This window comes from Ursus maritimus, unplaced genomic scaffold, assembly GCF_017311325.1.
Source record: "Ursus maritimus isolate PB19 unplaced genomic scaffold, ASM1731132v1 scaffold_5, whole genome shotgun sequence".
Classification (NCBI taxonomy): domain Eukaryota; kingdom Metazoa; phylum Chordata; class Mammalia; order Carnivora; family Ursidae; genus Ursus; species Ursus maritimus.
In genome coordinates this window covers 32,628,394-32,898,334 of record NW_024426663.1, presented here as the reverse complement: position 1 = coordinate 32,898,334, position 269,941 = coordinate 32,628,394, and the positions used below count along the sequence as shown (strand labels likewise).

The 269,941-nt window shown below is 41.2% G+C and overlaps 1 protein-coding gene and 1 pseudogene across 1 annotated transcript; one reads left to right on the top strand and one right to left on the bottom strand.

Annotated features, from left to right (window-relative positions):
• Positions 1-10,097: 10,097 nt before the first annotated feature.
• On the bottom strand, positions 10,098-10,563 carry LOC103663572 (annotated as a pseudogene).
• A 24,936-nt stretch (positions 10,564-35,499) lies between these two features.
• Positions 35,500-216,205, top strand: ARHGEF28 (Rho guanine nucleotide exchange factor 28). Its single transcript, XM_040622691.1, has 35 exons — positions 35,500-35,586; positions 45,076-45,223; positions 48,341-48,634; positions 64,124-64,307; positions 66,866-67,046; positions 68,625-68,697; positions 80,165-80,217; positions 80,802-80,862; positions 115,087-115,208; positions 118,800-119,080; positions 121,985-122,192; positions 124,806-124,917; positions 128,469-128,511; positions 133,813-133,936; positions 134,278-134,410; positions 140,441-140,496; positions 141,560-141,608; positions 143,469-143,613; positions 143,692-143,819; positions 145,000-145,140; positions 147,283-147,523; positions 154,282-154,411; positions 155,718-155,835; positions 158,711-158,965; positions 160,728-160,804; positions 166,948-167,126; positions 168,177-168,268; positions 169,646-169,828; positions 174,598-174,729; positions 177,897-177,997; positions 180,957-180,995; positions 181,094-181,141; positions 185,642-186,127; positions 187,164-187,464; positions 215,046-216,205. Exons 1-35 carry the CDS (start codon positions 35,500-35,502, stop codon positions 215,207-215,209), a joined length of 5,169 nt encoding a protein of 1,722 aa, XP_040478625.1. The 3' UTR covers positions 215,210-216,205.
• Positions 216,206-269,941: the final 53,736 nt, after the last annotated feature.

Sequence of the window (269,941 nt, the reverse complement as noted above, 5' to 3'; positions counted from 1 at the left end):
CTAGGTGAAGGAGACCTTTGAAGGTCCTGTATAAGACATGGCTACTTGTAGGAAGTCAAGGTGGTACAGGGGGCTGTGGGGGACGAACTACTTGGTGTGTAAGTAGCCTGTTCCCACCTCTCCCTTTCTTTTCTGCTCCTGTCCTGCTTCTGCCTCTTCAGGTCAACAAATACGATTGAGGATATGTATGAGTAGTATGTGACATTGACCCTTAACTCAAAGGACTGTTATGTAAATAGAGGTATTTTCAGATTGGTAGCCCTGACCTTATCATGCTTGGTCTCTGCAGAGCTAGGAATACTGGAATTTGGATCCTGACCTGGTCACCTGAAACCTGCTGCCTTGTGTTCTTCCTGGGTCTGACTTCTCTGTAGACCCAGGTCCTTTCCCTAGAATGTGTGGTTGCTTACCTCGTTGCCCAGTGGTATACCGTCACATGCCCTACTCTCCATGGAACCTCTGCCAGAGTTGGACCTTAGAGTAAGCGTTTCTCTCAGGCTTGGCCTGTTTTGGTCTCATCCTGTAGCTGCTTAGGATCAGAACAGAGAGGCGAACTGAGAAATTGGAATGCCTAAGGGTGATTTATTCTTGAGGTAAAGTGATAGTGTATGTATATAAAGTGTGTAAGGAAGTAATAGTTGGTAATAGAGTGGCTATGCTTTGGCCACCCAGTGTTGGTGAGGACATTACTTCTGCCTCCATGTAGGAAATGGCATTTCTATTTCAGTCCAGGGATTATTGCTTTTTTAGATCTCCGTTGAGATCCTGCCTAGTTCTGAAGTTCTGACAAACGTCTGGCCCCACCACCTTGTTGAGGGTGTGCTTACTCAAATTCCTAGCAGGGAGTGGGTCTCGTCCAGCTCACGGAATGAGTGGTCACGTTAGAGCGCTCCAATTCTATGTCCTGTGCTTTCCCTCAGCTCTGGGATCTCTTTGGTTTTGTTCTTCATCTGTCAGAGTATTCTAAAACTTAATTCTAAGCATCATGAACTTGTAGTATTATTTATTTTCCATCTTTATTGAGCTATAATCTTAATAAATCAAGATCTTAATAAATATTTTGTAATATATATTAAATAATTATATACATAAAATCTGAGTAAATTGCTTTAATTGACATGTAACCCTGTAAGTTAAGGTGTGCGATCTGCTGATTTGATACACTTACATAGCGCGAAGTGGTTTACTGCCGCGGCACCTCCATCACTTCGCAAAAGTACCAGTTCTTTACGGTGCTGAGAACATTGAAAATAAGATCTAAATACTGTATTATGTGCAAAAGTTGCTAACTATAATCACTGTTCTGTTCATTAGGTCCCTCTAACTTACGTATCTTATAATGACAGTTAGTACCCTTAACCCCAGGTCTCCCCATTTTCCCCATGCCCCAGCCCAGGGTAACTACCATTCTACCCTTTGTTCCTATAAGTTTGGCACTTTTAGATTCCACGTATAATTGAGATCAGACAGTATTTGTCTCTGTCTGACTTATTTCACTGAGCATAATGCCCTGAAGGTCCATCCATGTTGTTGCAAATGGCAGGATTTCCTTTCTTACTGCTGAATAATGGTCCATTGTATATTAACTGTATCTTCTTTATCCATTCATCTGACAGACACTTACATAGTTTCTATATCTTGGATTATTGTAAATTTTTGTAAATAATGCTGCAATGACCAGGTTCATGTACTATTAAACTCTCACATCATTAATGAAAGCTGACTTACCTATGAAAATCACTCATTTTTGCTATATTGAGTCATTGATAGCCATTGAAGTCTGAGCTTACTGGAAATCCTTTCCTCTTCTTAATCTGTCTTAGAGAGCATAGACTGCTATTTTCCTTGCCTTAGGAACTAACATTCTAAAAAATAAAATTTAACATAAAGACCTGGTTATTTTATCTTAGAAGTTCTCTTTTTATATGATAGCCCACTTTTTAAAAAGATTTTATTTATTTGAGAGAGAGACAGACAGAGATAGTGAGAGAGAGCATGAGCAGGGAACAGAGGGAAAAGCAGGCTTCTTGCTGAGCAGGGAGCCCAACGTGGGGCTCGACCCTAGGACCCTGGGATCATGACCTGTGCAGAAGGCAGATGCTTAACCAACTGAGCCAGCCAGAGCTCTCAAGAATCTGCATTTTAGCAAGCCATTTTTACTTTATAAAAACTTTTTATTTGGAAATATTTTTAGACTGAAGAATTGAGTTCTTGTATATACTTCACCATACTTTCTGTCATGTTAACATCATATATAACTGTGGTACAAATATCAAACATTTGAAATGGATTGGGACAATAGCAATAGTTAAACTGCAGAACTTACTTGGATTTTCAGTTTTCCCAGTGTTGTCCTTTTTCTCTTCCAGGACCTCATCCAGGACACCACATTACATTACATAATTGTGAAGAATTAGTGTCTACCAAACTGTGATAGTTTCTCAGTGTTGTTTTTTATGCCCTTGATAGTTGTGAGGAATAATGGTCAGATACTTTGAGAGTGTCCTTCAATTTAGTTTTTTTTTTTTTTTTATGTTTTCTCATGATTAGGCTAAAGTTTTAGATTTTTGAGAAGGATATCACAGAGGCAAAGTATCTTCTCACCGCATGATATCAGGAGGTACCTCACAACAGTATGTCTAATTACAGGTGATATTAATTTAGATCACTTGGTTAGGGCAGTGTCTTCTAGGTTTCTCCACAGTAAAGTTATCATTTTTTTTTCCTAATTCTACACTCTCTTCATTAGAAGTGAGTCACTAGGATCAGCCACAGTCAAAGGGAAGGTGAATTAAGTTCAGAATTTATGGGTACATGTTAAAATCAGTATGGTAATCAAAACATATTTTATGAGCGAGATTTTAGATAATTACAAAACCAACTACATAATTTGTAAGGCCCAAAACAATGAAAATGTGGGGCCCCATGTTCAAAATTATTTAAAAAATTTCAAGATGGAAGCAGCAGAGAAAAAACCAACTGTGAGCCCTTCTGAGCATGGAAGACTGTACAACTGCCCAGATCATACGCCCAAAAGAATGGTCCTGAGATTATTCAATATGCTGTTGGTCCTTAACTTGCCCACTAATTATAACAGTCACTCATGGATCTTCCTGTAGAAATTATTACTGTGGTCTTTGAATGGTGACTTTCTTTTTCTATTGTTCTTTATATATTGATTGGAATCCTTATGTAAGGAAGTCCATATCATATGGACTACTGGATATTTATTCTTTGCGTTATAACCACATACTCTTACTTATTTGCTTAAGTTATTTCAGCTTTGGTCATTGAGAGCTCTTTCACATTGGCTCCTGTGTCTCTTTGAAATGCTTCCATCTGTTTTTGTTGTTGAAAACAACTTCTTTGGTATCACAAGATGCTCCAGGTTGCTCTTGTATTTTCCCTGACTCAGCAATTTCCCCAAGGATCCTTGTTTCCTTTTTACTGGGGGATGGGATATAGAAACCAAGATCTGGGTGCCGGGTATGCTCCTTGCCACTGGAGTGTCACTACTTCTAGGCTTTCTCAGTGGACGGAGCCTGGAAATGTATGTATATACACTAATCTATTATACAAACTTATCTGTGTTTTTATGTTTCCCTGTCTGTATTTATGAAAAGAAACATGAGCTTCTTTGATTCCAGTCTAGCATCACAAAGTTTGCTCTAGTATTCACCCTTGGATTTTAACTCTTGTCTTTCATAGTGAGAAACTTGGGTCTTTTTAACTACACACATTTACTCATTTGTTCTTAGTGCTCTTGTAATTGCTAACCTGTACTCCTGTGAGACTGAATTTACTAGCTATAGTGTTTCTGTCCAACATAGTTTGTTCTTTATCATTGACTAGTTTTTATTGTCAGTGGATGTTGAACTTGGTTAAACCTTATCTCAATAGAGGCACAAAAAGTATTTTTCTTCTGTAGTCTGTCAACATGGTGAATTACATTGATAATTGAATGTTGAGCCAGTCTTGAATTCCTGAGATAAAACCCCCTTGATCGTGGTGTGTTATCCTTTTTATGTGTTGCTGCACTTAATTTCCTAATATTTGTTGGTTTTTTTCCCTATGTTCCTGAGGAACACTGGCCTGTAGTTTTTTCTTGTTAATGCCTTTGTCAGGATTCAGCAGTAATGGAATTCCTTTTTCATCTGAAGAAAGATTCCATATACGTAGACTAGGAATTCTTTCTGTTGATATAAAATGAGGTAATAAAATGATTTTAAAAATACAGTGAAACTATAAGTAATCTACCTTTTTGACTGAAGTGGAAGTGAAGATCCCTTGATCTGTGTTCACCTTTCTCTGTTTCCTGGTGAGGTGGATGCTTTCTTCTCCTCCCATATGTGACTTGATACCTACAGTATACTCCAGGGCCAGTGCCAGTTTCTGTCTTGTTACTGAGGCTGTGCCAAAGGTTTCAGCAAGCCTGGGCTCAATTTGCATAGAATTTTGCATGCATGTTAACCAGTGGAGGGAAATGGGGAAAAAAGTATTTGGAACAGGCACAAAGTTCAGTGAACTTTTCCCTTGAAATTATCAGCATGCTTCTGTTATACACAGAACAATAGAAAAGTCCTCATTAGACTAGCTGAACTGAGGCATATTCCCACTACTTGCATTCCAGTCTCTTAACCTAGTTCATGAATTGCCCTTCTTTCATTCTCTCTTGGAGGAGAAATGGAAGGAAATTGGTTGTAGGATAATATCAACTTTGTTCTGAAATTGGAGTTTACTGCTTCATTGATCTATGAAGTATAATTACTGAAATAGAAATATAGTGAGCATTTGTTGAGAGGGGTCTCTGTAGTCACTATTTATTGTGCTTTCCCCAAGTACCTCATTCCGCTTGTACTTGCAAATGGGGGAGATGCCACAGTCCTAAGAAAATAAAATTACTATATGAAATACAAATTTTTATGCAAATGCCATATATGATGAGGCACAGTTACTGTGAAAAACTTTTTAACCTCCCCACAAAGGCTTTTTTTTAGGTCTGTATGGAAAACTTATTTCCCAGGATCAAGATTGGTGGAACGTATTAGGGGATCGGGCATATTCTCAAATGCATCCAGCCATTCTCCCAGAATGTCTCTTGGTCTTTTTATCTTTGCGTCTTCATAATTGCTTTGTAAAATTCTTTGTTTTCATTCACCCCAGCCCTCCAAGCTGTTGACATAGTGTTGACACAGGGCTAAGTGTCAAATCGTAGATGCTATAGTTTCTTGCTGATATGACTTACCTTTGCCTCTTGAGAAAGGTGAGGGTTGATTTGGGGGCAGGAAGTGGTAGGGCAAGGGCACAGGAAGAGGGAATTGTCACTAGTGTCTTTTTAGGCCTGTTGATTGGATTCTGGAACGGATAGAAGCGTCTAGTAGGACTATTTCAGATGTGATATTGACATGTTTGTGAACACCACCACCTCTCAGAAGTCTGGAGAGGGAACGATGATGGTATTTTGAAGGAGGGGGACAGTCATCCAAGGGTTTGGTCATTTTAAATACTTCTTAGATTTGTAAGATGGACTTTTGTAACTTGGGAATGGCCATAGACATTTTCATGGTACATAAAATATTTTTGGTTCTTAACTTGAATACAGAGTAGTAACATATGCATATTCCAGGTTGATGTATTCTTTTCTCTGTTTGGCATTATTTGTCTTGCCTTGAGTAAGTGCGTGTGCACATGTGCAATGTTTGAAATGACAAATGGATGTCCTTAAGGGGAAATTTATGTCATCATTTCCTCACCAGGGAAAATGAAAGAAAGAACAAAGCTGAGAATAACCTGAATTTTAGATCTAGTAAGTGGCATGAACTGGGAGATACAGGTTGACCCAGTCGTAGCACATTAGCATTTTAATGTCAAGGAAGTAATTTAACTTCCCTGTGTCTTGGTCCTCATTAATAGAGTGAGGGAATGAGGTACTTGGCCTTATAAAGTGCCCGCATCATTGACTAGCACATAGTTCATCATCATCATCATCTCTTGAACCAGATAGAAAATGGAGGCAGGGCTTGAAGAAGGACAAAGTCAGCCTCTGAGTTTGGGAATTGTGATGCAGTGAGGTAGGAATGCAGGACATCAGCTTTCTCACTTGGAACCCAGCGGAGATTTTTGGTTCACATGTTGAAAGTGTGAAGAGAAATGACACCAGAGCTAGACTGTCCATTTCTGGGAGGCACTGAGGAAAATCACTGGGCATTGAAATGTGTCCAGTGGTAATTCTTCCATTGTCATAATAAAATGCCCAGTGAAGTCCAAGGTCAAAGGAGATAGTAAGTACAAAATCATATTTTGAGGACATTCTTTGCTTCATCAGTGTGATGTTAACCTTCATCAGCACAACTTCTGGGCCATATGTTTATCTTTGTGTTTAGGTACTTGTATCATTTAGATAAACTCACATGGAATCACATGCACTAAACTGTTTTTTAAAAAGATTTTAGTTGAGAGAGAGAGTGCAAGCTTAAGCAGGGGGAGGGGCAGAGGGAGAAGCAGACTCCCCACTAAGCAGGGAGCCTGCTGCGGGGCTCCATCCCAGGACCCTGGGATCATGACTCAAGCCAAAGGCAGACACTTAACTGACTGGGCCACCCAGGTGCCCCAATACATGCATAATTCTTAAGAATACACAGGGTAAATTTTTTTTTTTTTTAAAGATTTTATTTATTTATTTGACATGAGATAGAGATAGCCAGCGAGAGAGGGAACACAAGCAGGGGTAGCGGGAGAGGAAGAAGCAGGCTCATAGCAGAGGAGCCTGATGTGGGGCTCGATCCCATTAACACCGGGATCACACCCTGAGCTGAAGGCAGACGCTTAACCGCTGTGCCACCCAGGCGCCCCACACAGGGTAAATTTTTATAAACACTTGTTTCTGTCATCATCACTGAAATCAAGGTAGAGAACACTAGCACTCTTTTGTGCCCCCTCCCAGTTGTTACCTACCCAAAGGTAAATGCTGTTTGGACTATCATCATAGATTGGTTTCATGAAGTAAGAGATTTTAACTGAAGATTTTCTTCCTAACATGTTAGTATTGAGAAACTAAAAACAAGATGCAAAAATGTTTAGCTGAGACAGAGAAGAGTGAGTTCCCCGATTATATTTACTAGCAACTCCCTCCTTATACAAAGTAAATGCTTATTCATAAGGTTAACTCATTTCTTACCACTCCTGTGGAAACACTTCTTCCATTGTGTGGGTCAGTCTACAGTACCCTGATTTAGGCAAAATAGAAAGTAATTGGAAGATGGCTGGAAACCCAAACTCAAAAGAGCAAGGAAGCACAAAGTCTTGTCATGTCGCCAGTGGAATCTGGGTTTGGCGGTGGTGCTGCTGCTGCTGGACTGTGTGGCTCGTTCCCTTTGCAGTCATCCCTGCTCATGCCACGAACAATCTCTCTGACCTCTGGGTCTTTACGTCACACCCCAAATTTAGAATCTGAAATGAGGCATGATGAGCTGACCCTAGGACATATGACTGCCAAAGACCAGCATAGGAAATGTCCATTTTTGTATTGTAAGGTAGGGTCTCGCCTGACATGAAGACCCAAATAATGGATGGTTCACCTAAAAAAAGGGAGAGGTTTGGATGTTATTCAGACAAAAAACAAACTGAGCAGGGGTGCCTGGGTAGCGCAGTCGTTAGGCGGCTGCCTTCGCCTCAGGGCGTGATCCTGGCGTTCGGGGATCGAGCCCCACATCGCGCTCCTCCGCTGGGAACCTGCTTCTTCCTCTCCCACTCCCCCCTGCTTGTGTTTCCTCTCTCGCTGGCTGTCTCTCTGTCACATAAATAAATAAAATCTTTAAAAAAAAAGTCTTTAAAAAAAAAAAAGAAAGAAACTGAGCAAAACCGAAAAGGCAAACTATCTACAATACCTCAAAATTGACTTCTGTTATTTTAAAGCCTTTATTTGCTGCAAAAATAAATTTTATCTAGAGGTCACAGCACATGCAACGTTTTAGGTGTTAAGTAGCAGATTTCTGAAGTGGATGGAGCCCTACTATCTCAGTATGCTATTCACTTCCGTGGGGGAGCTATTAACAGAGCTCCTAATGCTCATCTCCTAGGGGTAATGCCTTGAGTTTTCAGGTAAAATTACCTAGGTGTCACTTGTCTTGCATAGAAATATGCTGGCATTGTAAAGAAATCTTCCCCTGTCCTGTAACTGAGTGGTGGTGACATGTGCTAATCATAGTTGCCTCTTGATGTGTTTGGATGTTATCAGCTAGCAGAGCCCAATAGAGGGGCAAACAAATCTGACATGTTACCAGCCTCATTTATCACAAAGAGGGGGAAGGATAATCTCTTCTGATATAAACTACAGGCTTATTTTGGAATGAAGACTAATAATTTAATTCACTGCCTTTAAGAAGTTAAACACCATCAAGAGGAGGGCTGGTTTTTGTTTTTGCTTTTGTTTTTAATGACAAGCTGTGATGAACCAGGCACCTTTGATCCCTTAACATCCTCACCTAAACAGTTATAGCTCTCAACTGAGAATTGTTGGTTTCCTTGCTTTGGTGGCCAGTCTTGAGAATTCTCTGACAATTCTGAGTGTAGTGGCTATGTCTCTGTACAGTATTTTGAGTGCTGAGGGCCTGTTTTGAGATCCAGTGTTGTTCTTGCTGTTATTTGTGGTAGGAGACTACATGGTTATCTAACCTTTTGTGGTCTGGATTTTGCTTGTGTTTATTTTGGTTGAACCAAGTTGGGGGACAGTAATACCTACTGCTGGTGTAATCAGTTGGGCTACTCAGCAATGGTGTCCCATTCACCCAGTGTTGCTGGACGTCTCTCTGGCCCCAAAGACCACCCTTCCCAGTGATGGTGATCATGGGCCTGCATTTGTTTTAGTTCACTTTGTTATGGAGACACCATTGCTCTTCTAACTGGCCAACCCCAGCAGTTGCAAGTTCTTGGTTCTATTCTTGAGACTTTTCCAGAGTGCGTGTTTTTCAGCCCTGTCCATAGTCCCATCATGGCTTCATTATGAACATAATTTGAAGGACTATTTGATGGCTTTAGAGAAGATGTCTGCTTCAGCTAAGTTAATTCGGCTTAAAATATTAAATGTTTCTTAATACTAGGGGAAAAATCTGAATTCTAATTGTGAATAATTTTAAAGCTGATGTTGAGGATGTAAAGCTTATTACTGAAAGATACTCTATACTTCCTAGGCTCAGAATTTCTAAATGTTTCTCACTATAAAGAGCACACTGCTGCTGTTATGAGTGACCTGTTTACATACTTTAAGTTTATTCTTTATTTGAACAGTTGGTGAATCTAGAGCATTTATTGAGACAGAGGATGCAGAATGAAGTATAAGAAAAAAACCCAAAGCAAACAAGAAAATCCCTGAAAAATTGACCCAAGCAGATAATAAATGAACATAATGGGACTACATATTTTCAAAGTTCGTAGTTCTACTCAACTTTGGAAGTGCAAGCTGATTTTCACATTAACACGAAAACTTATTTGGTGTGCTTGATTTGTCCCCATTCTAGAACCCAGCTGAAGGTGTTTTTTTATTTTTTTGTTTTCTTATAGGATGAGAAGCCCTACTTTATTTATTTAATCCTGGTATAATTAATATATAGTGTTATATTAGTTTCAGGTGTACAATATAGTGATTTGATGGTTCTATACATTACTCAGTGCTCATCACAAATGCCGTCCTTGGGGCGCCTGGGTGGCACAGCGGTTAAGCGCCTGCCTTCGGCTCAGGGCGTGATCCCGGCGTTACGGGATCGAGCCCCACATCAGGCTCCTCTGCTATGAGCCTGCTTCTTCCTCTCCCACTCCCCCTGCTTGTGTTCCCTCTCTCGCTGGCTGTCTCTATCTCTGTCAAATAAATAAATAAAAAAATCTTTAAAAAAAAAAACAAAAAACAAAAAAAAACAAATGCCGTCCTTAATCCCCATCACCTATTTCACCCATTCCCCCACCCACCTCCCCAATGGTAACCACCAGTTCTCTATACTCAAGAGTCTGCTTTTTGTCTTTTTTCTTTGTTCATTGGTTTTGCTTCTTATGGTATTTGTCTTTCTGTGACTCACTTAATTCACTTAGCATTATACCCTCTAGAACCATTCATATTGTTGCAAATGGTAAGTTTTCATTCATTCTGGAAGACCTTCATTCTAAACAGCTTTGTAGTGAAACATTTCATTTAGAAGTTTGGACATTCTTTCTTTAGTTTGCTGTAATCCCCATTCACTGAGTAGAACTTGTATTGATCATTGGGACCTAGTTTGTTCCAGGGTTCTAGGTTATTCTTTCTACCCCAGCTGACATCGGGATTGGACAATGCCAGGTGCAGGACATACAGTGCAGCTCCAGTACCTCCTCCTCCAATAAATATGAATGGGGGGGGGCGGTCAAGCTTGGATGCTTCTTGGCCTGACCAAAGGTGTGGCTTAACATGGTTGTGGTAGAGACCTCAGATCCAGAAGGAGAAAAGATCAAATCTGCAAGGCCCACCACTAAGTAGTCCCTATACTGTGGCTCCATTTCCTTCCTTTTTATGGTTGAGTAAGATTCTGTTGTGTATATATACACCATATCTTTGTTATCCATTCATCTATGGATGGACACTTGGGTTACTTCCATATTTTGGCTATTGTAAATAACGCTGCAATAAACACAGGGGTGTATATATCTTCTTGAGTTAGTGTTTCGTATTCTTTGTGTTAATATCCTATAGTGAGGTTACTGGATCATATGATAATTCTCTTTTTAATTTTTTTGAAGAAGCTCCATGCCGTCTTCCACAGTGGCTGTATCAGTTTGCCTTCCCACCGGCAGTGCATGAGGGTTCTTTTTTTGTTTGTTTGTTTCCCCACATCCTTGTCCACACTTGTTCTTTCTTGTGTTTTTGATTTTAGTCATTTTGACAGGTGAGAGGGGATATCTCATTGTAGTTGTGATTTGCATTTCCCTGATTATTAGTGGTGTTGAGCATCTTTTCAGCCTTGGGTGTTTTGCCCCTTCTTCTCCCCTCCTTTCTTGGTCACCTGACAGATTTTCTGGGAATCTGCCCTGTTAAGCTGTTCATGTCATTTGGATTGTCAGACTTCCTTATTTCCCTGTTGTCTTTAATCTTGTCATCTTCACATTGTGGCTAATCTCCCTGCTCTCTTTCCTGTAGCTGCCTTTCTGTGTTTCTGCCTTTCCCTTTCTGGGAAATCTCTTTATTAGAATATCAGCCTGGTATCTGAGAAAGATGACAATAACTTAGGTGGTGTACAATATAACCACAACACTGAAAAGTAGAAAGTGGTCATGGTCATGTTTTTATTCATCATTGAATGTTTATTCATTACTTCTTTTGGTAATGAAAATAGAAGTTTGAGTGGCAACTGAATGTCAGGTATTGCCCTGAGTGCTAGAAATTCAAAAAGAAGAGAGCTTTTAGCTTTCTGGGTGTGAGATGTGGTAGAAGAAAGACAAACGCTAATTATCATATATCAGCATGTGAAAGAATCCTATTTGTAAGTTTACTGCTGTATTTGTTAGTGCAGCAAAGAACTATTATGGGTTTTGGAAATAATGCTGTTATATATTGGAAATAATGTTAATTAAAATGGAATTTTTCTATATACTAGTTAGGAAGAGTTTAGATCTCCTCAAGCTATATCCCAATATGCAGAAGAAATAGAGTTTCTTCACTTAATTCTAAGAAAGCTTTGTTCTCCCGCCTCCCTGTCCACTGGTCAGGATGAGAGTACAAAATGAATCCATTCCAGTATATGTAGTCTGATGCAATGGTATATACATACACACACACACACACACACACACGCGCGCGCACACACACATACACACACATACATACATACACATATATGTAAATAGTTCCTTTAGGTTTTGTACACTTGGTTATTTAGATAAAATTCTCAATTACTCAGATATGTGGCTTTCTCTGTTCCTTTCCGGGATGCTATCTGCATGTATGGGGAAGGGAGTGGGGATTGGGCATCCCCTGCCTTCATGACGGTTCAGGATGAACTTGTCCATCTTTGGGCATCTGTCTGGAATCTGCAGCTATGTAGGTTGTGGTGTGGTCACTCTGAGCTATGTTCAGCCCGACCTGTGCTCCTCAGCTGACCTAGACCCCATCTTGCTGCTCTTGCTGACACTCTTTTGGACCTCTCCAGATCTATCACATCCTCCGTCTAGTGCATGCCCTACGACATCACTCTTGTAATCGCGGCCTTGGGTTATCTTTTTTCTAGCCAGTCCCCGTTGTGTCTCAACTCTCTTCTGTCTACATCCTCTTTAGGAGTGCACCGGAACTTCTGGCCCCTTCCACACCATACCAGAACTCAAACTGGCTATACTATAGGTCAAATGTTACTTTCACTCTTGGAGTATCCTGTAACTTATCTGACACCCCTTCCCTGTGCTAGGACCAAAAATCAGAAGGGAGATGAGGGCTCAGATATGTCACCACCCACCTCACCTTATAATCCTCTGGTCCCAGAGGGGGTGAATTTAGGCTTTCTGGTCTCATAGGTTCTTTCTCTTTAGGGTACCAAGCACCATCCCTAGCCTTAATAAGAAGCAGCTTTGTCTTCCATAGAAGACACCACAGTCTGGATTTTTCAAGTTCTATTCTTGATAAAGGCAACTTTTCCAGCCCATTGTCCTGATGTAAAAATCATAATTTCAATGTCAGAAGCAGGTAGTTCTTTTTTGTTTCCTGCTGTAACAGTGCTAAAATATCCTTTCTCCTCAGTATAACCTTCCAGAGCCCCAAGGCTTCAGGCTGACAAGAGAAAGATGACAGGCTTAAATTCAGTGCGTGTGTGTTTGTGCGTGTGTGTTGAGTGTGGTGGAGGCGTCACTATTTTCCAAAGGATTACGCTTGTCATACTAGGTATCAGTCACTAAGTGACTCTTCCTTTGCTGGTTGAGAAACACCAGTATCACATCCATAGCGGCTGCATGGTCTGAGAAACAAAGCCCTGTGTTGTACATTTATAATGAAAACCTCAATAACAAGGCACGTTATATTCTTACATAGGAACAAAATATTAACTGGGGATTATATTCCTAAGTACTAGATGTGGCAGTAGGGAAGAAGTACCGGCACAAGAGTGGACAGCTGTAGGCACTCATGTTAATCCTGTCTGTTGGACCATATGCCTCAGGGGCAAATGGGTTAAACGAAGAACGTGTTCTTGTAAAAGACAAATGAGTTAATGTATTTTGAGTCTAGAAGTTGCCTTAAATATTAAGTATGAATATTGAAAATAATGCAAATATGCTTTTTCCGTTGTCCCTTTTGATTATAGAGATCATTAATAATCATGATATTTTACAGGTAAGAGTAAATGACCCCATAAGTAGACATGACAGGTGGTTCCTGGAGGCAGCACATCCTTCTTTTTGTTGGACTTAATCAATGATGAGGGCTTGGAAAACTAAAGTAGTTCAAACAGGATAGAGCAAGTGATGCATTTGGAAAGCAGGGGAGGGGAGAATTTCAAGAAATAAGGGGTCATAAGAGTTAGCAGAGAGGTCACATAAGATGACATTTGGCTGTTAAGATGTCAGTGGGGGCTTTTATCTAGGAGTTGGAGGTGTGGTAGGATGTTGGCTAGATTGTAGTGACTTAGAAAGGGTGATGGGATTGCAGACCTTGATGATCACAAGAAGGAGTGAGGGGATACGAGATGGAGGAAGAAGTTGAACCTAAAATGGCCTTGGACTTGAACATGTTGATCATCTCATTAAGGCGCCAGTTGAAATGCAAGAGGAAGAGGGTGAATGATGTGTGGGATGGTAAAACCTGACGAGTTGGGAGTGAGTGCATAGGTGGAGTTCGAAGAGAGTTGTCTTCCTCGGAGACTTGAAAGTGCCTTAGGGCCACAGGCTGGACCAAGATGCCAGATCCAAATCTTCCAACCCCATTCCTTGTTCTTCCTTCTGACCAGCCTCTTACAAATGGCACATACATATCTCAAAGTGGACATCCAAGAAAACGAAAGTGCCACCTATGCCAGAATGAAGCAAACATGTACTTTGTCACTTTGCTGACCATCTTAGGATCTGAAGAACCTTTGGGGGAACTTGAAAGGCCCATGCCTTTGAAAATAGCAGCTTTATACAAAATGTGGTAGTTCTCCAATTTCCCCAAAACACAAGGCTTGAACTCATATTAACCATTAGCTTTAAAATAGAGATTAGAACATTTCTTTACTTAAATTCTCACTGAGGTGTTCTGAGAACCTGGAGAGCAGGAAACTGCTGAATCTGGACTTCTTTGCTTTTCCTTTTTCCCTTGGGCTGTGAAGGGCAAGGAAAGCCACAGGGGCTGTTCTCCACAGTGTGCAAGGAAAGATGGGGGCCCTGGAGTATGAAATGAGATGGAGTCCCTTGCCTCAGTGTCTATGACGAGTCTATATAATGTGAACTTCAGGGCTTTGTGGATACCTGTTGGCCAAAGACTTCCTTGTCCAACCCTCCAGTGGTATTGACTTACAGAGTCACTGCTTATGCCAACCTATCCTGTCCAATCCAGAAAACTAGTTGATGAAATCCTAGAGAAGTAAAATAAAATCATTACTTAGATCCTGTTGAAGGTACAGAGAGGGACACATCTAAACTGTTCAAAGTGTCTGTGGGTTTGGTCTGTTGGTCAATGACTAGGTTTATTTCCTGCCAGAAGCTACCCCTGCTTGAGTGCTGTGGGGGCCTTTGTTTAAAAAGAGTTTGAATTTGGCTTACTGGCTAGTTCTCATTTGGCTTTTAATTTTGGAATGCCTGTTTTAAAGACTTTATTTATATTTATTAGTGGTGTCTTTTTTTTTTTTTTTTTTTTTAAACCAGGGAGCTAGCAGTTAGTCCTATGCTTTTTGCATGGAAACTATTGAGGAAACTTGGTCCCATCTGTTTGTACACGCCTTGTCTGAGATGTCCGTGCTGTAAAAGGCTTAGGAACAATTCTGTCATGTGTCCCGTGCTGGCCCCATCCTAACCTGGAAAATTTTCAGCAGACCTAGACACATAGTCAGTGTTTAATGGTCCTATCGGAAAGCCTGTCAGTTATGGACTTTACAGCTATTCACTGCTAGTGGAGAAATAATTAGGCAGTAGCCTCCAGATCTGTCCGCATATGTGGACTCAGAGATAGAAAAGCTTGCTTCTCTGCTGCAGTGTTGTGTAGACTAAGCAAAAAGATTCATTGTGAACGTATAACAAAAGCTTTTCAGAAAGGAGAGAGGGCGAGAGATAATTAATATTCTTGAACATCCACTACATACCAGACACTGTGCTCGCTGTTTTGTAAACCTTTTATCTAATTCCCATGACTTACCCAGTGTGCTAAGTATGGTTTTTTCCTCTCAAAGGCTCAGAGAGATTATAAATGATGTGTCCAAAGTTGCACAGCTATTAAATGGATTCCCTGAGACCATCAGACTGGAATGACTCCATAAGTGTGTGAGGGGGTGAATAAAGCACAGGGGCCCAGCTCTCTTGACCTGCAGCCCAAGCACGTTTCCGTGTTACCATTTTGTCTCTTACCTCACCTTATATTTTTCAAAATGTACAATGCTTTATTTTTTAGGAAGACCCACTTTGAGTAGGACGTGAAAGTAATGGATATGAATTTTCTTCCTCTCATTTATTATAGGACATTTGGTTACTAATTTAAACCTGACAGTGCTACTCCTGACAAGTTCCATCCCCAGAAAAGCCCTGATAAGAAACAGACAGGTATTTTATGGTAAATCCTTGTTCAGAGACCATGAACATGATGGTTAATGTGTGTGTGTGTGTGTGTGTGTGTGTGTGTGTGTGTGTGTGTGTACATATATATGTTTATATATAAACAGGCCTGAGTTCTAAAGTAGCAGTTCTTTGGTGGTCTGCTTTAATGAACAGATTAGGATAATCTCACTTGTTTAATGTAGATAACCCATTTAAGGCCTTAAGAATAATTTAATCTCCTAATTAGCCTAAACATTCTCTTTCAAGAACATTAGTTTGCTAGTCTCTGTTTTTTATATATTAGGAGATAGATTTCTTTTTTTTTTTTTTTAAAGATTTATTTATTTATTTATTTGAGAGCAAGGGACAGAGCATGAGCAGGGCGGAGGGGCAGAGGGAGAGGGAGAGGGACAAGGACAAGTAGACCCACCCCGCTGAGCAGGGACCCTGATGCTGGACCCGATCCCAGGACCCCGGGATCATGACCCAAGCCCAAGGCAGACGCTCAACTGACTGAGCACCCAGGTGCCTGATATATTTCACTCCATAGTGTAATTTAAGAAGGTTTTGCATTATTTTCAAAGTGTTCGGGAGAGAGATTAATGTAATTGTTGTCCAGTAATAATTTCCGTACCTGTCCTAGGCCACTTTACTCCCTTATCTTCTCCACGGATAAAAGAATGGGTATTACTCTCTTATATTCTGAGAAAAAGAATATTTCTTAGGAAAAAAAAGAATTCTCTACTTTATAAAAACTGGTTTTCATATCTCTGTTCTAATTAAACTCTTTTAAGCTCATGATAAGCATCAGTTAAGGCTTTTTTGTATGCTCTTCTAAAGGGGGAATGGGGGGGAGGACAGACCAAACAAAACAGAAAACCAGTTCCCTCACTAAGCTCAAGAGAAAGTTCCTTGTTCCCAAATCCGTTTATGAGGATAAGCCATTCTAAATCTCTTCAGACCCCTCTCAGAAGCACTTTTGTAATATCCAGAGGTGTGGAGGGCATTTTAAGCCCTAAATTGAGCAAACCAAACTGGCTTGGCGACTGCCTTAATCTGTCTAGAAATGGTTCTGGCACGGGCGTGAGGGTTAGAAGTGCTCAGTCACAGCCGCATCCCAGCTCTCTGGAGTGCATTTCAGAGTTTGCGTTTGCTTGCCTCCTGAAAGTATTAGACTAGAAAAGTGTACCTGCTGTCCTCACTCCCTTTTAAGCACCCTCTCTCCAGCTCTGGAATCCTTGTATAGTATCCAGTGAGCGGCCACAGAGGTGCCCTTGCCAGAGTCTACAGGGATATTGCAGATAGGCCTGAGTGTCCTGAACATTATTTAATCTCCTCACCCCTATTAAAAATTCTCATTTCTGTGTCCCAGTCCTTCAGAATTCCATGCCTATTAGGTGATGATTATTAAAATACTTAATAAATAATTAAAATTAATAATTAAAAAATTTGAAGAAACATAGGCGCATTTTGGAGAAAGAATCACCCAGAACAGAATACAATCTGGACATGAGTAGGCTTTCAGTTCCAAGTGGTTTTTGTTTTTTGGGGGGCAAGTTTGTTAAGATATAATGTGTTTATGGTAAAATCCATCCTTCTTAGTATATAGTTCTTAGTTTTGAGAGATGCATTTAGTCCTGTATCTGGTGCCGCAATCCAGATACAGAACATTTTTATCACCGCCCAAAATTCCCTGTGCTGCCCCTTGGTTGTAGCCAGTGTCTCTCCTAACCTCAATCTCTGGCAACTGTTGATCTGCCTTTCTCCCTATAATTTTACCTGTCGCAGCATGTCCTGTAAACAGAATCCTAAATCATATAGCCCTTTGAGTCTGGCTTTTGGCATTCAGCATAATGCATTTGAGATTCATCCATTTGTTGCATGTCTCAATAGTTCATTCCTTTGTATTGCGGAATAGTGTTCCACTGGGTGGAGATGCAACAGGCCATTTATTCTGCAACCAAAGGATATTTGAGGTATTGCCACTTTTCGGTGATTAAGAATAGAGCCGCTGTAACCATTCGTACAGTTGTTGTGTGAACGTAAGTTCACAACAATATCTACATAAATACCTACGAGTGGGATAGCTGCATGACAATTTTATCAAAGGGTAATTGTTATATTTACTTGAAATTTTATGATTTTTCTCTTAATTGCAAATACGATGATGCAGGGTCACTGTAGAAATCTTGAAAAACGTAGAAGAGTATCAAGAAGGTTAAAACACAACAACAACAACAAAACCCTAATCTCCTCTATCACTCATTTTATTCTGGGTATATGCATAGTTACTTAAAAATGTTTATTTACATATTTTGTGACCTATTTTTCACTTCACAGGTATTTTTCTGTATCATTAAATATTATCATAATTTTGAAAGACTTCACAAATACCCAAGAAGTAAACTTGATGATAGGTGTATCATAAATCATGGCACACTGATACAGGAGAGGTTTTGGTGCAGAGAACTTAGAATTCCTCAGGTGTAGCCCTTTGCACATACCTAATCCTATTCACACAGCCCTGTATTACATGAATTCATTTAGGAACACTTAGAACTGGTATGACCAATCGCCTCTCTGTGGATATGACTTTTAAGTTTGAGGCTTATGGGTATGAATAGAATTTTGGTCCACCCCATTTAATTTTTTCTCTTGGGTGAACTCAGTAACTATTAGCAATGATTTAAATGGTGACTGTAAGAATATTGTTGTTGTTCATTTTCATAAAGGAATTTTTCTTAAGTGAAATTAAAGTTAGAGACTATCATAGGTTAAATAACCAGCTAATAACTAAAGATCTTTATTGTATTTTTTAAAAATGCTACCTCCAGGGCATCTGGGTGGCTCAGTCAGTTAAGGCTCTGGTTGTGATCTTGGGGTCATGCGATTGAGCCCCATGTTGGGCTCCACACTCAGGGTGGAGTCTGGTTGGGATTCTCTCTCTTCCTTTGCCCCTCCTTCTTGCTTACTTTCTCTCTCAAAATCAATAAAATCTTTAAAAAAAAAAAAGCCACTTCCATTACTGATTGAAGTAAGGTCTCTGTACTGAGATAGTCCATGAGTTTGCTCTTTCTGTTGATATTTTGGAAAACTTGGGAATGTTCTTGGTGGGGAGAAGTGCATCCATGCACATGACTGGCTCGCAGAGCCCTAGGCATGTCCTGTTCTCTAAAGAGTAGCTAACAGCATTTGGTTAGATAACGAAGAACTTGAGTATGGAAAGGATTTGAGGAGTTTAAAGACTTGGCTTCCATTTTGGGTGTCTGGCAACCGTTTTTTTTTCTGCCAGGCCTCAACTTCAAGATGTATATTTCTCAAGAAATCATTAAAAATAGGGGTGCCTGGGTGGCACAGTGGTTAAGTGTCTGCCTTTGGCTCAGGGCGTGATCCTGGCATTATGGGATCGAGCCCCACATCAGGCTCCTCCCCTCTGAGCCTGCTTCTTCCTCTCCCACTCCCCCTGCTTGTGTTCCCTCTCTCGCTGGCTGTCTCTATCTCTGTCGAATAAATAAAATCTTAAAAAAAAAAAAAAGAAATCATTAAAAATAAACAGCCTTCTGGAATCAGTTGTTAATCTAGTAATCAAAGTGACAGACTTGGGCAATGTGAGTTATTCCCCGCACTGGAGCGTGCTTGGTTGCAAAGACCAAATGCTTCCTGGTTGAAACCCTGGGAGAAAGCGTGTGTGTGTGTGTGTGTGTGTGTGTGTGTGTGTGTGCGCGCGCACGCACACCTCTTCATAGAGTGGAAGACTCACTGTCAGAGGAAAGGAGTGTATGGCTTAGTCTTGAGAATGAAAAGGAAGTCCTTCGAAGCTTCTGGGCTCTGAGCTCCTGGTCTCTTCGTATGGCTAGCAAGCTTGTAAACAAAATCCCAGTTAAATAGATACCAGTTCATTGTCTTGTTTATGGGCATACTCTTTCAGAACCCAGCTACGGCAGTAAAAAAAACAATTTCTCTTAAAAGAGTTGCTTGACAGCTTAGCTTTAGTTTTGTTTTTGTTAGGGAAGCATTTTTTGAAAAAAGCTAGAATGTGCTTTCCAGTTAATTGGGAAGTAAGGAGTTTCAGTGGAAAATTGATGGGTTGACTAGTAGGCAAATTAGTTTGTTCCTGAAGTACATCAACCCAGTATGTGATAAATTTACTAAGCACAGAGCAAGCTGCTAGGAATAAGGCCAGTGAGAATTCTGTGCTGAGCGTGGTTTCGAGGCAGCTTTTGTACTTGGTGGCTCTGTCTAGTTCCTAAAGAAATGAGAGAACGACAGGTTTTACTGAATTTGTATTTTGGTGTCTTTTAAACAAACTAGGCATTTTTGAGTACTCAGTGTTGTCACTAACCTTTTAAAGCTGTCCTGTGTTCCTGCCGCTGAAGAGTTGTTTGTCCTCCATTTTGAGTGATTTTAATCTAAACACATTAAGCTTCAGTCCATTCTTCCTTCAGAGATAGAAAGCTGGGTCTGAAAAGAACAGCAGAGCTCTTACACAAGGAGGTCTGTGTTTGCACTCAAAAATGAAGGCATGTAAGCCAGTCTTTTAATGGGTTTTAGAATGGTTCTGAATGACATTTGACATTCAGAGATTGGAAACATTTTAAAATTCATTGCTTCATATTTAGTCTTTGCAAATGTTTCTTTATACGTCCTGTGTCAAATATTATTCTGTTATTACAGAGCTCATTTTGTTACCCATGTTAATTCGTATAATTAGAGCAAGAAGAATTCAGATGAGGCAGGAGAAAAAACTTCCTGAAAAGCTAAGACTGGGGATACTAAGAAGATAGGGAAATCTCTTCTTGGAAACATAAAAGAAAATTTAAAGTGCTCTTTGTGGATCAGGGTGACTGTCTCTCTGCTGAGGACTGGGGGGGGAGGTGCATGAAATGATCTTTTGTGACCACGTCCACATTGTGCTTTTGTGATGCTCTGAATATCAGCAAAAGCAAAAAGCCCTATGTGTTCAGTGCAAGTTCGAACCACTTTTCTCATAGACTCTTACGTGTCAAAATTCTGACAAGAACAGATGGTCATCTGCTCTTATTACCACATTGGAGAGAAAACTCTACGCCATCATGAAGAGAGTCCATATTTGGACAGTTGTAATTATTACACATTTTTAATTGTCTAAAAATCTGTCTCCAGTAGTACTCTCCATTGGTTTTAGTTTTGCCCCTGAGACATTGTGAAGAAACTCTGCTCTTTATTGTACACGATTCTTCAAAAGTTTGAGAACAGCTTTTATGTCTCCCCGGTAAGTGTCCTCTTTGCCAGAGTAAACTCCCAGTTTCAACAGCCTTTCTTTGCTTGATGGAGCTTTGAGAGCGTTATCACCCCGGTGGCTCTAATTAAACAGGAAACCCCGGTGAGGCTTGGCTTCAAGCAGAGGACAATGGAACTATTTTCTTCCTCTTCTGGGTACTGTCCCACAGTCTCAGGTAGTCTTAGCTTGTTACAGGCAGCTGTGTCACACTGTTGACTGTCCTAGGGTCACTGCCTTCTGACATCTCTAGATCCTTTCCACATCAGTGGTGTTCATCTGGTGTCCTTCCATCCTATCTTGTGCTGCTAAGTTTTCTTAAAGTACAATACTTTCATTCATAGTTGGGAAATCCATCTTGTTAGTGTTGGCCCTGTTCATTTCGGGTCTTGATTTGTAATAACTGATCCAGCTTTTGCTCCTGCCGTTTGTGCATTTCACAATGACATCTGTGTCTCTGTTGATAAGCAGGTAGAACAGGATAGAGCCCTCCTTGTCTTTTGGAAAGACGCCTTGTTCTTAATTATTTGTTTTATCAAAATGTAGTACAGGAACAGTTGGGCTAGTGGCTCATTGAATCATGGGTCACAATTTGTGGCTTCCCTTTCGGTGCCTCCACAGCTCTTGAATCAACTCCTTAGCTCTACAAGTTGAAAATTCAATTTTTCTTTAAACTCAGGTGTGATAGATATATCTATTATTGAAGACTTTAGAAAATGGTTTTACGTGATACAATGTTGGAAATAGAACAGTGTGGAAAATAATAAAACAAAGCCCTCTTTGATGTTATCACGTAGAGTTAGGACAAGTTGAAACGTTACTGTTTTTCCCTTTTGTTCTGAATGTTAAAGAATATTCTTTGCCACAGAGAATTAGTGCACACCTAGCAGGGATCATGTGGTACTGAATGTTCTAGCTGAGAAGTATCCTGTTGGGAATCCTGGTGAGATCCATGAGTGAGCTGCCAAGCGGCTCTGGGTTAAGTGTGTTCTGTAAATCATGTTTTCTGTCACAGGCTCTTTCCATCATTTAACTTGTGTTAGGAAGAGTTGTGATGCAGGATGGTTGGCTAAAGGTGTGTGACCTTGCTCCCAGAAACAAAGAGAGTATGGTGCTGGCATTAACATGTTTTGATAGCACCTGAAGGTGCGGTTGAGGAAACAGAGAACAAAGATCAGAAAATTAGGAATTAACTGGGGCGCCTGGGTGGCACAGCGGTTGGGCGTCTGCCTTCGGCTCAGGGCGTGATCCCGGCGTTATGGGATCGAGCCCCACATCAGGCTCCTCCGCTATGAGCCTGCTTCTTCCTCTCCCACTCCCCCTGCTTGTGTTCCCTCTCTCGCTGGCTGTCTCTATCTCTGTCAAATAAATAAATAAAATCTTTAAAAAAAAAAAAAAAAAAAGAAAGAAAATTAGGAATTAACGGAAAGCCCCGGATATTATGCAGGGCCTTGTAGAAGTCACTGTGGTCTGGCAGGATTGACCCACAAGTACATACAGGATGAGGCATGTCTTGGTTTCAAGGAAAGACAATGTAGGGATTGCCAGTGTGCAGTTTCTTTCTTTTTTTCCCCCCCTCAAGATTTTCATTTATTTATGAGAGAGAGAGAGTGTGAGCATGCACAAGCAATGGGGAGGAGCAGACTCCCCACTGAGCAGGGAGCCCAATACGGGGCTTGATCCCAGGACCCTGAGATCATGACCTGAGCCAAAGGCAGACACACTCAACCGACTGAGCCACCCAGACTTCCCGCCAGTATGCAGTTTCTGTAAAGGCTTGGCTATGTGAGGTTGAGGACTGGCTGGCTCAGTCTCCTAACTGGTTCTGTGACCTTGGGTAAATTAGTTAGCTCAGCACTGCCTGCCTCCATCCCTCATTGGTCAGATGGGGATTATAATAGAATACCTACCTTGAAGGATCACTGTGACATTAAATGAGATGATCTATTGAAAGCAGTTAATACTGGGTGTGGCAGATGAAAATGGTAATATATATTGCTCTAATAATGAGGATGACCATGTATAGTGCTGATTCTGTTTTCAGTAACATTCTCCTGGGGTCAAGAGGGCCTGATTGCAAACGCTGCCTTAGGGAGCTCTGTAGTATTCCCTCTAGGTATCTGCTGTCAAAGCAGGCGAAATCCTCAGATGAGCTGGCTAGGTCATCTTGCCTGGAGGTCAACACTGAATAAGTGTTGAAAACTTCTCTCTCCAGGTTTTCTATTTATGAAAGTCATTAAGATTGCCATCTTTTCCTTTGCAGTCTTCATTATAGCATCACCCTTTAGTTCAGGACCCAGTCAGAATGTTAATTTCTCATTTATTTAGTCACTGATCACGTTTTAGGTGGGCTGTTGCTTTCTGATATTCCATTTTTCAGTAAGATGTCCCCATTACAGTAAAGAGCCAGTTACACCCGAATTGTGTAGACCATGTCTTTTAGTTTCAGAGACAGGAACTTTGAGTTGGGGCTTGCCTTTTTGGGGCCTGTAAATACCTACAAATCATTTATACACTTGTATTCCTCATGCTCTGCCTCCTGCTGCTGTGATTTACTCATTCCAGAACTAGAAGCCTGTATCTCCCACTCCCCTTCATCCATTTTGTCCAGCCCCCCACTTTCTCCCCTCTGGCAACCAGGTTTTTTTTTTTTCTGTATTTATCAATCTCATTCTGCTTTTTGTTTATTCATTTGTTTTTTTCTACTAGACTCCACTCATGAGTGAAATCATATTGTAGTTGTCCTCAATGTGACGTAATTCACTTAGTGCCATTTGAGACAACATTGTTGGACGTAGAGGGTATTATACAGGCTCATCCTTTTTTATGACTGCATAATAATCCATTGAATATGTGTACCACAACTTCCTTATCAATTTGTCTAGCCATGGATACTTAGGTTGCCTCCATGTCTTGGCTATTGTATATAATACTGCAATAAACATAGGGTGCTATGTCCTTTTGAATTAGTGTTTTCATTTTCTTTTGGTAAATACCCATATGGTATGTCTCTTACTAATATTTTGAGGAACCTCCGTACTCTTTTTTCACAGTGCCTGGACTAGGTTGCATGCCTATCACCAGTGCACGAGGGTTCCTTTTTCTGTCTGTCCTCACCAACACTTGTTATTTCTTATCTTTTTTGTTTAGCCATTCAGATGGATGTAAGGTGATACCTCATTGTGGTTTTAATTGGCATTTCCATGACGAATTAGTGATGTTGAGCATCTTTTTATGTGTCTGGCCATCATTTTGTCTTCTTCGGAGAAATGTCCTTTCACATCCTCTGCCCATTTTTTAATTGGGTTTATTTGGTATTGAGTTGTTGGTTACTTATACATTTTGGAACTAACCCCTTATCAGATATATCATTTGCAAATGTCTTCTCCCATTCAGTAGGTTGCCTTTTCTTTTTGTTGGTTTCCTTTGTTGTGCAAACACATTTTGTTTTGATGTAGTCCTAGTAGTTTAATTTTGCTTTTGTTTCCCTTGCCTGAGGAGACACTTCTAGAAAAATATTGATATGGCCAATGTCAGAGAAATTACTGCCTGAAAAAATCTGGATAGATTGATTACAAATAATGAAACTGAATTGGTAATCAAAAAACTAAGAAAAAATGAAAGTCCAGGACCAGGTATGTTGAGTTTTTAATCAAACTGTTGAAGACCAATATCTTGGATAATTTTGAAACAGTTCGTATCATTGAACTGGGTTTTTACTGTAATGATCAGTTGAAATTCTATAAATTTTATCCCTTCTCTGCCTTTGACCTTCAAAGCAAAATACCTTCAATCTCTGATCCAGAAATGTAGGAAGCTCTTAATGTTCTCTGTGACAAGAATAATCCATTTTTTTTTTCAGCATGTGTTGCCTTTAAGGAATAATCAATTTTTAGCAACCATGTGCTCCATATGCTCAAAACTTAGTATATTGGGTTTCAGTGGGAATACATCAATTTCTGTAATTATGGAAAACATGTTGACATTGACTCAAGGGAAGTTAGATGTGCTTTACTTATGAACAAACATTTTTGGAGGTGTGTAGTTTGGGAGAAGGGTATAACCAGTTAAAAAAAAAACAAATTAATCTGGCTGTCCTATTAGGAATGAAATAACTCAGGGCTTAAAATAGTTGAGTGATTTCTTCAGCTAGAGGTCTTTAAAAATGAAAATCATTGTAAGTCTTTTGGTTGGATATTAAATAATTTCTTCAGGGAGGAGGGGTCTTGGGTTATGTTGAGTATTCATTTGGGCTTAAGGAAATACTGGGGACACTGTGGCGTGGTCACTAGCTGACAGGCTTTTGTGTTGCCACATACTGCAGGAGGAGACCCGTAGTTAGCACGTGGCCAGCAAACTCTTTTACTTATTTATTTATTTTTTGAATTTTTGGTTCCTGAAGGGACAGGGTAGTAATGGAATGATACTTGTTAGATTTCTGGTAAGTAAATTATAAAATTGTGTACCTTTGGAAAACCTGTACCTTTCATTAGTTGTGCATTACTTTTGGGCTATCTCAAGAGGTTCAGGGTAGACAGGGTACTTTACAGTGTCACAAATATCCTTTATCATTAAGAACAACATTGAAAGTAATGCAGTTTTCCTTGATGATGTGAATAATTCTTTACTAATAATGAAGCTGTTTTCTCCTAACTCCTCTCCTTCTTGAATTAAGGGATATTTGGAAAAATACTACGCTGAGGCCTGGACAGCTGTGCTTGTCTGTAGTCTTTTCTCCTCTTGGCTGGAACAGAGAGGCTAACTTGGGATCTAAGTATGCAGGTGGTGGAGCCACACAGTGGCAGGGAGCTGGGTTCCTGGAAGGCTATTGGGAAGCATTATGTGCATGGGGCTATCATGTGATCAAGAAATGAGCGTTTGCATACTCGGTTACTCCAGCCAGCTTTCAGGTCTCTGTTAAGGTAGTCAGGTTACCTTCCTACCTAGCCTATCCCTAACCTGAGGGCAGTGGGAGCAGCTCCCTTCATTTCATTCCTGTGTTTGGGGACAAACCCCTCAATGGTTTTTGCCAACAGATTTGCTTTCTTGGCTGACCTAGCCTTTTTTGTGTCCTTCGCATTCACTCCATTCTTGTTCCTTTCTCTTCCTTTATAAAACAAAACAAAACAAAAAACTTGCAAATCTTGAAATCTAGCTCTTAGAGCTTCCATGTCCTGCCTTTCCAAGGTCTCTTTGCCCAGTCTGAAGTAACTCCCTGGGCACGTGGCATTATTCTATTTTAAATTCTCTGTATAGCACCCATCATTGTTTGATAATTTTTTATTGTGTCTTCCCAGAGGACTCTAAATGATGAGAGCAGGGATTTGCTCAGTTCACTGCTACATCCCTTATTCCTCAAACAGTGTGTGGAATGTACTGTAATCAGGGCTTGATAAATACTTGATGAATGAAATAGGATACTGTATCTTATTTCGGATAAGAAAAAAGTGGTATTTTAAAGATCATACTGGGAACACAATGAAAAGTGCTTCTTCTGGTTTGCAAAAGTATTCTTTCCTTTTAATTTAACTTTTTATTTATTTATTTATTTATTTATTTATTTATATAGTATTTTTCCATTATATTATGTTAGTCACCATATAGTACATCCCTAGTTTTTGATGTAAAGTTCCATGATTCATTACTTGCATATACACCCAGTGCACCATGCAATACATGCCCTCCTTAATACCCATCACCGGTCTATCCCATTCCCCCACCCCCCTCCCCTCTGAAGCCCTCAGTTTGTTTCCCAGAGTCCACAGTCTCTCATGGTTCATTCAGAAAGGACTCAAAAAGTTAACTCAAACTTAAAAAGTTTTCTGCATGTGAAATAATGTCTAGGTTCCACAGAACCTGGGTTCTGCCAGATACTTAAAGGACATTTGGGAACAAATCATTCATGAACTCTGTGCCTTATTACCTACAAACTGGATGTCGCTTACAAATAAGAAAGAAGACTTACTAACATTTACTGAGCTCTGACTGTGTGGCAGGCCCAGTATCCATCACCTTCAATCCTCACTGACATCTAAAGGAAGAGTATGTGCTGTTAATCCCATTTTCCAGATGAGGAAAGGAATTGAAGTACAGAGAAGTTGAGCCACTTGTTTAAAGGTAAAGTAGTGTTAAGTGGAAGAAATGGGAACGGGATCCAAGGCTCCCTGCCTCCAGACCAGGACCTATATACGTCACCACCATGCTCTCCTGCCCTCAAAATGTGACAGCGTAAAACATAGGGGTGAAAGGAAAATAAATTAGAAAAATGGAGGCTTATATTTTGGGCAGAGGAAAAAGACTCTAAGACAGGAAGAGCTGAGTACTGTAAGGGAGGTTGAGATGAGATGCCCTGAGTTCCGAGGGGTATCCCGGGGACCTGCCGGGAGATCTGCCTTACAGAGTACACGGGGTTGGGATGGGCAGAAGGAGTAGGGGCAGATCTCGCTGGTGACAAGAGGGTGTGAAATGCTGGGAGTTTCACTTCACAGCAAAACATGCTTCTAGGCAATTGCTACTAGAATTTGTACATAAAAGAGAAAGGGAGACTCCAGTGTCTGTGAAAAGGTTCCCTAGAGGTACAGGTGGGTAGTGATGTAGCACAGAGCATAGGTAACAGTGCTCTCATGGCCTGTTGCTCGCACCACTTCTAATTCCAGAAAAGTCACATGAACAACTGAGATAGATTAATATCTTAGGAAATGAACGCTCTCTTAACCGTCTAACAGGCCATAGTAGCATCCAGGTCCCGAAAAACGCAGTCACTGGTACCATGCCAAACTCTGATAGAGTGAACTGTCTTGGAGTTTGTCGTGCGGGTCTTTAGTACATCCGGGGGCTGGCACAGGAAGGCGGCACACCCACCTGCAATGAAGCTGGTAGCAAAATGAGTGAAGATGTCGTCAGACAGGTGCCCGGTGCTGAGGACCACCTGCTGTTCCAGAGGCTTTCCTCGCACACAGAGGACTCACTCAGAGGGGAAGTGTCCAGGCCTCAGGATTTAGTTTTCTCTCCTCCCTGAGTAGACAGTTAACACTTGAGGTGGTAGAGGTGGGCTGTTCAGGCTTTCTAGGGTCTGGGGTCCCCTGCCTCTCCTCCCCTGGCCCCTGAGGCATCTTCCTTTGAGCAGCTCCCCCGGCACCATCTTCTAGCAGTTTCCATCCGAGGACCTGGGTGGCGGGGGGGGAGGGGGGCACACACCCCCAGGATTGCTCACCAAATTATGTGTGTGCACTTGCACTTTTATCTATAGAGAGGGACTAAGTTTTTATGGCATTTTCAAAGGTAGCCGTGTCCCCCAGAGCTCCCAGGCCAGTGGGCTGATGGCACCGTGCAGAATCGGCGTGCCCAAGCAGGAGGGTTAGCACGTGGCCCACAGGCACCAGGTCCAGCCAGCCCCCAGGTGCTTTAGCAAGTAGTTTCACCAAAACTTTGCAGAGCCAGGAGACTGCTGCTACCTGCAGAGAATGTTCAGTGTCCTGCATGCTGTCTGTACCTCCCGGGGCTCCCCAGGCAGAGGTGGGCCGCAAGGTGTCCTCAGGGGCCCTCTCTGTGTGGACTGTGGCTGTTCACAGACCCCCCCCCCCCCACAGCTGAGACCCAAAACACCAGCATCTGTGTTCTGCTGGTAGAGCAGCCTCTCCCTCCATACATGGGCTGGAGGCTGCATCCGTCTGCCTCCTTGGGCCCCTGGGTACAGCATCCCCATCCCAGCAAGGGCTGCTCTGCAGGGATGCTAAGAAGGGACAGTGAAATGCAAAAAAAAAAAAAAAAAAAAAAAAAAAAAAAAAAAAAAAGAAAAGAAAAAAGGAAGTATTTTGAGGATTAAAAATACTTTCGGTTTTTCTGGGTTGCCTGGGTGGCTCAGTCGGTTGAGTATCCCATTTGATTTTGACTCAGGTCATGATCTTAGGGTTGTGAGATGGAGCCAGTGTCGGGCTCTGCGCTGGGCATGCTGCCTTTTTGGGATTCTCTCTCTCCCTTTCCCTCTGCCTCTCCCTGCCGAGTGCTCTCTCTAAAATAAATAAATAGATCTTTAAAAAAAAAACTTGTGTTTTTTTTTTAAGTTATTGTTTCTGTGCTGTTAAAGGAAATTTTGAAGTAGAGAAGGTTTTTATTGATAAAATGGAATATCTTTTTTCATGGGTGTGTGCTTATCTTACCTTTCTACTTACATTTCTATGAATCCTCTTGCTGCCTTAAAGGGAAATTGTGGGTCAGCGTAACTGGGGCCAAAGAATGTGGCCTTTTGGGCACAAACAATATCCTCATCGGCAAAATGAGGTGCTGATACCGTACCACCAATCTCCCTTGAGGTGTTTTCAGTGAAACGAAAGAATGTGCCTGGCACACAGTAACTATTCAAACAATGTTTTTTCAGGGAAGAAAGAATACTAATAGCGATGTTTTTAGTAGGGTGATATTAGCAACTAGCTAAAAAGCACTTAAGTGTCAGGTGCTGATTTGGATGACTCCTACCTGTCTTACCTGCTAGGTGGGTTTGGTTTTTATCACCATTTTATAGTTGAGGTAACTGAGGCTGCTGACATTGGAACTCAGATCTAATTTGATTATAGATGCCGCAGGCTCAACCTTTATGTTCCTTCCACTAATGCATCAGGGTGTGGGTGGAGAGCCAGACTAGCATTTCTTGTCACATTGACCAGGACACATGTGTTCCTACCTTCTGGGGTTATTTTTGGTGTTCTTCAGAAATGACTGAGCAGTAGAGAACTGTGAGAGAGACTGTATCCCAAGAAAGGCCCATAGCATCCTCTCTGGTGTCATCTTTCTGCCCTTTAGATAAATGCAGAGGTGATTGTGCCACTGCCTGGCTCAAAATCCCCCCCACCCCCAGTGACTCTCTGTCCCTCAGGCCCTTCCTGAGTTGGCCTCTGCCTTCACGCCCAGCTTCCCCTCCGGTCTTGCTAACCACCTCAAGTGTTGACAGCCTGGCTACAATCAGCTGTCCTTTCCCAAGGAACCATTCTATAGCCAGTCTTCATGCTTTACTTGGAATTCCCTTTCCTAGATAAAGCCCCTTTTGTCCTCTGGGGGAGGGCTTCCCCAGTGTTCCGAGGTGGACCTGGACCCTCCTGCTTCCAGCTGTGCAGAGTGCCCTGGATTAATGTATGTGTGTCTAAGCTTTTTCCTGCCCGCGAGGCTGTGAACTCGCTGAGAGTAGGATCAGATCTTGTCCTCTTACTATCATCTGTGCCTGGCACAGATTAGGGATTTGTCTAATGAAGGGAGAAAAAAGAATAAAATAAATGTGGTCACAATATTCATGCTCCTTGGACACAGATCTTTTCTTCTAAGTGTTCACAGTATATTGATGAGTAATTGAAGACCCCCTTAAGTTAGATCTAGATCTGGTGAGATCTGAATCTGGTTGGTGTCCCTCAGTGCAGTGAGCCAGACCCTGCAGAGGCCTTGTCTCCAGGCGATAGAATACTGAGCACAATGGCAGGATGTAGCAGGCGTTAGGAGGGAAGCAGAGCCCACCTCGAAGAGATGGCCTTGACTCCTACGTCTGCCCCTGAACTCCCAGATCACTGTGGTCAGAGTACTTGACCTCTGAAAGCCTCAGTTCACTCATCTGTAAACTCTGGATGATGGTTTCTACCTTGAAGGGTGATTTTAAGGCCGTGCACAGTACTATTAATGAAAACACAAAGTGTTCCTTTCATGGCCATTTTTATCGTTATGGGTTACTAAGCAACTTCATTTAATAAATTGGTAAATACTCTTGCTTTCACATTGAACTTCCATGTTGGGAAGTGAGAAATTTTGTCTTCAGTATGAGTTAAAACAAAGTCTGACTTTTTTTTCTTTGAGGTTCCTTTAGTAGTGTCTCTGTGGGGGCTTTGTCAGTAGTGAAGCGTCTGCACATAATAAGGTTTGTAAAGCCTGTTTCTATTTTTAGATTGAAGGTTCATGTTGGGCCTTATAAACAGAAGTTTATGTATTATAGAAGTGGGGGTTCGAGGGTGATCCAAGCTGCTCCATGTTCAAACTGAAAAGCTAGATGACCACCACTGCAGTTTGATCATTTGGTGTAAATTGCTGATAAAGGCCAGTGGAGAGATGAATGAAAGCTCTCTCTCCTTCCCCAGCCATCGTCTATCTATCCATCAATCATTTGTCCATGCATCTGTAAGAAATGGAAGGAAGGGCCCTGAATCACAGGTCCGCTCTTGCACAAGAGTCTGAACGGCTGCCCATTTTCCCCTCACTGAGGAGCGTCCATTTTTGCTCTTGTGGCTTCCAGGTCAGCTCCGTGACACGGGGCTGCTGGAGATGCTGCACTAGAGGAGAAGCAGAGCTGAATGAAGATGTGGTCTCCCGGCAGCCTGCTGTGTCCACTTTCTCTTGGCTGAGAAAATCCTCCCAAGAGCCTCTGTGATGTGGCAGAAAATGCCTGGTAGTTTCTTGCCTGGCTTTTGCGGTGGGCCTCTCTGCTCACCTTTGCCCCATTGTGATCTCTTCTTAACCGAGCAGCCAGAGGGATCCTTTTAGAGTGAAGTTTAGCTCTCGTCACCTTTTTTACACAGGACTCTGCGATGGCTTCCCACTGTAGAGTTGACACCTGTGCCCTTAGGATGAGCTTCACTTGTCCCTGACCTTGCCTCCCATTTCTCTACTCTTCTGCTTCATCCACCAGGTTGCCTGTCTCACATGCTCACCTGAGGGCCTTTGCACTTGCCAGTCTTTCAACATGAGATTCTCTTCCCTATCCACATGGTTCACGTTGTTACGTTATTCAGGTCTCCAACAGAACATCAGCTCATTAGGGACGTTTTCCTACTTTCCTGGCTAAAATATCTCTCTTTACCCCACCTTATTTTTATGAGGTTTTACAAATCCTCACGTATCAGGCTCTTTATTATTTCCTGTCTTTGCCTCCACTAGAATGATAGAGAAGACGTGTAGTTTGGTTTAACCTTAGCACGTAGTAGACACACAGTGTATCTCTGGAATGAATCAGTGGGTTAGTTCTGCCCCCCTGTGGATTGTGGGCCAGTCCCTCACTTGTCTGTGTATCTTTGGGGGTTGTGAGGTCCAAATGGGACAGCATACACGGAAGTGCCTTGTGAACAGTGAAACGCTAAGGAAATGGAAGGTATTATTCTTTAACAAGATTATTTATGCACTTAGGCTTTTGGGATTGGTTCCTTGTGTGGGTTGCTACATATGTTCTTATATTGCTGGGCTTTGTGCTGAATTCAGAAGAAGTAATAGACTCCAGCTAACTTTTGGCCAGATGGTATCTCTGGTGAAGCCAACATTGGGCAGCTCTGCATGTAGGTCCTATCTTTCATTGGTGGAGAGCCCTGAACAGTTGACCTGAAGATGCAGGAAGGTCTAAGTACAGGGCTAAAAAGGACAAGGCCAGAAAAATGGGCTCCTGCATTCTAAAGTCATTGCCAGTTCTAAAGGTGGACTGAGAATGGGAAAGGAATCTCTAAGGGTGCCCTCTTCTCCCAGCACTGTTGGGTAGGACATGGGAGACAGGGACTTCCTAGCTGGGGTGTGGCAATTAGTTGGATGTGAGGAGTTTGGAAAAGCATCCCCTGTGATGTGTCACAAGAAGACACATTCCATGGTGCTTTTTTTTTGCCCTCAGTTCTATTTTTTTCCATTTTTTAAATCTTAATTTTATTTAACATAAAAGGTTATATTAGTTTCAGGTATAGAGTATAATGATTCAACAATACTATACATTACTCAGTGCTCATCAGGATAAGTGTGCTCTTAATCCCCTTCACCTATTTTCCGAATCTCCCCACCCACCTCCGCTCTGGTAACCAGCAGTTCTCTGTATTTAAAAGTCTGCTTCTTTGTTTGTCTCTTTTCTTATTTGCTCATTTGTTTCTTAAATTCCACATGTAAATGAAATATTTAGTATTTGTTTTTCTCTGACTTCACTTAGCCTTATATTTTCTAGATCTGTCCGTATTGTTGCAAGAATTCATTTTTAAAAACGTTAATTCCAGCGTAGTTAACATACAGTGTTACATTAGTTTCGGGTGTGCGGTATAGTGATCAGTTTTGGTCAGATGAGATACTCTTTGTAAGTATCAACATTCAGCTCCTCCCTTCCCCACCCCCTTCCTTTTTTACAAAGGTGTTGCCAGATTGCAGTTCCTGGTAGGGTGGATATTTCTCTTCTCATTGTCATTTATTTTCCATCTTTCTTGCCATTTTCCTGCTTCAACTCAATGCGCATTTGCTTTGTTTTTCTAGTCCTTTCTACTCTTGCCGCTGCCGTCACTCCCTAGCCCATCGCTGCTGCTGTTTTATCCTTGCCCTCCCCACTGAGCTCTCATCCTTGTCTTTTCTTTCCTTGCCTCCCTCAGACTCTTTCGGAGCTAGGGCTGTGTGTAGTTTCTGGGTGCTCTTTCCTCATTGCCCTGTGCCCCTGGTTTCTGTGGTTGCGTGTTTGCCATGCTGTGGCTTGGCTGGATTTTACCTGTGCTTGTTCCCATTTGAGAGGGAGAAGAGCAGCAGGCCCTGAGAGTGTGCTGAAGTTTGACAGAGGGGATGAGAATCGAGGAAGAGAAGAGACAAGAACATGGGGAGAGATGGGTGTTGTGCAGTGAGTATTGGGGAACTTTGACAGCGTTGATTGCCTCTGTTCCAGACTTGTTTCCATACAGGCCTTTCTTTCCCAGGCCCTGGGGTAGGAGTACAGGAGTGAGGTGGTAAATCTTCCAACTGGCAGCTTGGAGCATGGGAAGAGCATTGGACGCCGGGTGAAGACCTGGGCCCTAGCCCTGGGTCTGCTGTATGGTCAGACCCAGAGCAAGTCACCTGTTGGTATGGACCTTCACTTTCCTCATCTGTGAAGTTAGGGATTGATCACATGGGCTCTGAGGCTTCTTACAGCTCTGTGTTTTGTAAGTCTCAGTCCCTGCTTCTCTGAGCAAGCATTCCTGGTTCTTTTTTCCTGCATGGGTCATTAATTGGTAGGCCCTTAGTGCTCTTGTTTAAGAATGGCATGTGTGTGTGTGTGTGTGTGTGTGTGTGTGTGTGTGTGTGTGTGTTGGTGGTAGAGAGTTGAATTTGTGTTCTGGCACAGATGCTGGTCAGATGAGAAGGACAAAGGGCACTGTTCCCTTCTTTTGTGCCCTCATAAGAGGGACTTCTATGGAATGCAGGAGCTCTGTGTTCTACTCCGAAATAAGAATACAGATGATCCTGTCACTGTGATCGTGTCAGTCTTTGCCCAGGACTTACCAATTCATGAAGACTTAGGGTTCTTTGTATTCCTGATAGTCTTGGTTTTGGTTTGGCACATGCAGTGCTGTCAGGGGACCCAGACTGACCTTCACATGACACGTGGTTTGACATATATTTGTAGACCTCAAGCAGTAAATAATAACCAAATGAGATTATTGTCTGTTTGGATTCAACCTGAGTCTGAAGCTGATGAATTGTAGTTTTTACTGTCTTGGAAATGGAAAATTTGTTTGAGATGTGAAGTAGAGGTGAACTTGAGCCTCCAGTACAGACAAGCGAGGGTATCCCAGAGTCAGAGGGGCCTTACAGACACTAAGTAGGTGGGGTTGAAACTTCTTTCCTGAAGGAAACATTCCCCCCACAAAGGAAAACCTTTTTTCTCCCCAAAGGAAAATGCTTTTTTCCCAAAACAAAGTAATATGGGGAACTTTAATATATAAAATGGATAAAACTTCTTTATTGTTAAATATGTTCTTCAAATTTAAATATATTACATTTATTAATTCACTGAACACAGTGACTTAGCCTGGCAGTTCAGGTCCTCACCAGTGTATTAAAACTTGGTAAATGATACATTTAAGTGAATGCAGTCCTTTTAGATTTAAAGATAATTGGAAACCTGTTTTCCAAAGTGAAATTTAAATGGAATGCTTGTGAACTCTCAACATTGTCTCTGTTAGTCTCCATTAGAATCCAGAGTTCCCCTGATCTCAATTTGAAAACTACTAATGCAGAGGATGAAAATGAACTAACCATCCATCCAAGGAGCTAGGAAATTGAAGCAAAAGAATAAGGGAGAGATTAATTTAAATACACACAAAAATACCACTTATCTAGACCCACGTAATACTGAAGCTGTTTTTTTTTTCATACTGCAGCTGTTAATCTAGAATTATATGTCAGGTATCATAGATTCTAGATTTGTAAGACTAGTTAGGTCTATATTTAGCCCCATTCTCTATTATGATACATAAATAAGCAAAACGAACCAAAAAACCAGTGTCTTCTGGTTGTGCTTATTCCTTGTAAGCTCAAGCAATCTTTGTCATCTTTGGACATCTCTGATTCTTAGAAGGCTCTCACTGTAGTGTTGAACTCTGTGCCCTGTCCTTCCCGCCATTGTTCTGGGCTTTCCCCCTTGGGGCCTGCAGAACATGTCAGGGCCCCCGTCTGCCTGAGAGACCCTCAGATATTTGTAACAGTGACTATTTAACCATGATTCTTCCCTTCTTTGGCAAAACAGTCCCAGTTCCTTCCATTGTTCCTCATAGGACAACATGGTTTTTGTGTCCCTTTGGCATCCTTGTCCTTTTCCTCTGAATGTGGTGTCCGTTTTGTTTGTATTGAAATATTCCGTGGCCCAGGTATGTCTCATGGAGAGTAGAGCCAGACCATAGCCATTCTTAATGGACTTACTAGATTTCCACCCGTGCAAGCTAGGGCAGAGTTAGCATTTTTGGGTGGCTGTGTCAGGGACAACTCATGCTTACTTGATTATTGACCCAAATCCTAACTGGCATCCAGTTGTTAAACTTCATTTTGCTTCATTCCTTATTGATGTTCTTGATTATTTGGGAACCATGCCCAGGACCTTTCTTCCTCAAGAACTATTGGGATACTTCAAGAGTACAGATTATAATTGGAATTTTCTTACACTCAAGCCAGTACATTTCCTGCAGTGATGTGATTAAAGCGTCAGATACATTTTCAATTTCTAGGAGATCTATGTTTTCATACATCTGTAAGTTAGTGATTTTATTTATTATTTTTTAGTGATTTTAAAATGAAGCCATCTAAGAAGAAATTTATTTATTTATAATTTTATTTATTTATTTATATTATGTTAGTCATCATACACTACATCATTAGTTTTTGATAAGGAGACTTTTAAAGCCTACTTCTGTTTTTCTTGAGGAATTGGAGTAATTTACTGACCTCTGTCATGAAGTGTTTTTTGCTCACTTCAGGTTTGATACAGAAACGAAGTCTATTTCAGTTATGTAGTGGGGAATCATCCCCTCCAGTGTGGAAGTCATGGAGGATTTTTGATTTCTGCGTTTATGTTATAACTGAATTTATTGCAGAGATATGAAAAGTGGGTGGCTTTTTAATATTAACATTTACATTTAATTTATGGTAATTGCCCCTTTGGGAATATAATTGTGTTAATTATATAATTCAGATTTTTTATATCCTTGTTACTTTTTTTGTCTCCTTCTGTGAGCTACTGAGACAGGCATGTTAAAGTCTAACTTATGAATCTGGATTGGTCTAGCTCTTTGGCTTGTTAATTTTTTAAAAAAAGTCTTTTGAAGCTATGTTATTAGGTGAATACAGATTTAATACGATGATAATCACTTTTTCAACTACGATGCAAAGGTCCTCTTTCTTTACTAACATGTCTTGCTTTAAAATCTACTTTTTCGGATACTGTTTTGGGCATACTTAGTTTCTTTTGGTTGGTAAACTTTTTTCCTTTTAAGCTTTCTGTGTTTTTTTCTTTCATTTTTGAATTGAAAAATTCCATACTGACTATGTTGGTATTGTATTTGGGTCAGTTCATTTACACTTAAGATAATTTGCTGGTATATTTGGATTTATATCCTATCACTGTCTATTTGACATACGTTTTATGTTTTTGTTTCTCTTGTCTTTGTGATTAGTAAAATATTTTCTAATTGGGTTTTTCTTCTGTAACTTGTAAGTTATGTATTTTTCTACTGTTACCCTCAACTTAAAACATATATATTTGACATAAGCATAAGTTATTACTTTTAACATTTTCTGCAAATTGCTAGACACCTGAATCCCATTTGCCTTTTACATTATTGTTGTCATTTTAGACATTTTGATTGTTGTTGTTATAGACATTTTAGTTCTATAAATATTTTCAATGCCATGACATAGTTCCTATTTTGTACATTAGCTATTAATTATATTTATTCCACTATTCAGTTCTCGTCGTGATTGTCTGTTTATGTTGGAGATCATTTGATTTCTGCTTGAATAATTCCCTTTAATGTTTCTTTTAGTGTTGGCCTGCTGGCAATGAATTCCTCAGTATTTGTCTGAAGCATTTTAATTTCAGCATCCTTTTAAAGGATTATCATTATCATTATTATTATTATTATTATTTTTTTTTTGAGAGGGAGAGAGAAGGGCGGGGAAGGGGCAGAGGGATAGGGAGAGGGAAATCTCAATCCAACTTCCCACTGAGTGTGAGCCTGATGCAGGGCTAGATCTCACAGCCCTGAGATCATGACCTGAGCTGAAACCAAGAATTGGACACTTAACTGACTGAGCCACCTGGGTGCCCCAAGGATATTTTTGATAGGCATGGAATTTTAGGACCTCTGTTATTTTATTTCATAACTTTAAAGATAACATTCTGACTTCCATAACTTCTCTGAGTTGTTCTCCCCTTTCTGAAACTTTAATGCATTTTGTTCTTTTTCCCATAGTTCTCTGATGCCTTTGAGAATATGACTTTTACATTTTTTTTAAAAGATTTTATTTATTTATTTGACAGAGATAGAGACAGCCAGAGAGAGGGGGAACACAAGCAGGGGGAGTGGGAGAGGAAAAAACAGGCTTCCAGCGGAGGAGCCTGATGTGGGGCTCGAACCCAGAATGCCGGGATCACGCCCTGAGCCAAAGGCAGACGCTTAACGACTGAGCCACTCAGGCGCCCCTACATTTTTTGTCTTGATTTTCTAGTCATTACCAGCTGGAATGTTGGACTTCTGTGGTCCATTTTATCCTGTCTGGAAATGGAAACCATTCCATTGAAAGGGTCTTTCTGAAGAAATGTCTTAGAAGCCTTTTAAGTGATTTTAGTGTATCTTCCCGAAAGAAAGAAAGAAAGAAAGAAAGAAAGAAAGAAAGAAAGAAAGAAAGAAAGAAAAAGAAAGAAAAGAAAGAAAGAAAAAAAGATTCTGATATTCGCCTTGGATCTAACCAATTTGTATTCACCTGTATTTTTATTTAGTTTTGGTTTGGGACAAGAAATTTGAATGATCTTGATATTTCATACCATGCAAAAAAAGGTGGTTAAAACACTCTTTCAATCAGTGGCTCCTAAACTTTTCAAATCATAAGCTCCTTGTACACTTAGAAGAATCTTTAATTAAAAGACACTTTCTCCCCAGACAAATGCCTGAAATTGTGCATTTATCTTGAAGGGACTAAGGAATATTTCTCTTCCCTCCCCTTTCCACTCTACCCCTACCTGTGGATTTCAGGTTAAGAATCTTTGTATTAAGTATGTAAAATAAAGGTTGAGGTGAATGTAAAGGTGTAGTAAGTCCATAAACACTTGAGCATTGCTGTCTGTACAGTAACATGCTGGTGAGAAAAGTATGCTGGGCCTGGGGCGGGACGATGTGGATTTTATTTGTGGCTCTGCTACTCACTGGACCTGGTAGTACCCGGGTTCTCATTTATGTGATGAGAGTCATGATAATACTTCCTAGGTCTTACTGTGGGAATAAGAGGAGAAAAGACACAATAAAGCACTTTATAATTGTGGAATACCGTACTCATAAAAGATAATATCTGTGTAGAGATATGCATATATCTATAATATATGCACATATAGGAAATAAGTTTTGCATTTTCTCATGTTAGTTTAAGGAAGTACTTAAACATAGTAATTTGGAGTAAAAGACTTAATGCCTGTAGCACTTTGAATTGTGCTTGAAGACTGTAAAGAGGATTATTTGTAGGTTGGGATAGAAATCAAGACACTCAATATTGTCCATCTGGTTCTGGGATCTTGAGCTAGTTAGTATTAACTAGTCCCTGTACTTTTATTTACTTACCTATAAAATGGGATAATGTACTTTAAAAAATCCTCAAGAATCTCACAACACTTAACATGCTGCTCTGCAGTGAAGGTTTTGTGTAGAATTATTATTTTTTGTTGTAAAGACAAGTTTCAGATGTTAAAAACAATCAAATTTGATAATTCACTTAGAGCATCATGTTTATATTAGCATAATGGCTTTCATGGCGTGTTAGTAAACTTGCAATACAATATTTAGCACCTCAGTTAACATGTACTTTTAACGTGCTTCTATCCTAAAAATCACCCCTTATAATGTGCAGAATACTTTGAAAAACAGTAGTACGTGTCTTAGTATCATACAAAAAGGTCACTGTTGTCATTAAATGGCATTTACTATGTTCCCATTATTATTTGTTTCTATAGAAGCTAGAGTTGAATTGTATGGATACCTTTGAGAATACGATGAAACCCATAAACCTTTCCTCAGAAAAATGGACACATACATAGATGAAGAGAGTTTTGCTGACAATTTTAAAAGGTACCCAGACCTCCTGAAACCCATTTATGGATTCTTCCTATGGCCCCAAATTAAGAAACAGCACTATAAAAAGATAGGCACTTTGTTCTCATTGTCATTATTTGAAATGACAGTATTTATTGCCTATTCATGCTGGATATTTTAGAAACTAGATGGTTAAGGTTGTTTAGCAAATGACATTGTTAGTAACCAAGTATAATTGTACATATATACATTGTCTACAGAGGGTGAGAGTGAAGACAGTAGGGAGAATATTAGCACAAGGATATTCAGTGATTATGACAATACAGGCACCAAGTTATTCAAGGTATTTAGAGACCTAGTTTATGGGAAAAAAAATATTTAGAATATGCACATCAGTGCTGACCATTTCTATCTTAAATGTCATCAGAAGAAGGGTAAATAGTTGGATGAAAGAAATAGTTTAATGGGGCAAAAAGATTGAATACCTTTTGGGTTCTTTGAGAAGAAATCCACAGATGTCACAGCATTTCATCAGAAGGCTTGGTCTTTGAAATTATTGATGAATTTTACAAGTAGAATTTCTCAGAGAGGATGCTTTCTTGGTAAAAAATGTTGGTTTAATTAACTTGGTGTGTGTGTGTGTGTGTGTGTGTGTGTGTATTTATATTGAGGTGTATTCAGTGTGGCTATAGTCCAGCTTTCCTACTCAATATTTGTTCCCATTTTCCATGTTGCTGGCCTACAGAGATTTTATAGGAGTATTTGAGTACTTCTTATTTGGCTCAGAGAAAGTAACAGGTGGTACACCTTCAGTATTCAGAGAGGAAAGGGACTGATTGTGATGTTCATCTCAACCGGTTCACTTGAGAAAGTGAAAATTCTGACCTGCTTAAGGCAAACGTGAACACAGATGTGAATAGAAAAGGGAAGACCAGAATTCTTGAAGTGGAAATTTGAACAGGCCACTAACAATGTTGACACTATTTAGCAGTAGTCTTTAGTAAAAGTGGGAAATAATTTGAGGCGTAGGGGAAAAAGATGGATGAAATCAATGAGGAACTGTTCGCTATCCATAAATTAGGAAATAAAAGTTTTGGCAAGGTTGCAATGAAAATGATACTCATGACCAGCACAGGTGGCCATGAAATTTGATAGAACATTACTGGAAAGAGCTTGGCAATTTGTGACAAGCTTTCACATTTTTGGACCCATTTCTGGAATTTTATTCTACAAAAATAAAACAAAATAATGCACATGAAAAAGTTTCTTGTATCATTTATAATGTTAAGCTAGAAAACACTCTTCAAGTATAACAATACAGGGATGACAGAGGAAAATATAGAACATCACATTCGATGGAATGCAATTAAAAATGGTGCCAAAAATCAGAAGATGGAAAAGTACTTTAGATAGAAGAGAGAGGAGCGCCATATGTGTACTTATGCCGTGAGGATAGCTCTGTGAGGATTAGCTGTTCATTGCACAAAGACTGGAAGGCAGGAAAAGAATGAAAACAAGTTGGTACATTGGGGTGGTATCAGGATAGATGGGATTTAGGTTTCTTTAATCGCTATCATTTTGTTTAATACTGAGAAATGTTAGACAGTCTTCTAAACTTAATGTGCTTATGAATTTTTGTGTTAAATATTGAATTAATTGGAAATTGAGATATGTGATATGAGGCTCGTTTTTGCCCCTAGTAGGTAGCTATTGTTGCAAAAAACAATTTGCTGAGTTGACTATTCTCTCCCCACTGTCTTAAAATGTTACCTTTATTACATAACTTCCATGCATCTGCTTCTGGGCTCCATACTCAGTGGTCTGTCTCTGTGCCCATGTCACACTGTTTAAATTGTTATGGTTTTATTGCAAGCTTTGCTTTGTGGTAGGGCAAATTCTGACCCCAGTCTGCACAGCCCAAGCATTATCTTCCTCGAAACTGTTTCTAGTCTTGTGAATCTGTTCTTGCAGATGCCCTTTAAAACAAGTTTCTTTCATTTGAAGATTAAGTTTGGGTTTTGACTAGAGCACATTAAAGTTTTAGATTAATTTGGGGAAATAATTTTGCCCATTATGCCTCTTACTACATCCAGAATTTTCAGTGAAATGAGTGTGTTTTTTTATTTTATTTTTTAAATTTAAATTCAGTTGATTAATGTATAGTGTATTATTAGTTTCAGAGGTCAAGTTCATTGATTCATCGGTTTAATATAACACCCAGTACTCATTACATCATGTGTCCTCCTTAATGCCCATCACCCAGTTACCTGACCCCCCCCATCTCCCCTCCAGTATCCCTCAGTTTGTTTCCTATGATTAAGAGTCTTTTATGGTTTGTCTCCCTCTCTGATTTCATCTTATTTTCCCCTCCCTTCCCCTATAATCCTCTGTTTTGTTTCTTAAATTCCACATATGAGTGACATCATTTGATAATTGTCTTTCTCTGATTGACTTATTTCGCTTAGCATAATACCCTCTAGTTCCATCCACGTCGTTGCAAATGTAAAATTTCATTTTTTTTTGATGGCTGAGTAATATATGGTTGTATATATATATATATCTCCTCTTCTTTTTCCATTCATCTGTTGGTGGACATCTGGGCTCTTTCCATAGTTCGGCTATTGTGGACATTGCGGCTATAAACTTTGGGGTGCAGGTGCCCCTTTGGATCGCTATGTTTGTATCCTTTGGGTGAATACCTAGTACTGCAATTGCGGGTCATAGGGTAGCTTTATTTTTAACTATGCCGTTTTCCAGAGTGGCTGTATCAGTTTGCAAACAGACACATGAAAAAATGCCCACCATCACTTGGCATCAGGGAAATACAAATCAAAACCACAATAGATACCACCTCACACGTGTCAGAATGGCTAAAATTAACAAGTCAGGAAACAAATGTTGGTGAGGATGAGGAGAAAGGGGAACGCTCTTACACTGCTGGTTGAATGTGTGTTTTTTTGAACTTGGGTTATAGTGAATTGATGGAAAGGTGATGAGACATGTTAAGTATTTCTGCATAGAGGCAGAGTGATTCTGATATTGATGCCAGTAAATTCACTTAGGAAAGTTTATAGTTTTAATTGCCTAAAAGTGTGAAATTGATTCCAGGTTGGGAACGGATGGAGGCACACTGGAATTCTGTAGGTTGGAACTTATCTTTGCCATTAATAAAATTAGTGGCCTTTTAAGAAAAAGAGCAGACCTTCAGTGGCCACAGTGGTTAGAAAGACCCCAGTCTGCCCCCTAAAATTGTCACTTGTGGCTGATTATTTATACTGAACTGGATTTTCCGGAACATTTTCAGAAACCCATTTCTCCTGATGTGTGTAGCTTAGACTGAATCTCCTTGGAGCTTTCAGTTCATGTTCTTTCATATTCATATTTTCTTTTTCTGTCATCCTCTCCAGCCCACCCCCCCATCCCGTTCTTTCTCTTTGCATTTCTCTCTTAATTTCTGCATCACCCCCATCCCTCCTTCCATAACGCCTTCCGTGTCTGTCTTATGTCTGCGATTAGCAAATAAGAGGACCCCTTTTATTGCTGACTAGTGTTCATAGTGCTAAGACTGTGGGCATCTCTCTTTAATGGGTAGGTCTTATTTCTGACCTGTTTTTGTTTATCTTCTTTTATCAATGTAGAGCATGGTGTGGGCTCAAAGGGAAGGAACACCTGAATTGTAAAACTGTTCTATGTGGGGTTCTGTTGCTTTTGAAAGTCTTGCAATGAAACTCCTTCATAAGTTGTGGTCCTTGTTCACCCAAACAAAGAAAATAGGGATGTGATTGTTGTTTCGAATAGATACAGATTAGAGATTCTTCTGATCTGTGAAAAGCTTTGATCTGTTGATACAATTTATTTTCTTTAAAAAAAAAAAAAAGGCATGTCAGGTCAGATTCTGTTCATAGACAATTAACAGTCCCTTTAGCCACCAGGAACATGACTAACGTAGGCTGTTCTTCCTTTTTTAGGAAATGGAATTTCATCTAAGTTTCCTCTCTGTCATGTCAGACATTTGTTACTGTTTTTTTTTTTTTTTTTTTTTTTTTTTTTTCAGAGCCTCTTCCTGAACTTTTTTGGAAGCTATCGTATGGTAGATTATTCTTGGCATGCTGCTTTCTATTGATTACATTCGTGCATGTTTGCATGTGCTCACATGCAGAGAAAGGACAATCCAGAATGGTGTAAACTAGTGATTTTTTTCCAGGAAACCATAATTTGTATTTATACCAATTCATAATTTAAGATAGTGTTCTGTGTGTGATAGATTTCAAACAGCCAGGAAAACATAGCCTTTTTATTTTTAAAGTTTAGATGAAATAGCCATGTGATTATTGGAGAAAGGAGTTCTGCAGTGATTTTGTTTCTGGTAAGTGATTGGCCTACTTTGGATATCTTACAGAATATAGTGCTGATGATAGCCATCAGAGGCAAACAGATGTTAAGGAGACTGTGTAGAATTTCCTCTGTTTCCTTTTCTCCCCTATCACAGGGGGAGGAACTTGCCAAGAGAGGGTTTGTTTTTGTTGGGCAAGCACACAAAAGCCCAGATGCTTCTCCATAGTGGGCCAAGCTCTGGAGGCCTTCCAAAGTGGGCGACCCTTTCCACCTCCGAGTTTCCATTTCCCTACCACTCCCACAGGCTGGGTGGAATGTACCATCTCCCTGGAGGACTCTATTTGTATTGCTTTTTTGTTTTTGAGTGGAGGGAGTATCCTGAGTCCTCTGAGTCTTCCAGCATCCCAAGATGGTCTGGCAAGCCTGTCTATCAGTGCTTCTCCCTTGGTTGTAGCAGTGTCAATCCAGCCCTTCCACACAGCCTCTGGGTGAGAATGTTCTGGAGAGCCCTCACCTGCTACCTGCCTTCTTGACATACTTTCCTTCCTTGACATACCTCACCTTCCTCTGTGACCTGGGGGCAGCTCCTCTCCTTGGAACCAGGGCACTTAGCAGGGTTTGTGCCAACTAGAAGCTCTCGAGAGAAAGTGTGAGGCCAGGTCGGATGAAAAAGAGGACTTGGAATTCCCTCAGGGAAGACAAATAGCAATTGGAAACGGCATAGCAAGTGTGGGAGCATGTGGTGCTGTTTATTTGGCACAGTTTGTGAATATTTAAAATTCTTACAACCTACTGGGATCCAGTACAGGGCAAGGCAATAACTAAAAATAATTGTTTTGAAACTTTGTACTATGGTGGTATGTCAGGTATACAAAAAAAATGAATCAGTGATGTTCATCAGGTAGGAATTCAAATGAAATAAAAGACAACAAAGTTCAATCACATTTATATAGCCAGTAAAGTAAAAAAAAATTCTTCCCTATGCTCTGGACTTCTTCAGCCTTAAAAACAGAACAAACCAGCTCTGACACCCATACTTTCAAATGTCAGAAACCATCTCTCTGTCATCCTAAGTGTTTGCTGTTGGAAAGGAGGATCTGTGGCATTTGAGTGTCAGCCACATGAAATCAACATAACAAACAACAGTGTTTGGACCCCAACCCTTATTATTGTGGTTTTTAGAGCCAGGACAAAAAGTGTGATGATGCCTCAACTTACTCATTTTTTTAGGGGCAGATGACCGTCTATGCAAAGTTTGGCAAAAATGTTTATCTTCCTAAAGATGCCGAGTTTTACTTTATTTACAATGGATCTCATCAGAGACACATCGTGATTGCAGAACGCACTGAGGATAATGTTCTCCAGTCCAGCATTCCAGGTGAGGTATAGTCTTTACTCTGCAACTGGGGACTCTGTCTGGAAGCATCTTTCCTCCAGGGACATAGGCTGGAAAGAGGACCAGGAGGAGAAAGTAAATAATCCTCCAAAGTGGGATGGGTATGAGAAAGAGGTGGAGAGGAGATGGGAAGTGGGGAAGGGACAGAGCCTGTGAGAACACTCATACTGGGTTATCTTGCTTCTGACGTTCTTCCAGCTGTGCCAGCCTTGCCCTAGACTAGGCAGGCCTATCCTGTTGATTGCACCCAACTTTCAGAGTTGGCTATGCTTTCGGTGTAGTCCAATGGAGGAGTCACTCTGTCTTAGTATTACGTCTTGTTGTCCCAGGGCCTATGGCCAGGGATGGCTCAGGCAGAACTGAGACACTGGCGACAGGTTTTCATTCTCTGACCTCCCCTCCTTCCCCTGCAGTCAGTCTGGCAGCCCCAGTGTTCACCGCTCTCCTGCTTGCTCCTTTTGGTGGCTGGGGCTCCTTCCTTGGCGCTCTGTGTATCCAGACTCTTCCTTACTAGATCTCAGGCTCCAGAACTTTCTCTTCCCACCACCAAAATGTTCACGTTCAGGAACTTGTCATTCCCCTGCACATTCTTCAATTACCATGGTGACAGATGACACATTAATATTTCATGGTAATGTTTGTTAAGAGCTAATAGTTCTCAGATACAGTTGCATATTTTCACTGGGGTGTGGGCGAAGCTCTACCCCAAACGGGTAATGAAGATGTTATTACTTGCAGGAGGGGAGGGTTTTGTTGTTCTGGTTTGTTGATGGGTTAGTTTTCCTTAATCGTGGGTCTTTGAGGCCCTCTATATGGCATCATGTAGGGGACCTTCAGTATTTTTAAGGGTAGGATTGGCCTCATTTTTAGAGGAAAGATATTTCTCAATGCTTCTGCAGTATAGGTAGATAGTAAACATGCAAACAACACAGACATAATGAGAATTGCAGTGATGTACAAAGGCTTTTCAGCCCTACCTGGGCTTGCTCATCAGATCAGTCTGTTGTCCCATTTCTGAGACCATGAGCATTATTTTTTTAACATGCTGCTATAATTGATGTAATGCTTTCTGTATAAGTTAACGCATTTTACGGATGCAGTTGGGCATGAGTATCGTTAAGCTTTCCTACTTCCTCTTCTTCTTCTTCTTTTTTTTTTTAAAGATTTTATTTATTTGACACAGAGAGAGCACAAGCAGGGAGAGCCAGGGACAGAGGGAGAGGGAGAAGGAGAAGCAGGCTTCCTGCTGAGCAGACAGCCTGAGGCGGGACTCCATCTCATGACCCTGGCATCGTGACCTGAGCAGAAGGCAGACACTTAACCTACTGAGCCGCACAGGAACCCCAGCCGTTCTTTCTTAATACACAAGTAGCCAAGTAATAAATATTAACCAACCATTCTCAGTAAGACTCACTCCTCTCAGTAACCCTCTTTCGTTATGCCTATAGATGTATGTGTATTTTTATTAGTAATCCAGGCATACATCCAGTGCATGGTCAAACATGAATTTACAGACTAGAATGCAATCCATAAAGAGTAATGAGTATAATGTGCAATGAAAACCAAGGCATTCCATGTAATCGGGGGAAAAAAGTGCATTTTTCTGAATTACATCTGTGTTCAAATTCTAAATTAATGTTGAACAACCTTAAACAACTATTTGAGAGTGACAGTGGAAAACCAGACCCAGGTGGTAACATTTAGAGACTGTGAGCAATTTTAAGCACTTCTCTTTCTGGCCTGATAACTGCCATTCTTCTAAGACAAAAAAATAGTCAAACCTTATTAATGGCACAGAGTCACTTCCGCTCTCTTTTGCCTCTGCCTTTCGGCCTCGGCATTTATGTTTATGTCTTTACTGGCTTTTCCTTCCCCCTCCTAGCTTGGTTTTCTTTTACAAAGCCTCTTATGGAGGAAGAATGAAAGTAATAACTGACGTGCCAATCCTAATTTCAAAAATTTTGTCATTTTCTTTGCTTGGATGTAGGGGTGAGCCTCCTCCCCACTCCTCATATATTAAAGAAGATCTGTTTGATGATATTGTGGCCGACTTCAAAGTGAGGGTTCTCACCTTTGTTTTTAACAGATTTATACAGACAGGTGACATTCCCTGTTTCTGAACCTTAGGTTCTCCTGTTAGAGCTTTCCCAGGGTAAACCTTGCCGATTTCTGTACTCTGTCCTGGAAGCGTATAGTCTGGGGATGGAAGGCTGTATTCTGCCTGTACCACTGGCTCATTTTTGAAGAGGTGATGTGAGCATGACAGTAGTTATCACCTAGTGAACTGGGATGCTCTTGTTCCTATAAAGTCTCCTGTTAGCCATTTGCTTGGGGGCCAGTGGCGGCTGAATGTTAACCCTTCTGTCTGGCTATGATTATAATACTCAAAGCAGTTTGGTGGTACTAATTCCTGGGTGTTCTGCCAAGTGCAGCATAAAAATGTACCTGGGTAGTAGTTCACCAAACCTGGCCAAGTGAAAGAAGAGTGTAAGAGGGAAGGATAGAGAGCCGGATTAGATGACCACCCACAACAGAAATGTTAACACCTCCAAGACACAGAAGCCATTCTCAGAAGTGGCAGGAGTGGGAGCAATGAACAACGTATGTAAGTATTTCTGTTGAGTTCTCTTCACCCACCCTAACTCACATTCAAAGGAACTCTTTGGAGCTGCTTTATGAAATTATCATCTAAAAAAATACATGAAATTATAGGACTCAGGAGGAAGTGGCAGAGGAGGAAAGGGCAAAGGCCTTTAAGAGGATGAACTTGAATTCAGGGGTTGGGGTAGAAGGACAAGGTGAAGCTATGCCATGTAATGGTGTTTGATGATGATAGGAGAATAGACATTGAAATGCTCAGAGCTCATAAAAGTTACTTTTAAAATCGGGAGTCATGGAAAGAAGATGGAATCAGCTTTAATTTGGCCCCACAAGCATGGCAGCATTTAAAGATAACTGGCTGCATTTCTCTTTTGGCTTGTTCTCCTGGAGAGTGTGGTCTCCTTACACAGTGCAGTGAGACTGGTGACCCCTGACTTGCACACTGGGCGAGCATCTCCTGTTGACTGTAGGTGAACTGTTTACTGTCTTGTTGTCCAGGCCATGGGCTTCAGGAGACAGTGACGGTGTCTGTGTGCCTCTGCTCAGAAGGTTACTCCCCAGTGACCATGGGCTCCGGCTCAGTGACCTACATGGACAACATGGCTTGCCGGCTGGCCCGTTTGCTGGTCACCCAAGCTGATCGCCTCACAGCCGACAGTCATCAGACCTTGTTGACTCCATTTGCCCTGACGGTGGGAGCACTGCCTACGTTGGACGATGAGCTCGTGCTGGCTCTGACCCATCTGGAGTTGCCTCTTGAGTGGACTCTCTTGGGAAATTCTTCACTTGAAGGTGGGTCTTCACCCGGAAATTCAGATGTCTTTTCTCGTTGTGAAGTTGAGAATGTTCCTTAAGCTTTGTTGTCTCTCTCCGTGGGTTGATTTTCCTGCCCACTTTTTTCCTGAGCCTTATTCTGATATGACTGGGTTCCCTGAGATCCTGAGTCACTCATCCTTGGGCTCTGTTCCAGGTGGTGAAGAGCTTTGCCTCAAGGAGGGAAGGACCATTTCTTGGTGGCAAGCTCTTGAGTCAGCTGCTTTGGACTCTGTCTCTACTTCCATTGGCACATGTTCTAGCTGTGCCATTTCTCCAAGTAGGTGGAGTCAGCAGGCAAGGAATAACAGGCAGCCAGCTCTGTGGGAACACTTAGAACAAACACGGCATGCAGGAAAGCAAACCAGCGTGCTGACATCTTTAAAATGCCAGTGTCACTGAGAGCATTCAAACATTTGTACTAACTTTTGGAGCAACCTGCTTATTAGAAGACTGAATAGAGTCTTTTTTTGTTGTTGTTTTTAAAGATTTTATTTATTTATTTGAAAGAGAGAGAGAATGAGTGAGAGAGAAAGCATAAGCTGGGGGTTGGAGGGAGAGGCAGATGGAGAAACAGACTCCCCTCTGAGCAGGGGGCCCAGTGTGGGCCTTGATCCCAGGACCCTGGGATCATGACCTGAGCTGAAGGCAGACACTTAACTGACTGAGCCACCCAGGCGCCCCAGAAGACTGAAGAGACTGTTAACACCAAACACGTGGAATGTGTGTGTGAACAAAGGTGGATGTTTTATATAAGTCCATGCAAGGCATGAGGCTAAATTGTTCAATAGATCCTTATTATGGTGATTACAAATCACAAAATTTTATTAAAAATAGATGTTGTTTTGTATTTTATTGAACACATATACTTCTGTCTTTCTCTATTATTGTATGACTTAGTGATTGGATGATGCTGTTTCTAAGAGTTTCTACTTTCTGATAAATTCTAATTACAGACTGGTTTAAATTTGATGGTGGATTAGATTAAATGGACTAATCGAGGTAAAGGGATATGCTTTTTGTAAACAGAATCTTAAGGCCATATGCCACAGAGAGGTTCTCCATTTGTTTCTTTCAGTCAGGGTTGAAGTAAAACTCTGTTGGGAAATTAAAGATATTTCTTATTCCTGAAGAACTTGGATGAGACAGGTCGCAATCCTACTTCATTGTTGAGTCATGTCTGACTCTTGTGTGCTATATTGATGTGTGTGAAGGGTGGGTACCATGGGGACTAAGTGGTATCTGTTCTCACCGTTATCTCCAAGGACCTACCAAATGGCTTGGAACATAAGCTTTCAAGAAGTATTTGTGGTATGAATGAAAGTTGTTATTTGGGACCTTCAGAATGAAGTCACACATCCTAGATATCACTATTGTAATTCATATGTATATGAAAAATGTACATGTTTTCTGGCTAAGGAACTTTATTCATGTATATATGAATATATGTACATGTATACACACAAATACACATGCACATATATGCATGAGTATGCTCCTGTATGTTCACACATGCATGAATATACATATATGTTGATATGCATGTACATGCATGTACTGACATTTCTATTGATTTGTGTATATATGTGTTTTCTGACTAAGAAACTTCATTTTCTTAAGCCTTCTGGCTTAAAAAAAAACCCTCTAATATCAGAGGGTGTTTTACTTTTTGGAAGGCAGATTCATTTTGACAAAGGCATAAAGTTTTCATACTTTTTCACCAATCACTGCACTCAAGGCTGCAAGTAAAGTGCCCCCAAGCCTCCAGGAGCAGGAGTTGCAGGTCAGAAGCAAGACTCCTTCCCTCGCCCAGCATCTCCCTCAGCCTAGTAGCTTGGAGTCTGCAGTGGACTAATTTATGCTTCTGCAGCTGACAAATTGTTGAAGGTTTTGGGACTTAATTATTGCACACGAATAACTTAAACGAAGAGCTTTCAAAATGGGATTCACGTTACCCATATGCTGTATTTTCATCCTAAAATTTAGGAATGAATTAAGATTTCTTAACCTTTAATCTGTGGACTGACAATAATACATGCATACGATTTTCTGTGTTGGGGGTATATGTCTGCTCAGTCATTGCTGATAGATATACATAATCAAGTAAGTTGGGTGAACACTAGGCTAACCACCAAGTTGGCAAGGATCACCTAACTGCCATTTTTATTGCTGTTTGGAAATGTATTCGTGTTTTCTAAGCTTCCATTGGTCATGACCTTTGTTTATCCATATACTTAAAGTAGGCAAATTTATGTCACCAAGAGGTTCTTTACTTTGCATGAGATGTATTTTATGGGAGAACAATTCTAGTCATTGAAAATCTATGTTTTGGAGCTGGGTTCAAATCCTGACCCAGTTGCGATGAGGTATCCTGGGCAAGTTACTTCACCTCTTATGTCATAGAGTTTTAATTTCTGAAATGGATTATTGTAGTACCCATCTCATCAGCTTGTTGTAATGATTAAATTAGATAATATATAGTGAATCTTCTATAACAGTCTCTGAATATACTAAGTTCTCAATAAAAGTTGACTTTCATGTGCGCATGTATATATAGAGTATTCTGTATGTACATACATATGTAGAATGCAAATTATACTTGGTCTGGACAAATGAGGCTACAGACAAAGGATAAAATCTTGGTATTGTAAACAATTAATTGAAAATTTCTAGAAACTTTTCTAGACTTTCTCTTAGAACAGCTTACAGTGATGGAGGTAACATTGCCTGCAGCCTACACTTATAATGGAACTTCTCTACAGCATCACTGTTTAGGGTTGGAGTTAACACTCTTTTTTCTTTTGGCTCCTCAGAGTGGATGAATTCCACTGCCTTATCTTCAAGTTTGCTGATCCTTTCTTCTGTTTGATCTAGTCTGCTGTTGAGTCTTTTTTTTTGAATTTTCATTCCATTGATTATATTCTTGAGCTCTGTGATTTCTGGTTGGTGGTTGTTTATATTTTCTACCTTTTTTTGTTGTTGTTGTTGAAATTATCACTTTGTTCACACATTGCGTTCCCAACCTTGGAGAGGATCTTTATGACTGTTATTTTGAACTCTGTATTGGATAAGTCACTTACCTCCTTTAAGACTGATTTTTGGAAATGTATCTTGTTCTTTTGTTGGAACCTGTTCTCCTGTTTTTTCATTTCCTTTGACTCTCTGTGTTGGTTTCTGTACATTAGGTGAAACAGACACCTCTCCCCATCTTCACAGACTGGTCTTTTATAGATGAAACTTGTTGGTCAGCCTAGCCCAAGTTCCTGGTTGCTTCTCAAACTTTAGTGATTGCCCAAGTTGCTGTCTTTGTTCTTAGTGGTACCCAGTAGTTGAGGGTGTGCCAAGGCCCATCAGTGTCCTCTAGGGGAAGATCTCAGTCACCACCTAGATGCAGGCTGATTAGAAGCCCTATGCTCAGGCATAACCTGGGACAGTATGCAGTCAGATCCCTTCCAGGAAAAGAATGAGAGATGAGCATTTTTTGTTTGCTCCCTCTGTGCTGAATCCTGGGCGGGGGGATAGTTGAAGCCAGGGCTTCCATGTGCACCCATTAACAATTACTTCTTTATCCAATACAGTCTTGCGGGACTCACGAATGCAAGCCACATTGGCTATCTATCAGAGCTAAGCAGTCTGGGGTACTGTCCCTTAGGTGGCAGCTGTAAAACCTGGGGTGCCAGATGTATGTACAAGCTGCTTCCAGAGAGATGCTGGTGACCTGGATCTGTTGTTGGAATGAACCAAACCAAGAAGGGGGGGGGGATTGCCCACAGGCTCCTTTGAGGTCCAGGGAGGATCACAGTCAGCTCCTAGATGCATGCCAATGAGAAAGTGGACCCTTAAACAGCAGTTTATAAAGTATGCAGTCAAATCTCTTCCAGGGAAGGACTTCCAGAAGGACAGTGTTTTTCCTCTACGTTGAACCCTGAGGGGATACTTCTGGTGAACGCTTGTCTGCCTGGTAAGAACTACTTCTTTGCTGTAGTCCTGTGGGACTCTCGGATGCAGGCTCCTCTGGCTTTCTCAGCTTGGTGGAGGCTTTCAAAGTTGTGGTGCTAGATGTGATCCAAACGTTTGATTCCTCAGGGAGAAGCTGGGAGTTGGGGTTCCCTCCTGATTGTATGGTGCTGTGCCAGGGGCAGTGTTTGTGGTGAGTGTGTCTCAGCCTTTTGTACCCATTCTCATGTGGGTGCTCCCACATTGACCCTGTGTATGAGAGAAGTCATTCACTTAGTTCCCGGATTTCTCTCCGAGAGATTGGCTGTGTGTGTTGCTGTACATTTGGCACTTCCATGGGAGGACGAGAGTTCAGGAGTCTCCTTTGTCAATAACTTGGTCTCTCTTTTTCAATTTATTAGAGTTTTCATCTGAGCAGTTGAGAATCTTGTTCGTGCTCAATGCATTCTCTCCTAATGAACCTATTTTATTAGTGCTGCTTGTCTTCAAGGTAGCGAAATAACAGCAGACTAAGCAACGCTGGCATATGGCCCCCTGGAGTTTACTGTGTGCTAAGTGATAGTGGCATCCTGAGTGGAAAACAGTGTCTTTCCTAATAATTATTTCTCCTAATACTTAGCCAGAAACAATTTAAAACTTTGCCATTTGTGCTTAAAAATTCTTTGGGTTTATTTATTTATGCTTTTTTGGTGGGATAAATGGAGGTGCTGAATGAGTATTAATTGATGTCTGTAATCACTTTGTCTTGGAAGAGCCTGGTGGGAGCCTTACTGGGAAGCCTGAGTGCGTCTCCTTGCCTTTTGCATTTTATAATTCTTCACTTTTTGCCTTTTCAATCACTGAGCCTTATCAGGAAGGCCCAAGATCCTGGAGAAGGGCCAGGCTGAGCCGAGTGTTGTGTCTCATAAAGAAAAGCAGAGATTTTTCTTGGCCCTGCTTCTTACCCATCATTACTCACGATGCAACTTTATTATATGTTCTAGGGAAGGAAATATCGCTGGCTTTATTTAATTTTGTGCCATAAATAAAATTGGATTTCTGTTTCATAAAATTAAACCCAGTTCTTTGAAATAGCTTTCATGATAAAAAGCTTTTGCAGGATGTCAGGACCCCATATTTGCAGTAAAACTTGGGAATAGAATAATCTATCCAATAAAATGTCACAATTTATCTTTTTTTGTTTTGGGTACTTGTTTTTTTGAACAGAGCGATATTTCTCAGAGATTGTCATAATTTTGACAATCAGATTAAGTGGGATAAGGTATTTTGTTTCATTTCCTTGGTGCTCACATAACTTGTGAGTTAGTCTTCCCTTACTGCTCAACCAAATTACTTCGCGTGTGTTCCCAGAACCCTGACATGGCTGGCAAGCACCATGCTTGCCATCTCCACGACAAGGCTACCATCTGAGTAAATAAATAAATTATTTTACATGTTGTAAGGGCAAGTCCAAGTTGTATCGGTGTGTGCAAAAACAAGTTCCATTGTAATTAATATTGACTTAGAGGAAAAGTAGAAACCTTGTCAGGGACCACGAGTTTAATGGATATATCATGGATATATCATGCTGTTACTAAGAAAGGTGGTTAGCGCGATGCTCTATTTTATTAGTAGGGTTTTCATAAATTAGTTCCCATTGAAGGAGAATCTTTGCTTTTCTACACTTTACAGCTAGTGGGGGGGGGGAGGGAAGAAATGCAGAAGGCCAAAAGAACTTTCGAAGAAATTTTATAAAGTGGGGGTCATTCAGCAACTGTTAAAATGTGTCTTAATTAGATCCCCGGGTTCTTGGATTGAGTCCCTTGTCTGGCTCCCTGCTCAGCAGGGAGTCTGCTCCTCCCTCTCCCTCTGCTGTTTCTCCTGCTTGTGCTCTTTCTCTCTTGCAAATAAATAAGTAAAGTCTTGTTTAGTGTTACCTTAAGGTGTTTAAAGAGCAGTTACATTGGTTTTTATCTTAGGAGAAACTATTAAGTGAGAAATAACAGTTCATAACTAAAGACTAAGTGGGAACCGCCAATTTTCTGTGACATCTACATTGTGCTTCAGGCCACACACCCAAAGTCCTCATCTTCTTTCTAGGCAACAGCAGAAGGAAATGTGTGGGCCAGCAGTGTTTGACAAAGGAAAATATCTGTTGACCTCTCTTTGAATAGAGGAAAGAGAACTGTAACCAGTAAGAAGCAAGATTTGTTTAACACTTGAAATAGAGCTTGGCCGCTGTTTTTATCCTTGAGTGCAGTTTGCTGGCTGTATAAATAGAAAAAAACAGAGCAAGGCTCAGGAGTATGCCTTGTTGGTTGGCCTCAACTTATGTTCTAGGTCTTAATAGCCAGGGGATGGCATACTGAACTGTTAGAATGACTTGCTGTCCCACAGACTGAAATGTCAGCTTTGTTTTTCTGACCCAAAGCTTTGTATTGGACAGCAAGTTTGAAATAACATCAGCTGGTGTCCTACCAGTGGGTAGGAAACCCACAAAAGACAGAGATCATTACAAAATACAGGTTTTCTGTTTAAAAAAGATTGAGGAGTTTTGAAATTAGTGCATGGCAGGTATCAACTAGCTGAGGTTTTAAATGTTTTTCTTGGAAATCTTGACATTTTTCAGTCAGTTACATATACACTCAATATTACTTTCTAGCCTTTTGTTACTTCTGATGGTATCTCATGGAACAAACCTCTCCACACTTCCTTTTTCTGACATTTTAAGCTGGAATTCTCTTCCTTCAGTTGCTAAGGTAACCCAGTGCATGAATGCTAGTGGTGGAGAGAATGTTTTTCAGAATAGGTTCCATGTTAAATTGGTAACATTGTTACACATTACTTAAGCATGTACTCACATATGCATCATTTGTGAAGTTTTAAATCTTTAATTTAAAAATGTTTTCTCTGTCTTCCATTCCATTTTTAGCCATTCATTTTGAAGGAGTGGGTTTTCTGGCAGTAAAGAATTTAACATGGAATTGAGCTCTCAAGGAAAAGGAGCCCCTCATTAAATAATTTGAATTTATTTTTCAGTTTAACTCCTTAACCACATTCTCTGTGTAAGGTATTACATTTTAAAGATGAGAAGGGAGCTTAAAGTTTTCCCTAAAAAATAAGCTTCCTACTTTTATCTGGCACCAATGGGCCTTCGACTAGAATTGAGAATTAAATATTTATTCTCACATCAGAGATAGAGCCTCTGCTCTCTTGTATTCAGGTTACTTTCTCCCTCTCTCATAATTTTCAAGGAAAAATAACGTTAAGTGGAAGCTCTTATTTTTTTCAAACACCCTACTCTAACGTGCTTCCCAAAGGATTCAGGACAGTGGGAGGTCGTGGAATTTACCTCTGGGTAGTATGTCCCACCCCTGCTTCTTTACTCTGGAAACCCTTTAAACGCTGCAGGATGCAAATGACAGTTTCTGATTGCACTCATTACTAAAATTGAATTTGAAAATGACAGTATGCAAGCATTCTGTTAATACTTCAGGTAAAAAAATTTAAATTTTTGCTTTTTTTCTTAGATGTAAGAGTATTTGAATGCTGGCAGCTGTCCTTGTATTAGTTTATCTACAAAATAAATAGTTGGCTTTAAAACTACCCGTGCTTGCAGGTTAAAAGGCTGATGGTTGAAGAGATAGGTGGGAGAGCCTTGGGAAGGAGGTGGGCAGTGAGGCAGATGGAAGGGATGGGATGTTCTTGGGGAAATGACCAACCCGGATCCTTTGGCAGTGCTCTGCTCTGTGGGAGCCAACGAACTGTAAAAGGCTTTGTCTTGACTCTTTAAAACGTGGGCCTTTATGTGAACTTTTGTAGCCGTTGCAGCTTTTATTTTGCAGGTTTGTCATAAGACAGTGGTGTGTGTGTGTGTGTGTGTGTGTGTGTGTGTGTGTGTAGGGTGACTTATCAGGCTGACATGTGCAGAGTCTGGTGAGCCTAGCCCTTAGAATTCGTGTGGCTGGCTTCCTTCTGTTCGGTTTCCTCCTCATTTTGTTGACTTACTCAAGTTCTGTCTTTAGTGCCCTTCTTTGTTTTTGCCATCTTTGCCTGTAAGAATTTGAGTTTTGAAGGTGGAACAATCTGGGTTCAGATCCCTGATGCTCCCTGTGGTACCTGAGTGACCTTGGGCAATTGCATGATGGTGTCAAGGCTCAGTTTCTGCACCTATGAAATGGGGATAATCATGAAATGGGAATAATTATAGGCCTTACCTTGTGCAATGGCTGTCAGGATCAAATAAGATAATACGTGTAAGTTGCTTGATAAATGTTAGATGGACACAAGGAATATAAAGTCCTTATGGTCATTGGCACCTAATAAGAATGAAATAAAAAGGTGGTTGTGGTGGTTCATTTCTTTGCTTTCATTCATATGTGACAGCTGCCCATCTGGACTTCTAGTGAACTTTTTTCAACCTTCCCACCCTCAAATCTCATCCCAGGTGGGGAGCACCTTCAACACCTACTTCCTGTTTGCTTTATCCCATCTCTTCTGTGCTCACCAGAATATCCCTTGCTGGGTGTGCCCCTCGTGCTAGAGGATGGGATGAGACTTACTGGAGTTGTAACTCATCCCCATGGGGTTGAATATTTCTCAGTCTAGCTGTTTGGACTTGGGGCTCTGGCTTCCACTGTAAGGGCAGTGAGTGGATCCTGCCCAGCTATAGATGAGAAGTCGGTTTCCTGATCGAGGTTCAGTTCAGACTCTCAGTGTAGATTTCAAAAGGCCATTGCCAAGATATGAGGAGTCTACACTTGTTCTGTTTGTCAATAATAAAATTAGACTGTGGGGTGCCTGGGTGGCTCAGTCTGTGAAGCATCTGCTTTCGGCTCAGGTCATGATCCCAGGGTCCTGGAATCAAGCCCTGCATCGAGCTCCTTGCTCAGCAGGGAGCCTGCTTCTCCCTCTGCCTGCCGCTCTGCCTACTGTGCTCTGTTAAATAAATAAATAAAATTAAAAAAAAAATTAGACTGCAGTGTATTTTCATTTGTCTCCCAACAAAACAGGGTTCCTGAAGGGTCAGTTGGGAGGATGTGTGGTAATTCCACAGGCTCCCCTGTGGTGTGAGGGGAAAGAATGCTCAGTGCATAGTAGGCTGTCAGCAAACATCTAATGAATGAATAAATGCAAGCATGAACCAGAGCTTGAAGGAATATTAACAAATGATTTTTAAAAATCTAGCGCACAGACTGGAAAGTAAGTATGACATAATTGTTGCTTATGGCGCCTAATGACTGCCTGCTGCCCAGGGCATGAGGCTGTGGCACGTTTGTCTCAATGGCACATCTGGTATCTTACACAGATGCAGTTATAGTTCCTCCTAAGCAGACAGCTGGTTGCCTTCAATTATGCTTTTAAATTACAACCAGAGGAAAACCGTTTGGGAGTATATCATGTCTCTATTTAGTGACAGTTGTACTTTTTGTACGGAGAACATCAGACAAATGTTTATTACTGAGAAGTCCCCCCAATACTGGCTTTCATCGTTCTTGACAACCTTGTCTCATATGGTGTTTTCATTACGTCCCCCTGACACTCCTGGGTATTAAGCTGGGAAGATAACACTCTTCTTCTCCAGATCAAGCACCTTAAAATTTGAGAATTAAGTGGTCTTTCCACAGCTGCGTTTCTGTAAGTGTGAGAATCCACATCTTTCAACTCGTTTGTCTGTTTGCCTTTGCACTGTATGGTATTGTGTCTGGATTCTTAATATATTCTATTAATGCTCACATTGTATCGTTCAGCCTGGACATGTCCCCAGATAGTGAAGGCCAGAAACTGGATTGCCATCTTTGAGTTCTCATAAGGACTTTTTAATATTTCAGTTCAACTAGTTCCACAAGGTAAAGTATAACCACCCTATAAGAGATGCAAACTCCATAAAGTGCATTCCAGCACTGTGTATTGCCATGTTGGTATCGTGCTCCTTCGGGTGTTCTGTTTCCCTATCTTTCCTATGAACTTGTTGATATTTGCAGTTCCTTTTCTGGACTCAACAACCTCTGATCTTCTGGGTGGAGGGGTGATTTTTTTTTTATACACCAAAGCCCTGATTAGACCACTTAAATGAAAGATGCCATATACATGCTCTCTCCTCCCATTCCATTGAGAGTCCTGAAAAAATAGGAGATTGTATGTGATGTTCATGCCACATACTCCCTTCTGCGCTCTGTAAAATTTTTGGCAGTATTTTTTTCATTCTCTTCACTTCTTGCTCATCACTTTGGCATTGTTTAAACGTGTAAATTTTCAAGTTGTGATACATGAGGGAGGTTGTAAGTCCAATACTTATTTCTATTCATAGTCCTTGTGTCTATGACTAGAGCTGTAACTCATGTCACAGTGGTTTCACAGGCCAGATGTTCATTCCAAATGAAAGTGGGCTGGCAGGATGGTGTTCAAAGACAAGAGAAAGACAAGGCAGTATGGTGTTCAAAGACTTGGCATCCACAGGGGCATATAGTACTAGTTTCATCTAGTGTTTGTCTACTGAATGACTTAGATGCAAAGACTGAGACCGCCATAAATATATATATGGTTTGGAAATGAAAGTACAACTTACTTCAATGATTTGGATGTATGTGAGTTAAATATATTTTGTTCATAAACTTACCGTGTTGAATACGTTTCAATGGCTCCACTCAGGTGTTGTGAAACATTAGTAAATCCTACAAAGTAGATGTACTCCTGAATTAAACTGCATTTAAAAGCATTTGCTTCTAGATTATGTCCCTATCACATTTATCTTTAATATTTTGCTTTCAGTGTTTAAGGATATATCTTGGTTTGGGAGCAAGTATTGTAGATGAAAACTAACTTGTGAAAGTCACAGACTTTTTTTGTTATCCATTGGTGGAGTTTTTAGCTAATAGATCTTAAGAGATGATAGGGAAGACAGTGGTATAAAAAGGAAGCATAGATAGGTATTTTGTTAACCACTTACTTAGAGAAAGTAGCAGATCTTAACCCTGGCATTGTATTAAAATCACTTGGGAATCTTTAGAAAAAATTAAGGCTTGGGTCCCACCTCTGGAAATTCTGTTTTAATTGTCCTGGGGAGAGCCTGAAATGCAGCTTCCTGTGTGTGTTTTGTGGGGGGGGGTGAAGACCTATGGGCACCATTGGACCCCAGAAGTAGCTACAGTCTCCTCCATTTATGGTCTTCTCTTTATCCCAGAGAAATGACCCGAACTTGTAGAATAACCTTTTCCTTGCTTTTCCTTAAAGTTCTACTACCTATGTGTTCTTAAATAGTATGCCGTAGTTGTTCACTTTGTAAAATTTCATTTTAATCAGAACATATTCTGTGTACTCTTTTGTGACTTTTCCGCAACAACATTGTATTTCTTAGTTTTTTTTTTTTTTCTGTGTTAGTCTGTGGTTTTTATTGTTGTTAGGATACTAGCGTGATTATACTGCAGGTTATTCTGTCATTGGTGGATGTTGAGATCACTTCTGTTTTTGGACAATGTTACATTTTTATGTATGTTTGCTGCTGCATACAAAGCATGTGCTCACTAGGGTTTATATGTGGGAATGGAAATGCTCAGTCAGTGAAGACTCCAGTTCCTTCAAATTTATTCGATGACGGCAATGTGTTTTCCAAAGCGTTTATGCCAATTTACATTTCCTGTAGCAGTGACTGTGGGTTCCTGAGGGCTTGATAATTTATTTTTCAATCTTCTGCTATCTCTAGACCTCGTGAAGCGATGATGGTCCCAAATTTGGACTGAACACTATATAAAATCACTTTCCTTTAGCAACAGCTGTACCAGCTGTTTCAGCTCCTGTGTTCAAACGCTCTGGGAGGCCCCTTCGTGGGCGCTGTATTTCATGGATCCTTGATCCTCAGTAGGTCAGGGCTGGGATGAATACTCTCAGGACCTTGGGTCTTTGCTGCAACTGCCTTACTTTCTGGGCACAGAAACTGAGATGCGGCGGAATGAGAGGCATGGGCTTTGAGCCTCCTTCCCTGTCTGGGTCAGACGAGCCTCCCTCTGTGCCGTGATGGGAAATGCTGATTGAATGGCCCAGCCTACTCACTTCTTTGTGTCTGGGTGATTTTGCTCCTAGGATGTGACAAGTCATACCTGCTAATGTTTGCCATTAGAACAATTACAAGTAATTCTGTTTTAGTAACATTAGTTCGCATAACTCCTGGCTACACAGGCTGGTTACACAGGAAGAGACATATTTATTTGGTTAAAAATATATTTTAAACACCCCCCCCACTTCTGCCAGATTGTATAACCCCTTTTCACAGCTTGTTTTCCTGACCGCTGTTAAGAATCTGAAACTCTATAACAAGCAGAATTATTTATATATGTCATGGTGTTTCCTATTTCAGGCTGTTTGCCTGATTCTGGGCTCTGAACTTTCATACTGAATGAGAAAGCTCTCTCTTGAAACCTCTTGGTCAGCTTCTTACTTGTTTTCTTCACACATCAGAAGATCCTTTCTCCCCTGCCTTCCCACCTTCCCAGAGAGTGGGTAGATTGGGAGGGAGGGAGGGAGAGAGGAACCGTTTCAGCAGTGACCTGTTCTTTCCCGCAAGTTTGCTGTTCTGCCCTGTGAACTAGATGTGAGATTGGAGCCCAAGGAGGAATTGGGGAGCTGGACTAGCAGAACAGGCCTAGAAAGTATTCCAGAGGCGGAAGCAACTTCTCCTGCCATCCACACTGTCAATCAGGTTGAATAGAGTGAACTCCTCCCCAGGGTCAAGGATATGTGGGCTACTGCCCCAGGCAGTGTAAGGAGTTCCATTTAAATGGTTGACGGCATACCTGCCTTTACCAATAGTTTCATTTTAAAAGGAAGTGCAAAAGGTTTTGATCTTTTTCTTGGAAGAAAATTGTATCCCATAGAACCATGCAGTATTTCTTAGAAGATCGAGATTGGGATTTGTGACTTAGAAATTCCGTTCGAGGGTGGCTGGTTATGATCTCATGCTGACATACATGTTGGGGAGTGTACTTGTGCATTTGTGTTTGTTTTGTTACCTGATCCTAACCAGTCTCCTCCTCGTTATTATTTAAGAAGGAAAAAAAAAAAAAAAAAAGGAAATGTTCTCAAGCATGCCTTGTTGGGAATCTGTTAAGCATGAAAACCCTACCTTCTAATAAAATGAGTTTAAAGGTCAAAAACTTAAAGGGTAAAATAAAGATAAGTTCTTCAATAGCCGTTTGAAGATATCAGGCCTATTAAGCAGCTATCTGGCAGGTGTGCCCTGCTGCGTGTTTAGATGTTTTGGCATTTCAGATGTCATCTGACAGGGGGTGGGGGGCTGTGCTGTGTCACACAGACAGGTGATGGAGCAAATGCATGGTGAAGTTGGTGGTAATTCACTGTGAGGGCTTATTTACATGTTGGAAATATAAGACTTCACTTTCTTGATCTGGATAAAGAAATAATATAAACCACTAAAAATGTGAACTAAGCAGTTTTCTTCTGCATTTGTGCAGTGGGTATTTTCTTCTGATTGTTTCAAATTAGAGTGGTGTGGGATGCTGGCTCCCCAAATAGCATCCCCACAGTCTGCGGGTGAGACAAAGCTGAGCTAACTGCCTAGCGTGGTAAGGGAGACCACCTCCGTGGGGCCTCAGTGGCCTCTTGCAGGGGAAGGGCAGGAGTTTACTGCGTACCTGAAGGTTGGTTTAATGCAGGTCTTCTAATGCAGAAGAGGGGTCATGGGCAAGGCAGGGAGTTGGATTAGGATTGGACAGGGATCATGGTATAATAAATATTGGTGCTGCTGATTCTTTTTACAGGAGATTTGATGGGTCTTGAAGGAATGATGAACATAGAATCATTTGCCCAGGGAAGAGTCTCCTGGAGTAGTAAAGTTACACTAATGAAAACAATGGAAAAGTAAAGTCGTGTTAATGCAGACTGCCAACTGTGTGAAGAAGCAGTTAGTTTTTGTCCTCAGTGTCCAGACTCTGAGAATATGTAGTAGTTTTTGTTCACAGATTTTAGTCGAGGTATCAGAGGTGGAACTAAGAATGATAAATGCTCCAAATAGCAGCTGCAGTCATATCCCAAAAGTTCACTTTCATAGGTACTCATCAGGGGAAGAGCCCCTTGGTCCTGTATTCATTCATGCATTCATTCATGCATGCATGCATTCATTCATTCATTCATTCATTCAATATGCAGATATTTTTAGACACATACATGTGCCGGGCACTATATTGGGGTAGAAGACGGATGGGATCCCTCCCCTTTTCCTGCAGTGCAGTGCAGCGTGCTCTAGACATGTTTGCCATTAAAGCTGCAGCCAGTAACATTATTTAACCTGAGCGTATATGCAATTCACATTCTCATCGCATGCTTATTCCAACAGATCTAGATTGTTAGGATTTGCAGGTTTAGTTTGTGAAGATAAGAGTTGTTTTAAGGTATGTCTTGATGTCTGGGGAGTTCATGGGCCTACCTTTTTTTTTTTAACGTAAGCAAATTTATTCTTTTCCCTATTTCCAGTGTAATATTTATCATGAGCCAGCTGTGTTCCGGGCACTGAGTATTGCAGTAGAAATACAGGTGTACAAACTGTATGCAAATAAGGCAATCTGAACATACACAAAGAATGGAGATTTTAATAGTTGCCCTTCAACGCCACAAATACTGGATGACTTCAGTTGGTCAGTATTATGTTAGGTGTTGAGAATAATAAAACCCCTCGGCCTGTACAGTGATATACTCCATAAGGTAAAAGCTGCAGACAGCACCGTGAAAACTCAGACACACGGATTAACCAAGAGCCCTTTGTCAAGGACCATGTGAAGAGGCACGGGCTGAGTTGTCGAAGCAAAGCACTAGGGGGGTCGCCAGCCCTGAAGTAATCCCAGAAATGTAGTAGATGCACCCGAGCACCTCCGTGAAGTTGGAGAATGACCGTGGTCTCAGGTTTTCTGGACGTGGGAAACCATTTCTGTCCTGGCTTCTCGTTGGGTGGGGGGGGCACCTCTGAGGGTGAAGAGTGGAAGCAGGGACTCCCTCACGGTTGTGGCCTCCGAGAGACTGCCTTCCTGAAGTAACAGCATGCCTGTCCTTCAAGGGCAACTGGGTGTGTTTCTGCAGGATGGTGTGCTCCTCGCGCTTGTTTTCCGGGGCTGACTTTACAGCACATGCGAAAGGCGATGTGCATGTGTGCTGTAGTGAGTGGAAACAGCACTGTACCAGCAATGGGCAGGCCAGGCCCCAGCACCTCCTGGCTACCTACACTGGGACAAATCACTCGGCCTGTCCACAGCAGTAAAATGGGGGCGCCTGGGTGGCTCAGTCGCTTGAGTGTCCAACTCTTGATCTCACTCACTTCAGATCTCAGGGTTGTGAGTTCAAGCCCCATATTGGGCTCCACACTGGGTGTGGAGTCTACTTAAAATATGGTGTTTGGATTAGATGCTTTTAATGGTTCCTTCCAGTTCTGACATTCTTACTATGTCTAAATCTATGGTATAAGAGATAAAACATAAGAGACAAAGTTTTTTAAGTGAAAGAACTAATACCGTTTGTTTTTATTCTCAGTTTCTTTATGCAGAGAGTCTCTTCTACACCTGGCTATGAGATGGGGCCTACCTAAGCTCTCTCATTTCCTCTTGGGCCTCCCTGGGGGAGTTCAGGCTTTGTCTTTACCCAACGAAGAAGGTGCCACACCATTAGACTTAGCCTTACGAGCCGGACACTCCAGGCTGGTGGAAGACATCACAAAGTGAGTTTGGCTACTTGATAGATTTATTCTCTCTTGATTTGTTTCTATAAAGTGTTCCAAGTACCATGGGAGAGTGGAAACAACGAGACCACAAGCTAATGTTGGTTTATAATTTACCATTGGTACTCTATACTTTATATGAGTAGATATACAGATAATATTTGGTATCAACATTTCATGGAGGGGGAGTTAGGGAGAAAAATGTCTTGAAGAGCTTCGTAGGGGACTGCAGTCAAGAAAAAAGTTGGGAGGGGCGCCTGGGTGGCACAGTGGTTAAGCGCCTGCCTTTGGCTCAGGGCGTGATCCCGGCATTATGGGATCGAGCCCCACATCAGGCTCTTCCGCATGAGCCTGCTTCTTCCTCTCCCACTCCCCCTGCTTGTGTTCCCTCTCTCGCTGGCTGTCTCTATCTCTGTCGAATAAATAAATAAAATCTTAAAAAAAAAAAAAAAGTTGGGAAATAATAGCCTAACCCCTACTTATCTTTCAGGTATCACCTTAAATAACACTGCTTCAGAAAGCCATCCGTGTCAGGGTCTTTAATGATTATGATTAATTTACAATATGGTGATTAAAATTATTAATTCACAGTATTAATCATAATTTATCATTTTAAATATAGTCATCGTTTGTTACCTAGGTCTCCATCCTGTATCACCTGAGGGCTGAAAGTATTTGTTTACCCACTGCAGTATTTCTAATACAGATTCAGCCTGTAACACTCATTGAAAGAATATAAATTTTTGTTGAATCGTTAACAGACAAACCCTAAGATACGATGTGGTTATTAGGATCTAGTGAAATAATGTAAAGGAAATAATAAAGCAAAAGAACTCTAAGGTTTGCTGTGTTCGTGATGATTATCAGCATTTTCAGTGAATGAGGAATGTGTGGTTTATTACTTAGAATGGTTTAGATTGGTCATTCTTATGAAAAGGGGATTCGTGTATAGTGATTTCCTTTAAAGGTGTTAAAAAATAAATGGGAAAGTACCTTGAAAATTACAAAGTACTACATAAATATCATCCGAGTATTATTATATGGTATGTCTTGATGGACTGGTTTTTCTTGTTTGGCTCCTGAAACTCAATGTAATTAATTTATGGTTTTATGGTACATAATGGATATTGGAGTACAAGTTAGAACTTTGTTTATTTTTGTTCTACTGTGGTCACATGACCACCAACCAAGGGAAGAGCGCATCAGAAGGAATTGTTCTTTTGTTGGCTCTAACATGACCCCACTTGCTTGGCCCAAAAGGCCAAGGCAGGACTACTTTCTTTGACTTAGTCATTGTGGATGGCTCATTGTTAGATCAAAGTCCTGGCTGACTTCATCTTGGGTAGCTTAGTACCTTTCTACTGTCTCCAGGACTGGAAGATAATATGTTCTTTAAAAGTTTGCACGACTAACAGATCTATTCATGAACGGTATTAGCAGTAGACTGTCAGCTAAATTCTGAGTATATGGTGAAGCTTCCATTTTCTAAATCAATAATGATCTTTTTGCTCAGGCTCAGAGTCTGTTTACTTCGGTGGCATGTTAGCATGGGGAGTTGTTTTCTACAAGATTCTAGTAATTAATATCAGGAGTGTGGGAAGATGCCCCAAATCTTAAGAGTAAAGGATCTCTCTTGATTGTTCCATATGAAGGAGATAACATTTGTTTGATTGGAAGTAGATTAAATATTCGTGAAGTGTACATTCATTAATAAAATGGGGTCATGTAAGAAGAGGAAAGAGGCATAGAGCTAGCTCTGTGAAGTGAGGAACCTGGGAGCAGTCGTGGGGACGTGACAGCATGGTGAGGTGGGCTGCTGTCTGGAAGCACTAACATTTTCCTGCTAATGCTCCTTTACTGTTCCAATTGCATCACCTTGTGAGCCATTCAGAATATTATACTAACCAGGAAGCCTACGTATAGCTAATAAATGTCCAATTGTTGTTGGCCAAAACAGAACAGAAAGTAAGTTTATTTTCAAGAATTTAGTTTGGGAATATTGTTCCTTTGTTTATGGATATTTTCAAGCATACAACAAGATCAAATGTGTGCATGTTTTAATTTGCATGATAAAATGATTTACAACAGTGGACCATTGTGCTATGAATATCCCATTGTTTGTAACATCCAAACCTCACCGTGCTCCCCAGAGATCCTATCTGTTTTCCACTGTAATCACCTAATAAGCTGTCGGCTGCCAGCTAATTTGTTCTACCACATGTGACCCCGTTAAAGCAAGAGGCATCTTTCTGAATTAAAAAGAGAATGAAATATTGAGGTAAAATACTATGTTTAAAAGTCAGTAGTTTCATTAGTTCTGTAAATACCTGTAAAGTATGTAGCGTTTGTGAATAGCTTCTCAACTGGCATCTTTCTAGGTGGAAGACAGTGGCTTTATTAGCATCTGTTTACATGATCTTAAGTACGTATTGTCAGTAGATGGCGTTCATGGATTGTTTTGCCAGTTGGGTTGGTAATACTGGGGGCCATGAGGGTAGTGGGATCTGGGGGTTGATGTCTCCGAAGCTGCCAGTGGGTTTTGATTTGTGACATTTCAGTTTCCAGGGCAGACGATCCCCAGGCTTCTCCCGAGTACAGCTCAGCCAACAAGGCTTCCTGCAGTACATTCACTCATCAGAGACGCTGACCCTGACGTTGAACCACATAGCCGAGCACTTGTTGGAGGCAGATATTAAACTCTTCAGGAAATACTTTTGGGACAGAGCCTTTCTCCTCAAGGTGTGTGTCTCTTCATTCTAGTATATAATAACTCGTCCTCCTTGAGAGTACACACTGCAAACTCATTATTTTGGAAACCATGTTTTGGAGGGTAGCAGTTTTTTTTTTTTTTTTTTTTTTTTAAGATTTTATATATTTTTTGTCAGAGGGGGAGAGAGAGAGAGAGCACAAGCAGGGGAAACGGCAAGCAGAGGGAGAAGCAGGCTCCCTGCTGAACAAGATGCCCGAGGCAGGACTCGACACCAGGACCCCGGGATCATGACCTGAGCCGAAGGCAGACGCTTAACTGACTGAGCCACCCAGGCGTCCCCTTAGCTACAGTTTTCAATCATGTTTTTTAGTTCTCTCCTCATAACACTTTTTCCTGTTAACCAGAATGTTGAGAATTTAGTTCTAGAACTTGGCTAAAATTAATAAGGCAACTTGGAAATTTAAATGTCCTACAATTGCATCCAGATATACTCAAAAGAATAAAAATTGTTTTCATACACCCCATTTACCAAAAAAAAAAAAGTATTTTCCTGTTTCAGTTTTGTTTTGTAATCAGGAAGGCAGCATTCCCTGATGCCCTTATCAGGCAAGCTTGGCAGTTACCCTCACCAAAAGACTAGGGTTTCAGGGTTACGGCTGACCCCAGGACATCACGTGAGCTGCTTGTGTTTGGCCCTGTGCCTATGTGGTGAGACCTCTAAGGACCCTAGGTACTCAGGCTCCCATCTCTTAGTGCCTCCCAGTATGTATGTGGTCTGGTCCACCCTGTAATTCCATGGTGGGTCCTAGAAGAGACAATACTGCATCTTGGGAGTAAGGCTGGTGGGAGTTAACCGCTACAAAGGGTAGGTGAGTGGGCACTTGTTTCCTGCCCCTTTGTGGTTTGGTGAAATGTGTATATTTTCATGGTTTTTTGTTGCTGTTGTTACTCTGGCCTCAGGATGTTGTTCTGAAATGGTCAAGAGCAAGGCACTTGATACGCTGAGTTTAATTAATAACATGCCCATGAAGGTTCAGGGGTCTGGGCTGTTTGTAGGGCTGCCTGCCCAAGTTTGCCCATATGTTCATTTGGGAACAAGTGCGGATGCAGTCTTGGGCTGTTTCACCGTTTGGCACATCAGTATATAATTCTGTGGCTCTTCATAGTTCACTGTCCGTGCAGTAACCATTTGAAAAGAAAATGCAGAGAGCTCCAGGAGGGCACTCTGTCTCTGAGGCCCCCAGCTTGGTCTCAGCCAGGGTGGCTTGCTGGCTTGCAGAGCAAGGCCCGTGCTCGTCCTGGGTCCTCCCTGTGATGGGGGTCCTGCCCTCCCTGGCCCCCTGTGTCTTACGGCATGGGTAGGGGTTGCTCAGGATGGGCACCTGCATAAACAGTGACTCTTCTTTACAGTTTCAAGATTTTCTGTTCTTCTGTTCCCTCTTTGGTTCTGAATGTCCTCCAGGCAGCTTTACCCGCCCTGTCTTTCCAGACCTCCCCAGACTGTCTGGCTTGTCCCAGCTCCCAGACCCACGTTTGTGATTTCCATCTCCTTTGTCACATATCTGAAGCCTCCAACTGTTTTCATTGATTTTTTTTTTCCTTCTTAGGCTCTAGAAGATCAAGAAGCCAGGCCGGAGGAAAGACGAGACATGCCGTCCAGTGCTGCAGAAGGTGAAGAAGGTACACAGGCTCCTTCCCCACACTGAGGAACTGGGAAGGTGCTCAGGACTGACACGTTTGCTGGTGGTTGAAGTGGGTAGTGAAGCACAGCAGGGACCTGGGGACTCAGACAGGATCAGGGATGTAGGACACAGGGACCCTGGCTCCTCTGACAGTGTGGAACAATGTAAAGTGTCTCCACTTTTTATTCAGTTAGCATTTACTGAGTGCTCTTGGCCAGGCCCTGCGCCAGCTTCCCCCACCATCTGGCTCTTAAGGGTGCTCTCCCGACTCAGAGTATGCTCCTCACGTTCACATTTGCTGTGTTCCTTCCAGGCTGTCCTTCATCGGTCTGTGGTCCCTCCGCGTGTTCCACCTTTGTGGAGCCCTGCTCTGCCCTGGGCTAGTCAGTCTTGAAGGGAATGGAGATTGTGTAGGTGTTGTTGTCAAGAGATACGGAGATGACCGCTGGCATGCAGGGCTGAAGGCAGGGGGTGCTGGACGTCCGTCAGGGTGCAGACAGTCATACCCAGGCCGGGTTGTCCTGCACAGTTGTTGACGGTCCTCATGGGGCTTCGGAGACTGAGTGTACATATCTCCTTGTGGGAGTCCACAGCAAGAGGCATATTCTTAATAATGCATTATTGAGGGATGCCTGGGGGGCTCAGTCGGTTAAGGGTCTGCCTTTGGCTCAGGTCAGGATCCCGGGGTTCTGGGAGCAAGTCCCGCGTCAGGCTCCCTGCTCAGCAGGGAATCTGCTTCTCCCTCTGCCTGCTGTTCTCCCTGCTTGTGCACTCTCTCTGACAAGTGAGTAAATTTTAAAAAAATCTTTAAGAAAATAATGCGTTATTGATCCCTCAGTTGTATATAACACCCAGCTCATCTGCAGGAATCCTGTACTCTTCTTTATTTTCTCCAATGTGGCAGTTTATCTGGGCATGCAGTCTACTTCATTTCACGCTTTTTCCCCTTTTCCATATACACATAGGTCTGATCTGTTCACGAGTCTTCGTGATAGACACAAGTTTTGATTCTGGGGAGCATTCTTACCTTTATTCTTAAATAGCTCTGACTCTTGAACAGATTCTGATTTCATGTCTTGTTTTTCATTTTTATCCCAAGTCTTAGTAATTGTAGGAGTCTGACTTCGTCATTATGTCTTATAAGGTAGTTAGGGCAAACGTTTTATATATTGAAATCCATATTATCTGATTATCAGTTATTTCCTTTTCCTTTATATTTTAGAATATTTTTTTATTTTTTGAAATTACGTGTGAGGATAAGGTTATACATATTAAGGTATGGTTACATTATTCAATTTCAGGAGAGTGGAGGGGCATTGCAAACTGTCTGTAAAGGGACAGTAGTCTGAGAGGGCTGAGAAACCCCCATGCTGGATGCTGGGGTTAGGGAGAAAAGATAGGACAAGACCCTTGTGATTCTGCTTGTATTTGGCAACATAGACGAGTTGTATTTCACTTATTTGTCAGGTAGTAAAATCTTAAACTCTTGGCCCCCGTGTTTGTTAAAAAGTAGTCTTGGATAAGGAAGATTTGTAGCAAGTTGTTGGAAGTCTGTGCGGCCCATCCCTCCTGTGCACACTCCTGGGTTAAGCTCAGCAGCTGGGCTTGCTGTTCGAGCTGGACCTGCTTGGGCCCCCGTGGGGTTGCCTTCACGCCTGTGTTCTATAGATGATGTGCTGGCGGCTCTGAGGGAGTGGTGGCGGGTCCTGCCTGCCAAAGGAGGTGGTGGGTCGCTTTATGCTTTCTCCTAAAGACCTGTAGGAGAAACCTCTTTCTGGTTTCACGTCAGAAGTGCTGCCTTCTCCTGAACATTTGGCGTGCTTTTAGGGCTCTAACTGTAACTTACAAGGTGTTTTACTTGGAGCTGGTTGACAAAAACACACAAAAACTTGGTGCTAAGTTTCTGGCCTGCAAATGTGTAGGGTACTGTTAACTGTGTTTTTGTGTGACCCTTATTTATGAAGCTCTCATCCTTGCTTTTTTTCTTGTGATTTTTGCTTGTGTCTTTTCTTCGCTTCTCATCCACCTTTAAACTAATTTAGAGCAAAGTAGGATCTGAATAAGTGTTTAAATTCTTGCCCTTAAGGGGCTAACAGTTGGGATTGGGGCAGAAAAACAAGCTGCCCCAGTGCATTATGATAAGTACAACAGGAGTCATATGCAAACCATGCTGTGAGAAATCTGTGGCGTGTGATGGTGGAGTGGTCAGGGAAAGCTTCCTGGAGGAGGCGACCCTGGAGCTGTGATCCAGCGGCGGGAAAGAAATTCCAGACAATGGAAATGTACACAATGCAGAGTTCTGAATCACATGATGAATTGAGGGAGATGCAGGTCATTTTGTAGTCCTGTTGATTAGGGGCGTGTGTGTGTGATGCCAGTAACACAGGCTTGGGAGCGAGGCATATTGACCCGGTTTGTACACAAGGGAAGGAACTGGGACTCCAGCCTGACAGCCGTGGGAGCTGTTTCAAGCAACTTAGGTTAGATTATTACTTTCAAAAGTCACTGTGAGAATGTGGAGAGTGGTTTGGAGGGGTCAGCAGCGTTTGTGGGGGTGGGGGGAGCACTGATGTAAATAATGTAGAAAAAGGTCTGCACCACAGAAGTGTAATGATTGTGGAGAGGTGGGGACAGATGGGTACTGCCCTGAAGGTGGAGGATGTCACGTGGGTGTGTCAGTGTTGAGGGAGGAGAGCGATTCCTCCAGTCCTTGTGTTCTCTAACTGGGCTAGACCTCACGGGAAGCAGGATCATGACAAAAAACGGACCCCATTTTAGATGGGTTGAGTTCGATGGGTCTAGGAGCAGCTAAGGTAATACACCTGAAGTCAAGCAGTAAGCAAAACATAGGAACTCAAGTGCTCTGCCTTCAAATCATTAGTGTGTGTATTGTATAGACCTTCTAGGCAATGCTTTGATTTGTATATTCTTGGAGGACACATTAGAAGCTGTTTGCAGGTTCCAGCAGAGGGCAGTATTCAACTAAAGTGAAACGACTCAGTTTTTGTCTATTCGTAAACCTGTAGGCAACTCAAAGAACAAAGCATTTTGAATGTCAAAGTCTGCTTTATACCCCTTCTTCTTGAAACCCCAAAAGCGAACTTTCCCTTTGTGACCTACTAGAAGATTCTTAAGAGATCATGTTTTTCTGTTCCTCCAGGGGCAGTGAGTGGAGGGGGAAGCCCTAAGCTTGTATCTGTAACTGCTTGTATCTCATCGATTAAAAGATGAGAGCGTTGTCCTGGAAATGGGCTTTACTGTCCCCGTTAGTGTGATAAATGGTGTCATTATTGTCTGTGAGCCAATTATGTTTCCATAGTTTCGTAATTGTAATCATACTCCCAGAAGATGGGAAGTTAGGCCAAAAAGTCTCATTTTTAAGCTGCTCAGATGAATAAGCTAATTATTAGTATCAATCCACCAACTGACTCTTTTATGCCTTGCTTTCTTTGCTCCTGTTTGATCTCTTATTTTAGGATTTCCTGAAGAACATTGTTCAAAATCCCAATCTTGGGAGATGCTTTGAAAAATAAGGATTCTTTGACCAAATAAGTTAAAAATGCAGTCTATGAGACCTCCATTCCTTGGGGAAATTGAGAGTACATTTAATGTTTTTCAGCTTCTAGTTAAGTCTTACAGTCATGACTCCTGTGCCACATTATGGAATAGTTCTCTAAATGGTTCACGCAAGAATCCCCCTTTAATGGTTCTTACACCATCTCAGGGAGGTTGTCTGGGGAAGGGACATGGGGGATGCTGCTCTTCCTCGTCTCTACTGCTCCGAACCTTTCCTTCCTTTTCACCACCACCTGGGTCCTTGCCATCCATTAGTAGGGTAGTGGGTGATGCTAGCACCGGGAGCTGGGTGTGGGAGGTGTTGGTAGAAGTCCTCATGGTCGTCATGAATACTGAGAACACCCACGTCTTGCCACACGCCCCGCTGCACTTTAGGATGTTGTTTGGGAGGCTCATGACTGCCTAGAGTCCCTGGGGCCATAAAACAAACAGAACCATCGCAATACCATTGACCATTACAGGACTCCATTTTGTTGTATATTCTTCTGTAGTTAAAAAAACAAAACTAAAACTGTGTGTGATTTGCTGTCTCAACTTCTGTGTTAATAGTCCCCCCCCTTTTTTTTTTTGGTTTCTCTCCATTTATTATGTTCCGCATTTTCATTAGCAAGGAAATGGGGAGTTGGGACTGGAGCGTGACTTGTAGTCACAAAGGACAGGGGGCAGAATCCTCTTTTGCAATACTGAAGCAGGAGTTCCCCGCAGGGCAGAGAGGCTTCCTCTTCATGACCCCTTGAGAAAGGCGGGAGAGTCGATCCAAACACAGGGCACAACCTAGGCAGGCAGGTGGGAGTCCTGCAGGCTCACTGACTTACCCATTCAGTGAGTGTTTGAGTGCTCATTTGCTGACAGGCAGTGTTCTAAGCACTGGTGACATAGCAGCAACCGAAAAGGCAAAGGGAGAAACCCTGATCTCGAGGAGCTGACTTTTATATAATTGCCCTTCAGTATTTGTGAAGTGCTGGGTACTGTTCTAGGTGCTGGGAATGCAGCTGTGAGCTGAGCAGAATTTGGGCATGCATGCGTGCCCATCATGGCGTGCACTTGCCGGTGGTCCCTGAGAGGGACATTTCTGGGTGTCGGGAGTGTATTTTTCCAATTTTATACACGAGGAAGTGGCAGCACAGAGAGATCCCAGAACTTGTCTGAGGTAAGGCAGCTTGCCCAGGCAGTCAGAAGGTCAGGCAGGTGCATTCTCTTACATGTCACCCTGTAGACTATCCACCACCCTTGGGTAACAGAACACTTAGCCATGTGGTCTTGGTGCTGCTGGTGGAGAGTTCTCTCCAGTGTTTGTGTGACGGAGACATGCAAAATTGGAATCATTGCTTTGAAATGAGCTTTCTTCCACATGGCTGACCTGTCTCATGAAGTTTTTACAAGCAAGATTTATGGCCCACAGGCACAGGCATGTCTCGATGACACACATGGGCTACAGGCAAACTCTGCTAAAACCTGAGCTCTGCCATGATCTGGCTTTGGAACATTGTGCAGGTTATTCAGCTGTGTTTCCTTTTGTGCAAAATGGTGGCGTTAGGTGTATCATTTAATACTTCATAGTGAGGCTTAAACGAGAAAATACGGTTAGAGCCCCTGGACTAGTATCTGACCATCGATGCTTGGCCACTGCGAAGCACCATAGCAGTGCTAGCTCGTTTTAAGTGCAAGTTGTAGCATGTGCTAGGGTGGATTTTGTGGTAATCATGCGTGTGTTGGGATACCACGACGTAGTTCTTCCTGTCACAGCAACGAGGTGAGCAGATTTTTTTGTTTGAACGTTCTTTAGATGAGGATGCAGCCCTTCTCTGCGTACTCTGGGTGAGTGAAATGTGAAGAGGGAGTTGGGTGGGGGACGCTCCTTCTTGAGTATCTCCTGTGAGTTATTGGGAAAACAAGAGGGCTTTTATCTATGCAAGATTTCCTTTCCAAAATTCTTCCTTTTAAATACTGTAACTGAATGCTTTTTTAAGAAGTGTTGAATATGGTTCCAATGCCTGTCAAGATACAGGTCCTTTACACCAGGATGGCTGGGACCTGAGGTGTTGGGGATTTCAGGCCAGCAATTAGGCTGTTCTGTGGGGTTGGTTACTCAGTTGGATGCAAAGTTCTTATCTTATCCCAGTATGGAGTGTCCATCCAAGGACTTGATCAGCATTGCTTACCTGAAAGTCAAGTATTTTGGCATTTTCAAGACAATGCAAATCATACCCAGGGAATGTACTTGCCCGCCCTGGGAAGTGATTTGTAACTGTTCATTTCATCTCACAGAGCAGCTCACCTTTCTCTGGGCTTCCTTTAGAGGCTGACTTTGCCAATCTGCTTTCTCCTCCTGCCCAAGAAGGAGCAAGTTTCATCATCAAAGGGCCAAGGATAAAAATAGGATATCAAGTTAACATGATGCTCATTTTGTTTATTATTATAATTCTAGTATTTTCTCACACATGAAGAAAAATTCTTCTCCTTGCCTCCCCAATTTATCAGAAGAATCCTAGTTTGAGCTGGAAAGAATCTCGGATTCTTCGACTCACCTAGATGTAACAAACTCTGTTCAGATGTGATACGGATACTGGGTCCAGCTGGGTCAGATCCGGAGGCTGGAGGCAAGGACTAGCAGTAACGGAGCCTAATCGTATCAGGAGTCTAATACAATTGAAATCAGCTTAAGTTGAAAATATAGCTAAAGGGTTTCTTTCCTGAGTTGAAATAGAATCTTTTTTTTTTTTTTTTTAAGATTTTTATTTATTTATTTGAGAGAGACAGCCAGCGAGAGAGGGAACACAAGCAGGGGGAGTGGGAGAGGAAGAAGCAGGCTCGCAGCGGAGGAGCCTGATGTGGGACTCGATCCTAGAATGCTGGGATCACACCCTGAGCCGAAGGCAGACGCTTAACGACTGCACCACCCAGGCGCCCCTGAGTTGAAATAGAATCTAAGTGGGAAGTCAGAGGGACAGAATAGTATTCACAAAACAAAATTGAATGTTGTTTATATCTTTCAAGTATGACTTGCCTCATTTTATTCAAGCAATTGAGTAAATCAGGGAAATTACATCATATCCTCTGTGAGATGTCATGATTTAGAGCTTCTGCTTATGTGGTAGTTGTACCCCAATTTTTGGGCTGAGCATATCTTTTTTCTCCCCCAGTAGTAAGCTCTTCACTGTTTGAGATTTTATGGGGAGAGGGCGAATACACACTGGAGATGTAAACAAAATAAAAGAAACCCAAAATGATATTATAAAAACATATTAAGCATAGTTACCATATGACCCAGTAATGATACTCCTAGACACATAAGCAGAATGAAAACCTCCATCTCCATAATAACATGTGTGCAGATGTTCATAGCAGCATTATTCATAACTGCCAAAAAGTGGGAACAACCTAAATGTCTGTCAGGAGTGGATATACATAACATGGTCCAGCCATACAGTGGAACGGCATTTGGCCATCAAAAGGAATGAACTACTGATAGATTACAACATGAATGAAGCTTAAAGATGATTACATTCTGTGAGAGAATCCTGATGCAAAAGACCATATATTGTGTGAAGCCATTTATATGAAATATCCAGAACAGATAAATCTATTAAGACAGAATGAAGATTGATGGTTGCATTTGGGGTGGGGGGACAGTTGGGGAGAAAAGGGTAGTGAGTGTTAATGGGTACAGGGTTTCTTATTGGGGGTAATGAAAATGTTCTCAAATTGTGCTAATGATTGCAAAACTCTGGATATGTCAAAAATAATTGAGTTGTACACTTTAAATGGGTAAATAGTATGATATACCTTAAAGCTGTTAAAAAATAGGCATGTAGAGGAGTATATTCTAAAATATTAACAGTGGTTTTATTTATTTTTCTATTTTCTTAATTATTTTTTTGTGGCTCAAAAAAGTGCCACAAGTAATTTAAAGTATTTAAAAAAAGATGTCAAATTCTTTTAGAAAGGATGTGGAGTGCAAATAAAATTATATTGTAAACAACACATTTGGAGTTCCTTTAGGGCAGGAATTTCTTCTCTCCCCTTATGTCCTCTCCCCGGCTGATCCTGTGCTCAGCAGGGACACAACAATGCTTGTTCACTTGAATGGACTGTTGGGGCTCACAGACTAATGGGGCTGATGCTGATAATTCTGCAGGTAATTGTCTTATCTTTTCTCCCAGCCCATATTTGTTCTGGGAAGTCCAAAAGATAAGTTTTTACTAGTATCCCCACTTTTAGGAAAAAATGGAGTAATTGAGGCACAGTATTAAAATATTCTATGAGTTAAGAGTAGGAGAGTTTGTCAAATTTGTTCCCTTTGCCAATTTCATTCTCTGGGATTTGTGAATTGGACATACACACTAGAATAAAACATTGATGTGATAAATTGAAGCGAAGTTGTTAGAAGGGAAATACCAATGCATAATTGGAAAGGAAAGGGTGGTTTGGGGGCTTAGCTGGAGGGGTGGGAGGAAGCAAAGGGAAAAGCATTCATCTGTCTGATCAATCTGGCAGTTCAGAAGTTGTGATAAACAGTGCTGGTATTCAAAATGTTTGAATTAGTATTTCAAAAAAGCGAACAACTTTCCCTTCCCTGTCCTGACCTAGAGCTTGCCTAATGATCCACTACATCTCATCAGCTATTTTGGGTCACTAGATTAAAGTGGAGGAGAGAAGCTTTTATTCAGTGCCTTTAATATGCTAGGCACTCGCTTGGCACTGGCGATTCAAGTGTTGGGCCAAAATCAATTTGGACTCAGCCTTCCCAGAACTCAGTCTGTTGAGAGAAAAGGATCCATTCAAAGGCTCGGCACCACTCTCAGTTCCTTTGGGCCTTTGTGGAGGAGGCAGCACGAGCTGAGAGCATGACCCTTGTTTTTCGGTTGTACTTTTGATGATGCCCTGCCAATCTAACCGCGTTGTGAACTTGACTGTGGACAGCTGAACCTGAACCAGGAATGAAGCAGCAGTAGTTGTCTGGCTGGCTCTGATCATGGTGGTTGTTTTTTTTTTTTTTTTTTTTTTTTTTTTTTTGCCTCCTTTCTGGAAGGAGTCAGATGACACAACAAAGGGTAGTTAAAGGAGAATAGGACCATCCTGTATTTTCAGTGTAAGCTTTTGCTTTGTGTAAGTGTGGCCTCTGTGGTCCCATTTTTCAAAAGGGGATGGTAAGACTTAACACTAAGTTGAGATCTATTAGGCTAATCTGTTTCTTAACAAACACTGGTAGTAATCTTAGAGCTACTTAACCATGTTTTTTGAAAACCCGGTTCGCTGCTGCAGTGTCACTGGTGAACACGAATATTAGAGATTATTTATTGTTCCATTATAGTTTGGCAATAAGAAAACATGTTTATTAAGTTTGGTAAATCGGATTTAGAGGGGATAATCCTTCTGGGTGGGCCGTGCAGGCAAGATTAATAGGCCTTTAAGGCAGAATAGTTTGAAGTTACTGATATCATTATCTGTCGGAGGTTGCTATGGCAATGAGTGGTTTGATTGCACTATGCCATTGGTGTTACAGTAGAGTTAGTGTAAAAGGATCCTAGTCATTTAGCAGAAACTTTCCTCGAGCAATTTGATTAAACTGTGGTCGAATGTGCCAAATTCTTTAAAAGCTCTAGGATGTAGTTGTGTATTGTCCCTTCATTAAAGATGCATTATTATTCTGAATCTATGCACTGTCACAAATATTTTTAATAATGTTTGCATAAAGGTTTTATAACTTTGAAAGCTATCTTTAAACGTATGAAGAAAAAATTTTATAAACACTTGTCTCTTTTAGTATAGTTTGTGGTAGTTGCATTAATTAGATTATACCTGAAACAAAAGAAAGATGCAGTAGATGATAGGGAAAACTGTAGGCGGACAGTGTGCAAACAGTGAAATTTTCCAAATGGCAGGAAGCTGGGATCTGAACACACTGCCATGGTGATCCGCTTCTGTTACTGCAAGCTGGGTGTTCTCAGATGCTTTGGCCTTCTGTGTAAGCACGATCTTGAACAAAATGTGTGCTATTCCTTTTCATCAACGCCCTAGGTACATAATTCTTTAGAAACGGAGAATCCTGAATTCAAGAGCACATGGTCTGGAACAGCTTTAAAGGAATATTTTATAATAGCAAAATAAAAATGTGTGTGACTCTCTTGCTGTCTAGGCAGAAGTGTCTGTTGAAACTTGGGTTCTTGTTACCCTCCCTTTCTTCACCATCTTGGTTTTCTTTTCCCCACCTAGCCAACTTTTAGGGTTTGGGTATGTGTGTTTCAAAACAAAATCCCTCATATTTTATATAGGTGTTTCCCATCAGTTTCTGCATCTGTGCAATGGGGCAGAAAGCTTTATGCTAGGTTTTGAATTTTGGCCCTTCAGCAGCTGGCTTTTGAAGGGCGAAGCTGGTTCATTTTGGCATTCCGAGTGCTGACTGCGTTGTTCTGCAGACGTTACTCTGCTGCCACCTGGAGGCCCTGTTTGGGGTGTGCATTTAAAGGTAGGTAGGGGGTGGAGGGGGGGTGCCAGAGAGCAAAAGCTGCCCAGGCTGAGTGTTTGCGTGTCCTTAATCCCTGTTGACGTCAGTTGACATGACCACGTGAAACTGAAGCTATTATCGTTTCATTTTAAACTATGGGGCTAATAAGGATTATGCCTTCAAGAGCAGGAAACTACTGTGGAGTATAAATATCTATTAGCTTGTTAGTAAATGCAAAGTCTCTGTTATGCACATTTTAAAAAACCCATCAGGACAGTGAGAAAGTTGACTTCTCTGCTCTGTCCTTGCCTTACTGTGACTTGTCAGGGAAGTACCTTACACTTTTTCTAAGCAAAAAATGAATGAACTTTGGTGCCTGGCAATGAGAGGAGCTTGAATAAATCCACCTGGAGGTCTGAAGCCTCCGGTGATTTCAGTTAATGGGCTGGCAAAGTGGAGTGGGGACTATGCTGGTCAACTAGTGGGGCTTCCCCAGAATTGGCATCAGGCGGGGCAGCTGAGGGGGCCAGAGGATGCCTTGGGCCCACAATAGTGTATATCCATACAGTCGTTGGCGAAGATTCTTAATTATCTGCCCTTGCCATTAGTGTCCAATGCTTATTTTCCCCAAACCTGCTTTTGGTGGCTATATATCAACAACAGTGGCTCTTGTTTACGGGCAACAGAGTGGGAAGAGAACCAGTCAAGACCCAGAGAAAAATACCCCTTAAATGAACCTTCCTGTTTAGCCGAGAACATCCTGACCACTAATATTTCCAGGAAAGGCTTTATTCAGAGAAAGGGTACCCGGTGTGCCTGGGGCCTGCCCGTGCTCAGCCTGGCACCATCTGCGGTGGGAGCCTGAGGGTTGTGCTGGTGTTGCGGACTTTCAAGGATGCCCAAGGAAAGGCAGAACCCCATCTGGAATGAATTGTGCCCTTTTGAAACACGAAATCTGTGGTATTTGAGGAACTAGACATGTGGGATATCCTCAGGTAGGTACTCGTCATGTCCTTAGAATCTGTGCTATTTTGAAGAGCCTTCGTTCTGTGAGCAGCCTTCCCTCTGAATCAGGGGCATTTGTTGATTTCATGATGGGTTTTTTTTCCTCAGGATTTCCTGCAAGAGGTCCTGGGCTTGTTTACCTCTTGGTCCCCACAAATATTGCCAGAGTGTGGCAGTTGGGCTCTCACACATTCTGTGGAGAGTTGATGTTTAAGAAGCCTCATCTAGGAGAGCTCCGCACAGACAGCTCCTGGGGCAATTCATTTGTATTTGTTGTCTAGTTTTGGGATTTTTTTCTTTTCCTTCCTTCCTTCCTTCCTTCCTTCCTTCCTTCCTTCCTTCCTTCCTTCCTTCCTTCCTTCCTTCCTTCCTTTCTTTTTTTTTTTAAATGAACACTCCTGTCAGCAGATCCTAATGAGGATCATTCCTTTTGCAGAGATTAAGAATTCAGCGACGAGCAGCTCATCACCTGCAAAGGAGCATGTAAAGGTAATGATTCTCTGCCCCTCTTTCTTTTTTGCACTTCTCTACAGAGCTGAAGCAGAAGTGAAGATCTAGTGGTAATAACAAATTTACCCGCTCCCCCCCACCCCGAAAACAAAAACAAACCTTCGGCGGGGGGGGGGGGCATGTCACATCCAGAATAACTTGAAATTCAGTTGGCTTTATTGGATTTTCAGTCTCTGCTCTTCATGACCAAAGCTGGCTGTCTTTCTGGGTTGCAGTTGTATATGCAAGACGATTATATACATTTTCCAAAACAAGGTTTTCCTTAAAGATGGGTAGCTACAGATGTTTGCCAGCAACGTGACTGCAAGAGTACGCCGGGGAGACGGCCTCTGGGAAGAAAGGAACCTATGGAGGGCTTCCACGTGGGGCGGGTCCTTCTGCAGCTCTTGAATAACACTAATGAAGTACAAGGCCAGTTTTGTTGATGTGCGATGAGACATGTAACATGTCTTCCTTGATGGTTTCTGAGGTGGCTTTTTCTGAGTTCATAAAGATAAAGATCAACAGAATTGGGGCACATGAAGTAATTTTTGTCAAAACCCTGCCGACTTTATTTGTTCCAGCGTGTGGAAAACCTGGTGGTTCAACTGAATGAACACGAAGACCGGGACACTCTAGATTTGGGTATGTTCCAAAATACCTCTTTCCCCTGTACTCCTGGGAGTATGCCAGTCCTGGGTATAGAGAGAACCAGAAGAAAATAAATTTTAAGATATAACCTTCTTTTCTGGGAGGCTTGTCGAGTTTTTGAAGTTGTTGCAGATACTTTTTTGTTGAAGCAACAGTTATAATACTTTGAGTGCCCAAGTCGAGGCACCACTTAGAATCCTTTGAAAAACAAATTAAGACAAAGCAATGAAGGCTTTGCCTGAGCAGTTGAACTGTGAGCCAGACTCTGGCTGGGGACTGGTCCTCTGTTAGTTACCTCATACCTTCTCAAGGTAGGCACCAGCTTCCGTTTCAGGTGCAGTGACTGAGGCCCCTGGCAGACAGCACGTGGCGGAACTGGGACTCTCAGTTCATTCCGCCTGGCCCTGGAACCCCAGGCTTACCACCATCCCATTTTGATGCCGAGTTGTGGGGCCCTTGGAGCTGAGCCGATAAGCCCGAGGAGGGACCAGACGTTGTCCCTGGGTGCGGGTCTTGGCACGGTGAAGGTAGTTTTTCTCGGGGACTGGACATTCTCATCTGCCCACACATTCTAGTTCACATCTCCCTAGGGCATCTTCCCGGAGCTCCCTGGCCACTTGCTAGTTCTTGAGGGCTAATCTGGCCCCCAGAGTTCCCCTTTGAGTTCAAGCCTGATGAAGCCATTGAGGATGGCTGGGCCATCAGCTGATGTCTCCTCTGGGCCGCTGGGTGGTCCGTGCCGACCTCTGGGGCTGAGTGGAAAGGCCTGGGCAGAGCGGTGCGAGGTGTTGCCGACAGTGGGGTGGTGTGGGTGGTGGTAGAGGAGTGCTCAGGCTGACGTGAAAGGGGGGACGACCAAGACGATGCCCAGGGTGAGATTAATAGCGAGGCGGGGCTGGCGCAGGGGTCTCGCTGGAGGCCAGTGGAGTGTCGTTGGCACCTTTGGCAGGCCCAGGCAGAGCAGTGACAATGGTGTGTGTGTGTGGGGGGGGATTGTGGAGAATAAAGCACGGTGAGGAGGAAGCGCCGCCGTCAGCGTCCGTTGGCTGGCCTGCCGGTAGCTTGGCTCCAAACCAGCGGTGTTTGCCGGAGCTCCTTGAATGGGGGACTACTACTGAAATTGAACAGAAACTTAGACTCCGCCAAGCAATTCGCACACCTTTAATATTTCTGCTATATAAGGTAAGGGTAGTAATGTACTTTCAGAAGAGGGGAAGAGGAAGGAGAAATGAAAGCAAACATCTCCATTTCAATGACTCTTGTAGGCCATTAAATCCAGGAGCATAGCTGCTGCTCACGCATACAGGATGTGTCATCTACAAATTGCATTATGCTCCTAGGAATGTTAGCTTTGAAGAATGTCTAGCAGGACAAACTGCTGGTGGGGGAGGAGTGTCGGCTGTTATAAGTATTACATAGGATGATTTTAATTTTCTTTTTTAAAAACTCCATTCTCAAACTGGTACATTGGCTGGGTAAGAAGCCCCATGGTAAGGAGAATGTAGCAGCCTGACCTAACCAGTGTGTCTTGTCAGTAACATCATTGTGTCTGAGGAGGATTTTAATAAATGATTTGAGACAAACTTGTATGACTTTAATCTCCAGTGAGTTATGAAAAGGGCCTCGAAAGTTTGTTGCTCGTGCTAACATTTGCTTTTTTTCTTCATCTAAACTTTTTGGATTGAAAAAAGTTACCTGCTTTATGCAAAGAAAATGATAATAGATTTTAAAAGAACCTTCTGGGACAGAAGGGGGCAGGAAAAACAATGAGCAATGGTTGGATAATAAACTGAATTCTGGAAATTGAAACAGCTTTTCCACAAGGCCACTTCCAAACTGTTGTGTTATTTCATATGTGCTTACATTCCGCTCTGCAAGTCTGCAAGGACATGCTGATAAATGTGAGGTTGAGGTTTATTTCTTTGCTGACTTGTATTATTCAGAATGGTATGATATCTGTTTAGCATGCTCTCGTAAACTACATCAGTGCTGTTCCAGTCGAACTTGCTGTGACGATGGACACTTTATATCTTTACTATTCAACGTGGTAGCCAGTAGCCACGTATGTCTACTGTGTGTGTGATGTGTGACATGCATGACTGAGGAATTAACTTATAACTTTAATTTAATGTGTTGCCCCGGAAGTTCCCTTTGTATTGTTGACCATCAGAGCATCAAGAATCATACTGGCCATTAGTTCTTACACTGAAAAGGACTGTTGATTGCAGAGATGATATCTTGAGCAGGTAATAGCTGGTAAGTTCATCCAATCCAGTGCCTCTGAACCACCTCAGTGAGTAGTAAGGGGATGTTCAGGAGTGATGGCCCTGTTCTCTGTGGATGCTGTAAGAAACTCAAAGGGGAGAACAGCCCTGGAAGGCCTTGGCTCCAGTACTGGTGCTATCAGAGTGCAGACTGAAGCTTCTGTGTGTGTTTCCTTTACCTTGTGGGCAGATAGAATGGACAGAGAGGGCAGAGCATTTGGAGAAAATGGATTTAGAGAACATAGATGAGATGGGTGAGTAGAGAAATGAAGCTGGGAGGAAGGGTCTGCTTGGCTCAAGTCTGCAGGACTAAGTATGATTCAGAAATAGTAGCTCAGTAGTGGGCCCCAGCAAATGCTGTGCCAGGGAGAAGGAAAGTGAACATCAAGCACGAGCAAGGGGACAGCTGTGGGACTGTGGAGGGATGGTGGCTTCAGCTGCCCTCCCGGAATACCACATGCAGATAAAGATGCTTAAACCATCATTGCATCAGCCACGCTGCAAATGGCTCAATACGTTGCTGTCTTGTAAACTCTGCTTTTAAAATGTTGAATTTGAAAAAATAGAACTGTGTGCCTGTTAGAAATGAAGATTTCCAGGTAAAAGTGAAGTTTGTCCTTGAGGACTGCGCAGCAAGAGTGCCAGTGTGGCAGGTGAATTACAGAAGCTCCTGGAAGGTGACACTCCTGCTGTCTTAGCAAGTGATACTCCAGAGTGTGAGTGAAGTTGCGTGTGTCAGACCAGATTTCGTGACACCCAGGCTGTTGTTGATTTTCCAGGAGTGATTTTATCAGCCATGTCCTGCATTGGACCAAAGATAGCTTGAAACTTACCCAGCTACAGCTGTACATTGTATGACCATTTGGCTGGAAAAAATGAAGGATTGGTGAGATAGACTGGTTAAAACAAGAATCATGTGAGCATGTTTTAACTTTCCTCAAGGGACAAGATAGGAGGGAGGTAGAGACATTAGGGGAGGTGGTGATGGAATTGGCTGGCATCGTGGTCTGTGCTTGAGAAGTCCCAGGACCTTGAAGCTCTGGGCAGGAAGCGAGGTTGCATTTACTACCCCAGGTCTGGCTGGCAGAGAGTGGGCCAGAGAAGATTTTATATAGAATATTGTGCCAAAATAAGACTTTGGGAAAAAATAATCTTTTTAAATTGTGGAAGCAATAAATGCTCACAGTAGAAAAGTTGGGAATTTTAGAAATGATTGGAAGATCCCAAGGATCAGCCCCTCCAGAACAGAACGTTTGGGGTAGTACGAACTTGTTTTTTGGGATCCCTGTTTGTGGGTCTATCTTGGAGAGGTCCAAGTCCATGGATTTCAGTGGTAAGGTGCCTGAGACTGTGCAGTCAATCCTGCTGGTTTGGCGTAAAGCACCAAATAAGTAGGGCTCATCAGGTTTGTCTTTATTCTCTTATATTAACTAAAAGTTTAGAAATGAAATTAATGCCACTAAGTTATACAAGCATATAAAACAGCACTATTAAGTTGTTTGTGGGAACAGTTTTGAGATGATTCCAAACAGTGGGGAATCTTAAGATCTAGGACCCATGGGATGCCTGAGTGGCTCAGTCGGTTAAGCGTCTGCCTTCAGCTCAGGTCCTGATCCCAGGGTCCTGGGATTGAGTCTTGCATTAGGCTCCTTGCTTGGCAAGAAGCCTGCTTCTCCCTCTGCCTGCTGCTCCCCCTGCTTGTGCGCGCTCTCTCTCTCTCTGACAAATAAATAAATAAAATATTTCAAAAAAAAAGATCTGGGACCCATGTCAGTAGAAGCTGGCCCTCTGTTGGCTGTTATTTAGTAACACATGTGTATCTATGTTGAGATCTCAAGAATGTGAAATAAAACATGAAGGAATATTTTAAAAAGTGGGGAGAAGGAAACTTAGAGCTCTCATCCTTCTGAAAAAGAAGTTTTGAAGTCTGGTTTTTGGCGGATCTTTCTCTATGCCCCAGGCTACAGAATCTTCTGTGGATTCCTTTGGTGGGTGGGGGCAGTGTTCATTTCTTTACCACAAGCCAAAGCTTATCAGTGATTTGATTTTGAAATAAAGGGGCTGGGGCTAGGAATGGAGAAATACCCCAAGACCATTGGGAATGCAAAGTTACTTGTAAAAACGGACTCCTATTCCTTCTGTTGACTTCACTGAAATTTTCTTACTACACTTGTTGAGGTTTTAAACATTGTTTTTGGTAGAAGAAATTACTTACTGGAATTCTGCTGAATGTTACAAGCTCTGTTTGGGTCTTTTACCATGAGTGTTCCACCTGTTCTATTTGTGGCTTCATTTTTGGACATACTCTGCTTGTGGAATGCGAATAAAGCCTTTTCTTTAAATTAGACAATTGGAATATTTATTGGCAGAATTCTATCCCATGAATTAAAGAATTGTGGGGTTTTTAGGTTCATATGTACTATAAACTAGAACCCATGAAGAAACTAAAACCGTGCTAGAGGTGGATAGTATCATGTTGCTTTTCTTCTGATTAAAAAGAAAACCACGCAAGTACTGTGTTAAACTGGAAGCCCCAAATCTCCTGGCTGATCGAACCAGGAGTCTTACGCTCTGCCTGTTATTAGCTCACCAATGTAAAGAAGGCAAAATAAATGTCAGTTAAGGTTAAGAGTTGAATAGGCATTCTGTTATCCTGTGATTCTAAACGCAGCCTGCATTTTGGGATTACCCTTGGAGTTCTAATAATACTGAAACCCATGTCCATTCCCAGAGAAATCTGATTTACTCGGTCTGGAGTGTAGCCTACACTTAAAGTTCTGGAAGTTCCCCAGGTGATTCTCAGTTGTGGTCCAAGGTTGAGAACCATGAACATACTTCCTACTTCCTTGAGGGAGCTCTGCTTTGCTGATCACCCCTGACTTCCTGAGTTTTCCATCTTTTTGGAGTTGGGGAAATGGGGTTCTACTTTTATTGCAATAGATGGCAAAAGCAATTAGTGGAAGCCAATTTGTATTGGGTTTGCAGGTTTCAATGAGAAGCATCATCAATACCCTCATAGATGCATGGGAAATGTAAAAACTTTGGGGAAAAAAACTGAGATAAATTCTTAAGTACCTGAGCCTAAATGAGATGATTAACGTGTAAAGATTAATCACTGAAAAGTAGTAAGAAGGAATCCTGTGATTGTCCCTTGCCGTCAGAGGCATTTATCTGACTTCCAGGAGCACAGATGGGGATGAAGGGAATTGGGTTTATACTGATGTCATAAGGGCTTTACACGGATGCCTGATGTTTGTACTCATGGTACAAGCCAAACTGCCTTTTGCTTTCATTCAACGAACCAACTTAATTTCTGAAATGTAACTTGGGGTGGGGGGAATGGCAGTTTTTTTCTCTGAATTTTAAATTTTCTTTTCCTTTCTTTTTTTCATTTTATTTTTTCATCATGATAAGTATACTTTTTAATCTCCATCCCCTGTTTCGCCCATCCCTGCACCCACCTCCCCTCTGGTGACCAATAGTTCTCTATAGTTTAGAGTCTGTTTCTTGATTTGTCTCTTTTTTCTTCACTTGTTTGTTTTGTTTCTTAGATTCCACATATGAGTGAGATCATATGGTATTTGTCTTTCTTTGACTTACTTTGTTTAGCATTACACTCTTTAGCTCCATCCATGCCGTTGCCAATGGCAAAATTTCAGTCTCTTTTATGGCTGAATAATATTCCATTGTATATACATACCACATCTTCTTTTCCATTCATTGGTCGATGGACATTTGGGTTGTTTCCATACTTTGGCTGTTGTAGATAATGCTACCATAAACATCCAGGTACCTGTATCCCTTTGAATTAGTGTTTTTGTATTTTGGCGGTAAATACCCAGTATTGTGATTGCTCAGTCATAGTGTAGTTTGATTCTTAATTTTTTGAGGAACTGCTTTTCCAGAGTGGCTGCACCAGGTTGCATTCCCATCAGCAGGGAACAAGGGTTCCTTTTTCTCCACAACCTCGCCAACATTTTTTGTTTCTTGTGTTTTTGATTTTAGGGATTCTTTTTTTTTTTTTTTAAGATTTTATTTACTTATTTGACAGAGAGAGACAGCCAGTGAGAGAGGGAACACAAGCAGGGGGAGTGGGAGAGGGAGAAGCAGGCTTCCCACCCAGCAGGAAGCCTGATGCGGGGCTCGATCCCAGGACTCTGGGATCATGACCTGAGCCGAAGGCAGACGCTTAACGGCTGAGCCATCCAGGCGCCCCTGATTTTAGGCATTCTGATTGATGGGTGTGAAGTGATAACTCACTGAGATTTTGATTTGCATTTCCCTGATGATGAGTGATGTTGAGCATCTTTTCACGTGTCTGTTGGCCATCTGTATGTCTTCTTTGGAAAAATGTATGTTCATGTCTTCTCATTTTTTAATTGGGTTTTTTTTTGGGTATTAAGTTGTATCAGTTCTTTATATTTTTTGGATACTAACCCTATATTAGATATGTCATTTGCAAATATCTTCTCTAATTCCTCAAGTTGCTTTTTAGTTTTGTTGATGGTTTCCTTCACTGTGCAGAAACTTTTTGTTTTGATATAGTCCCAGTAGTTTATTTTTGTTTTTATTTCCCTTGCCTCAAGAGACATATCTAGAAAAATATTGCCATGGCTGGTCAGAGAGATTACTGCCTGTGTTCTTTTCAAGGATTTTCATGGCTTCAGGTCTCATATTTAGGTCTTTAACCCACTTTGAGTTTATTTTTGTGTGTGGTGAAAGAAAGTGGTCTAGTTTCATTCTTTGCCTGTGGCTGTGCAGTTTTCCCAAAACTATTTGTTAAAGAGACCATCTTTTCCTTATTATATATGAATTCTACCTTTTCATTCTCCAAAATAAGATCCCCAACTCCAAATAAACTAGCTTAGTGAGTGAGTAAATCACATAGGCTCCATCCCTAAAGATTCTATTTTGATGTTTAAGTCAAATGATTAGATTATAAAGTTCAAACAAAAATAAAATATTAAGGAAACTACTAATTATAAAACAAACAAATGAAAAATAGGAAATATGTTCTGGAAATAGTATTTAGAGGTTTTACATGGGAAGTTAAAATTCCAGCCACAGATTTCTTTCCCCTTTCTTGTGCTAAAATCCTTGAGTATACCACTGTGTCCAGACATTTAATGAAGGAATGCTCTCACAGAGGGATCATTGGGCTCTGGGCTTGATTGCAGTGTAAGTGTGCTTACGTGAGTTTAGGCTTGCTCTTTTTTGAGTACCAGTGGTTAATCCCTTAGAAGAGACTTCAGGGCAGTTAAGTTAGAGCTAGTATTGCCTGGCATGAAAGCTAACAATTTATTAGGACAAGTTGGTTTAACTTTTAGAGTGCCTAATTGAGAAGACTTGTTATGAAACATGGCCCTTTACTTCAGACATGAGAAAGAAAGCCAACAGAATTTATTCTTCATAGTATGAGATTCTGTGGAAGGATGTGTATGAGCTAAAGTATAGAGAAGTGGTACCATCACAAATTGAACAGGAGATCCAGTAGTAAATGGTTCTTTATAATAATTAAAATAATAAAAAAAAATCACAGAGTAAAGTTAAAGTCATCTAGAGTTTGAGTAGAAGACTTTGAGTAAGCTCGCTGGATTTCATCCACGCTCATGAGATTTATCTGCCAATAAGATTTCTGTGATCTGAGGTAGATGCACCAACCCTCAGGTGCACGTGGGAGCCTCTCCCTGGGGTTGCCTCTTGGGAACCTATTAACTCTAAAGAGACAGTATTTGTTTATGAAAAATTAAAATTAGTTTCAGCATATCATCTTTTAATGTCTAATTAGCTTTGTGAGAACTATGCAGTTACTTCACGTAATACCTTAGGCCAAAGAAAGTGGACTTTTATGCATGACTTGAATTCTGAATTCAATATATGAATAAGTGATGCAGTCTTTTAGCATGAATTCCACAAACATTGAGTGAATATAGATTCTGTACTTTTTGTTGCATCCTTTAATTTTTTTTTAAATTTTATTTTTAGAACAGATTTCAGATTAACAGAAAAAATGTAAAGATCGTATGGAGAGTTCCCACATGTCCCTCCTCCCCTATTAACATATTTTGTGGCACATTTATTCAAATGAGTTAACCAATATTGATACATTATTACTGATTAAAGTCCATACTTTATTTAGATTTCCTTAGATTTATCTAATTTCCAGTTTGTATCCCAGGATCCTATCCAGGATACCATATTATATTTAGTTACCATGTTTCCTTAGGCTACTTTTGGCAGTGAGAATTTCTCAGACTTCGCGTGTTTTTAATTACCTTGACAATTTTAGGACTACTGGTAAGATATTTTGTAGAATGTCCCTCAATAGGTATTTTTCTGATGTTTTTCCCATAATTACGTAGGATTTTAGGAGAAAGACCACAGAGGTAAAATGCCGTTTTCATCACATCAATGGTATATGCTATCAACATTACTTGAAACTATTAATGATGACCTTGGTTATGTGGCAGAGGTAGGATTTGTCAGGTTTCTTCACTGTAACGTTACTCTTCCCCACTACTCTTTGCATATTTTTTGGAAGGATGTGCAGCCCATACTTCAGGGGTAGGGTGTCCTGTGTATACTTTCTTGCAGGCAAATAAATAACTGGGAACTCTTCTACATGGGAGACTTATACTTCCCCATCTGTTTATTCCATCATGTATGTCAGTATGCATTCATGGGTATTTGACACTTGGAATAATAATTTAGTACTGCTTTATTTGTTGTTGAGAAATGGTCTAGCTTTCTCAATGGGGAGTTCTTCTGATTGGCTTCCTTGTCATTTCTACACATTCCTGTCATTGTGGGGTTTTTTTACTGTTAGTTTTTTTTAGAGTGGTGAAAGTATTCTTTATGATACTATAATGGTGGTTCCATGGAACTGCATTTGTCAAAACTCAGGGAACTTTATGGCACACAAGTAAACTTTAATGTGTTCAAATAATAAATGAAGTTGGAGGATTCTTTCCTTTGATGGAGGCAGAATATGACAAAGCCATCTATTAAAAATGTATGAGTTACCTTACTGTAAGAGATGAGAAGGTTTCAGACCTCAGCAACTTTGGAAATGAATAAAGTCGGTAAGAATAAAAGCAAAATAAACTGTACATAAACACTGTCCTCTAGGTGATAAAGTTGTTTCTCACAGGAATACAGGTTAACAATTTTTCTACCACTGTAAAAGTGCACTGGAAATGAACAATTAAGCAAATGGATTATAGACATTATTGTTACATTGGAGTGGGTAGGAGTGGGTGGATAACCAAGGGGAGGAGGCTAGAACGATCTGTGTGCTGATGAGTTAGAGTTGGCCACATTAGTATGCACTCATGATTAGTTAATGTAGATACACATGGTTGCATAGAGAAATATTTGTAGATAATGTATATAGATAGGTCAGGGCACACATGGAGGTATTTCCTTACTCTGTTCGGTGAGAGGGCCTAGAAGTAACAATACTCAAGTAGCATATACAAGATGAGTCACCCTTTATTTCAAACTAAGATTATCCCCTACATTTTGTGGGAATTTTAGCTTCAGAACTGTGGAATTCGTAGATTTGAGTTTACGTTAGGACTAAGTTTTTTGCTCATTTTCTATCTCATAGCTCACTTATGTGCATGTGAATGACCCTATACAAGCCCACAGGACAGTAAGTTGAACTTTGTGGCGTGTAAGAAACTTTTTTGGGAAGGGTTTCGGAAAATGGGAATTGGAACATGAGCTGAAAAAACTTAAAACATAGATGTTGCTCTTCCTAAGTGCCCTGGCTCTTCCCACCATGAGGAATCTTTCTCCCGAGGCTATGACAAGACATGTGACTATCCCTCCATCCTTGCTCTTTCCAGCCTCATGGCCCATCTCCTTTCTTTTCACACTTCTAGGACCCCTCACATTCAGGATTCAAAGCTGCCTCTCCATGGTAGAGTCAGACTTTCTCCTAATTCATTTTTCAGAAAAATTTAGCCAGTTTGTTCTACTTCTTTAATTTTAGGTTATGCCAAGGATTTCAAGGTTTAAAACAGAATTCCACGAAGAGTCTTTTTTCTTAAGAGTATCATCTGAATAGAAACTGATACTTGGAGCTATTCTAACCGCTGGTGGAAAACTTGACAATGTAATTCTTGAATATGTTACTTTGTTCAGAAACCTACTTTCCTGTCCTCGGTGTTTTGGATATTTTCTGCTTACACTACACATGGATATGTCATAATACAGTGATGTCATCTTGATGGACGCCTAGGGTCTATCCAGTTTTTACCCTTAGACAGTACGGTCATATAAAAACCTCTGAAAGGTTTTTTATTCAAATAAATCAAGGTAATAAAGATAGATATGAAATAAAAAGTATTCTTACGTTTAAAATAAGGTGGCATTAGGAAATGGTGGCATCCTAGAATTCCAGTGTATGACAACAGTGGTTGCCCCATATTCCCAATTCATGTCCATTTTATGTGAAATCAATTTCATGGGCTCTGTTTAAAAACAGAGAGAGAATGGGGAAGTAGGGAGAAAAATAATCATCCAAACCTTGGGATGACTATACTTACAATGCCATGTCCCTGAGTGAGGGTGACAGTGGAGATGTGAATGTGCTGTTCCCACTGTGCTTCTCAGAGTGAGTGTATCCTTAGCACGTGGATAGATGAGCTAGGCTTTTAAAAATCCTTATTTTCTGTATAGCATGGTCTCTCAATAAGAGGCAGGCATTTCTCTTGGTGCATAACCAAAGTCACAATGTTCTCCAGCAAAGAAGAACTGCTTGTGTTGAACTCCAGGAGATGACGTGGTGCCTCCTGAGGGATTTTGAGGAAGATTCTGACTATCTCTGATTTTCACCTAAGGCTACATTACATTGCCACTGTGCTGGCTGAAGTGAGTCAGGATAGGCTTGTCCTGGCATTTAGGGGTCTTACCTCCTCTTGCCTGTGGTTTTTAATGACTTTTTGCAAGAATGGTGGCTAGCAGTGTTAAAACCTGTGGTCTCTAGTTGTTAAACAATGGAGCAGAGAAGCAAAGCAAATCTTCCTCCTCTTTCAGTCTTGGTATGATTGTCTTGGAACTTCTTTGCACATTTGCATGTCTCAGCTCAGAAAGTCAAGGCATTACTTCTGAAGTAAACTTAGGGATACGTCAGTGTCTATAATGTACAAGAGAATACAGTGAAAGGGAAACTTAATATTTAAACTAAAACTTAATGAAAACTTACATTAAGTTCTTTACCCTTATGACCTCATTTGATCCTTATAACTCTTGGTAGTATGGATGTTATGACTGCATTTTAACTGAGACAACTGAGGATCAGAAAGTACGAGTGACACTAAGTAATTAAGTGACAGAGCCATTCTCCAAGCCCAGATATATATGGCTCCAAAACCCCACAATTTCCCTTTTTAGCTTGTGGCTCCATAAAAATATGAGTATGACATAGCTCTTGCACTCAGAGCATTTTGGGTCTCACTGGAGGATAAGAAAACTGTACAAATCCTGTAATTCAAATCAAAATATAAATATCCTTCTAAGGAAGATTAATTTCACCAAGGTCGAAAGGTAGGTGACGTATTGTTACGACATGGGGAGAATCAAGGGAAGCTTCCCTTACACGTGGGTCTTCCCGACAGCTGAAACTTCAAGGCAGCAGCATCTGCCCTGGGTGGTTGTAGCCTTATGGAGGTAATTTTCTAAGGATTTTCTAATCAAAGGAGGCACAGTAAAGCTGATGAAATCATTCACACTCTTGCATTGTAATAGTTGTAGGATATCCTGATGAGAAAGTGGCCTTGGGGATATATCCTTGAATTTTGCCAACTGCAGTTGGAATCAGCCATGGAAAACAAAGAAATTAATCCATTGAATATGAATGAGATGTAAATAACATCTTGAATTAATTTAAATGCGATCATATTGTATAATGGGGGGAAAAGTTAATTACTCTAAAAAACAAGGAGGATAAATGACCCACATTTGGGAGAAAGTCTTTGGTGAGTAAGAAAATGAGCTGTCCTAAAGATAGAGGTGTGCAGACAATATTTTCTACTTCACTTTATGTGTTAACCGAATGCTATATAGCTGTCAGTGGCAATCATTTCATTCTTTAAAAATGTTGGTAACTAAAGCAAATAAGAATAGAAAATCTTCTTGAGCTTCTCACTTTTTTTTTTTTTGGGTAGTTCTTTTTTATTATCTGAATAATTTTTATATCAATAATCAATTGATAGATTATAGGTCAACAAGGCCTGTGCTTTGGGAAGAACTAGATAAAGATGACTCTACTTAGCACCCCAACTACTAGAAATTTATTTTACAAAGATTTTTTCAGATTTCTCTTGAGTTGTCTTGACTTTCTTCTGATCTATCCCTCATGGTCAAAGAGGAGCAGCTCTAGTAATTTGTTGACCTGGGGATTTATCCTGGTTAAGTGGCTTTAAAACTTAACCATGCCTGAGAAACAAGAAAGGTAATATTATCTCCTGATCCAACACTTTCATTTCAGTTTGATGATTGTCTCAACAGGTGGAGGATCCCTTTCTTTGGTCTACAGACCTCTCTGAGGCAGCCAAGGGTCCATGGATCTATCTGCATCCCAAGTACTGCCTGGAGCCTTGCAGGACACTGGGCTTTGTTGACTCCTAAGTCCTGCTCTTTTATTTTTTCAAGTAAAGTTACTATTATGATGATTAAAATACAAATATATTTTTAAACACTTGACACAAAGCTGCAGGAACTCTTGCAAAGCTATGTATTTTCTGTAGCGTAAGAAATATAGTCAAATATACAACTGTAGCAGTGTTGTATGGTGACAGGTGGTAGCTCTACTGAGCATAACACGCAGAGTTGTTAAGTCACCCTCTGCACCTGAACCCAATATAACACTGGGTGTCACCTATGCTTGAGTTAAAAAAATTTTTTTAAATACGTATTTTCAATCAGGATATTAAATAACATTTACAGATGACATGTAAAGTTTTTCCATCCATAGGTTAAGACTCATAAGTGTAAATCATTCACTCATTCATCACATGCCTATAGTGTCCCTGGCACTTCCTTAAGCTGTAAAACTGAGAATGAATGGAAACACTCATTTTCAAAGAGTTTATTTTCTTATAAAGATTCATGTGCACTAAAACTCTGTTACCTGAAGTAAGGATTGAGAATAATATATTCTTAAAATTGCATCTAGCTAATTAAGAAAAATACATAATTATTTTTCAAATAAAAGGCCACAAAGTAGAACGTATATTAATTTTGACTTACAGTGCTTCCAACAGTCTCCTAGTTGCATTTTGTTATTTGTATGTTATATTTATGTAGCAAACTATAAAAAACATAGGAGCGATTCATGTGATTCTAATTTTGATTTGAATATGGAATTAAGTGGTTTCTCCCCTTGCTGTATATCTGGACCTCTCAGCCCCTCCCCACCCAACCAGCCAGGGTGAGCTTTAGGGAATGGGTTGTGCATCGCGTTTCTGACACAGCATGGCATGGTAAAGCCAACAGTTTGGGAAATACTTGGAGCAAAGAGGATTTTTTTTTTTTTTTAAAGATTTTATTTATTTGAGGGGCATCTGGGTGGCTCAGTTGGTTAAGCATCTGCCTTCGGCTCAGCTCATGATCCCAGGGTCCTGGGATTGAGCCCCACGTCCGGTTCTCTGCTCAGCAGGGAGCCTGCTTCTCCCTCTCCCTACTGCTCTCCCTGCTTGTACTCGCGCTCTCTGTCAAATAAATAAATAAAATCTTTAAAAAATATTTATTTGACAGAGAGAGTGCACACGAGTGGGAGGAGGGGCAGAGGGAGAGGGAGTAGCCCTCCCTCAGCAGGGAGCCGGAAGATCCCAGGACCTGGAGATCACAGCCTGAGCCGAAGGCAGTCACTTAACCGACTGAGCCACCCAGGCACCCCTGGAGTAAAGAGGAATGTTAACTAAGGCATATTGCCATGCTTCAGATCTGCAGAGTCATATAGACCTTCATATTGTTTCCACAGTCTTAGTTTATTTGGGTGTCAGATGACCTCACAAAAGAAAACACACCGTTTCCTGCTATCGATAGTACTAAGTAAATGCTTAGAAGAGGCTCCCCTCTGAGACTTGGGGTGTGCTTTTTTCTGTGACAAATCTTGGCTGCTGTGCTTAAGCTTATGCGGGGCGCGTGTAACTTTGTGTCTGGAGAGCAGGGAAGGAACAGTGTCCCGGTTCAGGGGGCGGTGGTCGTGGGCTTCTACGACTGCTGATTGCCAGAGGGTTGTTCACAGGGACCGGGGACCAAGTAGGAACTCTGGGTTTGCAGTAACTTAGTCAGTAGCTCTGTTGAGAGGGACTGCAGGTTTAGAGCCAAGCTCTCAAGGTGCCCAAATCCTTATGGTTGACAGCCAAACTTGGTGACGATTGAAGCAGAATGCCCCAATTGTGCTAAACAGGAATAGATGACTTTTCATGTATTTAATGAGCATAATTCTCTATAACACTTAAAGCTTTCAACTACTTTAGCTTTACAAGGATGGAGAGACTAGATTAATAAAGGAATTATCAGAGCTGCTTTGACCCTAGAATCCAAAAAGCTGCTGATACTGTCAGTGGTATAAAAGCTGATTGCTCTGGAAAACTCCCTGCCCTGGGGATGCTGGCTTTTACTTGCCAGTGTCCTGAGCTTTCTGGCCGTCCGTACTTGGGAACCTCAGCCCTGATGTCACTGTGCAAGGGTGGCTTTCCCGAGAGTGGTCCTTTAGCTCCAAAACAAAACATGTGCCTGCATTTGGAGGCTTTTCCTAAACCCCAGGCAGCTCTCTTTGAATTCACAGTTACCTTTCTTCTTCATTTCCCTTTCCAGCCACGAGAAGAGGGAGTTAATGATTCATTTGCTCCCAGTGACCTTTTGAATAACTGGACTGTGATGTACGAGTGCAACTCTTAGCTGCCTCTCTCTCTCCTCGTTTTACTTCCCTAGTTTGGCTTTAATATTTACAGCCTCCTTCTACGTCTACATGCCTGGACGCCTGAAGGAAGCAAAACATTTATTGCCTCTCCCTCCCCGTGTGCGGGAGCTTTTCACCCAGCCCCATTCCTTCCTTTGACATCACACGGGAGACTCGGGAGACTCGCCTCCTGGCTGGGGACGCCCGAGTTCTTCCTGAGTCTCTCCTGTTGAATCCGTTGATTGAAGCAGAACGAAAAGATGGATTCTGACTCTGACTCCCCTTTTAACTACTCGTGGCCTTCCTTCCCCAAAATGAAGATTCGCCGGAGGGCGTCCAAGCAAGGTAGATCCCCGATTCTTTTATTGTATTTCCCTCCGAGCCAAGCCAGGGAGCTTTGTCTTCTTACCTTCCTTTGTTGCTTTGCCAGACTGTTTTCTGTTGAAGTGCAAGTTTACACATGTTTGTATAACACTCTCACTCTAAAAATTCTTTCCCGAGAGGCTCCGGAGGTAAACCTACTTGTTCTTCGGTTCCTTTCACTTTGACTCTGCCTTTGTGCTGTATCGTACATGTGCAGTTCTCTTTAGAAAAAGGAGGGGGGAGTTCAGTACAAGGGAAATGTTGCAGATTGACTTGATCAGAGTTACCTTGGAGTTACCTTGACAATAGAGAGTCCTGTTGACTTAAAGAACTATGCACATATTTGATACCCTGCCTCTGCTGCTTTTGTGCTTTCAAGTGGGTGTTCATTTTTTTTTTTTAATTCTTTACCGAAGAAGATTGTTCCATTTTAGACTATTGGTTATATAGTTGCTCCAAGGAAGGGATTTTAAGAAAGTAATTTAAACAAGAAAGCCTGTGTATCTCCAGGGGATCTAGTCCTGTATTAAAAAGTTTATTAGTAATTACCAAGTATGCAAAATGCTTTACTGCCAAAGGAAAAAGTCATCTATCTGTAGCATGATTAATAATGTAGGGTGTTGATGCCACTCGTTCCCCCTTGGAAGTCATTCTTGCCGTCCAGGCCTTAGAAACCAAGGGACGAGTTGGTGTGAGGGTACAGTGGAGGTGTCCTCAGTCTCCACTGTCGTCTCCTCAGCTGGCCTCAGCAGGTGGCCACCCTGGCCTTCTGAAATTTACCAGAACAAGAAAGTTAGTGACCCATCTGTCCCTTATCACGTATGGGGAGTTAGGTAGTTGTGTTTTTAATTCAAGGAGAAAGGAACATTTTCATGAGCTTCAAGGCAGAAGGGATGTTTCTGAAAGTGAGCTGTCTCTAGCTTTATCTTTGGGGAGCAGAATTCTCTATTCGCTGGAACAGAATGACCTATTGAATTACCCCCTGCTTTTTGATGAGAAAAATGGAGGCTGGCAGTTGTCAACATATGTAGTTTGCCTCAAGGACCTTTTTTCCTTCTAAAATAAAATAGAGGAGTGTGTGTGTGTGTCTTTGCATGTGTGTGTTTGCTCTTTGAATAGAATCAAGGCCACCCCCAGGAATAAGATTGGTTAAACATCCAGGGCTGGTAGAAAGCCTCAAGCTGAATAAATTCCCAATGCTGCTCAGCTGCCATCCTTGAAATTCTATTACTGGGGCCTTAAAAATGCCATACAACGTTCCACTTTTCTGTTGTAGGTTTTTCCCCTTAAGATTTTATTTATTTATTTATTTATTTATTTATTTATTTATTTATTTATTTATTTAAGAGCAAAGAGAGAGCATGAGCGGGGAGGAAAATGAGAAGCAGACTCCCCATAGCAGGGAGCCTGACACGGGACTTGATCCCAGGACCCTGGGATCACAGCCTGAGCCGAAGGCAGATGCTTAACTGACTGAGCCGTGCAGGCGTCCTTCTGTTGTTATGTTTTATTTATTTATTTATTTATTTAAAGATTTTATTTATTTATTTGACAGAGACAGCCAGCAATAGAGGGAACACAAGCAGGGGGAGTGGGAGAGGAAGAAGCAGGCTCCCAGCGGAGGAGCCTGATGTGGGGCTCGATCCCAGAACGCTGGGATCACACCCTGAGCCAAAGGCAGACGCTTAACGACTGCGCCACCCAGGCACCCCTGTTGTTGTGTTTTAAAACTTAATTTCTTCTTTGGGGGAAGGGGCCATGATAAATATAGCTTACCATTAAATGGTTCAGGAGGAGAAACTTGATTTAAGAGAGAGAGCACAAGCGTATGCATGTAAGGGCATGCTCAGACACACACAGAAAATGGAGTCAAATGTTAACAATAGGTAAATCTGGGTAAAGAGGCTATCTTGGTGTTCTTTGTGCCATTCTTCTGTCTTTTCTGGAAGTTTGAAATTATTTCCAAATAAGAGTTTTAAAAAACTTCTAAATTCTAAAAGTGGGGAGATACACTATGTCATTAATTCTTTGGGGTGAATATTCTGGTACGGTGAGACTGGCTTGAGGGCAGGTTGCTGTTCTGTAAGACTATGAAATCTTTGTGCATTCTAACTCATTTCAGCTTGAGGAACGATCTTCATATGTTTTTGTGCCTGGCAGACTGACCGGATGCCTATGTAGCTGGGGGCCTGCATAGCCTAACAACTTGGGGAGATGTGGGATTAATGATTAGGAGACCAGCGGAGGAGCTCAAGAGTCCAGTGGGGTTATAGGGAGTGCATTAATCACGCTCGCCTTTGAAATCTAAAATTGGAGCACAGCCAGTCTGAGCTACAGCAAGAAGTCATAACATAGCTATGCTTAAATTAAACTCAATTCAAGTGAAAGCAGGTACTTGGGATTTGAGAATAATTAACTATTGCAGCTAATAAAGAAATGACAAGTGGAAATAACGTTGGTAGCAGAGTTGGGAATTGTCTGAGTCCCCTATTTGCGTTTGTCACGAGATGATGATGGCCTAGTTGTGAAGAGTGGGTTTGGTCACACTACACTGTTGGCGAGACAGAGTCCCAGAACCGTATGCCTTAGAGATGACCTGGTTCACCTACCTCACACTACAGATGAGTGTGATGGGTCTGAAGAGGTGAAGTGGTGGAGAAGTGGTCATGTGTTCAACAGGCATTTCCAGATGGCAGGCATTGTCTGAGAGGGTGGGGCGAAGTGGTGAACCAGACAGATACTGTCCCTGTTTGTAGGGATGTTAGCACTAAGAATGGATCCCACGTCTCACAGGATCCAGACATGCCATCTCTGTATAGTGGGAGAAACACCAAGAAACTGGATTTTTTCAGCCCAGTGGCCTATTGGTGCCGGAACTGTGGTCTCCAGTCTCTTATAGGATGATCTAATGATTTTTGTCTGTCTTTAAAGCTAAGGTCGCTTGTATTGCTTGCTCATTCTTCTAGTTAGCACTGACATCATTCTTACAAAGTAAGTTCTGGTCACTTGGGAAGTCAGGAAGGAGGTTTTGAAGGCTTGGATTTTCTCCCTGATCAGCTAAACCTCAAATATTTTGTTGGAAATACTCTCTTTTGTTCACAGTATACTTTCTCTGTCCTGATCCCCCTTGTTAGTATTCTGTCTTTCAGTACCCCATCCTGTCCTTATTATCGCTGCTCTTTGATAGACACACATACACGTACACACTACTGGCTTGTATAAAGAGATGTGAAAATAGAGAGGATTTGGTAAAAAGGGGAAATCTAGTTGAGCAGAAACCCACCAATACTTACATCAACTAAGAAGTGAATCTAGTGCTTTCTTACCCTCATGCTGTCAGAATGGAAGAGAAACGTATTAACTTAGAAGTAGCGCCTTTGGAAGTGACCACGTCTAGAAGGGAATGTGATGTAAGCAGAAGGTGAAAGCATGTAACACCAGGCTACCTCAGAAATATCCTGGGATTCTCCAGAGTTGCCCCTTGTCATTCCACGAGTAGCCTCAGGACAGGCCGTACTGGGAACCTTGTGGTTAGTGATTGGGGTGGGTTAGCGTCCGTGACCGTTCTGCTCCAGAGATTCCCGGAATGCCTGGACTTTTGTTTTGTTGGTTTCAGTAGGAGATTGAACCAAGAAAATTAATGTTTATAAATCAAAGGTTAAAAAGTGCAGGGATTGGACCTTACCTCAGTTAACCCATAATCAGTCTTCAGTCTTTAATATGCATTGTTTAATATAAATCATCAGGACCCAGTGCCTTTCATCCCTTAGGCAACTCCTGTCCCCTCGCCGACTCCAGCTCACATCCTGTGTCTCTCTCATGACACAGAGCGTGCAAGAGGGCCTTTCCCCCCCGTGTGCTGGTGCAGAACCAGTCTGCAGTAGACGAAGGAGCCTGGACCTCACAGAAAGCTTCATAGCCTTGAAGAGCTTAGGTGGTACCGCATCTTGTGTAGCTGTAGTCAAAATAAGATTTTTGTGGCGCTTTATTCATCATCGTAGCCACTATTTACCAAGCAGTGGTAGGCACTTTGCGTATAGGATATCCGATTCTCAAAATAACTCTGTAAGATAGCTAATACCTCTGCCTTACAGCTGAGGCTCCTGAAGTTCAGCGAGTTTTAAAGTGATTGCTATGACCGTGTCAGGAAATGCAAGGAACAGTTAAGGTGGTGGAATAAGGAAGGAGGATGAATAAATGAGTGACATTCAAATAAGGTGTTTTCATATGTGTTAGCTTGTGAAAGATGTGCATGTTAGATAGATGTGGTTGTCGCCTTCATTTGTCAGCTGGGGGCTCTGAGGCCCAAGAGTAGGGAGAGGAGTGGTCCAGCATAAAGGCCAATCAATGAAGAGCCAGTCCGATAACCAGGATGTTGCCTTGAGAGGTTTCGTTCTTCCCAGTATGTTGTACCATCTCTTAGTAGAGGGAAGGGATAATGAACTTCACTGGGTAGCTACCTGTGTTCGAAAGTGCCATTTTGTCTCACCATCCTCGCTTCTCCCTGTCTTGTGACTCTTTGGGAAAAGAGGTGGGCGGTGAAAATTCTGGAGGAATAAAGTGCTGGAGCCATTTCTCTGTCCTGACAGAGCCACACACTTAAGTATAGAGTCCTGCTGCACACCATTGCTTGGGTAGGTTGAGAGGGACAGATGTGTGCAGCGCTGAGTAGTTGGCTGAGGAGAGGAAGAGGCAGGATGAATTGAGAAAAGGATGGGATGGGAGAGCGTTCAGTATGTTTTGGAAGGTTCACAGGTTTGTCTCAGAAAGATCAAGTTAGGTTGCCTGGGTGGCTCCGTTGGTTAAGCGACTGCCTTTGGCTCAGGTCATGATCCTAGAGTCCCAGGTTCGAGTGCTGCATCAGGCTCCCTGCTCAGCCGGGAGTCTGCTTCTCCCTCTGACCCTCCCCGCTCTCATGCTCTCTCTCTCTCTCTCTCTCAAATAAATAAATACAATATTTTTTAAAAAGGAAAAAAGAAAGTCAAGTTAGAGGGATTGAGTTTGCTGGGAATGGAGATGAGAATCATCAGACCACTGTTTTGGCCTTTTCCATAAACTCATTTAGGAGGGCAGGTACACAGTCTGAAAAATAATCCCCTGACACAGCAAGTATTTAAAGTATGATGACATTTCAGAAGGTCGGATAATAATTTTCAAAGGTGAATGACTTTTATTTCATGGCCTTTACTTGTTCTCTTCCATGTTTTCCCTTCTTCTTTCATAAAGTTTCACTGGACACACAAGTAGACTTCCATGTGCATGTATGTATTCAGTTCCAGAATTCCCCCAAAGGATGCCTGAACACTGTAGGGGGAATAAGTCACTACAAAAATCCTTATTGAGGAAGAGAAACATTTTCTTAAAGGTGACATAACCTGCTAAGATTTTGTTGGCTCACAATGAAGATAGTGTTTACCTTGAGAACAGGGCAGTTTTAATTTCTGACTCGGCCTGGAAGCCTACCTTGGTCAGCAGAGGAAAGGAGGCGGATTACAAGCCCCTTGCCAAACAACATAGCTACATACCCCCCGGGGCTTCCTTTAGTTCAACAAATACTTGGCCAAATATGTGAAACTGATTTTTTTTTTTTTTTGGCTAGCTTAAATTCCTGGGGAAGATGTATTTCTGCATTAATCTCTATAATGGAAGGAAGGCTCTATTCCAGTTATCCCATGTTCAGGGGCACCTCCCTACCACTCCAGTTTGGGGCAATATCCAATAGGGGTTTATTCAGATATATTAAGCCAGAAAGTGATAAATCCCATAGGAGAAGTTAGGAAAAATTACTGTTGAAGTTCAAGGTGAAGCGAGGAATGTCAGTTTGAAAGGGATGTCATTTTAATAGCCTGTGGTGAACTGGTAGGGTTTTCATAGGCAGGTGGTCCCTCCAAGCAAATGGGCGGAGTTAGACATACATTGAATGTATCAACGTGTTGGAAAAATAGCCCAGGCTCATACACTGTTGACTCATGGGGTTATGGAAACGTAGAGAGATGCCAAGTGCTGCATCGGCCTAGATGATTATTGTTGTCTGCCTACTGTCCTCCTGCCCTTTGCTGAACAACATTCGTATTGTTTAGAGGGGGGCCCCTCTGCCACTCTGGCCATGGGTCCAAATGATGCTGCCACCTTCTCACATGACCTTGCCTTCTTGGGTGCCGTGGGCTGGGCATCGTGCCCAGGCCGGGGCCAATCACTGCATCCCTCCTTGGCCATTCAGAGTCCTACCTTGGGGTTCTTGAGACTGGAGTTTGGAGGGACATGTCTCCCTTCATGAGTGGCCGTGCCGGAAGGTGGGAATGGAAGCCATTCGCTGGGAGAAAGCAGGAGGAAATGCTGCCAACATGTATAGAGAGAACCACTTGCGTTGTGGGGTCCTGCTAGGTTCCGGGCCCTCGTTCTGTTCCCTGAAGTCCTCTCAAGGCTTGGGTGTTAAATTCTTGTTGTTCTATGACATGTCCTCACATGCTTTCAGTCAGTCTTTTCTCTCCCCCTTTTATTTTTATTTCAGCGAATTCAGGCGCATATTGCTCCCACTTCTGACTAGAAATCTCCGGCTTGTCCGTAAGATGCAGCTTGAAGGTGTTTTTGTTTTTTTTTTTATTGTTATTGTTGTTTCCTATAAGACTTCCCTGAACACCTTGAGTTCATCATTCTTTCTTTTAAAGTTTTTAAATTTTTTTCCATCATAAGTGTACTCTTTAATCCCCATCCTGTTTCTCTCATCCCTCATCCACCCCCCCTCTGCTAACCATCAGTTTGTTCTCTGTAGTTAGGAGTCTGTTTCTTGATTTGTCTCTCTCACTTTTGTGTTCCTTTGCGGCTCATATGTTTTGTTTCTTAAATTCCATATATGAGTGAGATCATATGGTATTTGTTTTGCTCTGACGTAACTTTGCTGAGGATTATACCCTCTAGCTCCAACCATGTTGTATCAAACGACAAGATTTCATTCATATTACAGCTTACTAATACTCCATTGTATAAATATCCCACATTTTCTTTATCCATTCATCAGTCTATGGACACTTGGGCTGCTTCCATAGTTCAGCTATTGTCAATTATGCTGCAGTAAACAGAGGTGTACACCTGAGTTCATCATTCTATCATTTATGCCTCTCTGGGTTTTGCATGTTTTTGTAATAAATGCCTCATTAGTGCATCACAGCTAATACTAAGTGTCTCACCCTAAGCCACTGAATTTTTTGAAGACAGAACCTGGATGACCTACTTCTTTCTTGCTTGCTTGCTTGCTTGCTTGGATTTTATGTATTCATTTGCAAGAGACAGAGAGAGGACAAGCAGGGGGAGAGGCAGAGAGAGAGGGAGAAGCAGACTCCCCACTGAGCTGAGAGCCCTACATGGGGCTTGGTCCCAGGATCTGGAGATAATGACCTGAGCTGAAGGCAGAGTCTTAACCATCCGAGCCACCCAGGTGCCCTGGATGACTTATTTCCATGCCTCTACTGCCTGGATCACAGAAAGCAGGCAGTAAATATTAAGTGTATTGTGGTACAAATTTACTCACACAGTTTTTATTTTGTCTTTTTTTTTTATTTTGTCTGTAATAGATTTGATCTTTCTTACAAAGTCCTATACCCCAGGCAGTGGGGAGGGGAAAGGGTGTATTTTAGTCTAATGCATTAAACCTTGTCTGATGCAATAATAAAAACCATTATTTTCACCAACCGTTCAGTCTCTTTAAGTAAAATATCCAGTTTCTCCCATGTCTTCATGTTCCTCCTCTTTCTGGCCCAGCTGGTACTGAATGTGATTTTTGGTGAGGGTAGGGGCAGTTGGTGGTGCATAGGAGGAGGCCTCATCTTTGAGTGTCCTGTATGTCCTCCCAGTGTCTGCTACAGATCTGTTGGCCTGGACTCTTCCCTGAGGCATGAGTATTGTGTTTTGGGGTGTTATGACATCTCTGTCCCACATCCGGGCAACTGGATCCTCTCCCTGATGTCAGTCTGAATTTCTCCTGGTGCTTTCTCCTTCAGTGACTTGGCCTCACCCTTGTTATACTATAGACAACTTGGAACCTCTGTCCCAGATTGCTGGCTCAGGCTCTTCTCTAAAAATATCTGCTACAGGGTCCTTCCCTTGGTGCCACGGTGGGCTCCATGGCAGGCCACAAGTACTCCGCCGTTATTATACCTCTCACAGGCCTGTGGGATCTTAGGGATCCATCTCACCACTTAGGCAACGGGGGGCAGCCCTGGGAAGCTGGCCCTTGCTCGCCTTGCTGCCTGAACTTACTCTCCCACTAAGTGTTCCTGACAGTGGTTTTCTTTGTGGTGCCGTCGGGGAGCCTGCAAGGTGGTCTCCTGCAGAGCCCCACACAGAATCATAAAAAGCCCCTCTACCTTCAGAGTAGCTCTGGCCTTTCACTCTGTTCCCCCCAGGCAGGGAAACCACATGTCTCATTTCTTTGATCTCTTCTGTCCCTGCCAATGAAAACCCGGTTATGAGTTGTAACCAGCGTCGTATCCAGCTCTCATTCATACTAACCTATCCAGAGGTGCCTAGAGTTGCTCAGGATAATGGAACAGAATTCCGGAGAGTTTCCCAACCAGGAGAAACCAAGAACAATTTGGAGGAATGCCAGGCATTGCGTGGCTTTCATCATTCATTCACTCATTCATTCCACATGCTCTTTTGAGGACACAAAAAATAAGTTATTTGGAAGTTGGCAAGAGAGTAGATATTAAAAGTTCTCATCACAAGAAAAAACTTACGTAGGGTGAGGGATGTTAACTAGACTTACTGTGATAATTCTGCAATATATGCAAACCTCGAATCATTGTTGCTGACCTGTAACGAATGTCAATTATCCCGCAAAAAAAAAAGTGAAACCTTTCACATAGTTCCTTGTCGGTAGTAGAACTCAGTTACTTTTTAGGATATTAAGTGGCGGGGGTAAAAACGCATAGCTCTAGAAAGCTCCTTGTGACTTTAGAACTGGATACAATCATTTTTATGTGCCTGTGTTTTCCTAGAAGATTCTGCAGGATATGAATTACTCATAGGGCTCCTTGTGATGACAACTTCCAGGAGCATATTCCTCACCAGTTATTTTTTTTTGTCGATAGTCCCCAGAAATGATCTTGTCAAAGTCCTGCCAGTTTCTTTGAGGTCTTTCACTTCTATCTTGGTGTTTGTAGAATGTGCCAATTTTTTCCCCTTCAGTTTGCTCATTGTTGCCCTCTGTAGACTAATTTGATAGAGGCCTTAAAGAGCTGCATCAAGGAGAGGAATTGCTGGGGCACCTGGCTGGCTCAGTCAGGGCAGCATGCAACTCTTGATCTCAGGGTCGTGAGTTTGAGCCCTACATTGAGCATAGAGATTACTTAAAAAATTTTAATAAAAAACAAAAAGAAAAGGAGGGCGCTCAGGGGGTTAAGCATCCGCCTTCTGCTCAGGTCCTGATCCCAGGGTCCTGGGATCAAGTTCTGCATCGGACTCCTTGCTCAGCGGGGAGACTGCTTCTCCCTCTGCCCCTCCTCCCACTCGTTCTCTCATTCTCTCTCTCTTTCCATCTCTCTCTCTCAAATAAATAAAGTCTTAAAAAAAAATAAAACAAGAAGGAAAGGAATTGCTGATTAAGTCTAATCACTACAAGTCTACATACAACACATGACTGAACATCTCCTTGATAGCTTAGGGGAAGCAAAGGAGGGAAAAAGTTGCATACGTATTTGAGAGTCCTTTTGCACACATAAACCTGTGTTGTCTCGAAGGCTACTTTGTGCTACTACAATTAGGAACGAGAACTTGGGAAGATGTGGGAGAAAATTGTTGTTCTCCAAGGACGATGTTTTCTTGCTCTCTCCTCCCTTCTCCCCACCTCCCCCTGTGCCTCCGGTGTATTCTGAGGGAAAAGGCTTGTTTTCTTCTTGGATAATTTTGATAATTAGGTCTTTCAAAACAGCAGAATAGGGCTTCTTTTAGGATCTGATTTTAGAGTACCAAGTTGTAACTTGTTATTTAGAAGGGTTTTTCAGCTGCTGTTCCGCGGGAGAGGGCTGGAAACACAGGTTTGACCTCAGCCCTCCTGGAATGCCTTCGCTTCTGTCCTCGGCTGTTACTGTTCACGGAACCGGTCGAGAGGACTGATCTCACCCCGGGGCTCACTTTTCTTGCACAGGTTCCCAGGAGGGTGAGGCAAGTTCTGGGGGTGAATTAGGCATTTGGATCTGTGTTAGAACCACTCTATTTTGGGAGACCCAGGTTCCCTGGATTCTCTCAGACATGGCTCGGTGTACACTTAAATCTTCAGAGTAACTTTAGTTTACACATGACCCACAGGAAATTCCTGGGCTGGGGATAATTTTGGAAGTTGGATGGATCCTCTCTGTAACCCTCAGTCCAAGTCAGAAGAGTGAGGCCAAGAGACGTTCCAGGCCAAGACTAATATCAGGAAAATCCTAAGAGAAACTTAGAGGAAGAATAAGCAAGGAGATAAATGACAGTTTATCGCTGAAAATGTTCCTTTTCACTTGTGAGGGTGAGTTTTTTTTTCATTCTCCTGGAGCACACTAAGACCATTGGCAGAAAGAACTATCCGTAAATTTCAGAATTTGGCAAAAGTTCCCTTTGAATTTGGGGATTTGGGGGTAGCGTGCTGCGGTGAGAAAGACTGTCTCTGTCAGCACGGTTTGTGTTCGGGTTCTAACACTTAATAGCGCCGGTGGGTTAATCACTCTCGTTGGGCCTCAGCTCTCTGGTCTACAAGATGAACATGATAATGCCTCACGTGGTTCGGGAGAGGAGGGCTGGCAGATGGGCAAAAACAATACTGTGTACTCTTGCATAAAACATTTCCAGCTAATACGTTTACACAGGTATTATCTGATACCGTTGATTTACTGATTACCTGGTATTTTGCCTGAGATTCCACAGCTGTTCTTTCACATGGGAGGCACCTTTTGAAGACACGACCTGTTTCTCTTTTGTTTTACATGTAAAAATAGTGGTGGTTAGAAATCTAGAAAACACAGAAGGAGTTGAAATTAAATACCACCTGTATTCCATCACCTGGAAGGTAGCAGCGAACATCTCAGTTTATCTTTCCAGTTTCTCTGTTATCTTTCGTGTTGCGTGGCTAAACAAAACGAAATCATGTATTTACTGTTGTATGAATGTTTTCTCAGCCAGACTCACACTGTCCTGTTCTGGCCGCAAATCTCCAGAGGCAGAGAGCATGGGCCCAGGAAGTGAGCAAACACACGTAGGCACAAGTCACACTGTAGCATAATAATGAAACTTCTTAATGGGAAAATACCAGACATTGCTCAAATGCCATTTTCTTTAGTTCAGACGGGATACTCGGTAAGCCCAATTATTTAAATAAAGTATTTTGAACCGGCTAGCAGAGTGCGTAGAGCGCCATTGAGTAAGTTAAGGGACCTTGGGGAAGTTATTTAAATAGCACCGCAGTTTCCTACTCCGCAAAATGGAAATGCTAAGTAGTACTGCCTCAGAAGATTGTTCTGAGGCCCAAATGAGCTAATAAATGGAAATCATGTAGTGTCTGGTTCAGAGTAAGCACTGTATCGCCGTTGGCTCTAACAGTGGTGTTACCTCGTATCACGACCTGATAGGGAACAGGTTTAGATACTGACTCTTGGAGTACCTGTAATTTTTTTCTCTCCATTTTAATGGTATTTTTTTGTTTTTTGGGTTTTTTTTTCCTGATCTTCTCAGTACCATTACCTTGCAAATCTGCCTGGTTGTCCCATTATTCCTTTAGTAAAAGAGTGATCCCTTGGTTTTTTAAATAAGCGGATGAAAGAGGTGTTCTTGGGCTCCTTCTGCCAGCAGGCATGTCAGGTGGTATCGCACGGGAAGTGCCGGGCACCTGCGTTGTTCCGCACAACAGGAGAAGCTGTTTTTAGCTCAGCCCCCAACCAGGAAGTTACTTGTCCTACCAGGAGGAACAAAGTAAAACTTCTGTCTCCGGAGATCACACAGGACTACACACAGAGGTAACAGGTAGGAAGAGCTCAGAGAAGGAGGACAGCCTGCCAGCTGTTTAGAGACCTGTCAGGGGACCCTCGGGGAAGTGCTCTACAATGACTGTGCCTAAGGATATTTTTAAGAGTCCTAGATGGAGGCTGAGGAACCTGGGCAGGGCCCAGCAAGTAGCATGGTGGCTGGTATTCAATAGTCACGCAGTAAATGTTGGAAAAGATGGCTGGCTGGCTGGCTGGATGGATGGACGGATGAATGAGTGTGTGAATGAATGAATGAGTAAATGAATAAATGGGATAAATAAGAAAGAAATATTTCCTTTACAACCAGGAATAGAGCAAGAATAACTGGGCAACTCACAAGAAAACTTCCAGAATCTGAGGAAATTTGTCAGACCAGAAGGAAATAGTCTCAGTTGTACCCTGTACAAGGTTTCTCTTCTTGATGAGAAAGTATTCACTCCTTCAGATAGTATTTACTGAGAATCTTTTATGTACCTGACATGGTTCTAGGCCCTGGGGGGATATAGTGGACAAAGTATTCAAAGTCATTGTTCTGATGGAGTTTACATTTTAGTAGAAGGTAACACAACATGCAATAAATACATAAGATACTAGGTGATGATCTGTGGCATAAGGGAAAATAAAGCAGGTCTTGGATGTGAGGTCCTGTTTTACATATCTAATGGCCTGGGAGAGGCTCTTCGATAAGGTAACATTTGAGTAGAGAGCTGAAGAAAATGAGGAAGCAAAGCATCAAGATATGGGGGAAGAACAGTCCTGGTAGGGAGAAGAGCAGGTGCAAATGGCCTGAGGCATAGAACAGCAAGGCCAGTATAGCTGAAGTAGAGTAGTTGGCAGGCTTCAGAGAGGTTGAGTGAGGGTGGATGTGGGGCAGGTTATGTAAGTATGACATTGTGATTTATAATAAATACATATTTGGTCTTTCTCCTGTTTCTGGTATAGAGTTCCCTAAAACCCTTGGAAGGTCCTATGTGATGAGTGTGATAAAGGTGTCTCTTGTGACATTAATGAGGTGACATTTGGACCTCAGATTTGGGGGCTGGTTGCCAGGAGAGCTGGCCATGTGATTAGAGGGTTGAAACTTTCAGTACTACTCACCCTCACTTCTGGGGACGGGAGATCGGCTGAAGATTGAGTTCAATCACCAATGGCTGAAGATTTAATTGGTCATGTGTATATAAAGAAACCAGGAGGACAGAATTCAGAGAGCTTCTGGATGGCGAACAGGAGAAGGTATCAGGAAAACACTGTACTCTGAGAGAGCATGGAAATTCCTCATATCTTGCTGTATGCATCGCTTCTATCTAGCTGTTCCTGAGTTATCTCCTCTTAATAGTTTAATTGGTAAAATGTTACTCTGAGTCTCTGAACCTCTCAGGCAAATGAATCAAACCCAAGGAGGAGGGGGGGTCATGGCAACCTCAGATTTATAGCCAGTTGGTCAGAAATACAGGTAACAACCTGGACTTGTGACTGGCATCCGAACGTGGAGGTGGACAGTCTTGTAGGATTGAATCTCTAATTTGTGAAATCTGATGTCATTTCTGGGTAGAAAGTGTCAGAATTGAGTCGAATTGTAGGACGCCCAGTTGGTGTCAGAATTGCTTCGATGTGTGGAAACACCTTCCTCAAACACACCCTACCCACGTTAAATAAAAGTGTGTCCCAGAACCATTTTAGTAAAGTGCTGTAAGCTGTGGTAAAGTTTGGCTTTTCCTCAAAATGAGAGGGGCAGCCATTGGAGAATTTTGCCGAGGCAAGACGTGATTTGATTTTCTTCGTAACATGATTACCTTGTGTATGTTGTGGAGGACGGGTTATCCAGGGCAGAGAAGTGGCGGCAAGGAGAACAGGGAGGGGACAGTGGTCTCGCAGTAGTCGGAGTAGGAGATGGTGGTGGCTTGCCCTGGTGTGGCCGCGGGTGGCAGTATAAGAAAAGGTCAGATCGTGGATTCCTTTGGTTGTAAAAGAGAACCGTCAAGGTCAGTCCAGGGAGAGACAGAGTTGCTGTTGACTGGGAGGAGAGCAGCTGCAGAAGAGGGAGAGTCAGGAGTTCTGTTTTGCGCTCTCGGCTGCTGGACAGCACTGGGGAGTTGTTAAGGAGGTGGTGTGATTCCGGGGAGAGGTCTGGGTTGGATATAAAACTCTGGGGCTACAGGAGTCATCATCATACAGTGGTTTGGGATGCCATGCTGTTAGATGAGCCAGGGAATGGGGGAGGGGGAGGGAGGGAGAAAGAGGGAAGTTTGAGGATTGATCCTGGAGCACTGCAGCCTACATTAAAATTGAGAAGACGACAGAGACTGAGAAGAGAGCGACAGACAGAGAGAGAGAGGTGGAGAGGTGTCCTGGAGGCGAAGGGCAAAAAGGAGCCATCAGCAGTATCGAATGCTGCCCTAGGTCACATAAGGTTAATGGGGAGAACTGACCACTAGATTGCGATGGGCACAGTATGCATGCAGCACCGGGAACTGAGCTCTAAAATACATTCTACCCATCTTGTGCTGGTTAGTCATTCTCCATAAATCCTTCTTCTGTGTTCACAGCCTGCAGGGTTTAAAGCACAATGGAATGAATGAATGAAAGAAACAAACCAACCTGCCCCACCATTGTAAAGAGATATGTGGCCTGAGAGGCCCTCCCCTGACTTTGGCAGTCAAGAGCTTGGCACCCAGAGTGGGCCAAACCAGGTCAGCAGCAGGTTTGCAAAAGGCTGCCCTAGCCGGGTTGGTTTATGTCTGGGTGTGAGTCCCTTACATAACCAGGCAAATAGGCTACATTTTCCTTAAGCTGCAAGGCCCTTAGCTTTGGGAGGGAGGGTTGGATTTCAGCAGAACTCAGGTTGCAGAGGCCGTAGGCTCGTCTGTGCTGTTAACTGTTTCCTGCCATTTGGGCCCAGTTGTGAATGCTGGGAAAAAGGGAGGTATTTGCAGCTGCTTTTCCTTCGCCCCTTACTAGTTCTCCTTCGTTCTGTGGCTGAAATACATTTACTCTCAGTTGTCTATCCTGTCACCTGACCGAAGCATCTAGCATGCAGATTTCTGCTCTGGGGAGTCCTTGTAGAGCTCCGTAGATCACATTACAGAGCAATGAACATAATGGGAGACAGGAGAGCTGGGGATCCCCTGGAGTTGATGTTTATCCTCAGGGCACTCGCTCTGCGGTGAGAACAGGGTTGGGACATCCTAGTTTCTTAAATTCCTTTGTTCTTGGGAAACAAGGTCTCTGATCATCTGACTTTATTCTTTGTTGGTTCTGTTGTAATCTCTCCCATTTCGTGAGATCTCATCCTTGAGTTGCTGGAGGTAAATCTTACGGGCAGTTCGACTTTGTTTTTCAGTTACCATATCCAGGATGGACTTTACAAAATATCTTAACGTGAGCTAGGTCTGAAATAAGAGTGTTACATTTTAAAAGCTCTTCTTGTAGCACGTGGAATGTTTTATGCATTCTATTTTCCTAGGGTTGGTTTGAAACATGTAAAGTTCTAATCAGGGTAGAAATCATTTGATAAAAGAAGCAAAACTACAGTAAAGTATCGAAACTAGACAACCTCATTTACTGATATGATAATAGCAAGCACGTATATAGGGATTACTTTTTGTCACAGGATGTCCAATCACTTAAAATATTAAATCGCTTAATCCTTGCGATAATCCTATGTGATACGTCATCATCCCTATTTTACGGATCAGGAAACAGAGGTGTAGAGAGGTTAAGTAATTTGCCCAATGTCACACAGTGAATAAATGGTGAAGTAGGGCTTGGAATTCAAGCAGCCCAGGGCCCTTGCTCTTAAGGACTGCAATGCCTTGTTCTTCACCAATTTAAAATTTTCAGCCATTTGGATGGCAGTTGAGTTTTAGTTCCTTTTATACTGCCTTTGAAATATGAGTCTACCACATATTAAAAATAAATATTAGTAATAGAACTGTAAAGGTAACTTTTTGCTAAGAAAAATTGTTTTAAAAACAACATAATTTTGGGGCTCCTGGGTGGCTCAGCCGTTAAGTGTCTGCCTTCAGCTCAGGCCATGATCCCAGGGTCCTGGGATTGAGCCTCCCATCGGGCTCCCTGCTCCGCAGGAAGTCTGCTTCTCCCTCTCACACTCCCCTTGCTTGTGTTCCCTCTCTCACTGTCTCTCTCTGTCAAATAAATAAATAAAATCTAAAAAAAAAAACAACACAACAACATCATTTAAGACAGAACTGATTTTCTTATTGCATGTTATTTGTATATGCTTATTGAGAAAGGACCTGAAGGGTTTTCTTTTTTTTTTTGGCAATCATTTTTCACTTAATTTGCTACCAAAGTGGAAGTAATGAAATATATCTTAAATCTTGAAAAGATTAGTTTTTTTTAAAAAAGAAGCCATTGTAGCTTTTTCTTTGAATTTCTTTTTTCTTTTTCTTTTAATGGTGGAGACAAAGAGAAATTAGCCACTTTAATATATGTAGCTGGTGATTACTTGAACATATTTTTGAAGTCTTATTTTCTTTCTGTAATATATGTCATTCTGCTGGTTGGAAGCCCATTAGCTGCAGTGACTAGTGTAAATTAGTGAAGGAGTGAAGGTCTTAGAAGTCTGTCATCTTCTGGTTTGTTAATCTGTGTTCACTTGGAGATCCGATTACTCTTTGGTATCCTTTGGCAGTTGGAGGCTGTGGATGCTCTGAGTTCCACTGAAAAAGACTTTTGGACCAGTCTTATAAATTGTTACACTGAGTGACCCAGACAATCTTAAATGGTAGATTATGGATGAGAGATTTAGAGAGGAGAGATTTCCATTGCCACTACTGTCGTGTGATTTTGCATGGTAATGTCCCCCCTGCCAAAAAGATCAGCTGTCTCAGTGGAGTCATTACCTAAGTGACGGGATGATGACGTGGTCTAGGCAATTTTTCCCAAGTGTAAGGTAAATTCTTTTGGGCACCGTTGATCTTGAAGCTGGCATCCTGACCTTACGCTAGATGACATAGAATTGCACAGTAAGGCAGGTATTGTCTTTTTCTTTTGATCTTTCTCCTGATTCAAGGAGAAAGTTCATTTCGCACTCCTGCATCTTTAACACCTCTCCAGTCTGTCCGAATCTCCCTTTATGACAGGGAGCAAGCAGCCCTTGTAGACTCTCAGCTTTGATTGGCAACTATATTCAGTCAGAAGGTAGTTTTATTGGTTTGGTCTGTATAATTCTTTTCCAGGTTTGACAGGGAATACTGGCTTTCTGGTTATAATGAGGATAAAGTATTTCTTTTAAAATTCATTTTATGTAAAGAAAAAAGGGTGAGTCAATCTAGAAACAAGTACTAGAGAATATAATGCAGGTAGTAAGTAGATATGGCAAAATTGTGAATTTGGCAGAGGAGAGAGAAAATCTTGGGAAGTACTGGTCTGATATCTGCTGTAATAACATAGAAATCCAGTCTCTTGTTTGAGACTATTGGGACTAGATTTGTTTTGGAATTTAGAATTTTCAGATCTTTTTGGCATAGTGCTTATAATATAGATGATATGACTGGCAGTGCCATCATCCAGTGTGGTAATATTTCTACAGCAAAATGAATGACTATTCACACCAGGTGAGGTAAATAAAAACTAGACATGGCCTCGTCTGGGTTCAGGTCAAATTTTGTACCAAATATGGGGACCAAATTTATGAAGAAAAGGTTTGATTTTCAGAGCTTTCTAGATTTCAGAATTGGAGATAAGGGTTTATGGACCTGTCTTTGTTAAAAAAATTATATCATTTTCTAAAACACTGATCAAATTATGCGGAAAACAAATTAAACCCCAACTTGGCCAAAGTTATCAGTTGCGATGGCAGAAATGCCAGGTGTGTTATAGTTTGTAAACTTAAAACATTGTAGATCAGTTCGGGCGCCTGGGTGGCTCAGTTGGTTAAGCGTCTGCCTTTGGCTCAGGTCATGATCCTAGAGTTCTGGAATTGAGCCCCGCATTGGGTTCCCTGCTCAGTGGGGAGCCTGCTTCTCCCTCTTCCTCTCCCCTTCCCTCCTGCTCGTACTTTCTCTTTCACATGCTGTCTCTCAAATTGAAAAAAAAAAAGAGAAGAAATCTATAAAAATCTCTTACGATTGGAAAAATAGTGCTTGAAATGAGCACATTCTATCTACAACTATTCTTTATGTAGGTTTTAGATAACTGAGAAGGTTTGGATGTAGAACAGAAACAAACTGAGGGCTTCAGAGGGGAAGGGGGTCGGGGATTGGGATAGGCCGGTGATGGGTATTAAGGAGGGCACATATTGCATGGTGCACTGGGTGTTATATGCAAATAATGAATCATGGAACAGTGCATCAAAAACTGGGGATGTACTGTATGGTGACTAACATAACAAAATAAAAATTATAAAATAAAAAAAATGCAGTCTGCATTTTTTTTTTAGCGCTTTGATTAAGAAGGTAAAGTTTGGGGTGCCTGGGTTGGTTAAGCATCTACCTTCAGCTCAGGTCATGATCTCAGGGTACTGGGATGGAGCCCTGCATCAGGCTCCCTGCTCAGCAGAGAGTCTGCTTCTCCCTCTACCTCTGCCCCTCCCCCTTCTCTCTCTCTCTCTCTTTCTCTCTCAAATAAATAAATAAAATCCTAAAAAAAGAACATAAAGTTTGACTGTAAAATAAATTCTGTCTACTTTTTTTCTGTCCTGTTGTCATTTTTCCTCTAGATCACTCTTTTGATGTCTTCAAGAAATCCAAGCATCCTCCAACATTCTTTGCTGCAGGCCAGCTCCCTGACGTGCTGAATGGCGGCGATGAAGTTTATGCTAACTCTATGGTGATAGATCAGGTAAGGCATGATGGGTGTTACAAGAGGGATCTTACTCTCTTTCCAAAACCTGAGTATATGAGAAATATATTCAGCATTGTTGTGTTGCTCTGAAAATTTCCGCCTAAGGGTGGCCCTGCTGATTCTCCACTGCAGCCTCATCATATGAGCGTTTAACTTAGATTTTCCTTTCATGCACAGCACACGTTACCCACCAGGAAGAACTGTAGGGAGGCGTCTTGAGACAATGTCAAATGAGAAGAGTGTGAGAACTCTTGCATGAAGCCAAAATAGGAGGTGACAATTGGGAAGCTAATATCTTCTCTACAGCTTTAAACAAACAAATAAAAAAACGAATGTGTGTATGACCTGATTAAGTAATATTTGTATTCAGATTCAGCAAACAGTTATGAGCAAGAGCTTGATGCCAGCCCCATAGAATGCTGTCATATAAATGATTTCTTTAATCCGTGTAACACACCTATTAACATATACTAAGGTTATAGAGCTTTAATATTAAAAGAGAATGTTGTCACACTGCAGGGAAGTTGGAGCCCTTTAGAATGTCCCACCCAGTCTCTGCCAGAGATCTGTGAGTTAGATCTCACAGAGGCTTGTGGTTCACGTGTACGTCGATAGATGAATTTATCCTGTATTTTTTCTAGCTCAGTGATCCTCAAATTTTAATATTGATAAAAATTAAATCATAGTTTTAGATCTGAAGATTTCCGTACTCTGCACATGATTTTATAGATGACTTTAGGGATTTTCAAGGGTAATTTTGACAAAACATAATTTTTGCCTTATCCACAGGCTTCCAAACCTAATCCCCATGTAAGATGCACTATATATATGCTTATTGAGCAATAAAGAAATTTACCCTTTTTGTTGTTGTTAGTATGCATATATTGTACCCTGTTATTTAGAGATGTTTTCTGTGATAGAAACTTTTCTGTCTCATAGATGTCAATTTCACCCCTTGAATCAAATATCTTGGTTTTTCCCTTTCTGTTCCAAACATTGTTACATCAAATGCATAGTATAAAAGGTGAAGATTGGGATGATGTTCAGAATGACAAAGGGACCAGTCAAAATGGACATCAGCTGTAAATAACTGATAACAGGTTTTTTTTTTTTTTTTTTTTTTTTTTTGCATAAAGCAGCTGAATGTCAGCCCTACTTATAGAAATCTAGGATGAAGCAGAGGTTAGGACAAATGGGGAGTTTTGGGGACTTTCTTTGGAGATACAGGGCAATTGGATTTGCTGTGTTCTAGCCACGTTCTGATTCTAATTGTTGCCGTATGTTCTCAGCGTTTAAGTGAACTGCTTCTTGAGTCCTCATCTCTTTGCTCTGAGCCTCAGTGAGTACTGCAAATACTCGCTTACCTTAAGTAGCTAAAATTGTACATGCTTCAGTATTACATGGGAGAAAACTGTGCTCTAAGATACATTAAACATGCAAAACTTCCCAAACCAAAGATGAGGTTAGAATATAATTTCTATTTTGGAATATCTTGAAGTAAGTATTGCTTAATAACGTGAAGCATGCATTTCAAGAGAACTCAAACAGCGTAACTGATAAACTGAAATGTAGCTGAGGACTGCTGAATTTGTGCCGTGAAAACAAATAAAACTAAAAGTATGGACACAAATCACAAAGTTCACTCTGTCCATGTAGTATAGTTATACGATTTCTTTTACTATTTCTATGTCCATTCGAATAGCAAGGGTGATATAAGGAGTCCAAATTCTGCATATTTAAAATAATTGCTTAGTCCCCGAGAAGAATCTTGTCTAATTTCCTTCTTCTGCCGCAACCTGGCACAGAGCTCTGAAAAGATTGCTAGCTTGTTTGTGATGCTGTTTCCCATGAAATCTCAGTGATCAACCTACCTAACAAGGAGATATACGTGGTAGAAACTACTTTGAAAATTACTCTGCCATATAAACTACTTTGGAAAAAAAAATCCATTTTATTTGGACATCGTTTCAAGTCTATATAATTCAGTACAAAGAATACGTGTATGTTCTTTATAAAAATACCCCAAATGTTAATATTTTATCACATTTTAGCTTAAATGTACTCTGAGTAGTGTGTTTTTGTACATGCAAATGATGAAAGTAAGTATATAATGTTAACCATTTTAGACAAATTGAAAATTTGGTGCCCTTTTCTCTCTCAGTCTTTCATGGTATATATTTCCTAAAAAACTTGGTCATCCTCTTACTAAGCACCTATATAGTTACCCAAATCAGGAAGTCACCATTAATATAGTGGTAACTAGACAGTTACCTGCAGACCTCACTCAAGTTTAGCCAATCATCCCAATGTTCTTTGTAGCAAAAGAAAATTTAGTTGTCCTATCTCTTGAGTCTCTTAAAATTTGCAACCATTCCTTAGTATTTGTCTTTTATGGAGTCAATAGTTTTGAAGAATACAGTCCAGGATCTTGTTTGTTTTTGTTAGAATGTCCTTCAGTTTTGGTTGGTTTGTTAATTCCTCATGATTGGATTCAGGCTATGTCTGGTTAGTCGAATTATTATAGAAGTGTTGTGTTCTTCTTGGTGCATTGTATCAGGAGGCACAGGAAGATAATTTGTCCCATTACTGGTGATGTTATTTTTGATTTACCCAGTTCGTTTTCAGTAAGATTACTATCTTCTTTTTAAAGCATTAAGTGTCTTTCAGGGAGAGAGTTAGAGTGTCTGTAGATCTCCTGTTACACAGCTGACTCTCACCCACTGGTTTGGGCATTCCTTGATTGTTTTTGCCGTAGTAAATTATGATGATGATGAAGATTTAGGACTCTACATTTTCCCCTTTTGCTTCTTTCCCCCCTTGCTACCCTGTCACCAGACAGTGTCATCCTTTTTCTTGTTACTGTCTTCTCCCTCAGAAGTGATGCCTTTGATGACTGCCACCTCAGATCACCCATAGTTTCAAGCCCCTTCCTTAAATCAAGGACTGTTTTTCACAGGTATAGGCTGCACTTTCTCTTTCTAGTGCTGATTTTAGGTTGGTCTTAAGCCCTCCATTAGCTCCCTGTTTTCTCTGCCATGCAGAATTTTCTAGACCACTTTTATTCTGTACATAGGCTTATGGCAAGAGTATAACAGGTTGCTTGCTGAGATTTGGTGTTAATTTTATTATTTACAGATAATTTGAAGTTTGGGGCATTTTGTGTTTTCTAGTTAAGTCCATGAATCTTAGTTTGTTTTATTCTTATTTTAGTTTGTAGTTTGTTTTGTTTTTTTGAGAGTCAGATTTATGTGACCACCACTACTCTTTAGTTTTTGCTCAAGTATTTAAAACATACCCCTTTTTGAATCAGTGGCTCACAAAATCTTAAACGCATGGTCCGTTTTTGGTTTCATAGTAAAGAACAATTTTATAAAACACTCAGTTTGTCTTCTTCCTTTTGTGAATGATGCGATAGCAGCCTAGTGAACAAAAACATCATGAAAAAATTCTCTGTTTACATAAAACAAAACGAGAACAAACAAAACAAGGTGAGTAAGGTGGGAGGTTGTTCAATTGGGAAAATTTTATTCTCAGCTCAGCCAATCTTTCCTGCTTTTGCTCAGCAACTATTTCTCTTACAATGACCAGGTTGGTGATTTGGATATTAACTACATTAATATAGAAGGAATCACTACAAACGCCTGCCTTGAATCCATGGGTTCTACTCTGGGGCCTCAGAACCGCAAGCATATCCTTACTGCTGAAACCAGCCATGGACAATACCCACTAAGTGAGAACAAGGAAGTGACGTCAAATACTGAAGCTCAGCAGTCCTTCCCATCACCATCTAGTTCATATGCTTCCAATTTTAATCTTTCCTTTGGTCATCATGGATTTGAAAAGGAACAAAGTCATCTGAAGAAAAGAAGGTAAGGTACTATATTCTAGAGGAGAAGTGTAGAAGATCAAAGAACCTTGTAGCTGGACCTGTGAAATTATACTTTATTATATTTTATTGTCCCCCCCCCCACTTTTATCTCTACATCAAAATATTGCCCCTTTTAGATTCCTACATTCCTTAACTTGAAACTAAGACACTTAGGAAACTGACAAACATATAATAGAGGAAAACCACAATGAAATAACATTCTACACTTACTAGGTAGGCAAATAGTTTAAAGTTACCATATTTTGGAGCAAATGTATATAATGGAAACACCTGTATACAGTTGAAAGGAGTGAAAATCGTATAATAACTGGAAAATAATTTGGCATTATCTAATAAAGATGTTCTGTCTCCTCCAAAAAATGTAGGAATGAGGACAAAGGACTTGTGATGCCCAAGAAAAGCCCATTTTGGCCCTGGGATGGCAGTGGGACTCTTCGTTCAGTGAGTGTCAGGCTGGGAGCATGTAACACGATTGATAATGAACTCAATGTGAAATTTACCTAGCTCATTAAAAAGTGAATGATAGGCAGAGAGGCTGGGAACTTCTCATGAAGGAGAAATTTGGAGACACACAATAAAAACTGAGTTTCACACAGGGACCTAAAACCCAGATTTTCTCCTGAGGTTTAAAACATTTTGGTGAAAGTAAAATATGCACAATATATAACCATATGTTACTGAAATTTTGCTGTTTTGAGAAGCTCCAAGGGGAATATAAGCAATGCAACATTTATTTTAAACTACACAACACCAAAAAAAATGAGGTGACAGAAGAGTTTGTTTCATTCTAAAACTTATATTTTGAAAACCTTTTTTGTTTTACCAACATCCACAGTAAGAAATGCTTATCATATCATGACACCCGCCACATAAATGCACAAAAAATTTAAATAAATGTTTTATGAGGTTACATGTGGAATGTATTCTGATATTTTCTGTTCTATACTATTTTAAAAGAAAATTTTGCTCACAACCTACAATTGATTTCATGTTTCACTAATGGGATTTTGAAAGAAAGGTATTGTAAAATGAGAACCAAGAGGTAATCCTGAGGAATATGGTTTATGATACCAAATATCTTAGCTTAATAGCTTAATGAGGAAAAATAGTAGCCCAATTTAAATTAGTAGAAAAAGAAATGTTTTAGGGATACCTGGCTGGCTTAGTTAGTAGAGCATGTGACTCTTGATCTCAGGTTTGTGAGTTTGAACCCAACGTTGGGTGTAGAGGTTACTTAAAAATAAAATCTTGGGGAAAAAAAGAGAAATCTTTTAACGTATAGTGTGCAAAATAAAATAATCACCTCTACTTCTAGCATGTACTCAGTGATGGAGAAATGCTACATATAATTGGAAAGACTTCTGTTAAGTTAGATAGTGATGGCAGGCAGTCAGCCATTTGAACTAATGTTTATTTGTATTAGTAAAGTTGAAAGACACATCACAAGATCACAAATTGAAAGACAAATACAGAGGCACAAGGCATCTGCAGACCTTTAACACCTCCTCCCCCCCCAAGACCTAAGGGCTCTGTCTACTCTCAGACTATCACTGAATTAAGGAAAGTACATGGCACCTTAGTATATCTCTTATTACATTGCTGTAACATTCAGAGCACCAGCATTTACCAGAAGGTGTTTCTTCACACTAAGCTTTGGTTTTTTATGAGAAATAATTTTATGGACTTCAACATTCATGTGTTGAATGAAAGTGTGAAGTCCACCTGCAGTTTGTTCTCTGCTTAGTGCCAAGGTGAAGTCCCTCAATGGGTTCTGAAAGGAGAAGGACCCTACTTTGGAAATCCTCAGTGATGCCACATGTGGCCTTCACTTCTGGGTTTGCTGGTGCCCCAGAGGGCCCATGCAATAGTTCAGGATTCGAGAGTAACCAAAGTGTTGGGATTAAAGACGTGTAGTATTGTCTTTTTGGCAAGTGTCATGATTTATTACATGGCTACTCAGTGGGCACTAATTAGCTTATGGATTTTTAAGAGAAGTAACCACAGTGGATTAATTCAGAGTTTCACTTTCTGCTTCATATTTCATAATCAAGGTGGTTTCGTTGTGTTATTAAAATTTTAGCTCCAAAACTGCAACAGTGAAAGAAAAATATATTTAAAAATGCATCCAGCCTTCCCATGTCTGTGGACGCTCTTGGCCTCAGAGTTCGAGTGGTTTAAAGTGTAACTGTTACGGAATGAGCCAGGAATGTGGAAGGTCACATTCTTTCCTTTTACTTTCCTGGTTATTAAAGTTAAATTAGGAAAGAAAAGCGGTAGTTGACCAGAAGTACTACCTGTTTCTGAGGTGGATTGCTCACCTACAATCTCTGAAAATGATAATCTAACATGACACATCCGGGAGCCCACTTGACTCATGCTAACTCAGGTCTTGCCATCATCTCAGAGGTGAGACCTTTGCAGTCTGTCCTTGAACATGTCTCACTGCCTGAGCTTTCCAGTCCCACATGACATGGTTTCACGTGCTATCCCCCACGTGCCACCCAAACAACCGTGGGCTTCTGTTTCTTGTGCAGTTTTAATATTTGAAGGATTACTATTTAGGTCCTGTAATAATTACATTTACAAAACAAATAGGATAGTACGAACCTGCACCAGGTTTGTTTCTTAGAGTACTCGCAATGGCTTTTGCTAGGTGGAAATGTTCGTTTGGGGAAACATAACGTTTTATTGAAAAAGAGATTGGGGGAGGGGAGGAAAAAAATTGAAAATCTCTTAGATAGAAATTTTGTTAGAAATATTTTAAATGAGTATTTGTTGCACCTTCTGCCAAGGAGAGAATTTTAATTGAGAGAAATAGAAACCAGCGGTCTGTCAGTCAGCTGTTGGCTTACGTGATTATTTATTTATTTCCTCTGTGCTTTAGTTCTAGCCTTGATGCCCTGGATGCTGACAGTGAAGGGGAAGGGCATTCTGAACAGTCACACATTTGCTACACGCCAGTGTCTCAGAGTTCCTCAAGAACTGGGATTCCTAGTGGGGATGAATTGGACTCTTTTGAGACCACCACTGAACCAGATTTCAATATCTCCAGGACAGAGTCACTTTCTTTATCAAGTAACCTGCAGTTGAAGGTATTCTTATTAGTATTAATTTGGTTTATTGTAAGCTTGGAAGCTATGTTATCTAAAGCAGTCCACCTCAATCCATTCACATGTGCAAACTTTTTTTTTTTTTTTTTGAGACTCATGGGCTGTCTGATTGAGTCTGTCTTTTTAATCTCTCCCCCTCTGTTTAATTTGTATCGTCCTTAACATGGCTGGTTTATGTTTCATTAATTCACTATCAGTACATATAATCTTTCACATACTTGGAAAATTTTACTGTTTTATATAACGATTTCTGCCAGCATCCCTTCAGCAAAGGGACAGTACTTGTTTGCTCACATACCTTTTTGCTTGGCTCAGGTGATGAGGTAAATAGTATCACAGGCAAAGGTGATATTTGTTGAGCATTTCTGGCTGCACAAACTAATGTGGGACATGATAAACTTTGTCAGTTTTTCCATAGGAGAGGACTTTTCTCTCATATGCATTTTCAGATGGAGTTTTGTTGTGGTGGTTTTTTTGGTTTTTTGTTCTTCTTCTTTTTTTTTTTTTAATGAACTCTTCCAACCTTGCAGACAAAGCCTTTTTGTGTTTGCACATGTGTTTTCTTCCTTTTCGATTTCTATAGTCCACTTGTTTTCTTTTTAAGTTGAGTTTCCTACTGTAAAACAATGTGTGCTGTGCCAAACTTCTCTTCCTGTGAACATCTGATGGTTATTTTTGTAGTGTTCTCTGCAGTATACAAAACATGAGTTACGTATGTATGAAACATATAATTTTCTTTTAGCTAGCTGGGACATAAGTAGTACTCTTAATTTTTGAATAAATGAGGTCTTGGAGAGATGAGATGTCTTGTCCAGGTTGTCTCTGCTTGGTGGTAGATTCAGTACTTGATCCAGGCCTTCTGACTGCAGATCCTGAATCCTTCCCCTCAGCTCTGAGGCCTGGAGAGCTGTCATGGTCTTTTGAACCTGAATGTCGTGTGATATTTCTAGACGATAAGAAATGGGTACAGTTGTTAATGTGGCTACTTCTTTGCATTTTGAATGGAATTGTGAAAAAGTTCTCATTACTTGGAAGGAAAAGTAATTCAGTCTTTGTGAATCATTTCATGCTGTTCACTTTCAGGAAGATTCCATCCTGTAAAATGTATCTTGCCTTGCCTCTGTAATTGCCCTGTGTAACTTTTTTGCCAAAGAGTTCTGGCTAATTTTCAAAGTTCCATGGTTATGAAAAATAATTACTATACATTGACTTAAATGCAGAGGGTGACATTTCGCTCTGGCCCTCTGTGACTTGTCACCGTTAAGGGTATAGGACAGCTCCAGCTCTCTGATGTCTAGAACCAGGGGACCCTCCCTAATAAGACATTCGGGAGCCAAGGCCCTAGGCCCTTTGCAACAAGGGCAAGCTTCTATTTCAGCTTTCCTCCAGGTCTCTTAACTAAACCAGTGGACTTAGGGAAACGAAATGTTTTCACTTAGGGAGACTAGAAGCTACCAATGCTTATGAAGGACGGTTGCTGATGGCTTAATTTTAGTAACAAATTTTGCATTACTTTATTTTATCTCCAAGTGATATCTTAAAAACAGATGAGTGGGATCCATCTTAAGGACACTAGGTCCCTATTGGATGCGAGTCAGGTACCATAAATGGCTTTATTGGTGCTCTATTGCATAGTCATTTAAATTTTTCAGAATATGTAAGATAACCATGTTTTAATTATCTTGCCATCTTGCATTGTCACATATGTTGCAAATATAATAATAGAAATAATATATATTTGTGAAAACAGTAGCAAAAATTGGTCACTTAAAATCAAAGATACATAAATCAGTGAAATTCAGGGGCGCCTGGGTGGCACAGTGGTTGAGCGTCTGCCTTCGGCTCAGGGCGTGATCCCGGCCTTATGGGACCGAGCCCCACATCAGGCTCCTCCGCTATGAGCCTGCTTCTTCCTCTCCCACTCCCCCTGCTTGTGTTCCCTCTCTCGCTGGCTGTCTCTCTCTGTCGAATAAATAAATAAAATCTTTAAAATAAAAATAATAAATCGGTGAAATTCAGATACCATCTCAGGAAGTGCTAGATGGAAAGCTTTTTGAAAGATGAGCACAGACTGGGAGCAATTGTAGATTGACCTGATGCATTCTTCCTGAGAGGCTACAGCTGACATTATAAATGTAAATAGCTATCCAGAAGTTAAAGAACTCTTATAAGTGCCTATTCCTCTACCTTTTAATAATTATGAAATAAAAAGATATAAATTAATACAGAATTGAATACTACAGTGTAAAATAACAAAAAAACTGACAACTCAGGTGAAAAAAAGTGACTTATCGAATATGCAGAGAAAAAAATCATTTGACTTAATTTTTCACTTTCAACCAACTTGATTAGAATGTCATAATTGCATTTTAAAGTATATTTGGGGCGGGAAGCTCAAGTTTACTAATGCATTGAAAAGGCAGTAAAATTTTAAAAGTTGTGATAGGAGAAGAAAAACAAAAAATGAGTTTACATCAGAAATATTCACATCGACTCTCTTTACAGAGATGCTGATTCAGTAACATTCGTGGTGAACATATACCTTCAAGTCCTCTGTAGAATTTTTTTAAAAAGCTTTGGTATGATTTCTTTTAGGAATCCTTGCTTTCTGGAGTCCGCTCACGTTCTTACTCCTGCTCATCACCCAAAATTTCTGTAGGAAAAACTCGGTTGGTGCGTGATTTTACAGTGTGCAATACTAGTGAAGGTAAGCATTCTTTACCATTCGGCCTTGAGAGCGTTCTATTCCGGAGCAGATTTTCAGTTAGCAAAGTATATAAAATATACAAAAGCAGCAGGCAAGAATTTTCAATTCCATTTTCATAAATGATTTTTCTATGCTTAGCAAAATGCTTTTCTCATTGGATATTAGTCAAGTTATAGATTTCATTTTGATGAAAATACAAATATATACACACCTCTCTGTTGCTTTATTCTTTGAGCGAAATGTTTTCCTTAAGGACAATGTGAACGAGAATTTATTCTAGGTTATTATGAGAGCTTTAGAGGATTTTAAGGAAATCAAAAAATTACTTTGCCCTTTGTATAAGTTGCTAAAAGGCAAAGTATAGCAAAATAGATTTGTTCCCTTTCTGTGTTTAGCAAGGGACTTGAGAGAGTTGGCAGTAAAAGGAAAGAGTTGAAACATCAGTAAATGTACCTCAGCATTCTTTGGGGCAATGTGAACAATCAGAACTAAAACTTTGATACAATAGAAGTTTAACTGATACACCTTTAGAAAGGGGTACACATCATAAGCATGCAGCTTGACAAATTTTGAGAACTGAATTCACATTAATAAACAGAATAATTATGGACAACTCGGAGCTGCCCTTGTAGCTCCTTTCAGCTACAACTCCCATTTTTTACTTTATTTTGAAACAAAGGTATTTCTATACATAATATGTTTTGTAGTAATTATATTTAGAGGCACATTTGGTAGTATTCATGTCCATATGTAATACGAAGCATCATAATAGAATGTTAGTATATTAATGCTTTATTTGTCTATTATCCTTAAGAGTCTTAAAAGACTCAGAAAGCAAGATGTGCCTAAGTATTCGTAGTTTCCCATTGTAGAATATTTAAAATAGAATTTATTTCACAAGTTTCTTTCTCTTCTTTTTTACTATTCTTTATTACATTGTTGTTGACATTTTTATGCCATGTGAAACAATATTGAAAACATAATCTTTATGGTTGAAACTACTATCCTAAAACAATGACTAACATATGTAAGATGTTCAATAATTATTTGTTGAATGAATGTACTAGACAAGGTACATAGAGCACAAAACAAGTGCTAGGTGTTTTTCTTTCTTTCTTTCTTTCTTTCTTTCTTTCTTTCTTTCTTTCTTTCTTTCTTTCTTTTTTTCCTTTTTCTTTCTGGGAATCCTTACTGGAAGAGGAGAAAGCAAGACTGATAATAAACATCAGTTTTAATTTTTGGAATGTGGAGATGGAGAAAAGGACTAAGAGAAAGAAAAGATAGAGCCACCTTGAGAGCACAGGAAAAAGATGGATTGATCTTGCCCTCTCCTTTTATATATATGAGAGAGATCTATCTATCTAGATATAGATCTCGATCTCGATCTCCAGGTCTCCTTAACTTTGGTTTAGGTTGGGATTCCTTTTAATGGCACTTTGACATCTTTTCACTGATGGTCCTAGATGGGAAGCTAACTGTATACCTTAACTATTTAGAAAATGCTTCTAAGTCTTTGTAGTGTGCAAAATGGCAGCCTTGCCATTATATCTGTAGTGTGACTGGTTTTTAAAGTCAGTTCAGAAGTTTGAAGTTGTTGACCAGATGACTGAGAGGAAAATGATTGTTTATAAGGGAAATGAGCCCTGAATTATGAATTCTTTAATGAACAAGGAAGGGTATCTGCCTTACGTACAATCCTTAAATCTTTGCATTTGAGTTAGAATAAAAAACTGACATCAATTCTTTTGGCTTTTCTGTTAATAAAATCTTACCTTTAGATAATATATTTAAATATAGGGCTTTCATGAAGTTTGGTCTCTAGAAGGTAAGAATCACAAATAGGCAATGTAGGTTGAAGCTACATAGTAAATGTACAACGATTCCAATGGGTGAACCATAGGTATATGAAGAATAAATTAGCTCTTAAAGAAGAGGGAATAGTTTTAACTGTGTGTGTGCATGTGTGTGTGTGTATGTGTGAGTGTGATCAAAGCACAAGAGTGAAAGCTTGACTAGTTCAAAGATGTGATGTTTCATTGTTTAGTTCGTTTAGATTAATCAAAGGTAAATTGACATTTATATTACCTTAAGTTCTTTCTTGATGAGTTTGGAATAGTCCTAAAATTTTCTCTCTTTGAACAGAATCCAAGTCTCCTTTCACCCCATTTGGAAGCTCCTGTATATGAGCTGTCATATAGTTGTACAAAATAGGGTAGTGTTTAGCCCTTTTTATTCTGATTTGTGATGTTTTCTCATCCTTGTCACTTCCAAGAGGTTACTTATTATCATTTCTCATGGTTTTTTTTGGGGGGGGGCAAGAGTACAATGATGTGGCAACATTATTTAATGCTTGTATATACAAAACAAAATCGTATCCTGTAATTCCCTCTGGTACATTGTGTGTTTAGATAGACAGGAATATTCTCAAAATTATAACCTCACGAAGAAGGACAAAAGTGTTCTACTTTTAAGAATTTGAGGAGTGGAGTGAGTATACTTCTGAAAATCACTGTGCACTGTTAGATGGAATCCTATTAGACTTTGTCCAGTTGCCTGAGGCCGGTTCCATTCGTTTATTAGCTTGATTACTTTGGACATGTGGCTTAATCTCTAGGCACCTCAGCGTGTTTACAACAAGCATATGATTTTTGCTCAAGAATTAATTTGAGGAATATTTAATAGTGGAAATAAAATCCTTCAAATTCTTCAAAGCAGATTTTTTGTTACATACCAGGTAGTGTTAGATTGAACATTGATCTTTACACATTCAGGGGATATGTGTTAATTCGTTTTCTTCCTTATTTATCTGCGGCACTTTCCTTTACAAACTGGTTTTGCCTCTTCACTCTTCTGGACTGTAGTGGTAAAGGAGTTGTCTCTGCTCTGTAGATGATGAGCCCCACAGTGTCCTCTCCCTCCTTCAGTCTCTCTCACTGTCTAAATCAGTGTCTTTGCTCCATCCCTTAGTGAACGCTCCAGTTCTGAGAACGAGATGGTGCTTAGCTTCTTGCCTGAGACTGTTCCTTTTATCTCCCATTTCCCTTGCCCCCAGGTCCAGGGGGAAAAGTGATTCTCCCTTTCCTACCACAAAGCACATCTCTGAACTGGCTGCTGCTAGGATTTTATGAAGGCATTGGAGCTATATTAAAATGTTCTCCTCCCTATGCTGACCTTCAAGACTTTTCTTTTGAGCTTCCCTAAAAGGCAGCTAACATATGTATTGATTCTGTATGTTAGGGAATTAGTATTGCAAGTAAGGGGTGAAGCTCTGATGAGAAATACCCAGAAAGAACGAATTTTCTGCAATGCTGAAAATCTTTGCTGCCTCCTGATGTTGCCATGTGGGGGCCTCCGCCCTGTTCTCTCCAAACTAGGGGTGGTGATACCCAAAGCAATGCCCTACTTACCTGTAAAATGTCTGGTGTTCTCATTATTTTCTAACTGGTGGTGTGAATAATGATAAAATATGGTTGAGCGTGTGCGTTTTAGACTAACACGTGACTGCTAGTTTGTCTGCCTCAGTTTTCATTTTATTGTTCTGTGTCTTGTAGAGCAAAGAGCTTACAGCTTACCGGAGCCACCAAGAGAAAAAAGGTATTTTCACTGTTCCAAATTTCCTGAGGGTCTGCTTGCCATCTTTGGAAATGTTTGCACATGAATTTTGAGATCTGTTCAACAGTTTGTGAGAGGTTTCTGTGTAATGCGCCTGCCTAAATGCTTTGCTCCCTCTGTGATCTGTTTCACAGTCCCCAGGTGTGCAGGCCTCAGGACTGGGGACAGGGTGTTCTCTTTTGGGTTATTTTCAAAGACAAACACTGCCAATGTACTGGACCAGTGGGAGCAACAGTGTGAGGATCACCTGCTTTGAGAGGTGTTAGGTTCTTGCTAGTCTGTCTGCCATGACGAGAAGACTTGCTTGGGAACAGGCCCCTGGTTGGTCAGATGTAGAAAGTACCTAACCACCTCTGCTATATCTCTTTATGGAATATTGGTTAGAGGGGTTGATTTCCTTTGAAAGAAAGAATAAGAGTATTTTAAGCATCAACAGTTTTCTGGTTGATAGGCAGATCTGAAAGCTTTAAACCTAAGTTTCTCTTTTTCCCAGAAGGCAAAACTGTTGCTGGAGTCAGGCTTAGGAAGCTGACCAGCAAGCAGGCAGGGTTGTTGAGTTCTACTAGTCTTGAGTAAGTGCTCATAAGTCACACTGAAATAGTCCTGGGGTTATATGCAAAACCAGTGCTGGAAATGGCATAAAGGTTTGGCTTGAAGAGATAATGTGAAAAAGAGGAAAATGGTTTTAAGTTGGGTGAAAATGATGCTAAAACTTGGAACCTTTTAATATATATATATATATATATACACACACACACACACACACACACATATATATATATATCAAGATGGAGCTATTTTGTTTTAAATCTTAGGAAAAAAGGTGTGCCTAGGTGGCTCAGCTGGTTAAGCCTCTGACTTTTGATTTTGGGTCGGATCATGATCTCAGGGTCATGAGATTGAGCCCTGGGTTGGTTTCCACACTCTGAGGGGAGACTGCTTAAGATTCTCTCCGTCTCCGTCTCCCCCCCTCCGCCCACTGTCTGTCTGTCTCTCTCTCTCTAAAAATAAATAAATAAATCTTTAAATCTTTAAAAAAATATATCACTAAGAAAAAATCCTCCATTTCATTCCTGGCTTTTTTTTTTTTTTTTTTTTTTTTAAACCAGAACAGAAATTTTCAAATGATACAAATAGGAAGACTAAGAATTACCTTTATTGATAGGATGATGATGAAGAGGACATGGGCATGATGGGGACGGTGATGAAAGCAAAAGCAGCAATAACTGACCCATTGGGTATTTTTACATGTGCATTGTGTACAGCTTACATTTTACGTGTGTACTGTGTACATTGGGTACTCACTTAGGCAGTTCACTTGATTGTGGGATTTTATCATCTTGGTTATCATTTTGGTTAATAGTGTTCTCCCTGTCATCTTTTTAACTATTGGAGAAGTAATGGACTGATGTAAAGATTTTTTTTTTAATAAAAATATTTATTCTCCAGTAGGAGAGGGACTTAGGACTGAAAAAGCCAGTGTCATAATTAGTTGAATACTAGTCTATAAAATATTTTAACTTGTATGGTATGTGTAGGGAGTATCCTTTTCTCATTTTGTCACTCCTGTTTTTTGTCTTCTTTAGTCTGTGTTGGTCTACATTCTGAAAGCACCTGGTGTATCTAGTAGAGGAGATCTGTTATCTCAGTCTGTGCCCAGTACCTTATTGGATGTTGCAGTAGTATCCCTGGCCATTGCTAATGCTTTGCTTTGGTCATGTTGTACTTACTTGAGGGATCTGCCTTCTTTGGAATTCTCTTACTTACATTAATCACTTAGTTTCTGGGAAAGAATGCAGACAGGTGAAAGGGGGCCCACTCCAGACTTTGTAGGATCTTTTCTGCAAGATCAGACACTTCATCTGTATCAACTTTTTTTTTTAAAAAGTACAAAATATAGTAGTATTTAATTCTCCAAAAATGTTAGTTTATACAGTAGCTGACAAATACAGTTTAATACTTTCAATATAAGTGTATAATTCTTTTTTTAAAGTTTTTACTTAAATTCTAGTTAGTTAACATACATTGTAATATTAGTTTCCAGTTGTACCAACTTCTTAATGGTTGTGTGGAATGAGCATTATTTTATTGACACCATCTTTCTTAAATGTATTACATTTATTACTTGATATATGTTTTTTAAAAATCTGAGCATCTGAATGTCTAAAAATGTCTCATTGTGCCTATTTTCAGTTTGGATATTGGAAATTCCTTTTAATACTTAGATGTTCAGTTCTTCAAAAAATAAGTTAGAGATATTATAGTTTTAAGATTAAGATGAGAGAGATCCATATTCTTAAGATACTTCAAATATCTTTATTGAAAAGGTAATACCACGAGAACCTCTGAGGAATGGGGTTTGTGAAACTTTATTGCGGGTGATTTGATTGGTCATAAAATCGATATAGAGATTAGGCATCTTGTTCTGGGATTTGAAGAGTTTAAATTAATTTTTGTCCAGATTCTTATAAATTGAAAAGCTTTTCAAATTCTGTTGTGAAATCGTTGGGGATTTTTCCCTTCTTAGTTCTTGCCTAATGTAACTAATTGTTACATAGGTGAATATAACATTGTTAGATTTGAAACATGGAATCAACCAGCCTTCTACATTTGCCTAGAGGTTGTGCTATGTTATTCATTCTCATAATGTGACAGGGGATCATGTCCATGATATTCACATTTCTACTCTGTGGATGGCTATTCTTAGTTTTTAAATATTGAACGTTTCAATATATTTTTGTTTACTTGGTCATGTCTTGAGTCTTCTCAACCTTTGAGTTTAAGGAGTAAGTGGTATGATTTTATGTTGTTTTTTAGTAATATATAGGGTTTATGAAAACTGTGGTCTAGTTAAAGGTTTTAAATCAAAACTGACTCATTATTTTTGATACGGCCTTCTGTAGCATGGGGAATGGGGAAAAGAATTGGATAAGCAGAATTTTCTTTTATTTAAGAGAGTAGAGGGGCACCTGGGTGGCTAAGTCGGTTAAGCCTCCAATTCTTGATTTCGGCTCAGATCATGATCCTCAGGGTCATGAGATCAAGACCCGGGTTGGGTTTCCACACTCAGTGGGGAGTCTGCTTGAGATCCTCTCCCTCTGCCCTTCCCCCTACTGGCACTCTCTTGCTCACTGATGCTGTCTCTCAAAAAAATCTTTTTTTTTTTTTTTTAAGAGAATGGGGAGTAGAGCTTTGTTTCTGCTGGAAAGTAGGTGGGGAAGGAATTCTTGACCTCACAGTCCACATAGACCTTAGTATTCTTTAATTCTGTGACTGAGGTCTCCTCACCAGATTGTTCTTATCGTAGACATTGGAAGGCACTTGGTGGGGTCACAGAAGGTGTTCTGGAGATCATTCTTTGCAAGGTCTCAAACGTGTTTTTCCCCTCCATTCCAAAAGTGAGTCTGTTGAATAATATGTCATGAGTTTTGCAAATTAGGATGCTTAAGAAACAAGAGGTTTGAAAAATTAAAAATATGTTAACCAGTCAATTATCTAAGGAGGTGGTTGTGGAAGTAGAAAGGAAATAAGAAGGTACAAGTTCCTTTTGTCACTCTGAGTTGTCAGAGAGTACCTTCAGTTGTGTCCACCCTCTTTCCTTTCTGGCTTTTTGAGCTGTTTTCTCCAAGAAGCAAACCCGCTTTCACTTACTGTGCAGAATTCGAGTTAGCAGGACATACACTGTCCTGCCTGTGCCGTTAGATCTGCATGACCAAGAGGCACTTCTGAAGCCATTTATTATCTTTTCTAAGTGCATTCATAGGTCTGAACTCTTGATTATCTAACGTAAATAATTACATTATTAATAATCTATAAAGTTTCATGTTATATGTATCAGATAAGTACATATTGTATTTCAGTGTGGGATAGGGCCTTAGAAATAATTGTAAATCTTTTTTTTTTCAGTTTGTCCCAGTTTGAACTTTTATTTTTATTATTAATAATAATTTTTTATTATGTTATGTTAGTCACCATACAGTACATCCTTAGTTTTTGATGTAATGTTTCATGATTCATTATTTGCGTATAACACCCAGTGTTCCATGCAATACGTGCCCTCCTTAATACCCATCATCAGCCTATCCCAATCCCCCACCCCCCTCCCCTCTGAAGCCCTCAGTTTGTTTCCCAGAGTCCATAGTCTCTCATGGTTCATTCCCCCAATAATTTTAAATCTAAGTTTGTCATTAATCAGATGAAAAAAACTGAAGTCCTGGGATTTGTCATGGGACTCATTGTCACAGAATGTGGTCATATTTTTTTGGTGCATATCAGTAATATGATAGCTTTTGAAAAGTATATCCCAGAGATGAATGTGTTACCCACTAATGCGGATGAATGAGAAGTTTGGGAGGTGGGAGAGACTTTGGTTATAGAATGTTCCATAGAAGTGTTACTGGTTTTATAGGATACTTGGTTGATCTTTAATATATTCTCTCTCTCTCTCTTTCTTTTTGTCTCTGCTGTCTGTCTGTAATAATATTAGAAATATAAGGCTATCGGAAAGTTTCAGAGGAAATAGAACTTTTCACAGATGGGACTTGTTTTTTTCTAAAGAATGATTATATGGCTTAGGGGAAAATAAATGTTCAGTGTGTTCACAGATTGGAAACCATTATCTTTCGCTTGCCTTTTATTGTGGGGAAGTATCAACAGCCTTCTGTCTTTTACAACGTAGGGAGTCTCAAATTGCAAATAGCCTGGTTGGGTGGGAGAGACTGAACCAAGAGGCAGGCAGTCTGTTTCTTAAGCTGTATTATCAAAGGAAATGTGTATCTTCTGAGTATTATCTCTATGTTCCATAAATAAATAAGCAGTTTCATATTACTGGTTATTTGCTTTCTCTATGCCCTAGGAAATTTCTGTTGGCATAGTAAATAAGGAGATGAGTGTTTGCAGAGTAAAATTTTAAGTCTAAGGTTTCCTTTATTTCTCTGGTTTGTATTATGAAAAATTTGAAGTGTACAGAAAAGTTGAAGGAATTATGTGCTGAATACCCATTTCTACCACTTAGATTTTGTAATTGATAACATTGTGAGATAGTTGCTTAATCATACATCTATCCATTATCCATCTATAAGATGTATTTTTAGTAGATTGCATTTTTATCTTTAGAATAACCATTAAAACCTGAGAAGAAAGTGTACACACACACACACACACACACAGACGTATATGCAGACGTATATGTGTGTGTGTGTGTGTGTGTGTGTGTGTGTGTGTGTTGGTTTTTATTCCCTCTTTAAGTCCTGATAAGCCATGGTAACAGATTCTTTTTTGTAGAATTCAGGAAGAAGAATGGGATAAATACATTATACCTGCCAAGTCTGAGTCTGAAAAATACAAAGTGAGCCGCACTTTCAGCTTCCTCATGAATAGGATGACAAGCCCTCGGAATAAATCTAAGGTAATTAAAGTTGTGTGCCCATTGTGTTTAAAATGTAGCTGGTTCCATTTTCAGCAAATGGTATAGTTTTCACTTGCTCCTTAAAGTCAGTGATCTTAGGTTTTGTACACACATACCTGAAGACCTCTACATTTCTTACGGAACATTGTCCAAGTTGTTAGAAGTACAAGACAATGGTAGGCTGGCCATGCTTCATGTTGGTGTTACTGTACCCCTCCCCTGCAGTCTTAACATTCAGACAGAAAATGTAGAGACTTTTTATGGCTTCTGTAAGTACATGGGCTCTCAGCATTTGTCTTTTCTCATTTCTCCCCACTTGGCTGTTGCTGTTGTATCTGAAGACAAAAAGCAAGGATGTCAAAGACAAAGAGAAGCTGAGCCGACATCAGTTTGTCCCTGGAACATTCTCTGGGGTTCTACAGTGTTCGGTCTGTGATAAAACGCTCCTGGGGAAGGAGTCATTCCAGTGTTCCAGTAAGTTCTTGGGCCCGGCGTGTGCTGTCTTTGCATTTTGCATCCCCAGGCAGTAAGCGACGTGAGAATAGGGCTATTGTTTTTTCTTTTTTAAAGATTTATTTGTTTATTTTAGTGGGAGTAGGGACAGAGGGAAAGGGAGAGAGTGTCTTAAGCAGACTCTGTGCTGAGCGTGGAGCTCGATGCGGGGCTCTGTCTTATGACTCTGAAATCACAACCTGAGCTGAAACTAAGAGTCAGATGCTCGGGGCGCCTGGGTGGCACAGCGGTTAAGCATCTGCCTTCGGCTCAGGGCGTGATCCCGGCATTATGGGATTGAGCCCCACATCAGTCTCTTCCCCTATGAGCCTGCTTCTTCCTCTCCCACTCCCCCTGCTTGTGTTCTCTCTCTCACTGGCTGTCTCTATCTCTGTCGAATAAATAAATAAAATCTTTAAAAAAAAAAAAAAGAGTCAGATGCTCATCTGACGGTGCCACCCAGGCTCCCGGAGAACAGGGCCATTGTTAAGCAAATTTATATAAACCTTCATTGCAGTGCTGCACGTGTGATTGGACAACTTACAGAGCAGTGACCCATGATGGTTAGAGTCAGTGCTTGTTGTCCACAAGTAACAGAACCCAGACCTGTATATCTCACTGCCTACTTGAAGTCTCCACAAAGTTGCATGTCTAGAGTGGAGCTCTGCCTTCCCATTCCTGTGCCCATGTGCAGGCTGATTGCTTCGTCAACGGCAGCTCTAGTGCGCCAGTCCCATGCTCATGGCCAAAACCTTGGGGTCTTTCTTTATGCCTCTTTCTCTCTCACATCCCACATCTAGCCCTTCAGCAGTCCTCTTGGCTCAGTCTTTCCAATATGTACGAAAGCCAGCCACCTTTCACCCTGTCGCTGACATCACCCTGGTCCAACGCTACCATTTCAAGAGCTTTCTAACTGGTTTCCTTGTACTTTTAGCACAAATAGCAAGAGTTCTGAAAACATCTGTTCTCAAAATATCAGCTGAGTGAGCTGGTAAGGCACAGATCCCCCGTGTTCCAGATCCTCCAGTGGCTTCCTGTCAACCCCCAAGGAAGGCAAAAGCTCTGACGATGGGTACAAGGCCTCGTCATCTCTCCCGTTGTCCTCTCCCCCTTCGTCCCCCTGCTCCAGCAGTTCTGGCATCTTGGCTGTTCTCTCAACGTGCTGGCATGCTACTGCCAGAAGGCCTTTCCTGGCTGTCCCTTCTGCCTGCAGTGCTCCTCCCTCCGATCAGCCATGGGGATTGATCGCTCCCTCACCGCCTTCAGGTCTGTTCAGATGACACGTTCTCAGTCAGCCCTCTCCTGACCACCCTGTGCTTGGCTCACACCAGAGACTCAGAGCTACCCTATCTGTGGCCATCATCACCCAGAGACTTCTGGTGTCCCAGACCAACGAGGAAAAACCAACCTCACAGTCCACATGCCAAAGGGCTGTCCTTCCTTCTGTGTTAATGGTGGAAGTTCACACCTTGGGCATGCTGATTCCTCTTCCATGTTGTCCCCCCCACTCAGTACCATTCACTCCTTTACTTCCTTTATCCTGAAGAAGTACTTGTACCACATTAGTCTTCGTAAAACACCACGTTTGTCTACCCACATCCGCTTAAGGACTTCTCTCTCTCTTTTTATTTCCTGGACTAAGCCCCCACTTTGCAGATAGATGGCGTTTGGCTCCCTGTGCATTGAATAGTCCTCCTTGGTTCCCTCTTCAGGCTTGGTGGCTCCCTGTGCATTGAATAGTCCTCCTTGGTTCCCTCTTCAGGCTTGGTTTACAGCCAGAGGCCTTGCCAGGCATGTTGTCCTTATCTCCCACCGCGTGTGTTCTCCTGTCTCTGACTCTTTGCCTCTGATCTCCTCTTCGTTTCTCCCAACTCTTCTGCATCTGTCTTGATTTCTTACCATCTTGGGAGGAAACCCCTGACCACTGTGTCCAAAATTTTTGTGCACCACATGTATGATTTATTTATCCTATTCCATTTCATACTGGATTATGGACAACCCCTTGATTTTTAACTACTGAAATAGACTTCAAGGACTATAGTGACACAGTGATGCTTCTGAATGCCCTGCAGCAGCTACCACAAAGCCCAGCCCTTGGGCACTCCTGTGTAGTTAATGACAGACAGAAAACTGGGGCAGGGGGTGGTGGGGAGGGAGGTGGGCTCACTGAAAGGTAAACTGTAGTGTAGCACAGAACATGGTGGTTCACAGAAAAGTGGTCAGGTGGATGGCCATAACGTTTGAGTGGAATATGGAAATGGCTGAAAATATGGAGAATGTATTTAACTTTTAAAGAAATCATTATTATTATTTTTAAATGCGGTAGGACTCATAAAAGATACAAGGTTTAAGGAGAAATTTAAAATTATCCCAATTCTTACTAACTGGAGAAGATTATTCATATTTTAATGTGGTCTGTTCTAATTATTTAAAAGTTAGCTATTCATGATGTTTTATTTGATATGAAATGTATTTAATTACTCCTTCCTTAGTGTACATTTAAGTTTTTTCCAGTTTTTTTTTATAATAACTAATGTGGTATCATTCTTTTACATATAACACTGTCCACATCTTCTTTTTAAAAGGTTTTTTTTTATTTATTTATTTTTTGAGAGAGAGCTTGCAAGCTGGGGAGGGGCAGAGGGAGAGGAAGAGAGTCCCAAGCAGAGTCCCCACTGAGCAAGGAGCCTTTAACACACAGTTTTTAAAAAGTTTTAAGATTTATAGTTTTTAAGAAGAAGAGTGTTGGGGGTTTAAACTTTGGTTATTAAGTTTTTTTATATAGGACAGGAGATTTTGACATGTATAAACTCAGCTGTTACTGGCAAATCCTATTTTATGCTTGTATTTTTGTTTTTAATTGTGAAGGTTACTATTTCTAGTCTTAAAAACATGATATATAAAACAGAATGTAATATAGGTATTCAAAATTCTGGTGGTTGTACTCTTTTATTAAAGTCCGAGTTGCTAGTTTTTGACAAATACTATATTTCTGTAAAATTATTTTGTTTATAAATAGATTTCACTGCTTATATTTAGGTGTTACATTACTGGGTGCACAGAAGTTCACTAATCACAGCTTGGTTGCAGATTTAGCTTTCATAAACACAAAATTACCATCCATTGCCTTTGGTATTGATTTTTACCTTCTCTAAAATTATTCCTCTTGCTTTCCTTTTCTTTGTATTTTCCCTATTTCTGTGTTTTTAATTTTTTTATTTCAGTGTTTTTATTTTGGGGCATGTATCTTTAATTTAGCTGTAGTTAATCTGTAACTGAGACATACTATTTTATAACAAGGTTTTTTTTTTCTTATTTTTATTTAATTTTACAGCTGTCAACTATGTTTTATAGTTCTTTGCTCTTTTCCTTGATGTTTAATTTAACTATTTATATACCATGTGTTGTTGGGTTTTATGTTCTCAGGGGTTTGGCAAGATAAGCTCTTGTAGTATCTACTCGTGGTAACTTTTAAGGCTTATACTTCAATATTCTTAGATTTCTCTTGTATTTACTCTGTTTTGTCCTGGACTCTCTTGGTATGCTAAATTATTAAATTATTATTTTTATGTTGTATGTTTAATCTTTGAAGAATGGTGTTCCATTTCAAGAAGGATTTGATATTTGTATTCATTTCTCTGTCTGCTCACAGAATTTTTTTAGATATGATTTTTTTTGTTTAGCTGGTTTTATTGCTTCTGCTTTTTTTTTTTTTTCAAAAAGATTTTATTTATTTATTCGACAGAGATAGAGACAGCCAGCGAGAGAGGGAACACAAGCAGGGGGAGTGGGAGAGGAAGAAGCAGGCTCATAGCGGAGGAGCCTGATGTGGGGCTCGATCCCACAACGCCGGGATCACGCCCTGAGCCGAAGGCAGACGCCCAACCGCTGTGCCACCCAGGCGCCCCTGCTTCTGCTTTTTTTTTTCTTTTTTAAAAATAAAGCTAACTGATTCTTGAACTCTTAATTTTGATTCTGCTCTTAATAGACTTGAGTAGGATTTCAGGTAAATCTTTTTTTCAAAAGGGTTATTGGAGTGATCTGTTTTCTGAAACCTTGTGTATCTAAGGAGGTATTCATCTGACTAAATGAATTCCTAAGCCAAAACCTTTTCCCCAAAGATCCTGTCAACATTGGTCTATGAATTTTGGGCATTGAGTATTACAGTAGAAAAGCTTTGAGGCCTGTTTGACGTTATTTCTTTGTTGGTAACCTGTTCTGCCCAGATGCTTGAGAACTTTACATTTTTCAGTCATATAGGTATTGTTAGAATGTGTCTACACAGGGGCGCCTGGGTGGCTCAGTCGTTAAGTGTCTGCCTCCGGCTCAGGGCATGATCCCAGGGTCCTGGGATCGAGCCCCACATCAGGCTTCTCCACTGGGACCTGCTTCTTCCTCTCCCACTCCCCCTGCCTGTGTTCCCTCTCTCGCTGGCTGTCTCTGTCTCTGTCAAATGAATAAATAAAATCTTTAAAAAAAAAAAAAAAAAGAATGTGTCTACAGAATAGGTGTCATTTAATTCCTAGAAAATAGGGAGACTTTTTGATTTGTCTTTTGTAGTTTTTTTTTTTTAGTTCGATAAAAGTTTTTGTCAGTTGTAGCTTTGACTGTTGCTTCTGATGTAATTTTTCTGATTTCTTCCTTGGAGAAGTGTGATCTGTTAGCTTTTTTTGTATGACAGCTACTTTAAAATTATACCCTCCTTTTTCTCTACATTCAGGAGGGAATCTTTCAAGTTTAACTTACCAGTGCTGCTTTGATATTTTGGTTAAATTGATTCTTCTCTGTTCCGTCCAAGTTCTGTTTTCTTGTCCCCCAAAGCTCCATCTCCCTCTCATTGGGCTGGCCTAATGTCAGGTCCTCTACTTCCTTCATGGTCTTTTGGTCCTATTTTATGTTATTTTGTGTCTCTGAGGGAAAACTCATTTCAACTATCTAAGTTTTTCCTCTCTGTTTCTTGAGTTAATAATCTTCAGGGGCTTACTTTTCCTGTGAGTTTTCTGTCTAACTTTTCCTGTGAGTTTTCTAACTTTGTGGAATCTCATAGCTTCTACTTTTTCCCCTTTTCCTTTCATTCACTTGTTCTGGAATGAGGAGAGAGCAGTCTGATTTCCACGTTTGCCATCAGGACCAGCACGTGGATAATCCTGACCTCTGCTCATTGGCCCTTGAGGTATTGGCTAACATGCCTCTGTAGACCTACAGCGGGAGGAAGTTGGGTTCCCTTCTCAGTGGATTATAGGCACTTTTCCAGTGTGGTTGGGATGGACCTAAATGGGACCTTCTCCCTACAAGGAAGGATTCTTTCTAATGAAGATTGTGATAAGCTGCGGCCTCCTCCCTCTACACAGTGTGTGGGGGTGTGTGGGACGAGAGAGTCATGGTGGGTGGTGTGGAGACTGATGGGGACGGAGGGCTAGACGATAGCAGCCTGGCAGAAAGCGGTCCCCACGCACAGGGGCAGCTTTCTGTGAAGACAGGGTCTCTGAGCCAGGGGGCAGAAAGGAGCGGACAAACTCTTCCCTTCTTTTAGTGAAATCGAGGCCACATGTTGTATGGAGGAATACAAGCCAGTGGCTAACTTGTCTCTTTTAATGTGACTACCTGTAGTTGGCAGGAATTCCTCCTGGAGCCTGACAGGATTTTTTTTCAGCATTGTTGTGAGTTTGTTTTCTTTTTTTCCATCTTGCAAGGTGTTCTGCCTGGTACAGGAGTGGGCAGTTGCCACCAGCCAGATGTCAGAAGTCCCTTGCAACGTAGGGCATATAGTGGTAAATGAGTTCTCAGGCATGTCTGTCGTGCATGATTGCGGGTTTCATAATTGGTAAGACTCTGTGCAGAGCGGGAAAAATATCTCCAAGGAAATGAAAATATTAACCATGTGCTTGTGCTCCAGGGTGGGGTTACATGTGATTTAGATATTTTTCCTTACGTTTTCTAAATATTTTTGTGTGCAACTTTTGTGATGACCGGTAAAAGCGCAATGCTGTCTTACTTATTTTTGTCTTTCAGACTGTAATGCAAACGTACACAAGGGTTGTAAAGACGCTGCATCTCCGTGTACCAAGGTAATCTGTCATTTGTTTTACTTGTGCACAGGTAGCTTTGTTGCTTCCTGTTATCTGTTTCGGTTTTTGTTTTTTTATTACTGTCTGTATTTGTTTCTGAAGTGATCATTTATAATGATAAAGAAAAACACATATGTTCAGAGTGCATAGCTGTTTCCTGAACTGTCCACCTTTGGAAATAGGAAAAGCTCAGATGTGGCCGCCTGTGTTATAAGGTATAAGTGGGTTAGTCTTCCTGTTGAGTACTGCTTGGTTTGCCAGTGTGGACCTCAAGTGTATGTATATGACACCTAGAGCGGTAATTCTCAAGCATCAGCAAGTAGTAGCTTCACCTGGAGGACCTGTGAAATGTAGGTTTCTGGGCCCCATTCTTGGATTTTCTGATCCAGTAGGATCTGGGTGGGGTCCAAGAATTTGTATTTCTAACAAGTTCCCAGGGGGTACTGCTGTCCTGGGACCACACTGTGAGGTCCCCTGGAATAAAGGAATAGTCTCTGAGTTTGGGAGTGGGCTTGAGGAAATGGACGCATCTGGTCACGTCTATTCCTTTCTTTCCCACTCTAAAGTCACATTAGAAATGTATCTGAGTGAGCGTGATGGCACTTCAGAGGGAACCTTGAATCTCCAACCTCTGTGCCAATTGAAACAGACCTTGTGTCAGGTCACATAGTTCCAGGTGATGTTTCAGTACCCCAAGGTGTTGTGGCTGGTAAGCAGGAGGGATAGCCAAGAGTAGGAAGAACAAGTAGGAGAAAGGCAGCGCTGATAGGAACTCCTCTGTCTGGACCCATGAGTTGGAGATTTCTGGTTCCCATAGACTTTTAACAGAGCTGGGATATTCATGATCTGCGTTCATGAGGCATACCTTCATCACAACTTACATGTCTCATTATCATAACTTTTTCTTCTTCGGTGCATTTAATGTCTTTTGCTTTAAATTCTTCTTTGTTTGAAATAAGATAACAAAAATGATATAGATAAGAGTACTGTGTAACTGGATGGACATTTTTGTAGTCAGAAGGAATTTAATCTCATTTTACATGTTCCTAATGTTCTTTACCAGAAATTCCAAGAGAAATACAACAAGAACAAATCGCAGACCATCCTTGGAAGTAAGTGACGTGGAAATGCCAATTTCACACATACCATACTTTTTTCCAATGTAAAATACTCCTTTTGTATTCTCCTTTGTCCAAATATTTGTTCTTTCCTAACACATGATTAGTGTAATATTTAGTTATACAAGGAGGTCAAGAATGGTATAAACTTCTGTGCCAGCCTAACAGCCTTTGTACTAGATGTCCCATATGATATTTTATTTTAGAGAGGCATATAAGGGGGGATGTGTTAGGATATTGCCTCAATTCTAAGACATGGTCTAGTATAATACGCAGTATTGATTTAATAACAACCTTGGGGAAAAGAGAACATGACATTAAGTGTACATAACTTTGTTTTCCTCGCACTAACACATACTTAACTACACAAATACCTATCACATGCTTCTTCAGAATCAGAGTTAGGGACAAAATCCTTAAGTTTGGAGTCTACAGTCCCTGATGTCCATTATCATAGTGACCTGGTCCTGCTTATTTGCTGGGGTTGAGGCTGTGATCTCATCAGCTCCTTTAGGATGATGGTGAAATTTCAAGGCACACTGGCGTTTTTCTCACATACAGTTAAACTTGGTGCTTCTGTTTTTCTTTGAATTATGTATTGCTTCATGTGAAGCAATGTCTCTTTGCACTAAATGGCAGCCTTTGACAGTAGGTCACATTGCATGTGAGAACCAGGGACCATCATCTCCTATGTTTGAAAATCCTTCCCTTCGTTGTGAGAAACTTTGCAGTTTGTTCTGCCTCAAATATGGCGTTGCTTGCCATGTGGCAGGCATTTTTAAGTTTATGGTCACTTTTCATTTGAATGCTCTAACAGTGTGACCAGTGTTTCCAAAATCACTTGAATCAGGGGACAATACACTATGCAGATTCATGGTGATAAGCGATTGGGTGTGATGTTATACAGGGTAAGCTAGTGCAGAGAGTCATGACTGTGATATTGTTTACACCCCTGCTTGGACAGAAGTCCCTTTGATTGTAGTTGTGAGGGCCTTGTCAATTTCATAAGGTTCAGCATGAAAATAAAAATATCTTATAATTGATAAAATTCCTTCTCTGGGACCCATGAAAACCAAACCAAATCATACATGTATAAAATCCTGGGGTTCCAAGTAAGTGTTTATTCTCTTCTGCTTGAGAAGGTGTGTGCTGTATCTCTGGTACTGTAGCATTGAAACGTTTTCTGAGGGTCACGTATAGCACACATTAGATGTAAAGGCATATATGCCTGTAACAATTCAGAAGAAATGATTGAGAAGAAATTTGGAAGAAACCAGAAAGGTATTGAAGCACTGTTTAGCTTTCAGTATGTGAGGGAGAGAAGAACTCAGCTTAACTTGCAGGTTTCATTTGCCTGAAGTTCTCACCCCATGAAGAACAGACTCTGCGGCATCATTCCAATCCACTGACATGCTCTGTGTGTGTGTGTGTGTGTGTGTGTGTGTGTGTGTGTGTGTGTGTGAGTGATTGTTGGTACATACAATATGCATTCTACTAATAGTGCTAATAACACCTTGCATCTATTTAAAGCTGGCTGGAAGGAGTGCAAGCAGTGGTTTATGGGAAAGCTCTCTCAGTGTTTCCCCATTCCATCTTCTTGTTTGTGTAATCCCAGCCGCCCACAGTCTCCAAGTGGCTATGCTGGAGCAGGCCTGCTGCATGGGTATCAGGAGGGTGTGAAATGGAAGGGACATTTGAAGCAGGTGTTAGGATGTGGCAAGGAGAGTGGTGTCAAGGCTGGGCATGCGACGTTATTAGCAGCCATTCGAGTGTTTCGCTTCTTGGCTTTTGAGTGACTCCTTGTAGTTACCGCCCTCTTTGAAAACCGCATGAAGCACCCATTTTGATTTCTAGACTCTTCATTTCGAGACATCCCACAGCCTGGTCTCTCCTTGCACCCTTCTTCCTCCATGCCTATTGGATTGCCCACTGGGAGAAAAGAAGCTTCAGCACAGGCCCATCCTTTGTCCAGAAGTGTTCCAGGCACTGCCTTGGAAAGGTAAGATGAGAAACCGCACTGAGTCCTCATGTCTCAGAGTTGGTGCTGGAGCTGACTCTTCTCCCTCCTTCCCTCCAGCTTCAGAAGGTCGGGGCCATCCCTGGAGTCTGAGAGTGACGGGAACACCTGGAGAAGCAGGTCTCATTCTGATGAGCTGCTACAGTCCATGGGCTCTTCTCCCTCCACGGAATCCTTCTTAATGGAAGGTGAGGAGAAGACACATTTGTTTCTGTGAGGAATTGCCAAAAGGAGTATTTTCTGAAGGATCACACATATTCTGTGTGTGTATGTGTGTGTGTGTGTGTGTGTGTTTAAGGAATTGTTTCATGGTGTCTTTTTGGCATAGGTTCTTCTGATAAATGAAAATTTAGCCCCAGTGACTGGGTAGTGGCCAAGGATATATGATATATTCAATAGACATGTGGCATGAAGATAAGAGAATGAAATACATTGTGTGCTTGTTACTGTTTAAAAGGTTTTAGAACTACTGATGATTTGGAATATGTTAAAAATAAATACTTCACTTAGTTAAGACTGGGCTTGCCTGGATTTCTGAGATACTTATCCCCATCTGTTACCCTCTACTTCTAGGGGAATAAAAGCACCTTTTTAAAGCGTATTTTGTTAAGATAGGATTTAATCTGGTGAACAGCATGTTGCATCCAAGATGTATCAATAAGTAAAGGAGAACCAGAGGAAAGGAGAGCAGTGAGAAGAGAAAGGGGTGGACTCTGCCCCGGGAATCTATTGCTTTTATTTTAAACTTGAGTCTTCCAATCCGCTGTCCTCTCATGCTAACTCCTCTGAGCTGGACTCCGTCTCTCAGGAGTGCTGTTCGGGCAAGTAGAATTTAGTTTTCCTGGAAGGTCTATGTGTGTGTGATGTCAAATTCTGTCAAAAAATCTGTACTCGCCTGTGACCTGAGCCCTTGTACCCTGCTTTCTTGTTTATATTAAGGACAGTGGGCCCAGTCAAGAGCAAATCAAGGAGACAAGTACAAAATTCAGATCTGGGTAAACAGTGCAGAGTAACCTGGGGCAAAAGATAATGTGTGTTCAATTTTCTGTAAGCACATTATGGACTCCGAAGATCACCAAAAATAACTAAAATAGAGCATGCCAAAACAAACAAAATGATCTTTAAATGTCTTTTTTTTTTTTTTTTTTTTTTGCCATCCACACCATCATTGTTTTAAGGATTCTTTGCTTTCAGGCAAGCTGCCTTGATTTTTAGTTGTTTCTGCCCCACATCAATAGTATTTGGGCTTAGTTGTTTCTGTGTTCAGAGCAGGTTTATTTCGAGTGATGAATCCGTAGACATGGGTACTTGGAAAGGTCTTTTTTGCGTCACTCCACTTCTGGCTTTTGTGTTCTGCACACACGCTAGATGTCGTGGATTCTTCTCTGTGGAGTGACCTCAGCAGTGATGCCCAGGAGTTGGAAGCAGAATCTTGGAGTCTGGTGGTGGACCCCTTGTTTTGCAGTAAGCAGGAGAAAGATGTCATCAAAAGACAAGATGTCATTTTCGGTAAGCATTTAAAATGTGCTCTTGGGCTGAGGCAGGGTGGTATAGGGGAATGAGCATGGAATTTGCCATCCTACAGATCTGGGTCCAGATCTCAGTTCTATTCCTTTCTAGTTCCTTGATCTCAGACACATTTGTCTGATTTAATTCACCTGGATCTTACTTTCTCTGTCTTTAAAATGGGGATAATGATACGTTGAAAACGTGAGGCTTCGTTGAGGTGTTGTATGTACGTGATACAAAGAGAATTTTATTTCTCAGATCCTTTTCGAGTTTACTTGCACATGGCCTATACTTCTTGACTTCTGTTATAAGAATCACAGTAAGTTTTCACATATTTTAATGTAGGGCAGACAGGGCTCTGAGTACATAGCTCTGCCGCTTGCCCACACGCACCAGCGGGTACCTTTCTCATGGACTGCGGTGGGTTGGGCAGCACCTGGATCAGAGCAATGTGGGCCTGCGTCCTGCAGTCCTAAGTGTGAATTTCAACTCACATTTTACTCTTTCCTGTGTTTTAATTATCAGTTAATGGTCATTTTTTCAGTGGATGGTCACTTTGGACTATTGCCACTTTTGGGGGTTACATAGTAACTTTGTGTTTAACCGTAGGAAGAACTGTCAGACTGTTTCCCAAAGCAGCTGCACCAATTTACCCGCCCGCCTATGGTGGACGGAGGATTTTGCTTTCTGCACATCCTCACCAACACTTCTTTATTGTCCACCCTTTTTATTCCAGTTGGCCTCGTGTGTGTGAAGTGGTGTCTTATTTTGAGTTTATTTGCATTTTCTTGCAAATAAAGATGATAAGCATCTTTCCATGTGCTCACTGGTCATCCGTAAATCTCTCTGGAGAAACATCTATTCAGGTCATTTGCCCATATTGAAGTGTGTTTTTTGGCTCATTTTGTCTTTTTACTGTTGAGTTGTAATATTTGTTTTTATACTGTGGATGCAAGTCCCTTATGAGAGACTTCTCTTGCATTAAACAGTTTTTTTTTTTCGGTCCTTTTACTGGAAATGCCAGCATTACTTTTTCTGTAGAAGCGTCTTAATTAGTGTCATTGGCAGCCACACTCTATTAAAATTTATATTTGAAAACCAAGCAAGGTCATTGAAAAACACCTGATTCTATGTTCCTTGTAGTATTTAAATCTTCATTGCCATAGCCCACCAACCTGATCATACACATTTGTCTTGAACACCTCCATTTTCTAGAAACTCTCTTTCCATAGACATTGCATTTTAGTTCTAGTAATCTGTGCTAAGATCTGAAAGTCCTATCCCCTAGTTTCTGCCTGTTGACTCTACCCACATAAGAAGTCTGATCTCTCTCTCTAGACTGGCCCTTGGTTGCTACCATGCTGCCGGCCCATTGCCTTCCTTCACCTTTTCTTCTTTCAAAGAAGCCTTGTTACTTGCGTTAAGGTTTAGAACAAGTTGTGTATAACATTTGGGCACTCCGTTTATTCAGCTAGAAGTACAGATAAGATCTACTTATCTTGGTTCTGAGAAATAAATAACATATACTATCCAACAAATGTTAACACCTTTTGTGTGTGCCAGGCATTAAGTCTGGAAACCAGGGAAATAACAGTGAACAAAACGTACAGAGGTTCTGCTCTCATGAACTCACTTTGCTGTGGGGAGACAGAGGACACAACCTACCGTGCAGTACAGAATGTGTGTAAAATACATAATGCGTTGTAGGTAGTGGTAAGTGCTGAGAAGAAAAATAGAGTAGTAGGCCGTCTCCAACAGGGGGCAAGGGCTATGAAATGTTAGGCCATACAGAGGAGCCTTAAGAGACAAGTAATCTTCGAAGAGACCTGGACGACGTTGAGAAGGAGCTAGATGGAGTTAGGAAGAAAATATCTCAGGCAGTTGGAACAGCGAGCATGGAGACCTTGAAGAAGGGTCTTACTTTCTCCCCTTCTGTGGGCTGTCTTTTCACTTGATCGATGATGTCCCTTGATCATCACACTCTGTTTATTCCTGGAGAAAGTGGAATCAGTGCTGGCTTTTATAGCGGAAGAATGTCCTTGTTCATAAACATTAAATTTGTCTGACCTTCAGTGTTCAGCCGCTACCGTAGGTCACCGGGGTCCTTCATTGTTCAAGCTTCTTTGTGCACGTGTGTTGCAGAGCTGATGCAGACGGAGATGCACCACATCCGGACGCTGCTCATCATGTCTGAGATCTTCAGGAGAGGAATGAAGGAGGAGCTGCAGCTGGATCACGGCACCGTGGATAAAATCTTCCCCTGCTTAGATGAGTTACTTGAAATCCATAGGCATTTCTTTTATAGCATGAAGGAGCGAAGGCAGGAGTCCTGTGCTGGTGATGACAGGAATTTCATCATCAGCCGAATTGGAGATATTCTAGTTGCAGACTCTCTACAATGTAAAAAGCCTGTGAAGAATGGGAATTGCTTTACCATGACTGCAGATGGGACTGGTTGGTTTTCTTCTGTTGGATACCCCTTTGTGTGCCTAGTGGCTGAGAGCTTTAACAGCCAGTGACGGACTTCTGTGAGTCTCATACCTGGTGGGATGATCCCTGTCCCTCTCTCCTGTGACCAGGAGTCACAGCCATATCTAAATCTCTTAGGAAAATTCTGCTTAGACTTTTTGATGTGGTGGCTCTATGATAACAGGGCTTCCTCCATGGACCAGTGGTAGTCGTGCCAGTATCTCCAAGACAGATGTTGGCTCATCTTAGGAAGAGTGAGGAAGATCTGTTATCATTAAAGACTTAGTGTTCCTGCCTGGGAAACGACACAGCAAATGTCAGTAAAAAGAGGCACTTCTTAGGTAGTTGGGATGTTCGATGCGTCATGAGAATGGATTGTGCTACTCTCCTAATAGAAAAGGGAAAACACAATTTTGACAGTTTGTATTGGCCTTCTGATCCCTTTTAAAGGGGTTTTCTGTGATAAAGATGCTGATAGAGAAGTTAAATAACATGTGTTCAGTGACCGTCATAGGGTAAGCACTTTCCCGGGTACTTGCATGTGTATTACCTCCTTTTCCCTTCCCTTCCCTTCCCCTTGTCTGTATCAGGTAGATATTATTTTCCCCATTGCATGACTACAGAAACCAGGGTATGGAGAGGGAATGATTTTTTCAAGTTCACTTACCTCCTAAGTAGCATAACAGAGGTTTGAATCAAAATCTGCTCTCTGAACAATGAATTAGGTGTAGGATTTCTTGAGACCTCTGATGACATCTGGGGAAACTTTTTATCATCACTAGTTTGTAAGCCCCAGTAAAACAGGGCTTCTTGCTGATTTGATGACTAATGTATTTCACCTAAAACAGTGCTTGGTACCATAAATATTTATTGAGTGAATGGGTCACTTAGAACAAAACGCCAGGAATCACTTGAATGCCATGTTTTGTAGTCCCTTCTAGTACTTGGGGAAAGGCATGGAGATGCATCCCTAGTTAGCTTAGTTGGACTTCTTCTAGATAAATAACAAAATGTCATCTTCTCCACACTGTTTTCCAAAGTGGCTGTACCAACTTGCATTCCCACCAACAGTGTAAGAGGGATCTCCTTTCTCCACATCCTCTTCAACATTTGTTGTTTCTTGCCTTGTCAATTTTTGCCATTCTAACTGGCGTAAGGTGGTATCTCAATGTGGTTTTGATTTGAATTTCCCTGATGGCTAATCATTTTGAACATTTTTTCATGTGTCTGTTAACCATTTGTATGTCTTCATTGGAAAAGTGTCTGTTCATATATTCTGCCCATTTTTTGATTTGATTATTTGTTTCTCATGTATTGAGTTTGAGAAGTTCTTTGTAGATCTTGGATACCAGTCTTTTATCTGTAGTGTCATTTGCAAATATCTTCTCCCATTCTGTGGGCTGCCTCTTAGTTTTTTTGACTGCTTCCTTGGCTGTGCAGAAGCTTTTTATCTTGATGAAGTCCCACAAGCTCATTTTTTCTTTTGTTTCTCTTGCCTTTGGAGATGTGTCATGAAAAAAGTTGCTGTGGCCGATGTCAAAAGAAGTTGCAGCCTATGTTCTCCTCTATGATTTTGATGGATTCCTGTCTCACATCGAGGTCTTTCATCCATTTAGAGTTTATCATTGTGTATGGTGTGAGAGAGTGGTCAAGTTTCATTTTTTTGCATATAGCTGTCCAATTTCCCCAGCACCATTTATTGAAGAGACTGTCTTTTTTCCACTGGATGTTTTTTCCTGCTTTATCAAAGATTAGTTGCCCAAAGAGCCGAGGGTCCATTTCTGGGTTCTCTGTTCTGTTCCATTGATCTATGTGTCTGTTTTTGTGCCAGTGCCATGCTGTCTTTGTGATCACAGCTTTGTAGTATAGCTTGAAGTCTGGCAACGAGATGCCCCCAGCTTTGTTTTTCTTTTCAACAATTCCTTGGCGATTCGGGGCCTTTTCTGGTTCCACACAAATTTAAGGGCTGTTTGTTCCAGTTCTTTGAAAAATGTCATTGGTATTTTGATTGGGATGGCATTGAAAGTGTAGATTGCTCTGGGTAGCATGGACATTTTAACTATGTTAATTCTTCGATCTATGAGCATGGAATATTTTTCCATTTTTTTGTGTCTTCTTCAATGTCTTTCGAGAGTGATTTGTAGTTTCTAGAATATAGATCACTTAAAAAGTTAAAAATAGAGCTACCCTATGATCCAGCAACTGCACTACTGGGTATTTATCCCAAAGATACAGATGTAGTGAAGAGAAGGGCCATATGCACCCCAATGTTCATAGCAGCATTGTCCACAATAGCTAAATTGTGGAAGGAGCAGAGATGCCCTTCAACAGACAAATGGATTAAGAAGATGTGGTCCATTTATACAATGAAATATTTCTCAACCATCAGAAAGGATGATTACCCAGCATTTGCAGCAACATGGATGGGACTGGAGGAGATTATGCTAAGTGAAATAAGTCAAGCAGAGAAAGACAATTATATGGTTTCACTCACTTATGGAACATAAGGAATAGCAGGGAGATCGGTAGGAGAAGGAAGGGAAGAATGAAAGGGGGGTAAACAGAAGGGGGAATGAACCATGCGAGACTGTGGACTCTGGGAAACAAACTGAGGGCTTCAGAGGGGAGGGAGGTGGAGGACTGGGATAGGCCAGTGATGGATATTAAGGAGGGCACGTATTGCATGGAGCACTGGGTGTTATACACAAATAATGACTCATGGAACATTGCATCAAAAACTAAGGATATACTGTATGGTGACTAACATAACATAATAAAAAATTACTATTAAAAAAACAAAACAAAACAAAAAACCCCAAAATGTCATCTTCTCCAAAAGACTGATTTTGAATCCATTTCACTGTGTCACACACAATAATAGAGTTCAGCTGTTAGTTCATTTACTAAAGATGGAGGACTTAAGTTCATTGATATAAATATGCTTAAATATTTTTAATACACAAAACAACCCCCCCTTAGTTGTTCAATAACTATTTCTACATGTCTAATGTAAAAATCCACATTAGTAACAAGTTTTTAATCAAAGAGTAATCTGCTTTTCAGATGGTCTACACAGTCATTGACCTGTTCTGTCCTCCTGATTATTGGAAACATACAGTGCCAAATTAAGAGACCGTAAAGTCGTTTGCAAGACAGTTTGAGTAAAAGTGTCCGAATATGTCTGAACTTCAACCTGAGTGCATTCAAAAACGAAGTGCAAGATGTTTTCATCATTTGAAATTATTTACATCTCTTTCCTTGAAGGAAGTACTGTGTTTTAATTCTAATTTAGAACACTTTTGTTCATAAGTGACTTTTGTAGTTAACATATTTTCTATCTCTGCCAGCTCTGTTTTTATTTCATTGCTGTTCATAGAGGAGGACTTCAGTGGAGAACAGGGTTGGGAAGTTGGCCGTTACACGGGATGAGCTTGGTGTGCTGCTTTTGGACGAAGCACAAATTTCTCCTTTGGGGAAAGATTCTTGGTCATTCAGAGACAAGGATTTAAGCCTGCTTTTGTGTTTCTTTTGTTGGTCATGCATAGGGAGTATGACTGGGGGTCTCCTCCCAATACGATAAAAGTTGTTTCCTGAGGAACAATTTAGCAGAATCCTGAGACAGGGGATGTGGGGGTGGTGCTCTGCGGGGACAAAGGAAGAGCTAGCTGTGGAAAGGATGTAGGAGAGAAGACTTTGGGGGAAATCTTTAACTCTTTAACAATGGAGAACATTGCTCAGGAGGCTAGCCTGGAATAGGGTGCTAATTTAGTGGAAATAATTGGTATTGGAAAGAAATTGTGAATATGAGGAACATGGCTGGTGTAAAGCAGTAGTCTGCCAACTTCAGGTGCCTAAGAACCTCTTGAAGCTTGTTAAAAATGAAGACCACTGTGTTCCAACGCCCCGGTGGTTTTGTTTTCATAGGATTGGGGCAGGATCTGGGGTTTGGCATTTTAAAGTTTTAATTTTTAGAATTATTTTTCCCCACTGCTGACATCTTGCAAAACTCTAATGCAATATCATAACCAAATACCGACGGTGATGCAGATAAGATATAGAACATTTCCATCATCACCACCATCCTCACAAAGATTACTCATCTGGCTACTCTGTAGCCACACCTATTTCCCTCCTGCCCCCACCTCCTTAACAGCTGGCAACAACTAATCTAGTCTCTGTTTCTCTAATTTTGTCATTTCAATAATGTTAGATAAATTACATGAGTGTTATATATAGAATACACATAATATGTAATCTCCCTTGGATTGGCTTCTTTCGAACTCAGCATAATTCTCTCAAGTATCATCTAGGTGGTGGTGTGTATCAATAGTTCCTTCCTTTTTATTGTTGGGTAGTAGTCAGGCTATGGAAGTACCGCGGTTTATTTCATCATTCACTTGTAGAAGGACATCTGGTTGTTTCTCGTTCTTGGCTATTAGAAGTAAAGCTGTTTTGGGGTGCCTGGCTAGCTCGGTTGGTAGAGTGTGAGGCTCTTGATCTTGAGGTTGTGAGTTTGAGCCCCACAGTGGGTGTAGAGTTTACTTAATAAAAGAACTTCAAAAAAAGAAGTAAAGCTAATTTTAAACATTCATGTACAGATTTTTGTGCACGCTTACGTTTTTATTTCTCTGGGATAAATGTCTGGGTGTCCCAAATTCTGGGTAGTATGGTAGTTGCATGCTTAATTTTGTGAGAATCTGCCATCTGTTTTCCAAAGTGGTTGTACTATTTTATATCCCCATCAGCATTGTACAAGTAATTCGGTTTCTCTGCATCCTCACCAGCATTTGGTGTTGTCACTATTTTTTATTTTAGCTATTCTGAAAGATGTATATGGATAACTCACTGTGGTTTAAATTATAATTCCCCCACAGTGGATGATGTTCAACATCTTTCATGTGCTTATTTGTCATCTGTAGATCCTCTCTGGTAAAAGGTTGGCTCATGTCTTTGCCCATTTTCTAATTGGATTGTTTGTTTTCTTACTGTTGAGTATTGAAATTTCTTTATATATTCTAGATCCTAGTCCTTTGTCAGATATGTGATTTGCAAACATTTTCTTAAGTCTTTAACTTGTTTTCTCATTCTTTAAGTTAGATAAAGTCCATTATTTCAGTTTTTCCTTTTAAACATCATGGTTTTGGTTTCATGTCTAAGAACTTTTTGTCTAGCCTGAGATGTCAAAAGATTTTCTCCTATTTATATTTGTAAATGTTTTACAGTTTTATGTTTTACATTTAAGTCTGTGATCCATTTTGAGTTAATTTTTAAGATATGAGCCACATGCCAAGATTCACTTTTTGTTTTTAGTCTATGGATGTCTAATTGCCCCAATGCCATTTGTTGGAAGTACCATCCTTCCTCCATTGAATTGCTTTTGCTCCTCTGTCAAAAATCCATTGGGCATTTTGGGTTCCTACTCTGTTCCACTAATCTATGTGTCTATCCTTTCACACAGTCTTAATTATTGTAGCTATATAATAAATCTTGAAATTGGATAGACTGAGTCCTTCTACTTTATTTTTTTCCAAATTGTTTTTAGCTGTTCTATTATTTTATCTTTCCATCTAAATTCTACAATAATCTTGTCTATATGTATTTTTTAAAAAACTTGCTGGGATTATGATGAGGATTGCATTAAACCTATAGATCAATTTGGGAAAATTGATGTCTTTACCATGTTGAGTCTTCTATGAACATGATCTATCTCTCCATTGATTTACATCTTTGATTTTTTTCACCAGCATTGTATGGTTGTCAGCATGGAAGGCCTATGTGTACTATGTTAGATTTGGGGTTTTTTTGTTTTTGTTTTTGTTTTTTTTGAGCAATCATCGGTACTTTAAGAATCAGCTCTTGAGACATACTGGGCTCAAACATAGATAAAGCTGTAAGCAAAGATGAAAAGATCAGAGATGGTGATGTAAAGCTGAAGTACTTGTCAGGGACTAGGTGAGTGTATTCTGGTTTCTGTTGTAATAATATTGATTGTGGCAGAGGCTGAAACATTGGCATTCAGGTAATTCAGTTTGTTCCCTCCATACCACCTTATGAATCTGATTTGGTTCCCATCTAGATTTTTCTACAGAGATGTTTCCATAGGTCAAACTTATTGAAATATCCAGCCCATATCTCTACTTTGGTCCATCAGTTAGTAAGTCCATCAGTAATCCATTCTGATTATTCACCTTTCCCTTTTACCTGCTTCTTGACCCATTTGTAATGTGTTGACAAAATCAAATTCTGAATTGAGGACTGAGTCCACGGACATGATCAGTTCACCAATATAAATGTCAGCCTATGAGAGGTAAACCTTCTTGAGCACCCCCAAGTGTTGCGACGTAGTTTTTCTTCAGTCTATAAAAGTAATAAGACAATAAGTTGAAATGATAAGTTGCATAAACACCTAAAAAAGAATAAAAGGTAACAAATGTTTTTCATTTGGCTGGTAATTGAATTAGTTCAATACCGCCTAACCCCAGTAGGTTGATGTCTTCCCCTTACCTCTTGGCAACTTCTTAGTTTAATTTAAAAGGTGTCTGGAGAAAGAAGGGATTTTGTTTAGAAATTTCATGTTTATTCTTTATTTGCTGAGAATATATTGAAATAAATGAAAATTGCATGTTCTTTTCAGTGTTTAGAATTAATTTGTGAATGATTATTGAAATGTCATTCTCAGTTTTCAGAAGAAAATGCAAATCAAATGAAGAAAATATATGGAGAATTCTGTAGCCATCACAAAGAAGCTGTTAGCCTCTTTAAAGAACTCCAACAAAATAAAAAGTTTCAGAATTTTATTAAGGCAAGTATTTTTAAACTATTGCAAAGTGGTAAGCCACTTTGGGGAAATAGTTCATGCTTTCTTGTTACATGACCTTAACAAGTTTTACATCTAGGTGCTGATTTTCAGGGGAAGGAGAAGAAAGGGATAGGCTTGTGGTAAAGAAGGAAAGTCTCTTTTTCTGTCTTAGTAAAATATTTCTCCCAAATCATTTCCTTTTGTATCTTATATTTGTAAAGTGTCCTCCAAGCTTCTGAGCACCTTTGTAATATCCTGGGTTGTCATTTTATGTCCTGAGAAGTAATAAATCAGAAGAACCTTAGTAAAAATACAGAACTGACCCCACCCCCACTGGATTACTTTGAAGCAAATCTAGAACATCATATAATTTCTCATGTATTTAATATGTATCTCTACACAATGCATCTTTTAAAAATTGCAAAGATAAGAAACCAGGGATGTACTGTATGGTGACTAACATAATAAAAAAAAATAAAATAAAAAAAAAATAAAAAAAATTGCAAAGATATTGTCATAGTAAGTTAAGAATTATTCTTTAATATCTTCAGACAGCTGGTCGATATTCAGATTTCCTTAAAAAATGAAATGAAATTGTATTGCTTAAGTCAGAATCCGACTAAAGTTGACATATTGTGTATCAGAGTTATATCTTTTAAATCTCCTTTATTTTTTGGTGTCCAGTTTATGTGTTGAAGAAATTTGTCCTTCAGAGTTCCATGGACTGTACATTTTTTTCCTTTTATTTTGAGAATGTTAGCAGACTTCCCCCTCCCCCAGACTGCACACATGAGTATTGAGAACTTGAAAACTTAAAGAATACTATGAAATTTTTAGGCAAAAAGTTGACCTGATTAGAGGTAACTGTAAGTGCTGTAATGAATGATAACAGGTGTAGAGGAAGAATGGTTAGAAAAATCAACAGTAAATTGCAAACTCACACTCAAAATGTAACTTTGATTCATGAATATTTTCCAGAACTTTTGCTCTTCATAAATCTTAACACTTAGTGAAACTTGCTTACTTTTGGAGTTAACTGCAAATATATCAGTGTAACTTGAAACTTCTTAATCTTGGAGAGTCAGGCTATTGAGAGATTAATGACAAAGTGTATGATTTAATGATACTGAATCAAGTTTTAATCAATGATAATGCATATTACGTTGTATCTGAATAGAATGATACAGTGGCAGATTCTTTGTATTACTAAACTCAGACCTAAAAAGAAAATACAGTTTGTGTATATAAAAATGTATGTGTGTGTGTGTGTGTGTGTGTGTGTGTGTGTGTGTGTGTGTGTGTTTTAAAGCTTCGAAATAGTAATCTCTTGGCTCGACGCCGAGGAATTCCAGAGTGCATCCTGCTGGTCACCCAGCGCATCACAAAATATCCTGTCCTGGTGGAAAGGATTCTGCAATACACAAAGGGTGAGTCGTAACTTCTGGGATAAACATTTGCCTCTTGCATTAATTTTAAGCATAGCCAAGGTGTCATCAACGGATACAGATGCTAGTGGCCTGTGATTCATGGAGACTGTTGATTAGGGGAAAACTTTTAGAGCCTTAGGATTTGGATCCGTTTTGAGACGTTATGCTTTGTAGTGTAGCTCGGGCAGTAGTCTGAATTGCTCCAGGCAGCCTAAGCCAAGCAGCGTTCTTCATACTTTGATTCTGCCTCTCCCGTCTTCAATTTCCCTGTGTCTGGATCTTAATACCTCTGTTTCCTCATCTTCCTGTTAACCTTATCAGTAGTCTGATGAAACATACCCCATGGATCCTATCACCAGATGTCACATCTTCCAAGCAGTGAATCACTAGATTTGAGAATGATTTCTGAGGGAGCTATTTTTTACCCTGTGAGTTCATCAAGTTCCAGGGGTAACATCTAGGCATCTTTTAAGAAGCTAGTAATGCACATGGCTGGACCGTAAGCTCCTGAAGGATCGAGAATGCGTGTGTCTGTCTGGTTCACGGCTGGATCTTGAATGCCTAGTGCAGTGACTGGTACAGTAGAGGCTATCAATAAATAGAAACATACCAGAGCAGTGAACAATTAAATAAAAATGCCTGTTCCTCCAGCTAGCTTATTGATCTTGAGTAAATTATTGGTCGGAGGGTAGCATGTTAGGTTAACAAGGGCTTGGGTTTAGAATCGTGTGAACTTGTATTGCCATTGCATATACTTGGTTTTGCAACTCATTGGTTGGGCACATTCGTTAAAGGAGCCTCAGTTAATCCTCGGGGAATTGTGAGGATTAAATGAGATTGTTGCATAAAATGCCCAGTGCAGAGCCTGCTGTAAACAAAGGACTCACTAAGCGGGAACTGTTTCTATTACCTTCATTATGACCAGTTGCCTTGGAAGTAATGAAAGGGGTAATGAGCTCTTAAGCGCCCCCTCTAAAAAAGTCAACCTCTAACATCCTCTTTTTGGGAAGCGGTCTAGGCACGCAGAAATATATGAATTAGTGTTTCCTTTTTTTCAGTCACATTAACAACTAAGTTCAGGCAGGAATGGTAGCCTCTATTCCTTGTATTCCATTTTTACTTCTCCCTGTAATTCAATATAAAAGAAAATATAGGCACCGTACACAGAGAAAAGCCTCATAAATGTTGCTCTCAGCAAAATAATGAAAACAGAATTAAGGCTTTCAGTTGTATGATGTTCATATTGTCTTAAGGCTAGAATTTAATACAATACCTCAAAGACAAAAGTGTGCTAGATTGTGTTAGGTCGGCTACTGCTACTCTAAGAATCATCCCATGCCGAATTCCTGGTAGAATGAATAACAGTCATTACCTACTGTGTGTCAGAAGTGGTAAGTGTGACTCAGGGCTTTTCGGATATAGCTGGCATGATGGTTGAATGGACCCTGCTTCCTTAGGTCAGACCTTACCAATGGTCCATTCTCGCTCTCTCTGGCTCCTGGGAGCATTGGTTTATGGGACTTGGTTATGGCAGTGCTTCTCAAACTTCGTTAGGCATATTCCTCTCCTGCAGATCTTGCTTTACATGCACATTCTGCTTCAGTGAAGTCTGGGGTGGAACCCAACGTCCTAGTAAGACTCCCAGGTGGGGCTGATGCTGCATCACTTAGCCTCGCCCGCCATCACAAGACAGTAATTTGTCCCTGAAGGTCAAAAGAAAACTGAGCCTTTTCTTGGTTTCACCCCAACTTACCTTGTAACTCAACGTTGATGTCCTTTACTCCCCTTTCCTATTTATGAAATATGCTCTTTGGAAAGGAGAACCTTTTGCAGGTTGATAAGTGTAGTAAAGAGGATGCTTTTGCAGACAGTGAGAAAGAAAGTATCTTCCTTGTGAAAGATCCCTGTCAGGATCTGTTCCTTGATTTTCTGGAACAACCTTCATGCATGTAGGACATTGAGAACCTGGAAATGTTCAGACTGTTTGAGGACTTGCCCTCTCTCACTTGACTGCTGTTTCTGTGTGTTGATTTCTGCTGCTGTAGGCTTTTGTTTTCTCTGCCAGTTTTTCTTTTCTCCTCTCCTTCTGGCACTTTCTGACCTCTTGAAACTTTCACTTCGGTTTGCCTCAATAAACATGAACTAGGTGTTTCTTATTATCCAATAAGACAATAGTTAAATTCAGTTTCATCTGGAGTTCTAGGAGGATGTTCCAGAAACTCCTCCAGAGCTTTTTCTTCAGATAATTGAGAGATACAAACAGATGGCCAGTGTTTTAAAGAGGAACACCTGGAATCAATGATTATCTACTGTTCCCATGAGTATGGCTGACCCACTAGGCACAGTGCCTTTGTCCCATTTTTTTTAGGTTGAGAAAATGTTGAAGTATCATTTTGAGTATTTTTTTATGGAGGGAGGGAGCCAGGAAGGCAAATGAGTCTGGGGCCTGTTCAAGGCCCCCTGCAGCTCCCTTTCATGAGAGGACCCTCATCTGGGCCTGCAGCTTGGCTAAGTTCTAAGAAATTCAGTGAAGGGATTACTTGATTACCTGTGTCTGAGAAGGTAGACAGAAAGCGTAGGTTAGTACATGACATATTCAGTGCTCTTGGGGCAGGTCAGACCAATCTTCAGAGCCCAGACATCTTACTGATAGTATTTCAGCTGAAGCATATCTGATAATTAAATCTTTTATAATTAAATCTTGTAACAGTTCTTTTTGGGAGGAAGAGTGCAGAGTGATAATGTGACTCTAATCCAACATTTTTGTTGTATGATTTTTGCTCTTCGTATCATTTTAATTGCATTTAAAACTAAAAAAATATTCTTCCTCAGCACTCTGGTTTATTCTATAGTGTTCTTTCTTTTTCCCATGCAGAAGGAAGTGAAGAACATAAAGACTTGTGCAAAGCCCTGTGCTTAATTAAAGACATGATTGCAGCAGTGGATTTAAAAGTCAGCGAGTATGAGAAAAACCAAAAATGGCTTGAGATCCTAACTAAGATCGAAAACAAAACCTACACAAAGCTCAAAAACGGCCATGTGTTCAGGAAGCAAGCACTGATAAGTAAAGAAAGGACTCTCTTACATGATGGCCTTGTTTACTGGAAAACTGCTACGGGTCGTTTCAAAGGTATTGTTTCTCCTCCTTTGACATATGTTACTCTTTTAACAGGACAGATTTTCAAAAGAAGAGTGGTTCAGAGATGGCAGGCACACACACAAACCCTGGGGAAGTGGGAAAGCATCAAGTCGTGGACTTCAATAGGCAAATGCTACATATCTTTGGTGGGAGTTTGCTGCCCCAAGCAAAAGCCTTCATCTACGTTTTATGAATTTGCAGTTTGGGATATTGGAATGAAAGGAGCTGAGATTTCTGCTAACTGTTGGCACGGAAATATTACTCTGGCAAATGTAGTGTGTTGAAAATGAGGCAGTACGCCTACACACCTAGAGGCTGTGTGCCAAGCCAGCTGGGGGCTGTCACACCAGCGAGGGGAGAAATGAGTTCTGAATGTCGTGTTTCTTACTGAGTAATAAGATGCAGAAATATACATGCTCGCAGTGGCACAAACTCTTCCTCAGTGCTACTGTTTGGCATTAACTGGCCTTAATCTGACTCTGCTAAACTAGGTAGAGTCTAAAACCGTTTATTCAGTTCTAAAGGACTGATTCTGTGGGTGGCATCTTACCTGATCCAGGCTTTCTCGACTCTGATCACACACTATAGAACTGCCTTGGGAGCTTAAACAAAATTCCTGATGTTCAAGTCTTCTCACAGAGATTCTAATTTTATTGGTCTGGGGATGAAGCCTACGCATAGGGATGCTAAAGGTCCCCACATGAGTCTGCTGTAGAGCCAGGGTTAAGAACCCCCAGTCTGCTCTCCCTGTGTTTAATGTATCTTAATAACTTCCTCTGATAAGTGAGAGGAAGAGGTTTTAATTTCTAGGTACTCCAAGGGAACTCGTTACTCAAAGGTAACTCAGAGGTAACCCTTTGGAGGATTATCCAGTTTTCACGGTGTTTGCAGCTAATGACTGAAATGGGATTTGTTGATCAGCAGTGTGGGGACTAAACATGAACCACAATTAGAACAGTGACCAAACTACATTACTAACCAGTCTGTAGACCCCTGTGCTCCAAGTCCTTTGCTCTTGGTCCCTTGCATCACATCAGCAGGTTGCTAACTCTATGGTCGGCTAGTGAAGGTGGGTTCCTGTGAACAACTTGTGGGGGACGTGTAAGATCGCAAACTCTGCTCAGGTCTAGATGGAATGATTCAACAGATTGTATACATAGTTCAAGGCTGAAGCTGCCCTCTAACAGTTACGATTAAGGTTCTTTTTCTAAAGGTAAGCATTTGCTCCATTCTATTAGAACCTTTGTTTATTGGATATTTGTTTCTTTTTTCTTTTTTTTTTTTTTAAAGATTTTATTTATTTATTTGACAGAGAGAGACAGCCAGCGAGAGAGAGAACACAAGCAGGGGGGGTGGGAGAGGAAGAAGCAGGCTCCTAGTGGAGGAGCCCGATGTGGGACTCAATCCCAGAACACTGGGATCACGCCCTGAGCCAAAGGCAGACGCTTAACGACTGCACCACCTAGGCGCCCCGGATATTTCTTTTCCATTTTGAAAGCTCCAGATTAAATATTGCTGGAGATATACCTGTAGTTACACACACATGCATGCTTAAACACAGCTAAGTTGTCTGTAGAGTTTCTCTTTGGCTATCATAAATACATGCATTTTTATAAAAGTTCCATAATTAGACTGAATCTTAGTCTTCTTACTTTTAATAAATTGAAGTTTCCATCATGAAATCAGAATATTTGATAAAGGTATTTGAACTGTGGTTGGTTTCATTAATACTAGTGATATCTTTTCTTTGAAGATATCCTGGCTCTACTTCTAACTGATGTGCTGCTCTTTTTACAAGAAAAAGACCAGAAATACATCTTTGCAGCTGTTGTAAGTATATGGCCATGTGATGCATATTTTAAAGGGTCGAGTCCCACATATCTTTGAAAAATGCCTGAAAGTCCTTGTGAAATTAAGTAGCCATCGGCAAGAGTGTACCCCCTATGTTTCCATTAGTATTGGTGATTGCAATGTTCAGTAAGAAGCATCTCATTTGGTTTAACAAGCATGAAAAGAGTTGATTTATAGCCAGGAGTCGTAGTCAGGTAATTCAATTGCTAATTGGTAATTCAGTTGTCAATCGTTAATGTAAAAATACTGAAGTACCTTGAGACTGGTTGGTGGACAGGCCCTCGCCTAAGCCCCTCAAGTGACTCTCTGTCATCTGGCTATCTTGGTATGTATTCCAGATCTCTCCCACCCCCTTCCTGACCATGCCTTCCCAGCCACTCAGATGTTAATGCTGGGAACAGTGGGTCTCTTCCAGAATCTTGTTCTGTTTCCATCGGTCTGTCCCTGGTGTACCCGTTGCTTGCCTCATTCATAACTGTCATGATGGTCCTTCTGCCAAACAAGAGAACATTATTGTAGTATCTAAAGTTTAAAGAAGATTCTTGTTTCTACTATAATGACTCTAATTACTAAGATTATTTATATAAAATTTATCTTTATAGTGTGTTACATTAATCTCGTGGCTGGCACAGAGTTAGACTAGAAGTAAAACCAGTATTTATGACATTTTTTACACAGTGTCTTGCAATCCAAAATGACTCAATTAAAGAAGGAAGAGGTCATCAATTAACTTTGTCAGCCTCATGGAACATTAGGCCCTGTTAAAGGAAAGAATCCGAGATGCAGTACCACTGTGGGCATTATACTGGTGGCTCTCTGAAATGGTTCTTATTTGTCACCCATTGACAGGACATTCGGGAATCACTAATAGATGTCATCAGTTCCAACAGGTTTTAGCACATTCAGAGCTTAATGAAGTTTCTGTTATGCCATTCAGAGAAAACACAGAAGCATGGCTGCCCAGGGGTGGATTTGGGGGAAGGAAAAGGTCAGTGGAGTGCCTCACCTGCCCGTCTGTGCTTGTCAGGTTGGCCCCGTAGGCTTCTTCACCCTGTTGATAGGCACATTGGTTTCATCAGCACACAGATGCCGGGTTGTATAAAGGTCAGAGATAGCCTCACAAAGCTACTCCAGAGGATAGCAAGAGCCTGGAACAAGTCCCTGTGGTTCTGAGGCATTCGAACTGTGTATGCTGCAGATTTCGTGACACGCTACTGATTTGTCAAGCAGCCTCTCTGTGCTGTTATCTGGGATGCTGTGAATGGAGAGAGAGTAAGTGGGAAGGTGGAACCATTTTGTTTGTCCTGTGGGAGGTAAGGACCATGCTAGAAGAGAAAACAAATTCACACCACACCTTTATAGAAACAAAAGTTTGTTCAAAACCAGAGAGCTGAAAGAGAAGCAAATTGTCCTTTCTTGGGTGTTATTACAGGCCAAGGTGACCTGCTGATGAGTCAAAGATGAGACACAGCATAAAGACAACTGTCTTATTTTCTAGGACAACATAGCATACGGATTGAGGTGAAGGCGTGATGTTCACTTTATAGTACTACTTGAAATATGGATCTGCCCGTCCTATGTGACCTCTTCCAGAGTTATCTGTGCCAGCCTTAGACCACGTTTGCCATTAAGTGGGATGTTAGGAATGCAGTCCACCGAATGCCAGAATGAAGGTGGCCGCAGCTTCGCTCCTCTCCGTAGAAGGGGTTTGGCTCTGGACAACAGTAAGATGGTGCCGATACTGTTTCATGGCATTGTTAGCTTGATACAGAGCAGCTTTCATAAGAGCCAGCTAAGCCCTTGTCCATGTCAGGGAGCAAAATAGAAGCATTATCCTTAAGGACTCAAGGGCACTGTACTGTTCAAGATATGGTTTTGAGCTGCATCACAGAAGTTTAGTTAGCACAGCCCTCGAGTCATAAATACCTAATTTACGCTATATTGAGGGAATTGCTATAAGCTTGAGGGAATTGCTGTATTAGCTAGGGTTATAGAATGTTTGGATTTCCTGGCTCTCTCCTTGGCATTGGAGAAAGCTTCCTGCTAACACCCACAGGTAAGTTTCTCTGCTCTTTGTGCTATTAGAAAAACTGCTTTAGACATTGAGGAAGACATAAAAAGATGGAAAGATATTCCATGCTCATGGATCGGAAGAATTTGTATGGAAACAGAAAAGGCCCTGAATCTCCAAGGAACTGTTGAAAAGGAAAAACAAAGCTGGGGGCATCACAATGCCGGATTTCGAGCTGTACTACAAAGCTGTGATCACAAAGACAGCATGGTACTGGCACAAAAACAGACACATAGACCAATGGAACAGAATAGAGAGCCCAGAAATGGACCCTCGGCTCTTTGGGCAACTAATATTTGATAAAGCAGGAAAAAACATCCGGTGGGAAAAAGACAGTCTCTTCAATAAATGGTGCTGGGAAAATTGGACAGCTACATGCAAAAGAATGAAACTTGACCACTATCTCACACCATACACAAAAATAAACTCCAAATGGATGAAAGACCTCGATGTGAGACAGGAATCCATCAAAATTCTAGAGGAGAACATAGGCAGCAACCTCTACGACATCGGCCAAAGCAACCTTTTTCATGACACATCCCCAAAGGCAAGAGAAACAAAAGATAAAATGAATTTATGGGACTTCATCAAGATTAAAAGTTTCTGCACAGCCAAGGAAACAGTCAGAAAAACTAAGAGGCAGCCCACGGAATGGGAGAATATATTTGCAAATGACACTACAGATAAAGGACTGGTATCCAAGATCTACAAAGAACTTCTCAAACTCAATACACGAGAAACAAATAAACAAATCAAAAAATGGGCAGAAGATATGAACAGACACTTTTCCAATGAAGACATACAAATGGCTAACAGACACATGAAAAAATGTTCAAAATCATTAGCCATCAAGGAAATTCAAATCAAAACCACACTGAGATACCACCTTACGCCAGTTAGAATGGCAAAAATAGACAAGGCAAGAAACAACAATTGTTGGAGAGGATGTGGAGAAAGGGGATCCCTCCTACATTGTTGGTGGGAATGCAAGTTGGTACAGCCACTCTGGAAAACAGTGTGGAGGTCCCTTAAAAAGTTAAAAATTGAGCTACCCTATGATCCAGCCATTGCACTACTGGGTGTTTACCCCAAAGATACAGACGTAGTGAAGAGAAGGGCCATATGCACCCCAGTGTTCATAGCAGCAATGTCCACAATAGCTAAATCGTGGAAGGAACCAAGATGCCCTTCAACAGATGACTGGATTAAGAAGTTGTGGTCCATATATACAATGGAATATTACTCAGCTATCAGAAAGAACGAGTTCTCAACATTTGCTACAACATGGACAGCACTGGAGGAGATAATGCTAAGTGAAATAAGTCAAGCAGAGAAAGACAACTATCATATGATTTCTCTCATCTATGGAACATAAGAACTAGGATGATCGGTAGGGGAGGAAAGGGATAAAGGTGGGGGGGTAATCAGAAGGGGGAATGAAACATGAGAGACTATGGACTATGAGAAACAAACTGAGGACTTCAGAGGGGAGGGTGGTGGGGGAATGGGATAGACCGGTGATGGGTAGTAAGGAGGGCACGTATTGCATGGTGCACTGGGTGTTATACACAACTAATGAATCATCGAGCCTTACATCGGAAACCGGGGATGTACTGTATGGTGACTAACATAATACAATAAAAAATCATTAAAAAAAAAAAAATGAAACCAAAAAAAAAAAAAAAAAAGGAAAAACTGCTTTAGGAAAGGCTTGACTTACTACGTGTTACGAAAGACAGGATGAATTTGGAAATGGCCAGAAGATGAGCAGCTGAAAACAGCAGAAAAATGGAGTCCCTACAAGAGAATTTTGCTTTTAAAGAGGACTTGGCTGGAAATGGGAGTAGGACCCAAACCTTATGAAATGACTAGGAAAAAATAGATATGTTCATTAAATCCTGCACTACTGTGTGTAGGAGGATCTCTTAAATATTAAAGAAGGTAACTTCAAAATGAATAATAAAAAAGACAAGGGAACTTGGAGATGTGCAAGTTCAAGTTTGAAACAGGAAGCAGTCTGAAGATCTTGTTGTCACAGTGGGATTTTGAATGGCATTCCTAGCGGAGTCAGCCACTCCGTGGAATCCCAAATGGAGACAGAGATGGGGTGACAACAGGGCTAAATGTAGCAGCTCCTTTTCCTCTTCCCCTGGGGCAGAGGCTGGCAGCCCGCCTCAAGGGTTTGGCAGGAAACACACAGGAGGGAACTGGGAGTGGGCTTGGGATCAAGGATCCCATAGCAAGTGCTAGAGACTGTAGTGACCTTGTGAGAACATGGCCTGTCTCCCAGAAGGCAGGGATTACTCAGCGACAGCCCGTGTGTTCACATGAGTACATGGGCCCAGGATTGCCAGTCTGCTTTTTCCAAGAACCCATAAATCTACTTTTTAAAAAATAAATAAAGGAAAACCCCCAGTTTTTAAGTATTGGTGACTGTTGAAAAAGTTTTTAAAATACTGTGGCAGGAGCCAAACATCTCTGCAGGCTGGCTGAGGCTTGGGCATGATCAATTTTTAACGTCTGTTTCTAAGGTAGACCAGTTACTTCCATTCCTAGAGATTTAATTTGAATTCTTGATCATCTCTAGCGTTCTTGGGTGATTAATATGAATAATGATGAATGTGCCCCCAATGTCTCCTCCTCTGATGGTGATTTAATTAATGCTACTTTCTACCTGCTTATGTATTTTTCATTTAAAAAAATATCTGACCTTACCTACCACCTCTTCTCCTTCTATAGCACTAGCCAGCTGGTCCAGATAGTTTCATCCTTGCTAATGTCTGAAGCAATTTAAACCTACTCTGCCTTTTCTATACAGAGGCCATTTACCTTGTAAACTGAGAAGCCTAAGTCTGTGCAAGGAAGGAAGGAAAGCAAATGAGGTCTTAGATAGTATGTCCATGACTGAGTGGAGGATATTAATAGTGCTCAGGGGCCCACCCTAATTAGGGCAGTATTCAAAAAGTTGTTATTTTTTGGGTTTTTTTTTGCTGCTCAGAGAAGAATGGGCTGAAAAGGTATTCTAGGTACAGCCTTGCACACAACTTTAGATGTGGCAGAGCTGTGTGATGCTGGGCAGGCAGACAGAAGCACTGCAGAGGCAGCTGTGAGGATTGTAGTGGTGTGTTCTGGGTGAAGGTATCACTCAGTCCGTGACGGAGACGCCAATCCTCGTACTGCTACTGACTCTAAACAGTGATGAAAGCCACAAACCAAAGAAAATTCTTCATACTTAGCTCCCAAAACTGTTTATCTCCTGCAGGCATTCTTTTATTTATTTCAACTACGGCTCCCTACCCAGATTAGTAGTATTCCCTTACTCATCATCCCCAGCGCTGAGAATGGGACCTTGAAAGATCGCAGTAAACGTGCGTAGAAGAGGAGATTTAGTCATGGCATGTATGACGAATGTTAGCCTTTCTTCCTCTTCGCTCTGATGGAATTATGCTAAATCCATTTCTACAGACATTTACTGAAAGCCTGCTCTCGGTGTACAAAGATGAATCAGAGCCATTCCTGCCTAGAAAGGCTCACGTGGTGGGGGGCGTTCGCAGGCAGAACCACAGAAGTTCAGTCGCTGTGCTCTCTCCTACGGTAGAAGACGACACTGGTTATGCTCAGGGAATCTGAGGTCACGGCCCCTCTTCACTGTCATTTTCACGGTCCGCTCTAAACCCTGCTAAATTTGATGGGCTCTTAGGTCTGTGATATTCGAGATGCTATTTTCTACCCCATGCCCTCCTAGGAAAGCCCCCAAGCCCCTGACTATGGCATTTTGATATTCTTACTGCTCCGATTGTTCTGTCTTTTTAAAAGTTGTCCTTTTAAGCCACTCATTCTTAAGGACAAACATATTCCTGTATCCTTTTTCTCCATCCTCTCCTCACCATACCCCTTCTGTTGGAGAGCTTACCCACTTCCACAGCGCTTTTGAAAGCTCAAAGTGAAATGATTTGCCTAGTACTCTCGCTTTCCTTAGCTGATGTGCTTGGTGAGACCTTTGGTGTTGGTCGGATGCCGTTTTATCTGCACACCTTCCTCTGTTCTGTAGGATCAGAAGCCTTCGGTTATTTCCCTTCAGAAGCTCATTGCTAGAGAAGTTGCCAATGAGGAAAGAGGAATGTTTCTAATCAGTGCTTCGTCTGCGGGTCCTGAGATGTATGAAATTCATACCAACTCCAAGGAGGAACGAAATAACTGGATGAGACGAATCCAACAGGCAGTAGAAAGGTAACATTTCCTTCTGTCCACACTCTAGGGAACGGACTTGTCCAATTGGGAAAGTATTCTAACCATGTTTCCTCTGCATGGACACTTGGCCTCAGCCAGAAGGGTCTGCTCCCTGCCCCCTGCCCCTGCCGCCGATAGCCCCTCATCTGCAGCTTTGTTCCCTGCACCTCCCTGCATGTAAAGCCCGACCTCCCCTCTACCTGCATGAATCCTGCTCATCTTTGGCGCAGCTCATGGCTTCCCTCCTTCGTGAAGACCTCTTCAGCGCCAGTGGTCTCTTCCTTATCTGAAATTCTTGATCATCTGCTCTATAAAGCGTTTCCTCGGTGCTTGTCATAAACCACCTTGTAGCTCTTACCCTTATTGTGTATATACGTTTACTAGATTGGAAGCTCCTCGAGGGCAGGGGCTTTGCCTTTTGTTTCTCTTTGTGGCTAATTCTGAAGAATCCTTCAATAAACACTTTTCGATTGGTGGATCTAAGTGTTCTAAGTCAATTTACTTCTCATCACTTGCGGTTTTATAAGTTTTTATGAACGAGATGGGGTGAGGGTGATCATTCTTCATGGTAATTTGATTAGATCGATCTTGAATGGTGTTTTATAAAATTCTTCCACCTCCACTGCACCACACCCAACCTGGCACCCTACCCTCTGTGCCCTCCAACTCCCTCTCCTCTGTCCCATGAAGAAGTACCCAAGTGTAGTAGAAAGCAAAACAGTATTTTAGTTACCCCGAATGCTAGTGTTGGTAGAGTAGGGTGTGGGGGTGTGGGTACATGTGTACCTGAGTGTATGTTTGTGTATGTGTGTTTGTTGGAATTTTTGAATCATCCTGTACTTCTGACTTTGAGAGCTATGTCATATTGTGCAAGGTCCTTTATATACTCGGGAGAACCAGATATCTTGGCTAGAGGACATGAACAATTCTCTTTATGCTGAATTTTTCTTTTCTGAGTAATGCTGCTGCCAACTCCCCATGTCTTACTAATGAACTTAAAGATATTTGGATTTGGTTTCAGTTGTCTGTCTTGACTATTGTCTCTTAAAGTTGCCCAGAAGAAGATGGGGGAAGGACAAGCGAATCTGATGAAGAGAGGCGGAAAGCTGAAGCAAGAGTGGCCAGAATTCAGCAATGTCAAGGTACCGTGCAGACATCTCTGATCCCCTGGCTATGGTGTTCTCCTTGGATGTTGGGAAGGCCCACATGTTGTGAGTGGGAGGTTGTAAAGAAATGGTTAATCTAACTCTGTGTATCTGAGGCCCACCCACCACTCTTCAGAAAAAAAAAAAGTATTGGCACTAGGAGTGTTCAGATAAGGTGACTGTCTCCCCCTCCTTCCTCCTTAGTGATTTAAAATACATAACAATTAAAAAAAAATGGGCACATAATATGTAGAAAGCAAGAACCGTGGGCAGCGTGGTCCCCGTGTGCGTTGGGGTCACCATCCAGCGGTGTTATCATCCAGTCCCGGCACTGTCAGGTCACAGTTGTGTGACTTTGGACAAGGAGCCCATTAGCTCTGGTCATTAGTTTCCAAGTCTGTGAATTAAGGAAATTAGATTAGCTCAGTGAGTCTCATCTCTGGATGAACATCAGAATTACTTTGGGAGTTTTGTAAAAATTCTGATGCCTGGGCCCTACGCTCAACCAATTCACTCAGAATCTGTGGAAGGGGGGCTCCTGGGTAGCGCAGTCATTAAGTGTCTGCCTTCGGCTCAGGGAGTGATCCTGGCGTTCCAGGATCGAGTCCCACATCGGGCTCCTCCTCTGGGAGCCTGCTTCTTCCTCTCCCACTCCCCCTGCTTGTGTTCCCTCTCTTGCTGGCTGTCTCTCTGTCACATAAATAAATAAATTAAAAAAAAAAATCTGTGGAAGGTGGCTGTGGGTGTCAGTATTTAAAACTCTTCGCAGGTGACACTGAGGCAGACTGAGAACGCCTGGATTAGATGCTGGTTAAGCTCCCTTTAAACAGTAAGAATCATGTGATATGTTGAAATCAGAGGAAAATGATGTGTGCAAAGATGGTCAAGGAAATTGGATGTTTAGAAATAAGAACATAAACCAGTAGGTTTGGTTTTCACCAAGATGGGCTGAAGCCTGAGTGGCTTTGGGCCTTTGCCTTGTTTTCCCTTGTGGGTATCAGTCATCGTGAACGGCGCCACCTCAATTTTCATTCCTGAGCTTAGTGTTCAGTCTTAATAGAAAACAGCCTGAACAAAGAATAGTTGTGCAAGTTTTTCTGGAGTTAGGGGCATGGGAAAGGACGAACATCTGAGTACAGTAAGTGTACAGAAAAGACAATGGACGCTCAGAGTTGTTAGGTCGTTTGCTAAAGGTTACAATCACTAAGTGGAATAATGAGGATTTGAACCTGGTTGTGGCCCACTCAACAGCTTGTACTAGACCTGTGAGACCATACTGCTTGCTAACGAGGAACGTCTTTATCTTCGAGCTTGGATTTTCATACAGTTGCTGTATTCATCTGATAACCTTCCATGGTAAATACTATTTCATAGAAATACTCAGTAACCAAGACCAACAAATTTGCACATATTTGGAGGAGAAGCTGCATATCTATGCTGAACTTGGAGAACTGAGTGGATTTGAGGATGTCCATCTAGAGCCCCACCTCCTCATTAAACCGGACCCAGGAGAGCCTCCCCAGGCAGCCTCATTACTAGCAGCAGCTCTGAGAGAAGGTAAGTCGCTTCCAAAACTATTTGGTTTAATAAGTTCAGAAAATGTTTGAGTACTTTCTGTGTGCCATGCCCTGTGGTTTTAGTGCTCAACGTATAGCAAAATAAGACGGTGTTCCAACTGTGCTACAATTCGTACTCCAGAAATTGCAAAGTAAAAGGAAATAGATGTGTCAGGTTGTGTCAAGTACTATGAAGACAAAAACGTATCCCTCAGTAGATGAACGGATAAAGAAGTGGTGTACGTAGATAATAGAATCTCACTCAGCCATAAAAAGGAATGAGATCTGGCCATTTGCAACAACATGGATGGACCTAGAGGGTGTAATTCTAATTGAAATAAGTCAGGGAAAGACAAAGACCATATGATTTCACTCATATATGGAATTTAGGAAACAAACAAATTAAAAAAGAGCAAAACCAAAAAAGACTCTTAAATACAGAGCACAAATTGGTGGTTGCCAGAGTCGAGGTGGGTGTGGGGGGAAGGGTGAAATAGGTGATTGGGATTAAGAGAACACTTACCATGATGAGCACTGAGTAATATATAGAATTGTTGAATTACTATATTGTACAACTGCAACTAATATAACTATGTTAATTATAACTCAATAGAAAAACAATAAAGACGGTTTTATTTAGAAAACTATAGAGGACAATTGCTTCAATGAAGATTTTTTTTTAAAAGATTTTATTTATTTATTTGACAGGGATAGAGACAGCCAGCGAGAGAGGGAACACAAGCAGGGGGAATGGGAGAGGAAGAAGCAGGCACATAGCAGAGGAGCCTGATGTGGGGCTCGATCCCAGAACACCGGGATCACGCCCTGAGCCGAAGGCAGACGCTTAACCGCTGTGCCACCCAGGAGCCCCTTCAATGAAGATTTTAATGAAGTCTGAACCTTACTTAAAAAAAAGAAACAGGCGCGCCTGGGTGACTCAGTCAGTTAAGCATCTGACTCTTGATTTTGGCTCAGGTCATGATCTCAGGGTCCTGAGATGGAGCCCCACTTTGGGCTCCATGGTCAGCAGGGAGTCTGCTTGACATTCTCTCTCTCCCCCCGCCTCCCTCTGCTCTTCCCCACCACTTACTCACTCTCTCTCTTTCTCTCTGTAAAATAAATCAATCTTTAAAAAACAAAAACAAAAGATATTTTTTTAACCAGAGCCTGCCAAGATCTCTCTCTGCCCACCCGCACCACCTCACCTCATACGCTTCCCTGAGTATAGAGAGCGATGGAGTGTAGGGAGGTTGTATTCGAGTTAGGGTGACCAGGAAAGGCCTCTTCGATAAGGTGATATGTAAGCAGACGCAGGGAAATGAAAAAGCCAAGTGGACATCTGAGGAAAGAATGTTCCAGACACAGAGAACAGAAGATGCAAAGGTTCTGAGGCAGGTTCATGCCAGACCTGAGGAATAGCAAGGAGGACCGTGAGGTAGAATGAAGGGAGGGGTGCGGAGTGGTAGATGAGTCACAGCCAACCACCACCCACATGACCCGGCGCTGACTGAGGTAAGTAAGGAGTTTGGGTTTCATTCTGAGAGACACTGTGGGAAGCGTTACAGGGTTTGAGTAGCAGAGTGATGTCATGTGTGTTCCAAAAGGAGCCCTCTGACTGCTGTGTGGAGAATGGACCATAAGAGGGCTAATAAGATAGTTTAGGGTACAACCTTGGGACTGGGTGGCTGAGGTGGGGTGCAGGATAGGATCATTGGGGAAATGAGGAAGTCAAGGAGACATGAGGACAAAGTGTGGACTTTGGACTACGTTCATAAAAATGGCAATTCCTGAGAACTTTGATGGGAGAAGCATTTGAGGAAGGGAGAGGACTTGCACCAGATGCTAAATTGTTCAAGGAATCTGTAGATGAATGGCAACAAGGAGGGGTCATGAGTGGTGTAATCTGATGGCACGAAATTAAAGGCAAAAAGGGGTTGGGGAGTGGGGATAATATTTTGGAAGTGACAGTAGGGACAATGGGTTTGAGAGAGAAAGCAGCCGCCACCTGAGAGGGTGGGAAGGAACGCACACATGGTTTGGTAGATTCCAGACCATGGACTAAATGTGTCCTACCACCTGTTTCTGTGAATACAGGTTGATTGCAACACAGCCAGCCCCGCTTGTTTACCTATTATCTGTGGCTGCTTTCTTGCCGCACTGGTGACGGTGAGTAGCTGCAGCAGAAAATGTGACCCGCAGAGCCTAAACTGTTTACGATCCGGGCCTTTGCGGACCGAGTTTGCCAAGCTCTGGCTCAGAATCGCGGAACATCAGCTCTGGAGGAGAGTTTAGAAATCCATGGCATTCTATCACCTTTATTTGATAAGGAAACCGAGGTCTTAAGAAGGGCATAGAGGTTGTCTGAAGCGGGGTCCACTGGTGGAATCATTCATTCATCCATTCATTTTCATTCATTCATTCAGTATTCATTGAGCATCTACCCTGTGCTCTGTTGTCGGTCCTAAAGAAAGAGTTAATACTTTTTATAACTTGTAGTGGGATATGGGCTGCCAGTTATGGACTAAATCACCGGGATAAAAGGTACAGCATAGGGAATATAGTCAATGACACTGTGTAACATTGCACGGTGACAGATGGTAGCTACAGGGTGGTGAGCACAGCGTAATGCATAGACTTGTGGAATCACTACCTTGTACACCTGAAACTAATGTAACATTGTGTGTTAGCTGCACTTAAATGAAAAAAAAGAGGGGGGAATAAAAACTTATAGTGGAGGAAGACTGACAATACACAAGGAAACAAAATTATTTCACAAAGTCACAAGAAAATAAGATTGGGCTGAGGTGAAGGCTTTACTTTAGAGAAGTCAGGGGAAACCTCTCTGGGGAGATGATTTTTTGAGATGAGAATCGAAAGATGAGAAGAAGCCAGGTGTCTGGGGACCCAGGGGAGGACCATTCCTGGGCAGGGAGAAAGTGAGGACATTGCCCTTGTCTGTGGAAGGAGCTTGGCATGTTCAAGGGAAGAAGGAAGGCAGGTGGCAGCAGGCAGGGAAGCGTATGAGGTGAGGTGGTGCGGGTGGGCAGAGAGAGATCTTGGCAGGCTCTGGTTAAAAAAATAGGTATTTTATTCCAAAATCGATGGAAAGTTACTGGGTGCTTTTAATCATGGCTGTGGCACCGTCGTATGTCTTGAGAAGAGGCCCGGCTGCTGGCAGGAGAGGGAGGGAGACCAGTTTGCATGGAGGTGGGTGGTTGGCACTACACAAGCTGATGGGGGGTGTTGGGGCTTTGGTGTAGACCCAGGAATGTTGGCTGTGGAAGTAGAGGGAAGTGGACGGGTGCAAGATGTATTTTAGAAATAAAGCTAGAAGTACTTTTGAATGGGTTGATGAGAACCAGCGACCCTCTCATTGGCCTTGATGATGTCTCTGTCGAGTAAGTCACCCCCTCTCCATTTTAGCCAGTGGCTCTCCCCCCCCATCAAAACTGTCATCACTCCCTGGTTTATGTCCCTTGCTTTCATTCCTCTGGCCCACCGTGTGACGTAGGTGCTGGGGAACAGCAGGGAACCCAGCTGCTCAAGAGAGCGCGGAGCAATTGAGGTACTTCCCGATCTACCCCGAGCCATTGGTGATCAGGGCTCAGAGATCTAGTGGGAATTCTTAATCAGGGTGAGGTCATTTTCTTTGGGGAAAAAAACAAATAGTTCGGTAGCGCACCTTGAATGGTCTCCCTGGGTCGTTGCTCTACTGGACTGCTTTTCTGCTCTCCTCTCTCCTCTCTCTCTACGTCTGGAATCCCAGTCATCCTTCATGATTCTGCTCACCTTTCATCTCCTTTAAGAACTTTTTCCTAATCCCCCTGGCAAATGTAACTGCCCTGCTCCTTGGCACTGCTGGAGGTATTATGATACTCGAATAACTGGATGGTAGAACTTACCACTGACCCCGCGCTACCTTGTTACAGTTACGTATATGTTGTGTTCTCTCCTCCAGTCTGCAGACTCCCCTCCTTAGTTACAGATGCCCAATGGCTCCTGGAACAGAGTAGGTGCTCAATGAATATTTGCTATTCAAACATTGGACACAATGTTTTAGAAATATTTGTAGGGTCCTTAAAATTCTGCCATTCCACATGCTTGTTGAAAGCATTTATTGTAAATAAAAACATGACTTTCTTGGTGTGGTGTTTACCAGTCTTACCAGATCCTAAGAGTAGCCTTTGGTGCTTGTTGAAAATGCAAATTCCTTGTCTTTTCCCTTGGAGAATGTGATCTAGTAGGTGTAGGGAATGATTGGGAATCTATATTTTTTAAGGCACGGTTGGGGAAATTCTCTTTCGAAGAATAGCTAATATTTCTGATAGTATGTTTTAAAATCTTTATACCTAAAATCGTGGTTGAATTAACTGAATTACAGGAAGTTTTTCAGCAGGCTAATGTACTGAAAGTTAAATTTGAGATTTTTTAAATACAGTGCATCTTTTTATTAATTTTCTGTCATAACATGATGCTCAAAGTATTGGTCTAGATTGCAGGTTGGCAACCTTTTTTTCCGTAAAGAGCGAGATAGTAAATATTTCAGGCTTTGCAGGCCACATACAGTTTCTGGGACACATTCTTCTTTGTGCATGTGTGGGTGCCTGTGTGTATATTTTAACAACTCTTTAAAATGTAAAAGCCATTTTTAGCTCCTGGGCCGTATAAAACCGGACGCAGGCAGGCCAAAGAGAGTTTGCCAACCCTTGATCTAGATTAAACCATGTATATTTGGTTTTTAAATTTTATATTCTTTTTCCTTTTTCTTAGCTGAGAGCCTCCAAGTTGCAGTGAAGGCCTCACAAACGGGCGATGCCTGTCAGTCATCCGAGGAAGGTTCTGGAGAACCTGCCTTGACAGATACGCGGAGTCCCCCCGCAGAGCCAGGATCGTCTCCAGCTTGTAAGTGAACGTTCAGGACTCTGCAGTGAGCCTGAGCACAACCTCTGGAACATACAGTGGTCGTATGAAATGAAGGCAATGACTCTGTCCCTATTTGGAGGAGACTTAATGTATTGTTTAAATTAGAGAAAACCTGAGAATCCGTAAGCTAGCCTAAGTTACATATGATAATGACACCGGTGTTCCAAGGGCAAGGATTTCAAGAATAGTTGGTGGGTGATAGCGCTTTCTTACCCAGGCATGCTTTGTTACCTTCTCCAAAGCTGACCCTGCCTCCTCTTTGATAAGACTTAGGGAATACAATTTGGAATATGGTTGTGGAATAACTTTTAAACTTTGGGGTTTTTTTGAAAATGAGTCCCTGCAGTTCATAAAAGAACAAGTCCTTTGACTTAAACTCAGAGGCATCAACTGAGCAAACATAACCCAGAAAGCTAGAATCTAACATATTCCCACAGACACACGGTTTGGTGGTATGGTTAAAGGCAGAAGTGACAAAAAAATTCTTTTTTTTTTTTTTTTAAGATTTTATTTATTTATTTGACAGAGACAGCGAAAGAGGGAACACCAGCAGGGGGAGTGGGAGAGGGAGAAGCAGGCTTCCCACTCGTAGGAAGCCTGATGCGGGGCTCGATCCCAGGACTCTGGGATCATGACCTGAGCCAAAGGCAGACGCTTAATGGCTGAGCCACCCAGGCGCCCCCAGAAGTGCCAAAAAAAAAATAAAATAAAATTCTTGATCTTTGTCATCATACACTTTAGTTCAGGTCAGAATTCATTTGTTAAAGGCACTGTTTCAGTATATTTTAAATACAGAAAAATGTCATGTAGAGAATTAGGTGATTTCTCAGAACCTAATGATGTTGTTATATGTAGGAGCTGAATATTTCATTCCTTACAGGTTTCTGAGATAAGAACATAAAGAGCATATTTCTGATTGTATTTGGGTGATAAAAACCTTATTTCCACCGGGCCTTATGCACAAGACAAAGTGTCTTTAGTAGCGGGAGATTGGAGGATTAAATTGTCTCCTAATTTCTTTAACAACATCCGTGGGTTAATTAAGATACATGGAGACAGTACAGTTTTAAAACTCTGGACTTTTTTGAGATCAGCTCTAATAATTATTTTGTCCTCTCAAATTTTGCTTGATCCTCTCCTGCGTTTCTATTTTCAGAAACTGCACATATGTTTTTCATTTTGACACAGCCCAGATTCATCAGGGGAGTTGTACTGCCCTGGGTGATTTCCTTTCAAAAGAAGAAACTCATTATGCCATTGAGGGAGTTCCATCTAAAAATACAAGGAGGGATCTGCTGCTCTCAGCCTCACTCCACGGACAGCTGGGGAGGCTCCACATGGCTCCCGCAGCTGCTCAGAGCACACGGCTGCACCTTCCCTCCCTCGAGACCAGGCAGTGAAGGTTCTCCCTGTCTGTACCCATATCTCCCATGACTGGGGACAGTACCCAGAGACACCCACAACATCTGTGAAAACTGTCTAGAGGTCGTTTACGCTGCCCTGGTACCAGGATTCATGTAGGGAAGGGACGGGGCAGGTTGGTAGGGTCCTGAACCCCCGAAGACCTGTTCGTTCCTGGGCTGGATTGGAGCCTGATGCAATAGGAATTGGATTCCCTTTATAAGGTTGGTGGGGGCAAAATACTCTTCCTAAACGAGGGCCTATCACTGACCGGGTGAGTTCTTTGTTGAACTTTCAGGACTGGCTCCTTGTGAGTCAAGCCCATGCCAATCTGAGGACATAGACCAAGCAAGTCCTTCTATTTTTAGTCCTCGGTATACCTACTCAGATGGATGAATATAATCTACTCCTTACAAAATTCTAGATCTCTGAAACTGAATAAGGAACGGAGGGACCTGATCACTTGGGTCGGCATCAGCTGCTTTGCCCATTTGGTAGTCCTCATTGCCATGGGGTGGGGAGGAGGAAGAGTGAGAGAATGGCTAACTCTTTGGTAATGCCTTGGGTCTCTCTCTAAGAAGTAGGTATAATACCCAGTAGTGGAACCATTTTCTGGGTGACAGGTACATTTCTATAAAACGTCCCTTCACTATAAGTGAAAAGCATTGACCGGCTTGGGCAAAAAGAACTTAATTTTTAGCTGATATAATTTGAAGCAGTTTCCGCTTAAAAAAAAAATTCTTTGTAATAGAAGTGGCCTTTGGAGTCCTAGAGGACTTTCATTTAGAGAAGGAGAAAAAGTATTTCCTCCATCACTAATAATGTTTGAAGATGGCACCGTGTGTCACAAAGTGAATATTTGCCAGGGCGCCGTTCAGACATGGTGCAAGTGTAAGTCTTTGTGTGAAAGTGTTTTGGAAAGTCTAGTTTAAATTAGTGTAAGGTGAGCATAGTAAGTTTTAACTGAGTTCACATGGGCAAAGAAATAAAATCACACCAGCAGAGATTTAACGGATGGAGTGAAATCTGTGTTTCTTAAAAATACTTCCGAACTAGAAATATTTCTGTGTTTCGTAGGTTAAATATACAGTATTTACAGTTGTTGTGAATCTAGAGTATAAGCAAGTATTGTGAGAAAAAAACACTTGGAAATTGTTTTTCAAAAGTTATTTGGAGACAGGGACAGGTTCCTATTTGTACAACTGTGAGCTTGTAAAGTATTAGCCATCTTGACTCTGCTGAGAAAGATGTTTCCCTCCCGTTGTTGGATTCCCCCTTCTAAGCCTTGTTTATGGTCTGCTGCTCTTACACTGGCCACCAAGGAGGCTGTCAGCCGAGCTGTCCGCTCAGACCTGGCTCGGCCAGCCCTTGCTTTAGTTGCACAGTGCCTGTTTTCAATTCCCTTCTCCCCAGTGGCTTTTTCCCAGTAAGCCAAAGTGAGACGTACGGTCCTCCCTCTCGGTATCACCAACATCACACGAGCACCTCTCTGCAAGAAAGAAAACTTAAAAGATGGGTGATAATTGATGCCATTTGTCAGTGTGGAATCTCTTAGCATGTAAGCTCCCTGAGGGCAGGGACACTGCGCTCTGCACTGTTTTGGTCCCTTGTATGAGAGTATGTAATATGTGTGGTTTTGTGTTTCTTATTTTGAAATCCGTGTCCGCTGTGCACACGGGAACCCTGTGCGCTGGCCGATGTTTGATGATGTCCTTTCTGTTTCTGTCTCACTGGTGTGCTTCCAGCACTAGTCACAGAAGGGACAGAAGGAAGAGGCTGTTGGGATGTGGATCCTGGCACCCAGGGTGTGGGAACCGACTTGGCGGTCTCTGATGCAGGGGAGAAGGTATTGTGAACTGCTTTGTTAGTAAATGACACCGGTTACTTTTTGTAGTAACATAACCTTGGGTCCTGGTCTGTCCATGGCAGTGAGTGGTATGAAAGTGTTTTCCTCAATTGTTCTCAATTTCAGTACTCTTATTTAACCTTTCTAACTTAAATTTTCTCAAAATGTTCTTGCTCTTTCTATATCATGTAGGTGTAAACAAAAAACGATTTCAAAGTTATTAAAAGGATTTAAAACTTGAATGCTTGTGTGTCTGCGCACTCTTACTTCTGGTCTCCCTTCTGCTTTCCTCCCTGCAAAGCTCTAGCTTTTCACCCGCTGTACTTCACAGCGCTTGGCCTGGAGGCGGTCCTGGCATCTGGCGGCATCCTTAGGCAACCAGGTGGCGCTGAGTGGCAGAAATAATGTTGACTTGGACTCCTGTTGCTGCTTTCACGTTCTTTTCCCTTCCTCTCATTTCAGATTGTTTTCCTCTCTCCACCCACGTGCTCACCTTCTTTTTTGTGAGACTTTTAATCAACCTGACCAATTTTTGCTTGGGGCAAACTGGTTCCAAATGCCTTTTTTTTTTTTTTTTGGACATGGTTTACATGTAGGCTGTGAAACTCATTAAAACACTAAATGCAGGAAACTTCCTTTTCACTTCAGATGGACCTGGGATGTCAGAAATTGGGAATAAGAGTATGATTCTGGGAGGTGGCTTAGTTGGCCTCCCTGGGGTTGGCTGGGGCTCAAGAGTTTCAGTTTTATCTAACATCAAATTAGGTGCATTACCAGATACCAATATGTGCTAATGTGGAAAAATGACATACGTCATATATTTATGTCATAATTTATATATTATCTGTTTTTGCATATATTACATGACTGGGGACACCAAGTCCAAAAATTTAAAAATCCATAGTAGATATGGCTGTGATTTAGTATTTTTTAAAAAAACTTGCGATATGTTATTCTGCTTGACTGTAAGCTTTCTGACTTATTTCTTCTTAAAACATTCCTACTTTTTTCCTCCTTTTTAGTGTGGACTTCACTTTTCAGTCTGTTGCTTCCAACTGCCCTTTGTCCTAGAGGAAGGGAGGGAGAGAAGGAGGGCTGTTAGTTAGAAATAGTTTTTTCTTGACTGGAAATCGTGGTGGCTCCCACCACTAGGGTCTTTTTTCCTTCCATGGTTCAGTCACAGGTAAGTGAAATGAGGTGTGTAGATCCCTCATTGGGTGAATCTATCTGGAGGAATTTTAATAAGGCATTTGAGAAAATGAACTGACAAATAGGTCAGGATCACCTGAAATCAAACTTTAGAAAAAGTGTGTGATGGATATTTCGTAATTAGCTGCTTTAATCAGGTAAGGTTTAAAAAATTCTTTTACCGGAAAGAATGTTCAAAAGTTGGGCGGCAGACAGAAAAATACCCCGTGTCGTCAATCACCAGCTGCAGTTATGAGCACACACCACAAGGTGGCGCACCAGCTCCATGAAAAATAGGACCTTAAAAATTTCTGTCTGGTATCAAACTTAGCCATTCTTGGGAATAACTAGCCGCATGTAGCATAATTCAACTCATTTCTATGTTTCTAATTTGTATAGAGTATAAAAATTCTGTAGCATACGATTTTCTTATTACAAAGGTAACGACTGTGAACCAGGGACAGAACTACAAAAATAGAACTCTAGAACTCACTAGAGAATGGGGGTACTTAGCCCAGTATGGTGGTGATGGCATGGTTCTGGGCACAGGTCTAATGACTCTAAACTTCATATCCTTTTCCATCCTTTGTCCTTCCTGAGGTTCTGCTCAGTAAAGAAATCTTTGATGGGCAGTATGGGGAAGAGTGTGAGGTAGGGACTGGAAGAAGGAATCTGGCTATCTGGAGATCTCAAAGTTTCGCCAGCCTGAACTAATTGAATTTAACAAGTCCAGAGTTAACCTGAGAACATTACCACAGCTGACTGTTTCTTGTGGCTTCAATTTAAAGCTGCTCAGATAAGAGCAAGCAAGGTACCAGGGACTATAGGCTCTAGGAAGGCAGGGAATCTGGTGATCTCCCATAGCACAAGGAGTGGAGTACATAGCAGGTACGCAATATTTATTTATACAATGGAGTGTGGTTTTCCATTAGATGCTGGGCATCACTGTTAAATTTGTAGACAGAGCATTGAATACACATAAGACGTCCTGCTACTCGTTGGCTTACATCCTAGTGAAAGAAGACAGGCAGTAAATGAATAGACAAATGTTCAGTTCAATTCTGGAAACTGGAAATCCTCACTGTCCACATGTGTCTCTAATGTGTGCATTAGGGAGACAAAGAATGAAACGTAGACCCCCATCCCCCAGGAGCAGATGGTCTCCAGCCTCACTCAGGGCCTCTGCTGATAGTGCTTTTCCTAAGGCCATCACATGATGCTTCCAGTGCAGGATCTGGAGCAGGCCAGCTAGGTGCTGACCCTTGGGCCACCCCTGGGTCTGGGTTTCCTCTCCCAACCGCTGGCTGTTTTGGCTTTGTGAATCTTAAACATGGAGACAGGGAGCTAGAACTCAGGCGTGATGTCCTCGAGCTTCCAAATCTGGCCTCCAGGTTGCAGGGAGCCAGCCTGGCCTGAGGGCCAACTTCAGTCTGGGCACAGAGAGCTCAGCTGACAGTGTGGTTTCCACAAGGTAAATACTGTCACTTACTGAGAGAGCGCAGAGCCTCCTTACTGGCATCCCTTGTTGTTTTCTTCAAGGGGTGTTTGGGTGGAAAGTTGCCATGCATCTCAAATGCAGAGTTTGCACAGATGGGGCTCTCATCGAGTGGTTTAACTCTGTAGGCTTTGATTTCTGGCAAGACAGACGGTCACTATAGAAGAGCTTAGAGGGAGTGGAGTGATTTACCTGAGGTCGTACATTTGGGAACACTAAGTGCAGCTTTGCAGAAGAAGAGCGATTATTCATTTTCTTATTTTTTACATATTTTAGGTGGAATATAGAAGTTTCCCAGTTTCTTCACAGTCAGAGGTGAGCTCTACGCACCTGAAATATATCTTCATTCTCTCTTTATTTTCGGATAACGAGCGCTTTTTCAAGAATTTGACGCTTATGATCTTACCTTCCAGATTATACAAGCGATACAGAATTTAACCCGGCTGCTATATAGCCTTCAGGTAACTGTGCTCCTCTAATCTTTGACCTTGGGAACCTTTCTCTTAATGCAATTCATTTTATTAGATGATTCCCAGACAGTAAAAATTAGAACATTTGAGAGGTGGCGAATGATCTGAGACGTTGTGCGGAACTTCACCTGGTTTTGTAATCACGAGGCAACACTCCTACTTTTTATACCGTTCTTCTCTGAAACCATAAAACAGTTCATATCTCTAAAAAATATTGAGGACTATGATCTGGCTTGAAGTTTACAGTGAAACGCAGGTGAGTGTAGCATGAGTTCACATTTTCTGATGAAAACTTAAATTCGCACCTTAACTTTTTTCACTTTCTCCTATAGACTTGCGCCTTTATGGTAGTTACATAACTCATGAGTTCCTTCATTCTTTTGTTTGTTTACCCACCCAGCAGTTACTGAGCGCTCTCTCTGTGCTGGGCGCTGTGCTAAGGGCTGAGCACTCAAAGGCAGATGGACCGCAAAGCCTATCGTCGAACGGCTCACTGTCTTTCACAGAGAGACAGGCATAAAAATTGTGCTTCCATTTTGGATTACGGGGTCGGATGATCCCTTAGTTCATGCACAAGAGAGGCCAGATACAGGGGCGCCTGGGTGGCACAGCGGTTAAGTGTCTGCCTTCGGCTCAGGGCGTGATCCCGGCGTTGTGGGATCGAGCCCCACATCAGGCTCTTCTGCTATGAGCCTGCTTCTTCCTCTCCCACTCCCCCTGCCTGTGTTCCCTCTCTCGCTGGCTGTCTCTCTCTCTCTGTCAAATAAATAAATAAAATCTTTAAAAAAAAAAAAAAAAAAAAAAAGAGAGAGGCCAGATACAGCCAGTTGTTCAATATATGGATCAAAAGCATTTTAATGATACGAAAGCAATGTTAGCGTTAAATATAAATTGGTAGAAAAATCTGAGGATGTAAGTAAATAAAATGGCTTGTGATTCTACAGAGAGAATTGCTATTGTTATGTTGGTATATATCCCTCCAGTATATATTTTTAAGTTTTTATTTATTTATTTTAGAGAGAGCTTGAGTGGGGGGAGGGGCAAATGGAGAGCGGGGGAGAGATTCTCAAGCTGGCTCCGCACCAAGCTCAGAGTCGGACATGGGGCTCGATCCCATGACCCTGAGATCAGGACCTGAGCTGAAATCAAGAGTTGGAGGCTTAACCTCCTGAGCCACCCAGGGGCTCCTCCCTCCAGTTTTTTAGAATCATTTTATATGTACTCTGCTTGAACATGTACCTTTCTATGTGTTCAGCTCTTATTCTGTAGCACAATTTTTGGTGGCTGTATAATATTCCAGTCTGGGGAATTTACCCAGTTCTTCATAGCTACAGTTCTGTATTAAGTCTGTTCGATATTCTTGTATACTAATCTCTTTGAACATAGCTGAGTGTTTCCTTAGGATAAGTGGCTAGAGTTATTTTTTTAAGGTTTTTAACAGATACTACCCAAATAATCAAACTCCTCAATATCCCTTTCTCCTCCTCAATTTGAAAATAGATCAAGATATCTGATTACCTTAATTTTCATTTCTTTGGTTACTGTCGAAACTAAACTGCTCCCCCCTGCCCCTGGTTTATTAGCCATTCATAGTTTGTATCTTAGACCTGTTGACTATTAAAAGAAGATTAAAATTAAGTCTGACTTGAAGTTTTCACCAGAAAACAATGTGAAGTCATGCTGCATTTGATGTTTTCTTATTTATACTTTGCATCGAGACTTCTTTCTTTAATGTCTTATTGATCATCTGCCCATTGCTCTAGTGCCCCTATCTTAATAATTAAAGTTTGGGATTATATTTGAATATATGACAGTGATAGTCTCCTCTTACTATTTTTCTATGCTTATCTGTGTATTTTTTCATAAGAGATTTGAATCACTGACAAGTTTTTTACCCTCGTTCTAGGACTGATAAATTAAAATTTCCTGTTTATGAACAAAATTGGAGAGAATTGTCCCTTTTGCAGTCATCATTCCTCTTGTTGGAGAACATGCTGTTTCTCATCTCTTACTTTAGATTAAGGGACGATGTTTTTGTTTAACAATTCTATTCTTTGGATCATTCCAGATAGACAGTTAAAATTTGGCACTAATGATATTATGGCTCTTCATCAGTACTTACATCAATTTGATTTTCTTGGCTCTTACTTTGTCTTACTTCTAGAAATGCAGTGAGTAATTGTGGCAGTGGCAAGCATCCTTGTCTTGTGTGAGATCTAACAGGAATACCGTTGGTGTCTGACATTAAACATGCTGGCCTGGGATAGATGTTCTTAGAGTTGCTTTATCATATAAAACAAACATTCCTTCTTTTACATTTTAACTGAAATGGATATAGTTTGAGCATAGTTCATTAACTTTTGGGAGACGAAAACATTGAGTATCCCAGCTTGTGTTGCCTGATGAAAGCATTCATGGGTCATCTCTCTTCTTTTCAATGTTGAATGCTGCACTTCGTGGATTCAGGGTTCCGAAATGCTCACCTACATGACCTGAGTTTTGCACCACATTAGATTGAAGGGAGGTATCAAATTCTACAGTGGAATCTCTTAACTACGGCTTTTGAACAGGTCTGAGGATGTGGGCTCTGAAAGATGTCTGCTCATGGGGTACTCATCTGTTTTGAAGCTGAATCTCTTATGCGTGATTGAAATTTTTACATAAGCATTTTCGAATCAGATGCAAATGAAATTTGATCCCTATATTAGGAGAGCAAAGTTAGAGATGGGGTATATGAGGCAGGTAGAAAGGAGAAGACAAAAGGTGAGAGAGCAAATTGAGATTTCCTAAATTTCAAAAGCAAGTGTTGTTGTCTTTCCTAAATTTAAGTATCAAGTGTGTGAAAATGAATATCTAGTTTTCAGAGTCCACCTCTATGAGAGAGAAGAGACGGGTGTCCTCTCAAATGTTAGGTAAACGTGAAGAATGCTCCATGGTGGCATGCACTTAGCCTGTTGTGAACTTTTCAGGGGTGTTGTCTTTTCCCATGGTAGTTTCCATATACAATCTGCTGGATTTTTGTTTTGCTATACTGATGCCCTTGAAATTTATTAGAATTAATAAATGTGCAGTCTACAGTTTGCTCTAGCTAAGTCAGCAGAGTCCTGAAAGCTTATTTATGTGCTAATTATTTCATATTTAAAGGTAATGAGTACCTACTTTCAATGATAATCATTGTTCTCTTTTTAATAACTTCTAAAAGACCTTAATCAAATATGGATGTGAATTTTGGAGTTTTTTAAAGTAGGTTTTCAAATTTAAAAACATGAATTTTATTTCCAAAGGCTCCAGCAAATACTTTTTTAATCTTATTCCAAGACAAGTACCAATTTAAAATTTCCTTGAGTTCTTTAACCTTCAAAAGTATAAGGAACTATTGATCTAACAAAGAACTACTAGTCAAAATCCCCATGTTCCCGGCATCTGTTACGTGGACAGGTTTAAAAATTCTTAGGAAAGAAAAATGTGAATTTATCCCTAGGAGAGTAATAATTTCTCATAACGAGTCAAAACACAAATACATAACCAGTATGTGGCCATTTTCAATTTGTCCCTTTTGTGCTTCTTTGTGCTTTAAATGGGAACTTAGAAAATTAAAAGCTTCCAAGGGCATTCACAGAGATTTTTTTTTTCTTTTTTTTTTTTTTTTTTGGTTTTGTGGAATCCTTCCAAATCTTGGCAATTATTTCCTGTGATGCTGCCAAACTTTTCATAGGCAGATACCGTAACTCCAAATGTTTTTTTAATCTGGTTGGTAATGTCCTCTGGGCTTTAGAGTATCTGTGTTCCCTTAATCATTCCAGCCTCCTGTTAGCAATCTATTAAACAAATGAATTTCAGCTTAGGACTTTATGTATGACCTTCCTGCTATAATACGAAGAAATAACAGTAACAGGATAGCTTTACCACTTACCTATCTCCTAAATATGAAATTCACGGCTATCCTTGGGCATTATATTATAAAAAGATTATTTACCAAAAGTCTCCAAGTGGTTGACTTTTATTTTTATGTTTTCATGTATGTGATACAGCTTAAGTAATTTCTGGTTTGGGACTCAAATAAAGGATACCACCAGGTTTATATAGAATCTTAAATTCTCATGAATAATTGAGTGGAGAGGCCTCAGAGAATGAGACATAGAACAGGAATGCAGTCTTGTGAATTTATGTACTGAATTCTTATTCAAAAGACTTGCTTAAATATTACCCAACAACCAGCAACAAGCCACATTTCCAAAAGAGGGGAAGAGAATTGCTTTTGGGCTTTTTTGTTGTTGTTCTTTTGTATATTAATTCCCAAGCCATCCTGCTAGGAAATGTGGGATAAGCCTATTTGAAATGCCAAGGTCAGTCTGGGGAGATAACTTAGAGGAAGGACAGAAATATTAAGAGGAAAGAATCGGGTCGTGCTTTTCGTGTTCAGAGGCCGTTGGAACCCAGAGCACAGACACATGGAGGCCGTGACTGTCTGCCCCTCTCCTGCTCTCACAGGCTGCCTTGACCATCCAGGATAGCCACATCCAGGTCCACAGGCTGGTTCTCCAGCAGCAGGAGACCCTTTCCCCCGGCCCGTGCTTCCGAGGGACCCCCTTCCAGGACCAGGAGAAGTACCGCAACCTGGAGAAGCAGCGGGAAGAGATGGCCGACATCCACAAGCTGCAGCACCGGTTCCAGCAGGAGCAGCGGCGCTGGCACCGCAGCTGTGACCAGCAGCAGCGGGAGCAGGAGGCCAAGGCCAGCCGGCTGCAGGAGCGGGAGAGGGAGTGCCGGTCGCAGGAGGAGCTGCTGCTCAGGAACCGCGGGGAGCTGGACCAGCAGCTCCAGGAGTACCAGCAGAGCCTGGAGCGGCTGAGGGAGGGCCAGCGCCTGGTGGAGAGGGAGAGGGAGCGGATGCGGGTCCAGCAGAGCCTGCTGTGTGGTTGGAGACACAGTCGGCAGAGTAGCCTTCCCGCCGTGTTTTCTCCAGGAAGCGCAGAGGTACGGATCTTCCACGCTTGGGGAAGCGGTGTGCAAGGCCGCTCCTCCAACACAGGCTTAGTGGTGGTCACTCCTGGGATACTGACCAGATGTCTGTCTTTTTGCCGCTGTGTAAGAGCCCCCAAGAGTTAATATGGAGGTAGCAGAAACGGAACCTGCTGAGACCATGCGTGTGCTGTTGACTTGCAGTAGGGAAATAGGGAAGCCCAAGTCCCGTTGGATCGAGGGCTCGTTGTACTCTGTGAGGCCCTTACTCAAGGGAAGAAATGCAGAAAGAAGTCCCCCAGTGAGGCAAAGTTCGTCCTGGAGCCTTGCTCCCTGGGAGCGTGCTGCCTTTCCTGGGCTTGAAGGACCTCTGTGCTGGATCTAGTCTTCAGAGTTTCGTATAGATATACCTTTGAGCAGATCAATTAGCTATTAATGTGCATCTGTCAGTACTGAATTTAGCAAGTACAGTACTATTCTGTTAACTAATAATAGTTAACGTGAGTATACTAATGAGTGGCTAGGCGGGATATGAAAACCTTTCTGAAGATTGTGTTCCATTTGTACCCCCTTTCCCGTGTTTGAGAGTTCCATTTGCCCCAGGAATTTACTTTGCCGTGCTCTGAGCACACAGATGCTTGTGACTGATAGTGCGTAAAGTTGTAAAACCTGATGATAAGAACGGTCTGTGTTGCATCTGATTTTCTTTTTGAATTGGCTAAATTACGTTGTGTATATATTGCAAATACTTCATGTGTATATTTTCAACATTTTATTTAGCAAAATGAAAATGCTGCTCTCTTTTAAAGTAGAAACACTTCGGTGGTAGAGGGCACGACTGCTAGGTTTTTTTGGTTTTTGCTTTTGCTTTGTTGTTTAAAGATAGGCTAGGCACAACGGATTTAAGTTTTGGTGCTAGCTCATTAAAAGGGGATGGGTATAAGACTCTTATTAGAAATCTTGATTGCTAAAACTATTAGAAATAAACACTATAAAACTTGCACAAATTGCTGGAGAAATTATTGTGTTTTTTCTGTATTTTCTTACACAGGTAATGGAACTTAATCGATCCGAGAGTTTGTGTCATGAAAATTCGTTCTTCATTAATGAAGCTTTAGTACAAATGTCCCTTAACACATACAACAAGTCGACTCTATCAGGTGTCCATCAGGATGCCACTTATCCCCAGAATATAGCTAATTCTGATTTGGTAAGGACTAGTGAAAATCAAGTAGACCTCCAGTTGGACGTTTCTCCGCCCTTGGATGTCAACCATGAACTGTGGACAGCCGCTGGGTCCTGTCATCAGATACCCCCTCTCCACCCACGCAGCAAGGATTCTTGTAAAAATGGTAATTAACACTTTAAACATCATCTGTATACTTTCAACAAGAAGCTGTTTCTCTGAATGGTTGGCTTTTCTTCAGAGCAAATCAAAGTGATTCCTAGAAGGGGAATAAATTGGTTCTGGTGAGCTGGAGTTTGTGGCATAAACTTCTCTTTGGTGACGTCTGGGGCCATCTTCTAGAAAAGTTGGAACGTGGTTAGAGGGCTGTGCAGATGCCACCAAAGTGTAAGAACCAGACAGGGTTTTCAGATCTGTGGCTTAAATGATAAATACCAAGTTGCTTCACTTGTAAGGGAAAGTTATTCCTCATTGTAGACTCTACCACATTCCGATACGCAGACTCATTGGCTCTCGGAAATAAAAGATAGAGACAGGGTTTGTGCTAGGACTTTATTGTCTATCAGGGCAATTTCCTTTAATGTTAGTGAAATCTCTCCTGCTATTAAACACCCCAAAATGAAACTGTTAACATCATTTGTCATTGTTTAAAAAAAAAAAAAAAGGCGTCGTATCTCCGTAAGTACCTCATAATAACACAATTTGCTAATCCCATTAGAGCATTTGCCAAATATAAATGAGAGGCAGCTTGAGTTACCATCGCCACATGAATCCAAGTGATTTAAATCTATGTCTCTTATACATTGTTTTCTGTGGGATATGAAGTAGGGAATGAGAAGAACTTGAAACCTCTCTGCTGAAAAACAGATGGCATGCAACAGAATAAACAAGTGGCTGGCCACATGGATGAGAAATAAATCACTGACAGCACCATCTTTCAGAAACATAAAACAAGCAATAGTACAGAGATCTTCAGAGCTTGACACAGATTTGTTGTCCTGCTTCACATATATTCTCAGTGTGTCGCTGGGATGATTTTTCAGCAACAGAAAGTTTTGAAGGTACTCCGCTTCTCCGAATCAGAGAGTGATAATTCTGACACTGCCTGAGCACTGGTATTATTACTAATCTAAAAGACGGGAATTCTTCGTAGTGAATAATTCTTTGCATTACATAGTCACTGCTATAACGTTCTTATTTCTTGTCAGCATCTGGGAGAGAACGAAATCACTCCTCCAAGCATCATTTCAAGTATTCCTTAAATAAAAAAAATAAAACGGAATGGTTCATCAGGATTTTTTAAATCGACAGAACTTAGAGAACGTAACCCCTTTGTTATCTTGCACCTTTAGCACTGTGGGGACCACATCGCAGAAGGCGTTTTCTAGGTAAATGTTGCTTTGCTGTGTTGCTTCCTTCAGTTGCTATTTACAGTGTTTTTTACGTGTTCGTCAGGGTGGTTTTGCATCCTGGCTTGGGCAGAATTCAAAAACTCAGTTTGAGTTAAACCACATTCAGCTTTTGTTTAAAAGAAGCGTCTCTCTCTTTGTATGTCTCCCGTCTTCTTCTGTTGACTTGTGCTTCGGAGTACAAAGCTTTCAAACATTGGCAGCACACTTGCAGGAGACAGAAAATGTACTAAGGAAATAAACAGTGACTCTGTCCAAAACCAGTCTGGCCACATGTAAGGAATTAGAGATAGACAAGGGAAATGCTGAGAAAATGTACTTATCCTTCAGCTCTTGTGCGTCCAGTGGAGGCCAAGGACACCGAGGACATTGGCAGAAGAGAGGAAAATCAACTTTGGCCTGAATCTCTCAGGAACATCCTGGGGTGTGTGAGTAGGGATTAGATCAGAACGCAGGGTGTGCTGTTAAGCACTGGCGTTTTGCAACTGGTCAGAAAATGCTTTCTGTTTGTTTACTTGAAACAGGATAAGCCGTTTCCGGAGGAGAGAATTGAAGGAGATTAGGAGGTGAAAGAGAAGTGGCATGAAAATTGGGTCTACGTTCTTGGGAGGGTTGTCAGAGCCAGGTAAAAGTGTTCCTACTGCTCCGGTGCTTTCACAGTTTTTAAAATTGAAAGTGGCACAAAATCAGCTGCTGAGGTAGTCTCCGCCAGACTTCGCCTGGTCCCCCAAGTGTGCTGGTGGGGGAGGGGAGGCAGCCCTGGCGGTGCAGGTGAGAGACAGCGGTCCAGGTGCTGGGATTCAGGACAGTGCGGCGTCCTCGCTCCCTGTCACATTTCCCCGCTGCATCTTGGGGTTAGCGGTCGCTCAGCAGTCACTCCTGGGATCTGCGGCTCACGGTATTCTTCTCACTCAACAAAATTTGCCTCTGACGTTCTTGGCTGGTGTTTTTGGGAGATGTGCACTTAGCCATGTTGGGTGATGGCTGCGCTGAAGATTTTATCTGCAAGCCCTAAGGTCAGCTGTGTGAAGACAGCTCCTTAAAGAATGGTTCGTCCTTTTGTCTGGCCGGGTGCTGTGGGCATAGCATCAGTGGACATGTGAATCTCTAGAACAGTACGCCTAATGGAAAAAAATCACGTGTCAGTTCGATTCTTGAATGTGTTTACATGTCACAGAGGGTAGAGGTTTCATTGGTGTGGTCGGTCCCACATCACCAGCCGTTTGATTGTGCTCCGGCTGTAACTGGACTTTGCTGTGTCACCACCGTCACTGCCGACAGTTATGCGCCAAGGAATTTCAAGCTCCATGGGGCAGTTCGCCAGGGGGGAACGCGTTAAGTGCGACATTCCACTGGGGCAGCTGTGTTCTTCTCTCCATCAGAGCAGGGAAACTAAGGTTTGGAGAGGTTCAATGACTTGTCCAAGGTCCCACAACAAGTCACTGGTAGAGCCACAGATGGACCCTGGGGGGACTGGCTCTGGAGCCCTTGCTCTTCACCAGGACACTGCACGTGGTTGATTTCTAGAAAGCTGTTTTGAACTGTACTTTTTGTAGAAGTTGGAGTAGAAGGGGAATAAATGTTGTTGGGATGCCCAGCAGGATGTTCACAGTTAAGGGCCAGTTGTTGTGGTGGTGGTTATGGTTTTCCATAACCTTCCTCCCTTTTTTTAGTATTACATTTGGAAGATATTTCTAAATATTTGGGACTGTGGTGGCCATTGCTTGCATGGATTCTGAGTATCTTCAGATATCCTCAATACCCTTTAGCTTTACTTTTTTCCCATAAGTCACATTTTCTTAAATAGGGTTTGTTTCTCTAATGTCCCCTAAGAATCACCCCATGTTACTTGTAACTATTATTAAGGTAGCACTTTAAAGAACTCTGCTCTCCACTTTTGGAAGTTGTTTCATGAGCACACATCTTGGGTGTTGGAGCATTAAATCCAAATTGGTGTTTGATTTTATTTTTAGTGGAAGAGGGGGTTGTTTTAAGGACTTAATCTGTACTCCTCTGAGGGACCAGCTACAAGAAAGCTACAAGACTACAGAAAATTTGACTTTATTTAAACAATATAGTCCCTGTAGGACAGTTGCTATGTAACTGGACCCATGAAATGCTCAGATTTATTACTATTCTTAAAGGCAAAACGAATACTTTATTTTCATGAATTTCCCCCCCTCTTAGCTTTATGGTATGGAAATTAGTCTGAAATCTTCTTAGTCTCCCTTTTCAGTTATATTTTTATCTGTACCTCAGTATTTGAGGGTTGCCTAAAAAGTTCCTCTTCAGTGTAGTTAAAGCGTTATGGTTTTGCCATGCATATGATAAAATTTAAATCAAGTGCCAAATTTTATGTGTTAGTCATGTAGCTATTGGCAGAAGAATAATTTTATTAAATTTGGATTCCAAAAGAGTGTTGAGTGTGTTTCCCTTTAGTACGTATTAGGATTTGGTGCCCATCAAAATATTGTCAAAATTCAGAGCATTGTATTCAGAATATTTTATCTTGGCAATGTTTTTTTGAAAAAATACAGACAGCTGTGTTAAACTTTCATTGACATGTTTTTTACGTATGGAAAGAAAATAGAAAATTTCCAAATAAAAACCCATGCTATAGTCAGTATTTAAGTAACAGTTTTAAGGAAGGGACTGTATGATAATTTCTAATGTTTTTTAAATATTCCATAATTCAGAAATGGGCACCTTAATTGTGTAATCTGTGTGGAAAGAAGCTTTTCTAAGGACCTTCAGGAAATTTCTCACAAAAGTCAAACTGGCATTGGATACCATAAACTTCAAGGACAGAAGTGTATTTGAAAAGAGGGATCTATTAGTTTCCTGGGGCTGCCATAAGAAAGGACCACAGACTGGGAGGCTCGAACAACAGAAATGTATTTCCTCACAGTTCTAGAAGCTGCAAGTCTGAGATCAAGGTGTCGGCAGGGTTGGTTGTGCTGAGGGCCTCTCTCCTTGGTTTGTGGATGATTGTCTTCTCCCTGAGTCTTCGCACTGGCTCCCTCCCCTAGCCCCTCCCAATGTCCCCTCTTACAAGGACAGTATTTGTATTGGTTTAGGGTCCACCCTAATGACCGCATGTAATTACCTCTTTGAAGGCTCTATCTCCAAATACATTTTGAGGTAATGGGGGTTAGGAGTTGATTATATGAATTTGGCAGGGGAAAAAGTTTAGCCCTTAACACAGGATAAAATTATTATTTTTCTCTTTGCAATATTTTTAGGTATCATGAAAGCTTTAAATTGTTGTTAATGTACCAAAGTTGAACTGTAATATAACTATATTGCGAGTCTTTTTTACTTGGTTAGGGAAGTGAGTTAAACTTGTAAAATTGTGATAAATAATCTATATCTGCTTATTGATATGTTATCAATCCTATGTGTTAACACACAGAGAGTGGGCCAGAAAATATTGAGTCTGTAGATTCATTAGGCCATATTTCCAAACCTAGGCTCTAAGGAAGGAGCTTTGGGAACTTTGAGCTCTCTCTGAATGGGAGGGATATTAGATGCCTTTATTTTGAGTTAAGTGAACTAAAAACTGAAGGGTTGAGAACATTGGTTATGACATCACCTTTTTGTCCAGATACATCTATTGGGAAGTTACTGGGCAACTCTTTTTCTTACGGAATTTTGACTATCACTTTGGGAACACTTTTAAGGAAATCATAGTATTACTTGCTCTCGGTAATCCACGTCATGGCAAGACTATAAAGAATTGGACTCAGAGGCTTAATTTTAATCTTTCTCACTGACAAGTGTAGATGATTGACTTTCGCCTTTTGCAGATTTTGTACCAGGAAAGGGAAACATGCCATTTGCTTGTAGGGCCTGGTGAGCCCCCAGTGCTGACTGCCAACTTCCTGATTGCATAGTTCTCAGGGGGCAGGTTGGCTGTGCGAGCCAACTGGGCCAGGGCCATCCCGCCTTAGCACGTAGAGCCCAGTACACAGCAGGAGAGTAAAACCAGCAGGTGGGTGGACTCAGAGGCAGCCAGCCAGCCATGTGGCTGCCTGTTCTTTCCCAGCCTGGGTTCCAATTTGGTTTCAACAAGCTGCTGAAGTGAGAGTCCATTTGGTATGAATGATTCCAGAGGTTAGGCCTGGCCTTGGGTCATCCTTCGCTTAAAACAAGAAAAAAATATATATATTCATGTAAATATATATGTAAATATACATATACACACATATGTGGTCTATGGAGTACACATTTGACCTTTCTAGTATAGTGTGGCTTTATTTGTAAAGTGATTAAAGGTTAGGTTTGGAAGGGAAGTTCGTAACCGTTTATGTACCAAACATACCTGAAGGATAAGGCATGCACCTGTCAGTCGCATTGACTCATGAGACAATGATCCAACACTGGGAAAGGAAGCATCTTCCGTTCCACAGATCAGAATCTGGGACTCCTTTCTCACCCCTATGTCCATCCTGCAGTGGAAGTTCCATTTTGAAGGACTTGCTTGAAATGTGAAGTATTCAGCTGAGGACTGTTAATTTATGTCTGCCTAAGAAGAATATGGCCATCTGGCTCAGTGGGTGGCAAACTTTCTCTTATAGGACCACATGGTGAATGTTTTCATCTTTCTGGGCTATCAGGTCTTGGTCGCATAGGGTCAGCTCTGCCATTGTACCTCAAAAGCAGCCATAGATAATGCGTAAAGATACACGTAGATAATGTGTAAAGAATGAGATTGGCTGTGTTACAGTAAAAGTTTATTTATAAAAACAAGTGGGTTTTTTTGTTTATTTATTTTAATCCACTTAAATTGAAAAAGTTATATTCCTGCTGGTATGGAAGTTTTATCCCAATTCACTTTTGGTTGAATTAATAATGAAATAGTATATGGTACTTCATGCCGTTTAAAAACACATTTGAATTCATGGTCTCATTTGTTCTTTACAGCAGTCCTGTTCTTTACTGTCACCGAGTTTTTCAAATAAGGCAACTTTTCTCTTTTACTTTTTGTTTAGTCTCTGCAAAAAGATGAGTTTAGAAAAACAACTTTGAATGGGTGGCGTTTTTAAGGCCAGTGGTTTAACACTTGGAGGGACCCTCCCCCACCCCAGACTCCAGATTCAAACTCCTGTGACTGTGTCATGGAGGGCTACCATCTAACTATGAGGCTGAAGAGAAGTAAGGTGTTTCTGGAAAAATGCAATGAAAGTATGAACTCCTCTTTCCAGAGGTTCTCATTTAGTAGGACATGGTGGGGGCCTACAAATTTGTGTGTCTAACATTCTCCTGAGGTGATTCCAAAGCAGCCAGCCTGTCCTCTGTCCCTGCACTGCCAACCTGGAGTGCTGGGCTTGATGTTTGAGAACCTCAGTTCAAATACTAACTCTGGCTCCTAAGGCGGCATGATTTCTCAGCCTTAATTCCCCAACTGTACAAATTGGAAGGAAGTGTTAACAGAACTAAAGGGGGAAAAAAAAATGCCTGGCATGTCCTGGGATCCAGGGAATATCTGCTGCTTTCCTACCTTCTGGAAGTAATTAATTCTGATTGTGATTCAGGGGGTGGTGTACTGTTAAAGATGTGTCTCCTAAATGTCACTAAAGCCAGTAAGATTTAGATTTAGAAAAAAAACAAAAACAAAACTAAATTGGGGAATTTTTTTTAACTCAGAATGGAAATCTGTTCTAATATAAAGCAGAACTACCTTTCTGTATTGGTCTGAGAGGGGTGTTGGCTGTGTCGCCACAGCTGTCCTGGGAGGCAGCCTCAACAGCACAGCATTTAGCTTCCCTTTGTTCCTCTCCGTAGAGGAATACTTTGTATCAGTCAACTATGTTTCTAGAACCAAATGTAAGAAATATTCTGGTAACAAGACTGAACATCTCAGTTTGGCATATAGAGCTTCCATTCCTATAGAACTTCCAACCCTTAGTGGTTACATTATGTAAATGGTTGCATTATGTCAATATATCCCCAGGAAATCTTGTAATTGTACTTGAGTTCCCTGAGTAGGTTTTTCAACTAGAAAGAAAATGTTGAGAATGGCCAACAGTATTTTGGTTTGAACCATTTCTTACTCTAAAATTTAAAAAAAATTGTGCTCTGGTTTATGACCTCAATCTCCTTTTGAGTTTGGTTACTCTGAATTAATTTGTTTTTATTAGTCCCGGATAGACTGATAAAAATCAAGGATCAGAATTGCCAGGAAGTACCTCTTATTAGCACTTACCATAATTTGAATTAATTACCTGTGTAATAACTTATGTAATGTCTGCCTGCCCTAGTATAGACGAGGCTTCACAGGGATGGGGAGCTACAGGTGTCTCCTTTGTTAATTGCTCTCTCAGAAGCACCAAGCACACTGTTTGGTGTAAAATGAACATTTGATAAATATTTATGACGTGAATGAAGGAGTCAAGATCCATACTTGTTAGCAGAAATGACAACACCTGTGAACTTGGGCCACACAGCTTGACTCAACTGAGGCATGGGAAGAGGTCGAGAAAAGACAGAGTCACGTGGGGTGTGATGGTGGTTAACGCAGGCAGGCTAGCGGAGGCTGGCTCACTGGATCCACTGAGTTTAAAACCTGTAAGATGGGCGTATGTTAAATGGCATTCTAAAAATGTCAGAGGGACTATAAGATTGTTTGCCTTTAATACCTAACTGGATTCTAGGCAGCAAACTTTAACAGTCACCAACTTTTCTTCCTTATTAATGTTGAAATAAATTTGTTTACTGATATATAGTCCTGTTTGGCAGATTGGTATAGGTGCTCTTTGTACAACTCTAGAGAGCATCTCTGTGTGATTTATTTTTCCATTTAGAACAATATGTATAGCCCCATATAGCCTTGTATGGCAAATGAACACTTGAAAAAGTTAAAATGTGTTCTTCATAAAATGCTTTAATTTATTCTAAACAAGTAGAAGTGAACCCATTGCTATTATTTTAGGAGGATGGCACATGGCCAACTTAGCATTTAACTATTTTATCAATAACTTAGTCAACCTATCTGTTCACTGGGGTCTTTCTTTTTTAACCATATAGTAGCTCAAATACCAGTAAATTAAACATGGGCAGTTAGCTCAACATCAATGAAATAATTTCTTAAACCCTTTTTCTTTTGCTAAATCCTATTTAACAGTCTAGTGTATTTCCCCAGGCAAAACAAATACTATTTGTGTAGTTAAATATACTCCTAGAATGTGAACCAGTTTCCCTGGCATGACTTTCTAACTTGTCAGACTTAAAATACTGCCTGTAAGATCACATATCGATGATAGCAATCTTAAAATTAAGTGTGGTGGCACCTTAAGAAATATATCCCTTTGCTTTACTGGACACTAACTGGAAGGCACCTATATATTCTCAGCTGGTCAGTTCCCAGACACAGCTGGCTGAGGGGGAGAAGTCTTGTCCTGTTGCTTTGCACAGATTAGAGCCAGATAATAAAAAGACCTGGGCCCAAGTTTTGATCTGGGAGATGTTAATTTGCCATGATAAATCATGGTTGAGTTTCCTTGGTTAAGGGGCCAGGGTCTCCATTCTCTTTCTGGATGACATGTTAATTCAATTTAATTGGAAACATTAATGCTTAGTTTGAAGATTTACCTAAGGAAAAATGTAATCTTACAAAGTTTCCAGTTACTCAGGATAGGACTCTGGCCCTTCACAGAACAATTTCACAGTAAGGCTGTGCAAAATTTAATTATTTTCATGATGACTCTTTTCCATAGCTCTCTTTGTGCAAATTTCGTTACACTACAGCTTTTTCTTCCTAAAACATAACATGATGGATATTTGGATTAAATATAGAATATTTGGATCATCGGCCAAAAATATAGGACACTCTGCTTCTCTGGTGAATCGAGGCCATTTTGTAAGGAATGGTGCTGTAAGGCTTTGGAAGTAACGTTTACAAGCAAAACATTGGCCGAGTTTTAATTTTATTTAATGACCTGCTTCCTACCAGTGATCTTGGCACCCTCTGCAGTGATTTGCAATCAATTAATCATACAGAATGTTGTAACACTGCAATAAGGGCATTGCACTCTGAAAGTGTCATAAATCCACCAGCAACAGAAAATCAGAAATTGGATGCTCAACGGCCTCTTTGTGAAAAACCCCAAATGGGGAGGTGATTTTAACGTTCTGTTTTCTAACATGTCCTTGGAAGCCTCAGTACTTTCTTGTAGCTTGTGAGTTCTCTCGTTCCCATTTCTCAAAGATGCTTTGGCCCTTCAGTGGGCTGTCAGTATAGGAGTCTGTGTTTGTCTTATTCAATTTAGACACTAGTCATTTAAATGAGGGAATTCTTGATCTTCTGAATTACTAAAGGAGGCTGTGGTTTCGTTTTTTTATCCTGAATTCAAGGCAATAATGCTCAACTACAGTAGGCCGTATTTTTGAAGTCTTTGTAGGAATGATTCAGAAAGGAAGCATGTTTCCATCCTGGGACTATACTGACATTTGCTAGAGGCAGATGGCAGAAGATGGGATGGTGTGATATAACAAGTCAGAGAATTCACATACTTGATTCTGCCAGAAGCTTCTGGAATCTGTATGTTAGGATCTTAAGCTTATATTCTTGTCATTTCAGATGTGCCCTTACGGTTAACTGTTCAGCTCTGCTGGTTTTTTTTTTTTTTTTCTTATTTTAGCGTAGTAAATATGGAACTATTTTAAACATTCTTAAAATTATGTAAGCCTTAACCCTTGGATGTTGTGTATATTATGTTGTCTTTACTTGATTCCATATGGTTATGTTTTGAGGATGTTCTTATAACAAGAATATGGAAGCTTAATGTATATACCAGCTGATTAAAAGTGAACCCTCTTTTAAGAAACTGAAGTTTTCAGAGCTGTATTTCTTCCCATGAGTAGGTTAAACTTCTGACTCCTGACAAATTTATTCCTCCCAGCGCTGTACTATTTTTGATTATTTGTTAAATTATCCAGATGGGCATGATAGATTATACACAAGTAGAGCTCATCCTGTATTTTTAGATGCTCCGCGCTTCTGTTCGGCATGAGTTGTAAAATAGGCTCGCAGAGTTTTGCATATGCAAACTTCTCTTCATTGGCACATAGATCAGATGGAGAAAATGTAAGAAACATTTTGGCCAAAATGTGATGGTCTGTTAGTCGGCATGTAGTCATGAGGCCATAGCTTGCATTCGGGCTCCAGTGTGAAAAAGTACAGTTGCGCACTGATGTCGAATCACGTCCCCCTGGAAGGGAGAAGGCAGCAGTACTGAACGGGGTTGGGGGAGTGGCTGTTAGCTTTCTCATAGGGTGTTCAACCGAGCTGTCTTTCCACAATAAAAAAATTTTTTTTTTTTAGTTATTTAGTGCTGATCAAGTAGCCTGAGGGTAAAGCATTGTGAAAGATCAGATACTAAATTCATCTTTTGTGAGCCTCTTCTGCTCTGAGATGCCTTAATGAATTTGGGGGAGAAAGCCCGAAATTGAACTGGGTCAGCCTGAGAGCAAAGGAAGTATTGGGAAAAATCTCATTAAAATTACCCCACTCCAAGAAGTCGTCATTCCTCCTGGTAAGAGTATGGAAGGATTTTTGCAAATGGTGCCGCTAGTAAGTTAAAATACTAATCAGATAAGAGATACAGATATATTGATAAGTAGATGTTGCAGATATGTCGGTCAGATTCAATCTCTTGCCTACTAGTTAAGATAGATTCACACCCCCCCACCCACATAGGCACACAATTAAATTCTTATTCTTATAAAATCAAGGGGGGCTTAAAGGTAAAATACTTGTTTTCTTAAACTTAAAGTACTTCTACAAGTTTATAATACTTCCAGTGATGGTTATTGATGATTTTTAGTTTTTTTTAGAGATGATTATTTTCAGGGTTTGTTTTTGTTTCTTTTTTTTTTTTTTTTAAAGATTTTATTTATTTATGTGACAGAGAGACAGCCAGCGAGAGAGGGAACACAGCAGGGGGAGTGGGAGAGGAAGAAGCAGGCTCCCAGCGGAGGAGCCCGATGTGGGACTCGATCCCGGAACGCCAGGATCACGCCCTGAGCCAAAGGCAGCCGCCTAACGACTGCGCCACCCAGGCATCCCTGTTTTTGTTTCTTAAATACAGAGTCCATTGGCCAGCTTTGAGAATCTGTGGTTCAGGAAAATTCCCGAAAATGTGTTTCCTGAAGGGCTTGACTCAATGACTGAATCAGTCCTGACCTAAAAAAGCCGCTAGGGTTGAAACCTGCTTGGCAATACATTTTTGGCCAGAGTGACCAAAACCAGATATGTTCCTGAGATAAAAGTAGGTGATAGGGTATTCTCCTGATTCAAAAGTGAGAAGATAAAGGATCCACCTTTGGGACGTGTGGGTGGATCAGTTGGTTAAGGGTCTGCCTTTGGCTCAGGTCATGATCCCAGGGTCCTGGGATCAAGTCCCACATCGGGCTCTTTGTTCTGCAGGGAGCCTGCTTCTCCCTCTACCTGTCGCTCCCCCTGCTTGTGCGCGGTCTCTCTCTCTCTCTCTCTCTGACAAATAAATAAATAAAATCTTAAAATAAATAAAGGATCCACCTTCTCTCACCTCCTAAACCAAGTTTCAGCAAACATAGACTAAAACTATATTTTCCAATGTAAGGAACTTGACCTGAATTTATCAGCCTTTCATTTTTAAGTGAGGGATTTGAATGCATGAATACACAAATGAGTGAATGCACAGAGGAATGCACTGGGTTAATGTTGTACAGTGGAGATGGCTGACTGGCATGATGGTTAAGATAGAAGGGTTGGAAGTTATGCCTCGGTTCATATTCCAGCTCTGTCATTTATCACCTATGAAATTTTAAGCATGCATTTAAGATTACTTGGTGTGTTTACTTCCTTGTATATAAAATTGGACTTCTGATAGTATCTGCTTTGGAGGTGGTAGGAGGATTACATTAGACAGAGCATAAAATAGTTGGAACTTCAGAGGTATTTCGTAGACGGTTACCACTTGTTACTATACCTTGTGTTAAGAAAGCTATAAATCATGAGGAAGTGCATTTGAGGACTTGAGCTGCTGGACCGCTTCCAGGCGGTGGCTCTGGTGGCCTGAAAGACTGACATCTCATTTGGGTTTTGCCTAAGAAGGCCCACCTCAAAACATGTTCCACAACTCGACTGGCTGTCACTAGGTGTTACATGATGGACAGGTCTCATAATAACAATATTGGGAAATGCTGGTTTTGCAATTACCCAGCTTTTTCAAAAACTCCTGTTGTGCTCATATGGATCCAAAAGTGGTGTTTCCCCAATCTTTGTATTTAACCACAGCATCCTCCTGTCCAGCCCAGCATCTGGCAGGACTACTGTTCCTTTAAACATAGTGGAGCAAACACTGATGAAAGTGGATGTTGAAATAAATTCGTTGCCTGTGGCACACCCTTCCAATACATTTTTTCTCCCTTGGGCATGGTTGAAATCCAAGTGACATATCCCGACATGATTCACCATATGGGTTGTCTTTTGAAAACTAAATCCAACATGAATTTAAGATAGAGCTTTGTTTAGCCCCCAGGTCAGCACTTGGGCCTGTAGATAAGGGTTTGTGTCCAGTCTTCTTAGAGATTTTCTGGGTTCACTTCTTTGGGCCTTTTTAAAGGTGCCACATGCTGGGGGAAGGGGGGGGGTCCTCCCTGAAGAACAGGAGGTTATGTGTTTGGGCCTGGAGGCCAGGTCTGACCTTTAACCTCTTAGTTGCCTCTCCTCCTCCTCCATCCTTTCTCACCTAGTGGTCCAGCTGTCGGAAGTTCTCCCTGTGACATGAGAGGCCAGACTCTGCCTCCCCCTTTTGTACATCTACTTCTTCTATCAGGAATATCTTCTCTCCTACCCTTTTCTTCCCTCCTGGTTAACTCTTACTCAACTTTCAAGACTGAGCTCCAGGGTCACTTACTTCTAGACCCTCTTTGTCTGGGTTAGGAATCTCTCTTGTGTAATCCTGTGTCCAGTACACCCTTTTGTTCCTTTCTACAATATTTTGCATTTCTTTTCCCTTTAGACTCTTGGGTGCTTGATGTAGTTTGTTTTGAGTTATAATTCACAATACAGTGAAATGCTCACATATTAACGCTCTTCAATCTGGTGAAAAGAATATCAAGGCACAGAATATTTCCATCACTCCAGAAAGCTCTCTTCTACTCCTCTCCACCCAATCCCTACCCTCAGAAGCAACTACTCCTCTGCTTTCCACCATCATAGGTTAATTTGCTTATTCTAAAATGGAATGGAATGGACTTAGACACTATGTACGTTCTTCTGTTCAGCTTTTTTCACTGAGCATGCTTTTGAGACGCATCCATGGCATTGCATGAATCTGTAGTTGGTCCCCTTTTACTACCGAATAATCTTGCATTGATGAATTTACCACAGTTACCCATTCTTCTGTTGATGGACACCTGACTCATTTCTCATTTTTGGCTACTGTGAATAAAGTTGCTGTGAACATTCCTTTATAAGGTTTCTTTTTTGTGTGAATTATGTTTTCATTCCACTTGTATAAATATCTAGGAGAATTGTTTCTAGAATAGGTACCTGTTTAACTTTTAAGAAACTGAAAGTTTTCACAGTGGCTGTATGTAATACAGACTTCCTGGGTGCTGAGTCAAGGTCTTGTTCAACTTGGTTTCCCTCATGGCCAGCCCAGTACAGAGCCCACACGAAGCACTGAGTGCTTGCTTAGTGAAGAACAAATGGATAAGAAGCTCAAGCAAGTTTTCATTCTTTTTTTTTTTTTAACATTTTATTTATGTGTGTGTGTGAGAGAGAGAGAGCACAAGCAGGGAGGTTCAGAGGCAGAGGGAGAGGGAGAAGCACACTCCCCACTGAGCAGGGAGCCCAATGAGAGGCTCGATCCCAGAACCCTGAGATCATAACCTGAGCCGATGGCAGACGCTGAATTGACTGAGCCACCCAGGTGCCCCTCAAACCAGTTTTCATTCTGACACCATTTCTACTAAATGACAAAAAATGAATGTCCATCCAAGAAATGGAAACTTGATTGACTTAAATGTGGTTTCAGTCTGGGTAGGCCCACATAGGGGAACACAGTGTCATTGCAGGGGGCAGAATGTATAGGTAAAGCCAAGTACGTAGATTGATGGGCGACCATACGAGGGTCCAGATCACCGTAGCTGCCACGCTCCTCAAGTAAGAACTGCTAACACTTCTGTGCAAGACCCTCCATGGGCTACTCTTCAGCACATCCCCCCGCCTGGATTCACCTGCACAAACTCAGAGTTCGGGCAAACTCGACAACTGTCCTTTATTATAGCATCTAGCGTTTTCTCCCTTTTGCAAGAGTTGCAAATTCCACCTGGAATACCTCCACTCGAGGCCATCTCTCTGTTGACATCCTGGTCAGTCTTCAAGGCTCAGTGAAGATACATCCTCTCTGAAGTTGTCCTGGTGGCCCAACCTGGAATCTCCCTCTCTGGAGGGTCCGCGAAGTGGTGTTCAGCTGTGGACCGTATTCGTCAGCCGCTGAGCAGGATGTCTTGCCTTCATTATAGTTATCTGTGCCTGGATCTTCCAACTATGTGGTAATAGGCTTTCTCAGGATGGTGTGCTTAGTGGCCCTCAGATGTCTGTGAGGAATGAGGGCTGCTGGTCACCAAGGGAGTAGCTGAGACTACTCTTCATGATCCTTGCTCTTGGTGGCTGATTCCACTAAAGAGAACTTACATGGTAAAGCTCTGTCTCCTTCTTGAGAAGAGTTGTTTAGAGAAGAAAGAGTTCTATCCAGAAGGAGGAGGATACAGTGCACACTTGGGGATTCATGTCACCTGGTAGATCATGAAAGGAAAATTAGCTTTCTTTAGGCTCCAGTGTTAGTCACAGGTCATATGTCAACAAGCACAAATGTTAACAGCTAGAGTAGCTTCATATGACATTAGTATCCATAAGACAATTAAAAAGTAATTTCCTTTAGAGGGAGAGGGCTCCAATGAATAGAGCAGTTAATCCTGTGACACATATGTTTTCTTTTTCTTTTTTTTAAAGATTTATTAATTTATTTATTTGACAGAGAGACAGCCAGCGAGAGAGGGAACACAAGCAGGGGGAGTGGGAGAGGAAGAAGCAGGCTCCCAGCAGAGGAGCCTGATGCGGGGCTCGATCCCAGAACACCAGGATCACGCCCTGAGCGCAAGGCAGACGCCTAACAACTGCACAAACCAGGCACCCCCATATGTTTTCTTTTGATGGCTGTTTTGGTAAAATCCTTATTTTGTCTCTGTTCTGCAAACTGCCTTCTTCTCTAACTGTACAATTTCTAAAAATATTTAAGTTTAATTTCCAGAAATGTGATATAGTTATCTTTACTCTGATAACAAACAAATACGAAAAGGATGCCAAGGGTGCGAAAATCTGCATTGGACGAAACATTTTTTTCTGTATATTATGTTGTACTTTTAAAATTATGATCATTTTTGAGTGGCATCAACTCAAAGCTGCAGTTGGAAAATATATTTTGGAGTTTGGTTTCTTGGCAAATGTTATTTTCAACAAATAGAATTACAAAAATAATGTTTCTCATTTCTAAAAAGAAAAAAAATTTATGTTGCTATGAAAATTGTAAATACCAATTTCTCAGAACAGAAAAGGCATGTGAGTTGTTTGACATGCTGTAATTTTGTAGCTGATCAAGAAAAAAAAAAAACACACTCATTTGTAGACCTTTAAAGAATTGGATACCAATTTTTTTGAAGTCCAATAATGTGATTATTAGAATTACTTAGCTTGGATGCGTTCGATTTAGTTGCTTGCTTGCTTCTGTTTTAATAAAAAAAACACTGGATCTTGTATGCTAAAGAATTTTAACAGATGCTATTCCCTCTACTGAGTCAGTAAGAAGTAAATGCAGCCTTAAAATTCCTAAGTCGAGTTCCTGCATTATTCACCTGGCAGAAAAATGAATTCACTTCTCTCAGCAAAATGAGAGGCATAACTCTTTCAGTGTGGGTAGGATCACGAAGCAGGCAGTTTCCAGAGAGTCAGCTTAATTGGTCTGGTACTTAGGAATCCGTGGTCTTTATATCTTTTAGAGGACTTGAGCCATGAAAATAGTGCTGTGTCCCTGAGCTGGAGATCTCCATGTCATTTAATTCAGGGCACTTTTAAAAAGTTGTTCCTACTTTTTTTTTTTTTTAAGATTTTATTTATTTATTTGAGAGAGAGAAAGAGAGAGCAGGAACAGGGTGAGGGGCAGAGGGAGAGGGAGAAGTAGACTCCCCACTGAGCAAGGAGCCGGTTGCCAGGCTCAATCCCAGAACTCCAGATCATGACCTGAGCCGAAGGCAGACGTTTAACCGACTGAGCCACCCAGATGCCCCTTGTTCCTATTTCTTAACAGGGACTCCAAGATTTGCATATCTTAATTTTGATTTAAACATTGAGCTTAACATTTTTTGTCTGTTTGAATGTATTGTGGACAATTTTAAACACGTACATAATTAAACGGGAGTATGACATCCACTCTGTGACTGTTATGCAACTTGACAAACTTAGGAACATATGGCCAGTTGTGTTTCATCCAGAAGCTTAACCCCCAACACACCCAGTATTATTTTGAAGCAGTATCAAAAAATCATTTGTCGACATTTATTGATCCATAGCATTTCAGTATATATCTCTAAAAGATAAAGCTCCCCTTTTAAAACTATTACCACACCAAGGGGAAAATTAACAAAAATTCCCTAATTCAGCATATAGTCAGTATTTAAATTCCCAATTGTTTCATGTGTGAGTGTATGTGTGTGTGTATACTTTTTCTAGTTTGTTTTTTTGACTCAGAATCCAAATAAAAACTACATATTATAAATGGTTGCTGTGTATTTTAATGCATTTTTATTATGAAAATTTTAATTATGAAAAATTTCAGACTTAAAAGCATAGAAAAAATGTGCATTTAACAAATGTTAACCGTTGCCATATTTGCTCCAGATATCTCTTCACCTTTTTTTTTTTAGAATGTTAGATACAATGTCCATTCTTATTTTTCCTTTTTTTTCCTATTTAGAGTTAACTAATATCCTATAATTGGTGAATATCTTTTCTATAGTATGTTTTTATGCTATCACTACATACATGTATGCATAAATATTTTTTGTTTTTACATATATTCTATATAAATACCTATGAGTATGCCGTTTTGCAACTGGTTTTTTCGCTAAATGTGCATATTCATACATGTAGCTCAAATAGTTCATTTTAAACTGCTGTATGCTATTCCTGTATAGGAATAAACATCACCATGTTCGTGACCCTACTAATGAGCAGTTAGGATGTTTCCAATTTTTTTTCCTCTTGCAAATGATTCTCAGTAAACAACCTTTTATGCATTCTCCTTGCGCAGATGAATGAGAGTTTATTTACATGATAACACCTAAAAGTGGTAGGGATGTCTTTGGTTTTGCTGGGTGTTACTTTTTTCTCTCTAAAGTTATGTAATTCTCAGCAGCAATATATGAGAGTTCCCATTTTTTCCAGAATTTCCTCAACACTCAGTATTGTTAGGCTCTTAAATTTTGCCAAAATCATGGGTATGAAATGGTAACTCACATTCTTTCTATTTGTACTTCCCTAATTACTAGTGAGATTTACTATTCTTTTGTATTTATTTGCTTTTTAGGTTTCCTCTTTGGTGAATTGACTATAAAGGTGTTTTTCCTAACAGCAGACTTTGGAATTTCAAGTGTTTAGTCTTACTTGTGCACAGTAGACACATTAATTCTTTTCAGATAGGTTCAGTCTGTTTTGTATTTGGAGAAGTAGTTTTCAGAGAAATCATATTCACAGTTATAGGTTGACACATTAAGATTGGAAAAGGACATTTGTGAGAGCTGAGCTCCTTCAAGATGGAGAAAAATCAACCTCATTTGCAGAAGCTACTTAAAATAATGTTGGTTTTGACTATTCTGTTCTATCTTATTGAGCTTAACCATCTGCCTTTTTTATCTGATTACGTTTTACCTTCCACTATGTCTCCCTCCAAACTTCCGATACCTCTCAGTAACTGACCAATATTAGTTTACACATACTCAACACATTCAATATCTATCAGCTTCATTTTCCTTCCTTGAAATTTCTCTTCTAGGATCCTCTGTCTTCCTGTTCCAGCATGTCCTTGTTGGTCCAGGCCTGCTATGCTTGTGTCACATGGGGCACCCTTCATATCCCTCCAGTGATGGATCCTATGTCCTCAGTCCCATTCTTTATCTTTTATCACCCATTCCTTTATTTGGTAGAGCCGATCGCCAAACTTTCTGATAAAAGTTGCTGTGAAAGCATGTATTTCCCAATTAACTAATTTGAAAGGTTTTTTTCATTCCATTTATCTTTGCTACTTTTATATTATACTTGGTTTTTGTAAGGTATCTAGGCTTAGAATTCTAGATGGAAAGTTACTCTCTTTCAGAATTTTGAAGGATTTGATTCTTCTACTTCTCAGGGTTGCTATTGATGCCATTCTTATTTCTAATCTTTTGTGACCTGTTCTCAATTTTCAAAACCTTTAGAATTCTCTATCTCTTCCTGAATGAATTGTATTATATGCCTTAGTGTGGTCTTTTGTTAAAGCCATTTTTACTGGTTATTCATTAGGATCTTTCAATCTAGAAACAATTCTTTCAATGCTGGGGATCTTTCCTTAAAAAAAAAATTCTGCTTCTATTTGTCATTATCTTACTGGAACTGTTTCTGGTTATAAGTTGGACCTCTTGGGTCCTCTGATTTTTCTATTTCTATTTTTTCATGTTTTTGTTCCACTTTCTGGGAGATTTTCTTGTCCTTAACCTCCTACTACTCCTTTGATTTTTTTTTTAAGGATTTATTTAACTAGAGCGAGAGTAAGAGTGACTAGGGAGATGGGCAGAGGGAGAGAACCTTCAAGCAGACCCCCTCTGAGCACGGAGCCCAATGTGGGGCTTGATGCCATTACCCAGCAGTCATGATCCCAGTTGAAAACAAGAGTCAGAGGCTCACCCGACAGAGCCACCCAGGTGCTCTTGATTTTTTTTTTTAATTAGCTAGAGTATTCTTAATTTCTAGAAATCTGTTCTCTTATAGTTGATAGTTTATGGAATTGTGTTTTTGTTTTGTAGTTGAATATCTTTTCAATACCTTTTTCAAGATAATTATGGTTTTTGGAAGTTTTCTTCAGCTTCCTGTGTTCTTGAGGTTGGGTTTTTTTTTTTTTTTTTAAGATTTATTTATTTTAGAGAGGGCATGAGTGGGAGGGGAAAAGGGAGCAAGAATGTGAAGCAGACTCCGTGCTGAGCATGGAGCCCAACACAGGGCTTGATCTCACAACCTTGAGATCATGACCTGAGTCAAAAACAAGAGTTGGGCACTTAACTGACTGTGCTACCCAGATGCCAGCCTGTGTTCCTGAGTTTTGTTTTCAAGTTAGGTTTGTGTCTATATTTGTATTAGGCTCTCCCATTCATGTTCCATAATATACCTACCATTATGGATTGGTGTAACAATTGAATTGAATGTTTGGCTCAAGGTCAAATAATATTGCTGGCTTAAAAAATGAGCCCTATAATGCAGTTCTACCTTGACTACACACTTAGTTTGATTCTGCCGAGAAGACAAGGATTAGACTAAATGAAAATTTAAGCTACTTCCTACACACAAGAATTCCAAACTGATGATTCTCAGGACTCTTAATTTGAGTAGATAAAATTTTTGAATCACATATTCACTAATCCCCTTGACAATATATATTTATACCTACTATTAAAAACTGAAATTTACTTTGATATTAATATACTAAATGCAATTATTTTCTATTTCTTAAATGTACTTTTTAGTTTTAGGTAAACTCAAAAGGCTAAAGGATAAGAATCTAAATTCCAAGAGAAACTTATCCATTCATTGCCATCCACAAATACACCCAGGGTATAAAAGATCTATTCTGAATTATAGTTCACTTAGGAAATGTAAGATGTTCTAGGCAAAAGCAAAGGACCATACTTGAATCTGTATCATTTTTTATGGGTAGCTATAAGCTCAAATGAACCTCATCTATTTTATGGAATAGATTCATATAGATTGTGTATCTTTCTAAAATAGATATAAACCTGTATACACACACTTGCCAATGACTTGTCATACAGTTGCATTAAAATTGATCAAGACACTCCGTTTCCGGAGGAGGATTCTAATTTATCGCCGCAGTGTTCCATTTATATCAGATGTACAGAAGCTTCACTGTTGGAGTAACAGAGAACCCTTTATAGTTTTATATCCAAATGTATGTAAAGCTATGGACTTTTAAAAATGTATCATACAACATTTCAAATGTACACAAAAGTAGAATTGTTTAATGAACTCTCAGCTTTAATGATGACCAACACACAGACAAGACAATCTTGGTTCGTCAATGCTTTTTTCTCTCTCTTACATTGGGTTATCATAAAGCAAATACAAGACATCATATGATTTCATCTCAAAATACTTTAGTATCTTTCTTTGAAAGACAAGGAGTGTTTTTTTTGAACATCACCACAATATCATTATTACACCTAAAAAAATGTAACAATTTTTACTCAAAATCATACTGTCAGTACTTGAATTTCTCTCAATTTTTTTCCCTTGGTTTGTTGGAATTGGGATCCAGATAATTTCATATATTGCATTTGGTTTTATATCCCTTAAGTCTCTTTTAATCTAAAGTTTTTCTGTCCCTTTTTTTAAAAGTCATAATTTTTTGAAAAGACTAAGTTGAAAAGACATTTTTTTCGGAAAAAAATTTTTTTTGAAAAAATGTCCTACATTCTGAATTTTGCTGATTGCTTTTCTATAGTGTTATTTAACATATTATTCTACCCCTATATTTTCTGTAAACTGGATAGTGGGGAATAGGTGTTTGATATTTGACTAGATAAAGGCTTTTCTGACATGTAAAAGATAGTGGTGTAGATTTCCTATATTGTACATAGTGTGTATTTCCTCTTGCATCCTATCACGAGGCTTACCATATCTGTTTCTCTTTTTGTGATATTAAAATGATCTGTGAGTTCAGATATTGTCACCGTGATCCATCCATTATAAGGTTCCCCATCTGCCTTTCTCCTAATCACTTTAGCAGCCATTGATGATTATTGCCTGGGTCCACCATTGGACATTATAAACAGGGTTAAGAGTTTCTGAATTTGGAAAACCTTGCATATATTCAACTTTCTGCCCCTGATTTATTCTGGCATCTTGGTCATTTATTGTCTCTTTCTTAGTCTATAATGTATTTATCTTTCTCTAGTCTACCATTTCCCAAAGTATATCACATGGAACACAGCACTGCCAAGCACCCTACTAGAGAAGTCTCCCTGAGTTTGGGGGATGCCACTTCCTATTTTCCCCTCTCAGAGCCTGTTAATGTTCTATGGAATCTCTTAAGAAAGAAACTTGGTTTACCCAGAGTTGCATCAACTTGACCACTGTATTCTTTTATCATTAATACCTATTAGTATCTTGTTTAGAGAAACACCTTGAAATGCCTCATAAAGAGGAGTGGAGGGTAGAAGCACTTGCCCCATCTTCCCGTTGCTAATGTCAGAGTCATGAGTCCTTAACATTGCCACCTTATGGGGAGAAAGGAGAGTGAGAGCAAAACGAAGTTCCACATTCGGATAACAGGCTGGATGTATCATAACATGTCTTGTGTTAATATAATCTCTTCATTGTATCGATGGCTCCAATTGCTTTGTTTCTTGTCAGGGTCACCTTTATACCTCACAGATGATTCCAAGTATGTTAATTACTGATAAGAAAATACTTGTAACAGTTTGCTTTTATATGTTACAGATTTCTTCACGCACACCGCACATGCACGCACACTCCCCCCAGAGCACTGTTATTTTAGTTCAGGTGTAGTATTGGTACATGAGGAGTATTAAAGGAATTGTAACAGTAATTGAGATCATTGGCTTCAGATACCAACTCTGGGTTTGTTTTCATGCCAGAAGCTCACATCCTGTTTGTGCCTCACTATGGAACGTCGAGTCGGGCAAAATTAGTGACATAGACCAGTTTTCCTTTGCTCTGAAGATACCTGAAGCTCTGTACAATAAGTGTTTTCCATTAGAAGAAAAATGCTGTGCATTAATGCTCCTGAGAAAAAATAGAGATTGCCAGTAATGCCATCAGGAAACGATTTTTTAAATGTTTCACAGTACAAGCATGAATCAATCATTAAATAGGGAATACAACTTATTTTGCAGACTTGGAACATTAATCAAAAAATTTTTGAGGTGGAGTTATTCTAGGAAAGTGTGAACTTTGATTTTAGGAACATGCACAAGGGATACAATAATAAGAAGCACAAGTCAGAACACTTCATTAAAATAAACAAGAACAGAGCCAAGACCCAGAAGACATGAAGCTCTGTTTTGTGAGTTTTGTTTGGGAGAATGGGATGGGACGAGGTGAGCAAGGCATCGTCAACCATCTCAACAGTAGACTCAGTGTGCTTTCTGTAGCACTGGGCTGCTGGTGCCTGGCCACTGGCCATACTGCTGAGTTAAATTCGAGACCTCCACAGTTGATATTTACGATGAAAGTTACACTGGTGCTTTTAAATTTAAATAAAGCTTCAAATTTATCATGATTAAAAATGCCTTTGCATTCAGAAAATCCAGAAAAGGCAGATGTTACATTAATTATTTTAAAACAATAGACAACCCTTTTTGATTTGCTGCAAACTTTTTCTTCATGACAAGTAACTCTTAAGTTTGCTGTTCGTTGAAGGGAAGATCACGTGCAGGTTTTGACGGTGGAGTTATCTTCTCGGGTAGCTTTCCAAATACTGTCCTTTGAGGACTTGATGTGGGCTTAATCAGATAGGTGTTGTTAGGAAGAATGAAGGTAGAGGGGTGGGACATAGGTCTGGAAATTACCTTAAAAACATCTTAAATGCAACGTAAGGTAATAAATTTGCATTTCTTGAGCATAAAGCTGTTAAAAAATACATTCATTTATTGCTCCCTCAGATTATTACTTGGTGAATCACTAAGCCAAAACAGAGGCCAGAATGGTGATTTCAGTTAAATCCTTCATGAACTGAAGCCCAAAGAGGAGGAATGACTTGCCCAAGGTTACGTTTTACCTTGTGGTTTATAGATTGCATTCAACTCTTGGCTTAGGGGGACCTTCATTCATTTTTAATATGGCACATGGTTGCATTGTACACCTTGGGTTTATAGTCTGGTCTTAAACCAATTATCCAGCTGGCTCAAAATAAGGATAATGGTGGTGAGCCAAAGGACAGAAGGTTGATTTTGCTTCTTCCTAGTGTCAGGTTTTTAGGAGCTGATTTCTATGATTGTAAGCCATCCTACACGCCAGATTCTCTTCCTTGATAGTCTAAAATTCCAACAGCAGGTGAGCAAATTGTGAAAATGATAAATGCAAATGTCAACCAACAGTTTGCAACTAAGGGCTAAAAATAGGGAAATTTAGGCGACCATCTGGTCTCTGGATGTTGTGCAGGGTGCAGTGCCTGTCCCTTGGTAGCATGAGTGCTTCCTACCCGCCACACACAGGAGAAAGGGAATAGTACTGGTCAAAATGTGGCTACTTAGAATTTTTAAAAACTTTATTAGCAGATTGATTTAGATCCCACGGTGGGTCTAAGGAAGTTTCTTCTTAAGGATGAAGTTGTAGGGGGCGGAAAAAAAGGTTCAGTTAAATAGGAAAAAACCCTGCACCAAGACTTTATTTCTCCACTTGGTTTAGCCAGACCTTGGAGTTTCTATGTGTTTCAGCTTATTTGTCTTTATTTTAAGGTTAACAGTGTTCCTTCTGTTTAGTATCCAGAAGTATGGTAAATATCAAATTATATCTTTTAGGTAAGTAAGAGGGAAAGTTGTGTTGGGACACTAGACTGAAAGTTTCTTTGTAGTTTGAAGTTTTGTTTCATTATAATAACATTTGTTTTATGGCTGACCAAATAATGTTTCTGTTAAATTAATATTTCTTTGCTTATTAAAAAACATATTCTATATTTATGTCCAGCAATTTATAGGGATTTTGATCACAAAATTCGATGATTTTTATTTCTCAAGAATTCTGCCTTCTGAGTCAGTGAGGTTTTATTTTAACAAATGTTTTTTCAGTTTAGGGTTCCATATAATGATCATATTCTCTAGGGTAAAAAGTGTGGAAAAAGGTGGCTGACCTTGAGAAGCAAAAGTTGCCGTGCTGGAGTTCTTTCAGGGTTGAGATGGAATAATAAAATCAGAAATCATGGAAAGGTTTCTAATTCCAAAGAAGGTTGTCTGACCTTGCCTAAATAGTTAAGGTGGAAACCAAGGAAGACCACGGAGAAGGAAATTGAGTTCCCCTTCAGGTGATACACAGCCACCACAACCTCCATTCATCCGTCTGGGGTAATAACAGGAGTCTGTCACTTCAGGGTCCAGCAAGCTGTTTCTCACCTGGAGATGTTCTTCTATATTTTTATTCTTATCTGAAAAAGTTCTCATTAAACCTCTGTGCTCCTTTACACACAGGAGAAGATTAAAAGCTACACCGCCCCCCCCGCCCCACGTTTATTCTTGGTTCTCTATCTGCCTGAACTAGAGCCTGCAGTTTAACTTAAAAGAATTCTGGGAGCACCTGGGTGGCTTAGTCGGTTAAGTGTCTGCCTTCAGCTCAGGTCGTGATCTCAGGGTCCTGGGATGAGGCCCCACATCGGGCTCTCTGCTCAGCAGGGAGCCTGCTTCTCTCTCTCCCTCTGCTGCTCCCCCTGCTTGTACTCTCTGTCAAGTAAATAAATAAAATCTTTAAAAAGAAAAAAGAATTCTGATATACATTCGGTTCTTTGGCTCTTGTTGAGCATGCCTTCTCTTGAAACCGTTAAGAGGATTTGCCACATTGAGACTCACCAGTATTTTGGGTTTTCTGCTATATGTTTCACACCCCCAGAGGAAGGAAACTTACATGAATTAAGGGCTTCCACCATGCCTGGCACGGCCACATTTGTCACCAATCACCTCTCAACCACCTCATTCAATGGATGGTTGTTCATTCTCCATGTGGTATCTCTTGTAGCCTGGTTGGACCTTCGGTTGGCTAGGAGGCAGCTCTGCAGTGGCTTACATGAACTGTGCTCCAGTCTCCAGCCTCTGCTAGATGGACGTTTTGAGCTGCATGTGTGTGTGTGTGTTTTAGGTTGTGTAATACTAAACATGAGTAGTGAAACTCAGAATATTTGTTGTTAGGAGTTAAATGGTTTTATTCATTCAATAGCTGGGGAAAGCAGTTGAAAGCATGAACGTCTGTTGTGACCACAGACAGGTGTGCTTTGTCTCTGAATGTGATACAATAGCACAGAGGGCATTTTAGGTTGATCGGTCTTGCCCTCATGGGGGAATCATTGCCGGGGGTAGTGGTGCGTGTTTACCTGATTAAATGAGGGAGGCTCGAAATTGTATAATAATTGTTGTGTCCGTTTTTAGGAGCTTGAAATGTCTTTTTCTTAATTTCGTTTTTGCTAAGTGACTCTTCAAAATGTGGTACTTAGGGAGGATAAGTATTAAACATTCAAGGTCGCTTCGTTTAGCAAAGATGATCAAGCCCTTTCCATCACTGTGAGAAATGGGAATCATGAGACTCTTGATCGGATGAACAGGTGACAATGATCTTCTGAGCTCAAATCTAGATTAGTTCTTAGTTGCATGACATTGGGCAAGGAATTTAAATAGCCTGAGCCTCAGTTTCCCAAACTGTAAAATGCGGGTTACAACATTTTGAGGCTTAAAGAATGATGGCAGTAAAAGACCCAGAACAGTTCTTGTGCCCAGAAACGCAGAGAGTACCTTTTCTGGGCACAAGGGTAGTTAGAAGCATCTTCAGTAGTTATATTTTAAGTAGTTAGTGAGTTCCCAGTACTTGAAGTATAGGATTTGCAATCAGGGTTAGTAAAATCATGTCACCCAAATGTAAATGAATTTTCTTCTTTGTGCCCCACTGGCATCTAGAGCTTTGGGCAGAGCTGCAGAGTAAGCCTTACCTCCTCCTGCCCTCTCCTCCCCTGGGGGCCCTCCTCCGCTTCAGCAGCATAAGTCGGCTCCTCCAGGTGCCTCGTGTTTGCTCTCTGTGGCTCCGGCTGCCCCCCAGTGGCCCTGCCTCTTCCTGGCAGAAGTGATGAAAGAAGATGTAGCCAAGTGCACCACGTGCCTGAAGACGGAGCAACGTGAGGACATTTTACTCCTCATTCCTGCCAGGCCTTGCTTCCTGCCTTCTCTAACAGCTAAACATCCTTGTCAGGAAGGCAGAAGTTACAAGCATTTTTTTTTGTCATTAGAATGCTACCAGTTATGTGTATCCACCTAAATAATAAAGTCCTTGAATAAAATGTGGCAATGATTATAATGACCTCTTGTTGATGACTGAACAAGGAGCAGGTGGGCTCTAGCCGTATACATCTTTCCCACCTGGGCTTCCACTCATAGTCTGCTTTTTGCTCTTGACTGAAGAAGTGATTTGTAATTTTGCCATATATCTGAGCCTCAGGAAGGGGCGGTCAATAGAACAAGGGAAAAGAAAATTGTTTGCAGCAAGAGCCTTTCTTTTCTTCAAATATGAAACTCTTTTCATCTTCCCTTAAACCGTATATTAGAGAGTTTTTACCAGAAAAAGGGAGAATAGACTATGCCCTGCTGTTGCTAGGTAACCAAAAAAAAAAAAAAATCCAGCTATAGTTGATATTGGCACAGTTTTCCTGTGCCAGTAGGAACCTGGCTACTCCCACTAAGTGATTTGTATAGTCTTAACAGATTTGTATAATGGTGAAGCTGGAGGGTCTCCATCCTTCAACTCCATTCTCCCCGCCCCTTGCCCACATCAATACAAGCCCAGCTATATTATTTGAGTCTTGAGGTCAGTCCTTGACTTTGAGCTATTCTGAGGGAAGGTGCTATGCAGATGCATATGGTTCACTGCACATAGCTAGATTATCTACTCTAAGACTTGAACCTGTTTTTAAAAATTAGTGGGCACTCTTTTTAGCAGTAGCAATGTTTTACCTGCCCGCAAATGGTGACAAGTCTATTCATTTGGCACTTCACTGGGATTATTTTGTAAAGGTTTTTTTTAGCCATAGGAGACATTTGTACACACAGCCAACCACATCTTAATGATATATTGATTCAATCCTTCTATTTAATTCCATTTTGTTCCTTTCTCATTGGACTCTGTGGTTCTCTCTGTGTCTGACCATATGGGCCTTGCGTTTCCCAGGTTTTTAGAGAGCTCTGACTGAGTCACAGTATCCCCTGCTTTGCAGGCCTCAAGCTGATTCTCCTGACCTGTGCTGTCTGTCTGTTGCAGATTTGGACATGTCTCAGACTGAGTTCCCAACCCCCCATGACTCCAATCCACATGGCTCTCAGCTGCAGACATTTATGGCAGAAGCAAAGCTAAATCTACAGACACTGACCAGAGAAGACGGGGAAACTGGAGATGGAGCTGAAGAAAATATTGTTTACCTTTAATTGTGTTGTCATAATTTTTCCAGACAAAACAAAACACTGGCATTTTGTGGAGAATTTTTTTTTCTTTTCCTGATGTTCGTGTGACTGTGTCCAAATTGCTGTAAGAGTAATATTTAATATTTCATGCAAGTTCATTTTTGGGGCATGAGTCCAATTAAATTATTGAAAGCAGTTCTGTTTGTATAATCGTTAACTTATCACACCTAATTTCAGATTTCTGGAGGAGAAATTCACTTGAATAAGCAGAAATATTTTCAAAGTTGTTATGACTCTAGAGTAAAATTCCATATTGCATTTTCTACTGGATCATCTGGTTTTAGAAATGCATTTTTTTTTTTAAGATCTAGAAGAAGCAAACTGGATGGAAAGAGTGTTATTCTTGATGGGTAAACTTTCCCAACCACAGCAGCTGATTAGGGGGAGCGGCCTCAGGGCCCCAAAAGGCAGAGGAGGATGTGGGAAAGGCCTTTTCTTTGGTCATTTTTACATGCTAGTTTCTCTTTGGGAAGTCACAGGGGTTGGTCCCGGTGGTGATCTGTTATAGTCACCATGCAACCAACATGTCCTGTCTGGGCACCTGTTCCAACTGGGCAACCACTCTGCTATGGATACAATTTGGACTCTTAGGACCTGGGCCACATGCTTTTCAGACTCAATTTCTTGATCCTAATAATGCTGGTTGGTTTTCAAGTCACAGCTGAGGATCATCCTTCACCGCTGCCCAGAGGCAGAGCCCCAGCCAGTCCAATTTGATGTAAATAGTGAAGCTCCATTAGTGCCCTGGTCTCTCAAGGGCCCTGTCTCCACAGGCCCGGGGAGCAAGAACGTCTAGCGCTCACTAGAAGCACCTCTGCCCTGCAGTTCTTTAAGGACGAAAACCGCTTTCTGGGTGAAGCTTGCTGACTGTATGTGCTTTCTCACAGGGAAAACTGCCACACCCTGCCTTCAAAGTAATATGGGTCTCTCTGTAAGAAAATAAACCAGAAAATGTTTTCAGTTTGTTCTTCAGAAATAATTGTGTATGTTTTGCTCCGAGTCAAAAAATAGCTTTCACCTCACTATTTTACTTTGACATTTGAGTATTGTGTAAGACCATGGTAAAATAAACATTTCGCACATGAACACTATCTCCGTTACTAAAAGTGAAAATCAAGGAGTACTAAATTCACCCACATCTGCAACACTTACCAGGAGGGGGCTGTGATAGGAACGGAAGAAATTTCACCCAGATTCCATTGTTTGGCCAGTTGAATACCTACTTTCTATTTTCCCATAGGCAAGTCAAGTCAAGTCATAGTTTTAAAAACAGCCTTTGTTGGGGGTACTCTTTCTGACTCTTGCTGCTTCTGGCCATTTTGGTCACAAGCATAATGACAAATTAGAGACTAATCTTCGAGAATGAATATAGCTTATGAAAATTTTAGTCTATCACTTCATCTTCAAGCCGACCTCCTAAGTTATGAGATGCATCTTCCATTCCTAAAGGCATCTAAAGAGAAAAACCTGTCTTCCCTGCCTCTCCCTCTCTCCAACAAAGCCTAGTCCAGAATCCTGTATCACTTGAATAAGGAACATACTGATATTTCAGTCTAAATCCTTGCTCTGATAACTATAAATACACTCCCTTTTCCCCTGACATTGGATATGGAAATATCCGTATGTGAAAATATGAATAGATGTTCAGAATCCTCACACAGTTCTCTAAAAATACATGTGCTCAGTTGATTTTCAAGCCCTGCAAACTTTGGGTCTTCATGTAGCACCCTGGGGAAGCCTTAGCATCTTGTGAGATATCTACAGGCATAGGTTCCTCTTGGTAATTGTCTTATTTAAGATTAGGGCTCTTCACCTGAAGATAAGTTGAAAAGCTTTTTTGATAACTTCTTTCTTTTCACCTGGTCCTGACTATGCCCTGGGCTCACGTCTGAGTAGGAGTCATTCTGTGGCTCCAACAGAAATTCACCAATCCTAGGAGAAGACTATCCTATTTTTCCCGCATCATAAATAAGTTTCCGCTAAAGGATCTACTTTTCCCACCAACTGAGAAGCTTCAAGGAAACACCCCTCCCTTTAGAAATGGGTCGTGGAAAAAACAGCAATGCTTTTGCTCTGTCCTTTGCAGGCTGCAGGAATTTAGGTGCCACCTCCCTTCCAGCCCAGGCTATCCTGCACTCCATCAGGACTGACTCATTGCTGGGGTCCTGCACCACTCTCCAGCCCGCTCACAACTGGAACCCTGTTCTGAGAAGGGAGAAGACATTTGCTGCAGAGTTGGTTGTAGTTGTGGTTTATGTTTGCTGTGATGGCGTGTAGAGTTACATAAGGCGGAAAAGGTGAGTATCATTAAATCCTGGGATGACAGATAAAGGAGTAAAAAGGGGTGTGTATTCCTTCCTGTGACCTCGGACCACCTTTCAAACTCAGAACCAACCTGAGTTGTTCAGCCATCTCTGCCTTTCTCAGTGAGGCACAGCAGCAGAGAGCGTGGGATTTGGAGCCCGATCTTCCACTTGCTGGGTGTCCTTGCTGTGTCACTTCACCTCTCGGTCTCCGTGTCCTCACCTACGGAAGAGGGATGATTACCTTACAGAACTGTGAGACGTGAATGATTAATGTATATAAGGCGCTTAGAACAGAGCCTGGGGCATAGTTGTCAATATATGCTGGCTATTATTAAGTCGTTAAATAATCTTTTAATAATTGCTAAGCCTGGTGCCAGTCCTCCGGCGGGTCGTGCCTGCACAGCCAGAAACCGTGAAGAGAGAAGTCAAATGCCTGGAGGTGGCTAATTACAAGGCTGGACTAAGGTTTCCTAAGGTCAGCTTTCCACTGACTTGCATCTCGAAACCTCCATTCAGCACATTTATTCAGTAGCCGGTGGACTGTCTGCTAAAGGCCAAACAATTTGCTAGGAGCAAGATAAAGATGAATTAGCCTGGAAGTTGTTGGAGAAGCAAACCCAAGAACAGATAAGAAGTACAGGTTGCTATGGGAGCTCATAGGAAAAGCATGCTGGGGGCCAGGAATATGTGGAATGGAGGGAGTTGTCCGAAAGCAGAAGATGCCTGAGGCTTGAAGGATAGGTAGCAAGTCAGAGAGAGGAAGACGATAGTGTGAGCAAGGAGGGCAACCCAAGCAAAAGTCCAGAGACACGAGATAAAAGCCGGGAGAGCCCCCGAAGCACGCGTTTGGAGGTAGCGCAGAGCAAGTTCCTCCTCTCCGGGTTAAGGTGTCCGGGGAGAACATCCATCTACCTCCCCCTCTTTCAAACACTCTCGTACAAGTTGTGAGGAAACACGAAGTTTCTCTCTCTCACCTTGCTAACTGATGGGGTTCCATGGAAAGCCAGGTTATGGAGGAATATGCGTCCTCGGCATCCCCTCACCCTTCCACTCCCACCTCTACCATAGAAACAACTGGGTTCTGCCCAAGTGGATGTCTGCCTACTAGAGCCCAGGCCACAAGAAACCAGGAGTAAAGGGGACCCTGGGACCACTTGAAGATGTGTATTGGGACAGAGGGGTCCAGAAGGATGTGTCAGGGTGCTTCTGTGGGATAAACTGATGAGGTGCATGAGTCAAAGCAGAGTTAACTGGAGGGAAAGGGGGAAAAAGACTCACCTGGCTCTTTCTTCTGCTTTATTTTCTTAACTCTGGTTCATTAGGTTTTTTTGCCCTGAGGTTTTATCTTGTTCTTTTATTTCGAACATATTCCTCTGTTTCCTCATTTTGCTGGACTCTCTGGGTTGATTTCTATGAATGAGATGAAACAGCCACCTCTCCCAGTCTGGTAGTTGAGGGTGTGCACAGACCTTTCGGCATCCCAACGGGGGATCTCAGCACCTAGATTCAGGCGGACTGGAGGCCGCACCTCAGATGTGCACAATCCCGTGGACAAGCGGAGCCCCGTGATACGACTCCAGGCGATAGTTGGGAAAATCAGGGTTCGAGCCCAGCGTCTAAGTTCCTTTCTGGGACGTACCTGCAAGCTGCAGGGAGGCAGAAGGAAATTGCCAAGATGGCATCCCCTGGCCTAAATTCCCTGAGAGCACCTCTGTAGGCCCCTAACTGTGCGCCCCACCTGAAGCCTGGCCCTTAGGCCCCAGGGACAAGCGAAAAGGCGCCTTTCTCAGACTGCTAGGTTTCAGCCTGCGGTGCATGCAGTGCCCTGAGGGGGTGCCAGCCTGCCGAGACGGGTGGTCAAGGGGTGTGCCCTGGGTGGCAGCTGTGAAACCCCAGGGGCACCAGACTCGTGCAAAAGCTCCCCTGACGGAGATGCCGGTGCTGTGGAGCAGGAGCGGGAGAACCCAGGCACCGCTGCCGGCGAGGGGGGGTGAAGACTGCAGGCTCCGACAAAAGACGAAACGGCACCCGGGAGGGCGAACAAATGCGCCGCCAGCACCTGCATCCTTGGAGAGGCCCTCGCCAGGCCCGGCCCGCCCCCCAGGTCCACGCTGGATGGTGAGCCAATGAGTCTCGGAGGGCAAGGCCACGTGCCCGCCAGGCGGCTCCCTCCGCGCCGGACCTTTTTAAGAGGCGGCGCCCGCGCGAGGCAGACCTTTTCTGGGGGACTGAGCCTTAGGCGGTTATTCAAAGCCTGGCTTTCCAAGGTTCTTCTCTCACATGCGGGTCTCAAAAGCTGGGGCGCCTGCTGTGGGGCACAGACCCCTCCCTCCTCCTCAGGAAGACCCTGCAGGCTTTGTCGTTCCCCCACACCCCCTCCCCCGCTTGCGAGCTGCCGCGTGGGCCGTGGGGGTTTGGCGAGACCGCGCCTCAGCCTCTCCTGCCGGGCTCAGTGTGGCGCTTCCCTTGTGTGCCACGTGAAGCAGCTGCTCAGCTAGTTTTCAGTTGTTCTGCAGAGGGAATTGTTGCCTGTGTGGCTGTAGACTTGTGTCCGTGGGCCGAGGTAAGTTCGGGCTTTTTCTAGTCGCCATCTTGGAAGCCCCTCCTGTTGGTTTTCTTGAGCAGCTCACATGCCGCCGCCCCTCACCCCACCTCAGTCTACCATTTAGGGCTTTGTGGAGAATGGAAAAGGAAAAAAATATATAAGTAGAGGGAGTACATGGAAGGAATATTCCAGAATGACACCAAGAGTTCACCATGTTCTTTACTGTGTCTCTCATGCACGGATGTCCCTCTGCCCAGTGTAAGAGAGGCAGTAAAAAGATCCGACAAAGTCAAACAGGTTTGGGTTCTGCTTACTGAACCTCCCCCCGCCGCAGGTCCACAGGGTTGCACAGTGCCAGGGAGCATCATAGAGCATCCAAGCTCGTGGAATCCAGTAAGAGTGAACTCAGAGTTGTACAATCCTGCAGCCTGAGCTCAGTTTACTTAGCTATGAAATGGGGGTAATAACAAAGGCCTGTTGTGTGAACTGAGTGAATCAGTAAGGCCAGTACAGCGAATGCCATACAGTAACCACTCTAAATATGATAGCAGTTATTAAATGCTGGTGGTAGGGGTACGCAGGCCGTGATTGTGGGCATGCTCAGGAGCTAAATAGCTGGGGAAGTATGATTTCACTTCCCCACAGCCCATTTTCCTTTGCCCTGAGAGGTATCCAAGATCAAAGTCAGCTGTGACACTGGGTTCAGAGTAAGAGCTTCAGGATACTTAACGAAGGGATGAGAGGATGAACAAGAGTCTTTGGAAATCTAAGATTAAAGAGGCGACAGAGCTTGAGCTAGAACCCTGATCCCATTTCCATTCCTTTACCTCTTGCTTGTGAGTTCAAAGCAATCACTTCGAGGTGGTGATAATATATTGCTTTGTGTGAGATAAGGGGGACTATGGCTCAGTAGTTTTGTGGCTTTATGGCTGAGAAACTTCAACATTGCCATTAACTGAATCTTAGTTGTCTGCCTAAAAGTCAGAAGTTTTGGATACTAACAGCAGCCAAGAGTCTTATACAGACAATCGCATGAGCACAAAGAATGAATGGGGTAAGAAAATAAGATTATACTTTCTCTGCTCATTTCAGTAGATACTATAGTTACATTAGAGAACTGCCCTTTGTTCCTTGGAATAGCTCCCATCCCCACATCCTCCAATGACCCCTTCTTTTTATTCATGGGACTGGGGTCCCTCTGCCTCCACCCCTAAGCTCCTGGCTCTCGTTGGCTCTGTCCGTAGGCGTAGTGGAGATACGTTGTCCCCAGGGCCCATGAACCCAGGCTCCACAGAGTTCCAGTCACTGGGGAAGGTTTGGGAAGATCCTGTTCTCGTTCAGGGGCTTAGTGGGTTGATCCACTTAATATCATAGAAGGGATCTGATTTGTTTACTAAAATACGTTTTTGCTTACATAAGAGTTTGTCTGAGGTCTTTTCTTCTGCTGGTTTGGGGTTGTTTGCCTATTTAAAGAAGAAAGCCATGAAGGGGAAAGGAGCTAGAGCTCTGAGAAATGGTTTACTTTTTGTTAGCGCCCAAGTTAAGCATTTAATGACAGAAGCAGGTATGGACTTAAATGCCATTTGGGAGTAAATACCTGGCTTCATTCTTCCCTACTCTGCTACTACTCCCCTCTTCCTCCAACACCATATATAATATCTGAGCAGGTTTTCTGGGTACTTGTCAGTGCTTATGTTTACAGTCTTGCCCATAATAGCTTCAAATAGAAATACAAATAAAGTCAATATCAAGGAGAGCATCCGTATAGGACACAGAGCTAAAACAGACTCTCAGAAATGCCCTTGACATTTCACTTGGCAGCATTCGTGGCCTCCTTGGAAAGCCTCAGTCCACCTCTCTGCTGCTGGCAAGCTGTACTTTGGGTAAGAAGTTGGCAGGTGCAAGCAAAGGACAATAGGATTTTAATTAAGCTCTGTAAAGCCGGTAGCTCAGGAAGCACACCTCGTGATGAGTTTCTTTTTAACGCTTGTGTTTCTTCTGCCCCACAAGCAATAACTGTATGCTCCATCACGATAACTGTAGTCATTAATCTTCCGTAGCACAGGAACTTCTTATACCATAAAGGGAGTAATGGGATTTTTTTTCAACAGTACCTTGGAAAAATTACTGGTAACATGTATTCCTGGTTTGAGGAAGTCAATTTTACTATGGCGATGCTGAATGTGGTATCATAACTTGGTCTCTCCGTGTAAACATTCTCTACGCAAAATTCTTATTATATCTGACACCAGCATTAATGTAAAATTATTTTGGTGAGGATCATACTTTGAGTCATTCACTTAGAGGAAGATTTTTGAATGCAGAGACTGAGCCTGTTAAGCATCGTTGCTATGGAGACCGTGTGAGAGTTGGATTAATTAAGGCCTGAACAGATGTTGTGAAGTGTGCAGAATGCACTGTTTTCTGCTAGTAATTAAGGAGAGTACATGTGTACATGAGAGAGGAGAAAAAAAATAGAGACAATCAGAGACAAAGCAGTCAGATAGATAGATGTGCTTGGCACTGGACGTGTACCATTTCCTCCAGTAAAAGTAACTACTGATAACTCTGCTGACACTACTCTATCTTTCCCCCCACCCATGCCAGACGTAATAATTGCTCAAAATGGCCAAGCAGTCCATCCATTATTCCTTCTTGGATCTGATTTATAAGAGGCAGAGGAATATATAAAAACAGGTCCTTGAATCAGTGGGTTCAAATAACCCATCTGTCTGCACACTCAGAAATCAAACTGGACTGTATAAATGGTTTTTAAGCTACCTGGCAGGGAAGCCAAGTTTGCAGACTGGAATTGTATTAGTTGTCCAACCCGTCAGGGGTATTGTCATCTGTGAACTGGCAACCAATAAAGAGACTGGCTGCCCAGTGCCATGGAGAAATATGAAACATCAATCTAGTTCAGGTTCAATTTGGAGGATATTTGTTTTAGTTTGAAATCTGTTGATTTTTAGAACACTGTATTTCTCTTTTCTCTTGAATGATATTACTATTAGGTTTAGGTTCAAGTTCAGCAAATTAGATTCCATTTGAATCCTGCTTAGTGAATTCCCAGTGAGTCATGTCTCCATGTTGCCTCCTGCTAGTCTGCAGGAAGGAGATAATGCATTGAAACTGTGCTAAGATTTTCCTGCTGGACTGGCAACAGTTTGACCAGAACTGGTAGCTTTTAAAACATTATTATTATTTATTTTTGTCTCCTAGCTGTGGAAGTGGTGTTGTCTGAAATGGGGAATCAGCATCACAGAAGTACTTTGTTTCCCAGGGGACAATGTCCTAGTGGTTCAAACTCAACCTCTTCCTACCCCCAGACCATGGAGGTAAGTCAGAATGGAATGAGGTAGGGGTAAACTTCATGGCCTGGGTGCCTGGGAGGGACACAGAGAGAAAGACAAAGCTTCCCCCTGACGTAACTTTTGCTGTCTTGCCATGCCATTGATTTTATCTTGGTTCAGTCTGTGAATGGGATGGTTTCTTTCTTTCCTTTAAAGAGTCAAAAGCTGCAGGCAGCACTGCTGCATCTTGGAGAAGGTCAGACATCTTATGCTTGTGGGTCACTGCAAGCTGTGGAGATAGGGGAACAGGGACAAATTGGATCAGGGTGAATTTATCATTATCCTAGAGAAAATCTCAAGTTTGCAACTTCATTTCTGCATTGTCCTCTCCAGATGTGACTTGTAGTTCGCTCACCCTTAAAAACTTGATTGTTAGATTTGTTGTATTTTTCACCTTTCCTCTTATCTGGTGATTATCTCCATTTATCTCATAGAAGAAAACACTTGCTGAGGCCACAGAAATAGGAAGGATTCATTTTTGCTTTTTGAATCAACTGTAGTTTCTTTGTGGTTATTAATAAGAAAAATCACCTTTTAGGAAACAAAACAGATGAACATATGGGAAGGGTAAAAAAGGGGGGGGGAAGGTAAACCATAAGAGACTCTTAACAATGGAGAACAAACTGGGTGTTGATGGAGGGAGGTGGGTGGGGGATGGGCTGAATGGTGATGGGTGTTAAGGAGGGCACTTGTTATGATGAGCTCTGGGTGTTGTATGTAAGTGAGGAACCACTGAATTCTACACATGAAAGCAGTTTTGCCACAGATATTAAGTAACTAGAATTTAAAAAAAAATTGGGGGAAAAAAAGAAAAATCACCATTAAAAATATAATTCTTTTATGTTTTTTCTTCTCTCCAACATATACAGATAAGGGGGAGATATATTCTGGGTAGTTTGTTTACTGAAAAATTGGGGAGTAAGAAAATAACAAGAGCAATAGTGATTTGACACCTTTGGAAGGACATCTGTTAAGTGTGTTAGTATAAAAGCAGCAATGGAAACCTTGAAACAAATAATAAAATTAGAGGCAGTAGAGAAAGTTAATTCAAGAGGAAAATCAACTTTTCCCTTAAATTGTCAAATTTTGGCGAAGTGTTTTATAGTTTTTAAGTGTTAGCATGTATTCTTTGTGTGTGTAGACATACACACTATTTGTGGTCACTTCGATATACTTGCTGTCCCAGCAACAGACTTTACAATATTCTTTCTATTGTGTCCTTCCATGTGTTAGCATGAGGGCAAAAGAGTCCAATTGCCACTGTGCTATAGACACGATCCAGAACCCTAGCAAGCCATGAAGACAAATAAGAAGCACTGAGACAGAATGTTCTGTGTTTCTTACTAAGCCATTGGCCACTGGTCCAGGATTTAGGTCCTGTTACCCATCCATCCAGTATAAACATCAGCCATGCTCAGGACTCTGTTTGATGTAGAACCCAAGATCTCTATACTAAAGTACCTGCCCTCTAGCAGATCACCATTTAAGCCAGTAAAGACCTCGATCAGCAGCAAGAGAATAGTATAGTTCAGCCGGTATCACAAAGCAGTAAATCCCCCAAACGAACTGAGCAGCCCCAGCATACAGTTTTAGGAGTTGAAATAAGTGGGGAGACTCCTGAGAAGGGAGGTGTGAGGGGAGACTTTGTGGCTGGCAAGTATTTTGGTTTGTTTTTTGTCCAGTGTGAGGGTTTTGAAATTTGTGGCTTAATCTCGTCTCAGCAGGGCAGAGACCACAGCTTGCCTCAGGAGCTGTTTGAAAATGTGTGGAGGGTTTTTGTTGTTGTCGTTGTCACAATAACTGGGAAGAATGACTGGCATTTAGTGGAGAGGGGAAGGGAAGTTGAAAATCTTGCATTGGGTAGGACAGTCATATTCCAAAAATCCACTGAGAAACACTGATCAAATTCTAGCATTTAGAGTATTTTATTTATTCCCAAGGTGAATACCAAGGTGGGAAAGCATTTAAGACCTTTCATACATTAGTCAAAAGTGACTCTGGATAGATACTGGTAATTTGGAGCATCCGAATTTTTCACCAGAGTTCAGATGTTTAAGGAGAGTATCATGACAATTCAGAGAAGCCTTAGTGCAAGTGTTCTTAGAAAAATAATTTCCTTAACATTGTCAACTAGAAGTGAGAGACAAGACCAACACAGAACTGAAGTTAACGAGGCTCTGACATTTTTATAAAACACATTCTAACTTTAGCTGACATTTAAATTAAAAAGCCCAGCAGTGTAGCAGAGAGCTGATTGATTTGGAAAGCATGGATATGAGATAATGAGGGCTCTGCCATAGTCTTCCTAGTGAGGGGCAATAAATGATCTCTTCCTGGCCCAAAAGCAAAAGAATTGAGGCACTTTTTGTGTTTGAACTGCAGGAATTTGCATTGCATTGAGACTGAAAGTCATTCAAATACTGCTTCTCTTTGCTCACTGTAGCATATTTTCATATTAATCTTCATAACAAACAGGAAAAAGACCCTGGTAGGCATTTCAGTGTGTCAGAGACACTAACGGCTACTTTTTAAAATTTCCCAATGTGCTTTAGACACAGCGGCCTTGCAGACAGACAAGCAAAAAATTGGTTCTTAAGTGGGTTGATCCTGCCTTGACCTGCCAAATGTGGGAGTTTCAAAAAGCTTAGGTCAGAAAGTTCAACCAACCCACCCTCATTTGGAAATGTATTGTCTGTTTTGGGAAGCGTGCTTAATTGTCTTGCTAGGAGGCGCCATATAATCAGAAGGCTGTGAGTGGGAAGGGGCTGGGGCTGAAAGCAGAGCTCCGGCCCTTCTGGGTTGCCATGAAACTCTAGTGCTTCAGTTTCCCCATGCGTAATATGGTCCATCCTCTCACGGAAGATTAGGAGACTTGTAGAGGACTAAACTTGAGGATCAACCCCAAGATACATTTAAATCCTTCAGAATGAAACCACTCTAGGTGACGTTATTCTGGAAGTCAGGTTCACAGAGCCCTTGTGGAAACCCAGTAAAAAATTAACAGGACAAGGGAACCCTGAGTTCCCTTTCAGAAAAGGTGGATGCTCATTTCATTTGTTACATGGAGATAAAAGCACACGAGGGCTATCCTAAGAGTCACATCAGTAGGCACAGAATTTGGTCAACAGTGTGGTTTGTTCTTTTAATCAGGTGCTATTCATTGGTCTAAATTAACTTCTGTTATGACTCTTGTAATCAGGGTGGGAACAAGATACTGTGCCACCAAATAATGGCTCCTGAAATGCCTCCCTTGAGAGAATATGCTGCTTCTGAACATGTAAAAAAAAAAAAAAAAAAAAAAAAAAAAAAAATTGCATTTCCTTGGAAACCTGGTGTATCAACAATGGCAAAAAGGGGGTGAAACGGAGCAGTCCCTTCGGTCCCTGAAATGTGGTGTTGTATTATGCTAATTGGACATTTTTTAAATAGATCTTTGTGAATAACTCTTGGGGCATTTATCTTAATTTGTTCCTTGGAGAAATATTTATCGTTTTTTTAGGTGCTTCTTTAGTTGCTTGCTGTTCAACTGTGTCTGAAAATAAATTCTTTCCTCCTTGATTTTCCCTCTGGGATCCATCAAGAGAGACTGGCTTTCAGGCAGCTTAATGAAAGACAAGGGTCTGTCAACATTGTTTAAGGAACTGTAGGAACTGTGCTAATTGCCAGAGGCTCTGCGTGCTGGCTGGCAGCTTTGTGCAGCCCACTGGGCACAACTCTCCCACCCTTTGCTCCAGCCCTGACTGTAAGGGAAGAAAGGGCTTTGGGGGACTGTGGAGTTCTTACTGCCAGTGACAAGCCTACTAATGGACTCATCTGGGCAACATCAGGTTACAAATTGGCATCTAGGAATGGCTGGCATAACTCCAGTGAGCGGAACTCCATTGTTGGCCCTGCTCATGTGCAGTGTTAGTGTTTATGCTGCCAGTGTAGGTATTTTACCTCCAGTACATTCAACTGAATTCATATTGAAGTTCCAAGTACTCCTCCAGGGGGAGCAATCTGAAGGTGCCAACTAAGTATGGGGTGCAGAGAAGTAATTTAAGGTTAATTCATCCCAGACTCATTAGATGGGAGATCATTGACTGCAGTGTGCCAGAGAGAATCTCAGCCCTGCAGATAGAAATTTTCTCTACTTCACAGAAATAGCTTAAATAGGGTACAGTAGAACCAGGGGTCTTAGTTCAAGATGAATGCAAAACACAGAATAGAGTAGTGATGTTGAGCCTGGGTTCTGGAATCAGACTACCTGCATATGAGGCCCAGAGCTCCTGCTTACTGCTTGTATGACCTTAAGTGACTTCTTGCTTAACCTTTCTGTGTCTCAGTTTTGCATTTGTCAGTTGGAGATAATAACATTGTCTCTCCCCCATAAGGTTATTTTGAGGTACATGTGAAGTTCTTAGAGGGTACATAGAAAACTCTTAGTAAAGCTCCATGATTATATTATTAGCCATTATTTTTTTTTTAAGATCTTATTTATTTATTCGACAGAGACAGAGACAGCCAGCGAGAGAGGGAACCACAAGCAGGGGGAGTGGGAGAGGAAGAATCAGGCTCATAGCGGAGGAGCCTGATGTGGGGCTCGATCCCGTAACGCCGGGATCACGCCCTGAGCCGAAGGCAGACGCTTAACCGCTGTGCCACCCAGGTGCCCCATATTATTAGCCATTATTAGAGCTTACTTTCAGATACTTCATTTCTATGATGGTATTCACCATCCCCACCACCACCTTGAATGACTTTTATATAGAGGTCCTTTTATCTGAGAAGTTGGAAGTAGATTTTAGACCCCCTCATTAATTCTTACAACCTCATCAAGCAGTACATAAGAGAACAGGTATAAGCCACTTTTCCACAGTGGAAAAGAAAAGAGGTTCTTGTAATGGCATGATTATCAAAGATGGGGAAATGCTGCTGCATGTGCCTAGGTCATGGTTAGCTGGCTGGTTCTCTGTCTTTTATGGTCTGTCTCTTTTTACCAAGGTGTTGAGTTCATGAACTTAGTGACCTCACCTGGGATGTGCTGATAGCTAATATACCATCCCCAAGTAGGGAGCATAAAGGGAAGAAGGAATGAAGAAAGTCTCACGTTGTCATCACTTGAGAGATAATTATGACCTTTTTAGTTTTCCACTCAGGAACATCTGCTGCAATCACCACAAAAAATCACAGAACAAAAGGGGATAGCATTTGCCGTTTCTTTGGTAAAAGCTACCTCCAGCAAGATGCCTAATACTAGTACAAATCTGACCTCATTGTCTTAGTATATTACACAGGGAGGGGTAGGACACTGGTTGTTAGATTAACAGACAACATGCCCAAGACTAATTCAGTTTTAATTCATTTCCCTGAGCCAAGATTAACATATCTCACAATAGACTTGGAGAGAAAGGAGCCATTTTCCAAGGGTTGAGGCTTCTGGATCTCTCGTAATTAGGTACCGTAGGAATTTCTATTGGTTTTGCCTTCTGGCCCAGTGGATTCTCAGGCCCAGTGTGATGTGTTGCTGAATGACACATAGAATCCCCTGAATCTCATCACCCGGATTAGAGGTATATGAGGTGCAGCTCTAATATTCCTCTTGGACCGTTGCATGTTCCCACAGACTCCAGAAGGAAGACCACCTTGAATCCATAGGTTGTATCTATCAAAAGAAAAAAAAAAGACACCAACAGCTTGAATGACTCATTAGTGGAACCCAGGACCTTTTCTTTCTATCTTCTTCCCCCAGTATCTTTTCTTAAACCAGTAATTCGAACACAATCATTCCCTTATGTTATAGGGTCCAGAGATCTCATTCTCTTGAACCAAGATGAAGTTGTCCCATGATCCTTGTTACTTCTGCACACCGTGCCCACATTAGGATGGTGTGTTCTTAGCTGCTTTGGCTGCCTCCCTGTTATCCCTGCAGTTTGTTTATGCAGTGTGGGCTGTTCACCCTGCTGGAACTGATAAACTCTGCTGATCCCCATGTGGAGAGTGAGCCAAGAGCAGCATCTTGGGAGCCTGGGGGGTGTAGAGCCAGGAAGATGAAAGAGAGGAGTGGGCCTTTGATTTTACCGAGGAAAGTTGGCGTGTTTGTGCAGATTTTTCTACGAGATGACATAACGTGATTCCCAGTAGCAACATGTAATCTGGCTGCAATGCTGTTGGTGTCGCTCAGGTTCCCACTGGGAAAAGCAGCAGGCGGGCCAGGCTCAGCCAAATGCCTGCAGACATTCCGGCCGCAGCTGCACCCAATGTGTCCCTGCTGGCTCTCTGCACCAAGTTCTGAAATTCATCTGTGTGAAGAAGAAAATGTTCTCTTTCTGCTTCTGTATGACCCTTCTGCTGCAACCAATTAATATTCTCCTTCATAAGAGCCATTTGATGTCCCAGAAAGCTAATGAATCTTTAAAAAAAAAAAAAAAAAGCTGTTTTATTGTGAGAAAGTCTCCACCTACCAAGAATTCTTTTCCAACCTGAAACTCAGAAATCACAAGCAAAGTAAGAGTTGTTCCAAGACCCAGCCAAAGCTCCAGGATTTGCCTGCCATGAAACAGCTAGCCATCTCACCAGACTGACCAGTTGCAGACAGCATAGTAAATCCAGGACCTCCAGGCAAGACAAGTCTGGAATCTGGGTGGGAGATGGGTACGTAGACAAAGGATCTGAGGATGTGCTTCACGTTAATTCTCCTTACTGTACAAGACTTGGTGTGGCTTCCTGCTCCTGGAAGCCAGAATTAATGACCAGGCCTGCATCAGAATTGAGATCCGGGCAGCATGTAAGGACTCCCATCCATCGAGCATTCATGATGTGCCATGTGTTGTGCTACCGTGTCACAGGCGGTATTTGTGCAGGTACTATTATTATCCTCAGAATACTGATAAGTAGGCTGAGTGGTTGAGTGATTTGCTCAAGGTCATTCAGTGGTGGAGCCAGGATTAATTCAGCCACTGTCTGACTGACTCCAGAGTCCGGGATGGTTTTCAGCAAATGCTCCACTGCCATGTTAGTTAGATGTAGATAAAACAGCTCACTGTGGGCCTTGTACTATAGGGTGTGAGGAGCGTTTCATGTCTGTCTATGGCTACCTGCTCAGGGGGTGTTCTGAGTGTTTTACTATCAAATTCAATTCCAAAATGTTTATTATTTCTGAAAACTAGAGATAATAATAGTTACTTATTGAGCATTTACTTGGTGTGAAACATTGTACCAAGGGCCTTAAAATACATGACTTCATCTAATCATTACAGCATAGTAGATGTTACTGTCTCCATTTTACAGAAAAGAAAACAGGCTTGGAGGAGTAATGTAACCTGTCCAACCTCATGTGATACTAGGTCGAACCATATGAAAATGCCATTTTGTGGGTCAAAATCAGTCAAATACAGGTCAGTTTCATTTTAACCAGCAAAATTGGGATTTGAGTCTAGGTCTGCCACCTAACTAATTGGCAAGGATTGGTCTGTGGAGCAGAAGTTGGGCTCAGTTGTCCTTGGCATCTGTTGGAAAACAATGCTTCAGATCAAAGAATAATAAACCATCAGAAACCACTTATGGTGGCTTTACGGTGCATGGATCTATATATGCTTCTGGAATGAACAGCATCAACATGGTTGGGATATTGCCTAACTGGTGGAATTTAAACTCAGCCCTTGGATGTCATACCAAACCCCTTTCCCCATCCTCTTGTTGTTTTATGCTTGATTCCTTCTGCTTGCCTTCAGCTGTGCCCTGTTCTTGCCTCCAGTTGCTGTCCTTGGGTTCACCTCAAACTCATGTTTCTCTTGTCATGACTTGTTTTGACCCTCCTTTGGATTGGACCTGGGCATCAGGTTGCTCCGTGTGACTCATCCCCTGTCCTGGTTCCCACCTCTCACCTCACTCTGGGCCTATGTACTTTTGCTCTCAGCTCAGCCCTCCGGGGCTTCTGGCACTTGCTCGCAGGCCCAGCCCTGCCTGGACAGCTATTTACCCTGGAGCTGACCCTGATGTTCCCTTAGTTCCCAGTTCTCCATGCCAGCCACTTTTCTGTTCCAGACTCCAGCTGATCCAACTTCCCAGTGTGTGGGTGGGGAAGGACTGACTTTGAAGGTGTTAGTGATAAGTTTGGAGGAGGCAGGAAAGTTAGCTAACTCTGGTTCCCACAAGTAGGAATGAGTTCTTTGGAGAGTAGGCATCTCTAACAAAGGCCATCAGAAGCTGGTAGCTATGGTTTCAGGGAAAGGACAACTGTGGTGAGAAAGTATGGTGGTGGGTGGGGAGAAAGGGGGAGAAGAGATGGGAATTAGGCTCAGTTGGCTACCCAAGTATGCAAATCACTTAAAAGCAAATGATGCCTCTAAGGAGAGAAGTGGGAGGAAGCGGATTCCCACAGTTTTTATCAAAAAGGAAAATGTATTAGGCCTTCCTTTTTCTCTGAGCAAAAGTGGAACATTTCTTCCTCCTGGCTAGCCCAAGCCTTTGGCTTCATCACTATGAGTCAGTTAATTAAAAGGGTGGAAGTTTTTAAAGATCTCGGAACAAGGACCCTGAGGAGAGTGATGTTGAAAGATTTCAGCAGAGGGAAACCAATCAACTTAATTGGAAAATAAAAAGGACCATAGTAGATATATTTGGGATGATTGAGAGGAGGCTACTAAGAAATCGCAAAGTGATGTGTAAACTTAACTCAGGGCTTTTTTAATACCTGGCAGCTCTAGGATTAGGCAATTGATCTTATCCATGTTTAAAGACAAAATACATCAAGGCAAGCTCTTTGCGTACAATTGAATCATTCTTCCCTTCTCTGAAGTACAACTGCATGGACCCGTTGTAGTCACACAACTGGGGCATGGCAGTGAAAGGACACTTTGGGGATAACAGGAGCTAGAAATTTTAATTGGGTGCAACAGGGTCCAGAGAGCGATAAGGACAAGAATCTGAGCTCCAGAGGGTTAGAATCCCTCCATTGCTAAACTGATACACCTCTTTGGCTGGGCCACTTCCTCCAAGCAGGGCTGAGGGAATTTCCCTGAGCCTGACTCTATGGGAGAGGTTGTAGGGTGACGTGGTTACTTTGGTGAGCCTAAGAACATTGACCAGTAGTTTAAGAAATGAGCTTTGGAGTCAGATGCCTGGGTTCAAATCCCATTTCTACCACTTTCAATCACTTAAACAAGTCTCTCTATCTGCTCTTCTATTTCATTAGCAGTAGAAATGGGAAAGTAATAACTACCTCATAGGATTAAATAAGAGCATGAACTTATGTAAAATGCTTAGCCTACGGCTTCATTCATACAAAATACTGAAAAAAATTGTATGTGGTGTGATAAGAAAGGTGCTGCTGATTCCTAGTTTGAGAATCAGGTTTGGTAGCAAAAATTGATGCCTTAGTTTCCAACCTCAGAAACCTTCTTTACTTCTCTATATTTAACCTTTCAATCTCCAGATGCTCTTCAAAAACCTTGGTTTTCCTGCAGATGCTGGGGCTCAGACTGATTCATAGAGGCAGACAAGATGTTCATTTCCTCTTTCTCACATGGCCTCCAGAGCAATGTTCTTTCCTTTGCTGTCCGTCTCACTCCTGGGGCAGATGGTGCTGCCTGTGCCGACCAGAAACACCTGAGAGAAGGCACTTGATGAAGGCCAGTCTATCCCGCCCTTGGAGTTGCATCAGCAAGCACACTTTTCTCACTATCAAAATGATATGAGAAGAACCAACTGCAAAGTCATTCTGTATTATTTCCTGCTGGGGTATCAAACACTATATAATGCAGACCCTTTAAAGCAGCCGGGTTATTGAACCAAAGAGTAATTTAGAAGGGTCTGATTTTGAGACTGTTACTCAATCCTTCTTTAATGGAAAATATTTAGTTTCCATTTACTGGAAGTGATACATTTCAGTACTGTGGTTCAGTTGGACCACAGTCGTTAAAACATGCTGGAGCATTCCATATGCTTGTGGTTAATGAGTGTTATACTTTGGTGGTTCTGTTTTCTGTCTTGTAATGTCCAGTTCTGCCTGTGTTGTATGTGAAAGGGAGGGGGTTGGGAGTGCTTTGGAGGCAATTTGTATCAGAATCAAATTGACTTAAGGAGTTAATGTGGGTCAATAAATATCCTTGAGCGTGTTTATTTCATTCTGCGTTCAAGTATGGCAATATTTACAGCTTGACTCAAAATGGATTACAATTTTAAAAGGATGGTTAACTCCTGAACATTGATTATTTTCTTATGTTTTTACAAATTGAACATATACACATAACTTTGTATGTAGCAATATAACATAGTCACTGTCTCCGGATTATTAGTCTTCCACAGTAAGAATTTTCCAGATAACTGAAACTTATTCCCTTTAAGGGTAAAAGCTTCTTTATTTTAATCATTTAAATGAAAATCTTTTTTAAACATAAGACATATTTCTCTGACTTTCTAAACAGTGATTCTCAACACAAGTTAACCTTTCTTGATAAGTCAGAGTGAGTGTTAAACATCACCATCATTGTAGTGATTTAAAAACTGGCCTAAGTGTTACTGAGGTCCCTTCATTACATGGCTCTGGCTGGCAATGCCTTTGGAATTCTGATTTTCAGAATATTTCTTGTATCCTTCCTTGCTGTCATTCTATTGGTATAACTTTTTGCTTCTATCGGTGGGCCTATTTCTTTGGTTTCTCCTTAAATCAGCTGCTCCTACTCAGTATGGGTTTAAGAGGCCAGATAACTAATCTTTGTGAACTTTTAAGTAAAGCAAGAGTAAATAGTCTCTGAAGTCTCTGAGTAAGGCTTTCTTAAGAATAAAACATTTACATTTTAGTACATGGACTTTGTGAAATCTCTTTTGGCTATTCATGTAGACTTTTGTGCTTGTTTTGGTGTTTTCCTGAAAGGTTCTAGAAGGAGAAGTGGCAAGATGTCTGAATTCCTCGTAATTGAGATGTTGCTGTAATCTTGGGCAAACAGTCTATCACTTAGTCTGCTTGCGTGTCTGTCAGCCCCAGCAGCAAGTGGTGCAAGTCTTCCTGAACAGTCCTGCCCATTTTAATCCCCCTTGATTCCCTTAAGGGTATAACTTTGATGCCTACCACACAGTAGTTTATTATACATAGTGGACTCCTGGAATTCACCAGAGATATATTCTAAAGCATTAGCAAATCCTCAAAACTGCAAACATTATAATAATAATATCCCCCACACAATGCAATAAAATGTGGTAGAAAAATTTAAGTATTCCTTTCGACTTTTAATGACTCTACATTAAGGACTTAAGTTACTTATAAAGCTGGTTTACTTTCTTTCGGGAGCCATTTCTTAAAAATAAACAAACTTTTATTAATTCACCAACACTGCTGCATGGGCCCTGACAGAAGGAAACGAAGCCCAGTTTTGAGGTAGATGCTTTGGATTACCCTGGTATTCAACATTCAACTAAAGGATTCCTTGCACATGCCAGGCTCCCACATGGAATGATTCAGGTTTGCATTTGCAAAAACACAATAGGTCACAGACCAAGGATAGCAACCTCACATGCTTACAGGACCAGGTAACCAAATGATTAGATTCACATTCATGGATACACTCTATTGATGTTTCCATTCTTGTGTATTCTAAACATAGCTTTCCTTTACCAGTTATGGCAACAACATCGAAGGGCTCATTCACATGTTCAGACCCCCTTCTCCCTTGTCTTTCTAACCTCTAGAGGCTGAGACTTGATTTCCCAGTGTCCTTGCAACTAGGAGTAGACACGTGACAGAGCTCTGGCCAATGGGACACAGGCCAACATCTGTGGGAGGTTTGCCTTTTGTCCTTTTTCCTTCTTTCAAATTTAGAAAATGCTTTTCAACCTTGAACATGAAAACTACACAAGAGATGGTAAAACAGAAGGATGAAAGGCATCTGTGGCTCTCATAGCTTCGTGGAGCTGCTAACCTTCTTACTTATTTATGCCAATGTTTTTTGCATTTCTATTACTTGCAGCTGGATGTATTCCCGACGGGCTTGCTGATCATAGTTCTTATCATGTTTTATTTCATAATGGAACATTAAGCTGTATTCTTTCACTCAGACACACTTTTTTGTGTTAAACACATGGTCATAGTCTTCCTTTCCACAAGAAATGTTCCCCCATCTTTAAAAAACAAAACAAAACAAAACAAAATAGACCTTTCAGTCTATTTTCTTTTCTGTTTTCTGAAAAAGAATTTTTTTTTAAGTGGAAAGATGATAAGTATTAGTTGACCTCTGGGTAAGTGCTGGAGAAAATGTAGGAAATGATGAGTACTGTGGAAAAATGGACCATTCACCCTCTATCCATTGGAATCTTTGAAATGGGAATGTGGATCCAGCATTGTCTTTGTTTCCCAAAAAGAGAAACATATTTCATTTTTAAAGAGAAGCTAGAAATATATTTGTGATAGGTTCTATTTTTACAAATTTCTTGGCAGCTAATTCATGAATTTTTAAACACTCCGTAAGACAGCATTGTATAGGATAAGCTCTACACGTATGCCTGCACGATTGACTGGTTGCCAGTTTGTATCTTGTATCGTGGGGGAGGCTCATTAAAAATGCACATTGGAGAACACCAAGAGTCTCTCACACTAACTTTTATTGTTTGTTATTATTTCACCAATAAAATCTTACCTTTTCAACTCATTTGTAGGAAACCTGAAAGAAAGCAGCAGCCTGTATGTTTTTACATTCCTTAAGATACCTTCCCTGTGGCTGTCTGGTGGGTCTTTGCAGGATATTTTCAAAGAAACATGAGACCCTGGTGCCCAACATTGACATGCATTTATAGAGTGTTAACAGAGGGCACAACACCGTGAAAAGCATGAAAGAAACAGAGGAGAAACTGTGGTAAATCCCTGCAGTCTAATGGAAGGGACCACACTCATGTGACCCAGTAATTCATGAGGAAGAGCAACCACAGACTATCAACTCGGGACAGGGAGTGTTGCACAAATTGCATACATATATCCTGAGACAGTGAAAAGTAGATGTGTTATTACTCAGGGAAAATTTCATGCAGGGTGTGAATCTTCAGCAGGGTCTTGAATGGAAGGAGGCCCTACCATGCTGGAGGAATAGCTATTCAAATTCAGAAAACAGCCTATTGAGGAATGAGAAACCTCTTTCCTAAGAGAATCTGAAAACTGAATGTCTTGTCTTAGACACAGTGAAAAATCATCTCTGCACGAATTGTTTATTTGTATACACATAGCTTGTTTCTTGACAGGTTAGGTGAAAATGGAAAACATGAATGCTGAGAATATGCCAGATATGTTTGTTAAACATTAAAGTGATTTCTATGATAATGAATGCATGCTTACTAAGCTGTGAACATTTCAAGTAAGATAAATTACCAAGTACCTTGGTGCATTTAACAACTCTGGGATGTTATCGGGGATAGGAAATTAAATTTAATGTTGTACATGGAACATCCAGTCAAGCACCCAAAGAATGTGGAACGAAAGCTAAGGGAGCCACACGTCTTCAGAAAAATCCCCAAACTTGACCAACAACATGTGCTTGCTTGATTCCTCAAGTTACAGCAGGCAAAGAGCCAAATTTTCTGAATTCATTTCATACCTGTGATGGTTTCCAAAACTAATAGTTCTTGCTTTTGTTTGGTGCACAGTAGTCATGGATGGTATTATGACAAGAATTATAAGATGGGGCAAAGGCCAGAAGTGGACAGGGCAGCTGTTGGAAGTCTGAAATGGGGTTCATCTGAACCTCATAGGTAGGAAAGGCAAATAAAAGAGATTAGTGAGGTTCTTGTAGGTGTACAGATCTGTGCTGGGTGTTGTGAGGGGGGCCCAAAGAAATGTAAGTGATCTGTTTTTGTGCCCACTGAAGAGCCTGCAACTAAGGCACTTTGAGAAGGTTTACTGTGGAAGCAGGCAGCAGACGCCTAGCTCAAGTCTTGTCTCTGATACATCACGTATTAGGCTTTATGACCTTGGACATATTCCTTAAACCTTTTGAATCTAACCTCAGTGTCCTCATATGCAGTGAGGGGCTAGAATGTCTTCCTAAGAAGATTGTTATGAGGGTGCAGTGAGATAATGCAGGCAAAGAGCTTAGTTGCCTGGTACAGAATCCCCACACATTGAAGGCTGGCTGGTATCTTGGTGCCTATGACAACTCAGCATTATGCAAAGACCATGTGAATTAAAGGTGGTTCCTCCACACTAGCCTTATTAACCAGGTGGATCAGTATAAACCACATTTGGCCCAAATGGTATCTTGGCTGTTTTATGAAGGCACTTCTGTTGGAGGCTCTGGTGGTACAAAGCAGGCTATGGCCTGATGCGGTTTTGTATTTTTGGAGCCTAGCACTGCATCTGCCCCTGGATAAAATGTGTTAACAGATGGTGCCCCTGGAAATGTAGATACGAACTGATTGGGAAGGATGTCACCGGAGCCTCCAAACCCCTGAGTCCTAGAAGTGTGTAGTTGAGCATGATTAAACACCATGCAGTCTAAACACCTTTTTTTTTATGGAAGAAGACATCTGCTCCCCTCTGCTCATGCTCCAGCACTCACAGCAGAGATTGCTGGCAGGAGCCGCAGCCTGGGGAGTGGTTTGGCTTGTGTTGCACATCTTTTAGAACAGTTCTTCCCCTGCCCAAACCCTCCATTTCCACCTCTGCCACCTGGCATTCCCCTTGCCACTACTCCGTCATGCAGCCCCAGTTCCCACAGGGGCAGAGCAGAGGAAATGGGAGACAATGGGCCTCTGCAGGGGTTGAGCCATTCCCCCAGGGTAGTGTGACTGCCCTTCTAGCCCGGGATGGTTTTGATAAAATTCACGCTAGAGGTAGAAAGGTAAACCAAGATAATTTTCCGGGTATGTTACTGATAATACTGAGGCCCAGGATTTAAAAAGAATCAGACAACCAAACAACAAAGTCAACCTCCATATAGAGGGTGGGGGAGAATGTGCAAGCTGGCATTTCCTTTGGGATTGAGAAGCACATGAAACCAGTCATCTTATTTGAGTCTGTGCCTCTCTAGCCACTCTGTGCTTTCTAGAAAACAGTTATGTCAGAAAATTTCATTAATTTTATGTCTTTGGGTAATTCACTGACTGTAATTGGTTTTGAGAGTGTGGTGATTGCAGAGCCGCTGTGGGTAAGCGCACAAATGAAAACAACCTTTTCTCAGTGTGTTGAAATGTAATTGAATGATGGTTCCAATTTTTAATAACCCCAGAACATTAACGCTCTCGGAATGCAACTATTGCTATTGGTTACGAGATAGCACATTACCCAAGTATGCATGAAACCCCATGGCAATGGAAAATGGAGACCGTTGCATTTGCCCAGAAAGGACAACAACAGTAATAATAACAGTTTATAATCTTCTGAGAGCTAGGTACTATTCTAAAATTTTTGTGTTTAGCTCATTGAATCCTCACAATAACCCTTCAAGGTAGATGCTATCATAATCTCCATTTCGTAAATGTGGAAAGCAAGGCACAGAGAAATTGAAAAATTTACCTAACTTCACATAGCTACTATACAGTAAAGCCAATCAAGAAATATTGTCAGCTTTCCGGGCAATGGTCACACATTAGACATGTAGATTTCCTACCTGTTTTCTTAACTAGTTGGATTTTCCTTTGGCTTTCATCCTTTTCCGCACACATCCCATGTGTTAGGTTGAACCATATGAAATTACTATTTTTACAAGTAAGACATCATTGACTGTTGCAGTTTGAGATAGTTGAACCTAATATTCCATGCTCCAGTGGTCATTCCTAGTTAATGAGGACAATAAGCACATTCGATTTTTCTGATCATGGTTGTCTATTCAGGAGGAAGGTACATGATCAATGTAATCCAATCAAGATGTATCTCAGGACCTTTGCCTGGAACAATAGGATGGATGTTGTCATGTGTAGACATAAGGTCCAGAACTCTTGTAGCTGTCTTGATAATAGCTTAACAATAAAAACTATCCATGGGGCTCTCATACCTATCCATAGCCAAGAGAACCACGTGTAGCCCCAGAACCTTGTTTGAACTATACCTGATTGCTGATCTGCCTACTTCTTCATTTCGATGAGCCAATGGGTCCTCTTTTTATAAGGCAACTGAATTGGCAACTGATTTGAGTTCTTGTCCCAGCTGCAGTTTAGTCACTTTTGAGTGGAAATAGACAAAAGAGGATAACCTTTTGCATTTGACCTACGTGGCAGAGAAGCCCGCTGAGAGGGAGTCTCCTAAACTTTACATGCATGGCAGAGGAGGCCTCACACTGAATCCCAGCAAAGCCCCTGCGGGCCCATTTAGTTTACAGATGCTCACTTCTTGCCACAGAGTGTTTTGGAGGGGTGACCTCCTTTCAAGTCAGGCACGCATGCTTATCAGTCTGCAAAATGAGGTGTCACTCTCTACAAGACAGGGTAGAGTGTCTTGAAGCCTTCTCCAGCTGAGGCTTGGAAGCTCCCTACAGGAATTGTGTTTTCCCAGCCAGTGGTCAGTCACCCATGCCAAACAAAGTGGTTCATGTAGACTCAGAGAATTGCCAATAAGATAAGAAATTGCTATCAAATTTCACCCTTGAAAGTTCTTCCTCCCTTTTCTTTAGTTTGGGATTGATTCATCTTGAGTTTCAAGATAGGAGAAGGTGGGGGTCAGGAGGAAATTTATAGGGCTACTTCCCAGGGCAATTTCCAATGTTCAGTCATAAATATTTTCAAGGGGAATAAAAGAAGTGACTCTTTCACTACCTGCCTGCACACAGATGGGCCCTCAGAAGGAGCAAAACTGCCAGCAAGGGAGTGTGGGAAGGCAACCTAACACTTTGCTTTCCTGTTTGCCCCCAGGGAGGGAGGGAGGTGGGCGGATGGCTGTTGTTGAAAGTGCAGAGCACAACCCCCGCCCTTCCAATTTGTACTTAATCTCTCTAGACGTGTATGTTCTTTCATTGCCAGGCCCGGATCCATGACAATAGTTTCCATTTTCTCCCCATCTCTCTAGCAGTGAGCAACAAAGGAAAGACATTCTCAGAGCCCATGAAATGTTTTTATTGAAACCCTGTTCTCTAGAGAGAGATTGAGGAAGCGATTTAAGCAACCTTATTACAAAATAAAAATGTATCCTCCTACTCCATGACAGGAAATGCAGGGAAAAAGAGACAAGCCCATAAAAGAGCACTAAGAAAAAAAAAGTTTGCAAAAAGACTGGGAACAAAAGAGAGCTGTTAAGTAATTATGTACCAGAGAAGCAAAAACAGCATGAGACTCAAAAGGATCTTTAAAAAAAAGTCTCCACGTAATATTGCATCAGGCGGGACCTTGTTTAGGACATTATGCATTACATTTCATATTTTCTAATTAAAAAGATTCCTCAAGCTGTGTATGATAGCTGAGAGGGGACCCCCTTATCTTTCACATTATACCTTATGGGAGTGTTCCTGGTGTTGTATGTTGACAGTGTTTATAGAGCATTTGGCAAAGCCACCAGAAAGATTTCAGGTGCTGCATATTTTGTTTGCATAACACTTATTATGCTATACCATAATTTAGTGGCATCTGAATAAATCTCATTAATAAAGCTGATTAAAAAACAGACGCAACCTAACAGGGCTCCATTTCCAGCCTGACTCTTCACCACTTCCTCCCCTGCCAGCCCCTGGTTTGGCTGATTATTCTGCTGATGCTGAAGTGAGCAGGAAGTATGCCTGCTAGGCTCTTTCTTAGGGAGCTTTCTTTTTCCATTTTTTAGGTCTGCTTGGCTTTGACATTGGTTATTGATGGCTAATCTCTCACTAGATCCTCCAGGCATTTCAGAACACATGGATTTAGTGAATTTTTCACAGGATGACTGCCTCCTGTGTTTTCACATACAGCTGCTTGGAGATTCTGCCCTACAGTGGGCTGGGATAGGAGTGAGTACTTGGAACACGCAGGTGCAGCACAGCAAGCCATGCCTCAGAGGGGTGTGTTTACTTTCCAGGAAAGGCCTCTACTGGGCTTGATTTCCTTCTTCTGCTCTAGGAATACTGCTGAGTGCCTTTTTCTCCTGTGAGGAGTGAGGGTTGAAGGTGAACTGGGGAGACATGCCTCTCTTTCTGCCCCCCCATGTGTCCACCTTCTGGGAATGGAACTTGGGAGTCTGCTGTCTGTGCTGTCCAGGAGCTGTGGTCGTGGGGCAGGAGAAGTATAAAGGCCCCCGCCCCGGCATGTTGGTTGGGGGTTGGTAGGGGCCGGGGGAAGGAGGAGGGGTAAATAGATAGGAGTGGGGGAAGGGGCTGGTGAGTTGGGTAGGGAGGGGTGGTGGAGAGGAAAGAGGCTAGCAAGGTGAATGTCATATAGAGGATGGTAGGTATTAGCTACATAAGATCTTGTTTCATCAACTACTCCTAACCTCTGAGGGGTCCCATTCAACCTCCACCCACCAAACATGCCTGTACATGTGGCAGCTAACCAGTGACATCCACACTATTAAAATACAGAACCCAAGGGGCATGTGAATTCCCCAAATCTCAAACACACTATAGAATAGATGCAGAATATGAGTAATATTTGATGATCTAAGTGGCCCAATTTCTCTCAGGAAGCTTTTAAGCTTTTAGGAGGACTAAGGCTGTGTACGATATTATTCCTTTAGGCATGTTTGAGTCAGAAAGAGCCTGAATTTAAAAATAAAAACTGCTGCCTTGCTTAATATATTCACTCTTCTAACAAGCCACCAAGCAGCTATCGTGCTGTCCCAAGCCGATGGACATATATCTTGCTGAGACATACATCCCGAGTCAGGATATTGTCTGGGAAACTTGAGACTGCAGCTTGTGCAGAAGCCGCCATCACTGCGTAATTCCTTCCAGAAGAATAGAAACCCAGGCACAAGGCAGCAGGGCCGAGTCCCCAAAGGACATGTTGCCATTTATTTTCAGTGTGATTATTTTCCATTACATACTGCGCAAGGGACTTTTTTGAATGCTATCTTACTTTCTTTTCATGTCCCTTCATTTACTGCACCCCGAGAGACAGTCAAAGTCTCCAGGCCACACTCTGTAATAAAAACTCAGCAAGTTTGAAGGATACAGCATGAAGCTTCCCAGACGGCCAGGAAGTTCTGCTGACGGTACTAAAATTCAGGAGCTTCATCTAGCATCCCAGGCAGGTGTGTTTATTCAGCAAAGGGGAAGCTAGAAATGTTTCCTTTGGGGATGGCTTCTCTCCTTCCTGTGCTCTAAGAGCCGCTGCATTTTCCTCCTGGACTGCCTTCATCCCTGATTTGCCACTTCTGGATCTCAGACCAGTTTCTGGGACTTTGTTTGGATTGTGGAGTTTACTTCCCTCAGGATCCTTTGTACTGTTATGGGCAAGGATGAGTCCTTTCAGCAGGGATGGAGGGCCCTTTATTAACTATCATTGAATATCAGAATCTTTTTCCACTCCGGTCTTTCTTGGACTGTCCCTGAGTGCATGATGACAGAAAACAGTCACACATTGGTTCCCGATCGGTAAGTGCAAGACGCACTCTAAACATATTCGTAACAAAATAATATGTTTCCCCACCAAAATAAGCTCACAGACCCAATCTCAGAGAAAGCAGTCCAGATGTGTTTACTCCTGGTAACTTTGCATGTTGCTGAGGATACTCTCCTGTTTCTATGAATTTCTAAAATCTGAGTCAAGGTCACTTTGGTGTGTTTTGGAAAGTGTCTCAGTTGTATCAAAATCAGTGGTTTTCAAAACTTCCAAGTGTTAGAATCACCTGGGCAGCTTGTTAAAATGTCTTGCTGGAGCCCTCCCCCAGAGTTTCTGATTAAGTAGGTCTTGGGTGGGGCCCAAGAATTTGCATTTATAACAAATACCTGGGTTGGATAGTATCCTCTTAAAATTCATATCCTACTCCGGACCTGAGAAAACATTTTGGAAATAGGGACATTGCTGATGTAATCAGTTAAGATGAGGTTGTACTGGACTACTCCAGTAACTGGCTAGTAACTCAATTTCACTGGTGTTCTTGTCAGAAAAGAAGAGACCCAGAGATAGAGACATGTGACACCAGGCAGGGATTGGAGTGAGGAGTCTGTAAGACAAGGACTATCAGTAAGTGGCGGTATCACCACAAATTAAGAGAAGGGCATGGAACAGATCTTTCCCTAGGCCTCCAGAGAGAGCAAGGGCCTGCCTATGCCTTGATTTTAGACTTCTTCCCTCTATGAGAGAGTAAATTTGTGTTGTTTTAAGGGCCACCGGTTTGTGATTATTCATTTTGGCAGCCCTAGGAAATGAATATTGCCAGAGATGCTGATGTTTGCTGGCCCTGGAATCACACTTTGAGAACTACTGATTCAAACTACTCAGTTCTTCTCTCTCTTCAACTCCTAGTTCTCTTTACAATGCCCACAATAAAGTCTCTTTCTGAAATAATTCCTACTTTCATCTGCCAGCACCTGTTTAATTCCCTAAGAAGAATTTTCACGAGCTCCTGGTTCCTTAATACTTCCCTGTTTTCTTGTTCCCAATCCTTCTACCCCCATATAATCTGTGGGGCTCTCTTCAGCTATATTGTGGTAAAATAGGGTCTGTGATCTCCTATCCTGGTAGAGAATTGTGACTCCTGTGGTTGGGTTTTCATACACTTTGTTAAGAGAAGGACAGGTAGCAAGAAGCCGTTGCAAGAGACATCAGGCAACTGGAGAGTTGGGGTGGGAGTGCGGGGATTTGGGTCTCAGGAAGACAAGCATTAAGAGGGATTTATCTGTCTTCAAATATATGAAGTGTTGCTGTGCATACGAGGCAGACAGCCTGTTTTCCCCCGCTCCTGGAGGGACCAGAGGAAAGCAGGCTTACAAAGGAGAACTTCCAGTGGATAGAAAGAATTTTTTGAGGTTGAAGGTTTTAAGTCATTGGAATGTCAAGGGAGAAGTTTAAGAGTAGACATCTCTTCATTACATTTGATTTAGGTGCGGCCTTTCCTGGAGCCAGGGGAATGAAAGAGAGAGACTTTTGAGGTGCTCTCTGCTCCTCTAGCCCACAGCCTCTCAAAAGAAGGCAAGTGCCCAGTTGGGAGAAAAATTAATTCAAAGGGATAAAACATCTCTGTTGGTATTTTTTTTATCCTTGCTAGAGAATGTGCCTGTATTATTTCTGCTCCTCCTTCTTCCTCTTCATTTTAGCTTTAGTGAGGTACAGTTGACATATAAAATGGCATGATATTTAAAGTAGACATTGTGGTGACTTGATATATGTATACATTGTGAAAAGGTTCCCCCCATCTAGTTAATGAACATGTCCATCACCTCACATAGTTATCTTTTTTTTTTTCCTGATGAGAACATTTAAGTTCTACTCTCTTTGTATTTCTTCTTTTATATTTTTAATTTAATGCCTAGACAACACTCTGTGTTCAGGAGTTAGATGACTTGGAAGGTTTGTGTTTAATCCCTCCAGTATTATCTAGTCTTGTCAAGTGCAATTTATCCACCTACATGATGACAAAGACAGTGCATATTTATCTTCTCCTGCATAACAAATGATCATAAACTTAACAGCTTAAGCAACACATATTTGTTATCACAGAGTTTCCCTGGGTCAGAAGTCTGGGCCTGGCTTCCCCGCATCCTGTGCTCTGGGTCTCACAAGGCTGGGATCAGGGTGTTAGTGGGCTACATTTCTTTCTGGATCTCAGGGCCCTCTTCAAAGCTCACAGGGTTGTGGGCTGCTTTCAGCTATGAGTAGCTGTGGGACGGAGGCCCGGCTTTCTGGCTGGCTGTCCGCCAGGGGCTGCTCCGCAGGTCCTTGCACGTGGCCCCTCTCGGGCTTTCCCGCAACATGGCGACTTCCTTTTCAAGGCCAGCAAGAGACCCTCCCTCTGTAATATCATCACAGGGGTGACATCCATCACCTTAACCTACTCTGTTGGCTAGAGCTGGTCACAGGTACGGGCTGCACTCAGAGGGACAGGATTGTTCAAAGGCATGACCTTTTGGGGTCACTGTAGAATCCTGCCTACACTTGGAAGTTGGGAAGGGGCTCTTCTGCTCTTGCTCTTCCCCAGGACTTAGCTTCCAGGGAGGACTGGAGCCCAAGGACTTACTTCATTTGGGATTTATCTGATTAGATAAATATACAAATGGAATTCCAAATGGAAAGTGTGAAGGATCCCCATTTCACACACCAGTTGTGCTCTGAGGCTCAATTATGCAGTTAGTTGTTGGAATTTTAAGTTCTGTTATCAAGATTTCAATATTAAAATTAGTGGCTTTTTACAATTTTTTTAAGGCAATATAGCATAGAGGGTAAACTTTGTAGCCAGAATGCCTGGGTTCAAATCCTGATTTTTAACACTAACTGCGTAGTCTTAGGCAAAGTCTTTTAGCCTCTCTATGCCCAATTTTCCTTATTTATGAAATGGCAGTGCTCATAATACTTTATGGAATGCTGGTAAGGATGAAATGAATCAATATGTGTAAAACATTTAAAATAGTGCATGGCATATCATAAACACTATGTATATGTTAGCTGTTATTTGAGTTAGGACACCAGACATCACAGGCCACTCGTATACCTGACACTCCCTGTGCATTCTTAGGACTCTGAGCATTTCTTGGCTCTGCTCCTTTCTCTTCCTCTCAGAATGCTGGAAGAAGTGAAATTATTATTGGGCTGAGTTTGAAGCAGGACTGATATCTTAAATTATTTATAAATATTAGTCTTCATAAACAATAACTATAGCTGAAATGTATTGAGTATTTGCCCTATACCAGGAAGCCTACTAAGTGCTGTGAGGATCATCCCTGTGAAGCAGGTACTGTGAGCTCCTTTGACTCAGCCAGCTGGACCCCAGAACCCTCACTCTTAATAACTGTTCTGTACCACTTTTCCGTTATATTGCTGGCAGCTCAGCTCTCAACTTATATGTGTAGCATTATAGTCAAGTGTAAACATAAATGACATAAAAGGGGAAAGAAACTGTGAGTTGTTTGTTTAAGTAGATGGGCATTGTAAATACAGAAGGAGAGAAAGCACTTAGAAGAGACACATATCTGATGAGCGCCTGCTATGATTCAGCCCTGTGCAATGTTCCTTTCTCACACTATCTCATTGAATCCTCCAAAACACTGCAGGGAGCTATTGTTACCCTCTCTTTGATGAAATTGAAGCTCAGAAGTCGCCAATGAGAAGTTGAACTAAGTCAAACCCAGTGTTTCAGGCCCCAAAGCCTGCTGTTTCCACTGTACAACGTTGTCTGAATGGTGAGCAAAGGAAGAGGGGAAAGGGACTGATATGGGGCATAGAATCCTTCGCAGAGCGAGAGGAGACCCCGTGCAGGCAGCAGGGGGCCCCATCAGTCTGGACTAACTTGGTTGCATTCCTGAGGGACTTGCTGTCAGAGGGCTTTTCCAGTCCTACTTCTGCCAGGTACCACCGCTGTCATACAGGGCAAAGCACTCAAGTGTCCTCAGCATCATTTCTTCGTTTTTTTCAGATAAAATTTATCTTGTTTGAAAGACAAAGTGAGATATTTTTGATAGCGCTGGATAGATGCTATAACACTTTTCTTTTATAAACACATAGTGCGGAGGCAGAGAGTAGGAGAGATTAAAAAAGAGATGAGCCGCCAGCAATGAGGGAGAGACCATGATGACTAGCAAGCACCATCTGCGAGATATTATCATGACCCTTTGGGTAAGAAAACACTTCAATCCCAGAGCCTCAGAGGTCATTCCAGAATGCTATTTCAACTTTTTCTCATTTGCTTTTAGAAATTAAGTAAGCAAACAGTAAGTTTGCTTTTAGAAATAAGACAGTAAATAAAAAAAAAAAAAACATCCTGATAAACAGAACATATTGAACACATAATGGAGAAAACAGAAGCATAGCCCAGTGATTGGCAGTGGGTGGGAAAAGCCTTCTTAACGTGATTAGTTTCAAAGGGCAGAAGCTGGCAGAATGGATTTGGAATCACATATACCTGGTTCAATTCCCAGCTCAGTAAATTAGCTTTTGCATTGGGTAGACTCTCCCTGAGTCTGTTTTCTCATTTCTAAGGTGGAGATAGTAACATCAACCTTGCAAGGTGTTTGAAATGATTAAACTAGGCAATGATTCAATAAGCACAGTGTGCCTCATATAAAATGCTCATTAATGGTACCTGCTGCTGCTGTTTCTACTATTCCTTCTATATCATAACTATTAAAATAAGGATAAAACCTGGAAAAAAGGTCACTTTGTGTAATTATTGTTTAGAGAAGTTTTGGCTTGAGTTCCACCCTTGGATTCCAACATGTAGGAGATCCACGTATGGTGGGCCTGGGCAGAAAGGGGCATATCCCAGATGTTTTGCCCACAGGTTATATCTGGCACTGGAAACAGAATGGTGTGAAAAGATAATTCTGAGCTTCACGGATAACTGGGTGATGACCTCAGAAGAGGAATCATGTGCTATCTCTTGGGGGCAATGGAGTTGACAATGACACTTGCATGAGAACGGGGTGAAGATGGAAGGGGATCCTTTCCTACACATCTGTCACAGGCTAAGAAAGTTACTGACAGTGTGGCCTGGGAGTTAGGGGCACAGACTCTGGAGGCAGGTTTGCTACCTGTGGCTTCAGATAATTCACTTAGCATCTTTTGCCTCAACTTTCTTATCTGTAAAATGGGGAGGAAGGGTTATAACAGAATTTACCATCACAGATTTCAATAGTGATTGAGACAGCACACAAATGAAAGTCTTAGCAATGCTAGGTACAGCATGCTCTCAAAAAATATTAACTCTCATTACTACTAATAGCTACTGCTATTATTCAGAGGAAACAGATTCAGCAAAACCAAAAGAATCAGATGAACAAATAAATAATTAGAAGACAGTAAAGGTAGATTTTTCGTCCAGATTTGTGATTTCATCTCACCGGTGTCCCTGCCCCTCCTATCCTTCTCAGAGTTGAGAATTCCCTTCATGTTCTGTCTCCTGTGTGTCTGTCCAAATTGTCATTGAAATGCATATTGTTGTAGAAGTGTATCCATAAAAGGTATTTTTAAGGTGCCCATACCTTCTACATTCTGGCAGTGGAAGGGACTTTGAATGACTTTTGGGATTATTTAGGACTAGTGGGAAGGTCAGTTGTTCTTTCAAGACCATGATATCATAATGAAAAGGCCTCATCAGACTAACCAAGAATCACAGTATGTTCATTACTTCTCCCAGAGCTGAAAAAAATTAGTTTCTGATTACTGTAGACTCCCAAAATGTTCTAAGTATGATGTATAGTTGAAAGCTAAGTTCAAAAGCTGATTTCAAAAGAAACATTTAGGCATATCCTAAAAGAAATCAGTTGATTTCATCGGCTTGGAAAAAGCATTTCAGCAAAAAGAAGCCTAAAACTGAATGGTTGGTCTTTTGCAAAGAGCCAGTATTTGCAGGGGTCAGAAAGAAAAGCAGAAAAGTGAGTCTGCTGATGGCTAGAGAGAAGTCTGAGGGAGAGTGTACTGGCAGCCTGAGCGTGTAGCCTTGTGCCTTACTCTAGAGACTTATCCAGGGAGAAAAATGAAAATGATTATCCCTGGTTTTCAACTGAGTACAACTGTAAAGGATAAACTCACTTGTTCTATGTGTCTCTCTTTTACTATTCACAGAGAGCACTTTAGTTCTGATACTTCTGGTCATCAAATGTATGGATACCCAGCACCCCCCCCCCACCCCAGCAATTCTTTGAGACACCAGCTGGGCATCCTAGAATTCAATTCAATTCTGACAGTCTCCATCTGGAGATTCCTCCCTCATATACCCCTGAGATTCAGAGTTAGTAGCTCTGGGTGCAGCCCAGAAATTTGGATTTTTATCAAGCTCTCTGGTTGATTTTGATAATCATCCAGATTAAGGAGCCACTGCCTCAGAATCACTGTTTCTCCAAGGAACAAAATGGAGATTAAGCCTGTAAACAGTGAATAGCTAAACATTACCTTCATCTAGAACATCTGACCCTCTCAACCTTCCCTGGAATGAAGACGAGAATGAAATGTGCTAGCAGGGTGCATGTACTGTTCCACAAGGTTACAACATCTGGAGACTGGAGAAAAATCATTATTCTTTAATAAAAGGATGCCAGGCAATAGAAACCCAATTTGTTTACTCGTGAATGGGTAAGAAGCCTTGGGGGTAAAGGTCTCACGTTCTGTAAAATCAGAGTAGTGAGCAGAAAGGATTATTCCTTCAGTACCCATCTAACATGCGGAATTGGAAAATGAGGAGTGAGGGTGAGCATAGCTGGATCAGAGGCTCCATCTTCGAGGGGATGGTGTAAGTCTTTCCCTCTCTCAGGCTGCTCCTGTGTGCCAGGCTCAGGCAGTTCACCAAGTTAGAAGCTTCAGTCTGTATCCGGACGCTCCCCACCCTCCCCTTCTCAATCTCTCCTGACCAGACTGGGTTAAACTCTGAGCTGGTTCCTTGCCCAGAGCACATGTTCCTTTCCTTCTTGTCTCTGCTGGTGAAAGGGGCTTTATTCCCAGTGACCTGAGATTTTAAGCCCACATCAAAAGCGACAGCTCAGGGAGGCACTGACCAAAGCCTCTGGCTGAAATCTTGATACAGTATCTTCCAGAGATCTGCGAGTAGCTATGTGTAAATGGGTGGGGAGGATTTCAATTGCCTGATGTTCTGGATGAATGATTCTGTTGGCTCAGAAGGGGAGCCCCTAGTTCAAAGCCATTTTTTCCCCACAGATATTGATTTTCCCACACAAATCAGCAATCATTTATCGGGTAGGTACACACTTTATTTTCCCTCTAGGTGGGTGAGGACATTTCCACTCGTTGAGTGTCCACTAAGTACCAGGCACTGGTTAAAACTCAATATATTCATTCTCTTATTTTACCTTCTCGTGACTCTGAAGAAGACATTAGCACCCCCATTTTATAGATCAGTACATTGGGGTTCACTGAGTGCAGTGACCTTCCCATAGGGAGTAAATGGCCAAGGAAAGATGAAACCCTGGTCTGTCTGCCTTTTGTACCCATGCTTCTTTTGTCTTCCATGCCCCACAGCACAAATCAGGAATCAGGTTAAGAAAAACATTTTCAAAGCTATGAAGTTTGCTAGGATTCTCAGTGATAAGAGCCTTTTAGTAATATCCAAGTGCAATTCATTTTGTCGTCATTCAACCTCATTTGATTATAAAACCATAAATGTCAATTATTTTCTGAAATGCTTAGAGATGATAAGTGTGTGCACATGAGCATTTCCTGGTGAGCCTTATTTTTAGAAGAGAGAAAGACACAAATTTATCAAACCAGTTAGCTGGAGATTATTGTTGTCATGAGGAGTTTAGGTTTACAGAGGGTTTCCTTTAAATAGGAGTGGGCATTAGCCCCCACATCCCCACACCCAGCTAATCTGGTGCCTGCTTCAAGCAGTGATTCTCAACTCAAATGCCCAAAGCCTGGGTCTGATAGCCAGAGCTTGCGATACAGTACATCTGAGGTGTGGCCTAGGTATTTCGAGTTTCCAAAGCTCCCCAGATGAGTCTAATGTGCCGGTGAAGAAGTACTGATTAAATTGGTGGGGGGAAGAAGAGGAGGGGAGAAAGGGCCATCATCTAAAGGATTAGGAAGCACTGAGAGGTGACCAACTCAGGCCAGTTTGCCACGGACAGTCCTGGTTTTACAACTAAAAGTCCTATGACTTGAAAAACCCTCAGTCCCAGGCCGTGGAGCTGTATGTAGGTCACCCTAACATAGCACAAGGGTTAAGTAAAGATAAAGGTTCTCAAACGATGATCTCTGTCCATGGGAAGCGGATCTGTTTGCAAAACCTCTTCGTACACTTTACGACCACATGGTTCTTAACATGGAAACACACAATCCCATTCCACTTGAATTCTAGCAAAGCAAATGCCCATCTCTGCTTTCAAGACTTGTGTTCCCTTTGCTTTGCACTTTGGTGCAGGGCGTAACTATTGTCTATAATGATGCAAGCAGCCGTCGGCTTTGTGGATACGTTCTGTGGACCTTTTATTTGAGAAAAGACTTGCTGATAGCCTTGTTTTTTCCTTGTTGCCTTTTACTAAAAAAAATTCCCAACACCTGAAGATTACCGGGGCTCTTTGAAATGTCCTAGGATTCCGATTCCCATCAATTTACAAGCGATGTGAGATAAATCTGAATTTACCCCAATTAATGTATAACTTCTAGAAGCACCCCACCCCCTTCAAGCATCCTGACTGGATTTCATGGAATCTTGTTTGCTGCTGACTTCCCACGGGCTCCGGAATCTGGCCACAGAGAGAGGGAGACTGTCATTCCTAAACACCAAGAAGACTGGTCTCTGCTCTGACATGTCTCAGTTGTTGAATCAATCAAACTACAGGTTTCTGGTAGACCCTGCCTACCCAGCCCTGGGCTGGTGTCTTAAAGGACCAGATATTGGCAAATGACCTATGGTCACAGGCCAGAATGGCCACTTTCATCGTCAGCATGATGCCCTGTGAAAAATTCCACATTTGGAAACAGATGACACAGGAGTTCCAGGGTGTTCCTCTGTAATATAGTTCATGTATGGAAGGCAACCTCTGTGTTAGCCGTCATGGTAGGGGAAGCACAGACACAGCTATTCTTCATTCTCAAAGTAGATATAAGGGGTAGACATTATTACTCCTGGTCTATAGATAGAGAGCAGGCTTGATTAGAATGAGGAGGTTACATACCTTGTGAGTAACACAGATGAGAGATGACAGGGCCTGATCCGCCTGGTACCAGGACTATTGCTATGGATTCCAAGAGCACACAGTCTAAAAAAGGCAGAAAGAAGGTGCTGGAAACACAGCACATAAAACAGATGATGTAGAAACATATTTACAAGGAAAAAGAAATTTAAAATGTTGGGAGTGTAGCATAATGGTTACACGCCTGGACAGGGATCCAAACTGGCTCCTTCCAAAGCTTGGCTCCACTTATCTGTAAAATGGGTTTAAATGAGTTTATCTAGTTAGAATAGCATTAGAATCAGTAGACATACTCTCAGTGGTAGTTGTTGTGTTCTCGTTATTGTCTTTATTGTCATTGTTGCTATGATATTATAGTTACTACTACGACCTTCAGTGTTTTTGCTGAGAGCATACCTTCGACTCCTTCGGCCATCTTAACACCAGGATTAACAGGATCCTGGAAAAAGGTGCAGTCCAGAGCAGGGCACACTACATTTCCTGTCAGATCATAGCGTAGTTGTCTTAAAGTTTTTTTGGAAAGAGAAAAACAATCCCCAAATCTCAAACTCTGCTAATTCTCATATAGGAAATGGTGAAGCCAGGGTTGTTTCAATATTTACAGTTGATGCTGAATAATTTGCAGCTAGAGAACAGTTTGCAAAGGGGACTTTTAATAGGCCCCCACCCATTCCTGGATCCAGGTTCCTTTGATATTGACTAGAGCTGCCTTCGATTATGAAGAAACACACTAATCATAGGCGTAAATTGGCAACTATAAATCATCTAGTTTAATTTCCCTGTTTTAGGAACCCCTTCCCTTGTTTCTCTCTTGGCATTTGAATACCTCCAGTGTTGGGACATCAGCACCTCAAGATGAAGCCTGTATCACTCTGCACTAGCTCTAAGTATTATAAATTCCTTTCTGGGTTAATCTAAAATCTCCATCCCTCTAACCACATCTACAAATTGCCCATAGTCCTGCCATCTTGGCAACATGGAGTACTGTCACATCCTCTTCCACAAGAAGGAGATATCCCCTAAACTTTAGTTTAGGTAGTTGGCAGTTTTGTCCTTTTCAAAATTTGTTTTCCAGGGGGAAATGCTCCAATCTTGAAAGACCTTAGTATTATGCTGGGAATAATGCATTTACTGTGTGAACTGTTTTTGGCTACAGCCAACCAGCATTGCTTAACAGTTTTGTGCAAACATGTTCTAATGGGCTTAAGTATGAGATTTGGTCATTTTAGCCTAAGGCCAGACTGGCCACGTTTCAGGCTTCCAACTGAATTGCTAGTTCATAATCATCTTTTATCACCTGGCTTATTTAAGTTGCTTCCTACATACAGAATCTTTTACCCATTCAGATACCAGTGGGACCTCATCATTTTTGACCATTTCCATTTTTCAGCTGGAACTGTTATTCTCATTCTAACATCTTTGTTTGAAACCTAGAAATAGACAAGGTTTTCTATGCAGGAATCTGCAAGGCCACTGCTTTCTAGGACTGAAATTAATTATGAAAGGAGAATTGCTCTGGTTTAAAAAAAAAGGGGGGGAGCTAGTCCACATTCACACTAATAATAACTTTCCTTTTTATAGTCACTTCCTTTCTCTAGTGGAGTTCAAAGTGCTTTACAGGCATGGCCTAATTAGATCATTTTTACTATTTTTGTTAAGTACAAGCGATGTACTATATTATTATCCCCACTTTTTATAGAGGGAAATGGAGAAGCAGGGAAGCCCAGAGCATGGGAAAGAAGGAGGACGTGGAAATCTGAATCCATGACCTCATTCTGGCTGTTCCTCACCTCGGTAATGTCCTCCCTCCCACTTGCCCCCTTCCACTCATTCTTCAAAAGCCATGTCATATGACCTCAGCTTCGTGGAGATTTTCTCTTCCAAACCACTTGCTGTATGCTATATGACTCTTGATTTGGTTCGGGTTTTCTCCAGGTAGATGTTTTGGGGCATTCTGATTCATAACAATTGCTCCAGTTGTCTACATTTTATTCTTCAAATAGGAATTGAAGTTCCTTAAGCCAAGGGGCTGTATGATCTATTTCTTGGGTGGCCCAAATAGCTCTTGCCGAAGGGGTGGGTACACAGTGTTTACTCAATAAAGTCTTCACTCTCTCCCAAGGACTTAGATGATGACATATGCTGTGGTGGGAATGATTGATGATTCATGCCTGGAATGTGGACTTCGAAAGGTAGAGACTCAACCAGTCAACACAATCATTGAGTGTCCTCCTGTGCAGGCCATTGTGTTATGTTGCCAAATCAGTGCAAAGGTTCTGCCTCGGCCTTCAAGGACTTCCAGTTTCCTGAAGGGGTCAGCAGAGTGGTTGCAACCATTGCAGAGTGGTTGATGACAGGCTTTTTAGCATAGAGACGTAGCTTTGAATCTCTGCTCTGCCACATATGTGTGGCTTTGAGCAGGGTATTTCAACTCGTGGAACCTCTGGAGTTTTCTTTGTAAGATGAGAATAATAATGTAGTGATAATGAATGAGATAACATCTACAGAAACATGGGGCACAGTGGCTCATACAGAGTTGAGAATCAATAAGTAGCATCCATTTTAACATAATTAAATGGCTGGTGATTCTAAGTTAAAAAAAAAGGCAAAACAAGGGTATGTATGAGAGTCGAAAAGAATGGCCCTGAACCACATGATGATGGAGGGACCTGCAATTAACCTTGAAAGACAATGAGAATTTGGGTTTTGAGAATTAGGAAGGATGGGGAAGGGCTAGGGAGATGTGTGAAATGTATGAGTGTGAGAAGCATAGCGGGCTGGGATGGCAGAGAGCGAGCAGGCAATGAGGAGGAAAATGAGAGCCATGCTACTACAGCCAACAGTGTAAGTTTTTAATTAATTTCCTTTCATAATATGATGAGGTAAGAATTGCCATGGCCATTTTAAAGATTAGGAAGCTGAAATTCTGAGACAAGCTGCAAAATTAGTTGGAAATAAAGGCAGAGGACTTGGTTGGTGTTAGGGTGCCTGGGTCCTCTCATGTGCTGTTGGTGCAGGTAAATTGTACACAGACTTTTGGAGTGCACTTTGACAATATCTGTAACAATCATTAGTTGCCCTCGTTGTCCTGATCTTGAAGAAACACTTGCATATGTACTCGAAGAGGCATGAAAAAGGATGTTCACCAAACAGCCCAAAAACTTAGACACAACTCACATGTCTGTTAATGATGGAGTACTTCAGTAAATTGGGGCATGTCCACATTATGGTATATTATTCAGCAATCTAATATCATGAGGTAAATCCACATGATGACATGTAAAATCTCTAAAAGAATCTGTATATTGAAAAAGTGGCCAATTATCAAATGATTATAATACCAATCACTTTTAAAATCTTCCATGTGTGTAGGTGTATTTGTACCTGCAATGAATGCATAGTAAAAAGGTCCAAATGGAGATAAATCAAAATTTTAATAGTGCTTATCTCTGGGGAGGGAAGGAATATGTATCAGGGAGGGTGAGTGTTAAAGTAGAGCTTGCATTTTAGTCTACATATTTTTGTATTGTTTGTAAAAGAAATATATTCAGCTACCATTTGAATTCAGCAGCTAAAATTTTAAAATATATATGCTATATCAATATTGCAGAACACTATTCATTAAATTGTGTTAAAATGTTTTAAAATATATTTATTGATTTGGAAAAAATTTCCAGATTAAGTGAGAAAAAGTTTCCAAGTACAATGTACTGTGTATATTGCTTTATAAGTTAATATACATATAGCACAAACACACATATAGATATATAAACAAATACTAGGAAAAAAGCACACACCAAATAGCAAATAGTGGTTATTTCTGGATGATAGGATTATGGTTGTTTATTTTCTCTTTATATTTCTAGAGCATAGCTATTTTCCATCACATTGCTGTGTAACAGCACTCCAAAACTCAGTAACTTGAGACAACAGTCACTTTTTCTCACACACAGCCATCTGTCTATCTAGGCCATTCTGGGGTGGGCTCAACTTGGCTAGCTGCGGCTGCAAGCTGCAGATTGGGTTTAGGTCTACTCTATCTATTTCATCTTCCCTGGGCCAGTGAGCTAACCAGGGCATTCTTTTTTTTTTTTTTTTTTTAAGATTTATTTGTTTATTTTAGAGGGAGAGAGAGAGTGGGGGGAGGAGCAAAGGGAGAGAAGCAGACTCCCTGCTGAGTGCAGAGCCCAACTCAGAGCTCCATCTCACCACCCTGAGATCTGGACCTGAGCAGAAACCAAGGGTCAGAGGCTCAACCAGCTGCACCACCCAAGCGCCCCAGGGCATGTTCTGCTTGGGGTTGGGGGGGGTGTGCAGCAGCAGACATGCAAAGAAGAAAGGGGAAACACGTGCTAGCTCCGCAGGCTTTGGTTTGTATTTGCACCGAGTCCACTCTGCCCACATGCCCAAGCCTCAATCAATGCGGGAGGAAAATAGTGTTTCTAGTGCAAGGGTCTGCAAAGTCATTGCAAAGTACCCAAAGACAGGCAGTGGGAAAGTTTGGTGACTACAAAGCAGTCTGCCACAATTTAGACGTGTTTTCTAATCTCCCCCACTGTGAATGAATATTACTTATGAAATAAACATCTTACTGTTTAGTGTGTGGTTCCTCAGAAAGAAGGGTGATAAAATGATTTGGGAGCAGTGGTGCTTTGCAGCTCCAATCTATTGGCTTTGTGGATGATCTCTCATTTTATCCTGCCAGTCAGTGTTTCTACCAGTGCTTTAGGACACACCCAGGAAAAACTTGTTTTCTGTCTTAACCTTGCAGGCCTCATCTTTTCTTATTAAAACTCCCCCTCTCTTAGGGGATTCATGTACCTTGGGAGAATAGGAATGCTACATGATTTTCTGAGGAACATAAAACTCTGAGCAAGAATGGCAGCCAGTAACTGTATTCTAAGGTGGGCATACAATAAAGTTATCAGAGGCCCTTTTGGTACTGTTTTGCAGATCTCAAATGAAGCAATGGAGTTTATATTAAGTCTTTTGGCTTCGTAATGGCAAGTAACAATAGCAGCCAATAGGTCATTATCTTAAGGCACACAGCAATGACAGTAGCTTATTATTTCAAATTATTGCTTCCTCCATGTCTTATGCACCAAAAGCACCAAATTAAAGTAATGAGAGATGATTATAAACCCCAGAGTTGACCAACACTGCCTTCTTTGCCATCACATCTGCCCACAGAAGAGAACACCACTTTTGGAGAATGTACTTGGGACAGAAATCACTGCCATTTTTGCCCCTAATTTCCCCCTGCCTTCCCTAAGCTAACCTTTGGGTTCAGTTCCCTTGAGAGGAACCAGTAGACCCTTTCAGGTATGCAATAATTCTCCTACCAGTCTATTTTAAACTCCTTAAAGGAAACGCATTTGACCCCATCTATGGGGTTTTGGGGTGTGTGTGTGTGCACATGTGTGTGTGACAGAAAATGTTTCATGATGCAAATATTTATGGACTTTTAAACCTCAACCCCACCCAAATCTTTGTCATGCCTTGGTCAAAATATCTTTTAATTGCTTTAATCTTTCTTCATAAATCTCTTGATTCCTCTTCAACTCTGTCAAGCTTTCTCTTGCTTCTCAGGTGGGCCCAGAGTAGAGGGCAGAATTGTCTAGATTTGCTCGCAGATTACGTCTGGATCCCACATACTCTCCATCAGAAATGGATCTGAAAGCTTTAGGAGCAGAGAACTTCCTGCTATTTTAGATACACTCAATTACGCATTTAAGTCAGAAGAGACAACATTTCCATTCTGAGTGGTCAAGCAACAAAGAAAAGACCCTTCAGGCTTTTTTACCCAGAGGCTTTATAGAATATCTGAGACACCTGTCTGACGCTGCTGGAGTGTGAGGGGCTTTGTGCCTATGGCTGGTGGGGAAGACATTTTTCAGTTTCCATAGCCCAAGGTCTGTCCAGTGGTCATTTAATGACATATTTCATGAAGGTTCACATCTTATTAACTGTTCATCTGTACCTTAACTTAAAATATTTAGGAGAGGGTACCACTTTTGAAGAATATGCTTGGGATGGAAGTCACTTCTCCCTTCTGCCCCTGCCTCCTCTCTACTTAACTACCTCCCTAGGCTAAGCTTCTGGTTCAGCTTCTGTTGTTCAGTTCCCCTTAGAGGAGCCACTGAGCCCTTTCACACATGCAAGCTGTGGTCACCCCCAACTGCCCATCCCATGTCTCTTTGCAGGTGTATAAGCCGTGGTGTATTTCTCTGAAGAAGGGAAGAGATCCTCAAAAGAGACTCAATTGCTCCATTTATGGTCATGCTCAGTTCTGAGAATCTCTTTCACAGCTGTTCAAGAGAGTTGAACACAGCAGAGGCAGGAACGGGCTGCGAGAATCTCAAGGCTAGTTTGGTGGGGACCCACCAGGGGACTTTCCAGAGTGGGAAGTGATTATGCTGAAAAGAATGAATGAGCCATACCTGATCCAATGCTTCTTAGTAAAATAAAGGGAGCTAAAATGCTTTTTAGAATCTTAAAGAATTGAGGGAGAATGTCTAGGAGAGGTCTTGTATTTCATCCAGTACATTTTGAACTCTGAAACAGGTTACCTCGACAAAGTCCTTTGATTCTCTGCTATTGGAAGATATCCTTTTTGGGATTTCAGCTTCTTTCCCATGATAGTTAATTCCAATAAAGCGACTTTGAAAAGTTACTTAATTTAAATTTATATTTTAAAGCTAAGGGAAAGTTCCATAATACAGAAAATACAAAAACTTGTTCAGACTATTTAAAAAGGAAGCTTTTGTAAAAATAATCAAGTAGCAATTTACTAAGAAGGGTCATCTTTTCTGGGCAGTGACTGTAGAATACCATTCTACCCAGGCCCAGGAGCAAAGCTCATCAGGTGCTTTGGAAATGGCGTAACTACAATGCTGATAAAACTCAGATTTCAGATGGACAAATAATGGTCCAGTTCACAGTATTTCTGAAGGAGTCAGGATTTAGGAATAAGAATAGAGAGAATACTGTTAGTCCCTCCCAGTATTTCAGATTAGGAGGTTTCCTGGGGGAGGTTATTGATTTATTTCCGAGGTTCTGTCTTTGGCCCTGTAGTAATTTTTATCACTTTTTTTGAGATTGGTTTTGGGTGAAGAAAGTCTATACCACTCCAAAAACTTCTCTTAACCTTCTCCCTTCTGGCTTCTCCTGGAAAATCTTTTAGAACTGGTGCTCCATGAAATATTCTGTGACCCACACAGTTCAAGTGGAAGAAGACCATGACTGGGCGTGTTTCTCAGGGTTCCGGTACTGACTGTTTAACGTCGGGTACTTACCTAACCTCTCTGAGCCTCACTTTTCTCATTTGTAGTAAGAGCAAGTCACTCCTAATGGTTCTGGAATCCTGTGCTTTCTGTGTGAATACTTCCTCACATTTATCTCTTTCAGACCCAAAATATGTTCTGAGGACTCCTTTTAGGGAGAGTCAACTCCCTAGACCCCCCTTCCCCAAGATGAACAAAATGGTGGTAGCCCACTACCACTACTGTGGCTCACCTATGTATTTATAGAACCAAATGGGTTTGCATTAAACCAAAACACCACTAGCCACGCCTTCCTGGAGAGAATAGTTTATACTGTTGAATGCTCTCTTGACAGATTACTCTCAAAGAACATGAATCACACTTTGAACTTCAAGTCCATTGCAAAACTCATCACATTTTCAACCAGAGCCAAGGAGAATTTTCAGTGTGAAGGGAGACATAGCCATTTACCCTGAGGTTGTTTGTCAAAATGATAAAGAAACTATTCTAGAGCAGATAGGACCTCATAAAATAGCTGTCTGTTGGAGGCTTTGCAGTGACTTTGATGTTCTGCAGGGAAAAGCCATTGCAAGTGTGGGTGGGCCCGGCTAAGTACAGGGTGAACTGGAAGGCAGCATTTCTTGAACTTCTCATTCATTCATTCATTCATTCATCCATTCTTTATTAAGCACTGACTAGGTATAAGAGCTCTCATAGCTACCATCATCGTGATCATCATCAAGAGAGGGTTCCTTTTATAACATTCTCACCAGACCTGGGTATTATAACTTAAAATTCTTTGCTAATTTGAGAAGTGAAAATGCTTTTTTCACTGTGGTTTTCCATTGAGTTTTAGATAGTTGGCATTTTATCATTTTCTAAATTATATTTTCTCTTTTATGAATTTTCCATTTATATATTAGGGTCTTGGTACATTTAAATGAATAAATAAGTGCCAGGAGAAAACCTAATAATCCATGAGTGTAAGAACAATGTTAAAACTGTGGGCAGACAGGATATGCGATGTGTGTGAACAACAGCAAATGCAAGGCATAGCCCTGGGTCTTCCCTTTGCCTGGCCATTGTGCTAGCTGTGACATCTTCTGCCTTATGCCAGCTACCCATCTGCTTCTGTGAGCCCCTCATAACCTCTCAGAGTAGTTGATCTTCTGGACTGTGTGTTGGTGTGGGACTCTCGCAGGGCAAAATATAGTATGTTTCCGCAGAGGTGGAATGTATCTAACACCCAACAACTTTATTTAGATATTAGAATACTTTCTCTATTTATCTTCACTTGCCATGTCTTTACATGAATTGAGAATCCTAATGGGAGAGGAGCAATGTAAACAGTGCATCTGTTTGACAGAGCAGAAGCTCATGCTTGAATAAATTCCCCAAGGAAACCCAAATCCTCAGCAAACTTTGAAGGCAGCCTCTTTGTCTCATTTTAGTCTTTCCACATCTTTTATATCCCACATGATGCATACTCCAAGGATGTGTCATCGTGCTTATATGGCAGCAGGCTCATGTGGAGAATCTCTGTGATTCTGTGGTACAGAGGATCTGAATGGACAGCCAGCTTCCTAATGGTGGTATTCTCCTCACCTACTTGGACCTCTCCCACCAACCTACATTTTCTCCTGCCTAAAAAAAGATTTGAGTTTGTGCTCCGTCCCATGGCTGGCCTAAAAATGAAGGAGTCCTCCCCCGCCCCGCCCCCAGTTTCTTTCTCCTCCTCTTCCACCATCAATCAGTGAATTCATTGTTTGGTTGAGGATTTGTACCTAGGAAGGTACAGTTTTATTTTTGCAAGTCAGACCATAATATTTTCTACCTTTAGAGGTTTCAGGGAGCCCTTCTTGGAAGGGCTTCATTTCACAAATGTATGTCAGGCTTTGGAGTTGTATAACGACTCATATTTTTAATCACTTTCAATCTGTGACAATCAATGAAATAGAGCCATTTCCTCTTCCTGCTTTCACTTGGCACTAGTTTGTTGTAAGTTGACCTCTTCTGAGTGATGGGATGGTCATAAAGTTAGGATGAATTCTGTGTAGCTCTAAGACATTCAAGATGTCCATTTGATGACAAGGTCCAAGGACATTCTAAAGCTGGATATGTTGAGACTCTGGCTTGTTAGTGATGGTATTTAAGGTGCAGTTGTATTGGATTGAATAAATAGTCTCCCAAATATTTCATTGTTCAGGTTGACCGTAGAATTATCCGTCTCCCTCTTTCTTCTTCTTATCACCCATGACTAGGGATAAGAAATGATAGAAGTTTGCAGAAGGAAACTGGCTTAGGCCAATGCCCCAAACTTTCTTTTTCATCTCTCTCATTTAAAGAAGTATTATTCAACCTGTGGACCTTGACTTGGCTGCCTTCGGAAGAGTGCCATGCTTACAGCTCACACTGACAGAGGAGCAGGGATGGAAAAGCAGATGTATAAGAGAAGCAACAGGTCTAGAGAGCTGCTCATCAAGGTTAGCTCTGCCAATCCCCGGCTCTTGACCATGATACTATACAGTTATGTGTCCTCCAGCAAGTACCACATTTTCCTCATTGTTAGTAATGGGAATAATTATCATACTAATCTTGTAGGGTTGTTGAAAAATTAAATGATTTAACACATGTAAAAAACTCTGAACAGCATCTGGTATATAATAAGAGCTCTGTAATGTTAGCTGTTATTGTTATTATTATTGTTGTTATTATTATTATTATTATTATTATTATTATTGTGATGATGATGATAGAGTGGCTCAAGTAAACTTCACATTGAAGCCTCTGCTCTCCCCAAAGGAGATGTAGACATTAAATGAGAAAGTGTTTCATGGCACCGAGAATTACTGGTCTTGGAATTACTGACCAGCTGCAGTAAAAAAAATCATGTTGCTTAACCTCCTTTTGCCTTAACATTGTTGTTGACAAAACCAGTTTAAAGTATCATACCTCTGCCCATCTTCTTGTTTTCTACAAAAATAAAATGAAATATTTTTTGCAAATGGTTTGACAAGGAAAACACAAGGTATAATCATTGTGGTTTTCTTTTCAGTCATAAAGGTGCTCAGATTTTTTCCCCCGTCACTAACACAAGTTAAATAGACTATTTTTTTCTTTCTTTTACTGTCCTTTTTAAAAAATGATTTTAAAATGTTTGAAAGTGAAGGAGTTGCCTTTAGGGCTCATCGGATCAAACTGCCTCATCCAGTCATCCCCTTACCCCCACAACCTGTATCCAGAAAGGTTATCAACATAGAGAAACACTAAGCAAGCAGTAAGAAAAGAACACAAAGGAACATGTGCGATCTTTGTCTAAACAATAGCAGAAAACACAGCAGCAAAAATGGTCTGCCTGGGAAAAAAGAAACTCAGTGGACACAAAATACTAGACTAGCTGCCTGGGGAAGTCAGGTGGCCTCTCTGGAACAAGTTAAAATTGCATTCACTGAGAATCTATGCAGCAGGCCATGGTCTTAATTTTTAAATCATATTTGCTAAAATTTATAGGATATTATCTATGCTTTAAGAACCCTCTTAGGGGGGGCCTACAATGTCTTATCTCTTTTAATCCTCATTAATAACATTGGGGTAAATACTGTTATTACTTCCATTTTACAGTTGAGCAACGAGAAGCCCCAAGAGCTTAAGTAACTTTCTGAAGATAATGGCTAATAAGTGTCAGAGCCAGGGTTTAACCCAGATCTGTGTGACTCTAAGACTCACACTTAAAACCATGATGCTGTCTGCTTCCCACATTAATGAGTAGTACGTCCCAATAGCCTCTAGAGTACCCATATTGGAAAGGTAATAGAAATGTCTCCCCCCACCCTCCAAAGGAGGTCATCAGCTACAAAAGGGGTAGGGAAACATCATATACTACAGTTGTTCCAGATCTTCATTTCAGTTTTGAGTTTGTGTACTGTTGCCTCTAAGGACGAGACACTAGAAGAGAAAAAAATACATCCTGGGCCCAGTATTTCCATGGTAAGTGAGCTAAAGCGTGAGCCCACAAAGAGCTATGCATCACTGCTCCTCAGCAAACCATAAATAATAATGGCAACTAATAAAATCAAATTCATGTGCACCAGTGTGATTACTTGAGCGCTAGCCTTTCCAGGGAGAGTCCAGCACATCTGCTGCCATAACTCAATGGAAATCAGACTCCTGGTATTTCTAGTGGGCAGTTTTGGATAGCTACTTTTTAAGAAGTCTGGAATAATCTTACATACTTTGGTGAATATGCAATTGACAGATAATTTACTTTCCATTCATCAACATCCTCAATGAAGGAAAATGTTGGAGTGATTAATATGATGATTTAATGGGGGAGGGAAGGAAAAAAATCAATCTGGAAACTTAGTCTTTGGATAATTTATGGGCAGTATGGCATGGAAAAGGCTGCATCAGTTTTTGAGCAAGTACAAGTTGTATGCCTCAGTAAGGAGCTTATAAATAAACATGAAGGCTTAGCAATCTTGAACTTCAGAATTAATCTCATTTGAAGCAATAAAGGACTCAGTTTCAAAGAAGGAAATCTAGGGCAGAATGCCCAGCTCAGTAGACAATCTGAGGAAGGGGAAAACTTTCGGAAAAATTAAAAACCTCTCTTACTAGTTCTTTTAATTTTTAAGTTTAAACATAAGAGAACCGAGGTTGTTCACATGTAATCTCTGAAAATTTAAAATAGATTAATTCTCATAGTGAAAAGGGCTTTAAAATTAATCTAGTCCAACCTTATTTTATAAGATGAAAGAGATCCCTGAAAGTGGAATGGATGGGTATACATTTACATGTCTGGCCAGCCTTCTTTTCTATTCATGAGAGTTTTTAAATAATCATAATAATTTTATAATCTTTCTAATTATAAAAGTGACAAATATTTATTGGAGCAAAATGAGAAAAAAAATATAGAAAAGCAAATTGGAAAAAAAAAACAAACACCCAACAACAATAATTCTACCACTCAAATCACCATTAATGTTTTGGTGTATTGCCTCCCATTCTTCTTTTCTATAGATTTATATTCAGTTTGTATTTCACTAAAATGGAATTATACTATCCTTCTTTAAATTCTGATCTTGCTTTGGAGATTTTTAATAAATTAAAAATAGCTTTATTGCTTTTTTGGCTCTAAAGAGTAATACATGTAAAACATTCAGACAATACAGAAATTAGGAAGAAAATAAAAATCACCTAGAACTTCACCGTCCAAAGATAATAAGGATTTGTTTTCTTCTAAAGTTTTTCTGGGGTATCCTCGTCACCCAAATGAGGCCCTGCCTCTCCAATTTATGTGTTCATATGAATTAAAAATTAATACATTTGCTGACTCTTCCTTGCCAGCTGAAATGAAGACTTAGGGATCTCCAGTGCTGTCTCAGTCTCTCACCTAGTGATTTCTGGGGATACCTGGGGTAGCTCAGGGTCCCACATACCTCTTGTTTTGCTCTGCAGATGTCCCATGATCACAGAGCCCTGAAGGACGCACGTGGTTGTCCCAGCAGGGAGCAGGAATCTCTGAGAGAGGAGTCCTATTTCCTTCTCCAGCGTACTGTCTCCTGGGACCTTGAGAGTGCAGGAGTCATGGTGTCAGACTCTGGAGCCTCCTCGGGCCTGCTTGGCTTCCATATGGCCTGCCTCCCTCCCCACCCTATGTTTTTGTAGGTTCTACATTTTTATTTCTTTTTTGGGAGGTCAGTGTGCTTAAAAAGAGCTTCTCCAGCCTTCTAGTCCCAGTGCAAAGTAATGACTAAAGATCTCCAGGCCTCAGCAAACTTTAGCACCCCCGTGATCTATTTTGGGTTACTTTTTGGATATTTTGAAAAAATTTTTCAATGTGGTATGAGGTATGGATCCAAGTTTAGTTTTGCATATGGATATCCAATTGTTTCATCATATATATTGAAAATACTATCCTTTCTCTACTGAATTGTTTTTGTGCCTCTGTCAAAAATTGGTTGTCTTTTATGTGGGTATATATTTCTGGATTGTATTCTGCTCCCTGATTAGTTGACTATCTTATTTCAATTCCACATTGTAATTATTAGAGTAGTTTTATAATCAGTCTTGAAATCAGGTGGTGTGAGTTGTCCAGCTTTATTCCTTCTCTTTTTTATATCTTTTTTTTTTGATTAATTGAATATTTTAAATTGTTCTATCTTATTTCTTTTGGCTAAGTAGTTATAACCTTTTGTTATTTAAGTGATTGCTTTGGGGCATATGGTATACAAGTCCAATTTACCACACTCTACCTTCAGGTGATATTGTATGACTTCACATGTAGTATAAGAATCTTACTATAGTATACTTGTAGTTCTTCTCTCTCAACCTCTGTGGTATTATTGTCATACAATTTGTATATCGAATATAACGCCACACTTCATTATTATTTTTGTTTAAACAGTGAATTATCATTTGAAGATATTTTATTAATAAGAAAATAATCTTCTATATTTGCCAGTGCAGTTACCATTTCTGGTTCTCTTGTTTCTTTTGTGTAGATCCCGATCTGATATCGTTTTCCCTTTCCCTGACTGACATCCTTTAATATTTCCTTCAGTGGGGATTTGATGGTAATGAATTCTTTCAGCTTTTGTATGTCTGAAAAAGCACTTATCTTAACTTGGCTTTTCAAAGATGTTTTCCCTGGATGTAGAATTCTAGGTTGACAGCTTTTTTCTTTCAGTACTTAAAAGATGTTGCACCACTATTTTGTTTTTCTATGAGAGAACTGCTGTCATCCTTATTTTTGTTGCTCTGTCTGTAATGCGTCCTTTTCTTTTGCTGCTTTGAAGATTTCTTTCTATCACTGGTTTTATTTATTTATTTTTAAGATTTTATTTCTTTATTTGAGAGAGAGAGAGTGAGAGAGAACACAAGCCATGGGAGGGGGAGGAGTGGACTCCCTGCTGAGCAAGGAGCCCGCTATGGGGCTCCATCCCAGGATCCTGGAATCACCAAGCCGAAGGGAGATGCTTGACCGACTAAGACACCGGGCACCCTCTATCACTGATTTTAATTACTTGTGTTTATTTCATTCTTGTGCTTGAGGTTTGTCAAGCTTCTTGGAATTTGGGTGTTAAGGGTATTCATTGGTAAAATTTTGACCATTATTTCTTCAGACATTTCTTTCTGCCCCCCCTTCCTTTTTGGGGGACTCTGATTACACATATCTCAGCTTATTTGAATTCCCAGAACTCACTGATGCTTTGTACATCTTTTTAAAAAATACTTTTTTCTTGATTGTTTCTATTGCTACATCTTTGCATTCACTGATTTTTTTCTTCTGAAATGTCTAATCTGTCATTAATACCATTAAGTATATTTTTCATTTCACATATTGTAGATTTTGTCCTTAGATGTTTGGTTTAGGTCTTTAAAAAATCGTCTAGTACTTCAATGAAGCTGAAGAAATCAAAAAAAGAAAAAAATGTTCATTTCTCTACTTAACTTTTGAATGTATGGAATACAGTTATAATATTTCTTTTCATGTCCTTGCCTGATAATTCTAACATCTGTGTCAGTTCTCATTCAGTTTTGATTAATTGATAATCTTTCTCATTATAGGTCATATTTTTTTGCCTTTTTGCATGGCAGCTAATTTTTTATTGTATTCTAGACATTGTGAACTTTATCCTGTTGGGTACTAGATATTTTTTTTATTCCTGTCAGTATTTATGAGTTTTGTCCCGGAATGCAGTTCAACTGGTCAGAAACAGTTTGATCCTTTTTAGTCTTGCTTTTAGGATTTGCTAAGCAAGACTAGATTAGTGTTTCATCTAGGGCTTGTTCCCCACCATGGAGGCAAGATCCTTCTGTGTTTCTGTCTAGTGAATTGTGACGTTTTCTCAGTGTGTCTATGGGAATATGCCCTACATCCAACCCTGTGTGAGTGCCTAATCCTGTTAATTGGTCTTTCCCCAGCCCTGGGTAGTTTCCTCATACATGTGTGTGCTGATCACTAATGAACAAGGGAGACCCGTGGCACATTTCTCAGTGAAACTCTTATCTCCCCAGTACTTTGTTCTGAGAACTCCAGGTGCCTTGGTCTCTGCAGACTCTCAGCTGTCTCTCCTCAACTCAGGGTACCCTCTCCCCACACCATGGTCTGGGAAATCTCCCAACAGTTTTGTAAGGCTCACCCCATTTGTTTTCCTGTCTTTCGGGGAGTATGTTGGAAATCACTGTTTGATATATTTAATCTGATTTTTTTTTTAACCTAAGACTTTTTGGTAATTTCAGGCAGGAGAGTAAATCTGGTCCCTTTTATTCCGCCGTGGCTGGAAGCAGAAGGCACATTAACGTGTTAAAGATTTTCAACCATATTGCCAAATTGCTCTCCGGTAACATCAGAAAATAAAGGGCAGAGCACTTGAACCAAGTTCATGCGTCTTCGATGCCCATCCTTTCATTAAAACAGTGTCAATTTGATAAGTGGCAAATATTATATGGAACATGCCATTCTTTTAATCACCATTGAAACACAATCTCTTTGTCTCTTCGTTAGGGATTTGTATTTCCTCTTTGGTGGGCTCTACTGTTCATGGTCTTCGTCTTGTTTTCATTAGTTTCATGGAGCTCTCCCAGGACCTGAGTCAGCACCGAGGGCAGAGAGATCGGTCCAACACTTCAGATTCCTGCTCCAGAGAGCTGCTCTGTATGCACAGAGGCTGTTGGAACAAGAGGGGTGGAGTAGGATGGAGAAGCTAAGCCAGGGTGCTCTGAAAGCCAGAGAGAACCTATTACCTAACCCAGAACATAAACTAACTCGATCTTTGTTACCAGCAAACAGAGGTGTAATTACATTTACAAATACTCAACTCTGTGCACATTTCCAACAGTGAGCTGCCTTTTGTGTGTTTGTAGGTGGTAGCCAGCAGTCAGGATTTATTGGCAACCTTGTGGAAATGACTGGGGTTTTTTGGCAAATAGAGCTGTTTTGGTCAGGTCTGAGGTTAGTCAGACCCCGTTCTGTAATGTCTGCTTGGGCAAACTAATACTCCCTACTCACAGTAAAGTTTTGTTCATCTTTGGCCTGTTTCATTAAAAAAAACAACCTTTATAATTTAGTTGATTTCTCCCATCATCCTGCTTCAAAAGCAGGTGAACCAAAGGTAAATAGAGACAGGGTTATCTGAATCTACAGGTTTACTTCAACAAAATTGAAAGTTCTTTTTAACAACCTGTATGTCTTTGATTAGACTGAGTCTAATACAAGTATGTGCAAGAACATTTTATATTAATTATGGCAATTCCCAAAATGAATAAATATTTTCGAATGAAGCTGACAGTTATATTTCATCTGGCAGATCAAGTTGTAATAATCTGCAGATGGTCCAATATCAGCCTTCTTAACAATCTTTAAGTAACCTGTGTACTAAATTAAACATCAGAGTAATACATGAATTTATGCATACAAACATATTCACACATATCCCTCAGCATTATTAGTTTGTGCGTTTACCACAAAGACCTAGGAGATGTTCAAGGCTATCCTAGCAATTCATTTAGGTATTAGACTGTTAGGGCTGCCATAATAAAACACCACAGACTTAAACAAGACATGTATTTTCTTATAGTTCTGAAGGATGGAAGTTCAAGGTCAAGGGGCTAGGAGGATTGGTTCCTGGTGAGACCTCTCTTGCTGGCTTGCAAACAGCTTCCTTTTTTCTGCGTCCTCACGTGGCCTTTTCTCTGCGTGTGTGCCTCTCCAGTGTCTCTTCCTTTTCTTATAAGGAAATCAGTCATATTGGATTAAGGCCTCGTACTTGCACCCTCATCTAGCCTTAATTACCTCTTTAATGACCCTATCTCTAAATACAGTTGCATTGGGGATTAGGCCTTCAATATATGAATTTTGAAGATGGGGCAAGATTCAGTCCATAACAGTTTGAAAGCGTGGTCCTGATTTTGGGAAGGTAGAGAAAATACAGAAGAATTTAGGCTTAGTTTCTGCTCTCATGATGTTTCCAGGAAGAGTACTGCTAAAACAGTGTGAGGATTTTGGTATTTCAACCCCAGGATGTAGAAGTGGTGATGGGTTTGGAAAGAGGATTAGACACAAAGAATGGACAGTGAATTCACGGTCTGTTCCAGAGACAATATGAAATATTATTAAGGTTTTATTTACTTGGGGACACTCTAGGGAGCTTTAAATGATGTACATGGGATTCTTAATTATTGAATGCTGTAGGTTATAAGGTTTCCTAGTGAAAGAAGAGTTGTCATAGCACAGAAATATCCACTAAAAACTAACCAATTTAAAAATTAGTGACCACTCAAACATCACATCCAGCTTAACACTGGTATCTATCCGGTGACATGATAGAGCTGGCTCCATACAGCTCTCAGATGCCATGTACACATCTCTTCCCAAGTCTGTGTCAGGGACATTATTGGTCACTTGGGATTAGCCATGGTGGAGTATTTATACTAGGCAATTGGAAAACACTATAAATTAGGGCTCTTGGTTTTTTTGGGGGACTAGTTGTTAAAGATTTACCAACAAATCATTAGATTGATTCATGCCCATTGAATCAGTGTCATTACTAGATCAGTTACTGCCTATCG

What these genes read in the sequence shown, in the direction of transcription:
- ARHGEF28 (XM_040622691.1), top strand. Translation starts at nt 35,500, where the DNA reads ATGGTTTTTGTGTCCCTTTGGCATCCTTGTCCTTTTCCTCTGAATGTG. An exon ending in CTGGTGGAAGACATCACAAA is followed by an intron (nt 64,308 to 66,865) that starts GTGAGTTTGGCT and finishes GTGACATTTCAG; the next exon opens with TTTCCAGGGCAGACGATCCC. An exon ending in GGCTGCTATATAGCCTTCAG is followed by an intron (nt 181,142 to 185,641) that starts GTAACTGTGCTC and finishes CTGCTCTCACAG; the next exon opens with GCTGCCTTGACCATCCAGGA.